The following is a 288,358-nucleotide window of genomic DNA, read 5'->3' on the forward strand; positions in this document are numbered from 1 at the left end:
TTCTGCAAACAGTTTAAGGATATCCGATAGATTTCCTATTTCCTCCAGTTCAAATTTCCCTTCCTCATCAAATTCAATTTCCTACCCAGGATTATTATCTCATTTCAAAAGACATCAAAGATTTGATCCAAAAAGGAGCCATCAAAATATCCAGTCCAAACTCTCAAGGCTTCGTAAGCAACATCTTCCTAGTGAAGAAAAAGATGGAGGTCTTCGTCCAGTCATCAACCTTCATCATTTGAACGAGTTTGTCACTTACCATCAATTCAAGATGGAAGGTATCCATCTTTTAAGAGACCTTCTTTTAGCTCAAGATTGGTTAGTAAAGGTGGATTTGAAGGACACCTATTTGACCGTCCCAATCCCTCCTCTTCATCAAATTTACCTCCAATTCTTTTGGGAGGAGATCAAATGGCAATTCACTTGCATTCCATTCGGCCTATCCTCGGCCCCTTGGTGTTTCACCAAGCTGATAAAACCGGTGGTGGCCTTATTAAGAAGTCGTGGGGTGCGTCTTATAATTTACCTAGACGACATTCTCATCGTGGCTCAATCACCCACTATCCTAATCTGCCACCTAAATTGGACAATTTCTCTCCTTTCCAATCTAGGATTCTCTATCAATACGAAGAAATCCATTCTTATACCCACCAGGAATATAGAATTCCTTGGCATTATGATAGATACTGTTTCATCTACACTCAGTCTTCCTCCCAAGAAACTATTTACTATCAAAAAAGAGATACTTTCTATCCTTCGCAGATGATCAGTTTCGCTCAGAATGATTGCGAGGAAAGTTGGACTCCTTTCAGCTTCTATTCAGGCTATCTTCCCTGCACCTCTGCATTACAGAGCTCTACAGAGGTTGAAGAAACATTATCTCCAGAAGGGCCTCTCTTACTCAGACGAGATTACTCTATCTTCAGAAGCAGAAGAAGAGTTACAATGGTGGCTTAATCACATACAACTCTGGAATAAGAAAGCAATTTTCAATTGCAAACCAGATTTTAATAATAGAGTCGGATGCCAGCTTTCAAGGCTGGGGAGCTCGATGCGGCTCAGCCTCAACAGGAGGCAGTTGGTCCGAGACAGAATCCAATCTGCATATCAATTGCCTAGAACTATTGGCAGGTTTCTTCGCCCTAAAGAGCTTTGCAAAATTCAGATCGCATTGTCGCATATTGATCCGCATGGACAACATCTCAGCGGTTCAATATATCAATCGCTTAGGTGGCACGGGTTCCAAAATCCTTTCAGATATAGCCACTCAGTTATGGAATTTCTGCTTAGCCAGGAACGTAATCTTATAGTCAGGATATCTTCCAGGTCTCGACAATTCAATAGCAGACTGGAATTCCCGCTATCTTATAGATTCCAGCGACTGGATGCTAGATCGTGCAATCTTCCAGTCTATCAACAATATATGGGGTCCGATATCCTTGGACCTTTTCGCGTCTTGACTCAATCACCAAGTACCGATGTTTTACAGCTGGCGTCCGGATCCGGAAGCCATGGCACAAGATGCTTTTCTCCAAACATGGCCTCCCGGCACTCTCTACGCTTTTCCTCCTTTCGTAATGATCCCCAGAGTTCTCCTTCAAACCATGTCTCTCCAAGCTACTCTAGTCCTGATCACTCCTTGGTGGCCAGCCCAGTCCTGGTTTCCTCAACTCCTGAGTATGACCATAGACTTTCCCAGACTACTCCCATCTTTTCCTCACATTCTTCTAGACCCCAATTCCAACCCTCATCATTCATGTCTCTTGTGGCTTGGCTCATTTCGGGCAATCCTCAAATGATATTGGACTTTCACAATCATCTAAGAACATTCTGTCTGAAGCCTGGGCTCCAGGTACCAGAAAATCTTACAGATCAGCTTGGAAAATTTGGGATAATTGGTGCTTTAGAAGACACCTGGATCCCGTTCAAGCACCTATTACCCATATCGTAAATTTCCTATCAGAACTCTACGATTCAGGCAAAGCTTATCGCATGATTAATCTATATCGTTCAGCCATATCTGCACATCATTCTTTATTCCTTTACATTCCCATTGGTAAACATCCGCTTATCTGCAAATTACTTCAAGGCATTCGCTTTAAGAGACCTCCTCGTCCCAAATATCAATCTACCTGGGACGTATCTCTTGTTATCTCCCTACTTTCCTCCTGGCCGGATAACGATTCTATCTCTTTAAAATTTCTTTCTTTTAAATTAACTATGCTTTTATGTCTAATATCTATCAAACGCATCTCTGATGTTCACGCCTTAGATATTTCCAGAAGATCTTTTTCTCCTTTTGGAGTTCGCTTTGAAATTTGTAGACGCACAAAAACTTCTCTTCAATCTGTTTTCTACCCTTATTTTCCTAACCGCCCTGATTTATGTGTGGTCTCATGCCTTCAATCCTATGAACGCAGAACTTCCTCTCTTCGTTCTTCTTCTCCTCAACTTCTAATATCATATTGCAAACCACATCTTCCTGTTTCCTCTTCCACTTTAGCTAGATGGGTAAGAACCACTATGGTTCTCGCAGGTATTGATACCTCTCTTTTTGGTGCCCACTCAGTCTGTAGCGCTATGTCTACAAAAATGGCTATCTCAGGCGGTTCTCTATCAGATATCTTGAAAACTGCAAACTGGTCCTCTGAAACTACTTTTAGAACCTTTTATTTCCGCCCTGAATCTCATGTTTCTATGTCTGTCTTTTAATGTTTAATACCCTGTTGTACATCAGATTATTTTGTTCCTTATAGCCATACACTTGATAGCTTTAAACTAGCATATTATGAGCCTCCTAGTCGGCAATAAAATTCATGATTCTCCTAGCTATGGTGATGGAAAACATAGATTTTATAACAACAGGAGGCGAATAATATCCCCCCCCCCCCCCCCCCCCCCCGGTAACCCGACCCTAATGTTATCTTGTTTTTTATCATAGCTTACTGAATTCGACAAGAAATATCTTCAGGACGGTTTCCTTATGAGAAGTTTTCTCTAGAAGTCTTCTAGGAGGATCGTTTTTCTGGAAATGGAATTTGCTACCTTCTACAGAAGAAGAGACTGAGTTTTTCTTTTCTTATCATTATTTTTCTTGTGTTGTTCCTGTTTTACCGATTTTTTACTTACTTTCACCAAAGAAAGGAGAAGTTATTAGGACTCAAGGACTTATATCACCTGCCATCTATCCTGATTGGTCCTCCTAGACCTTCACCTGTCCAACATATTGTTCATGTTTTTTCTCTTTACCTGTACACTGTTGTTTCAGCTGCTATTCGCCTCCTGTTGTTATAAAATCTATATTTTCCGTCACCATAGCTAGGAAAATCTTGAATTTTACTGGGCTTTTTACTGGTGGATCATGCTTTGAGTGTCAGCTTACAGTTTAATTCCTGTTCTGTATCCATCTGGCCTCTACTCTGGTTCAATCTTTTTTCCTGTGGACCCTGCCTTCCTTATTTATTTATTTTTTTTAATATTCCACCTAAAACTTCTAGTACTACTCCTAGTCCAGATGCCTGTCCACCTGGAAATTTTAGTTTTTTTCTTGTCCTAACTCCTGGCTATGCCTCACTTTTCCCCTTTCTTGCCTGCGTTGACCCTTGGAAACTACATTTAGTTACTGAGATGCTCTCCTAGTGCTGATTCTTGGATCAGGCAGAGGCATCATTCACTCACAGCACATGTGTCTCAGTGTGAATGCAAGGCATAAGTGCAAGATTTAGAGAGGGCTAAGCTGAACCCTGACTGTCACTTACATCTGGACATGAAGAGGAGGGATTGTAAAGAGGTTTCCTAGCCTTAGGGACTTCAAAGGCTGGGGAACGCCTCTCTGATACATGACACCAGCAAATAAAAGAATAACTCTTCATTTGGAACCACAGACAAATTTAAATAAAGGTACAATTTGTCTAATTGCCTAATTTACCAGCGTCAGCAGTATACATTTTATTTATTTAAGTAAAAACCAGCTGACATATGTCCTTTAACCCCTCTTCCAGATTGCAATTTTTGGCACGTTTGTAACTCCTTTTTTTTTTTAATCTACAGAGCCACATGAAAGCTCATTAACCCCTTAAGGACCAGGCCATTTTACACCTTAAGAACCAAAGCATTTTTTGCAAATCTGACCACTGTCACTTTAAACATTAATAACTCTGGAATGCTTTCAGTTATCATTCTGATTCCAAGATTGTTTTTTCATGACATATTCTACTTTAACTTAGTGGTAAAATTTTATGGTAACTTGCATCCTTTCTTGGTGAAAAATCCCAAAATATGATGAAAAAAATGAAAATTTTGCATTTTTCTAACTTTGAAGCTCTCTGCTTGTAAGGAAAATGGATATTCAAAATAAAAAAAATTTTGGTTCACATATACAATATGTCTACTTTATGTTTGCATCATAAAATTTATGAGTTTTTACTTTTGGAAGACACCAGAGGGCTTCAAAGTTCAGCAGCAATTTTGAAATGTTTCCCAAAATTTTCAAACTCTCTATTTTTCATGGACCAGTTCAGGTTTGAAGTGGATTTGAAGGGTCTTCATATTAGAAATACCCCATAAAAGACCCCATTATAAAAACTACACCCCCCAAAATATTCAAAATGACATTCAGTAAGTGTATTAACCCTTTAGGTGTTTCACAGGAATAGCAGCAAAGTGAAGGAGAAAATTCTAAATCTTCATTTTTTACAACATCCAATAGTAGAGAAAAACTCGGCACAGCTCGCCTAATCACTAGCACCAGTAATCCACTGCCTCTGCTGGCTCAACCACGTCTGATGGTGCTCACTGGTAATAGCAAAGTCCAATGCAAATATTCAAATGTAGAGAGAAAAGAAAACCAGGGCAACTCACCATGTACGTATACTTCAAGCTTCTTTATTAATCCATGAAGGGTATAAACAGTGCAAGACACGGGTGGACAAAACACAGGGGGACGTTCATTCGGGGCTACGGTGCTGTTTCGCATATTGCAGTTGAAGCATATCTTGCAAAACGGCACCGTAGCCCCGAACGAACGTCCCCCTGTGTTTTGTCCACCCGTGTCTTGCACTGTTTATACCTTTCATGGATTAATAAAGAAGCTTGAAGTATACGTACATGATGAGTTGCCCTGGTTTTCTTTTCTCTCTACATTTGAATATCTTAATTTTTTACACTCGCATGTTCTTGTAGACCCAGTTTTTGAATTTTTGCAAGGGGTAAAAAGGAGAAAATTTTTACTTGTACTTGAAACCCAATTTCTCTCAAGTAAGCACATACCTCATATGTCTATGTTAATTGTTCGGCGGGTGCAGTAGAGGGCTCAGAAGGGAAGGAGCGACAAATGGTTTTTGGGGGGCATGTCACCTTTAGGAAGCCCCTATGGTGCCAGGACAGCAAAAAAAACACATGGCATACCATTTTGGAAACTAGACCCCTCAGGGAACGTAACAAGGGGTAAAGTGAACCTTAATACCCCACAGGTGATTCACGACTTTTTCATATGTAAACAAAAAACAAAAAAATGTACCTAAAATGCTAGGTTTCCAAAAAATTTTACATTTTTAAAAAGGGTAATAGCAGAAAATACCCCCCAAAATTTGAAGCCCAATTTCTCCCGATTCAGAAAACACCCCATATGGGGGTTAAAGTTGCTCTGCTGGTGCACTACAGGTCTCAGAAGAGAAGGAGTCACATTTGGCTTTTTGAAAGCAAATTTTGCTCTGGGGGCATGCCGCATTTAGGAAGCCCCTATGGTGCCAGAACAGCAAAAAAAACACATTGCATACCATTTTGGAAACTAGACCCCCTCTGGTAACGTAACAAGGGGTAAAGTGAACCATAATACCCTACAGGTGTTTCACGACTTTTGCATATGTAAAAAAAATTTTTTTACCTAAAATGCTTGGTTTCCCAAATTTTTTACATTTTTAAAAAGGGTAATAGCAGAAAATACCCCCCAAAATTTGAAGCCCAATTTCTCCCGATTCAGAAAACACCCCATATGGGGATGAAAAGTGCTCTGCTGGCGCACTACAGGTCTCAGAAAAGAAGGAATCACATTTGGCTTTTTGAAAGCAAATTTTGCTCTGGGGGCATGCCACATTTAGAAAGCCCCTATGGTGCCAGAACAGCAAAAAAAAAAAAAAACACATGGCATACCATTTTGGAAACTAGACCCCTCGGGGAACATAACAAGGGGTAATGTGAACCTTAATACCCTACTTGTGTTTCACGACTTTTGCATATGTAAAAAAAACATTTTTTTTACCTAAAATGCTTGGTTTCCCAAAATTTTTACATTTTTAAAAAGGGTAATGGCAGAAAATACCCCCCAAAATTTGAAGCCCAATTTCTCCCGATTCAGAGAACACCCCATATGGGGGGGGGGGAAGTGCTCTGCTGGCGCACTACAGGTCTCAGAAGAGAAGGAGTCACATTTGGCTTTTTGAAAGCAAATTTTGCTCTGGGGGCATGCCGCATTTAGGAAGCCCCTATGGTGCCAGAACAGCAACAAAAAAAAACACATGGCATACCATTTTGGAAACTAGACCCCTCGGGGAACGTAACAAGGGGTAATGTGAACCTTAATACCCTACAGGTGTTTCACAACTTCTCCATATGTAAAAAAAAAATGTTTTTTTTTTACCTAAAATGCTTGGTTTCCCAAAAATTTTACATTTTTAAAAAGGGTAATAGCAGAAAATACCCCCCAAAATCTGAAGCCCAATTTCTCCCGAGTACGGCTATACCCCATATGTGGCCCTAAACTGTTGCCTTGAATGACGACAGGGCTCCAAAGTGAGAGCGCCATGCGCATTTGAGGCCTAAATTAGGGACTTGCATAGGGGTGGACATAGGGGTATTCTACGCCAGTGATTCCCAAACAGGATGCCTCCAGCTGTTGTAAAACTCCCAGCATGCCTGGACAGTCAGTGGCTATACTGGGAGTAGTTGTTTTGCAACAGCTGGAGGCTCCGTTTTGGAAACAGTGGCGTACCAGACGTTTTTCATTTTTATTGGGGAGGGGGGCTGAGTAGGGGTATGTGTATATGTAGTGTTTTTTACTTTTATTTTATTTTTTGGTAGTGTAGTGTTTTTAGGGTACAGTCGCACGGGCGGGGGTTCACAGTAGTTTCTCGCTGGCAGTTTGAGCTGCGGCAGAAAATTTGCTACAGCTCAAACTTGCAGCTGGATACTTACTGTAAACCTACGCCCATGTGAGTGTACCCTGTACATTCATATTGGGGGGGGAGAAACATCCAGCTGTTGCAAAACTACAACTCCCAGCATGTACGGTCTATCAGTTAATGCTGGGAGTTGTAGTTATGCAACAGCTGGAGGCATACTACTTTGGCTGGGGATGCTGGGGATTGTAGTTATGCAACAGCTGGAGACACACTGGTTTGCTACTTAACTCAGTGTGCCTTCAGCTGTTGCAAAACTACAACTCTCAGCAGTCACCGACAGCCAACGGGCATGCTGGAAGTTGTAGTTATGCAACCAGCAGATGCACCACTACAACTCCCAGCATGCACTTTAGCTGATTGTGCAAGCAAGCTGGGAGTTGTAGTTATACAACAGCTGAAGGTACACTTTTCCATAGAAAAAAATGTGCCTCCAGCTGTTGTAAAAATATAAGTCCCAGCATGCCCATAAGGGAATGCTGGGAGTTGTGGTTGTCTGCCTCCGGCTGTTGCATAACTACAGCTCCCAGCATGCCCTTTTTGCATGCTGGGAGCTGTTGCTAAGCAACAGCAGGAAGCTGTCACTCACCTCCTGCTGCTGCTTCACGCCGCATCAGGTCAGTCCCTCACCGCCGCCGCTCCTGGGGCCCCGATCCCAACATTAACGCCGGGGAGCAAATCCCCATAGCAAACCTCTCCTACTCTGGACAGTTCCTGACATGGACAGAGGTGACAGCAGAGAGCACTGTGGTCAGACAGAAAAGACTTCCTGCACAACTACAAAACTTCCTGAGGAGCATACAGCAGCTGATAAGTACTGGAACGATTCAGATTTTTTAATAGAAGTAATTTACAAATTTTTAACTTTCTTGAACCAGTTGATTTGAAAAATATGTTTTTTTTTCCCAACGGAGTACCCCTTTAACCCCTTAAGGACAATGGAGGTCACAACTATTTTCTACAGGTAAATAACAAAACATACATAATAACTATATGATACAAATACAATTCAAAACGTAAGAAAAAGATAAATAAATATATATGGTTAAATAATTTTAAAAAAAGCAGCATACAAAGGAATGCAATTATACCGTATTTTCTATCATTTCATTAAGCCCATCCGGGTATAAACATTTTAACTTGAATATCCAGTATGACTCTTTATTAATAAGCTGTCTGAATCGATCTCTAGTGTCTAATGGAATAATGTCTATTATTGTTAGTCTGAGATTTTCTGGATTTTTATTGTGTTTTTTTTTTTTTTGGGTTGGTACCAGCAGTATAGTTGGAATGTCCTCTAGATCGTTTGGCTCCCCCCCCTGCAGCTCCTGTACCGTGTTTTCTTTTTACAGATCTGTTGGTCAGGGTCAATGATGTGACTGGGAAAAAGTTGGTGATCTTTCCCTTTTAAGGGCTCGATATTGCTCGATTAATCGAACAACATCGGCATGTACCGATCGGGAGGCTAAAAAAGAGGGTTGGGATATCGATTCTAAGGTAAGGTCAGCAGTGGAATCCACTGGTGGTAAATGTTTAGGAGTGCTAACAGTTGAATTATTACTATTAGTACAGATAATAGTGTCATCGTGTGTGGTAAAAATGGATAAATCTAAAAGGTCTATAGAATGATCGATATTTCGAGGTTCAAGAGATGTATTTTCAAGTGAAACAGTGACACAATGTGAAACTGTGTGTACAGGGGCAGTGTCAATCCACAAAGTATCAATAGTAGTCGTGCTGGTCTCAGAGTCTGCCTTTGCATGTGCAGTAGCTATAGTCTTATCGGTTCTAGTAGCAGGAGATTTGAGTGTATGATCACTATTATTAATGGAGTAATTATTCATAGTTTGTTTGGAATGATTTCTTTTGTAGGTGGAAATAAGTATTGTTCTTAACCCACTGGGTTCATAACGTTTAGTAGAATTAGGATTGTATTATTTTTTTATATGCACCTGGTGCACTACGATCGACCCTTTTGGATGGATCGTCTATGGATACTATGGCGGCTGACTGAATGCTAATGGGTTTGTCGGACTCAGTAGAAGGATCACTAAAATTCGCACAAGCCTGATTCCCCTTTCTATAAACATATCTATTATTTTAAACGATATATTGATGATTTATTCATCCTTTGGACTGGGTCACATGAAGAGGCGCTACTTTTTTTTAGACTCATATTAATGCTAATACCTTTGGTTTAAGTTTCATCCCTCATTTTTCGGAGTCATCCGTACAGTTCTTGGATCTTGAAATTTTTAAAACCACTAGTGGATTGATTAAAACTAAACGCACTTTAAAGCCGTAGATGTGAATAGTTTTTTAAATTTTCAGAGCTGCCATTATCCAAAATGGCTGCAAAATGTACCATATGGACAATACTTGCGGATACGCAATAACTGTACGGATGACTCTGATTTTAAATCCCAATCCTTGGTGTTCCGCCAAAGATTTAGAGAAAAAAGGTTTATCTTCCAAAAATCTTGACACAAGCCTATAATAGCACAAAAAATTACAGCCAGAAAGATTTGTTAACGCCAAAAGAAAAATCTACTATGACAGAAACACAAAAGGGCTTGATTAAACATAATTTTTTAACAACTTTTAATTGTGCATCAGATTCTGTCCGCAAAATTTTGCGGAAACACTGGCCAATTGTACTTAGTGACCCAGTCCTTAAGGATATTTTACCTAAACAGCCACGGATTACTTTCAGAAAGCCCATGTCTCTTCGTAACTTCCTGGCCCCAAGCAAACTAAAGATCATAGAACCACTTCCTAAAAAGGTGTCGGATAATTGGACCACTTTATCAGCAGCCAAAAAATGTAATAAGAAATGCAATAAAATAAGATGTCTTTGTTGTAATATTATTCAGAACAATTGCAGTAATTTTAAATCTAATGTTACTAATGAGTCTTTTATGATTAAACACAATGTGAACTGTGAGTCTAACCATGCGGTATACTTGCTGGAATGTCCCTGCAAATTACAATATGTGGGCCGCACCGTTCAGAACGGTTCGGTCCCGCATGAAACATACATAGATTCAATATTAGAAAGGGATTTCCCCTACATAGTGTCTCTCGTCATTTTATGCTAAAACACAATAAAAATCCAGAAAAATCTCAAACTAACAATAATAGACATTATTCCATCAGACACTAGAGATTGATTCAGACAGCTTATTAATAAAGAGTCTTACTGGATATGCAAGTTAAAATGTTTATACCCGGATGGGCTTAATGAAATGATAGAGAATACGGGATAATTGCTGTCACGTACCGGAAGGACTGGTAGTGGATCCTCTGAACCAGAGAGGCGATGACACGTGTTGTACCAGAGGACCGGTTCTAAGTGGTTACTGGTTTTCACCAGAGCCTGCCGCAAGGCGGGATGGACTTGCTGCGGTGGTAACAACCAGGTCGTATCGTTCAGTAGCAACCCGACCTCTCTGGTGGCTGATATGGCATGGTACACAGGGAGCAGGCAAGAGCGTAGTTGGACATAGCAGAGGTCAGGGAAGCAGCAAGGGTTCACAGGCGAGTATACGGTAGCAATGGGTACGGCAACTGGCAAGGCAATAATTACTGTAGGAACGCTTTCTCAGAGGCACAAGGCACAAAGATCTGGCAGGGGCAGGAAGGGGCAGGAGCCTTTTATTGGGAAATCACAATGGGAGGTGTGGAACCAGCGCACCAATTACCGGTGCGCTGGCCCTTTAAATTTACTGAAGCCTGCGCGCGCGCGCGCCCTAGAGAGTGGGGGCCGAACGCGCCGGGACCCAGGAGCAAGGAGCGCCGCGCGGGGAGAAGGTGAGATGAACCGTGACGCAGCGCTGTGAGCGGGGACCAGCCGCCACGCTAGCCGAGTCCCTGCCACAGTGAGACCTGCGCTCCCGGTCAGTCTGTTTGACCGGGAGACGGCGGGGACCCCAGCACGGAGGACACAGGCAGCGGGCGCTCCGGTCCGGAGGTGGGGACCCGAGCGCTCCCTGTGACAGTACCCCCCCCCCCCCCCCTTTAGGCCTCCCTCTCTTTTTGGTACCAAGGAAGTTGAGAATGAGACTGCGGTCCAAGATGTTATTTTCAGGCTCCCAAGACCTTTCTTCAGGACCGCAGCCTTCCCAGTCGACCAAAAAAAATCTTTTCCCCGAACAAGCTTGGAGGCTAGGATTTCTTTAATAGTAAAAACATCAGAGGTACCAGTGACAGGGGTGGGAGAAATAAGTTTGGGAGAGAAGCGATTAAAGATAGCAGGTTTGAGAAGGGAGACATGAAAAGAGTTATGAATTCTGAGGGAGGGAGGAAGATGGAGCTGGTAGGACACCGGATTAATGCGGCTCTTGACTCTGAAGGGACCTAGGTATACCCAGCTTGTAATTTGGTACCTTGAATCTGATGTACTTAGAGGAGAGCCACACCTTGTCACCGGACGGAATTCTGGAGGAGCTCTACGACTCTTGTCGGCCTGGAGCTTCATACGGGCCGAGGCCTTGAGGAGGGCTGAGTGAGTCTCTCGCCAAATAGATGAGATGTCCAGAAGGAGATCCTCTTACCGCTGGTACAGAGGAGGGAGCAGATATCCTAGGCAGAGGAGGCAGAAGATGACAACCATAAACCACAAAAAAATGGAGACTTGTTGGTAGCGGAAGATTGCTTGAAGTTATATGAGAACTCTGCCCAAGGGAGCAAGTCCGACCAATCATCTTGGCAGGTGGACACATAATGGCGTAGATAATCTCCCAGAGTCTGGTTCACCACCGTTCTACTTGGCCATTGGACTGTGGGTGATACGAGGAAGAAAAGTCCAGCTTGACTCCGAGTTGACCACAGAGATCCCTCAAAAACTTGGAAACGAACTTGCACCCCATGGTCAGAGACGATGTGTCTGGGAAGACTGTGGAGGTGGAAGATGTGTAGAAAAATTTTTTGGCCAACTGAGGCGCGGACGGGAGACCAGGCAGGGAGACAAAGTGAGCCATCTTCGAGAATCGGTCAACCATGACCCAAATGACTATCATACCATGGGAGGAGGGAAGATCCGTGATAAAGTCCATGGCGATGTGTGACAAGGGGTCTCTGGAACAGGAAGAGGCAGAAGAAGGCCGGCAGGTTTCTGACGAGGTGTCTTTTTACGGGCGCAGATCGCACAGGACTGGTTGAATTCTGTGACGTCTCTCTCAAGCGAAGGCCACCAATACCTTTGAGAAATTAATTGAGAGACTTCTTAATCCCAGGATGACCGGCCTGAAGGGAAGTGTGATCCCACTTGAGGACTTGCAATCGCTGGCGAGGAGGAACAAAGGTCTTACCCGGTGGAAGAAGCTGTAAGTCCACAGGTGCAACTGAGATGGAGACATTCAGGTGAGACAATGTGTTGAGGAGTAGATATGTCGCCCACCACATTCCAAAGAGCGAGAAAGGGCATCTGCCCTGAAGTTCTTGGCAGCGGGACGAAAGTGAATCTGGAAGTTGAAGCGGGCGAAGAAGATGGACTAACAGGCTTGACGGGAATTTAATCTCTGTGCAGACTGGAGGTGAACTAAATTCCTTATGGTCCGAGAAAATGGTCACAGGGTGAGGAGCACCCTCGAGAAGATGTCTCCACTCCTCCAAGGCCATTTGATTGCCAATAGTTCTCTGTCCCCAATGGCGTAATTCTTTTCGGCGGAAGAAGAGGTCTTAGAGAAGAAGCCACAAGTTATGGTTTTGCCCCTGGAAGACTTCTGAGTTAGTACCGCTCCAGCTCCCACCGAGGACGCATCCACTTCAAGATAAAATGGCTTGGAGAGATCTGGCCGGGAGAGAACAAGCCTCTTCAGCGTGAGGAGGCCAGGACTTTGGATTGGCACCCTTTTTAGTTAGAGCCACAAGAGGAGCCACTAGGGTGGAATAATGAGGAATAAACTGTCTGTAATAATTGCAAAACCCAGGAATCTTTGTATGGCTCGGAGACAGAGGGGCGTGGCCAATCTAGAACTGCAGATAACTTGGAAGGATCCATTTGCAGACCTTGGGAAGAGATGATATACCCCAGAAAGGCAAGGAGGTACGTTCAAACAGACATTTCTCAATTTTGGCGTAGAGGCGGTTACTTTCTGAGTCGGGTGAGAACTTGCCGGACATGGTCTCGATGTTGCTCCAGATTGAAAAAAAATAAGGATATCATCCACATATACTACAACACAAGTATAGGAGTAGGTCCCGGAAGATGTCGTTCACGAACTCCTGGAAGACTGCGGGTACGTTACATAGTCCAAAAGTAATCACAAATACTCAGAGTGACCGTCCCGGGTGTTAAAAGCGGTCTTCCATTCATCTCCTTACGAATGCGGATCAAATTATAAGCCCCGCGGAGATCCCAACTTGGTGAAGATCTTGGCTCCTCTGAGACGGTCAAACAGCTCAGAGATTAGTGGCAGAGGGTAACGGTTTTAATGGTAATTTTATTGAGTCCTCTATAATCAATGCAGGGTCGGAGAAAACCCGGCTCCAGCAGGAGGACGAAGAATTTCTAATAAAACCTCTCTGTAAATTCTCACGTACATAGTCCGACATGGCCTGAGTCTCTAGAGGTGAGAGAGGATAGATTCTGCCCCGAGGAGGAGTAGAGTCCGGTAACAGGTCAATGGGACAGCCATACTGCTGTGAGGAGGAAGAGGTCTCCGCTTGTTTGTTTGCAGAAGACGTCCGCAAATAGATGGTAAGGCTGGGGAGACCTGGTGGCAGGAGGAACAGGCGGGACCGTTTGATAGGAGATGGCTTGAAGCACCGGTCAGGGCAGGAGAAACCCCAACGCATAATCTCTCCTGGTGTACCAATTCAAGACAGGAGAATGGCGTTGCAACCACGGCAACCCCAGCAGGAGTTCGGATGAGCAGAAGGGAATAACAAGAAATTCCAGAGTCTCAGTATGGAATATTCCAACGTCCATCCACAGGGGCAGGTGCGGTATTGTACCGTAGCAGAGAGTTTCTCCCCGTTAACCGTAGAAATTAGGAATGGCTTGGGTAGACTGGTTATAGGAATTTGATACTTGTCGACCAAGGAGGAATGGATGAAGTTGCCGGCTGAGCCGTAATCCAAGAAGGCGGCAGCAGAGAAGAAGGATTTAGATGAAAGGAACAGCTGCAACGGGATATCATGAGGCGTGGAGAGGAAGAATCCACACCTAGTAATGCCTCTCCCATATTCACTAGGTGCGAGCGTTTCCCGAACGTGGAGGACTAAGAGGACAGTCCTTAAGGAAATGCTCAGTACTACGTCGTCTCTATGACGGCTCCGCTCTTGCGGGGTCAGGCGAGACCGGTCCACCTGCATGGCCTCCACAGCGGAAGACCCAGAGACAGGTAGAGGTGGACGCTTGAACACTGGAGTCAGACGAGGGCAGCGTTTAAGACAAGCTTTTTCCTTTTCAAGATGGAGTTCCTCTTGTCTTTCGGAGAAACATTGGTCAATCCTTGTAGCTAGCAAGATGAGGTCACTCAGGGTGGTAGGTAGATCACGTGCAGCAAGGACGTCTTTAATGTCAGAGTTAAGTCCCTTCTTAAAGGAAGCACAAAGAGCTTCATTATTCCAATTCAGCTCGGAAGCAAGGGTGCGGAACCTGGATGGCATAGTCACCCCTGGTAGAATTTCCTTGGGACAAGTTTAGCAAGGCAGTCTCTGCAGAGGTAACCCGGGCCGGTTTCTCAAAAACACTACGAAACTCTTGAAAAAAAACTTTGGACAGACGCAGTGGCTGGATCAGCGCGGTCCCAAAGCGGTGTAGCCCAGGCCAGGGCTCTCCCGGAGAACAGACTGAGGATGAAGGCTACCTTGGCTCGCTCAGACGGAAACTGGTCAGACAGTAGCTCGAGGTGAAGAGAGCACTGAGACAGGAGTCCTCGGCATAGTTTAGGATCTCCGTCGTATTTGTCTGGAAGAGACAAACGGATTCTGGCTCCAGTGGCAACCGCAGGCGGAGGTGATGCAGCAGGTGCAGGTGGAGGTGCAGGGTGTTGCTGAGCAGGCAGGAGCTGTTGCATCATGGCGGTCAACTGGGCCAGCTGCTGACCTTGCTGGGCCACACTGGAGGTGAGGTCCGCTAGACTTGGCAGAGGAACATCAGCGGGATCCAGTGCCGGATCCTACTGTCACGTACCGGCAGGACTGGTAGTGGATCCTCAGAACCAGAGAGGCGATGAGGAGCTGGTGAGATGAACGGGGACGCGGCGCGTGAGCGGGGACCAGCCGCCACGCTAGCCGCGTCCCTGCCACAGTGAGACCCGCGCTCCCGGTCAGTGTGTTTGACCGGGAGATGCCGGGACCCCAGCACGGAGGACACAGGCAGCGGACGCTCCGGTCCGGAGGTGGAGACCGGAGAGCTCGCTGTGACAACTGCATTCCTTTGTATGCTGCTTTTTTTTATTATTTAACCATATATATTTATTTATCTTTTTCTTACCTTTTTAATTGTATTTGTATCATATAGTTATTATGTATGTTTTGTTATTTACCTGTAGAAAATAGCTGTGACCTCTTGTCGTTCCGTTATCTTTGTTTTGCTTCAGTTTGGATAGCTGATCATGGGGTCCGTGAACGAGATCGGCGTCACTTCCGCCTGGTCAGCTGACCTAGGGTTCCCGGATCGACATGTGTGTCAATTAAGTTACTAATTTTATTGTTCTTTTTCCTATATATATGTACTGTGGTCATTCATTCTATGTGAACCTGATGAAGACTCCGGCTCGGGCGTTCGAATAAATTTATTTTATTATTTTATCTCGCTACTGCCTGAGTGTCCTTGGGACTACTGCTGCTAATCACCTGTTGCGCCATTTAAATCCCTGAGTGGTTGGAGGCTTTATTATTGTATCTTGACACCTAATTCCTGGTGGTGGGATCGGCTGCATGGTGGATCCTCTACTTTCATGCTGACATCAGTATTGTGCCTGACTGGTAGCACAACCTACGGGGTGAGCAATTTTCTCACAAATTTTTTTGAGATTTTCACCTTAATTTATTGCACTACGGAGCACTCTGTGGTTTCGTGTCTTTGTAAAAAAAAGTTTATAAAAGTGAATTAACAACTTCCATAATAAAAGTTTGAATCACTCCCTTTTCCTATATTTTAAATAAAATCATGTAATAAAAAATAAAAATAATCATATGCGGTACCGCCGCGTGCGTAAATGTCCTTAATAAAGTAAGCTAAACCATACGATCAATGGTGTACACGTAAAAAGTAGGCATTTTTGGTCACTTTATATACCATATACCATAGCCCTCATATAGCCCGTATGCGGAAAAATAAAAAAGTTATAAGGGTCAAAATATGACAATTTTAAAGGGGTATTCTGGGCAAAAACATTTTATCCTCTATCCAAAGAATAGGGGATAAGATGTCTGATGGCGGGGGGCCCGCTGCTGAGACCCCCCGTGATCTCCCTGCAGCACCCTCCCATAGACATGAATGAAGGGGGCGTGGTGTGACGTCACGTCCCCAGTCCCGCAAACCTGTAGGTTTCCGAATCTGGAGATTCAGCTCCCGCATAGAATGCGGGTGCTGCAGGGAGATCGCGGGGGGTCTCGCAGCGCCCCCCCCCCCCCCACAATCAGACATCTTATCCCCTATCCTTTGGATAGTAGATAAAATGTTTTTATCCGGAATACCCCTTTAAACATACTAATTTTGGTGCGTGTAGTTAGAATTTTTATAAAGTAGTAAAACAAAATAAAACCTATATAAATTGGTTATCCTTGTAACGGTATGGACCTACAGAATAATGATAAGGTGTCATTTTTACCGAAAAGTGCACTGCAAAGAAACTGAAGCCCCCAAAGTAACAAATATGGTGTTGTTGCTTTTTTTTAATTTCACCCCACAAATAAGTTTTTTTGTTTTTTTTGTTTTACTGTGGATTATGATTTTTGTGATGTCATTACAAAGTACAATTGGTGACGCAATAAACAAGCCCTTGTATGGGTCTGTAGGTGCAAAATTGAAAGCGTTATGATTTTTAGAAGGGGACGAGGAAAAAAACAAAAATGCAAAAACAAAAATTGTCTGGGTCCTTAACTCATTTTCACCTTAAGGACCAGGCCAATTTTTTTTTTGCATTTACATTTTTTCCTCATCACCTTCTAAAAATCATAATTCTTTTATATTTCCATCCACAGACCCATATTAGGGCTTGTTTTTTGCGCCACCAATTTTACTTTGTAATGACATCACTTATTTTACCATAAAATGTATGGCACAACCAAAAAAATATTATTTACGTGGGGAAATTGAAAGGAAAACTGAAATTTAGCAAATTTCAAAGGTTTTATTTTCACACTGTACACTTTATGGTAAAAATTACATGATTTCTTTATTCTGTGGGTCAATATGATTAAATAATACCCATGTTATATGCTTTTTTACGACTGAACTGCTTTAAAAAAATCTCAAACTATTTTAACAAAATGTTTGAAATTGCCCTATTTTGACCACCTATGACTCTCTAATTTTCCGTATATGGGGCGGTATGAGGGCTAATTTTTTGTTCCGTGATCTTCAGTTTTTATCGGTTCCACTTTTGCTTATATTTTACTTTTTCATTATTTTTTTATAAAAATTTTTGGGAATAAAATGTGACAAACAAGCAGCAATATTGGAATTTTTTTTACATTTACACCATTCTTAATATGGGATAATTAACATAATATTTTGATAGTTTGTATATTTACGCATGTGGCAATATCAAATATGTTTATTACTGTTTTTTAACGCTTTTTGGCTATAAAATGGGAAAAGGGGATTTTTCACATTGTTTTTACTTTTTTTTTTTTTACACTTTTTATGTTCCCATAGGGGACTATTTATAGAAATCATTTAATTGCTAATACTGTTCAGTGCTATGCATAGACATAGCACTGATCAGTATTATCGGCAACCTTCTGCTCTGGTCGGCTCGATCTCAGACCAGAGCAGAAGACCCCTGGAGATGGCCGGAGGCAGGTGAGGGGACCTTCGGCCACCATGCTGGTTGATCGGATCCCTGTGGCAGTACTGCGGGCAATCTGATCATCCATTTTAAGTGCCACACTTGCCGTGATCTGAGGGGTTAATGGCTGACATCAGCACGATCGCTGATGTCCGTCATTACCAGCAGGTCCCTGGCTGCTGACAGCAGCCGTGACCTGCCGGTCATGTACATGATGTAAATGTATGTCATGATGCGCTAAGTACAACCGCACCATGACATACATTTATGTCCGAGGTTGTTAAGGGGTTAAAGGGGTATTCCACAAATTGTTTTTATTTGACTATGCTACAGGGGCTGTAAAGTTAGTGTAGTTCATAATATAGTGTCTGTACCTGTGTGTGACGGTGGTCTTAAAATTCTTCTGTGATTATCGCCCCAATATTTATTTTTAACAGCATACAAAATTACTCAGGTCTCGGGATTTCCCAGGTTGCACTGCGTCGAGACCTGACTTCATTAGTCAGGTAATCAGAGGAAGTCTGTCTGCTTCAATTGGTGAAGTGACTGCTGAGTGGGAGAGAGATCATTTTGCAATAGTTGTAGGCCCCCTGGTTAGAAAACACTGATTAATTGCTTTGAAGGGATCACAGGTGTGTTTCAATGTGTGAGGTGGCTGATGTGTGGGAGGGAGGAAAGTGATCTCATACTTACATACACTTATACTTACGAACAATTCAAATAACTTACAAACTATGGATCTATGGGATGAAATACCCAGTTCTGTCAGGTATGTACTACTAAAATCACATTATGGTGGATGACCCCTTTCAGGCCAAAATGGTCCTTAACCTCTTAAGGACGAATGGCATACCTGTACGTCCTGCGCCCGATCCCGGTCTATAATGTAGGGTCACGCAGTGACCCCGGATCATAGCGGGTCGGTGCCAGTGACAAATAAAAGCCGGGACCCTGGGCTAATAGTGTGCGGCACCGTTCATTGTGCTGCGTGCTATTAACCCTTTAGACGAAACAATCAAAGTTGATCACCATGTCTAAAGTTGAAAAAATTGCATCCAGCCAGCTCAGTCAGGCTGATCAGGACCATCACGGTGGTCCAATACCTGCTTACTGTGCGTCCGATCGGCGATTGACTTCTCCATGCCTGAGATCTAGGCAGGAGAAGTCAATCCCCCATAACATTGATCATCTGCATGTAGTTCTGTGCTGATGATCAGTGTTAGGAATCAGTGTACTGCATGTTATAGCCACTAGAGGGGGCAATAACATAGCAGAAAAAAAAGTTACTAATGATGAATTAAACCCTACCCTAATAAAAGTAAGAATCACCCCCCATTTCCCATTCCCCCCCCCAAAAAATACAGTGTAAATAAAAATAAACATATGCTGTATCGCTGCATGAGGAAATGTCCAAACTATAAAAATATATATGAAAATATATAATTAATCAAACCGCACGGTCAATGGCATACACGCAACATATTCTGAAGTCCAAAATAGCGATCAAACGGTTCAATCAAAACAAAAATGGTTCCGATAGAAAATTCAGATCATGGCACAAAAAATTAGCCCTAATACCGGCCTGTATGCAGAAAAATGAAAAAGCTATAGGGGTCAGAATAGGAAAATTTTAAACAGATACATTTTCCTGCATGTAGCTATAATTTTTTTCAGAAGTAATACAAAATCAAACCTATATAAGTAGGGTATTATTTTAACCGTACGGACCTACAGAATAAAGATAATGTGTAAATGCACTGCGTAGAGACGGAAGCCCCCAAAAGTTAGAAAATGGCATTATTTCTTCAATTTTGTCGCAAAATGATTTTTTTTCTGTTTCGCCATGGATTTTTTGGAAAAATGACTAATGGCACTTCAAAGTAGAATTGGTGGCGCAAAAAATAAGCAATCATTTGGAATTTTTGGTGCAAAATTGAAAGCGTTATGATTTTTAGAAGGTGATGAGGAAAAAATGAAAATGGCAAAATGGAAAAACCATGCGTCCTTAAGGGGTTAAAGTAATCCTGGTACTTGTTTTCACTATTAAAATATTTCTGAATCATATTATCTTAGTACTTTGCATTGCACTGTTCATCCAGTACTCTGCATTGCACTGTTCACCCAGTCAATGTATGAATAAATTGACAACTTAGTAATATTATTAGAGATGAGCGAATCCAATCTGACGAATCCAAATTCATTACGAATTTCAGGAAAAATTTGATTAGCAAAGAATGTGAATGTCGTTGCGATTCTATTGCGCAAATTGCTTTATTAAACTCCAGGCTCCAGGGCATTTAAAATGGCGGATCCACATGTCAGGACATGGGGCAAGGAATCCTGGGAAGGCAAGAACAAGGGTAGGCGGGATGACACTAAATCACATGCAGGATGAAGCCTATCAGCATCCAGTCACCCCTGTGATGTCACAGCCCTATATAATCGGCAGCCATATTCCGGCTAGTCACTTCCTCCTTTCCCTGCAGAGAGATAGATAGGGACAGCCTGTGTGTGTTACACAGAAAAGCTTTTTCCACCAGCGTATCACCTCCTAGTCACGTCAGCGTTCTGTTGGACAGAGAGCAGTGCGTTTTTCACAGAAAATAATTCCTACTGCAGCAATTAAACTTTCAGTCACTGTCTACAGTGTTGTATTACAGAGAGGGGCAGAGAGCTGTGTGTTGCCTCTTACCATTGGAAAAGCTTGCTTTTCTGAAGAAACCTTAGGAGGGAAAACTAAGTTTTTAGCGCAGCTCTGTGTCTTTGTTCCATAACAAATGGTCTGCTGGTTATACTAGTCTGTAGACAGTATAATACATACCCAGCAGTTTATTCCTAATAGCCTGTGTAACAGACTCAAAACAGACGTAAGAAGTACACAGTAGTTATAATTTAAAGCACCACTGCCATCTAGTGGTCACGGAACACATTTTTTTTTAACTTTTTACCATTGAAAGAAAGGCTAAGTTTTAAATATTATTTAGGGGGATCTTTAATCAGGGTTATCCCTGAGGGGGTAATTCCCCAAGGAGTTGTATTTTGTAGAGTTGGCCCTAAGATCCTCTCGGGACTTTTTGGTGTTGTTGAGGTGTTACAGAGAGGGACAAAGAGCTGTGTGTTGCACAGAAGAAGAGCAGCCATTCAGCTCAAGCACAAATCCTGCCTAGAAGCATTGATAGGGAAGGGAGTGAGATTGAGAGAGAAAGTGCAATTTGGGGTTTAGTAAACAATGAGTGTGTGCTGTAGCACTGTTGTGTACTGCTTGTGTTGTCCACTAATATTTATTTAAGCTACTGTAGCACATTTGTCTGTCCTCATAATTGCATACCACATACATACATCTAAGTGGTGTGCTATTTTGTTCCTATTAAAGTCTAAAGGGCATGGATAGTGTGAAAGGCCAGGCAAAAGTACTCACTGGCTGGTGTTGCACACAAAAAGAGCAAAGTATTGCATTTTTCTGCTCTCAAAAGTGCATACCACATACATATATCTAAGTGGTGTACTATTTTGTTCCTGGTAAAGTCTCAAGGGCCTAGATAGTGTGAAAGGCCAGGCAAAAGTACTCACCAGCTTGTGTTGTACACAAATACTTATTTAAGTGAACTGTAGTACATTTTTCTGCCCTCATAAGTGTCACGATGCCGGCTGGCAGGTAGTGGACCCTCTGTGCCAGAGAGGGATTGGCGTGGACCGTGCTAGTGGACCGGTTCTAAGCCACTACTGGTTTTCACCAGAGCCCGCCGCAAAGCGGGATGGTCTTGCTGCGGCGGTAGTGACCAGGTCGTATCCACTAGCAACGGCTCACCTCTCTGGCTGCTGAAGATAGGCGCGGTACAAGGGAGTAGGCAGAAGCAAGGTCGGACGTAGCAGAAGGTCGGGGCAGGCAGCAAGGATCGTAGTCAGGGGCAACGGCAGAAGGTCTGGAAACACTGGCAAGGGACACACAGGGAACGCTTTCACTGGCACTAAGGCAACAAGATCCGGCAAGGGAGTGCAAGGGAAGTGAGGTAATATAGGGAGTGCACAGGTGATAACTCTAATTGGAACCACTGCGCCAATCAGCGGCGCAGTGGCCCTTTAAATCGCAGAGACCCGGCGCGCGCGCGCCCTAGGGAGCGGGGCCGCGCGCGCCGGGACAGAACAGACGGGGAGCGAGTCAGGTAGGAGAGCCGGGGTGCGCATCGCGAGCGGGCGCTACCCGCATCGCGAATCGCATCCCGGCTAGCAGCAGGATCGCAGCGCCCCGGGTCAGAGGACGTGACCGGGGCGCTGCAGCGGAGGAGGTGAAGCGAGCGCTCCGGGGAGGAGCGGGAACCCGGAGCGCTCGGCGTAACAGTACCCCCCCCCTTGGGTCTCCCCCTCTTCTTGGAGCCTGAGAACCTGAGGAGCAGACTTTTGTCAAGGATGTTGTCCTCAGGTTCCCAGGATCTCTCTTCAGGACCACAACCCTCCCAGTCTACTAAAAAAAAATTTTTTCCTCTGACCTTTTTGGCAGCCAAAATCTCCTTGACCGAGAAGACGTCCGAGGAGCCGGAAACAGGAGTGGGAGGAACAGATTTGGGAGAAAAACGGTTGAGGATGAGTGGTTTGAGAAGAGAGACGTGAAAGGCATTAGGGATACGAAGAGAAGGAGGAAGAAGAAGTTTATAAGAGACAGGATTAATTTGACACAGAATTTTGAAAGGACCAAGATAGCGTGGTCCCAACTTGTAGCTAGGGACACGGAAGCGGACATATTTAGCGGAGAGCCATACCTTGTCTCCAGGGGAAAAAACGGGGGGAGCTCTTCTTTTCTTATCCGCGAACCTCTTCATGCGTGAAGAAGCCTGTAAGAGAGAATTTTGGGTCTCTCTCCATATAATGGAAAGGTCACGAGAAATTTCATCCACAGCGGGCAGACCAGAGGGCAAGGGGGTAGGGAGGGGGGGAAGAGGGTGACGGCCGTACACCACGAAAAATGGGGATTTGGAGGAAGATTCAGAGACCCTGAAGTTATACGAGAATTCGGCCCATGGAAGGAGATCTGCCCAGTCATCCTGGCGGGAGGAAACAAAATGTCGCAAATAATCACCCAGGATCTGGTTAATTCTTTCTACTTGTCCATTGGACTGGGGATGATATGCAGAGGAAAAATTTAATTTAATCTTGAGTTGTTTACAGAGAGCTCTCCAGAATTTAGACACGAATTGGACCCCTCTATCCGAGACAATCTGCGTAGGCAACCCGTGAAGACGAAAAATGTGTACAAAAAATTGTTTAGCCAACTGAGGCGCAGAAGGAAGACCAGGAAGAGGAATGAAATGTGCCATTTTGGAGAATCGATCAACGACCACCCAAATAACGGTGTTGCCACGGGAAGGGGGTAAATCAGTAATAAAATCCATACCAATCAGAGACCAAGGCTGTTCGGGGACAGGCAGAGGATGAAGAAAACCAGCGGGCTTCTGGCGAGGAGTCTTATCCCGGGCACAGATAGTGCAGGCTCGCACAAAGTCCCCAACATCCGTCTCCAGAGTTGGCCACCAATAGAAGCGGGAGATGAGTTGCACAGATTTCTTGATGCCCGCATGACCTGCGAGATGGGAGGAGTGACCCCATTTGAGGATTCCGAGGCGTTGGCGTGGAGAAACAAAGGTCTTTCCTGGAGGAGTCTGTCTGATGGAGGCAGGAGAAGTGGAGATCAGGCAGTCAGGTGGAATGATGTGTTGCGGAGGGAGATCAACTTCTGAGGCATCCGAGGAACGAGAGAGAGCATCGGCTCTAATGTTCTTATCGGCAGGACGAAAGTGAATCTCAAAATTAAATCGGGCAAAGAACAGAGACCACCGGGCCTGGCGAGGATTCAGCCGTTGGGCCGACTGGAGGTAGGAGAGGTTCTTGTGGTCGGTGTAGATAATAACAGGAAATCTTGATCCCTCCAGCAGATGCCTCCATTCCTCAAGTGCTAATTTAATGGCTAGAAGTTCTCGATCCCCGATGGAGTAGTTCCTCTCCGCTGGAGAGAAGGTCCTAGAGAAAAAACCACAAGTGACAGCATGCCCGGAAGGATTTTTTTGTAGAAGAACAGCTCCAGCTCCTACTGAGGAGGCATCAACCTCCAATAGGAAGGGTTTGGAAGGGTCAGGTCTGGAGAGCACGGGAGCCGAAGAAAAGGCAGACTTGAGTTGTTTAAAGGAGTCTTCTGCTTGAGGAGGCCAGGACTTGGGATCAGCATTTTTCTTGGTTAAAGCCACGATAGGAGCCACAATGGTAGAAAAATGTGGAATAAATTGCCTGTAATAATTGGCGAACCCCAAAAAGCGTTGGATAGCACGGAGTCCGGAGGGGCGTGGCCAATTTAAGACGGCAGAGAGTTTGTCTGGATCCATCTGTAGTCCCTGGCCAGAGACCAAATATCCTAGAAAAGGAAGAGATTGGCATTCAAACAGACATTTCTCAATTTTGGCATAGAGTTGGTTGTCACGAAGTCTCTGAAGAACCATACGGACATGCCGGCGGTGTTCCTCTAGATTGGCAGAAAAAATTAGGATATCGTCCAGATATACCACAACACAGGAGTATAATAGATCACGAAAAATTTCATTGACAAAGTCTTGGAAGACGGCAGGGGCATTGCACAGTCCAAAGGGCATGACCAGATACTCAAAGTGTCCATCTCTGGTGTTAAATGCCGTTTTCCACTCGTCCCCCTCTCTGATGCGGATGAGGTTATAGGCGCCTCTTAAGTCCAATTTAGTGAAGATGTGGGCACCTTGGAGGCGATCAAAGAGTTCAGAGATGAGGGGTAAGGGGTAGCGGTTCTTAACCGTGATTTTATTAAGACCGCGGTAGTCAATGCAAGGACGTAGGGAGCCATCTTTTTTGGAGACAAAGAAAAATCCGGCTCCGGCAGGAGAGGAGGATTTACGGATAAAGCCCCTTTTTAGATTCTCCTGGACGTATTCGGACATGGCAAGAGTCTCTGGGGCAGAGAGAGGATAAATTCTGCCCCGGGGTGGAGTAGTACCCGGGAGGAGGTCGATAGGGCAATCATAAGGCCTGTGAGGAGGTAGAGTCTCAGCTTGTTTTTTGCAGAAAACATCCGCGAAGTCCATATAGGCCTTGGGGAGACCGGTTACTGGAGGAACCACAGAGTTACGGCAAGGGTTACTGGGAAGCGGTTTTAGACAGTTCTTGGAACAAGAGGACCCCCAACTCTTGATCTCCCCAGTGGACCAATCCAGGGTTGGGGAATGAAGTTGAAGCCAGGGAAGTCCAAGGAGAATCTCCGAGGTGCAATTGGGGAGGACCAAAAGTTCAATCCTCTCATGATGAGATCCGATGCTCATAAGAAGGGGCTCCGTGCGGAAACGTATGGTACAGTCCAATCTTTCATTATTTACACAATTGATGTAGAGGGGTCTGGCGAGACTGGTCACTGGGATGTTGAACTTGTTGACGAGAGAGGCCAAAATAAAATTTCCTGCAGAACCAGAGTCCAAGAAGGCCACTGTAGAGAAGGAGAAGGCAGAAGCAGACATCCGCACAGGCACAGTAAGACGTGGAGAAGCAGAGTAGACATCAAGGACTGTCTCACCTTTGTGCGGAGTCAGCGTACGTCTTTCCAGGCGGGGAGGACGGATAGGACAATCCCTCAGGAAGTGTTCGGTACTAGCACAGTACAGGCAGAGGTTCTCCATACGGCGTCGTGTCCTCTCTTGAGGTGTCAGGCGAGACCGGTCGACCTGCATAGCCTCCACGGCGGGAGGCACAGGAACAGATTGCAGGGGACCAGAGGAGAGAGGAGCCGAGGGGACGAAACGCCTCGTGCGAACAGAGTCCATATCTTGGCGGAGTTCCTGACGCCTTTCAGAAAAACGCATGTCAATGCGAGTGGCTAGGTGAATAAGTTCATGTAGATTAGCAGGAATTTCTCGTGCGGCCAGAACATCTTTAATGTTGCTGGATAGGCCTTTTTTGAAGGTCGCGCAGAGGGCCTCATTATTCCAGGACAATTCTGAAGCAAGTGTACGGAATTGTACGGCATACTCGCCAACGGAAGAATTACCCTGGACCAGGTTCAACAGGGCAGTCTCAGCAGAAGAGGCTCGGGCAGGTTCCTCAAAGACACTTCGGATTTCCGAGAAGAAGGAGTGTACTGAGGCAGTGACGGGGTCATTGCGGTCCCAGAGCGGTGTGGCCCATGACAGGGCTTTTCCGGACAGAAGACTGACTACGAAAGCCACCTTAGACCTTTCAGTGGGAAACAGGTCCGACATCATCTCCAGATGCAGGGAACATTGGGAAAGGAAGCCACGGCAAAACTTAGAGTCCCCATCAAACTTATCCGGCAAGGATAAGCGTATCCCAGGAGCGGCCACTCGCTGCGGAGGAGGTGCAGGAGCTGGCGGAGGAGATGACTGCTGAAGCTGTGGTAGCAACTGTTGTAGCATAACGGTCAGTTGAGACAGCTGTTGGCCTTGTTGCGCAATCTGTTGTGACTGCTGGGCGACCACCGTGGTGAGGTCAGCGACAACTGGCAGAGGAACTTCAGCGGGATCCATGGCCGGATCTACTGTCACGATGCCGGCTGGCAGGTAGTGGACCCTCTGTGCCAGAGAGGGATTGGCGTGGACCGTGCTAGTGGACCGGTTCTAAGCCACTACTGGTTTTCACCAGAGCCCGCCGCAAAGCGGGATGGTCTTGCTGCGGCGGTAGTGACCAGGTCGTATCCACTAGCAACGGCTCACCTCTCTGGCTGCTGAAGATAGGCGCGGTACAAGGGAGTAGGCAGAAGCAAGGTCGGACGTAGCAGAAGGTCGGGGCAGGCAGCAAGGATCGTAGTCAGGGGCAACGGCAGAAGGTCTGGAAACACTGGCAAGGGACACACAGGGAACGCTTTCACTGGCACTAAGGCAACAAGATCCGGCAAGGGAGTGCAAGGGAAGTGAGGTAATATAGGGAGTGCACAGGTGATAACTCTAATTGGAACCACTGCGCCAATCAGCGGCGCAGTGGCCCTTTAAATCGCAGAGACCCGGCGCGCGCGCGCCCTAGGGAGCGGGGCCGCGCGCGCCGGGACAGAACAGACGGGGAGCGAGTCAGGTAGGAGAGCCGGGGTGCGCATCGCGAGCGGGCGCTACCCGCATCGCGAATCGCATCCCGGCTAGCAGCAGGATCGCAGCGCCCCGGGTCAGAGGACGTGACCGGGGCGCTGCAGCGGAGGAGGTGAAGCGAGCGCTCCGGGGAGGAGCGGGAACCCGGAGCGCTCGGCGTAACAATAAGTGCATACCACATACGTATATCTAGGTGGTGTACTATTTTGTTCCTGATAAAGTCTTAAGGGCCTAGTAACAGTAAAAGGCCAGGCAAAAGTACACACCTGCTGCTGTTCTAGACAAATACTATTTTAAGCGTAGTGAAGCGTATTGTACTCCCCTCATATATGCACAAAGTTTGTCAGGCAGAGAAGTGCCAGAACGTTCACAGAGGAGTGGCAGAGGCCTAAATTCATCAGGCAGAGGTTGCAGCAGACTAGGGGCGAGTAGCAGCAGGAGTCGCAGTGAAAGGCCTGATCTCATGGTATCAGCTAGCGGTTGTGACTCGACCAGTAACTCATCTGCTGTAATCGATTGGTTAACACGGTCATCCACTTCATCACAAGTGACATCTGATACCCCAAGTCAATAGTCGTGAGGTTCCTTAGAGACAACCCATAGTTGGCTTGGCAAGGGAGCAGTCCCTGTTTTTCCATTGCCTCTGTCCTATGATTTTCCCTCTCCTACAGAAGTATCTTATGCTGTGGGTTCAACTCCACTATTCAGTGAGGAGGATCTAATAGAGGACAGTCAGCAGCTACTGCCCAGCCAAGAAGTGGAGGAGACATCCGTCGCTTCTTCCACTAGGCCGGCAAATAGTGATGAGGAGAGTGACGTGGGAGGTGGTGTTGCCAGCGTTCAGGGTCCTGAAACAGACACTGTTGAGGAACCTGAGGAGGACATCAGTGACACGCAGACAGAACTCGATGATGATGATGAAGCCGATTGCAATTAGGAGCCGTGTGCAGAAGGGGCTTCATCATCATCAGGAGAAGAGGGTTGCAGGTTGCACATGAGGCAGCAATTGAGCCAGCAAGGTGGTAGCATGGTTGGCAGTCAGCATGGTGGCAGAAGTGGAAATTCTGGAGCCAAACGTATCCTGGTGAGACCACCTGCTTCGCGGCAGCCTACCTTCCCAGGAGGTAGTGGAACAGGGGTTCCTGGAGATGGCCGCATTAGCAGTCAATAAGTGCGGACTGTTGGTGGGAAATTCAGCTACTCTGCGGTGTGGCAGTTTTTCATCAAGCATCTGGAGGAGGTTAACCTAGCCAAATGCAAGATGTGTCGACAGAAGGTGAAGCATGGCCAGGGTCCCAATGTTGGCCTCACGGCCCTGCATTAACATATGCTGCGCCACCATAAAGTGGCCTGGGACAACAGTGGCTTAGATGTAGTGGTCCAGCCTGCTTCATCACCCAGTGGCATGCTGCTCCCTCTTTCAGCCTGCCAAGGCTCCACCACCTCAGGTGAAGGGAGCTGTGTGTCATACCCTCCTTCTGTCGATCCAGATGCTCTTACTCCTCCTATTTTGAGTCAGTCATTCCGTCAGCAATCCATCGGTGAAGCCATGTCCAGGAGCAGAAGCTGAATGGGCTTCTGTCCAAGCTGCTCGTGCTGCAGTCCCTCCCTTCTCAAGTGGTGAACTCTGCAACTTTGAGAGAACTGATGGCTTGGGCTGAGCCAAGGTGGAGAGTCCCAAGCCGTCATTTCTTTGCGAAGAAGGCAGTACCAGCCCTGCACAACTTTGTGGAAGAGAAGGTGGGACAGTCCTTGAGCCTGTCAGTGTATACAAAAGTGCACAGCAGCACCGATGTCTGAAGCTGTAACTATGGTCAGGGGCAATATATGTCCTTTACGGCACACTGGGGGAATGTGGTTCCTGCACAGCCACAACAGCAACTTGGACAGGTCACGCTGCTTCCTCCTCCACGCTCTCAGGCCATTGGTCCTGTGACAGTGTGTGACTCCGCCTTCTCATTCTCCATCTTGTCCTCAGCCTTCAATGCACTGACAAGTCCCCTACAGCATACCATGTGTACAGGGCACGGTGGTGTCACGCTTTTCTTCACATGGTTTGCCTTGGCAAAAAGAGTCACACAGGGGAGGAACTGCTAAAAGTCATTCTTAAAGAAATCGGAGCATGGCTTACTCCACGAAAACTGGAAATGGGAACCATGGTGACTGACAACGGGAAGAACATCTTGGCCATGCTGTGACAAGGAAGGCTGAGTTATGCGCCCTGCATGTTTAATCTGGTTGTTAAGCACACATGTTTAATCTGGTTGTTAAGCGGTTCCTGAAGTGTCCCCCCCCCCCTTTTCAAAACATCCTAACATTGGGAAGGAAACTTTGCATGCACTTCAGCCACTCGTAGACCGCAAAGCACACCCTTCTTGAGCTGCATTGTCAGAACATCCGCCAACTGATATCCCCGAACTGAATTGCGATGTTGCCACACTTTGAAATTCCACCCTCCATATGTTGGACTGACTATACAAACAGAGAAAAGCCATCACAAATTTTGTGATGATCCAAGCGAATAGGGTGACTCCCCTGTGCAACTTCAATGTCAACCAGTGGCAGCTCATACGTGACTCCTCCTGTTTGCTCAGGCCCTTTGAGGAAGCCACATTATTAGTCAGTTGCCAGGAATATGGGATGAACGACGTCATTCCACTGCTTCATTTCCTACAACTTGTCTTGGAAATGATGGCTGGTCAGGGCACTGGAGATGTGGCGCCTACATCTCAAGGCCACATGAGCCCTGTGGGGGCTGAACTGGAGGAGGGGAGGGGCACAGCAGAGCACAGTTTGGGTTTCGCCAAATGGCCATATTTTCTAGTCATTTGACAGGAGAGGAGGAACAAGAGCAGCCAGAGGAGCTAAAGGGTTATGAGGAAGGCGAGACAGAAAACCCAGACACATCGTAGAAGTATGCAGGGGAGATCGAGGCAGGGAGTCCTTCCGGGTCACTTGCACAAATGGCACGATGCATGCTCACTTGCTTGTGTAGTGACTGCCGAATTGTCACCATTTGGCAGCCTGATGACTTCTGCCTCTCCACCTTATTGGACCCTCGCTACAGGCACAAAATGGGGGCCTTTTTTGCATACACTGAGAGAATGACAAACTGACCTACTATAGAGACATTCCACGTAGTCAGTTGGCTGAAGCTTATCAGTGCCATCATCCATCCCCTCGCAGGTCTGATTCGGTGGGCCGTCTGCGCTCAAATACACTGCCATGGCTGCTGGGGAGGGGTGGGCTGCAGGAGCAGTACCAGCTCCATCAGCAGCAGCCTGAGTCTACAGTCGCTGATGAGTACCTTTCTTCACCCGCACAGTGAAGCAACTCAGGTAGACATGGAGCAGGACCTGAAACAGCAGGTGGTGGTATACCTTGACATGCCCATGCCACCACACCTTGAAGATCCGCTGGATTTCTGGGCAGCCAAACTTGATTTGTGGGTGCAACTAGCAGAGTTTGCCCTGGAAAAGCTGTCCTGCCCGGCCAGTAGTGTGCCTTTAGAGCAGGTGTTTAGTGCGGCGGGGGCCATAGTCACCCCAAGGAGAATTCGTCTGTCCACAAAAAATGTGGAGAGATTGACCTTTGTGAAGATGAGTCAGGCATGGATCAGCCAGGATTTCCACCCACCAATGCCAGATGCATCAAAGTAGATTGACCATGGTGGTACACCAACACTTCACAAATTTGCATAGTGCCAAACAGATTTAAGGCGCTGCTCCCCAATTACAAACATTCCTTCCCATCACACCTTTTTTCAGCCACCTTTATCACCGAATACTGATATTGCCACCCACCGCACCAACTCCAGGCTGTGCCATTCGGCCACTAAATGGTCTCCTCAGGCTTCAGCCACCTTCAGGCTGTGCCATTCAGCCAATATATGGTTTACTGATGCTGCTGGGCCTGGGCCATTACCTAAAATAGTTTATGGTAGCACTAGCTACCTTAAATCTTCAATTTGAATTTTAAAATTCATCTTTTAATCTTAGGGTTTGAGAACCCCTATTGTCTACTCATGCTGCCGCCTGCTCCAGGCTGTGCCATTCAGCCACTATATGGTCTCCTCATGCTTCAGCCACCTCCAGGCTGTGTCATTTAGCCAATATATGGTTTACTGATGCTTCAGCCACCTCCAGTCTGTGCCATTCATCCAATATATGGTTTTCTGAAGCTTCAGCCACCTCCAGGCTGTGCCATTCTTCCAATATGTGGTTTACTGATGCTTCAGCCTCCTTCAGGCTGTGTCATTCAGCCAATACATATTTTACTGATGCTTCAGCCACCTCCTGGCTGTGTCATTCAGCCACTATATGGTTTACTGATGCCACTGGGCCTGGGACAATCTTCTGGCTTAGCCTAGCACTATATATTAGAGGCTATAGGTCTTTTGACCCTAGGTCTGGAGACATTCAAATATGCCATCTAATACTGCCATCTAAAGTGCTTCTTAAGTGTGATATCAAGAATTATACCAGAATTGAACCAGAAGGGAACAAAAGGGAACTAACTCAACGTTATAACTACAAAAGTAAGTCACTCTTTTCAGAAAAAACAAAAATCAAACATTCACACACTTATTACTTACATCATTGCGATACATTTTATCTTTTATACCCCACCGATTTCTCCGGTGGACTCTATATACATCTGTCCATGCCTCCTTCCCTCACCTATGTATTGCTCGCATGCACTGCTCACCATCATAAACCACCCAAAGTCACCTCATTCCATGGTACAGTACAAAAGTCGCTTCATCACTTCACCCAGCCATCTGCTCTCCCTTTTCTTTCTTCTGCTTTTAGCTGATGGGGACATTGCTCCTAACCCTTCCCCACCTTTCACTAATACTTGCTCTACACTACCTGCCTACAAACTTTAACTGCACGCTCCTAAACTCTCGATCTGTGTGCAATAAGCTGACCAAGATTCATGATTTATTTCTCACTAATTCTCTTAATCTGCTGGCTCTCACAGAAACATGGATACAACCTTCTGACACTGCTTCTCTCGCTGCTTTATCTTATGGTGACCTTCACTTTTCCCATACCACCAGATCTGACACCAGGCATGGTGGAGGAGTTGGGGTGCTTCTAGCCCCACAATGCACTTTTCAAGTCATCCCCCCATTACCTTCACTCACGTTTCCCTCTTTTGAGGTCCACACCCTCAGGCTCTTCCGCCCATTGTTTCTCAGAGTGGCGGTCATCTATTGTCCTCCTGGTTCTCCCCAAATGTTCCTGGGTCATTTTGCCACCTGGCTCCATCACTTTCTTTCCTCAGAAACACCTACACTCATCATGGGTGATTTTAATATCCCCATTGATACCCCAATCTCCTCTTCTGCCTCTCGGCTTCTGTCTCTAACCTCCTCCTTTGCCCTTTCACAGCTTACTGACTCTCCCACACACAAGGATGGGAATACACTGGACTTGATCTTCTCTAGACTTTGCTCTGTCTCTAAATTCACTAATTCTCCTTTTGAGCTCTCTGACCACAACCTTCTCTCTTTCTCTATCAGTAACTCCTATCCTCTTCCGGACACTCCAACCATGTACACTTACAGAAACCTGCGTGCCATAAACACTAGTCAATTTATAGACATTCTACAATCTTAACTATCACCAATCTCTTCTCTCTCCTGCCCTAATCTAGCAGCCAAACATTACCGTGACACCCTAAAGTCAACCCTGGATCAAATGGCACCCTCTAAAACACGAACCTCTCGACACAGACGGCAGCAACCCTGGCACACGCTAACAACCCGCTTTCTCAGGCGATGCTCTAGGTGTGCTGAACATCTATGGAGGAAAACTAAGACTTCTTCAGACTATCTGCACTATTACTCCGCTCATCATCTCGCCAAACAAACATGTTTTACCTCCCTCATCTCCTCTCTGTCTAACAACTCAAAACGCCTTTTTGACACGTTCAACTCTCTCCTTCGGCCTAAAGTACAGACCCCAATCCCTGATCTCTGTGCTGAAGACCTGGCCAAATACTTCAAAACTAAAATCGATGACATTCGTGATGAAATCCTCTCCCAGTCCCCTAAAAGTTCTGATCCAATTCCCAGCCACGTCTCCTCTTCATCACTCTCAGTTTTTGAGCCTGTAACGGAGGATGAGGTTTCCAGGCTCCTCTCCTCCGCCCGCCCCACTACCTGCTCTAGTGACCCCATGCCTTCACACCTCATCCAGTCTCTCTCTCCTGCTATCAGCTGTCACCTAACTAAAATCTTTAACCTCTCCATCTCTTCTGGTGTCTTTCCCTCCTCCTTCAAACACTCTATCATAACCCTACTATTGAAAAAACCATCTCTGGACCCGTCCTGTGCAGCCAACTATCGACCCGTGTCAAATCTCCCCTTTATCTCCAAACTCCTGGAACACTTGCTTGGTCTACTCCCGCCTTATCCGCTATCTCTCCGAGAACTCTCTCCTTGACCCCTTACAGTCTGGTTTCCGCTCCCTTCACTCCACAGAAACGGCCCTAACCAAAGTCACTAACGATCTTCTGACGGCCAAATCAAATGGCAATTTCTCTTTACTGATTCTCTTGGACCTCTCTGCGGCTTTCGACACTGTGGATCACCAACTCCTCCTCAGTAGTCTCCACTCCATCGGTCTCAAGGACTCTGCTCTCGCCTGGTTTTCCTCCTATCTCTCTGGCCGCTCCTTTAGTGTCTCGTTTTCTGGCTCTACTTCTTCTCCTCTTCCCCTTGCTGTCGGGGTTCCCCAGGGATCGGTCCTGGGTCCTCTACTCTTTTCACTCTAGACATCCCCCATTGGAAAAACAATCACTAGATTCGGTTTCCAGTACCAGCTCTATGCTGATGACACCCAACTCTATAACTCTTCCTCCAACATCACCCCTGCACTCCTACAGAATACCAGTGACTGTCTCTCCGCTGTCTCAGACATCATGTCCTCTTTATATCTGAAACTAAATCTTTCGAAAACAGAACTTCTTGTTTTTTCTCCATCAACTGATACTGTACCTAACACTGACATTTCCATCTCGGTATGTGGGACTACCATAACTCCCGGGCAGAAGACTCGCTGTCTTGGAGTTATACTTGACTCTGATCTGTCTTTCACTCCCCATATTCAGTCCCTTTCACGTTCTTGTCACCTGCATCTCAAAAACATTTCCAGAATCCACCCGTTTCTCACTACTGAAACTGCTAAAACTCTCATTATTGCTTTGATTCACTCCCGCCTCGACTACTGTAACTCTTTACTAATAGGCCTTCCATTCTCCAAACTCTCTCCTCTTCAGTCCATCCTTAATGCCGCAGCCAGACTCATCTTCCTCTCCAGTCGCTACACCGACGCCTCCTCCCTGTGCCAGTCACTACACTGGTTACCAATTCAGTCCAGAATACAGTACAAAATCCTCAGTCTCACACACAAAGCTCTCCACAATGCTGCACCTCCCTACATCTCCTCTCTCATCTCCGTCTACCATCCTACATGTTCTCTCCGATCTGCTAATGATCTCACACTAACATCTTCTATAATCCGAACTTCTCACTCCCGTCTCCAAGACTTCACTCGTGCTGCATCGGTTCTCTGGAATGCTATACCTCAATCCCTCAGACTCAACAACAACATCCATAGTTTCAAACGTGGCCTGAAGACAAATCTCTTCAGACAGGCCTATAACATTCTTTATTTGGCCTCAACATATCCTCAACATATCCCCACACCTCTTGTTTGAATAGTTATTGTGTAATATTATGTCTGATACTTGTCTTTGTTTATACCCCATAATTGTAAGCACTGCGGAATCTGTAGGCGCTATATAAATAAAATTATTTTTATTATTTTTATTATTATTATATGGCCTCTCTTCATGCTTCAGCCACCTCCAGGCTGTACCATTGAGACACTATATGGTCTCCTCTTGCTGCCACAAACTCCAGGCTGTGCCATTCAGCCACAATATGGTCTCCTCATGCTTCAGCCACCTCCAGACTGTGCCATTCACACACTATATGGTCTTCTCATGCTTCAAGCAATCTCCAGGTTGTGCCATTCAGACACCATATGGTCTCCTCATACTGATGCCACCTCTAGGCTCTGTCATGTGACATGTAACTCCTTGTTAGATATGGTCCTTTGTAGCCACAGGCCAGGTCCAGAGAACATATGTATAATTTTCTTATTTTGAAAGTCAGGTGGTATTCTGACATTTTCTGATTCTGAAGGAATTTTGGAATCTGTGACACAGGTAAAAAAAAAAAAACTTATCTTTCAGCGTACTGTAGCACATTTTTCTGCCCTTATAAGTGCATACCACATACCTACATCTAAGTAGTGTACTATTTTGTACCTGTTAATCTGTAACAAGCCTACAGACTGGGAAAGTCCAGGCAAAAGTAATCCCCGACTTAGGGATTCTGAGGCCATATTGTCTTCCCACCTCCAGGCTGTGCCATTCAGACACCATATAATCTCCTCATACTGATGCCACCTCCAGGCTCTGTCATTGTGCCACCATGTGACTCCTTGTTAGATTTTGTCCTTTATAGCCACACGCCAGGGCCCGGGACATTAAAACTTTCAATTTCAAAATCTTAAATTTCAATTTAAAAATATTAATTTCAATGGTCTCCTCATGCTGCCACAAACTCCAGGCTTTGCCATTCATCCACCATATGGTCTCTCCTCATGCTTCGGCCACCTCCAAGCTTTACCATTCAGATACTATATGGTCTCCTCATGCTGCCACAGAATCCAGGTGGTGCCTTTTCAGACACTATATGGTCTCCTCATGCTTCAAGCAACCTACAGGCTGTGCCATTCAGACACTATATGTTCTCCTTATGCTTCAGCCACCTCCAGGCTGTGCCATTCAGACACTATATGGTCTCCTCATACTTTCCCCACCTCCAGGCTGTGTCATTCAGCCATTATATGGTTTACTGATGCTGCTGGGCCTGGGGCATTACCTACAAATATTTTATGGTAGCACTAGCTACCATAATTCTTCAATTTTAAAATTCATCTTTTAATCTTAGGGATTGTGAAGCCCTTTTGTCTACTCATACTTCCTCCAGCTCCATGCTGTGCCATTCAGCCACTATACAGTGCATAGTGAAATTATTCAACCCCCTAGAACTTTTCCACCTTTTGCCACATTTCAGGCTTCAAACATAAATATATAAAACTAATTTTTTGTGAAGAATCAACAACAATCATGAAGTGGAACACATTTTTTTGGATATTTCAAACTTTAAAAAAAAGAAAAAAATGAAAAATTGGGCATGCAAAATTATTCAGCCCCCTTAAGTTAATACTTTGTAGCGACACCTTTTGCTGCGATTACAGCTGTAAGTTGCTTGGGGTATGTCTCTATCAGTTTTGCACATCGAGAGACTGAAATTTTTGCCCATTTCTCCTTGCAAAACAGCTGAACCTCAATGAGGTTTGATGGAGAGCGTTTGTGAACAGCAGTTTTCAGTTCTTTCCACAGATTTTCGATTGGATTCAGGTCTAGACTTTGACTTGGCCATTCTAACACCTGGATATGTTTATTTGTGAACCATTCCATTGTAGATTTTGCTTTAAGTTTTGGATCATTGTCTTGTTGGAAGACAAATCTCCGTCCCAGTCTCAGGTCTTTTGCAGACTCCATCAGGTTTTAATCCAGAATGGTCCTGTATTTGGCTCCATCCATCTTCCCATCAATTTTAAACATCTTCCCTGTCCCTGCTGAAGAAAAGCAGGCCCAAACCATGATGCTGCCACCACCATATTTGATGGTTGGGATGGTGTATTCAGGGTGATGAGCTGTGTTGCTTTTACGCCAAACATAACGTTTTGCATTGTTGCCAAAAAGTTCGATTTTGGTTTCATCTGACCAGAGCACCTTCTTCCACATGTTTGGTGTGTCTCCCAGGTGGCTTCTGGCAAAATTTAAACAACACCTTTAATGGATATCTTTAAGAAATGGCTTTCTTCTTGTCACTCTTCCATTAAGGCCAGATTTGTGCAGTATACGACTGATTGTTGTCCTATGGACAGAGTCTCCCACCTCAGCTGTAGATCTCTAAAGTTCATCCAGAGGGATCATGGGCCTCTTGTCTGCATCTCTGATCAGTCTTCTCCTTGTATGAGCTGAAAGTTTAGAAGGATGGACATGTCTTTGTAGATTTGCCGTGGTCTGATAATCCTTCCATTTCAATATTAGCACTTGCACAGTGCTCCTTGGAATGTTTAAAGCTTGGGAAATCTTTTTGTATCCAAATCCGGCTTTAAACTTCTCCACAACAGTATCTCGGACCTGCCTGGTGTGTTCCTTGTTCTTCATTATGCTCTCTGCGCTTTAGACGGACCTCTGAGACTATCACAGTGCAGGTGCATTTATACGGAGACTTGATTACACACAGGTGGATTCTATTTATCATCATTAGTCATTTAGGTCAACATTGGATCATTCAGAGATCCTCACTGAACTTCTGGAGAGAGTTTGATGCGCTGAAAGTAAAGGGGATGAATAATTTTGCACGCCCAATTTTTCAGTTTTTTATTTGTTAAAAAAGCTTGAAATATCCAATAATTTTTTTTACACTTCATGGTTGTGTCCCACTTGTTGTTGATTCTTCACAAAAATTTACAGTTTTATATCTTTATGTTTGAAGCCTGAAATGTGGCAAAAGGTCGAAAAGTTCAAGGGGGCCGAATACTTTCACTATGCACTGTATGGATAACTGATGCTGCTGAGCCTTGGACATTACCTTAAATTTCAATTCCAGGCTGTGTCATTCTGCCAGATTATGGTCTCCTCATGCTGCTGCCACTTCTAGGCTCTGCCATTGTGCCGCCACATGACTACTTGTTAGATTGGGTTTTAAAGTCATACAGCATTAGTTCAAAGGAAACGCTGGGACATTAAACTTGGGAATCTAATATAAATCTAAAATTTTTATATAAAAAAAAATGGATGTAATCTTTTCAAGACTGAGGCCCTATGGTCATCGACATCATATTACCTGTGGAATTATCAAAAGAATCCAATGAAACATCTTGGAGCGATAACAATGAACTATAACTGATTAAATGAAACATTCTTACTTTCATAGTCAGGGGAGCACTGAGAGGCAGGGACTGGAACAGGTGGTATCTTGCCTGGCAGAGGACCGCCAGTTTGATGCTCATCAGAATGGGTACTCAAAAATTTTTAATAATTTCAAATTAAATTAAATCAAAATGGCATAAAAAAAATCTCTTTATCCTCTTCAATTTTTACACCATAGGGTCTCCCTGCTGCCACATTGATGCTCTTCAGCAGTGATTCAAATAGCAATGCCATTAATCTGCATGTCATACTGAATAACAGTATAATTTCACTAACCCAGCACACTCCCTATGTGTGTTTCAGCAAGGCAAAGTGTTCTACAGCCCCATTGGGGCTCTCTGTAGGCCAGAAATAGCCATTTTTAATACAGATTCACCGCAAATATATTCAACGCAAAACTAATTTTTTGGGAAAATTTGCTAATTGGCCGAATCGAATTCTTCAAAAGTTTGCTCATCTCTAACACTGATGTCCGCCATTAACCCCTCAGTTGTCATAATCAATACAGATCAAAGCATCTCTGTCACTGCAGCACTTCTAATGCCTGATGTGATTTTCTGCAGTTGATGGTCCCATCACCTGCATACGCCGCTCTCGGTGCGTCTTACTGATCAGTGCTATGCACTGAACTGCATTAGCAATCTAATGATTGCTATAAAATTCCACTAAGGGGACATAAAAAAAAGCAAAAAATAAATGTGAATAAAAAGTTAAAATAAATTTGAAGAAGCTCTTCCCCCAGAAAAAAATTTAAAACTCCTCTTTTCCCCTTTTTAGTAAAAAATAAATAAAAAGCGTAAAAAAAACTACTATTTAGCATCTGTCTGTGCGTAAATGTCCAAACTATCAAAATACAACGTTACTGGTCTTGTACAGGATAGGGGAATAGATGTCTAGGGGTAGAGTACCCCTTTAAGGCCAAAATGGGCTTTGTCCTTAACCTTTTATGGACGCCAGGCGTATGCATACGCCCTACATCCCGAGTCCTTAAGGACATGGGGCGTATGCATACGCCTGTGGGAATTCCGGTCCCCGCTGCTAGCCAGTTGGGGACCGGGATGCCTGCTGAAATCATTCAGCAGGCATCCCGGCACATCGCCGAGGGGGGTCCTGAGACCCCCCATGTCGGCGATCGCAGAAAACCGCATGTCAATTCATACATGCGATTTTCTGCTATTCCGGGCTGATCGGGTCTCTGGTGACCCGATCACCCGGAAAATAGGGATGATCGGAGCTGTCAGTGACAGCCCTGATCTTCCTGAGGGATAGGAGTGAGGTTGCAGTGCTGTGATCTCCTCCTATCCCCTGCCATTGGTAAGAACTGATTCTGACCAATGGCAGGGCAGGACAGTGGGTTGCCACGGCAACCCCCCATTCTGCCCACCCTGGATGTCAAGGGGAACGTGGGGAGAAGAGGGAGACCGGTACCTGGAGGAGAAGATACCTGGGGACCCCCGATCGTCGCTGGAGACTGCTGGATCCTGGCTCAGGTAGGGAAACTACGGTGGGGGGGGGGGGGGGAATGAAAGTGAAAGTAAAGTGATATTTACTGTTGCAACCACTAGGAAGGCCAAACTGCAACTCCCAGCATGCCCAGACAGCCAAAGGCTGTCTGGGCATGCTGCGAGTTGTAGTTTTGCAACATCTGGAGGGTCACAGTTTGGAGACCACTGTTACAGTGGTCCCCAAACGGTAGCCCTCCAGATGTTGCCAAACTACAACTCTCAGCATGCCTAGACTGCCCAGTAACATCTGTCCCTTCAGATGTAGGAATTTTCATGAAATTTTTGAAAATTGCTGCTCTACTTTGAAGCCCTCTAATTTTTTCAAAAAGCAGAAATATGTCCATTTTATGATGCCAACATAAAGTGGACATATTGTATTTGTGAATAAAAATAAAATGTATTTGGAATATCCATTTTCCTTACAAGTAGAGAGCTTCAAAGTTAGAAAAATGCTAAATTTTCATGAAATTTGGGGATTTTTCACCAAAAAAGGATGCAAGTAACGCCGAAAATTAACAAACAAAATAAAGTACAATATGTCACGAAAAAACTATCTCAGAATCAGAATATTCGGTAAAAGCGTTTTCGAGTTATTAATTCATAAAGCGACGGTGGTTAAAAGGGCTCAGTCCTTAAGGTGAAAAAGGGCTGCGTCCTTAAGGGGTTAAGAGATTAAAAGACAGAACATAATAAATATTTTTTGCTTATCTATGGAAGAAAAAGAGATATATGTTACGTGTAAACTTTTCCAAGCAATTTTGCGATTTTTCAACACCAGCTGATTTCCTTCTTGAGCCGTTGCATTGAAATATCCAATATCTGTGAATAACAGTCCTCCTTTAATGTCACATGCATGGTAAATTGAGTAATAAGGAGAAGATAATTCTCTTTTCTCATTAAAATGAACGTCTTCTCCAAGAGGATCTCTGAAATGAACTCTTCTTAGGTACTAGGAGAATGAACAATACATTATGTGGGCTTTACAGAAACAGAAAACCATTTTTCTGATAGGATATGCGGGGGTGACATTGTTTATATGAGTGAATCCATATTTTATATTAGTGAGGCATTGTTAACCCTTACCCTTGCCTGGGACTAAGCCAAGCTAAAAACTCTCTACAATGGAGAGGTGAGTAAGACAGAACACCCATAACAAACGGGGCAAGTTCTGGCCATTGGTATAATCTGATGACTCAGGAGTCCATGGGGTCTGGGGCTGATGGTGTCTGCCAGAGAAAGGGCACAGCGAAGGTATGCATCAACATGGTTATTCAGGTGGTGGTGAACATCCATTTAGTGATTATTTATGTCAGTATGCCATACTGGATGTAAAAACGTAGTCATTATATACTTCAACATAAACATTCTGCTGCCTATTAAAGGGGTAGCGCTGTCTGTTGCAGTGGAGCGCTGACTCAGTGAAGCAGAGCAGAGAGTGTCCCATCGTTTAGAAGGTGTTTGTTGTTGGAAAGTCATGGCAAGCTGGCTACATAACTCTCTACAAAATTGTAATTTAGCCTACCTTTCGGGAGGTGAAATAAATTCCCCCATTTTTGTTCTTTAACCTCTTCAGGACGCAGGGCGTATGCATACACCCTGCATCCCGAGTCCTTAATGGGGTACTCCGCCCCTAGACATCTTATCCCCGATCCAAAGGACAGGGAATAAGATGTCAGATCGCCGCGGTCCCGCTCCTGACAGGCAATACAGGGGCCGGAGCAACATTATGTCATGGCTCCGCCCCTCGTGACATCACGGTCCGCTCCTTTCAATACAAATCTATGGGAGGGGGCGCAGCGGTCGTCACGCCCCCTGCCATAGACTTGCATTAAGGGGACGGGCCGTGATGTCACAAGGGGCGGAGCCATGATGTCACGCTGCTCTGTCCCCTGTATCACCCATCATTACACACAGAGTGAACTCTAGGGGCGGAGTACCCCTTTAACCCCTTAACGACGCAGGACGTATATTTACGTCCTGCGCCGGCTCCCTCGATATGAAGCAGGATCGCGCCGCGATCCTGCATCATATCGCGTCGGTCCCGGCACTCATCAACGGCCGGGACCCGCGGCTAATATCACACATCGCCGATCGCGGCGATGTGCGGTATTAACCCTTTAGAAAGCGGCGGTCAAAGCTGACCGCCGCTTCTAAAGTGAAAGTGAAAGTTACCCGGCTGCTCAGTCGGGCTGTTCGGGACCGCCGCGGTGAAATCGCGGCGTCCCGAACAGCTGACCGGACACCGGGAGGGCCCTTACCTGCCTCCTCGGTGTCAGATCGACGAATGACTGCTCCGTGCCTGAGATCCAGGCAGGAGCAGTCAAGCGCCGATAACACTGATCACAGGCGTGTTAATACACGCCTGTGATCTGTGTAGAAGATCAGTGTGTGCAGTGTTATAGGTCCCTATGGGACCTATAACACTGCAAAAAATTTTTTTTTTTAAAGTGTTAATAAAGGTCATTTAACCCCTTCCATAATAAAAGTTTGAATCACCCCCCTTTTCCCATAAAAAAAAAATAAAACAGTGTAAAAAAAAAAAAAAAAAAACATGTGGTATCGCCGCGTGCGTAAATGTCCAAACTATAAAAATATATCATTAATTAACCAGCCTAGCGGTATTCCCGTGCGTGACTCGGGGTTAATTTTTGCTGCTAGAAGAGGTAACCCCGAGTCACGCTCGGGGTAGAATTGCAGAGTTGCTGTGCGGGCTGCACAGTATATCGCAAAAGCAATCGAATCGCGATTTTTGCTTTTTGCGATGTAGTGATGCAGCCCCCGGAAAATATGTGATTATCTGCTCGGGTCAGCTCCCGTGGCGGGGGCCGGCCAGAGCAGGTAAAGACATATACTAAAAGTCAGTGTTTCTCAACCAGGGGGCCTCCAGATGTTGCAAAACTACAACTCTCAGCATGCCCGGACAGCCAAAGGCTGTCCGGGCATGCTGGGAGCAGTAGTTTCACAACAGCTGGAGGCCCCCTGGTAGAAAAACCCTGAACTAAGTGTAAAAGTAAAAAGGAAGAAAATAAAAAAAACTTTTGCTCACCTAATCCCGGTCCCTGCAGATGTCGTTCCCCTCCGTGCGCTCTGGTCCCTGCTCTATTCATCTTACAGGACCTTTCCCTTTTCAGCCAATCACAGGCCGCAGTGGTGTAAAGCCTGTGATTGGCTGAAGGGGAAAGGGCTTGTTCTGCAGCAAATACACTAGGTTTGAAATCTGCCCTGCAAACCTAATGTATTCTGCTGCAGGACAAGGTGACAGAGGGGGGAATGTGACAAAGGGGAGAATGTAACAAGGGGGGGGGGGAATGTGACAAGGGGGGGGGATGTGACATAGGGGGAATGTGACAGAGGGGGGAATTTGACAAGGGGGGGGATGTGACAGGGGGGAGGAATGTGACAAAGGGGGGATGTGACAGGGGGGGAGTGGAATGCAACATGGAGGGGGGAGAATGTAACAAGGGGGGGGGGAGAATGTAACAAGGGGGGAAATGTGACGGGGGGGAGAGTGTAACAAGGGGGGAGAATGTGACAGGGGGGATGAATGTGACAGGGGGTGGGGAGAATGCAACAAGGGGGGGGGGAATGTGACAGGGGGGGGAATGTGACAAGGAGGGGGAGAATGTGATATGGGGGGGGGAAATGTGACAAGGGAGGGGGAAGGTGACGGGGGGGAGATGTGGAATTTCAATGCAAAAAATTGTACCGCTTTTGCTACAAATTTCCAGACGGAATCATACCGCTAGGGAGGTTAAACTGCACGGTCAATGGCGTACGCGCAAAAAAATTCCAAAGTCCAAAAAAGCGTATTTTGGTCACTTTTTATACCATAAAAAAATGAATAAAAAGTGATCAAAAAGTCCGATCAAAACGAAAATTATACCGATAAAAACTTCAGATCATGGCGCAAAAAATGACTCCTCATACCGCCCTGTACGTGGAAAAAAGTTATATGGGTCAGAAGATGACATTTTTAAACGTATAAATTTTCCTGCATGTAGTTATGATTTTTTCCAGAAGTGCGACAAAATCAAACCTATATAAGTAGGGGATCATTTTAACCGTATGGACCTACAGAATAATGATAAGGTGTAATCTTAACAAAATATGCGCTGCGTAGAAACGGAAGCCCCCAAAAGTTACAAAATGGCGTTTTTTTTTTTTCGATTTTGTCGCACAATGATTTTTTTTTCCATTTCGCCATGAATTTTTGGGTAAAATGACTAATGTCACTGCAAAGTAGAATTGGCGACGCAAAAAATAAGCCATAATATGGATTTTTAGGTGGAAAATTGAAAGGGTTATGATTTTTAAAAGGTAAGGAGGAAAAAACGAAAGTGCAAAAAAGGAAAAAACCCTGAGTCCTTAAGGGGTTAAGGTAAAAAAGGGCTGAGTCCTCAATGGGTTAACAAAGGTCTTTGAGTGTGGCTTTTCAGTACTCACATATTTGCTTCATGCTCACAATATAACTGACAGCGAGCAAGCAATAAAGAATACAGCTTTTCATCTTTGCCAGAATTTCTGAGCACCCAGCTGGTTTTGCCTCCTTTTCATTCAGAGATGGTTGGTCATCATAACATCACTGTCACTTACGTACTGTCTTACTTACTCATCCTCATCCGCCTCCTCAACATCCTCACTGCAGTGAGCCATTCCTTTCTCAATCAGCATCACAAGCATTTTTTCCAGAAAGAATATCAGAGGCTAAATATCAATAATCCCACTGTAGTTTCTGCTGACAAATCTAGTTGCCTCTCTGAAATGCCTAAGCATGTGACACATGTCTCTGATCAGCTGCAAGTGCCTGAGCTGAAAGCCACACTGGCTCCAATAGTTGCTCCATCTGCTGTATTAGGTAAACAGTTACTGTTTTTTGCTGCTGGAACAGGTGTCCCAACATGTGTTAGGTTGAGTTCTACTGTGTTTGAACATCACAAATTAGGCAATGTTGAGGATGGCCATTTTGCCACTGTAAGTCTAGGTGGACGCGCTTAAAGGGGTTATCCAGTAATATAAAAACAATGCAAATTTCTTTCAAAAACCACTCTCCATCTGTTTCCAGGTTGAGTCTGGTTCTGTGGCTCAGTTCCATTGAAGTGAAAGGAGCAAAGTTGTAATACCCCACACAAACTAAGGACAGACATGGAGCTGTTTTTCAAGGAAATGATCTGTTTTCTGTATTCCTGGATGACCCCCTTAACCCCTTCCCGCAAATGGACGTGTATACATGTCCATTTTTTCTGTGACTTAACGGAAATGGACGTGTATACACGTCCAATAAATTTTCTATCACCATGTCCGTTGGCATGGTGATAGAAACGTCATCTCAGCTGTCCTGGACAGCTGACCAATGACACTATGCAGCTGGGGACCAATCAGACTGGTCCCCTGCTGCAGATTATTGTCATTAGTCAGTCAGTTGTTGACTGACAAATGACAAGGACTTGCGGGGTTCCGGGCTGATCGGGTCTCTGGTGACCCGATCGCCCGGAAAATAACGATGATCGGAGCAGTCAGAGACCGCTCCAATCATCCTGAAGGGATAGGACCGAGGTGGCAGCTGCCACCTCGCTCCTAAACCCCTGCCATTGGTCGTTAGGACTAGCGACCAATGGCAGGAGAGGGGCGGGAGGTTAAAGGTGAAATCCCCGCTCTGCCCCGCCCCTGGATCTCGGGGCAGAGCGGGGGGAAGATGGTGGAGGGTCCCGGGACCAGCGATCATGTCCCGGGGCCAGCGATCGCAGCGGGACCCGCTGCGGTACCGGACAGACAGCGCGGGACCGGCGGATGCAGCAGCGGACGGAGCTGTGAAGATCAGCGGTAAGTGATCTTCACTGCTGCGTTCCAGGAGTTGCCAAACTACAACTCCCAGCAAGCTGGGAGTTATAGTGTTGCGACATCTGGAGGCCCACAGTTTGGGGGCCACTGTGCAGTGGTATCCAAACTGTGCTCTTACAGATGTTGCAAAACTACAACTCCCAGCATGCCCACACAGTTCAGGCATGCTGGGAGTTGTAGTTCTGTAACATGTGGCGCTTCAGATTTTTCAGCACTACAACTCCCATCATGCCTGGACAGTCTGGGCATGCTTAGAGTTGAAGTTTTGCAACATTTGGAGGGCTACAGCTTGGACACCACTGCACAGTGGTCACCAAACTGTGACCCTCCAGATGTTGCAAAACTAACAACCAACATATCTTTTGGTGGTCTGGGCATGCTGGGAGTTGTAGTTTTGCAACAGCTGGAGGCACCCTTTTTGGGAATTACTGAGTTAAGTTACAAACTCAGTGTTTTGAAACCAGTGTGCCTCCAGCTGTTGCATAACTACAACCCCCAGCATGCACGGACAGCCAGAGGGCATGCTGGGAGTGTTAGTAGTATGCCTCCGGCTGTTGCATAACTACAAGTCCCAGCATGCCCTCAGTTGTCACTGCATGCTGAGAGTTGTAGTTTTTGCAATGGCTGAAGGATCACTGGTTGCTGTTTGTTACCTAACTCAGTGTTTTGCAACCAGTGTGTCTCTAGCTGTTTCAAACTACAACTCCAAGCATGCACTGATAGACTGTACATGCAGGGAGTTGTAGTTCTCCAACAACTGGAGGCACACTGGTTGCGAAACACTGAGTTAAGTAACAAACTGTGTTTTACAACCAGTGTGCCTTCAGCTGTTGCATAACTTCAACCCCCAGCATGCACGGACAGCCAAAGGGCATGCTGGTTGTGGTAGTTTTGCAACAGCTGGAGGTTTGACACCCCCCCATGTGAATATACCGGGTACATTCACACGGGCAGGGGTCTACAGCGAACTTCATGATACAAGTTTGAGATGCAGCAAGTTTTCCGCCGCAGCTCAAACTCTCAGCGGAAAGCTCGCTGTAGACCCCGGTCGTGTGAGTGTACCCTAAAAACACTATACTACATTACACAAAATAAAAAGTAAAACACTACATATACACATACCCCTACACAGCCCCCCTTCACCCCCCCCCCCTCAAATAAGAATAAAAACATTCTCGTATGACACTGTTCCAAAACGGAGAATCTGGAGCTGGAGGGACCCTGTTTGGGAAACCCTGCCATAGGGTATTTTTGGTATCGGAGGCAAGTGTAATTCTTGCATCCGGATCCGTCCTCATGCAAATATCTTATTTAGTCCTCAAATGCGCATGGCACTCTCTCACTTTGGAGCCCTGTCGTATTTCAAGGAAACAGTTTAGGGCCACATATGGGGTATTTTCGTACTCAGGAGAAATTGCCTAATACATTTTGGGGGGCTTTTTCTCCTTTTACCCCTTATGAAAAGGTGAAGTTGGGGTCTATACCAGCTGTCGTAAAAAATGTTAACATTTTTTACACTAACATGCTGGGGTTGCCCCGTACTTTTCATTTTCACAAGAGGTAAAAGGAAAAAAAGACCCCCAAAATTTGTAACGCAATTTCTCCTGAGTATGGAAATACCCCATATGTGGACATAAAATGCACTGCGGGCACATAACAAGGCTCAGGAATGAGAGCGCCATGTGCATTTGAGGTGATTTGCACAGGGGTGGCTGATCATTACAGCGGTTCTGACATAAACACAAAAAAAACACCCACATGTGACCCCATTTTGAAAACTACACCCCTCACGTAATGTTATAAGGGGTACAGTGAGCATTTACGCCCCACAGGTGTCTGACAGATTTTTTGAACAGTTGTCCGCAAAAATGAAAAATCTAATTTTTCATTTGCACAGCCCACTGTTCCAAAGATCTGTCAAAGGCCAGTGGGGTGTAAATGCTCACTGCACCCCTTATTACATTCCTTGAAGGGTGTAGTTTCCGAAATAGGGTCACATGTGGGGGGGGGTCCACTGTTCTGGCACCACGGGGGGCTTTGTAAAGCACATGACCCCCGACCTTCATTCCAAACAAATTCTCTCTACAAAATCCCAATGGCGCTCCTTCTCTTCTGAGCATTGTAGTTCGCCAACAGAGCACTTTACATCCATATATGGGGTATTTCCATACACAGAAGTAACAGGGTTACAAATTTTGGGGGGTATTGTCTCCTATTACCTCTTGTAAAAATTGTAAGTTTGGGGGAAAAAACTGCATTTCAGTGAAAAAAAACACTTTAACGAAAAGTTGTCAAACACCTGTGGGGTGTTCAGGCTCACTGGACCCCTTGTTACGTTCCTTGAGGGGTGTAGTTTCCAAAATAGTATGCCATGTGAGGTTTTTTTTGCTGTTCTGTCACCATAGGGGCTTCCTAAATGTGACATGCCCCCCAAAAACCATTTCAGAAAAATTCACTCTCCAAAATCCCATAGTCGCTCCTTCCCTTCTGAGCCCTCTACTGCGCCCGCCGAACACTTGACATACACATATTAGGTATTTCCTTACTCGAGAGAAATTGGGTTACACATTTTGGGGGGAATTTCTCTACTTTTACCTCTTATAAAGATTCAAAAACTGGGTCTACAAGAACATATGAGTGTAAAAAATGCAGATTTTGAATTTTCTCCTCCACTTTGCTGCTATTCCTGTGAAATACCTAAAGGGTTAACACTCTTACTGATTGTCATTTTGAATACGTTGAGGGGTGCAGTTTTTATAATGGGGTAATTTATGGGGTATTTCTAATAGGAAGGCCCTTCAAATCCACATCAAAACTGAACTGGTCCCTGAAAAATTCAGATTTAGAAAATTCTGTGAAAAATTTGAAAATTGCTACTATACTTTGAAGCCCTCTGATGTCTTCCAAAAGTAAAAACATGTCAACGTTATGATGCAAGCATAAAGTAGACATATTGTATATGTGAATCAAAGTATCATTTATTTGGAATGCCTATTTACTTACAAGCAGAGAGCTTAAAAATTTGAAAATTGCTAAATTTTTCTTGAAATTTTGGAGTTTTTCACCAAGAAAGGATGTAAGTATCGACAAAATTTTACCGCTATGTTAAAGTAGAATATGTCACAAAAAAACTATCTCGGAATCAAATTCATGAGTAAAAGCGACAGTGGTCAGATGTGCAAACAAAAAACGCTCTGGTCCTTAAGGTGAAAATGGGCTTGGTCCTTAAGGGGTTAAAGGCATAGGAACTGCTAATGCAAACTTTCCTGCATGTGGTAAGCATATTCTTTAGACCAATACACATTTTAATGAAAAACCTTACAAGTCGATTAAGCATTATTGCTATACACTGAGAATGTCTGGTGTGACACATATTAACCCCTTTGCTCCTTAGTCTGTTTTGACCTTAATGACCAAGGCAAATTTTTTTAATCTGGCATGTGTCCTCTTATTTGGTAATAACTTTGAAATGCATTTACTTATGAAAGAAATACGGAGATTTGTTTTTTGTGACATACTGTACTTTACATAAGTGGTAAATTAAAATTGATATATTCAGTGTTTTTTGTGAAAAACTCAAACAAAAATTTTGTGAAAAAAATGAAAAAGTCATGCCGCATTAAATGAATGATTAATTAACATCTACAAAATGTCTACTCTATGTTCTTATCTAGAGATGAGTGAATCGAAGCTGACGAACCCAAATTTTCAGCTGACTGTAGTGCATTTTTCTGCCCTCATACGTGCATACCACATATCTACATCAAAGCAGTGTACTATTTTGTAGCTGAAAATCTGTAACAAGCCCACATAATATGAAAGTCCAGGCTAAAGTAATCACCGACTGGTGTTTTACGAAAATATGTTTTCCAAATGTACTATAGCGCATTATTTTGCCCTCATACGTGCATACTAAAATACCTACATCGAAGTAGTGCACTATTTTGTACCTATTAATCTGTCAAGGGCCTACATACAGTGAAAGGCCAGGGAATATCACCGGCTGGTGTTTTCCGAAAATACGTTATTCAAGCGTACTGTAGTGTATTTTTCTGCCCTCTTTGTTCCACAACAAATTGTCTGCTGGTTATACTAGTCTGTAGACGGTTGCTGATTATAAGGATTGTTGACTGTGTATGGTAGGAAACTTGTGGGTATCCTTGAGTTATTCTCCAAGCGTTATTGCTATTTTGATACCAGTAATAAAAGGAATATTGCCAAGGACTAGCAGAAACAAGCAACTGTGGATTACTGACCACTGGCTGTTGGAATTGACTGACCATTCCAGGTGGTAGATCTACCATTTTTAAGTTCCTCAGTTCCAGTAGGCTTTATCATATTTATCGGCAAATAACACGCACTTTTAAAACTTAAATTCAAGGCAAAAACCCTGCCTGCGCGTTATATGCCGATAAATCTGCCGATCACTGATTGAACTTTAAAACAGTGACCAGCGGCGGCTGCTGCAGACTGGATTACACCTATCAGTGTCCTCCCCCTTTTCCCCGGCTTTTCTCCCCTGCTTTTTTGTAAATTTAACCTCACCTGGCTGCTCTCTGGCAGGCTCAGATTCAGGCTGCGGGTCTTTCGGGGCTGCGTGGCCAGTAAAGCATTGAAAGTGTGCCGAGTGACGATCCCTGCCGGCTCTTCTGTGTGGCATCGGGAATGCAGAATAGGAGCAGCGCAGAAGAGGAGCAGGCAGGGATCGTCAATTGGCATACTTTCAATCCTTTACTGGCCGTGCAGCCCCAGAAGCCCCACAGTCTGAACCTGAGCCTGCCGGAGCGCGGCCAGTCGAGGTCAAATAAAATTTTTAAAATCAGGGTGAAGGAGGGAGGACAATCATCAGACACAGATAATCTTGGGGGGGGGAATGATGAGGCACAGGAGGGGGATCACAGAGGCACAGGGGGATAACTAAAGGGAAATGAGGCACAGGGAGATCACTAAGGGGAAATGAGGCACAGGGGGATCACAAATCACAGGGGCAAATGAGGCATGGGGTAAAGGATGAGCCACAGGGAGATGGGGGGCGTGTTGTTGCACAGGGGTTGATAAAGGGGAAGGAATGATGTGGCACAAGGGAGGGGGGCAGACTGAGGAGCAGGAAAATTATTTGGCAATTGATGTGACATTAAGTTCAGAGCTTCAAAGTAATTTATTTTACATTTTTACATTTTTTTACTCAAATTTCCCTGTTAAAATGAGGGTGCGTTATATACACCAGTGCGTGTTATACGTCGATAAATACGGTAAGTCCTTCCTTCTTTGTTGTGATTCTTCAGTTGCAGAATTAAGATGTATCATATTTTCCTGTTCCTCCAATGAGCTAATGTCACTGGAACACAAAATACTCATGTTGACATCTAATGAAGGTGCCTTTTCTTCAGAGAACGTATCTATCATTTTATTATTTTGAAAGTCAGGTGGTATTCTGACATTTTCTGATTCTGAAGGAATTTTGGAATCTGTGACACAGATAAAAAAAAATACTTATTTTTCAGTGTACTGTAGCACATTTTTCTGCCCACATAAGTGCATACCACATAACTACATCTAAGTAGTGTACTATTTTGTACCTGTTAATCTGTAACAAGCCCACATACTGGGAAAGTCCAGGCAAAATTAATCACCGGCTTAGGGATTGTGAGGCCCTATTGTCTTCCTATGCTTCAGCCAACTCCAGGCTGTGCCCTTCAGACACCATATAGTCTCCTCATACTGATGCCACCTCCAGGCTCTGTCATTGTGCCACCATGAGACATGTGACTCCTTGTTAGGTTCTGTCCTTTGTAGCAACACGCTGGGTCCCAGGACACTAAAACTTGATAGTTTTAACTTAAATTTCAAAATCTTAATTTCAATGGTGTCCTCCTACTGCCCCAAACTCCAGGCTGTGCCATTCAACCACTATATGGTCTCCTCATGCTTCGTCCACCTCCAGGCTGTACCATTCAGACACTATAAGGGCTCCTTATTTTTTCCCCTCCTCCAGGCTGTCATTCAGCCAATATATTGTTTTCCGATGCTGCTGGGACTGGGAAATGACCTACAATTTTTTTATGGTAGCACTATCAAACATACATGCTCAAAAGAGATTTCAACATTGATCTTTTAATGTTAAGGGTTGTGAAGCCCTCTTATGTACACATCCTCCTGCTTGATCCAGGCTGTGTGTTTCAGGAACTACTTGGCTTACTGATGCTGCTGGGCCTGTGCCTAAATTTTTTGGATGTTAGCACTAGCTAACATAAATCTTCCATACAGATTTCAATATTCACCTTTTAATGTTAGGGGTTATTAACCCCTTAACGACCGGACGTTTTTCGGTTTTTGCTCTTTCATTTTTTCCTCCTTACCTTAAAAAAATTATAACTCTCATTATAACTCTAATTTTACTTTGTAATGATATCAGTCATGTTACCAAAAAATCTACGGCAAAACGGGAAAAAAAATCATTGTGCGACAAAATTGAAAAAATATAGCCATTTTGTAACTTTTGGAGGCTTCCGTTTCTATGTAGTAAATTTTTCGGTAAAAATGACAGCTTATCTTAATTCTCTAGGTCCATACGGTTAAAATGATACCCTACTTGTATAGGTTTGATTTTGTATTGCTTCAGAAAAAAATCATAACTACATTCAGGAAAATGTATACGTTTAAAATTGTCATCTTCTGACCCCTATAACTTTTTTATTTTTCCGTGTTCAGGGCGCTATGAGGGTTCATTTTTTGTGTCGGGATCTGAAGTTTTTGTCGGTATCATTTTTGCATTGATCAGACTTTTTGATCGCTTTTTATTAATCTTTTCATGATATAAAAAGTGACAAAAAATAAGCTCTTTTGGACTTTGGAATTTTTTTTGCGCGTACGCCATTGACCGTGGAGTTTAATTAGCAGTACATTTTTTAAATCGGACATTTCCGCATGCGGCGATAAAACATATGTTTATTGTTGTTTTTATTTACACAGTTTTTTTTATTATTGGAAATGCCGGGTGATTCAAACTTTTATTAGGAGAAGGGATAATTCAAAGGGTTAATGATTTTTTTACACATTTCTTTTTCAATATTATAGCTCCCATAGGGGGCTATAACATTGCATTTACTGATCTTTAACTGTGTTCAATGCATCTCCTTAGGGATGCATTGATCAGGGTTTTCGGCGATTGATTGCTCAAGCCTGGATCTCAGGCTTGAAGCATTCAATCGGCGATCGGACTGCAGGAAGGAAGGTAAGAGACCTTCCTCCTGTAGTACAGCTGTTCGGGATGCCGCAATTTCACTGCGGTGATCCCGAACAGCTCCCTGAGCTAACTGGCACTTTTTACTTTCACTTTTAGTAATGTGGCTCAGCTTTGAGAGTGCAGCTAAAGGGTTAATAGCGCTTGGCACCGCGATCAGTGCCGCTCGCTATTAGAGGCGGGTCCCGGCTTCACTATCACGCTGGGCCCGCCGTGATATGATGCGGGGTCACTGTGGGACCCTGCGTTATATCATGGGAGCGGGACCAAGGACGTACGCATACGTCCTTTGTCCTTAAGGGGTTAAGGACCAGGCCATTTTTCACCGTAGGACCAGAGCGTTTTTTGCACATCTGACTACTTTCACTTTAAGCATTAATAACTCTGGGTTACTTTTACCTTTCATTTTGATTCCGAGATTATTTTTTGTGACATATTCTACTTTATGTTAGTGGTAAAATGTTGTCGATACTTGCATAATTTCTTGGTGAAAAATTCCAAAATTTGATGAAAAAATTGAAAATTTTGAATTTTTCTAACTTTGAAGTTCTCTGCTTGTAAGGAAAATAGACATTCCAAATAAATTATACATTGATTCACAAATACAATATGTCTACTTTATGTTTGCATCATAAAGTTGACATGTTTTTACTTTTGGAAGACATCAGAGGGCTTCAAAGTTCAGCAGCGATTTTCAAATTTTTCACAAAATTTTCAAAATCAGAATTTTTCAAGGACCAGTTCAGGTTTCAAGTGGATTTGAAGGGCTTTCTAATTAGAAATACCCCACAAATGACCCCATTATAAAAACTGCACCCCTCAAAGTATTCAAAATGATATTCAGTAAGTGTGTTAACCCTTTAGGTGTTTCACAGGAATAGCAGCAAAGTGAAGGAGAAAATTCAAAATCTGCATTTTTTACACTCGCATGTTCTTTTACCCCAGGGGAGTGGAGAGTGAGTTTTCTGAAATGGTTTTTGGGGGGCATGTCACATTTAGAAAGCCCCTATGGTGCCAGAACAGCAGAAATCCCCCCACATGGAATACCATTTTGGAAACTACACCCCTCAAGGCACGTAACAAGGGGTCCAGTGAGCCTTAATACCCCACAGGTGTTTGATGACTTTTCGTTAAAGTCGGATGTGTAAATGAAAAAAACAAAATTTTTCACCAAAATGTACCATTTTTATAAAGGGTAATGGGAGAAAATGCCCCCAAAATTTGTAACCCCATCTCTTCTGAGTATGGAAATACCCCATGTTAGGATGTAAAATGCTCTGCGGGCAAATTACAATGCTCAGAAGAGTCACATTTGGCTTTTGGAAAGCAAATTTTGCTGAAATGGTTTTTAGGGGGCATGTCGCATTTAAGAAGCCCCTATGGTGCCAGAACAGCAAAAATACCCACATAGCATACTATTTTGGAAACTACACCCCTCAGGGAACGTAACAAGGGGTACAGTGAGCCTTAACACATCACTGGTATTTCACAACTTTTTGTTAAAGTTAGATGTGTAAAGGAAAACAAATATTTTTTTTTCACAAAAATGCATTTTTTCCGCTAATTATACACTTTTGCAAGGGGTAATAGGAGAAAATTACCCCAAAAATTTGTAACCCCATTTCTTCTGAGTATGGAAATACCCCATGTGTGGACGTCAAGTGCTCTGCGATCGAACTACAATGCCTAGAAGAGGAGGAGCGCCATTGAGCTTTTGAAGAGTGAATTTGTTTGGAATGGAAGTCAGGGGCCATGTGCGTTTACGAAGCCCCCCCTGGTGCCAGAACAGTGAACCCCCCCCCCCCCCCACACATGTGACTCCATTTTGGAAACTACACCCCTCACAGAATTTAATAAGGGGTGCAGTGAGCATTTACACCCCACTGCCATTTGACAGATCTTTGGAAATTACATTTTTCATTTTCACAGACCACTGTTCCAAAAATCTGTCAGACACCTGTGGGGTATAAATGCTCACTGTACCCCTTATTACATTACGTGAGGGGTGTAGTTTCCAAAATGGGATCACATGTTGGGGAATCCAATGTTCTGGCACTATAGGGGCTTTGTAAACACACGTGGCCTTCAATTCCTGACAAATTTTCTCTTCAAAATCCCAATGGCGCTCCTTCTCTTCTGAGCATTGTAGTTTGCCCGTAGAGCACTTTACATCCACATATGGGGTATGTTCTTACTGGGGTTACAAATTTTGGGGGGCTTTTTTCCTATTTTCCCTTGTGAAAATGAAAAATTTAGGGTAACACCAGCATTTTAGTGAAAATAAATAATTTTTTTCATTTTCCCATCCATCTTTAACGAAAATGTGTCAAACACCTGTGGGGTGTCAAGGCTCACTATACCCCTTGTTACATTCCGTGAGGGGTGTAGTTTCCAAAATGGGGTCCCATGTCGGTATGTATGTTTTTGCGTTTATGTCAGAACCGCTGTAAAGTTAGCAACCCCTGTGCAAATCACCAATTTTGGCCTCAAATATACATAGTGCACTCTCACTCCTGAGCCCTGTTATGCGCCCGCAGATCATTTTATGCCCATATATGGGGTATTACCGTACTCAGGAGAAATTGCGTTACACATTTTGGGGGTCTTTTTTTCCTTTTACCTCTTGTGAAAATAAAAAGTAGAGGGCAACACCAGCATGTTAGTGTAAAAATTTTAGTTTTTTACACTAACAGGCTGGTGTAGACCCCAACTTTTCCTTTTCATAAGGGTTAAAGGAGAAAATGCCCCCCAAAATTTGTAGTGTAATTTCTCCCGAGTACGGAAATACGTGGCCCTAAACTGTTTCCTTGAAATATGACAGGGCTCTGAGTTAAGAGAGCGCCATGCGCATTTGAGGACTAAATTAGGGATTGCATAGGGGTGGACATAGGGGTATTCTACCCCAGTGATTCCCAAACAGGGTGCCTCCAGCTGTTGCTAAACTCCCAGCATGCCTGGACAGTCAGTGGCTGTCCAGAAATGCTGGGAGTTGTTGTTTTGCAACAGGTGGAGGCTCTGTTTTGGAAACACTGCCGTACAAGACGTTTTTAATTTTTATTGGGGGGGGCAGTGTAAGGGGTGTATATGTAGTGTTTTACCCTTTATCATGTGTTAGTGTAGTATAGTGTAGTGTTTTTAGGGTACATTCACACTGGCAGAGGTTTACAGTGAGCTCCCTGCTAGGAGTTTGCGCTGAGGCAAAAAATTTGCCGCAGCTCATACTTGAAGCAGAAAACTTACTGTAAACCTGCCTGTGTGAATGTACCCTGTACATTCACATGGGGGGGCAAACCTCCTGCAGTTTCAAAACTACAACTCCCAGCATGTACTGACAGACCGTGCATGCTGGGAGTTGTACTTTTGACACAGCTGGAGGCACACTGGTTGGAAAACCTTCACTTAGGTTCTGTTATCTAACTCAATATTTTCCAACCAGTGTGCCTCCAGCTGTTGCAAAAGTACAACTCCCAGCATGTACTGATCGCCGAAGGTCATGCTGGGAGATGTAGTTATGCAACAGCTGGAGGGATTGGAACTACAACTCCCAGCATGCTAGAATTTGTAGTTTTGCAACATCTGGAGAGCTACAGTATAGAGACCACTGCAAACTGTGACCCTCCAGATGTTGCAAAACTACAAATCCCAGCATGCCCAGAAAGCAAACAGTTGTGTGGGCATGCTAGGAGTTGTAGTTTTGCAAGATCTGGAGGGATATAGTTCAGAGACTACCGTATAGTGGTCTCAAACTGTAGCCCTCCAGCTGTTGCAAAACTACAAATCCCAGCATGCCCAAACAGCTGTCTGGGCATGCTGGGAGTTGTAGTTTTGCAACATCTGGAGTGCTACAGTATAGAGACCACTGTATAGTGGTCTCGGACTGTAGCCCTCCAGAGGTTGCTAGGCAACTTACCAGCTTCCGTCGGTTCCAGGGAGCCTGCTGCAAGTCATCGCCGCCCACCGATCTCCGACACCGATTGTCGCCCGCAGCCTCGCCCGCAGGGTAAGTGGACTCCGGCGCCGGTCCCCTTCTTTTCCCCATCCTGCCCGGCCTATTGTGGGTGGGCAGAGTGTGGAAAATTAAAGTTAACCCCCCCCCCCAGATCTTCTATTGGTGTTCGCGTCTAGACCACCAATAGCAGGGATAGGAGGGGTGGCACCCCTGCCACTCCATTCCTATCCTTTCAGGGGGATCGTGGGTGTCTTGGACAACCGCGATGTAATAATAGGAGTGATCACAGGCTGGGGATCGCTGCAATTGGTCCCTGGCAGGCTTCAGGGATGCTTGGCTGTGTAGCACCGCTGAGCTCACTTAAAAACATCAGATACATGTACGTGGTGATGTGACAAGTCGATCTTATCACCACGTACATATACCTGATATTGCAGGAACGGGTAATATTAAGAAAACTTGGCACTAAGTTTGCAATTAAAGGGAAAAAGAAGGATTGGGGAAAAGATGTCTGATCATGGGGTTCCCGCAGCTGGGATCCCTGCAATCTTTCCTACAGTATCCCCTGTCATCTGATGCACGGAGCGAGCTTTGCAGGGGCTGAAAGGTTTGCGACTAGAGATGAGCGAACTTCAAAAATTCAATTCGCCCGATCCGCCAAATTTTTTCAAAAAGTTTGTTTCGGGTCGAATATATTTGTGGCAAAACTGTACTATAAACGGCTATTTCTGGCCTACAGAGAGCCCCAATAGGGCTGTAGAACACTTTGCCTTGCTTTAACACGCATATGTAGTGTGCTGGGTTAGTGAAAAAATAATGTTAGTCATTATGACTTGCAGATTACAGGAATTGCTATTAGAATGACTGCTGCAGAGTGTCAATGTGGCAGCAGGGAGACCACAAGGTTTAAAAATTGAAGAGTTTAACCCCTTAAGGACCCAGCCATTTTACACCTCAGGACCCGGCCATTTTTTGCACATCTGACCACTGTCACTTTAAACATTAATAACTCTGGAATGCTTTTAGTTATCATTCTGATTCAGAGATTGTTTTTTCGTGACATATTCTACTTTAACATAGTGGTAAAATTTTGTGGTATCTTGCATCCTTTCTTGGTGAAAAATCCCCAAATTTTATGAAAAATTTTAAAATTTTGCATTTTTCTAACTTTGAAGCTCTCTGCTTGTAAGGAAAATGGATATTCCAAATATTTTTTTTATTCACATATACAATATGTATACTTTATGTTTGCATCATAAAATGTATGAGTTTTTACTTTTGGAAGACACCAGAGGGCTTCAAAGTTCAGCAGCAATTTTCCAATTTTTCACAAAATTTCCAAACTCACAATTTTTCATGGACCAGTTCAGGTTTGAAGTGGATTTGAAGGGTCTTCATATTAGAAATACCCCACAAATGACCCCATTATAAAAACTGCACCCCCCAAAGTTTTCAAAATGACATTCAGTCCACGTTTTAACCCTTTAGGTGTTTCACAGGAATAACAGCAAAGTGAAGGAGAAAATTCACAATCTCAATTTTTTACACTCGCATGTTCTTGTAGACCCAATTTTTGAATTTTTACAAGGGGAAAAAGGAGAAAATGTATACTTATGTTTGTAGCCCAATTTCTCTCGAGTTAACACATACCTCATATGTCTATGTAAAGTGTTCGGCGGGCGCAGTAGAGGGCTCAGAAGCGAAGGAGCGACAAGGGGATTTTGGAGAGTACGTTTTTTTTAAATGGTTTTTGGGGGGCATGTTGCATTTAGGAAGCCCCTATGGTGCCAGAACAGCAAAAATCCCCCACATGGCATACCATTTTGGAAACTAGACCCCTTGAGGTACGTAACAAGGAATAAAGTGAGCCTTAATACCCCACAGGAGTTTCACGACTTTTGCATATGTAAAAAAATAAAAATAAAATTTCACTAAAATGTGTGTTTCCCCCCAAATTTCTAATTTTTGCAAGGGTTAATAGCAGAAAATACCCCCAAACATTGTAACCCTATCTCTTCTGATTATGAAGGTACCCCATAAGTTGACCTGAGGTGTACTATGGGTGAACTACAATGCTCAGAAGAGAAGGAGTCATATTTGGCTTTTTGAGAGCAAATTTTGCTCGGGGGCATGTCGCATTTAGGAAGCCCCTATGGTGCCAGGACAGCAAACAAAAAACACATGGCATACCATTTTGGAAACTAGACCCCTTGTGGAACGTAACAAGAAATAAAGTGAGCCTTAATACCCCACAGGTGTTTCACGACTTTTGCATACGTAAAAAAATAAATAAAAAAAATCTCTAAAAGGTGTGTTTCCCCCCCAAATTTCACATTTTTGCAAGGGTTAATAGCAGAAAATACCCCCCCAAAATTTGTAACCACATCTCTTCTGAGTATGGAGGTACCCCATAAGTTGACCTGAAGTGCACTATGGGCGAACTACAATGCTCAGAAGAGAAGGAGTCATATTTGGCTTTTTGAGAGCAAATTTTGCTCGGGGGGCATGTCGCATTTAGGAAGCCCATATGGTGCCAGGACAGCAAAATAACCCCCACATGGCATACCATTTTGGAAACTAGACCCCTTGAGGAACGTAACAAGGCGTAAAGTGAGCATTTACCCCCCACTGGTGTTTGTCATATCTTTGGAACAGTGGGCTGTACAAAATTTTTAATTTGCACAGCCTACTCTTCCAAAGATCTGTCAGACACCTGTGGGGTGTAAATTCTCACTGCACCCCTCATTACATTCCGTGAGGGGTGTAGTTTCCGAAATGGGGTCACATGTGGGGTTTTGTTTTTTTTGCGTTTGTCAAAACCGCTGTAACAATCACCCACCCCTGTGCAAATCAACTCAAATGTACATGGCGCACTCTCCGTTCTGGGCCTTGTTGTGCGCCCCCAGAGCAGTTTGCGCCCACATATGGGGTATCTCCGTACTCGGGAGAAATTGCGTTACAAATTTTGGGGGGCTTTTTTCCCCTTTACTGCTTGTCAAAATGAAAAGTATAGGGCAACACCAGCTGTTAGTGTAAAAAGTAATTTTTTTTTACACTAACATGCTGGTGTAGACCCCAACTTCACCTTTTCATAAGGGGTGAAAAGAGAAAAAGGCCCCCTAAGATTTGTTAGTCAATTTCTCCCGAGTACGGCGATACCCCATATGTGGCCCTAAACTGTTGCCTTGAAATACGACAGGGCTCCAAAGTGAGAGCGCCATGTGCATTTGAGGCCTGATTTAGGGATTTGCATAGGGGTGGACATAGGGGTATTCTACGCCAGTGATTCCCAAACAGGGTGCCTCCAGCTGTTGCAAAACTCCCAGCATTCTTGGACAGTCAACGGCTGTCCGGCAATACTGGTAGTTGTTGTTCTGCAACAGCTGGAGGCTCCATTTTGGAAAGAGTGGCGTACCAGGCGTTTTTCATTTTTATTGGGGAGGGGAGGGGGGCTGTGTAGGGGTATGTGTATATGTAGTGTTTTTTTACTTTTTATTTTATTTTGTGTTAGTGTAGTGTTTTTAGGGTACAGTCACACGGGCCGGGGATTACAGCGAGTTTGAGCTGCCGCGCAAAATTTGCTGCATTGCAAACTTGCAGCCCGATACTCACTGTAAGCCCCTGCCCATGTGAGTGTACCCTGTACATTCACAGGGGGGGGGGGGGGACCTCCAGCTGTTGCAAAACTACTACTCCCAGCATGCCTGAGAATGTATGGGAGTTGTGGTTTTGCAACAGCTGGAGGCACACGGGTTGGGAAACACTGAGTTAGGAAACAATGTTTCCCAACCAGTGTGCCTCCAGCTGTTGCAAAACCACAACTCCCAAACATTCTCAGGCATGCTGGGAGTAGTAGTTCGGCAACATCTTTAGAGCCAGATGTTGCCGAACTACAACTCCCAGCATGCTTGGAGTTGTAGTTTTGCAAAATCTGGAGGACTACAGTTTGCAGACCACTAATACAGTGGTTCCCAATCTGGCCCTTCCAGATGTTGCAAAACTACAACTCCCAGTATGCCAAAACTGTCCAGGCATGCTGGGAGTTGTAGTTCTGCAACATCTGAAGGGCCAGATGTTACAGCACTACAACTCCCAGCATGCCTGGACAGTAAGGGCATGCTGAGGATGTGTAGTTTTGCAACATCTGGAAGGGCACAGTGGTCCAAAAACTGTGGACCTCCAGATGTTGCAAAACTGCAACTCCCAGCATGCCCAGACGCCAAGGGCTGTCTGGGCATGCTGGGAGTTGTAGTTTACAGGGTCCTATTACAGCAATGCATGTCGCTTTACGGCGACATGCATTGCTGTAAAGGGCCCGACCGCGGCTGAAGATCAACTCACCTGTCGCCGCCGCCGCCATCTTCCTCGCCGGGATCCGGGTCTTCAGGGACGAGGTGAGTACCGGGGCCGGTCCCCAGCACTCCCCCGTCCCCCGCCGCGTCCTCCGGTCTATCTCCCGTCCTCTCCGGACTTCGAGGGGCCGGGCAGGGCGGGAGGAAGTAACCGCCCCCCCTCCTGCGATTGGTCGGTTAACTAACCGACGGATCGCAGGGAATAGGAGGAGGTGGCAGGCTTGCCACCTCGCTCCTATACGTTAGCATGGTCCTGGCTGTCTGTGACAGCCGGGATCATGCGAAATTACCGGGTGGTCGGGTCCCAGAGACCCGATCAGCCCGTTATCGCCGCAGATCGCAAGGGCGATTTCCCTTGCGATTTGCGGCGATCGCCGACATGGGGGGCCTACATGGCCCCCCTCGGCGTTTGCCCTGGATGCCTGCTGAAGGATTTCAGCAGGCATCCAGTTCCGATCTCTGCCCGGCGCGCGGCAGAGACCGGAAAACGCCAGGACGTACGGGGACGTCCTGGGTCCTTAAGGCCCAGGGTGCGGGGACGTCCCCGTACGTCCTGGGTCCTTAAGAGGTTAAAGAGATCTTTTATGTCATTTTTTATGTAATTTGATGGGAAAATTAAATTTTTTCATTACCCATTCTGGTGAACATCGAGCCGGCGGTCCTCCGCCAGGCGAGATACCGCCTGTTCCAACACCTGCCTCTCAGTGCCTGCCTGACTATGAAAGTATGAATGTTTCATTTAATCAGTTATGGTTCATTGCTATTGCTTCAAGATGTTTCATTGGATTCTTGTGATAATTCCACAGGAAATATGATTTCGACAGCCAAAGGACCTCAGTCTTGAAAAAATTACAACCCCTAAGATTTGAAAAAGAATGTTGAAATCTCTAATGAACATGTATGTTAGCTAGTGCTATCATCAAAACATTTTTGGCGCAGGCCCAGCAGCAACATTAAGCCAAGTAGTTCCTGAAACACACAGAGTGGAGCAAGCAGCAGCATGAGTACACAAGAGGGCTTCATAACCCCTAAGATTAAAAGATCAATGTTTAAATGTCTATTGAGCACGTATGTTAGCTAGTGCTACCATATATTTTTTTGGCACAGGCCCAGCAGCATTACTAAAGCATGTAGTTGCTGAAAGACACAGACAGGAGCAGGCAGCAGCACACATGAGTACACAAGAGGGTTTCACAACCCTTAACATTACAAGGTGAATGTTGAAATCTCTATTGAAGATGCATGTTAGCTAATGCTACCATCCAAAAATGTTATGCCTAAGCCCAGCAGCATCACTAAACCATGAAGTTGCTAAATTACACAGACAGGAGCAGTCAGCAGTAGGAGTACACAAGGGGGTTTTATAACCCCCTAAGATTAATAGATCAATGTTGAAATCTCTATTAAGCATGTATGTAAGCTAGTGCTACCTTCAAAAAATTTAAGGCCCAAGCCCAGCAGCATAAGTAAGCCAAGTAGTTCATGAAACACACAGTCAGGAACAGGCATCAGCAGTACACACGAGGGTTTCATAACTCCGAAGATTGAAAGATCAATGTTTAAATCTCTATTAAGCAGCATGTATGTAAGCTAGTGCTAACATCCAAAAATGTAAGGCCCAAGCCCAGCAGCATACGTAAGCAGAGTAGTTCCTGAAAGACACAGTCAGGAAAAGGCATCAGAAGTACACAAGAGGGTTTCATAAACCCTAAGATCAATGTTGAAATCTCTATTAAGCATTTATGTTAGCGAGTGCTAACATCCAAAAATGAAAGGACCAAGCCCAGAAGCATCGGTAAGCCCTGTAGTTCCTGAAAGACACAGACAGGAGCAGTCAGGGGCAGTACACAAGAGGAATTCATAACCCCTAAGATTGAAAGATCAATGTTGAAATGTCAATTAAGCATGTATGTAAGCTAGTGCTAAGATCAAAAAATGTAAGGCCCAAGCCCAGAAGCATCTGTGGGCCCAGTAGTTCCTGAAAGACACATTAAAGAACAGGCAGGAGCAGTACACAAGAGGGTTTCATAGCCCCTAAGATTGTAGCAGCAGTACTCACGAGGGTTTTATAACTCCTAAGATTGCAAGATCAATGTTGAAATCTCTATTGAAGAGGTATGTTACCTCGTGCTATCATCAAAGAATTTAAGGCCCAAGCCCAGCAGCATCAGTAAGCCGAGTAGTTACTGAAACACACAGCCTGGAGCAGGCATCAGCATGCGTTTACAAGAGCGCTTCACAACCTCTAACATGAAAAGGTGAATATTGAAATCCCTATTGAAGAGTTATGTTAGCTAGTGCTACCATCCAAAAATTTTAGGCACAGGCCCAGCAGCATCACTAATCCATGCAGTTGCTGAAACACACAGCCTGGATCAGGCAAGAGTACACAAGAAGGCTTCACAACCCCTTACATAAAAAGGTGAATGTTGAAATCTGTATATAAGATGTATGTTAGCTAGTGCTAATATAAAAAATGTTTAGGCCCAGGCCCAACAGCATCAGTAAGCCAAGTAGTTGCTGAAACACACAGCCTGGAGCAGGCAGCAGCATGAGTACACAAGAGGGTTTCATAACCCCTAACATTAAAAGGTGAATGTTGAAATCTCTATTGAGCATGTAAGTTAGCTAGTGCTACCATAAAAAATGTGTAAGTCATATTCCATGCCCAGAAGCATCATAAAATGATATATTGTCTGAATGACACAGCCTGGAGGTAGGGAAAGTATGAGGAGACCATATAGTGTCTGAATGGCACAGCCTGGAGTTTGTGGCAGCATGATGAGACCATTGTAATTTAAGATTTTGAAATTGAAATTTTTGCTAAAAATATACATTTTTAGTGTTCCTGGCCCTGGCGTTTGGCCACAAAGGACAAAATGTAACAAGGAGTCAAATAAAACTGAAGAACTGGAGTGGTTGATGTCTGAGAAGAATTATGACATAGTGGGTATAACAGAGACTTGGTTGGATGATACCTGTGACTGGGCGGTCAACATACATGGTTATAGTCTATTCAGGAAGGATCGGACAAAACGGAAAGGGGGAGGAGTCTGTCTATATGGAGATAAAAATAATAAAATTCTGATAGGGGTTTGCTATAAGCCACCAAACATAATGGAAGGAGCAGAAGATCAATTAATGAGGCAAATAAACAAGGCAACAAATGAGAATGAGGTGATAATAATGGGGGACTTTAACTGTCCTGATATAAACTGGGAGACTGAGACCTGTGAATCTCATAAAGGAAACAGGTTTCTGACTACAGCTAAAGACAATTATCTGTCCCAAATGGTGCAGAGCCCGACCAGAGGGGGCGCCATACTAGACTTAATATTAACCAACAGACCTGACAGAGTAACTAATGTGCAAGTTGAAGGAGAAATTTTAAGGGGGCAATAAATGACAAGAATAAAGCATTTAAACTACTAAAACAGGATGGCAGTGAAGAAGCATTAAAAAGCTATAGAGAAAAATGTAAAATATGTAAAAATCAGATAAAAGCCGCAAAAATAGAGACAGAAAGACTCATTGCTAGAGATGAGCGAATCGAAGTTGACGAACCCGAATTCGTTACGAATTTCATGAAAAATTTGATTTGCAACGAATACGAATATCGCCACGATTCTATTGCACGAATTGCTTCATTAAACTCCATTTTACAGTGTTCCAGGCTATTGGAGAGCTAAGATGGCGGATCTAGATGTGAGTACATGGGGCAGGGGATTATGGGAGGGCGGGAAACAGCGGCGGGAATGAAGGTAGGCGGGCTGACCCTGAACCACATGTGAGATGCAGCCTATCAGTGTTCACTGACCCCTGTGATGTCACAGCCCCTATATAATCAGCGGCCATCTTGCCTCTCTTCATTTCATCTATGCACTCAGATGGAGAGGACGGGACTGTGTGTGTGTGTGAATAGCTCATACCACAGCATTACACTGCAACTGCTAGTCACATCAGCATTAGGGAAAGACAGGAGTGCAGAGTGCTGTGCTGTTACACTGAGAAGGATCATTGATAGCTAAACCTCCTATTCACGTTATTGAGCATTGCAGCAGAGAGGGGCAGATAGCTGTCAGCTGCCTCATACAGATCTCCAAGCTGCCTGAACTTTATCAACCATCTTATCTCCTAATTTTTCAGCCCAATTGAGTTTTTTTTTTTTTGCTCCACAAATCTTCTGCTGCTCAGAATTGTGTGACAGAGTGCAATTTAGGGTTTAATCCCTGGATTTTTTTTTTTTTTTTTTTTTTTGTGCTGCACTGTTGGGTCCCGCTGCTGTTCAGAAATAAGTCATATTAGTGTGGACTTTAGTGCCTTTTTACCATTTTTCACCTGTTACTCTGTCTCTGTGCTAAATTCAGTGTTATACCACACGTTATACACCTGCTGGTGTATTAAAGAAAAAAAAGGTTTTCCTGCGTAAAAATACGGTTAACAGTGGCCTTATCATTGCAAAGGGCCTAAATTCAAGCAAATAGCGTACCATATACTACCTTTTTTTATGTCTCTGTGCTAAATGAAGTGTTATACCACACGTTATACACCTGCCGGTGTATTAAAGAAAAAAAAAGTTTTTCCTGCGTACAAATACGCTTAACAGTGCGCTCATCATTGCAAAGGGCATACATACAACCAAGTAGTGTACTATTTAGTACCTGTATTTCTGTCTCGGTGCTAAATTCAGTGCTATTCCACACATTAGTATACACTGGCTGGTGTATACAACAAAAAAAGAGTTTTTTTCTGCGTATAAATACGCTTAACAGTGCGCTCATCATTGCAAAGGGCATACATAGAACCAAGTAGTGTACTATTTAGTAACTGTTATTCTCTCTAGGGCCTATATACTTTGAAAGGACAGCCGTAAGTAATCGCCTGCTGCTGTTCTATACCCTCATAAACGCACTAAGTATGTCAGGCAGGGAAGTGCCAGGACGTGCACAGAGAAGGGGCAGAGGCCTACATACGTCAGGCAGAGATGGCAGCAGACTTGGGGCGAGTGGCAGCAGGATTCGCAGCAATAGGCCTGAGCTCCCGTTAACACCCAGCGGTCGTGTCGTCGACCCATCTCTCCTCGTCAATTGGTTTGCACACTCATCCCCATCATCACAAGCGATATCTGACAACCCCAGTCAAGAGTCAGTGGGTTCCTCAGACACAACCCTCAGTTGGCATGTCCCGGGAACAGTCCCCGTAATCCCATTGCCTTTGTCCTATACTATTCCCTCTCCCAAAGAAGTATCTCATGCTTTGGGTTCAGCTCCACTATTTAGTGAGGACGATGTAATAGAGGACAGTCAACATCTAATGGGCAGCCAAGAATGTGAGGAGACATGCGTCCCTTGCTCCGCAAGGTGGGCAAGTACTGATGCGAAGAGTGACGTGGGAGGCGGTGTTTCAATTGTTCAGGGTCCAGAGGCAGACACTGTTGTGGAACACGTGGAGGACATCAGTGACGTGCACACATCTTTTGATGATGATGAAGCCAATCGCAATTGCGAGGCAGCAAGGCGGTAGCACGGTTGGCAATCAGCGTGGTGGTGGCAGTAGTGGAAATTCAGGAGCCAAACGTGCCAGGGGGAGACCATCTGCTTCACGGCAAGCTACCATTCAGGGAGGTAGTGGAATCAGGGGTTCCTGGAGACGGCGCCAATAGCAGTGAAATAGTGCGAACTGCGGGTGGGAAAATCAGCTACTCTGCGGTGTGGTTGTTCTTCATAAAGAATCCGGAGGACCTTAGCATAGTCACATGCAAAATCTGTGGGCAGGAAGTAAAGCATGGCCAGGGTCCCAATCTCGGCACCACGGCCCTGCGTCAACACATGATTCGCCACCATAAAGCGGCCTGGGATAACCGTGGCTCCGAGGTAGTGGTCCAGCCTGCCGCATCATCCAGTGGTCATCCGCTCCCTCCGTCATCCAGCCAAGCCTCCACCACCTCAGCCGAAGGGAGCATTGTGTCAAACCCTCCTTCTTGAGCTCCTGCTTCTTCCGCTCGTAGTCAGCCATTCCGCCAACAATCGATCGGCGAAGCCATGTCCAAGAGACAACAGTATGCGCCCACTCATCCAACGGCGCAGAAGTTGAATGTGCTCCTGTCCAAGTTGCTGGTGTTGCAGTCCCTCCCTTTACAACTGGTGGACTTTGCAGCTTTCAGGGAATTGATGGCTTGTGCCGAGCCGAGGTGGAGAGTCCCAAGCCGTTATTTCTTTGCGAAGAAGGCAGTACCAGCCCTGCATAAGTTTGTACAAGAGAAGGTGGGCCAGTCCTTGAGCCTGTCGGTGTGTTCAAAAGTGCACGGCAGCGCTGACATGTGGAGCTGTAACTACGGGCAGGGACAATACATGTCTTTTATGGCCCACTGGGTAAATGTTGTTCCTGCACAGCCACAACAGCAACTTGGACAGGCCACACCGCTTCCTCCTCCACGCTCTGGCTCCCAGGCAGTTGGTCCTTTTACAGTCTGCGCCTCCTTCTCCTCCTCCCCCATGTCCTCGGCCTCCACTGCACATCCAAATCTCGGTGGCCCTTCATCGTACCACGTGTGTAGGGCACAGCGGTGTCAAGCCGTCCTTCACATGGTTTGCCTTTGCGAACGGAGTCACACAGGCGAGGAACTGCTAAAGTTCATTAGGGAAGAAATCCGAGTATGGCTAACTCCATGAAATTTGGAAATGGAAACCATGGTGACCGACAATGGGAAGAACATTGTGGCCGCACTGCGACAAGGAAGTGTGAACCATTCGCCCTGCATGGCACATGTGTTGAATCTGGTTGTCAAGAAGTTCATCAAGTCTTCACCCCATTTGCAAGACCTCCTGACAATGGCAAGGAAACTGTGCATGCACTTCAGCCACTCGTACACCGCCAAGCACACTTTGCTTGAGCTGCAGCGTCAGAACGGTATCCCACAACATAGTCTCATTTGTGACCTTGCCACACGTGGGAATTCCACTCTCCATATGTTGGACAGACTATACGAACAAAGAAAAGTCATCACTGATTTTTGATGATACAAGCGGATAGGAGTACTCCCCTGTGTAACTTCAATGTGAACGAGTGGCAGCTTATACGTGACACCTGCCGTTTGCTGAGGCCCTTTGAGGAAGCCACATTTTTTGTTAGTCGCTCGAATTACGCCATGAACGACGTAATTCCACTCCTACATTTACTCCAAAAAATTATTGAAAACATGGCTGGTCACGGCAATGGAGATGTTGCGCCTACATCTGAAGGCTACATGAGTCCTGTGGGGGATGAACTGGAGGATGATGAGGGGCAGAGCAGAGCACAGTTTACGGTGGATGAGATGGCCGGTGTTTCTGGTCATTGAACAGGAGAGGAGGAGCAGCCAGAGGAGCTGGAGGGTTATTACGAGACAGAGGACCCAGACACACCGTGGCAGTATGCAGTGGAGATGGAGACAGGTAGTCCCAGCGATTCCTTGTCACAAATGGCACGATGCATGCCGAGTTGCTTGCGTAGTGACCCCCGAATTGTCAACATTCGTCAGCGCGATGACTTCTGGATCTCCACCTTAGTAGACCCTCGCTACCGGCCCAGAATAGGGGCCTTTTTTTACACCCACTGAGAGGGAGGACAAACTGACCTACTTCAGGGAGCTTCTACGGTGCCTATCGGCCACATGGTCCATCCACTCGCAGGTCTGACTCGTGGAGACCTCTGCGCTTACCTTCCACTGCCACGGCTGCTGGGGAGGGGAGGGGTGGCAGGAGCAGTACAGGCTAAATCAGCAGCAGCCTGAGTCTACAGTCGCTAATGAGTAGCTTCCTTCAGCCGCATAGTGAAGCTACTCATCAGCAGCAGGTGGACATGGAGCAGGACCTGAAACAGCAGGTGGTGGCTTACCTCGACATGACCCTGCCAACAACCATTGAAGATCCGCTGGACTTCTGGGCAGCCAAACTCGATTTATGGCCGCAACTAGCGGAGTTTGCCCTGGAAAAGCTGTTCTGCCTGGCCAGTAGTGTGCCATCAGAGTGGGTGTTTAGTGCGGCCGGGGCCATAGTCACCCCAAGGCGAACTCGTCTGTCCACTAAAAATGTGGAAAGACTGACGTTTGTCAAGATGAATCAGGGATGGATCAGCCAGGATTTCCAGCCACCAATGACAGATGGGTCTGAGTAGATTGACCATGCTCCTACAACAAAATTTTCTCTATTGTGGTTGGTTATGAAACCCTCTGGGTCAGACCTGGGCATTGTACGGCCCGCTTGCCACATACAGCCCTTTGATTGGCTCTGACCGGCCCGCGCTGATTGGGGGACATCTATGCTGCCTAATCTGGGGGACATCTATGCTGCCTAATCTGGGGAAATCTATGCTGCCTAATCTGGGGGACAACTATGCTCCTAATCTGGGGGACAACTATGCTCCTAATCTGGTGGACATCTATGATGCCTAATCTGGGGGACAAGTGTGCTCCTAATCTGGGGGACATCTATGCTGCCTACTCTGGGGGATAAGTATGCTCTTAATCTGGGGGACATCTATGCTGCCTAATCTGGGTGACATCTATGCTGCCTAATCTGGGGGACAAGTATATTCCTAATCTGGGGCACATATATGCTGCTTAATCTGGGGGACAAGTATGCTCCTAATCTGGGTGACATCTATGCTGCCTACTCTGGGGGACAAGTATGCTCCTAATCTGGAGGACATCTATGCTGCCTAATCTGGGTGATATCTATGCTGCCTACTCTGGGGGACAAATATGCTCCTAATCTGGGGAACATCTATGCTGCCTAATCTGGGGGACATCTATGCTGCCTAATCTGGGTGACATCTATGCGGCCTAATCTGGGGGACATCTATGCTGCCTAATCTGGGGGACAAGCATGCTCATAATCTGGGGGACATCTATGCTGCCTAATCTCGGGGACAACTATGCTCCTAATATGGGGAAAACTGATGCTTCTGGCCTTGGGCCTATAATTTTTTAAGTTTAGCAGTAGCTAAATACATGCTCAATGCAAATGTCATCATTGATCTTTAAATGTAAGGGGTTATGAAACCCTCTCGGGTACTGCAAATGACTGCTCCAGACTCATTCTGTGTCTTTCACAAACTACTTGCATCCCTGGTGCCTCAGGCCTTGGGCCTATAATTTTTAGAAGTTTAGCAGTAGCTAAATACATGCTTAATGCAGATGTAAACATTGATTTTAAATGTAAGGGGTTATGAAAACCTCTTGAGTACTGCAAATGCATGCTCCAGACTCATTCTGTGTCTTTCAGGAACTACTTGCCTCCCTGGTGCCTCTGGCCTTGGGCCTTAAATTTTTGGATGTTTAGCAGTAGCTAAATACATGCTTAATGCAAATTTCAACAATGATCGTTAAATTCTCGGCGCTCTGCCAGGGCCTTCTCCTACCCCGCCTGGGCTGATCCGAGGACCTCACTAACCAACTCACTAACTAATCCAATCGCTTATAGCAACGGGTGGTGTGTACAAAGGGCAGGGACTTAATAAACGCCAGCTTTTGACCCTCACTTACTGGTAATTCCTCGTTTTAAGATTAAATAATTGCAATCCCAGATCCCTATCACGAACTGGTTTCAGCGTGCCACACGCACCTGTCCTTGAAAGATAGAGACACGCTAATCCGTTCAGTGGAGCGCTAGTGCGGCCCAGGACATCTGAGGCCATAACACACCTGTTATTGCTCGATCTCGCAATTGATCGGGCAAGGTAAGGGGTTATTAAAGCCTCTTGGGTACTGCAGAGGCCTACTCCTGACTGCTCCTGGTGCAATGTATGGGGTAATTGAACACTCTTGGGTAGTGTTATTGTTAAATTTACTGGTAATTTTATCAGTAATAAAATTGAATTTTTGCAGAATACTAACCGTTACATCACGGAACGCTTGTTGCGTGTGATTTTTTAATGAAAAACAAATAAATAAATAGATGGAGAGGGATTAACTCTGCTTAATCATTTTGGGCGATTAGAATCATTTTTGCCATCTGATTTTTTGGAGACAGATGCGCTTACACATATGTAATCATTTTTTTAACCAAATTTGAAACATTGTGTGGTTTATTATATTATAGAATAATGTCTTTGGGTGGTCCACCATCCTGCATTATAGAATCTTCTGAACTGCTGTATATGCGCTTGTTTTTTTAAAAAAAAGGTATTTTGTCAGACAATTTCGATAAAATTTTGCGTTTTTTGGGGGTGGATTGTGGAGCCCGGTTGACGGGTGTGTAGTGTGTACTCGTGCATCAGTCAACTCCAGTCTATGTCCGTTAGGCAATATATGGGTTACTGATGCAGCAGAGGTGGGGCCTTGGTCTTGGAATTTCAATTATTTAAAAAAAATTAACATATTGTGTGGTTTATTATATTAGAGAAGAATGTCTTTGGGTGGTCCACCGTCCTGCATTACAGAGTCTTCTGAACTGCTGTACATGCGCTTGTTTTAACAAAAAGGTATTTTGTCAGACAATTTCCCAAAAAATTGTGGCTTTTTAGGGTGGATTGTGAAGCCCGGGTGTGTACTCGTGCATCAGCCAACTAAAGGCTGTGTTTTTCAGGCAATCTATGGGTTACTGATGCAGCTGAGGTGGGGCCTGGGTCTAGGAATTTCTATTTTTTTTAAAAAATTCAACAATTGTGTGGTTCATTATTTTTGAGAAGAAAGTCTTTGGGTGGTCTACCGTCCTGCCTTATAGAGTCTTCTGAAATGTTGGATATGCTCTTGTGCTTACACAAAGTTGTAAATAAAAAAAAAATTATAAAATTTTGTTGATTTTGGGGCGGATTGTGAAGCCCTGTGTGTACTGGTGCATCAGCCAACTCCAGGCTGTGTCCTTCAGGCAATAAATGGGTTCCTGATGCTGCAGAGGTGGGGCCTGGGTCTGGGAATTTAACATTTTTGGATTGCGGGTGCTACAAAAAAAGATGGACACACCCTAATCCGTTCAGTGGAGCGCGCCTGCGGCCCCAAACATCTGAGGGCATAACACACCTGTTATTGCTCGATCTCAGGAGAAGGGGGGTTCATCATCGGGAGAAGAGAGTTGCAGGTTGCCCTTGAGTCAGCAAGGCGGTAGCACGGTTGGCAGTCAGCGTGGTGTGGCAGTAGTGGAAATTCTGGAGCCAAACTGCTTCACGGCAGCTTACTTTTCCGTGAGTTAGCGCGTTACCAACACCGGTCGATGAAAGATAGAGACACGCTAATCCGTTCAATGGAGCGTGCCTGCGGCCCCAGAAATCAGAGGGCATAACACACCTGGTATTGCTCGATCTCGCAATTGATCGTGCAAAGGTAGGAGGTTATTAAAGCCTCTTGGGTACTGCTGAGGCCTACTCCTGACTGCTCCTGGTGTAATGAATGGGGTAATTAAACACACTTGGGTAGTGTTTTTTTTTTTAATTTACTGATAATTTTCCAGAATGCTAATTGTTACACAACGGAACGCTTGTTGCGTGTGATTTTTTTAATGAAAAAATAAATAAATACGGACAGGGATTAACTCTGCTTCATCATTTTGGGCGAAAAAAAGTCCTTTTGGTGATCTGATCTTTTGGAGACAGATGCGCTTACACACATATTGAAGTAGTTTTTTGTGTGGTTTATTATTTTTGAGAAGAATGTCTTTGGGTGGTCCACCGTCCTGCATTATAGAGTCTTGTGAATTGTTCTTACACAAAGGTATTTCTTTAAAAAATTTCTAAAATGTTGTTGTTTTTTGGAGGGGATTGTGAAGCCCATGTGTGTACTGGTGCATCAGCCAACTCCAGGCTGTGTCCTTCAGGCAATATATGAGTTCCTGATGCCGCAGAGGTGGGGCCTGGGTCTGGAAATTTCTAATTTTTGGATAGCGGGTGCTACCTATGAGAAATCGTTGTCAAAAATTTCATATATTGTGTTGTTTCTTTGGGGGGATTGTGAAGCCCTGGTGTGTACTCTTGCATCAGCCAACTCCAGGCTGTGTCATGCAGGCAATATATGGGTTACTGATGCCGCAGGGGTGGGGCCTGGTTCTGGAAATTTCCAATTTTTGGATAGCGGGTGCTACCAATGAGAAATCTTTGTCAAAAATTTCATATATCGTGTTGTTTTTTTGGGGGGGATTGTGAAGCCCTGGTGTGTAGTGTACTATTGCATCAGCCAACTCCACACTGTGCCATTCAGCCACTAAATGGTCTCCTCTTGCTGCCAACATGTCCACGCTATGTCATTCAGTCACTATATGGTCTCCTGACTGTCACGATGCCGGCTGGCAGGAGGTGGATCCTCTGTGCCAGAGAGGGATGGCGAGGACCGTGCTAGTGGACCGGTTCTAAGTCACTACTGGTTTTCACCAGAGCCCGCCGCAAAGCGGGATGGTCTTGCTGCGGCGGTAGTGACCAGGTCGTATCCACTAGCAACGGCTCACCTCTCTGACTGCTGAAGATAGGCGAGGTACAAGGGAGTAGGCAGAAGCAAGGTCGGACGTAGCAGAAGGTCGGGGGCAGGCGGCAAGGATCGTAGTCAGGGGCAACGGCAGGAGGTCAGGAACACGGGCTAGGAACAAACAAGGGAACGCTTTCACTAGGCACAAGTGCAACAAGATCCGGCAAGGGAGTGCAGGGGAAGTGAGGTGATATAGGGAAGTGCACAGGTGGAAACTAATTAAGCTAATTGGAAGATTGGGCCAGGCACCATCATAGGTGCATTGGCCCTTTAAATCGCAGAGACCCGGCGCGCGCGCGCCCTAGGGAGCGGGGCCGCGCGCGCCGGGACAGGACCGACGGAGAGCGAGTCAGGTACGGGGACCGGGGTGCGTATCGCGAGCGGGCGCCACCCGCATCGCGAATCGCATCCCGGCTGGAGGCGGGACCGCAGCGCACCCGGTCAGTGGATCTGACCGGGGCGCTGCAGCAACGAGGATGAGGCGAGCGCTCCGGGGAGGAACGGGGACCCGGAGCGCTCGGCGTAACAGTACCCCCCCCCCTTGGGTCTCCCCCTCTTCTTGGGGCCAAAGAACCTGAGGAAAAAAAAGTCAATTTTTCCGTGATGAGGTCCGATGCACATTAGGAGGGGTTCTGTGCGGAAACGCATGAGACAGTCCAATCTTTTATTGTTAATACAATAGATGTAGAGGGGTCTGGCGAGACTGGTCACAGGGACGTAGAACCTGTTGATAAGAGAGGCCAAAAAAATTTTTCCTGCAGATCCGGAATCCAAGAAGACCATAGTAGAGAAGGAGAAGGTAGAGGCAGATATCCGCACAGGCACAGTAAGGCGTGGAGAAGCAGAGTTGACATCAAGAACTGTGTCACCTTTGTGCGGAGTCAGCGTACGTCTTTCCAGGCGGGGAGGACGGATAGGACAATCCTTCAGGAAGTGTTCGGTACCGGCATAGTACAGGCAAAGATTCTCCATGCGGCGTTGTGTCCTCTCTTGAGGTGTCAAGCGAGACCGGTCAACTTGCATAGCCTCCGCGGCGAGAAGCACAGGAACGGATTGCAGAGGACCAGAGGAGAGAGGAGCCGGGGAGAAAAAACGCCTCGTGCGAACAAAGTCCATATCCAGGCGGAGCTCCAGACGCCATCCGGAAGAACGCATGTCAATGCGAGTGGCAAGATGAATGAGTTCATGCAGGTTAGCAGGAGTTTCTCGTGCGGCCAGAACATCTTTAATGTTGCTGGATAGGCCTTTTTTAAAGGTCGCGCAGAGAATCTCACTATTGCAGGACAACTCGGAAGCAAGAGCACGGAACTGAATGGCGTACTCGCAAACGGAAGAAACACCCTGGACCAGGTTCAGCAGGGCAGTCTTGGCAGAAGAGGCTCGGGCAGGCTCCTCGAAGACACCACGGACCTCAGCGAAGTAGGACTGGACTGTGGCTGTGGCAGGATCATTGCGGACCCCATCAAATTTGTCCGGCAGGGACAAGCAGGGGTTAGGAGCGGCCGGTTGCTGCGGAGGAGTTGCAGGAGCCGGCGGAGGAGATGGTTGTTGTAGCTGCTGTGTCTGTGGCAGCAGCTGCTGTATCTGTGACTGAAGTTGCAGTGTCACGGTGGTCAAGTATGCCAGCTGGTGATTTCGCTGGGCAATCCGTTGGGCTTGCTGGGCAATCTGTTGGGCTTGCTGGGCAATCACCGTGGTGAGGTCGGCGACAACTGGCAGAGGAACTTCAGCGGGATCCATGGCCGGATCTACTGTCACGATGCCGGCTGGCAGGAGGTGGATCCTCTGTGCCAGAGAGGGATGGCGAGGACCGTGCTAGTGGACCGGTTCTAAGTCACTACTGGTTTTCACCAGAGCCCGCCGCAAAGCGGGATGGTCTTGCTGCGGCGGTAGTGACCAGGTCGTATCCACTAGCAACGGCTCACCTCTCTGACTGCTGAAGATAGGCGAGGTACAAGGGAGTAGGCAGAAGCAAGGTCGGACGTAGCAGAAGGTCGGGGGCAGGCGGCAAGGATCGTAGTCAGGGGCAACGGCAGGAGGTCAGGAACACGGGCTAGGAACAAACAAGGGAACGCTTTCACTAGGCACAAGTGCAACAAGATCCGGCAAGGGAGTGCAGGGGAAGTGAGGTGATATAGGGAAGTGCACAGGTGGAAACTAATTAAGCTAATTGGAAGATTGGGCCAGGCACCATCATAGGTGCACTGGCCCTTTAAATCGCAGAGACCCGGCGCGCGCGCGCCCTAGGGAGCGGGGCCGCGCGCGCCGGGACAGGACCGACGGAGAGCGAGTCAGGTACGGGGACCGGGGTGCGTATCGCGAGCGGGCGCCACCCGCATCGCGAATCGCATCCCGGCTGGAGGCGGGACCGCAGCGCACCCGGTCAGTGGATCTGACCGGGGCGCTGCAGCAACGAGGATGAGGCGAGCGCTCCGGGGAGGAACGGGGACCCGGAGCGCTCGGCGTAACACTGACACTGATGCCACCACCAGGCTCTGTCATTGTGCTGCTGTGCGGCAGTGATTCTAAGAGCGATGTCGGTAATCTGCATGCTATTCTGAATAACAGTATTATTTCACTACCCCAGCACACTCCATATGCCTTTTAGGACACAGCAAAGTGTTCTATACCCCTATAGAAGCTGTATGTAGGCTAGAAATAGCCTTTTTTAATATCGATTCGCCGCAAATAAATTCGGATCGAAACAAACTTTTCGGGAAAATTCAGGGAATCGCCCGAATCAAATTTTTGAAAAGTTCGCTCATCTCTACTCATTGCCAAAGAGAGTAAAACTAACCCCAAAATGTTTTTTAACTATATAAATAGCAAAAAGGTCAAAAATGAAAGTGTAGGCCCTTTAAAAAAATGATGAGGAAAAAATTATAAACGGGGATCAGGAAAAAGCCAATATATTAAACAAATTCTTCTCCACTGTATTCACCGAGGAAAATGAAATGCCAGGTGAAATACAGCGGGATAAGGTAAACTCCTCAGTACAGGTCAACTGTCTAACCCAGGAAGAAGTACAATGCCGCCTACAAAAAATCAAAATAGACAAATCACCAGGTCCAGATGGCATTCCTCCCTGTGTTCTAAAGGAATTAAGTAGTGTAATAGACAGACCTCTATTTTTAATATTCATGGACTCTATAGTAACAGGGACTGTTCCCCAGGACTGGCGCATGACAAATGTGGTGCTAATATTTAAAAAGGGGACAAAAGGAGACCCCGGAAATTATTGGCCTGTTATTTTAACCTCTGTTGTATGTAAATTGTTTGAGGGTTTTCTAAGAGATGGTATTTTGGAATATCTTGATACAAATAAATGTATGACTCCATATCAGCATGGCTTTATGAGGGATCGGTCCTGTCAAACTAACCTGATCAGCTTTTATGAGGAGGTGAGCTCCAGACTGGACCATGGGCAAGCGCTGGATGACGCATATCTGGATCTTTCCAAAGCATTTGATACGGATCCACATAAACGGTTGGTGCATAAAATGAGAAGGATGGGGCTGGGGAACAATGTGTGTAAATGGGTAAGTAACTGGCTCGTGATAGGAAACAGAGGGTGGTTATTAATGGTACTTATTCTGATTGGGTGACTGTAACTAGTGGAGTACCACAGGGGTCAGTATTGGGTCCTGTCCTGTTTAATATATTCATTAATGACCTTGTAGAGGGGTTGAATAGTAAAGTAGCAATCTTTGCAGATGATACTAAACTCTGTAAAGTGGTAAACACAATAGAGGACAGGGCACTGTTACAAATGGATCTGGATAGGTTGGAGGCTTTTTTTTTAATGCTGTTTCTCACTGTCAAGGGTTAATATGGTTTTGGTCCCACCTATCCTAATGTGTCATTGATCACGTAACCTGCTGGGAACAGCTGATAGGTCATTAGAGCTCCACTTACCTGTATTTAGTGAGCACATGATCTGTACTAGCTTAGGCCAGAAGAAGCACGATTACCGTGTGAAACGGATCCTGTCACCTACTGAGCAGTACCCTCCATCCTTGCTTGTTGTCCTCTCCCCCCGTCTTGTATATGTCAGTATGTTCCTTCAATAAAAGAAGAAACGTGAAGCAACTGAATGGTGAGTTGCCGGCTTATTCTTTCTCTCTTTGGATTGTGACTTTACTGATAAATGTAAGGTAATGCACATGGGGAGGAAAAATCCGGGCTGGGATTATGTATTAAATGGGAACACACTAGGGATGACTGACGTGGAAAAGGACTTGGGAGTTTTAGTTAACAGTAAATTTAGCTGTATTGACCAGTGTCGGGCAGCTGCTGCCAAGGCAAATAAAATCATGGGGTGCATCAATAGGGGCATAGATGCCCACGACAAGGAAATAATTCTATCGCTGTACAAATCACTAGTCAGACCACACATAGAATACTGTGTACACTACTGGGCACCAGTGTACAAGAAAGATATAGTGGAGCTGGAGAGGGTACAAAGATGGGCAACCAGGGTAATACGGGGAATGGGAGGACTACAGTACCCATAAAGATTATCAGAATTAGGGTTATTTAGTTTAGAAAAAAGAAGGCTTGGGGAGACCTAATAACTATGTATAAATATATCAGGGGGCCGTACAGAGATCTCTCCCATGATCTATTTATACCCAGGACTGTATCTATAACATGGGGGCATCCACTCCGTTTAGAGGAAAGAAGGTTTCTACACCAGCACAGACGGGGGTTCTTTACTGTAAGAGCAGTGAGACTGTGGAATTCTCTCCTGGAGGAGGTGGTCATGGGGAACTCTGTAAAAGAATTTAAAAGGGGCCTGGATGCATTTTTGGAGAGTAAGAACATTTTTTTTTCAAAAATACTTTATTAGTAGATAGAGTATGACAAAACAGACAATAGTAATTTTACGATGCACAAGTACATCACTGGAGATACAGAAAACAGCAGGTGTAACATTAGACCATCTAAACCATCTAAAGATATAGAATAGTTAAGACTCCATCAATTTTCTTTTCAAAAGAACATACATATATAAACCTAGAACAGTCAACTATATTAATCTCACTCCAATAAACACATTACGTTCTCTCGGAAGGACTATTCATTTGTTGTCACCCAAACCTTATGTAGGCACTTCTAAGTTGCCCAACGTTCCCTTCAACCGCTCCATATAGTACCAAGTAGAAGACCTAAAATGTGCTACCATTCTATGATGTTCCAAGTTTTCAGGTATGTAGTGCAAGTATTTTTTCCATTTATTGAAGAAGGACTTGGCATGTAATTCTGAGTTCCTAATGGCCAGTGTTAGTTCCCTATTTAAGACCAAATGTAATTCCTCTCGAATTTCTGCAATCGTCGGGACCGTGGGCAATAGCCAATGTCTTAGAATACACTGTTTGGTGACCAATATTAAGACATGGATCCCTTTGGATATTCTACCCCTATCAGGAGGGTCAGAATCTGTGAGTGGTAGATAATGAAAGAGGTAAGGTTCAGGAGAAGTAGGAAGGGTCCTGTCCCAAATGGTGCATATTCAATCCCTAACTGCCATCCACACTAGCAATATTCTGGGACACTTCCACATACAATGTTTGAGATTCGCCCCAGGAATATCACAAACAGGGCAGCTGGTGAGATAGGGAGGAGGGGGTGGGCAACCCCTCCATCTAAAGGCATAAGTTGCCTTGTGTAATATTCTCCAGTGAATCTCTTTAAGCTGTGCACTAGGGGTTGAGTGGTGTACTACCAACAATCCTTCCCGCACCAAGTTGTGTAATTGCGGGGTATCTACAGACTCCGCCCACTTAGTTAGTGATTTAGCAGCCGCTCCCCTTAACGCTACATCGCTGATGTTTGTGTAGATGAACGAAAGGGAGTGACTGCTTGTCCCTACACCCATGAGACTATCAAAAGCACCCCTTTTCTCTACCGATGCGTACCCTCTTACCAGCCCATGAAAAAAATAACAGAACTGATTATACAACCAACAGTGTATCCCAGTCAACTCATATTTACAACTAAAATCCTCACAGCTCAATAGCAGACCATCTGTGGAAGACAGGAGATCTCCAAAGGTGTGGATGCCCCTGTCTCTCCACACCTTACTAAGCGGGTTCGAGGTACAGTGTTTAAGCGCTGGTGTCTGCCACAACCTATAAGACTTCGACAGACTCCAGGGCAAACCGTAAATTTTACGAACTGCTTTCCAGGTGGCCAATGTATCAGCAAATAGAACCTTGCGCCTAATGTCAGTGGGAATGTCTCTGAACGGTAAGTGGAGTAAAGTCGCCAAGGAACCCAAAGTGGACAGGGCAGACTCTAAGTTTGTGTTTGAAAAATAACATGTATTAAAGGCCCAATCCCGGACATGGCGAAAGAGTGCGGCTAAATTATAGAACCTCACATTCGGGGCCTGTAAACCCCCCATCTCCCGTCCCAAACATAAAGTATCATATGACACCCTCGGTCGTTTCCCCGCCCAAATAAATTTTGAAAAACTAGCATGGATTTTCCTAACATCATCGTGTCGCAAAAGAGGAATGGTCTGAAGTGGGTAAAGTAGTTTAGGTAAACTCATCATTTTTATCAGCTGTACCCTACCCATCAGGAACAGGGGAAGGGATTTCCACTTTTCTAGTTCACTTTCAATTTTAGAAATAATAGGGGGGTAATTTAGATTATAAAGGGACATTGGGGTTCTACCTATTTTTATCCCCAGATATGTAATATAATGTCTCGCAATTTGTATTGACAAAGACAGGAAATGATTCATGCCATCCGGGCCCAAGTAAAGTATCTGACATTTAGCAATATTAACCCTGTAACCAGAAAAAGTTCCATACAAGGCCAGCATCCCAAACACATCTTTTAAGTGTGCAGCAGGATCATTTAAATACAACAGAGTATCATCCGCAAAGCAACTAATTTTTATTTCCGAACCACCCACAGTGATACCCCTATATACTGGTAATTGTAAAAAATGTTATGCAAGTGGCTCTAAAGACAAATTAAAAAGTAAGGGGGACAATGGGCACCCCTGTCTCGTCCCTCTCCCCAGCACAAATGGCTCCGACAAAAATCCTGGTAGGTGTATTCTTGAAGTGGGAGTAGCATATAAAGCCTGTAAGAACACTCTAAAGTGTCCCAGAATTCCCACCTTGTCTAGCACCATATCCAGCCAGGTCCAGTGCACATTGTCAAAAGCTTTTTCAGCATCTAAGGCCAGCAATGCCGGAACCTGGCTGGAATATGGTTGAGAAGTCACCGTCCCTTGTACCGCAAGGATAGTTCTTAAGTTGAATACTGCTGCTCTCTCTTTCATAAAACCCACTTGTTGTGGCCCGATCAACTTAGATAGAAGGGAGACCAATCTGTCCGCTAGCAACTTGGATAGTATCTTGACATCTACATTAATTAATGAAATAGGGTGGTATGATTCCGGTAGTGAAGGGTCCTTTCCCTGTTTATGTAAAACTTTCACATGAGCCACGTTTCCCGTCGGTAATAAAGTACCAGTTGAAAAGATATGGTTATACACCGCTAGAAGTGAGGGGCAAATTTTATCATTCCACAATTTAAAGAATTCCCCTGAATAACCATCAGGTCCTGGAGCTTTGTGGGCCTTCAGATTTCTGATCTCCTTAGAGATCTCCTCTACCGTTAGGGGAGCATTTAACTGGAGACGGTCTTCCTGCTGCTACATCTATGTCCTGCTTAAAATAAAGATGTTCGTAAAAATTTTTAAATATCCCTACTACCTCCCTAGGATGTTTTTACCCCTGTGCTATCAATCATTGGTCTAATGGGTTCCGGCAGCCTCTGTCCCCTCGCCATGTTTGCTAACAGCTTGCCCGCTTTGTTTCCGTACTTATAGAAATCAGCTCTAAAAATATCCCCTCTATATTTGTCTACATTCGCCTGTGCCGTATCGAAATTGTCTTTCGCCATAGACCAGGATTGTTTAGTAGCCTCAATAGGGGAAATCTGAAAAGCTGTATATGCCCTCCTGAGGGTTTCAGTCATGTCAGTGTACTTGTCCCTAGCAAGCTTCTTGTGGTGTGCCATATGTGCTATAATTCTACCCCTGAGTACCGCTTTCCCAGCCTCCCAGAACAAGAACGGGTCCCCATTGTGCATCTCATTATCCGCCACGTATTCCACCCACCAATGATTCAAGGCCTGTGCAAACTGCTCGTCTTTAAGAAGATAAGAAGGAAACCGCCACGTTCTGTCCGATCCCCGCGGAAAAGTAGGAGCTATGTCCACTCCCACCGGAGCATGGTCCGATATAACTATATCATAAATATTAACATTAGAGACCTTCGATAAAAGCCCATTAGAGACAAATAGGTAATCCAAGCGTGACCATGAACGATGGGAGTGGGAATAGTGAGTAAATTTCCGCTCTGCAGGCCTAAAATGTCTCCATGAATCATAGAGATTCGTTGCTTGTGTGAATGACTGTAATTAAAGCTCCCTTTGGAACTGTGAACCTTGACCCTCTCTCCTCCTATCTTCGGATGTATGCATGACAGAATTAAAGTCCCCACCTACAATAATAGTTTGCGATGCATCTCCCTGTACATGAGTAGTGAGGCGAGTAAAAAAGGGTGTCTTTCCCGTCTGCGGGCCATACACATTATATATACTGATCAATCGGTCCCCTTCTTCCACTAGAACATTTTGCAGCATACCCTCATCATCCTCCCAATGCGACCTCACCGACAATGCCAATCTCTTATGAATCAGGATCACCACACCTCCCTTGCCAGCTACTGCCGGAGAGCCCCATATAGCTCCCACCCACAATTTTTTAAGTCTGATAAAATCCTCCTGATGCAGGTGCGACTCCTGGAGTAGCGCCACAACTGCTTTCAATTTCTGAAGATGTCGAAGCACCATGGAGCGCTTTCCAGGAGACCGCAATCCTTTAACATTCCATGTAATCACTTTCATAATATGAAATATGATCTTAGGTTGTTAAATGTGCATATCATAAAACATTTCTTTGTAGCAGTAGAGAAGCATAAGGACATGATATCTCAAGCATCCCCCTTGACAATTACCAAATTGTGTTCCATGAGAGTGAACCCGCCCCATAACAATCCCCAAACCAAAAATATAACATACAAAACTCACATTGTATACTTCAACTAGCGGAGACTGTGAAAGTCTCCCTGAGCTCACATCTTCTGGTACTTCACTTTTTTCGCGGACAGGTTGCAGGTGCTCATTACCCTGCAGGAAACTCCTACCAGAATCCAGGAGCAGCAGAAAGCAAGAGGAAGAAAAGAAGACAAAACTCAGGCCGAAAGAATAGCAAAGACAATCAGAGAAACAGAGCCAGGTACAGCCGGGAGGGGGGGGGGGGGGGGAGGAAAGGGGGGGGGAGGAAAAAGGGGGGGAGGTGGGAGAGGGGGATGAGGAGGGGATGAGAGGAGAGAGGGTGGGAGATGAGGGGAGGTATCAGAGGAAAAACACTAGAGGATAGTAAAGAGCGTGAAGAAAACAGGAAAGTACAACAACAGAGAGGAAAAAAGAGTCGTGCAAACTCTATGGGCACATAAAAGTAATTTGTTACCCCACCAACAGCCCGGACGATGCCTATAACTCATCATTACACATCTATAAAGTCCCTGTAGCATAGTCACTGATAATATTCCATATGTATGCCACGAATCGCAGAAAAATGTGAAGCAAAAAGAAAACATAAAAAAAAAAAGACCATCAAAAACATGCTTGGCCCCCAGTCCAAGAACCGTAGACGAATCCAGAAGAACCATCTCAGGTACGTATACGTATAGCCATTAGAAACAACCTGTATGTAAAGAGCCAAGGATCCAGTAGTCCACGAAGCTCAAAAAAATTTGCCAGCCCTCACTATTCAGAAGGAAGGAAGAGTCAGCAAACCAATATCCATCCAACTAAGCGTGGTCACTCCATAGCTTCCAAAGGTACAGGCGGGCTCTTGTGGCGTCTGCGTTTGTAGGTGTCATGCGCTTCAGTCGTTGCCGCAGCCGCCCTGAGGTTAAGAGCTGCTTGTGCCTCCTCTGGAGTATGGAAAACCTCCGTCGATCCATCTTGCTTGAAAATGCGCAGGGTAGCTGGATATTGAAGAGCAAACCTGTGCTGCTGTGCCACCAGTTGTGAGCATATAGGTGAGAACGCCTTGCGCTTCTTCGCCACCTCGGCCGAGAAATCATTAAACAGCAGAACACGGTGACCTCTAAATGGAAAGGCGATGACATCTTTTTATATGTTGTCAAGAGCAATGCCTTTTCTGCATAGTTCAGATACTTTGTGATTACTTGTCGCGGGTGAGCGCCGCCAGAGGTAGAGGCAGATGGTGATGAGGGTTTCAGCGCCCCCAATCTATGGGCCCTTTCCACCGGGAAACATGCATTAAGTCCCAGCGCCTTCGGTAAGTCCTCAGCACATATGGCAGGAAGTAAATGCGCTGGGATAGATTCCGGCAGTCCCACCAGCCGCAGATTGCTCCTTCTGGAGCGATTCTCTAAATCATCAGTCTTTTCCTGCAGTGCTTTTGTAAGCCTCAAAGACTGTTGCAATTTTTGGTTTGTAGCCATTACTTCCTCCTCCCTTACACCCAATCTTTCTTCCAAGTCGGCTAGCTTAGCTGTGTGGATAGTGACTTCACCCTGGACGTTCTTAAGTGCTGCCGAGATATTATCATGCAGCTGTTCTTTTATACCAGTATATAGACATCTTGCTACAGCAATTTGTCATCCCCACACCTGCCTACCTTCGCGATACTGCAGATTTCATAAATTCCGTTATTAATATCCCATGGAAAGATTCATATTGCTTCCTAACAATGGACATAACGTCTCTTTATACAATCATAGACCATGACCAAGGCATACAAGCTGTTTCTTTTTTTCTGGATTCATCCCTAAGATGCCCACTGCTCAAAAAATGTTCATTTTAGATGGGATCAAATTCATATTACATCACAATTATTTTTCATTCAATAACCGCATCTATAAACAGGAACGAGGCACGGCGATGGGCACGCGCTTCGCACCAAGTCTGGCAAATCTGTTTATGAGTTATTTTGAACACCAATTTGTCTACACTCATCCCTTATTTCATCACTGCATAATTTACAGAAGATATATCGATGATATATTCATTATCTGGGACACCGACCTCAATGCTCTCAATAAATTCATTACGGATCTGAACAACAATACCCAGAATCTCCATTTCACTCATAACATTTATCCTAATAATGCGGAATTTTTGGACGTCATTGTGTTCCACCCTCCAGCTAAAAATATCAACACTAAAACATATTTCAAATCCGTTGACAGTAATAGTTACCTGGGTTATAGCAGTTCCCACTTTCATAAGTGGTTAAATAATATCCCCTTTAGTCAATTTAAACGGCTAAGAAGAAACTGTACACAACTTTCTGATTACACCACGCAAAGTAAAATTCTGACCAAGAGATTCAAATCTAAGGGCTACCCAACATCTCTGATTCAAAACAGTTTTCAAAAAGCAAAAGCCCTAGATCAACAGATATGTTTACTTTCATCATCAATCAAAAAAGAAGACAGCAATACCAGTTTCTCTTGCAATTTTATCACCAATTTTTCAAGTGACCATAAAAACATTAAAAAGATTTTAAAGAAACATTGGGATACCCTCAAATTGGATCCGTATCTGAAAGATGTTATTCCCTCCAATCCTCATGTCACCTATCGGAAAAATCGATCACTTAAAAATATTCTAGCCCCCAGCCGCCTAAAGAATCTGAAAGCCACTATCCCTATATTTTTATCCATGCCACCTGTAATAGGAAGTTATAGATGCAACACTGCAAGATGCAAATGCTGTCAGTCAATTAATCATGCTAAGAAAACATTCAAATCCAACTTAACACAAGAAGGATTTAATATCAAAACATTTATGAACTGCAACACGTCATATATTATTTATCTCCTGGAGTGTTCCTGTTCTCTCCAATATATAGGACGCACCATTCAATCTCTGCGCTGCCGACTCAATAAACATCGATCAAATGTGACCAACGGATACACTTTACACAGTGTGTCAAGGCATGCTGCGGCGGCGCATGACTGCAAATTTTCTGAATTTCATATTACGCCAATTGAACATATCTTGGAAGATACTAATCAAAGATTCACTTGCCTCCGCCGACGGGAAAACTATTGGATATTCCGCCTACAAACTTTACAACCGTCAGGTCTTAACGAGTACATCGAGCACGTAACATAATCACCATTACTATATACTCTACATACTTTTTACCTTTCTTCATATGATAGTCTGTTTCACACTTTTTCTTTCTCATCGAGAACACAGATGTCCGTCGTAATACCTATATTCATCACCATATACATTTCATATCTCGACCAGCTGCTAACGCCTCCATCCACCTTCGGATTGGCTGCCTCTGTCTGTTCTAATTGTTTTTTTTTTTTCATAGACTCCATCCCTGATTGGTTTACACCAAACATGTGACTTTTGTTTAAATTTTTTGACATTATGCCGTACTGCTACCGGATTGGTTGTTGCTCTTCCATTTATGCCCCTCCCACCAACTTCCATTGGCTGCATACGTTCCTCTATCCGGCTTGTTCAAATGTACCCCGGGAACTTACGTTTCCCCAGTAATATTCCAATACTAGTTCGCATTGAGTTCCCTCATTTTTCCCCGTCTAGTAGATTAGACTTCAATCATACCAGATTATGTTGTCCGACTGATGCGCTCCAAGCCTCCCTTTGGGATGTGCTTTTAGCACATTTTCATATACACTCCACACAAAAGCCAATTCACTGTGATATTTTGTTCTTAGATATACACCTGTTCTATTCTTACAATATATGCCCCGTGTATTATGTTTCTTTTTAATGTGTCTCCTTAATGGTAAAATTTTAAGACATTACGCCGATCCGGATCCGGGTCAGATACACGCCCCCTGACCTGGAATATCGGTCTGGCGCCTATTTAAATGTTCTGTTTCATCATTTTTACATCTGCAAGGGAAGGGATATGCTGATCCCGAAACGCGTTATTGCCTGCATGCACTTTTAAATAACAGTTTTATTTATTTAATATATAAATAAACCTTTTTTAAACCTACGTCTTGCCTGAACTATCTCTGGACCGAGCAGCGCTGGACACAAGGGCCTCCTTTTTCCTCCTCATTCAAGCACTTTACGGGTTCCTGCCCATGATACCGGTCTAGGCACCTTCGGCTGCAGAACGGATTCCACCCAATACCCCTAAAACGGGGAGACACGCTTAACCCCAAGAGGGTCACCAGGTGAGAGCACACCCTGCTGGGGGATCCACCTGGGTTTTCCTGTTTGTACAGTATCACACGAGACACTGCCCTCTCTTTTTTGTTTTTCTCAATTTTCTTTTATACCAGGCAGCAGTATTTTAGCTACCTCAGCAGTTAGCTGGGCAACCAGCGCCTGAAAGGTGACAGGGAGACCGGGAATCACAAAGTCCCCCTGTCCCTGAGTTAACGGAGATACTTGTCCCACTGATGAGGGTATAGGAGGAGGAGGAGGTGGGCATTCCTCTTCAGTGGTGCGAAGCGTTGCCATTTTCTCCTCGTTTACCTCGCCCCTTAGTGGTGCCGGTGTTGTTGCACGCTGGCTCTGTCCGTCACCGCCGCGGCTAAGAAAACGGTACATCCGATCCCTCGGACCTTCAGAGAACCGCAGGGGGGTAGGCAATGCCTAAATAGTGGCTGATATAGTCGGCGGGAGTGGGTATATGTTGCGGTCGGGCCGGAGCTCCGTCTCCCCACTGCCTACATCCGCGCACCGGAACCGGAAGTCCCAGAGTAAGAACATTGCTGGTTATGTAAATTAGAATTATAGGGACAGAACGTTGATCCAGGGATTTATTCTGACTGCCATATTTGGAGTCGGGAAGGAATTTTTTACCTCTAGTATGAGTTTTTTCTTGCCTTCCTCTGGATTAACTCAGTAGGGACTCATTAGAGATATAGGTTGAACGTGATGGACTCTGGTCTTTTTTCAACCTTATGAACTATGTTACTATGTTACTATGTTAAATGTCACATGGCAGCACAATGACAGAGCCTGGAGGTGGCATCAATATAAGGAGACCATGGTGTCTGAATGGCAAAGCCCAAAGGTGGCTGTAGCATAAGGAGTGGCTGTCTTACAGTGGCTGTCCTGAATGGCCCAGACTAAAAGTGGTTGAAGCATGAGGATACTATATGGTATCTGAATTGCACAGCCTGGAGTTGGCAGAAGCGTGAAGAGACCATTGAAATTTACACTCCCAGGTAAACTTAAAAGTGAGTACTTTTGCCGGTGAGTACTTTTGTAGGCCCTTTACAGATTAACAGGTACAAAATACTTCACTACTTAGATATAGGTATGTGGTATGCATGTATGAGTGCAAAAATATGTGCTACAGTACTAATACAAATACATATTTATGTAAAACACCAGTTGGTGATTACTTTTCCCTGGCCTTTCATATATGTAGACACTTAACAGTTTAACAGATACAAAATAGTGAACTACTTAGATGTAGGTATGTGGTATGCACTTATGAGAGCAAAAAATGCGCTAAAGTACACTTGAATAATGTATTTTCGTAAAACACCATCCAGAGATGACTTTTTCCTGGACTTTCACTGGATGTAGTCCCTTGACAGATTAACAGCTGCCAAAAAGTACACTACTTAGATGTAGGTATGTGGTATGCACGTATGAGGGCAAAAAAATGCGCTACAGTACGCTTGAATAACGTATTTTCGTAAAACAACAGCTGGTGATTACTTTTCTCTGGCATATCACTGTATGTAGGCCCTTGACAGATTAACAGGTACAAAAAAGAACACTACTTAGATGTAGGTATGTGTTACGCACATATAAGGGCAAAAAAATGGGCTACAGTATGCTTGAATAATGTATATATAAAACACCAGCTGCCTACCTCCCTTCCCGCCTTCCCAACGTCTCTTCCCCCATGTACTGACATGTGGATCTGCCATTTTTGGTGCCCTGGAGCCTAAAACGCTGTAAAAGGGAGTTTAAAAGGCAACTATAGTGGAAGAATTTGATTTATCCCTGTGCCCGGGCCTAAAAAAATAAACAAAATAAACATATACATACCTTCCTACGTTACCCCGTTGGTTCGGCACAGCCTTCACGGTCCAGCGGTGCTAACCTCATTCAACTTCCTGGGGACAGGGACGCCGCAGAGCCGTCGGCATATCACCGACCACGGCGATGTCCTGCCCCGCCCGGTGATAGGCTGAGCCCACTGTCATGTAAGGAGCTCTGGCCGGCTTCTTACATGACAGTGGGCTCAGCCTATCACCGGCCGGGGCGGGACTTCGCTGCGGCTGGGGATACGCCAACGGCTCTGCGGCATCCCCGTCACTATGAAGTTGAATGAGGTTATCACAATTGGACCATGAGGCCTGTGCCGGACCAACGGGGGCACGTAGGAAGGTATGTATAAGTTTATTTTGTTTATTTTTGAGGCTCGGGCACAGGAATATATAAAATTCTTCCACTACAGTTGTCCTTTAATGAAACGATTTGCGTGATAGAATCGCGCGATATTCGCATTCGTTGCGAATTGAATATTTCATGAAATTCGTAACGAATTTGGGTTCGTCACCTTCGATTTGCTGATCTGTAATCGTAATGTCACAGCCCCACCCACTTGTGATGTCTGCCCCACCCTTTAATGCAAGACTATGGGAGTGGGCATGGCGACCGTCACACCCCCTCTCACAGACTTGTCACAAGGGGGCGGGTCATGATGTCACGATCCTCTGGCCCCTGTATCGACAGTCATCAGGCACTGAGCGAAGCTCGCTCCGTGCACCAGATGACAAGATATGTTACAGCAGAGATCACGGGGGTTCCCAGGGGCGGGACCCCCATGATCAGACATCTTATCCCCTATCCTCCTATCATTTGAATAGGGGGTAACATGTCTAGGAGCAGAGTACCCCTTTAAATATGGTTTTTACTGTGCAGTCCTCACAAACAATTGACGTTTCGGTCCCACCTGGACCTTCATCAGAATAATGCCAGACTGTCGAGGAGGTGTAATGAAGTAGGAAGAGGCCAGGTGCCGTGCACTAAGTAGGAATTATCAGTGACCATAGTCACAAAGGTAATCAGATTAATGAGATTATCTTTGTGACTATGGTCACTGATACTTCCTACATAGTGCACGGTACCTGTCCGCTTCTTACTTCATTACACCTCCGCAACAGTCCAGCATTATTGGCTAAGCTGAGATCATGTGATCTTGCTAGGTTGCAAGGTATTCTAGACTACTCTAACATCATTTATGTGTCCCTACTTCCTCTTCCTTTTTTTATATGGTGCCAAAGTTCATGTCTGCCATATCTCTTCTCCTATTTTCACATGGTGTTGGTGGTGTGTTAACATGTTTGGCCGAAGCGATGAAGCAAACATTTCCAAAATTTCCAACCGTACCGTGTTTCTAAGGTTTGGTTTGCTCAACTTTAGTCATAAAAAAATGAAGGCAAAAAGGGGTTCCAACCCCGTACTAGTAAGGTGTTATCTAATGAAGTTATCAATGAGTATAGAATATAAAATAATATATAATTAAAAAAAAATATATATATATATATATATATATTTTTTTTTTCTGAACAGTATGAACACTTTGCATATATGCCTTACCTTTTTCATGAGTATTGGAATTTCTTTGTATTTGTCTTTTGTGTTTCTGAGCATATGTAATTGCATATCATGCAGAGAATGGGCCATAGCATAGACAGATTTATACACTAGATAAGTGACTCCAAAACTCTCAGTATAATAAAGATTTGGATTCATTTCACCGGACTTAATTGTTCTGTTGCATTCGTGAAGTTGTTTCACACGTTTACTTAGAAAATAATTAAGCAATAGATCTGAGGTTAAGCAACAAAAATAATATGCAAACATATATTCCAATAACATGTTATGTGGACGATTTATTGTACTGATATTGTCTAGGAATCTCTTCAAATCGGGAATCTTTTTAGAAGGGAGTAAAAATACTACACTTTCGGGAAATGCTAATTCTCTGGTTGCAGGTGAAAAAATTGCAGAATTCCATCCTGCTGGTATAATTAATATCTTCTCCTGAGCCTTATCGAGTCTTATTTTAATAAAATATGGAATAAAAACAGAAATTTTTCCACAAATTACAGTGACCTGTGATGTTGATTTGTTAAAGATTAATTGGTTTTCATTAAAATGTTTTTTTTTTCCCATGTATCATATATTTTAATAATATACTCAATACAGATATCATAACTAGCCGCCATTGTCTTCAGCTCTTGGCTCTGCTTCTCACCGACATCATCATCAGATGTGATAACACCGATCCACGTCCAGTTATAATGTCTGATTAGTTGAATAATTGCCAGGAGTTGGGTTGAGTAATTGGGAAATGCTTGGAAGAAGGACGGGAAGAGCTTGGCATTGGTCAGAATTGGATCCACTGTACCATAACCGATCTGTATAATACAGTTACAATTTAGGATCATGAATATTACTACCCTCAATATGTTCTACTGCTTTGCTGTATACAATAGATATACTGTTGGACAACGTATATATATATATATATATATATATATATATATATATATATATAGAGCAAAATCATCGGTAGTTGCAGTATCTTGTAATACCTTTTTTTTATTGAACTAACAAGATTTTGTAGAGACAAGCTTTCGGGATTCCTCCCTTTATCAAGTCATAAACATTTCTGAGCTCACAAGGAGAAAACACACGTTCTATCTCACAAAATATGCAGCAGTTAAAACAACATATTTGGAGAATGGACATTGACTTGGGCCATAAATTGTATAGCTATAGATATGGCCCCACTTAATGTCCATTCTCCACATATGTTGTTTTAACCCCTGCATATTTTGTGAGATAGAACGTGTGTTTTCTCCTTGTGAGCTCAGAAATGCTTATGACTTGATAATGGGAGGAATCCCGAAAGCTTGTCTCTACAAAATCTTGTTAGTCCAATAAAAAAGGTATTACAAGATACTGCAACTACCGATAATTTTGCTTTTTGCATCACTGGACTAATACGGCTACTCCTAACTACTCTCTCTCTCTCTCTCTCTCTCTCTCTCTCACTCTCTCTCTCTCTCTCTCTCTCTCTCTCTCTCTCTCTATTTATAAACATTTTTCTAGAAAATTAAGTATTTCTCACAGAAAAGGATTGCGGTAACACATGTTTTGCCATACACATATTTATTCCCTTTGTGTGTATTGGAACTAAATAAAAAAAGGGAGGAAAAAATGCAAATTGGACATGTCACAAAAAAACTCCAAAAATGGTCTGGACAAAATTATTGGCACCTTTTCAAAATTGTGGAAAAATAAGATTGTTTCAAGCATGTGATTGTCCTTTAAACTCACCTGAGGCAAGTAACAGGTGTGGGCAATATAAAAATCACACCTAAAAGCAGATAAAAAGGAGAGAAGTTCTCTTAGCCTTTGCATGTGTGTCTGTGTTTGCCACACTAAGCATGGACAACAGAAAGAGGAGAAGAGAACTGTCTGAGGACTTGAGAACCAAAATTTTGGAAAAATATCAACAATCTCAAGGTTACAAGTCCATCTCCAGAGATCTAGATTTGCTTTTATCCACATAGCGCAACATTTCAAGAAGTTTGCAACCCATGGCACTGTAGCTAATCTCCATGGGCATGGACGGAAGAGAAAAATTGATGAAAGATGTCAACACAGGATAGTCTGGATCGTAGATAAGCAGCCCCAAACAAGTTTCAAATTGCAAGAAAAAAAGTAGGAAAAATGTAACTTTATTGGTATTGCCGGATATAAACACTCACCCTGTGCTGTTGCGCTAAGAGCACAACATCTGTTACCATATACATAGAATATATGGTGGGGTCCTGCTGCTTGGTTCCCTCCGATCCCAGGAGCCTTCTGGTACGGTTGTAGAGTTGCAGGAAATAACAATGAAAAATGGAATCCGTCAGGTAGTCAATCCGACCAAGTGTAGACCAAACAAATTAAAATGGTGTTGATTCAAGGCACATATCAACACGTTTCTGGCTGGGAATGGACCCTTCGTCAGGATAGGGTGAAGGGCGAAGGGCCCATTCCGGGCCAGAAACGTGTTGATATGTGCCTTGAATAAACGCCATTTTAATTTATTTGGTCTACACTTGGTCGGATTGACTACCTGACGGGGTCTGGCGCTTTGAAAAGTTCAATTTTTCCTTGTTTTTTCCTGCAACTCTACAATCGTACCAGAAGGCTCCTGTGATCGGAGGGAACCAAGCAGCAGGACCCCACCATGTATTCTATATACGCTAACAGATGTTGTGCAACAGCACAAGGTGAGTGTTTATATCCGGCAATACCACACCTGTACCTGACATACTTCACCAGGGGCACTTTTTGCTGTCTTTTTTTTCTCATTCTTTTCTCTAAACAAGTTTCAAAGATATTCAAGCTGTCCTGCAGGCTTAAGGAGCATCAGTGTCAGTGCGAACTATCCGTCGACATTTAAATGAAATGAAACGCTATGGCAGGAGACCCAGGAGGACCCCACTGCTGACACAGAGACATAATAAAGCAAGACTTCATTTTGCCAAAATGAAAAGAGCACAGTACCTACAGTGAAATATGGTTGAGGTTCAATGATGTTTTGGGGTTGTTTTGCTGCCTCTAAATTACAACACATTTGGACCAGTGGATGGAGGAACAATCCTTACGTGTATTTACAGTTGGTCACTCACGTGACCACTAATTCCTGGTTTTACCATCCACCAAAAAAGTTAAACTTAACTTTTAATGCCTCTTGATTTAAATGATTTATGATTTAAAAATGCTCCACCACTTCACTCCGAGAAGTGTGTACTTATTGAGCAAGATATACTTGCGACAAATAACATATCGGTATTGTGGCTGCAGTCCACATGCTACCTTTATTAATCAGTGATGGTGGAGTATATTAAAAACAATGACACCACCACCAGTCCAACATTTCCCCACACCAGTGGCTTTGTCAAGGACTAGGGGAAAATGGTGCCTCTGGCACTGGGTGCCTTGAATGTGTACAAGGCATCATGAAATCTGAAGACTACCAATGGATTTTGGGTTGCACTGTACAGCCCAGTGTCAGAAAATTGGGTTTGCGTCCGAGATCTTGGGTCTTCCAGCAGGACAATGACCCCAAACATACGTCAAAAAGCACCCAGAAATGGATGGCAACAACGTGCTGGAGAGTTCTGAAGTGGCCAGCAATGAGTCCAGATCTAAATCTCATTGAACACCTGTGGAGAGATCTTAAAATTGCTATTGGGAAAAGGCGGCCTTCCAATAAGAGAGACCTGGAGCAGTTTGCAAAGGAAGAGTGGTCCAACATTCCGGGTGAGAGGTGTAAGAAGCTTTTTGATGGTTATAGGAAGCCATTGATTTCAGTTATTGTGCAACCAAATATTAAGTTAAGGGTGACAATAATTTTGTCCATACCATTTTTGGAGTTTGGTGTGACATTATGTCCAATTTGCTTTTTTTCCTCCCTTTTTTGGTTTAGTTCCAATACACACAAATGGAATAAACATGTGTATAGAAAAATATGTGTTACTGCAATCCTTTTCTGTGAGAAATACTTCATTTTCTAGAAAAATATCAGGGGTGCCAACATTTACGGCCATGACTGTATATATATATATATATATATATATATATATATATATATATATATATCACCTGGAGACAAACAGTAACATAATTTATCTAGTCCTCACCTTTTAAAAACCATAACTCTGATATTTCTTCCTTCTACAGAGTCATTTATTCTAGCCCTTCCCAGCCTAAATAATGCCATCCTGCTATCGCCCAGTCTAAAAGCATAAATTTCAACCTTCCAGGCCTGACAATAGCTGGCTCTTCCCAAACACACACACCAGAAAGCAAAAATGCAAGAACACAAAAAAGTTAGTACATTTTGTGTGTTCTCCCAAGCAGGAAAGCATGCCACCAAAATTTTTAAAGACTGTGTTCCCAAATAAAAATATTTATAGAGATGAGTATGCAGAGCCCAATCTTGTTCCAAACTTTGGGGGCTAAATGCAAAGCTTTGGAACATTGCCAGTAGAGATGAGCGAACTTTTCAAAAATTTGATTCGGCCGATTCGCCAAATTTTTCAAAAAGTTTGTTTCGGGTGGCATAAATTTGTGGCAAAACTGTATTAAAAACATCTATTTCTGGCCTACAGAGAGTCCTAATAGGGGTGTAGAACACTTTGCCTTGCTGTTACACGCATAGGGAGTGTGCTGGGTTATTGAAATCATACTGTTATTCATTATGACATGCAGATTACAGGCATTGCTATTAGAATCACTGCCGCAGAGCAAGGATTTGGCAGAAGAGAGATAAAGTGTCAAAATTGAAGAGGATAAAGAGATCTTTTATGTCAATTTTTATGTAATTTGATGTGAAAATTAAATTTAACAATTACCCATTCTGGTGAGCATCGAGCTGGCGGTCCTCTTCCAGGCGAGATACCGCCTGTTGCAACCCCTGCCTCTCAGCGCCCCCCTGACTATAAAAGTATGAATGTTTCATTTTATCAGTTATGGTTCAGTGCTATTGCTCCAACATGTTTCATTGGATTCTTGTGATAATTCGACAGGTAATATGACGTCGACGGCCAAAGGGCCTCAGTCTTGAAAAAATGACAACCCCTAAGATTAAAAGATGAATGTTCAAATCTCTATTGAAGATTTATGTTAGCTAGTGCTACCATCAAAACATTTTTAGCACAGGCCAAGCAGCAACAGTAAGCCAAGTAGTTCTTGAAACGCACAGTGAGGAGCAGGCATCAGTAGTACCCAAGAGGGTTTCGAAACCCCTTACATTGAAAGATCAATGTTAAAATCTCTATTAAGCATGTATGTTAGCTAGTGCTACCATCCAAATATTCTAGGGCCAAGCGCAGCAGCATCAGTAAGCCAAGTAGTTCCTGAAACACACAGTGAGGAGCAGGCATCAGCAGTACACAAGAGGGTTTCATAACCCCTTACATTGAAAGATTAATGTTTAAATCTCTATTAAGCATGTATGTTAGCTAGTGCTACCATCGAAAAATTTAAGACCCAAGCCCAGCAGCACACGTAAGCCAAGTAGTTCCTGAAAGACACAGTCAGTAAAAAGCATCAGCAGTACAAAAGAGGGTTTCATAACCATGAAGATTGAAAGATCAATGTAGAAATATCCATTAAGCATGTATGTAAGCTAGTGCTAACATCCAAAAATGGAAGGCCCAAGCCGAGAAGCATCAGTAAGCCAAGTAGTTCCCGAAAAACACAATCAGGAGCACTCAGGAGCAGGCATCAGCAGTACACCAGAGGGTTTCATAACCCCTTAAATTAAAAGATCAATGTTGAAATTTCTATTAAGCATGCAGTTAAGCTAGTGCTAACATCCAAAAATTTGAGGCCCAAGGCCAGAAGCATTGGTAAGCCAAGTAGTTCCGGAAACACACAGTCAGGAAAAGGCATCAGCAGTACACCAGAGAGTTTCATAACCCCTAAGATTGACAGATCAATGTTGAAATTTCTTTTAACCCCTTAAGGACTCAGCCCATTTTTACCTTAAGGACTCAGACCTTTTATCCAATTCTGACCACTGTCACTTTATGCATTAATAACTCTGGGATGCTTCTACAGTTTATTCTGATTCCAAGATTGTTTTTTCATGACATATTCTACTTTAACATAGTGGCAAATTTTTGTTGTAGAAAATTTAGCATTTTTCTAACTTTGAAACTCTCTGCTTGTAAGGAAAATTGACATACCAAATAAATTATATATTGATTCACAAACACAATATGTCTACTTCATGTTTGCATGATAAAGTTGACATGTTTTTACTTTTGGAAGACATTAGAGGGCTTCAAAGTTCAGCAGCTATTTTCAAAATTTTCACGAAAATTTCAAATTCAGAATTTTTCAGGGACCAGTTAAGTTTGAAGTAGATTTGAGGAGCCTTTCTGTGAGAAATACCCCACAAATTACCACATTTTATAAACTGCAACCCTCAAAGTATTCAAAATGACATTCAGAAAGTTTGTTAACCCTTTAGGTGTTTCACAAGAATAGCAGCAAAGTGAAGGAGAAAAATTAAAATCTGAATTTTTTACACTAACATGTTCTTGTAGCCCCATTTTTTTCATTTTCAGAAGTGGTATAAGGAGAAAAAGCCCCACAGAATTTGTAGCCCAATTTCTCTCGAGGTGAGAAATACCTCATATGTTGACATAAAGTGCTCTGCGGGCTCACAACATGGCTCAAGAGGGAAAGAGAAACTGTGGGAATTTTGCTGTCATGGTTTTTGGGGGCCACATTGCATTTAGGAAGCCCCCATGGTGCTAGAACAGCAATATAACCCCCACATGGCATACTATTTTGGAAACTACACCCCTCAAGGAACGTAACAAGGGGTATAGTGAGCCTTAACACCTCACAGGTGTTTGATGACTTTGCGTTGAAGTTGGATGTGAAAATGGAAAATGTTATTTTTAACACTAAAATGATGGTGTTACCCACATTTTTTCTTTTTCACAAGGGGTAATAGGAGAAATTTTAAGCCCAATTTCTCCCAATGAACCTGTTAAGGACCCAGGGCGTACCTGTACGTCCTGAGTCCACTCCCATTCTATAACACGGGGCCACGGCGTGGGACCCGTGGCTAATAGCGCGCGGAAATGATCGTGGTGCCGCACGCTATTAACCCTTTAGATGCGGCTTTCAAAGTTGAACGCCGCGTCTAAAGTGAAAGTAAAGAATGATGCCGGGTTAGCTCAGGGAGCATCACGAACAGCTTACATGACAGCCAGAGGATCCCTACCTGCCTCCATGCTGTCCGATCGCCGAATGACTGCTCAGTGCGATCCAGGCATGAGCAGTCAAGTGGCAGAATCATCGATCAGTAATTTCTTATGAGAAACCACTGATCAATGTAAAAGATCAGTGTGTGCAGTGTTATAGTCCCCTATAGGAGCTATAACACTGCAAAAAAAAAGGTAAAAAAAAAGCGAATAAAGATAATTTAACCCCTCCCCTAATAAAAGTTTGAATCACCCCCCTTTTCCCAAATGTCCGAAATTATAAATGTCCGAATTATAAAAATATATAATTAATTAAACTGCACGGTCAATGGCGTACGAGCAAATATGGTACCGCTATAAACTTCAGATCACGGTGCAAAAAATGAGCGCTCATAAAAATAAAAAAGTTATTTGGGTAAAATAACTGACATCATCACAAAGTAGAATTGGTGGCGCAAAAAATAAGCCATCATATGGATTTTTAGGTGCAAAATTGAAAGAGTTATGATTTTTAAAAGATAAGGAGGAAAAAACGAAAATGCAAAAACGGAAAAACCCCAGGTCCTTAAGTGCTCTGCTGGCGCACTACAGGTCTCAGAACAGAAGGAGCGCTATTGGACTTTTGGAAAGAGAATTTTGCTGGAATTGAAGTCGGGGTCATGTGCATTTTCAAACCTCCCATGATGCCAGAACAGCAGAAACCCCCCCCCACATGTGACACCATTTTCGAAACTACACCCCTCCAGGAACGTAACAAGGGTTACAGTGAGTACTTACACCTCACAGGTTTTTTGAACAGTGGGCCGAAAAATTTAAAATTTGATTTTGAACACTAAAAAGATGGTGTTACTCCAAATTTTTCATTTTTCACATGGTGTAATAGGAAAAAATAGACCCCAAAATTTCAAGCCCAATTTCTCCCGGTTAAGAAAACGCCCCTTATGTGGACATTGAGTGCTCTGCTGGCTCAATACAGGTCTCAGAACAGAAGGAGCTGTAAAATCAGCCACCCTTTTGCAAATCACCAATTTAGGCCGCAAATGTACATAGTGCACTCTCACTCCTGAGCCTTGTTGTACACCCGCAGAGCATGTTATGTCCACATATGGGGTATTTCCATACTCAGAAGAAATATTTTTCTCCTTTTACTTCTTCTGAAAATGAAAAGTATGAAAATAAAAAGTATGGGGCAATATCAGCATCTTAGTGTAAAAACATTTTTTTTTACACTAAGGGGCTGGTGTAGACCCCAACTGTACCTTTTCATAAGGGGTGAAAGGAGAAAAAGCCCCCCAAAATTTGTTAGGTAATTTCCCTTGAGTACGAAAATACCCCATATGTGGCCCTAAACTGTTGCCTTGAAATACACCAGGGCTCCGAATTGAGAGAGTGCCATGCGCTTTTGAGGCCTAAATTAGGGATTTACATTGGGATGGACCCGAATGCAAGAATTACCCTACAGCAGTGTTTCCCAAACAGAGTGCCTCCAGCTGTGCAAAACTCCCAGCATGACTGGACAGTCAATGGCAACAGCTGGAGGCACATGGTTTGAGAAACACTGAGTTAGGAAACAGACAATGTTTCCCAACCAGTGTGACTCCAGTTGTTGCAAACTACAGCTCCCAGCATGCCCAGACAGTCGACGGGCATGCTGGGAGTTGTAGTTTTGCAAAATCTGGAAGAGCACAGTTTGGAGACCACTATACAGTGGTGCCCAAACGGTAGCGCTCCAGATGTTGCAAAACTACAACTCCAAGCATGCCCAGACTGCCCAGGCATGCTGGGAGTTGTAGTTGGGCAACATTTGTCCCTTCAAATGTTGCTGAACTACAACTCACAGCATGCCTGGGCAGTCTCAATAGTGGATAGTCTTGTAGTTTTGCAACATCTGGAGCGCTACAGTTTGGGCACCACTGTATAGTGGTCTCCAAACTGTGCTCTTCCACCCACATGTTGCAAAACTACAAAACTATCCACTACTGAGACTGTCCAGGCATGCTGGGAGTGGTACTTCTGCAACATCTGAAGGGCCAGATGTAACAGAATTACAACTCTAATGTGGGGAACTGTACTGCACCTAATGTGGGGAACTATACTGCACCTAATGTGGGGGACTATACTGCATCTTATGTGAGGAACTATACTGCACATAATGTGGGGAACTATACTGCACCTAATGTGGGGGAACTGTACTGCACCTAATGTGGGGAACTATACTGTACCTAATGTGGGGAACTATACTGCACCTAATGTGGGGGAACTGTACTGCACCTAATGTGAGGGAACTGTACTGCACCTAATGTGGGGAACTGTACTGCACCTAATGTGGGGGAACTGTACTGCCCCTAATGTGGGGAACTGTACTTCACCTAATGTGGGGAACTATACTGCACCTAATGTGGGGGAACTGTACTGCACCTAATCTGGGGAACTGTACTGCACCTAATGTGGGGGAACTGTACTGCACCAAATGTGGGGAACTATACTGCACCTAATGTGCGAGAACTGTACTGCACCTAATGTGGGGGAACTGTACTGCACCTAATGTGGGGTTACTGTACTGCACCTAATGTGGCGGAACTACAACCTAATGTGGGGGAACTATACTGCCAATCTAATGTGGGGGAATTATACTGCACATAATGGGGGGGGGAACTATACTGCCAACCTAATGTGGGAGAACTGTAAAGGGGGACATCATAATGAAGTGCTGAGTCTTACAGGCAGCCTTAAAGGACAACTGCGGCGGTATGACACTTATCCCCTATCCACAGGATAGGGGATAAGTGTTTGATTGCGGGGGGTCCGACCACTGGCACCCCCCTCGATCTCCCTAATGGGGCGCCGCCATTAGCGCTCATGGTGAGCGCTAAGGCATGTCATGCTGCAGCCGGGACGCCCCTTGCACGGGACAGCTGCGGCCCCGTACAGGAGATCCCAGGGGGTCCCAGCGGTCGGACCCCCCGCGATCAAACACTTATCCCCTATCCTGTGGATAGGGGATAAGTGTTAATCATGCTGCAGATGTCCTTTAATCTGGCCCTGCCGCTAAGTGTTGAAACTACAACCAACTCCAAGTATGTCCCCACTGTAAGGGCATGCAAGGAGTTGTAGTTGCAACAGCTAGCGGTCAGGTGGGAGGTGTGGGCAGGTGGTAGATGCGGGCAGGTGGCTGGGGGGCAGAGCCGGCCGACTCACAGAAATGAAAGTATGGGGGAAATATGAAATGACTGTGCTGTAGTTTCATATTTCTGTGGGTTGGCTGGCACTGCTCCCCAGCCAGCGGCCACCCACCTGCATCTTCTACCCGCTAGCTGTTGGAACTACAACTCCCAGCATGGCCTTACAGTGATGACATGCTGAGAGATTTAGTTTTGCTTCAGCTAGCGGGTGAGAGGTAGATGCGGGCAGGTGCAACTTTTTGTGCAACTTTTTAAAAATGCCATCAAAGGCAAGTTTTGTAATCAAGGTCTGACCTGGCTTTGACCTACGCTTTTTTGGGGGGAGTGGGGGGGTGGGAGAGTTTTGCAAATTTTATTTTTTTTTTTGCTTACACTCGACATTTGCTCTTCATAAATTCCCGACCACTGCAAAGTGAAAACTGAAAGTTGTATAGGGAAGGCTATTTGCAACTTTATGCGTACCCACAAAAGTCTTGACGCTTAGACGCATGTAAGCTAAAAATGTATAACTAAAAAAAGAGCTCCAAATGACTTGATAAATGTCCCCCATAGACTCCAACAATTTATAACATTCTAAAAAAGCCACCATGAAAAAAAAAAAAACCCTGTGTGACTAACCAACAATGAATGACCAGTCACATTTGAACTTAGTGAGGGCTTCTGTTCACTGAACTACTAGTAGCATAAAGCTGTCCCTGACATTGCTATAGTAATGTGTCTCACCTGTGAGTATCCAAAAATGCTTAATATTTGTGCCAAGTTTAAAGATATGTCTGGATTCATATCTCCGATAAAACCGACCAAGGTTTCCAACTCATTGTAACAATTGTAATTGGGAATAGTTTTTCCAGGACCAGTTACAATCTGCAGAACCTTGTCTATAGCGTTATTTACATTGTTACAAGAGTCATACACATGGTATCCCAGGGTCATATTTGGTAACATATCCGGGTTCTTGTTAATCTCTTCAATGACAAAAATAAAAGCCATCAGATATCTGTAGAAATTAGGCACAGGCCTGTAGAAAGGAAAAAAAAAAATAAAGTATACTTGTGAAGCCTATGGACATGGGTTTTTATTGGTCGGGGTTTTGAGTGCTGAATTGGGCAGCCCTGCGTTTCTTTCCTTGTTCTGTCTTAGATCTGTCTTAGATCTGGGCTCTATAGACTTAAATTATGAGACTGTCCAGGTCACGTGATACAAATCTAGAAGAGAACATGGTAAGCACACAATTCTCCCAGTTCCTTCTTGTGATCAAGAACATATTAAAAGGTTTTTAATTTTTTATTTAATTTTTTAATAACAGTGCACATTTAAGGATAAAATGAATATGTAGTACCAAAATGAAAAATACAATAGACATTATACTGACTTGGTCCATCAAATGACTTTGGGGTCTGATGAAATTTTATCCTATTAGCTAGCAAAGCTAACGATACTTTGGTGGAGACAAAACTTGTTATATAGAGGACTAAGTTTGAGTAAAAAAAAAATTATAATAATTAAAAAGTTAACAGGATATGATAATATTAACCCCTTCCCGACCCATGGCATACATGTGCATCATAGGTTGGGTGGGCGGACATGACGGGGGCCCGTGGGTCGGGTCTGCGTCCTGACCGGGAGATGTCCGCTGACATCTGCCGGTAATGACGGACATCGCGCCGATATCCATCATTTAACTGTTTAAAAACCGTGATCTATACAGATCACGGCATTTAAACACTAAATGCTGCTATTCCCTGGTGTCTAGTAGTCCCATAGCCCCCCCCCCGAGATGTAATGGCGGGGGGGGGGGGGCTATGGATTGCTAGGGAAGCCTGAGGTCTTACCCTGTCCTCAGCGTCTTCCCTGGCTATGTAATTGTTTAGGGCTCACTTAGTAAGCCCTTAGCAATCGAGCACAGATTTCATAAATCAATGTAATGCAATAGCATTACATTGATCTATGTAAGCCATCTGATGATGGTTTATGATAGGCCCCTAGGGGGGACAAAAAGTGTGTGTAAAAATGTTTTTTATTTTTTTTTCAAATCCCTCCCTTAATAAAAATTCAAATCCCCCCTTTTCCCATTTTGTAAATAAAACACTGTACAAACATAAAAAATACACATATTTGGCATCGCCATGTGCCTAATTGTCCAAACTATTAAGTTATTATGTTTCTGATCCTGAATGGGGAACAGCGTAATCGCAAAAAAATTCCAAACACCAAAAATTGCTGATTTTTGATTAGATTACCTCCCAAAAAAATCATAATAAAAAGCGATCAAAAAGTCCAATCAATACAAAAGTTATATTGATAAGAACTTCAGATCATGGCACAAAAAAATTATCCCTCATGCACTCCATACGCAGAAAAATAAAAAAGTTATAGGGGTCAGAAGATGACAATTTTAAACGTATACATTTTCCTGCATGTAGTTATGATTTTTTGCAGAAGTACGACAAAATCAAATCTATACAAGTAGGGTATCATTTTAATTGTATGGACCTACAGAATAAAGAGAAGGTGTCATTTTTACCAAAAAATTTACTGCGTAGAAACGGAAGCCCCCAAAATCACAAAATTGTGTTTTTTCTTCTATTTTGTTGCACAATTATTTTTTTTTCTGTTTTGCCATAGATTTTTGGGTAAAATGACTGATGTCATTACAAAGTATAATTGGTGGCACAAAAAATAAGCCATTGTATGGATTTTTTGGTGCAAAATTGAAAGAATTATGATTTTTTAAAGGTAAGGATGAAAAACACGAAAAAACTGAAAAACCCCGGGTGATGAAACAAAGAACCAATGATTAAAACTGTGTGCAAGCTGCATAACTTTCTGCAGTGATTTACATGTATTTACATAAAACTGGGAAACATAAAGTAATTTAGATCAGTATTTTACAGCGTCCTACAACCTCCATTTACTGTCCTATAGGCTCCAGCTGGCACCGTGTGCACAATATACAGTATATATTCTGCCCTTACAAATGATGCATCTATGAAACAATATCACCAACCATACGGCATCACTTCACTGGATTTTGATTGGAGAAAAAAATTTGTTTTCACAAGGTTTTGTTTTTTTTGTCTGGCTATTTGAATGGAATCTGAGACCGTGTCCCAATAGATCCTCAGGAAAAAATGTTAACTTAGCCTTACAATGGCAAATAGAAATACGAGCCGTACTTACATGTCACAGTAGAATGAATAGTATTGCTCCGGACAGTTCATTAACTGTGCATAAAAACTGACAGTAAACACCCCCCCGATGATCAGGTCTCCATTCTGCACATATTTAGCATTGAATAAAGTCTGTTTCTTCTTCATAAAACATTGTGGATTGGAGCTTACATTCTCGCCCTGAGCTGGTGAAATGATACAGAGAAATAATATTGTTCTTAGGAGAAATTCCCCGATCATTCTTGAATTATAAAGTATTGGGTTCAATTATCTTCAATGGAAAGATACAGCACAGATCATGGCACATCCTTGGTGTAGCAGGTCTTGTGTGCTGTGTGCAGTCTAATCCAGTATTATATAGACATGGCAGAGCAAGAAAGACAATTTATTCATAGATTCTCTTACATTGCTTCATTTTTAGTATTTCACAATTAAATAATAAAACCTATTTTTATAGTTGCTGCTGTAGGTTCTGCCCTGGATTACTGTTACTAAAAGTAAAGTTACGGTGATGTGAAGAAAGTTGTGATGTACATACAGTCACTGGTAAAAATATTATTGAATAAACTTACTGTGAACAAAATGATGATATATATAAGTGATCACAATTTGATTTGCAATTAATGTGAATATTGCAGTGATTCTATTACCCAAATCGATTCATTAAACTCCATTAAGTGCGATCCAGGCTCCAGGGCATCAAAAATGGCGGATCCACATGTGAGGACATGGAGCAAGGAATCCTGGGAAGGCGGAAACAAGGGTAGGCGGGATGACACTAAATCACATGCAGGATGTAGTCTATCAGCAGCCAGTCACCCCTGTGATGTCACAGCCCTATAGAATCGGCAGCCATATTCCGGCTAGTCACTTCATCCTTTCACTGCAGAGAGATAGATAGGGACAGACAGCGATGTGTGTTACACAGAAAAGCTTTTTCCAGCAGCATTTCACCTCCACCTCCTGAAGAAACTTTAGAAGAGGAGGGAGGACTCATTTTTTAGCGCAATTCTGTGTCTTTGTTCCACAACAAAGGGTCTGCTGGTTATACTAGTCTGTAGATGGCATAATACATACTTAGCAATTCATTCCTAATAGTCTGAGTTACAGACTCAAAATAAATTAATTAGAGGAATGTAAAAAGTACACAGAAGTTGTAATTTTAAAGCACCACTGCCATCTAGTAATCACTGAGAACATTTTTCAACTTTTTACCATTGAAAGAAAGGTTAAGTTTTAAATATTATTTAGGGGAGTCTTTAGTCAGGGTTATCCCTAAGGGAGTAATTCCCCAAGGATTTGTATTTTATATTGTTGAGGTATTACAGAGAGGGGTAGAGAGCTGTGTGTTGCACAGAAGAACAGCAGCGATTTAGCTCAAGCACAAATCCTGCTTAGAAGCACTGATAGGGAAGGGAGTCAGATTAGCGACTGTGTGCTACAGCACTGATGTGTACTGCCTGCGTTGTAAACAAATACTTATTTAAGCGTACTGTGGTGCATTTGTCTGCCCTCATGAATGCATACCACATTTGTACATCTAAGTGGTGTACTATTTTGTTCCTGTTAAAGTCTCAAGGGCCTAGATAGTGTAATAGGCCAGGTAAAAGTACTCACTGGCTGGTGTTGTACACAAATACTTATTTAAGCATACTGTAGCGCATTTTTCTGCCTTCATAAGTGCATATCACATACGTACATCTAAATGGTGTACTATTTTGTTACTGTTAAAGTCTCAAGGGCCTAGATAGTGTGAAAGCCCAGGCAAAAGTACTCACCGGCTGGTGTTGCTCACAGATACTTTTTTAAGCGTACTATAGCACATTTTACTGCCCTCATAAGTGCATACCACATACGTACATCTAAGTGGTGTACTACTTTGTATCTGATAAAGTCTGAAGGGCCTAGTTACTGTAAAGGCCAGCCAAAAATACACACCTGCTTCTGTTCTAGACAAATACTGTTTTAAGCGTAGTGAAGCATATAGTACTCCCCTCATAAACGCACTAAGTATGTCAGGCAGAGAAGTGCCAGGACATGCACAAAGGAGTGGCAGAGGCCTAAATTCATCAGGCAGAGGTCGCAGTTGGCATGGCCAGGTAGCAGTCCCTGTTCTCCCATTGCCTCTGTCCTGTGCTGTTCACTCCCCTACAAAAGTATCTTATGCTGTGGGTTCAGCTCCACTATTCAGTGAGGACAGTCAACAGCTACAGCCCACCCAAGAAGTGGAGGAGACATCAGCCGCTATCTCCAATAGTTGGGCAAGTAGTGATGAGGAGAGTGATGTGGGAGATGGTGTTGCCAGTGTTCAGAGTCGTGAAGCAGACACCTTTGAGGAACCTGAGGAGGATATCAGTGACGTGCAGACACTTGTTGGTGATGATGATTCCTATTGCAACTGAGAGCCGGGTGCAGAAGGGGCTTCATCATCATCAGGAGAAGAGGGTTGCAGGTTGACCGTGAGGCAGCAGCAGAGCCAGCAAGGTGGTAGCATGGTTGGCAGTCAGCATGGTGACAGAAGGGGAAATTCTGGAGGCAAACATGCCTGGAGAGACCACCTGCATCACGGCAGCCTACCTTCTTGGGTGGTAGTGGAACAGGGTTCCTGGAGATAGCAGCAGAAGCAGTAAATTAGTGTGGACTGTTGGTGGGAAAATCAGCTACTTGGTGGTGTTGCAGTTTTTCATCAAGCATCCGGAGGAAGATGTGTCGGCAGAAGGTGAAGCATGGCTAGGGTCCCAATGTTGGCACCACGGCCCTGTGTCAACATATATTGCGCCACCATGAGACAACCTTGGCTCAGATGTGGTGGTCCAGCCTCCTCCCTCTTTCAGCCAGCCAAGGCTCCACCACCTCAGCCGAAGGGAGCTTCAGTGGGGCAAAAAAGTATTTAGTCAGCCACCAATTGTGCAAGTTCTCCCACTTAAATAGATGAGAGAGGCCTGTAATTTTCCTCATAGGTATACCTCAACTATGAGAGACATGATGAGAAAAAAAAATCCATAAACTCACATTGTCTAATTTTTAAAGAATTTATTTGCAAATTATGGTGGAAAATAAGTATTTGATCACCTACAAAAAAGCAAGATATCTGGCTCTCACAGACCTTTAACTTCTTCTTTAAGAGTCTCCTCTGTCCTCCATCTGTATTAATGGCATTTGTTTGAACTTGTTATCAGTATAAAATACATCCGTCCACAACCTCACACAGTCACACTCCAAACTCCACTATGGTCAAGACCTGTCGAAGGATACCAAAAAAAAAACTTGTAGACCTGCAACAGTCCGAGAAGACTCAATCTGCAATAGGTAAGCAGCATGGTATGAAGAAATCCACTGTGGGAGCAATTATTAGAAAATTGAATACATACAAGATCACTGATAATCTCCCTCGATCTGGGGCACCAAGCAAGATCTCACCCCATGGTGTCAAAATGATCACAAGAACAATAAGAAAAAATCCCAGAACCACACGGAGGGACCTAGTGAATGACCTGCAGAGAGCTGGGAGCAAAGTAACAAAGGCTACAATCAGTAAAACACTACGCCGCCAGGGACTCAAATCATGCAGTGCCGGACGTGTCCCCCTGCTGAAGCCAGTACATGTCCGGACCCGTCTGAAGTTTTCTAGAGAGCATTTGGATGATCCAGAAAAGTGTTGGGAAAATGTCATTTGTCAAAGTAGAACTTTTTAGTAAAAACTCAACTTGTCGAGTTTGGAGGAGAAAGAAGGCTGAGTTGCATCCAAAGAACATCATACCTATTGTGAAGCATGGGGGTGGAAACATCATGCTTTGGGCTGTTTTTCTGCTAAGAGACCAGGATGACTGATCAATGTAAAGAAATGAATGGGGCCATGTATCGTGAGATTTTGAGTGAAAACCTCCTTCCATCAGCAAGGTTATTGAAGATGAAACATGGCTGGGTCTTTCAGCATGACAATGATCCCAAACACACCGCCTGGGCTACAAAGGAGTGGCTTCGTGAGAAGCATTTCAAGGTCCTGGAGTTGCCTAGCCAGTCTCCAGATCTCAACCCCATAGAAAACCTTTGGAGGGAGTTGAAAGTCTATGTTGCCCAGCGGCAACCCCAAAACATCACTGCTCTAGAGGAGATTTTCATGGAGGAATGGGCCAAAATATCAGCAACAGTGGGTGAAATCCTTGTGAAGACTTACAGAGAACGTTTGACCTCTGTCATTGCCAACAAAGGGTATATTTAACAGTATTGAGATTAAATTTTGTTATTGACCAAATACTTATTGTCAACCATAATTTGCAAATACATTCTTTAAAAATCAGAAAATGTGCTTTTAAGGATTTTTTTTCTCAATATGTCTCTCATATTTGAGGAATACCTATGATGAAAATTACAAGCTTCTCTCATCTTTTTAAGTGGGAGAACTTGCACAATTAGTGGCTGACTAAATACTTTTTTGCCCCACTCATGATACGGCACTGAAGCTGAATGTGCTCATGTCCAAGTTGCTGGTGCTGCAGTACCTCCCTTTTAAAGTGGTGGACTCTGCACCTTTCAAAGAACTGATGGCTTGTGTCGAGCCAAGGTGGAGAGTCCCAAGCCGTAACTTCTTTGCGAAGAAGGCAGTACCAGCTCTGCACAATTTTGCAGAAGAGAAGGTGGGCCAATCCTTGAGCCTGTTGGTGTGTACCTAAGTGCAAAGCAGCACTGACGTCTGGAGCTGTAACTTTGGTCAGGGACAATTCAGTAGAAGGTAAGGGGACCATGTGCTCACGGCCAGCGTGTGAGGCCGGGGCGCATAGCATAACAGTACTCCCCCCTTTGGTCTCCCCCTCCTTTTACGAGAGAGGAAACTCCTGAGAAGGTCACGGTCCAGGATATTCTCCTCAGGTTCCCAAGATCTCTTCTCAGGACCGTAACCCTCCCAGTCGACCCAAATTTTTTTTTACCTCTCACAGTTTTTGCAGAAAGGATCTGCTTAACTTTGTAGACATCTGATGAGCCTGAGACAGGTGTTGGGGGTGGATTCTTCTGAGAAAACCGGTTTACAACAAGAGGCTTGAGGAGAGAGACGTGGAAGGAATTGGGAATACGTAACATAGCAGGTAAACAGAGTTTGTAGGAAACAGGATTGATCTTTTGTAGAACCTGAAAGGGCCCAAGGTAGCGGGGACCGAGCTTGTTACAGGGGATCTTGAAGCGGATGTATTTGGATGAAAGCCACACCATGTCACCAGGAGAGAAGGACGGAGGAGGTCTTCTACCTTTATCCTCTTGCGCCTTCATGCGTGAAGAAGCCTGGGACAATGACTGTCGGGACTGTTGCCAGATGGTGGAGAAGTCACGGACCAGCAGACACACTGGAGGAGACTGGGAGAGGAAGAGGAGGACGGAGATGGAGTCCGTAGACAACAAAAAAGGGAGACAACCTCGTGGACTTGGAATCCTTAATATTATATGAGAATTCAGCCCAGGGGAGAAGGTCGACCCAATCATCTTGGCGAGCTGAAACAAAATGCCGAAGATAAGTCTCAAGGATTTGATTGATCCTTTCCACCTGACCGTTGGACTGAGGGTGGTAGGCCGAGGAGAAGTCCAGATTGATATCCAGACGGTTACAAAGGGTTCGTCAGAACTTAGAGACAAACTGCACACCTCAATCCAAAATTATATGTTGTGGAAGACCAGGTAAACGAAAGACATGCGACAAGAAGTACTTCGCCAGCTGTGGAGCAGAAGGAAGACCTGGTAGAGGAATGAAGTGAGCCATTTTGGAAAACCGATCTACCACGACCCAGATGACAGTGTTATTATGAGAAGGTGGCAGATTGGTGATGAAATCCATGGCGATCTGGGACCAGGGAGTCTCTGGAATGGGTAAAGGCTGTAAGAGCCCTGCAGGTCTTTGCCGAGGAGTTTTGTCACGGGCACAAGTTACACAGGACCGAACAAAATCAGAAACATCACGTTCAAGATGGGGCCACCAGTAGTGCCGAGAAATAAGAAGTAGGGTCTTGCGTATTCCAGGATGTCCTGCTGTCAAGGAAGAATGACCCCATTTCAAGACCTTGCGTCTCAATCTGGTGGGCACAAAGGATTTTCCCGGAGGAATTTTCTGAATCTCGGCAGGAGCAGCAGGAATCAAACGGTCAGGAGGAATAATGTGTCTAGGCGTGGAGTTCAAACCAATGACATCAGAGGACCTGGAGAGTGCATCAGCCCTGATGTTCTTGTCTGCAGGACGGAAGTGAATGAAGAAGTTGAAACGGGAAAAGAACAGTGACCATCTTGCCTGGTGGGGGTTCAAACACTGAGCAGACTGAAGGTATAGAAGATTCTTATGATCGGAGTAGATGCTGACTGGATGAGAAGAACCTTCCAGTAAATGTCGCCATTCCTCCAAAGCTAGCTTAATAGCGAGGAGTTCACAATCTAAAATGGATTAATTCCTCTCAGCAGGAGAGAAAGTCTTGGAGAAAAACCCACAAGTTACACTCTTGCCCTTGGCGTTTTTCTGTGTGAGGACGGCTCCCGCTCCAATAGATGAGGCATCAACCTCCAACGCAAAGGGCCTCTCTGGATCAGGTCTTGTAAGCACGGGAGCAGAGGCAAATGCAGACTTTAAACGGGAGAAGGCCTCTTCACCCTCTCAAGGCCAAGACTTAGGATTGGATGCTTTTTTTAGTGAGAGCTACAATAGGAGCAACCAAGGATGAAAAACGTGGGATAAACTGACGATAATAGTTAGCGAATCCCAGAAAGCGTTGAATTGCACATAGGCCTGAGGGACGAGGCCAATCCAAAACTGCAGATAACTTATCTGGATCCATCTGCAGGCCCTGATGAGAGACAATGTAGCCAAGAAATGGAAGACTAGACTTTTCGAACAGGCATTTCTCCAATTTGGCATAGAGATGATTCTTCCGTAGTCTCTAAAGAACCAGACGAACATGAGCACGATGCTCCACTAAGTTGGAAGAGAAGATCAGGATGTCATCAAGGTATACGACAACACAGGTGTAAAGAAGATCACAGAAGATATCATTAACGAATTCCTGGAAAACAGCTGGAGCATTGCAGAGACCAAATGGCATAACAAGATATTAGAAAATGTCCATCACGAGTATTGAAGGCCGTTTTCCATTCATCTCCCTTGCGGATACGAATGAGATTATACGCACCGCGTAAGTCCAGCTTGGAGAAGACCTTGGCACCACGTAAACGGTCAAAAAGTTCTGAGATAAGAGGTAAAGGGTAACGGTTCTTGACCGTGATTTTGTTAAATCCCCTGTAGTCAATGCATGGACGGAGTGAGCCATCCTTATTCCCTACAAAGAAGAAACATGCTCCAGCAGGAGATGAGGACTTACGGATAAATCCCTTTTGGAGATTCTCCTGGATATACTCAGCCATTGCTTTGGTCTCAGGAACTGAAAGAGGATATATCCTCCCACGAGGAGGAGTGGTACCAGGCAGAAGATCAATAGGGCAGTTGTAAGGACGATGTGGAGGCAGAGAATCAGCCTGTTTCTTGCAGAAGACATCCGAGAAATCTTGGTAAGGCGGCGGCAGGCCAGGTAAAGGTGGAGGACGAGAAACAACTTTACGCAGAGCAGATTTGAGGCAAAAATTTTGACAGGATTGTCCCCAGCTAACTATTTCTCCAGTTCTCCAATCCAGTTGCGGGGAATGGCGTTGCAGCCAAGGAAGACCAAGAAGAATCTCAGAAGTACAGTGTGGCAGAACATAGAATTCAATCTTCTCTTTATGCGATACTCCCACTTGCATGATGAGAGATTCAGTACGGAAGTGAACCTTACAGTCCAGATTTTGTCCATTTACAGAGGAGATGAACAAGGGCTTGGCAAGCCGAGTAAGAGGAAGATGATACTTGTGGACTAAAGCTGCATCAATAAAGTCACCTGCAGATCCGGAGTCCAAAAATGCAGTAGCGCTGAAGGAAGACTTGGCTGAAGCAAAGACTTGTACAGGAATAGTTGAGCGTGGAGAGGTAGTATTCACACCGAGGGATGCCTCTCCCACATACCCTAGGTGCGGACGAACCTTACAGTCCTTGAGAAAGTGCTCCGGGCTAGCACAGTACAAACACAAATTCTCTCCTGCTGCATAAGACGAGGACGATCTCCTTGTATAACCTATTTGGCAAGAGCAGGATCAGTAAAGGAAAAAATAGTTCTGCTTGTAGCGCTGCCTTGTGGATATCACAGTCACGGAGGAGACGGTGTAAAAAAGTAACAATGTATTTAATTAACACATTTAAAGGGGTTATCCAGGAAAAAAACTTTTTTTTTTATATATATATATATCAACTGGCTCCAGAAAGTTAAACAGATTTGTAAATTACTTCTATTAAAAAATCTTAATCCTTTCAGTACTTATGAGCTTCTGAAGTTCAGGTTGTTCTTTTCTGTCTAAGTGCTCTCTGATGACACGTGTCTCGGGAACCTACAAGTTTAGAAGCAAATCCCCATAGCAAACCTCTTCTAAACTGGGCGGTTCCCGAGACACGTGTCATCAGAGAGCCCTTAGACAGAAAAGAACCACCTTAACTTCAGAAGCTCATAAGTACTGAAAGGATTAAGATATTTTAATAGAAGTAATTTACAAATCTATATATAGAAAAAATGTTGCCCGGACCTTCCAAGATAGTGTAACCAATTGTATATGGAAAATAGATTACTGGGTTGTGCTCCAATAATAATTCAAAACATTTTTTTATTGTTAAAATATAATCTGATACAGTGCATTACTCCTCACAGGGCCCATGTGAGAAGAACACATATAATGTATATACACATGAATACAATCTTAAAATGTGAACAAGTTTTAAATAAATAATTTTAAAATATCACTGGCATATAGGGTTGCTCTATATGGGCAAGATGTGACTCAATTCTGTATGTATCCTCGCGGTGTGAAGATAATGCAAAGATACTTATGATGAATAAGTGTTCTTTTATATGACAGTTTGTATCAATTTAAATACTGTATTACCGGTCCTGTAGTGGAATGGATGAATTGGCTCAGACGGCTCACGCTGAAGGCAGTTGATGTTGTGCTTCTGCCTTCAGCGTGAGCCGTCTGAGCCAATTCATCTATTCCACTACAGGACCGGTAACACAGTATTTAAAGGGTACCTCTCATCAAATAAACTTTTGATATATTTTAGATTAATGAATGTTGAATAACTTTCCAATAGCATGTTAATGAAAAATATGCTTCTTTCTATTGTATTTTCCCCGATCAGTCCTGGCAGCAAGCATTTCTGACTCATGCTGGAGTCCTAAACACTCAGAGCTGCCAGCCTGCTTTGTTCACAGCCAAAAAGGCTGTGAACAAAGCAGGCTGGCAGCTCTGAATGTTCTCCTTTGTGAACAAAGCAGACTGGCAGCTCGTAGTGTTTAGGACTCCAGCATGAGTCTGAAATGCTTGCTGCCAGGACTGGTAGGGAGACCCCTAGTGGTCATTTCTTCAAAGTGGAAAATTAAATAGAAAGAAGCATATTTTTTAATAACATGCAATTGAAAAGTTATTCTGCATACATGAATCTATAATATATCAAAAGTTTTTTTGATGAGAGGTACCCTTTAAATTGATACAAACTGTCATATAAAAGGACACTTATTCATCATAAGTATCTTTGCATTATCTTCACACCGCGAGGATACATACAGAATTGAGTCACATCTTGCCCATATAGAGCAACCCTATATGCCAGTGATATTTTAAAATTATTTATTTTAAAATTGTTCACATTTTAAGATTGTCTGCATGTTTATATACATTATATGTGTTCTTCTCACATTGGCCCTGTGAGGAGTAATGCACTGTATCAGATTATATTTTAACAATAAAAAAATTTTTTTATTATTATTGGAGCACGACCCAGTAATCTATTTTCCATATACAATTGATTACACTATCTTGGAAGGTCCAGGCAATATTTTTTCTATATATATATTTTTTAGTTCTTGCAACTGTGGTATAGTTGCATGCCCTGTTGACCTCAATAGCGTTAATTATTAATTGTGAGCTACACTTACACTTTTTCTTTTCTCTTAATTTACAAATCTGTTTAACTTTCTGGAGCCAGTTGATATATAGAAAAAAGTTTTTTCCTGGATAACCCCTTTAACCTTTTTACATGGTGTGCAAGATGCGTTTCGAAGGATAGTTCCTTCTTCATCAATCTTTGGCAAGAGGTGCAAGAGGCAGATGAGGAGGACGTTGGGACACAGGTGTAAGGCGGTCAGATTCCCTCTCAAAGAGCGATTCCTCCTGTCTTTCGGAAAAACGCACATCAATGCGTGTGGCCAAGTGGATACGTTCAGACAAAGAAGATGGAGGATCTCCTGCTGCAAGGTCATCTTTAATCCTGCTTGACAGTCCTTTTTTAAATGTGCCACACAAGGCCTCTTCATTCCAGGCAAGTTCAGAGGCTAGAATGCGGAACTTGAACCGCGTAGTCACCAACGGTAGAATCTCCTTGACATAGATTCAGCTTCGCCGTCTCAGCTGAAGAGGCACGTGCGGGTTCCTCAAAGACACTGTGAAATTCGGCCAAGAATGCCGATGAATTGAAGGATACTGGATCACCACGGTCCAAAGGGGTGTAGCCCAAGCCAGGGCTTTTCCAGAAAGTAGACTAATCACAAAGGCCACCTTACTACGTTCAGTCGGAAACAGTTCAGACATGAGCTCCAAATGAATGGAGCACTGTGTAATGAAGCCTCTGCATGACTTGGAATCCCCATCATACTTGGAAGGCAAAGGCAGGTGCAGCTGGGAGCCAGGAGAGACTGCAGGAGCTGGAGGAGGGAGTGGGCCAGATTGTGGTACCTGCTGCTGTTGCAAGGCCAAAAGCTGTGGTATCACGGCTGCAAGTTGAGAAAATTGCTGCGCCTGTTGGGACAACAGTGACGTATCACAACGGAGGAAAGATCTGCAACTTCAGCAGGGGTTCCTCAGCGGGATCCATGGCCGGATCTTACTGTAACACTCACGTTTCTGAAGACAGGAACTCCGGTGTATGTGGATCCGCTGGACCTGTGTAGCAGATGACTCGGACCATGCCAGGGAACGGAGTCTAAGGTGCCGCTGGTCTTCACCAGAGCCCGCCGTAAAGCAGGATGGGCTTGCTGCTGCAGGTGACACCCAGGTCGTAACCCCCAGCAATGGCTCGACCACACAGGCGGCTGAGGAGATGCGATGAACAGAAGGGATGAGACAACTCGTAGTCAGGATAGCTGTAGGTCAGGGCAGGCAGCACAGTAGCATAGTTGGGACGTAGCAGAAGTTCAGTAGGCAGGCGGCAGAGAAGCAAGGTCAAGGTCACAAGAGCAGGAGGTCTGGTACACGGCAGGGAAATACAAAGGAACGCTTTCTCTAGGGCACAAGGCAACAAAGATCCGGCAGAGAACTGAGGAGGGTGGAGGAATTTATCAACAAGACACAGGTGGTTACACTAATGAGCGTACTGGCCCTTTAAATCTTGAAGCTCCGGCGCGCACACGCCCTAGGGGACGGGGACACGTGCGTCGGAGCAGAGAGGTGGAAGCAGAGGCAGGGGAAACACCCAGAGAGTGACGGACTGAGGCTCACATGCGGGTGTGTCTCGCAGTGCGAGTCCCAGCCCCATAGGCAGCAGAAGGTAAGGGGACCATGCCCTCACGGCCAGCGTGTGAGGCCGGAGCGCATAGCGTAACAGCAATAATTACAAAAAAGAACCAAACTCATTCCAGTCATTGAGACCAGCATTACCAGTGGCATTTAGCCATACGAACCAGCGAGTCTCTCGCTGAAGGAGGAGTCTCCCCCAATCTCCTCCATTTTTGAGTGGTGGAATTTTTTTTAAGCCCCAAAGAAACGCTGCAATTGGTTCATCTCGTAATTTGACCTGTACCTACATGAGCTTGTCCAACATCCTCCTTTAATTACCTACAGAAAAAATATCACAATAGGAGAAAATTTAAAGAAATTAAAAAGTACTAGTGACCAACATCACGCAGAGAATAATTGGCTAACTAGTAATCCCCTGAAAGGTAATTACCCCTGTAGAACCTGTTCTCACTGTAGATATATGCAGATAGGCAATACCCTGACACTAGTAGCTTGGTATCATTGGATTAACTAATTGATCACTTGCAGGTCAACTTTTGTTGTCTATGCCTTAATTTGCCCTTGTGGTCGATTCTATGAGGGCAAGACCATTAGGCAGCTCCAGGTACGTTTCCGGGAGCATGTCCGCTCTTAAACTTTTGGGCTTAGAAATAATTCCACCACTCAAAAATAGAGGAGATCGGGGGAGACTCCTCCTTTAGCGAGAGGCTCGCTGGATGGTACGGCTAAATGCCACTGGTAATGCTGGTCTATATGACCGGAACGAGTTTGGTTCTTTTTTGTAATTATTGGTGATCTTTGTTCATTATATGTTTTAGTTCCTACCTTATTGTAAGTAGCACTGTAGATTGTTTCACGGTCCTGTGTGCTGTTGTGCACCGGTTATGTGACGGCAGACACGGTCACATGACTTTGATGCTAACCAGTTCGCTAGGCGACTACTTAATGCCACCCCTATGTATAGGAGAGCGACGCAAGCAGATGTCATTCCGGCTAGAGGAGGTGCGCTCAGACGCACTAAACAGCTTGTTCCGGGTCCCTGCCCTCCACCCTGCTCCCCCGCCTGTAACCACTGCTAGCATTACCAGACTGCAATAAAGACCTGGATGGTGAGTGGGGCCTCTGCTTGTTCTTTGTTCCTGCATTGTGCTTTCTCCTTGGCTACGCACCTTCACTACAGGCTATATGTAAGTCCAGTCCTGTGTGTGGCTACACGTATCTTTGGCTGCTTAGTTCCGTATGTGCCGGTGCCTTGTCCCTCTTCTGCCTACAGCTTTTCCATTACAGTGCTAGGAGTTCGATCACTTGAACAAAGGATCACTTCACTTGCTGATAAGGAATGTCGCCTATTTTGGACCATGAATTCTCTCCAGTCCTATCAGGCCAGCTCTCGAGCTCCGAGAGGGCTCCGGGTCTATAAGGCCCCCTCTCAGTACCAAGACAACCCTGAGTTCCTCGTTGAATGGGAACAAGCCGATCTGGATCATGCGGCCAGGTTGACCGATATTGTCTTAAAGAAAAGTTAGATCGACTACGGCACTACTACTGCTGAGCTTTGCAAAGCCAAGATTGAATATTGCACTCGGGTGAGCGAGGCCAGCGCCCAGATATTCTTTCAGAAGTTGGACAAAAAATTGATGGTCACACAGGCAGAGATCAAAGAGCGCAAGAGGGAGAAATTTGTGCGAGATAAAGCCAATTATGATTCAGCCCAGATGTTCACATGGCATAACACCAATAAGAAAGCCTCTCAACGCCAATGGTATCCATTTAACCGTAGGCGAGGAAATGCACGCAAACCACCTTCAGAATATTGGACTTCTGACTCAGATGCCACTGGGTCTGATGATGCAGCAAACATCCAGACCATCTGCCCACAAGCCCCAGTACCAGGTCCACTCCCTTTAGGAGAAAAACCAGGACTGGCAGAGGGAAGAAAGGACATCGCCACCGCCCCAATCAAGAGGAAGGGGGTCACATGGAGGGACTATAGACTGCTCCTGATCCATTGAATGTCATGAACCTCACAGACATTCCTCTCACAGCTGAGTGCTTGTCACTCTTATCGAAGGGCCTTAATTTCGGCTTATGTCAGCCCTTTGACTTTACACAGTTTGAGGTGGACGTTTATAAGACCACTAGGAAAATGATGTTAAATAAAATGTACAGCAATAAAAAATTCACAGCTAATGTCTTTATTATATTTATATTTCTAATTATGATTTAATATTTTTATATACACTATTATTCTGTTACCCCAATCAGGAGTAAATCTCATGGTCCGTGACACGTACCACCACAATATTACTATTGAGCTATAAATCAATGTAATAGACCAACTTATATACATATATATGTGCAAGGGAAATATTTTCTAAGTTTACACACATGCGCAGTCCCTTTCCCGATGTACATTTGAGACTAAGTCCCAACGCGTGCGCAGTAGCTATAAAGACATCCGCCGCGATAGAAGTTCCATGGAACTGACATGCGCAGCGCACGGAGATGACACAGGCATCTTATAGTGGCGCTGCACTATGACAGCACGTGACGTGGACCCGTCACGAGCGCAAATGAGATCTAACACAGGCACCGGATTGGTGAGCACATTGAAAGCACAGATGACTATAATTGCCTCCGATACCGGATTGGTAAGTGGACTGTTGGCATATGTAATAAGCTTTATCATTGGAGAGTGATATTGGGCCAACAATTATGACATCATTAAGGGGGGTTATAAATACCCCCATTACCATTTTGGAGCAGCCATTGCCACCATTGCCTCTTGAGAAAGCCAGTGATACGGCAAAACATGTAGAGGCGGCAATACTGTGATATTTTAAGCGATACCTGATTGATCAATTTACAGCGGCAACTGCAGGGCTGCATTATTAGAAAGTGGAGAAATGTTCTCCCTATATATTAGGTGTGTTACATACTTGATCATCAGGTTATCAGTTTTAACTTATTTTTGCATAGGGATTTTCCATTTGAATGAATATTGAATAAAAGTAAAGTTTTAAGGGGGTTGCATTCAAGGTTTTTTTTTTACCCCGGGCTAAGGCCCTGGGGTTGAGTTAATTTTTGGTCTGATTGGCCCCTTACTGCCCTCGGGTAGTCAGTTGTGTAGTTTCAGTTATAGAGATTTAGTTCTCATTTTATGCCCATTAACATTGTGATATTGGAATGGCAGGGTTTCTGTCACAACAAGTGAATACTGAAAGTTTAGCTGCAGAAGCCCAACAGGTGTTTTCCCCTGATAACCTACCACCAGAACAAACCAACATTCAACAGGCATTTAGAGGTCTGTCTAAGACATATAAGAGCTATATTAGATCCTGGTGGGAGGTTAGAAGTCTTGACACATATGCTCAGCAAATAATAGTCTACAGAGTGTTACGTATCCCCATTACCCCTAGCTCACATCGAGAGGATAATGAATTTTATTAAAGGCTGGGAGCAGATCCTAACAGAGAATTCTTTGCATATGATTATCTATTGGAATACAAGAAGACACATTTATCCAAGGTTGTTCAGGAACTTGACATGCAACTCAAGTCCATTCAGGGGTTCAGTGCTCATCCCTAATACGGGATATTAAAATCCAAGCTACAGAATCACTTGGAGCAATTCAAAAACGAAATAAAGGATAAAAAACATAAGAAGTACATTAGGGACTTCACAGATTTTCCCATGATCAAGTTTACCCCTATAGGGGCTATAAGAATTCACATTCACATAGTAGAGGTAATTACCCTACTCAACAAAATAATAGAGCCACTGATATCTCTGAATCAGAAACATCTGGTATGGAAGGATTTCTATCAGATACTAATAGCACACAACGACCCTATCAAAAAAGAAAAAGTAAGACCCATAGGTTTAAGCAGTCTCAAGCCAAATGACCTCCTCTACAATACACTACTGTTCAAACAAGAGGGATACCACCTACCAACATAAGATGTTCCACACAGGGACTGAGTGGTCCTCAGATGGTGAATGTACCAAATGTTCCGTTGGCCCACAAGCCACAATTCCACCAGATATTGGCGTACCATCTGCCTCTACCTCCTCATTTGTGGGTGCTACATTGGCGCAGAACAATTACACAATGCCCACAAATGGGCATATGGCTACTGGGATGCAGGGCATGGCTACCTCATGGGCTGGTCCAATAAATACCCAGGGAAACACTATTACATTGACACCACAGGTGTCATCCTCACAGATTAATACTTTACCATCATCATCTTTTTTAGGGACACTCCCTTCGCTGTTTCCACCTCCAACATTATTTTAACAACTTGGAGTGGATCTACAGACAGTGGTGATACTCATGAGTCAAGTGAGGCCCTTCAGATCTTCAACATCTCTAAATATGAACTGAATGAGGCAGAAAAATCCCTACTTAGTAAGGGACTGCCCTTCACCCCCGTGCCAAAGTTTGACCATTTTACCTGGGTGAAGGACGTTAATCTATTTGCGCGCAAGTTAGCGCTACATAAGTGGCACGCACAAAGAGAACATGACTCTAGAGCACAGTTACAACAGGATGAGACTGTGAGGCATACGCTACACGAGCTTCTGTTGGAAAGCGAAGGGAATGAATCTATTTTCGAGGCACCCATTACGGAATTAAGACCTAAGTCCAAAAATACTCCCTGTTTCTCCCAATATCCAAATATCGAAATTTTTGTTGATATTGTTACACAAGAGATTGCCAAGATCTACCCCGATAGGGGTAGGATCAGTTCCAATCTTGGGAAGGAGGAACAGACAGCTCTGTTCACTTTGAGGGATAATGACAGGATTGTCATTAAGCCCAGTGATAAGGGCGGCAATGTCGTCGTTATGGACTAAGAAGAATATGTCAATATGATGATGGCTCTGTTGTCAGATGACACTAGGTATGAAAAACTACGGCCTGACCCAACAATGGTTTACCTGCAAGAGTATAAGGATTTGTTAACTAGGATGAGTTTAAATTTATTTACAATCCCCGTTCCACCATTGCTACTTTTTACGCACTTCCTAAGATGCACAAATCCACTATTCCTATTATAGGGAGACCTATTGTTTCTGGGAACGACTGTCTTACACGTGGTGATAGCCTCTATCTTGATCACGTTCTTTCCCCTTTTGTCACTACACTTCCTTCCTACCTGTGAGACACCAAGGACACTGTCCTTAAACTGACAGTTATTATGGTCACCGATACCACCATACTAACGAGTCTAGATGTAGAGAGTCTCTACAGTAACATAAGACATGAGTTAGGTGTGGAAGCGGTCTCCAGGTACTAAAGTCTAAAAGTACACTATTTCACGGTCACAATAAATTTGTTTTGACACTACTCAAATTTATTCTTACAGACAATTATTTTCTCTTTAATGGCACTTTCTATCACCAGACACAAGGAACTGCTATGGGGGCTTCTTGTGCACCAAATTATGCAAATTTGTTTTTAGTTCGGTGGGAGAGCACGTTTGTTTTTTCGGATGAATTGAGTTTTTACACTGAGCACATTTAATTTTACGGACGGTACATTGATGATGTCCTGATTTTGTGGGACGGATCATGTAAGCTTTTTCAGGAATTTACCGACAACCTAAACGATAATAAGATTGGGATGACATTCACCTCGGAGATTGGAGGCAGAGCCTTCAATTTCTTGGTCCTAAGAATATATATTGATGAACAGGATCAGATACAAACTGATATTTTTAGTAAGCCCACTTCCACCAATTCTCTCCTGCACTGGGATAGCTGGCACCCGGGGTCTCTTAAAAAGAGTATCCCGGTCGGCCAGTATCTCAAGACAGGGAGGAATTGTTAAGAGGAAGGAAATTTTCAGAGGGAAAGCTCTAATCTATTCAGGAGATTTAGAGAGAGGGGTTACCCCCGTAAATATCTTAAACAAGCGTTTCATAGGGCATGTAACTCTGAGAGAAACAACCTACTGATGGGGACCAAGATGTTGGATGCATCAACAACAACAAAAAAAGTTAGATGCATCGGGACTTATGATGGTCATACTGACCAAGTAATGTCGATTTTGAGACGCCATTGGCATCTGTTGGCGAGAGATACTGACTTGTTGCCAGTCATTGGCAACAGTACATAGCCATCTGAAAACCGAAGATAGGGGAGACACGTGGCTAACGAGCAGGACAGTGGGCACATTTTGTTGCAGTCACCGTAGTTTTTGTCGACATGTATTAAAAACGAAAGAGATAGTTAATCCTGTTGACCACCGGGTTTATCTAATACGACAGTTTATCAATTGTGGTTCTCGTAATGTGGTGTATGTTGCCAGATGTACATGCCCCAAAATCTACGTGGGAAAAACGACCCAAGAATTCCGCAGGAGGATCTCACAACACCTAAGCAATTTTAGGACAAACACGGATACTCCATTGGCGAGACATATTCTTGCTGTCCATAATGGTAGACTAGAGGATCTTAAATTTATGGGGCTATGTCAATGGAAACTTGGTCCACGGAAAGGGAACATTGATACCAGGTTGTTACAAGAGGAAGCTAGGTGGATCTGGCGACTACGTAGCCAGGCACCTTTGGGCCTAAATGAAGGTTTTTCTTTTGCAGCTTTTCTTTAAATTGATGTCTTCAGTAAAGTGCATTCATTGTTTTATTTTCCCAATTGCTATATATTTTGTATTGGCTGCTAGAGCGAACTAGTGATATTATCTTTATCATTCCGGAAAAGGATATTATGGTCCAACACACAAATACCCTATCCTTGATCATACTCTAATTTATTTTCTTCTTGCACACTTTTTCTTTTTAGTATTTGGTATGTTATATGAGTCCACACATTGTTGATAATCATAAATATCATTTATTCCTATATCACCTATCATCTGTATGTCTTATTTGGTTATCTGACCTCATTTGGCATATTACTATTCACATTTTATGATGGTGCTATTTTCGCCTTTATTATATTTATATTTCTAATTATAATTTAATATTTTTATATGCACTATTATTAAAAGCACTTACCTGTTACTCCTAATCAGGAGTAAATCTCATGGTCCGTGACACGTACCACCACAATATTACTATTGAGCTATAAATCAATGTAATAGACCAACTTATATACATATATATGTGCGAGGGAAATATTTTCTAAGTGTACACACATGCGCAGTCCCTTTCCCGATGTACATTTGAGACTAAGTCCCAACTCGTGCGCAGTAGCTATAAAGACATCAACCGCGATAAAAGTTCCATGTTCCATGGAACTGACATGCACGGTGCACGGAGATGACACAGGCATCTTATAGCGGCGCCGCACTATGACAGCGCGTGACGTGGACTCGTCACGAGCGCAAACGAGATCTTACACAGGCACCGGATTGGTGAGCATATTGAATGCACAGGTGACTATAATTGCCACCGATACCGGATTGGTAAGTGGACTGATAGCATATGTAATAAGCTTCATCATTGGAGAGTGATATTGGGCCAACAATTATGACATCATTAAGGGGGGCTATAAATACCCCCATTGCCATTTTGGAGCAGCCATTGCCACCATTGCCTCTTGAGAAAGCCAGTGATACGGCAAAACATGTAGAGGCGGCAATACTGTGATATTTTAAGCGATACCTGATTGATCAATTTACAGCGGCAACTGCAGGGCTGCATTATTAGAAAGCGGAGAAGTTTTCTCCCTATATATTAAGTGTGTTACATACTTGATCATCAGGTTATCAGTTTTAACTTATTTTTGCATGGGGATTTTCCATTTTAATGAATATTGAATAAAAGTAAAGTTTTAGGGGGGTTGCATTCAAGGTTTTTTTTTTACCCCGGGCTAAGGCCCTGGGGTTGAGTTAATTTTTGGTCTGATTGTTCCCTTACTGCCCTCGGGTAGTCAGTTGTGTAGTTTCACATCCTCAGCTGACTCCGACTCAGACGTCCCACCCCCAAGGAGGTGACGCAGGCAGGCCACTGCAGCGGCCACTGCGTCACCTGGCCCCTCTGGGCTTTCTGAGCCTGGCCCCTCTGGGCCCTCAGAGCCCTCTGACACCACATGGGTTTACAGGGAATGCAGGGATGCAATTCCCATATGCTGGGTTGGAGGAAAATTACTTTTTTAAGTTCTTTTTCATGGATGAGCTGATAGAGCATTTGGTGGTGCAGACCAACATCTATGCCCACCAATATATTACTGAACACCCCACCTCTAGTTACGCACATCCGAATAGGTAGACCCCTGTGACCCCATCAGAGATGGGAAAATTTTGGGGTATAATGCTCAGCATGGGGCTGCTGAAGAAACCCAGTATTCGTGCATATTGGAGCACCGACCTGCTGTATAACACCCCCCATGTACCGCATGGTGATGAGCAGGACACTGTTTGAAATGATACTGCGATTTCTGCATTATACAGATAATGCCGCTTGTCCACCTAGAGACCACCCTAGCTTTGATTGTCTATATAAAGTTAGGCCCCTTATAGACAATCTAAATGCCAGGTTCCAGGCGGCATATGTCCCAGACAGGGAAATATCAATTGATGAGTACCTGGTGCACTTCAAGGGCAGGCTACAATTCCACCAGCACCGGCCCAGCAAAAGGGCAAGGTATGGCGTGAAGATGTACAAGCTCTGTGAAAGTGCATCAGGATACACGTACAGGTTCCGTCCGTGTATATGAGGGGAAAGACTCATCAATTGAACCCGCAGAGTGCCCCCCTGTCCTGGGAATCACTGGCAAGATAGTATGGGATTTGGTGCACCCCATACTAAACCAGGGATACCACCTCTACCTGGACAATTTCTATACGAGCGTCCCCCTATTCAAGTGCCTCGCTGCATGTGGTAAAGTTGCATGCGGCACTGTACGTAAAAACCAGAAAGGCCTACCCACACCTCTGCTGGCACACCCCATGCATAAACATGAGAGCAGGGAACTGTGCAGCGATGGCATATAGTGTGTCAGGTACAAGGACAAGAGAGACGTCCTTGTACTGACCACAATACATGGCCACACCACCACCCCGGTTTCTGTACGTGGGGCCCGTACAGAAATCCATAAGCCAGACTGCATCCTGGCTTATAATAAGTTCATGGGTGGGGTGGACTTGTCTGACCAGGTGCTGAAGCCATACAGCGCTATGAGGAAGACAAGGGTGTGGTATAAGAAACTGGCTGTGCACATGGTACAGATGGCCTTATATAATGCATTTGTCCTGTACAGACATGCCAGCCAGAGGGGGACGTTCTTGGAGTTCCAGGAGGTGATCATAAGGAACCTGATATTTGGGGACCAAGAAGGTGCAGGTCCCAGCACTTCCAATGAGTCCTCACGGATTGTGCCAGGACAGCATTACCCCAGTGAAATCCCCCACACTGGGAAGAAGGGGAGGACCCCAAAAAAATGCAGGGTCTGCTATAAAAGAGGGATTCGCAGGGACACTACATACCGGTGCGAGACCTATCCCACTCAACCTGGACTGTGCATCCCGTGTTTTAAAAATTTTCACACATCCCTGCAATTTTAATTTGATCCCTCTTAACCCTCTTGTAACTTATCACATGTCACTGTTTGTTCTTAGTTAATTTAACCCCCCACCCCATTTTATTAAGATCCATGGCCCAGTGTGCCACCTATTATTTTCTTTTTACCCCAAAACAATTCCAGCAAAATATGTCGCACAGTGTGCCTCCTATTATTTTTCTTTTTACTTCAAAACCATTCCAGCAAAAAAAGTGGTACAGTGTACCACAAATTATTTTCATTGTACCCCAAAACCATTCCAGCAAAATATGTGGTACAGCAGGTCCTGGACAATCCTTCCCCTCTCAGCCATGCCATGTGCCCAAGTCGCATAGACCATGCCACATATTGGGTATTGCTGTACCCAGGAGAACACATATAACAATTACTGGGGTGTATGTCTCCGGTGGCGCAACCTGGGCACAACATATTAGGTGCTGAAATGGCACATAGGTGTTGCAATCACAATTTTCACTATGCACAATCCCCAAGAGCATCATCTTTTGGAAAACCTCTTTTCAGTCAAAATGCTCACTACCCTCTACATAAATTCTTTAAGGGGTGTAGTTTTCAAAATGGGGTCACTTGTGGGGTGTTTCTACTGATCTAGTTCTTCGGTTGGCACTGCAAATGCACATAGTGTGAGAAAACAGATTCTGCATTTAAAAGGCACTCCCTTCCTCTTGTGTCCTGATGTGTGCCTAAATACAACTTATGCCCACATATTGGGTACTGGCGTGTTCTAGAGAAATTTCCTGACAAAATTGCGGGTGCTAATATTCATGTGTTCCTTGTGAAACTGAAAAAATAGTGCTGAAAGTGCAAAATACGCATCAAAATTTTTAATTTCATTTTCATGGCCTAGTTCTACAAACTGTCCTCAAACACCTGTGGGGTGAAAATGCTCTCTACCCCCCTAAATAAATTCCTTGGGGGATGTTTTTTTCAAAATAGGGTCACTTATGGGGTGTTTCCACTCTTCTAGTTCTACGGTTGGCACTGCAAATGCACATAGTGTGAGAAAACAGATTCTGCATTTAAAAGGCGCTCCTTTCCTATTGTGCCCAGCTGTGTGCCTAAATACCAACTTATGCCCACATATTGAGTACTGGCGTGTTCTAGGGAAATTTTCTGACAAAATTTGGGGTGCTAATATCTCTGTGTTCCTTGTGAAACTGGAAAAAGTGGTGTTAAAAGTGCAAAATACGCATCAAAATTTAAAATTTCATTTTCACGGCCTAGTTCTACAAACTGTCCTCAAACACCTGTGGGGTGAAAATGCTCTCTACCCCCCTAAATAAATTACTTGGGGGATGTAGTTTTCAAAATGGGGTCAATTGTGGGGTGTTTCCACTCTTCTAGTTCTACGGTGGGCACTGCAAATGCACATAGTGTGAGAAAACAGATTCTGCATTTAAAAGGCACTCCTTTCCTCTTGTGCCCTGCTGTGTGCCTAAATACCAACTTATGCCCACATATTGGGTACTGGCGTGTTCTGGAGAAATTTCCTAACAAAATTTGAGGTGCTAATATCCATGTGTTCCTTGTGAAAGTGAAAAAAATTGGTGCTAAATGTGCAAAATGAGAATAAAAATTTTACATTTTATTTTCACGGCCGAGTTCTACAAACTATCCTCAAACACCTGTAGGGTCAAAATGCTCACTTCTCCCCTAAATGAATTCCTTGAGGAGGTGTAATTTTAAACATGGGCTCACTTGTGGGGGGTTTCTGCTGTTCTGGCACAATGGAAGGTTTGTAAATGCACATGGCCCCCCGACTACAATTTCAGCAAATTTCTCTCTCCAAAAGTCCTATGGCGCTCCTTCTGTTCTGAGACCTATAGTGTGCCAGCAGAGCACTTAACATGTACTTTTGGGGTATTTGTTATTTGGGAGAAATTGGGCTTCAAATTTTGGGGCCCATTTTCTCCTATTTCCCCTTGTAAAAAAGAAAAATTTGGGGTAACACCATAATTTAGTGTTAAAAATCTAATTTTCCATTTTAACGTCCAACTTCAAGTAGTGAAACACCTGTGAGGTGTTAAGGCTCACTATACCCCTTGTTACGTTCCTTGAGGGGTGTAGTTTCCAAAATAGTATGCCATGTTTTTTTTTTGCTGTTCTAGCACTATGGGGGCTTCCTAAATGCAACATGCCCCCCAAACACCATTTCACCAAAATTCTCTTTCAAAAAGCCAAATTTTGCTCCTTGTCTTCTGAGCCTTGTAGTGCACCAGCAGAGCACTTAACGTCCATATATGGGGCATTTTCTTAATCGGGAGAAATTGGGCTTTACATTTTGGCATCCATTTTCTCCTAATACCCCTTGTAAAAAAAAGAAAAATTTGGGGTAACACCATCATTTTAGTGTTAAAAATCTAATATTCCATTTTCATGTCCAACTTCAATGCAAAGTCGTGAAACATCTGTGAGGTGTTAAGGCTCACTATACCCCTTGTTACGTTCCTTGAGGGGTGTAGTTTCCAAAATAGTATGCCATGTGTTTTTTTTTTTTTTACTGTTCTAGCACCATGGAGGCTTCCTAAATGCAACATGCCCCCCAAAAACCATTTCACCAAAATTCTCATTCAAAAAGCCGAATTTTGCTCCTTGTCTTCTGAGCATTGTAGTGCACCAGCAGAGCACTTAATGTCCACATATGGGGCATTTTCTTAATCGGGAGAAATTGGGCTTTAAATTTTGGGGTCCATTTTCTCTCAATACCCCTTGTAAAAAAAGAAAAATTTGGGGTAACACCATCATTTTAGTGTTAAAAATCTAATATTCAATTTTCATGTCCAACTTCAACGCAAAGTCGTGAAACATCTGTGAGGTGTTAAGGCTCACTATACCCCTTGCTACGTTCCTTGAGGGGTGTAGTTTCCAAAATAGTATGCCATGTGTTTTTTTTTGCTGTTCTAGCACTATGGGGGCTTCCTAAATACAACATGCCCCCCAAACACCATTTCACCAAAATTCTCTTTCAAAAAGCCAAATTTTGCTCCTTGTCTTCTGAGCATTGTAGTGCACCAGCAGAGCACTTAACGTCCATATATGGGGCATTTTCTTAATCGGGAGAAATTGGGCTTTACATTTTGGCATCCATTTTCTCCTAATACCCCTTGTAAAAAAAAGAAAAATTTGGGGTAACACCATCATTTTAGTGTTAAAAATCTAATATTCCATTTTCATGTCCAACTTCAATGCAAAGTCGTGAAACATCTGTGAGGTGTTAAGGCTCACTATACCCCTTGTTACGTTCCTTGAGGGGTGTAGTTTCCAAAATAGTATGCCATGTGTTTTTTTTTTTTTTTGCTATTCTAGCACCATGGGGGCTTCCTAAATGCAACATGCCCCCAAAAAACATTGACAGCAAAATTCGTTTTCAAAAATCCCATAGTTGCTCTTTCCTTTTTGAGCCATGTTGTGAGCCCACAGAGCACTTTATGTCAACACATGAGGTATTTTCGTACTCGAGAGAAATTGGGCTACAAATTTTGGGGGCCTTTTTTTCCATATGCCACTTTTAAAAATGTACAAAATGGGGCTACAAGAACATGTTAGTGTAAAAAAATGCTGATTTAGATTTTTCATATCCACTTTGCTGCTATTCTTGTGATACACCTAAAGGGTTAACAAACTATCTGAATGTCATTTTGAATACTTTGAGGGGTGCAGTTTCTATAATGGCGTCATTTATGGTGTATCTCTCACAGAAAGGCCCCCCAAAACCCACTTCAAACTTAACTGGCCCCTGGAAAATTCAGATTTTGACATTTTTGTGAAAATTTTGAAAATTGCTGCTATACTTTGAAGCCCTCTGATGTCTTCAAAAAGTAAAAACATGTCAATTTTATGATGCCAACATAAAGTAGACATATTGTATATGTGAATCAATATATAATTTATTTGGAATATACATTTTTCTTACAAGCAGAGAGTTTAAAAGTAAAAAAAAATGCTACATTTTCAAAATTTTCATCAAATTTTTGAAAATTTTGCACCAAGAAATGATACAAGTATCGACAAAAATGTACCCCTGACATAAAGTAGAATATGCCACGAAAAAACAATCTCGGAATCAGAATGAAAAGTAAAAGCATCCCAGAGTTATTAATGCTTAAAGTGACAGTGGTCAGATTTGCAAAAAACCCTCTGCTCCTTAAGGTGAAAATGGGCTATGTCCTTAAAGGGTTAAACTTGGGAATCTAATATAAATCTTAAATTTAAATTTAAAAAAATTGATGTCATCTTTTCAAGACTGACGCCCTATGGTCATATTACCAGTGGAATTATCAAAATAATCCAATGAAACAGCTTGGAGCGATAACTATGAACCATAACTGAATAAATGAAACATTTGCACTTTCACAGTCAGGGGAGCGCTGAAAGCCAGGTTCGGGAACAGGTCGTATCCCGCCTGGCAGAGGACAGCCAGCTTTATGCTCACCAGAATGAGTACTCTGTGGCACTGATTCTAATAGCGATGCAGTAATCTGCATGTCATACTGAATAACAGTATTATTTCACTAACACAACACACTTCCTATGCGTGTTAGGACAAGGCAATGAGTTCTACATCCAGATTGAGGCTCTTTGTAGGCCAGAAATAAACGTTTTTAACAGCGATTTTCCGCGAATAAAATCGGACCAAAGCTAATTTTTTAGGAAAATTTGGTGAATCGACCGAATCAAATTTTTCAAAAGTTCGCTCATCTCTAAGTGCTACCATGAAATTTTTTTGATAATGTCCAAGCAGCATGAGGAGACCACAGGGCCTCACCATCCCTAAGATTGAAAGATTAAAAATTCTATTGAAGATTTATGGTAGCTCGTGCTACCACAAAAATTTTCACGCAATGTCCCAGCAGCATGAAGAGACCAAAGCCAAAGTCCCAAGAAGGTCGGCACTGCAATAAATGGTTGGTGCCCGAGGACCAAATGTAACGATAATCCAAAAGAAGAAAGGGTCCCGACACTCAGAAGCTTGTGAAATCTCAAAGGTTTTTTTATGCAACATGCATAGCATACAGGGTAGGTGCGCGTTACGGCTCAATAGCCTTTGTCAACCAGCCTGGTTGACAAAGGCTATTGAGCCGTAACGCGTACCTACCCTGTATGCTATGCATGTTGAAGAAATGAACCTTTTAGATTTCACAAGCTTCTGAGTGCCTGGACCCTTTCTTCTTGAGGAGACCAAAGGGCCTCCCAATCCCTAAGATTAAAAGATGAATTTTCAAATTTAAATTGAAGATTAATGGTAGCTAGAGCTACCATAAAAATTTTCAGGTAATGTCCCAGCAGCATGAGGAGACCATATAGTGGCTGAATGGTGCAACCTGGAGTTGGTGGCAGCATGAGGAGACCACATAGTGGCTTAATGACACAGCCTGGAGGTGGCTGAAGCATGTGAAGACAAAATAGTGGCTGAATGTTACAGCCTCGATTTGGCGGCAGCATGAGGAGACCATAGGGCCTCAAAATCCCTAAGATAAGAAGATGAATTTTCAAATTCAAATTGAAGATTTAAGGTAGCTAGTGCTACCATAAAAAAATGGTAATGTACCAGCAGCATTAGGAGACCATAGGGCCTCACGATCCCTAAGATTAAAAGATACATTTTAAAATTTAAATTGAAGATTCATGGTTGCTAGTGCTGCCATAAAAATGTGTAGGTAATGTCCCAGCAGCATGAGGAGACCATATAGTGGCTGAATTACACAGCCTGGAGGTGACTGAAGCATGAGGAGATCATATAATGGCTTAATGGCACAGCCTATAGTTGGTGGAAGCATGAGGAAACCATAAAGTGGTTGAATGGCACAGCCTGGAGTTGGCGCAGCATGAAGAGAACATATAGTGGCTGGATGACACAGCCTGGACTTGTTGGCAGCATATAGTGGCTGAATGACACAGCCTGGAGTTGGTGGCAGCATGAGGTAATCATATAGTGGCTGAACGACACAGCCTGGAGTTGGTGGCAGCATATAGTGGCTGAATGACACAGCTTGGAGTTGGTGGCAGCATGAGAAGACCATAGGGCCTCACAATCCCTAAGATAAAAAGAGGAATTTTCAAATTTAAATTGATTATTTATGGTAGCTAGTGCTACCATAAAAATATTTAGGTAATGTCCAAGCAGCATGAGGAGACCATAGGGTCTCACAATCCCTGAGATTGAAAGATGAATTTCAAATTTAAATTGAAGATTTATGGTAGCTAGTGCTACGGTAAAATTATTTAGGTGATGTTACAGAAGCATGAGGAGATCATAGGGCCTCACCATCTCTAAGATTAAAATATACGATTTAAAATGTAAATTGAAGATTTATGGTAGCAGCATGAGGAGACCAAAGAGCCTCACCATCTCTAAGATTAAGAAATTAATTTTCAAATTTAAATTGAAGATTTATGGGTTTTAGTTAATGTCTCAGCATCATGAGGAGACCATGTAATGACTGAATGGCACAGCCTGGAGTTGGCGGCAGCATGAGGAGACCATAGGGCCTCACAATCCCTAAAAAAAACCATACATTTTCAAATTTTAAATTGAAGAATTATGGCAGCTAGTGCTACCATAAAAATGTTAGGTAATGTCCCAGCAGCATGAGAAGACCATAGCGCCTCACCTTCAAAAAGATTAAAAGTTAAATGTGAACATTTAAATTGAAAGTTTATGGTAGCAAGTGCTACCATAAAAATGTTTAGGTAATGCAATGTCCCAGCAGCATGAGGAAACCACATAGTGGCTGAATGGCACAGCCTGGAGTTGGCGGCACCATGAGGAGACCATATAGTGGCTGAATGACACAGCGTGGAGGTGTTGGCAGCATGAGGAGACCTTATAGTGGCTGGATGACACAGACTGGACTTGTTGGCAGCATTAAGTTGCTTAATGACACAGTCTGGAGTTGACGGCAGCATGAGGAAACCATAGGGCCTCACAATCAATAAGATAAGAAGATGAATTTTCAAATTTAAATTGAAGATTTAAGGTAGCTAGTGCTACCATCAAAAAATTTTGGTAATGTCCCAGTAGCATGAGGAGACCATAGAGCCTCACCATCCCTAAGATTAAAATATACATTTTAAAACTAAAATTGAAGATTCATGGTAGCCAGTGCTAGCATAAAAATTGACTGAAGCATGAGGAGACCATATAATGGCTTAATGGCACAGCCTGGAGTTGGCAAAAGCATGAGGAAACCATAAAGTGGCTGAATGGCACAGCCTGGAGTTGGCGCAGCATATAGTGGCTGAATGACACAGCCTGGAGTTGGGGGCAGCATGAGAAAACCATAGGGCCTCACCATCTCTAAGATTGAAAGATACATTTTAAAATTTAAATTGAAGATTTATGGGTTTTAGGTAATTGCCCAGCATCATGAGGAGACCATATAGTGACTGAATGGCACAGCCTGGAGTTGGCGACAGCATGAGGAGACCATAGGGCCTCACAATCCCTAAGATAAAAACATACATTTTCAAATTTTAAATTGAATAGTGCTACCATAAAAATTTTAGGTAATGTTCCAGCAGCATGAGGAGACCATAGGGCCTCACCTTCAAAAAGATTAAAAGTAAAATGTTAACATTTAAATTGAAGATTTATGGTAGCAAGTGCTACCATAAAAATGAATTGGTAATGTAATGTCCCAGCAGCATGAGGAAACCATATAGTGGCTGAATGAAACAGCCTGGAGGTGGCTAAAGCATGAGGAGACCATATAGTAGCTAAATGGCACAGCGTGGAGTTGTCGGAAGCATTAGGAGACCATATAGTGGCTGAATGACACAGCTTGGAGGTGGCAGCAGCATGAGGAGACCAAAGGTGCAATACAGTATATTCTACAATAATGATGAATGGTGCTAATGAAATATCTATGTGGACTGTGCAATAGGAGTATTATGTGGATGGTGCAATAAGTATTGAACTGTGTAGAGGCACCTAACTGTGGCTATACCCCCTGAACTGTATGAGGACACTAGAAGGGACGTGCATTCTTTGATACCTGTGCAATACTCTAGCATAAAGTGAAACAGTGCATTACTCTGGCATAAAGTGTAACAGTGGCATATGTGCAATAGTCTAAAGGAGAGTGAAGCAGTGTTGGACATGAGACTGTGTGAATTGTATCAACATGTGCAATATCGGGACTGTGTGCATTTCATCAAGTAGATACTGCTGATGTCAAAATGGACTATGTGCAATACTGTGAATAGCTGCTGATAGAGGAATATGTGCAATGCAGAAGAGTATAAAGTGCAATATATCCTGAGAGACTTGAATAACAAAGGGCGAGTTAGTAGATGTGAGTACGGGTACCATCTATCTAAATCCTGTATATCTGTTTACATATCTGTGGAAATAATCTGATGGCGGCCGAATATGAAATATAATATTTGGTTTACACTATTGGTAATATTTTAAGGAGAATACGAAGTCTCTACAATTTTCAGTCATATCTACAAACTTGGAGACCAATAATTGAAGTAGTGTGTGGAATCACAAAATTAAATAGTGGCTGACTTACACAGCCTGGAGGTGGCTGAAGCATGAAGAGACCATATAGTGGCTGAATGGCACAGCCTGGAGGTGGCTGAAGCATGAGAAGACCATATAGTGGCTGAGTTGCACAGCTTGGAGGTGGCTGAAGCATGAGGAGACCATATAGTGGTTGAATGATACAGCATGGAGGTGGTGGCAGCATGAGGAAACCACATAGTGTCTGAATGGCACAGTCTGGAGTTTGGGGCAGCATGTGGAGAACATATTGTGGCTGAATGACACAGCCTGGAGGTGGTTGAAGCATGAGGAGACCGTATAGTGGCTGAATGACACAGCGAGGAGGTGGCGGCAGCATGAGGAGACCACATAGTGGCTGAATGGCAAAGCCTGGTGTTTGGACAGCATGAGGAGAACATATGGTGATAGAATGAGACAACCTGGAGTTGGCAGCAGCAGCATCAGGAGTCCTGAAGGTGACCCAGTGACAGAGTGGTGCGGTGGATGGCAATACCAGTACCCGGTGATGAAGGTGGCTGAAAAAAGGTGTGATGCGGAGGAATGTGGCACCACGGACAATCTACTTTGATGCATCAGGCATTGGTGGGTGGAAATCCTGGCTGATCCATGCCTGATTCATCTTCACAAACGTCAGTCCCTGAATGTGCTACAATACGCTGAAAAAAACTGGTATTTTAGTAAAATACCAGCTGGTAATAACTTTTGCAATAAAAGAAATGGATGCAGACCTCAAGGTAAATATTTGTATATGAAATGTGGTGTATATTGTAAGAGTAGGAAATAGTTGGGATAGGACTGGTTATATATATAACAGTATTTTATTAAATTACACAGAATAGTCTAAGCAGGGCCCTTGCTATGGACTAGACAACATACAAATTAATGCAATGATAATATACCATAATATTAGATAAAAAAAAAAAAATATATATATATATATATATATATATATATATATATATATAATTTAAATGAATAAAAAAAGCAAAAAAAAATAAAAATAAAATAAAAATCTTGAAAATAATTAATACTAAAAATAATGAGCCCATATAGCAGCCACCTATTGGATAGGAGTTATTAGTCTTTTGCTGACCGAATATCAATAGACTTTGGCCATAGCTTTTGGCAGATTAGTATAGCGAGTGTTCTGAACGCAATGATTGTAACAGAGGGTGTCAGAGTTAGCATCGTAAGTTGCAACAAAAAGTTAATAGTTGTAGGTAGATAGATAGTTGTTGGTGCTTCTGCACCACTCACCGCTCCGTTTCCCTGAGATGGTAGCCCCTGATGTGCTGGGCTCCGTGGCACGGACTGGCTCTGCTCGGCGGCTGGCCTGCTGCGTCTGTGCGATAAAGTCTCAGTGTTCCTCCGATGGTGTGGAGAGTTTTGCGGCAAGCAGCTGTGGTGAGTGGACGCAGGCAGTAATGATCCAAATACCGTGTATGGACGGCGTTCACTTGGTGGTTTGTCTCAAACAGTGGTCCCTATTGCAGGGGGTTCCAGCTGTTGCAAGTCTGGATAACTTGAATTGGATCCTATAGGTGGTCAATATGGTAGGGTAGAGTGCTAGAAGCGTTTCGGTGAGACCCCTTTTTCAATAGCTAGGTAAAAAATAGTACACTACTTAGATGTAGGTATGTGGTATGAACTTATAATGGCAGAAAAATGCGCTACAGTACGCTTAAAAAAACGTATTCTTGCACAACACCAGCAGTACACAACAGTGCTGCAACACTAAAAAGCTGTGTACAAAACCCAAAATTGTGCTTTCTCACAGACTAATAGGAATGGACTGCTGGGTATGTATTATACCGTAAATAGATCAGTATAACCAGCAGACCATTTGTTGTGGAACAAAGAGGGCAGAAAAATACGTACACTTAAAAAACGTATTGGAGTAAAACACCAGCCGGTGATTACTTTTGCCTAAACTTTTACAGTATCTAGGCCCGTGACAGATTACAGGTAAAAAAAAGTAGTACACTACTTAGATGTAGGTATGTGGTATGCAAGTATAAGGGCAGAAAAATTCACAGTCTGCTGAAAAAAAATGTATTTTTTTGCACGACACCAGTAGTACACAACAGTGCTGCAGCATAAAAAAGCTGTGTATTAAACCCAAAACTGCACTCTGTAAAATACTATTAGGAATAGACTGCTGGGTATTATACCGTCTAAAGACTAGTATAACCAGCAGATGATTTGTTGTGGAACATAGATACAGAATTGCACTGAAAAATTATTCCTGCCTCCTTTGCTTAGGTTTATGAAGTTGAGACAGCTTGTTGAAATGTGTGAGGCAGCACATAGCTATCTGCCCCTCTCTGTAATACATTGCTGTAGAAAGTGACTGTGAGGTTAATGGCTGCAGTAAAAATCCTTTTCAGTGAAGAAAAGCACTGCTCTCTGACAACCAGAATGCTGATGTGACTAGGAGGTGAAACTCTGCTTGAAAAAGCTTATCTGTGTAAGGCTGGGTTCACACTACGTTTTTCAACTACAGTTTCTGCATACGTTTTCTATCAAAAACCGTATGGGGGAAAAAACGGATGGAACAGTATGGGAAAAAGAAAACCATATGGGTTTTTAAACAGTATACTGTTTTTAAAAGTCCATACTGTTCCGTCCGTTTTTGTAGAAAAAAAAACCATACATTTTAGAAAATTTTGTCCATTTTTAATGGGAGGGGTTATGGGTGGGGACTTTAGGATTCAAATGCGCAAGTGCAAAGTAAAAACATATAAGTTTTTCCCGTATGGAACCGTATACATGTGCGTTTCCCATTGACGTCCATGTAAAAAAAAAAACGTATGGTACGGTTTTTAAACCTGAGACAAAATCGTGGTCAACCACAGTTTTGACTCCGGTTTAAAAACCGTACTGCAACTGCATACTTTTTTTTAACATGGACGTCAATGGGAAACGCACATGTATACGGTTCCATACGGGAAAAACGTATACGTTTTTACTTGGCACATGCGCATTTGAATACTAAAGTCCCCTCCCAAGACCCCTCCCATTAAAAATGGACAAAATTTTCAAAAACGTATGGTTTTTTTTTCTATAAAAACTGACGGAACTGTATGCACTTTTAAAAACAGTATACTGTTTAAAAACGCATACAGTTTACTTTTTCCCATACTGTTCCACCCGTTTTTTTTCCATACGTTTTTTGATAGAAAACGTATGCGGGAATCGTAGTTTAAAAATGTAGTGTGAACCCAGCCTAACACACACACACACACTGTCCGTCCTATCTCTCTGCAGTGTAATGAATGAAGTGACTAGCTGGAATATGGCTGCCGATTATATAGGGCTGTGACATCACAGAGGTGACTGGCTGCTGACAGGCAGCATCCTGCATGTGATTCAGGGTCATTCCGCCTACCGTCGTTCCAGCCTACCCAGAGTTCCTTGCCCCATGCCCTGACATGTGGGTCCGCCATTCTAGATGCCCTGGAGCCTGGGCTGCACTAAATGGAGTTTATTATAGCGATTTGTGCGATAGAATAGCGGCGATATTCATATTAGTTGCAAATCAAATTTTTCATGAAACTCGGAACGAATTCGGATTCGATTCGCTCATCTCTACTTATTCCATAAACAGGTACAAAAAAGTACACTACTTAGATGTCGGTATGTGGTATGCACATATGAGGGCAAAAAAATGCGCTACAGTACGCTTGAATAATGTATTTTCAAGCGTACTTCAAGCTGGTGATTAATTTTCCCTTGCATTTCACTGTATGTAGGCCCTTGACAGATTGCCAGGTACAAAATAGTACACTACTTAGATGTAGGTATGTGGTATGCACGTATGAGAGCAAAAAAATGTGCTACAGTACACTTGAAAAACTTATTTTCTTAAATCACCAGCCGGTGACTACTTTTGCCTGGACTTTCAGATTATCTAGGCTTGTGACAGATTTACAGCTACAAAATAGTACACTGCTTTGCTGTAGGTATGTGGTATGCATGTATGAGGGCAGAAAAATGCACTACAGTACGCTGAAAAAATGTATTTTTGCACAACACCAGCAGTACACAACAGTGCAGCACCAAAAAAAAAAAAAACTGTGTATTAAACCCAAAATTACACTCTGTCAAAGAGTATTAAGAATGGACTGCTGGTTATTATACCGTCTACAGACTAGTATAAGCAGCAGATGATTTCTTGTGGAACAAATACTTAGAATTGAGCTAAAAAAAATCATTCATGCCTTCTCTGCTAAAGTTCATGAAGTTGAGGCTGCTTTTTAAAATGTATGAGGCAACGAAAGCTATCTGCCCCTCTCTGATAAAATGCTGAAGAAAGTGACTGGGAGGTTAATGGCTGCCATTAAAAATAATTTTCAGTGAGAAAAAGCACTGCTCTCTGTCCACCAGAAGGCTGATGTGGCCAGGAGTTGAAACGCTGCTATGATCAGTGTTTCTGGGTAACACACAGGCACAGGCAGTCCGTCCTATCCCTCTACAGTGTATGGCATGAAATGAGCAGCTGTAAAATGGCTGCCAATTATATAGGGCTGTGACATCACAGGGGTGACTGGAGGCTGATAGGCTGCCTCCTACATGTGATTTAGGGTCATCCCGCCTACCTCCTTTCCCGCCTTGCTTTCCCGCCTTCCCAGCACCCCCTGCCCCATGTACTCACATGTGGATCTGCCAGTATAGGTGTCCTGGAGCCTGGAACACTGTAAAATGGAGTTTAATGAAGCTATTCGCGCAATAGAATCGTGGCGATATTCAAATTCGTTGCGAATAAAATAAATCCGGAAATTCATAACGGATTCGGGTTTGTCTACTTCGAATCGCTCATCTCTAATTATAACTTCTATAACCAAGAAGAATGAGAAGGAGGAGATTTAATTTCTTTATTAGGGATTATTTTATTTATTTAGAATCAACGAACCAATGGAAATCACAAAACAAATATTTTCTGAAGTGACATTACACACTCCACCGTTTTTGCACATGATAGCACAATCTATGCATAACCCAATGATGCACAACAGAAATTTTAACAATTTAACAAATACAAATAATAAAAAATAAGCTATTTGTTTCTATAATAAATATCTTGTTTTCAGTTCTGGTTTTGTCAGTATATACCATAACTTAGGAAAGAAAATACAAAACAATATCCCATTACCTGAAGCCAATATAGCAAACACTTCTACACTAACCATATTTTTCCCCTTACTGCTCAGATAGGCCGGGATGGCACAGATCCAGACACTGCAGAACACCAGCATGCTGAAGGTGATGTACTTGGCTTCATTATACATATCAGGTAATGTCCTCACCATAAAAGCTAGAACAAAACTTACAGCCACCAGAAACCCCATATAACCCAACATGAAATAAAAGGCCAGTCTTGAACCCTCTTTACACTGAATGAGGATTTTCCCTGGATATGAGTCCATGTCTTCCTCCTGGTATGGAGGAGAAAATGACAACCAAAATATTCCATTCAGGACCTGAAGAGATGAGAAGACCAACACTATAGCATTGGGGAGTCTAACACCAATCCATTGTCTCCAGTAGCTGCCAGGTGTGGTGGCCTTGAAAGCAATACAAACCATGATAGTCTTGGCCAAAATAGATGACAACACAACAGTGAAGATGATTCCAAAGGAGATGTGACGGAACATACAGGTTGTGTCCTCTGGTTTACCAATATACAGGAATATACAAAGGAAACTAAGCTTGAGGGAAACAAGCATGATGAAGCTGAGGTTACGATTATTAGCTCGGACAACAGGAGTATTCCGGAAATATATGAATATTCCAATTATTAATACAATAACAATAGAAGATAATAGAGAAAATAATAAGAAAACATAAGCTACAACATCAGTTTTATAAGAGAGAAAGTCCATCATTTTAGGAATACACTTGTCTCTTGTCTCATTTGGCCATTCAGTGCTAAAACACTTCTCACAGTTGTCGGCATCTATAAAATAAAATATAAAAGTTTAGTTTAAAGGAAAAGTTAAATAAAAATAAGGAAGAATACAGGTTAATATGATAATATATATATATATATATATATATATATATATATATATATATATATATATAAATATATATATATAATTCCACTCCATTAAATAAATAACTGTTACTAACAATTCTTAAAGGCATATTCCCGTGTTATAAAATATCTACTATATTATTGGGGCTAGTAAAAAAAAATATATATATCTATACACTTACATACCCAAGATCCCCTACAGCTCTGGCTGTAGCCCCCATTGGGCTCCCTTTGATCCCTTTATGCTCCCTGATCTCTCATTTTTGAAACATGCAGAAGTAATGAGCTTTGGGAATGGAATTAGCTGAATGGTAGCTGCAACAGGAGCTGTGAGGGACCAGGGGAGAGTATAATTTCTTTTATTTTTTGTCTTGCCAACCTTAGCAATAGGAAAAAGTATTAGAACCTCAGAATACCCATTTAATGTCTTTATTGAGAGGTTTCTGTAATTTAACATCCCACCATACATGATCAGCACCAAACTTTGGAAGTTTGGGGAATCTAAGCTACTGAACCTAAGACATATATTCAAGTTTCTTAAAATGCTGACAGACAAAATCCATCAACTGAAGCTATAATAAATATGTTACATACTTTTCTTTTATACATCTGATTATAAGGGGAATTCCTATCCTATAAATTGTTGGAAGATTTCTAGCATATGCCATTAGTTTAGGATGGATGAAGAACAACCACAAGGACTACACAAGATGAAGGGACTGCCACACAAATTTAGCAAAAGAGTTCAAGAATTTTATCTTCAAGGTGCAATATTCTCTGTGTTGCTTAGGTTATTTAAATGTATGTCACACAGACCAGTTATGTGGGTCCAGTAGGTTAGGCAGATCTTCTGGAGGCATAAATGGCAACCAGAAAGGGAACAGAATTAGCTCTGTCTACAATTTCTTCCAGACTGCCAGCAGATCTTCAGATACAGTATATGAATTAGCACCAGTTTCCTATTGTAGAGTTTACTCAGGCCAAAGGGGTAAAGCCACTTGAACAGTATTTTCTTTGCTCTCAAGGCCTCCAGGAGCAGTTTGAGCAGGAGCAGTAGATGTCAGGTCTTGGAAAAAATTGGTAATTATGCCCTTTTGCGAATAGCGGAGCATGTTTTCTTGCAGATTTATGATATATTGTAGACAGTGCAAGTTAACACTCCACTACATTTTATAGCAAATTGGGAAAAGTAACTAGGGGAAGATTTATCAAAACCTGTCCAGATAAAAAAAAGTTGCTGAGTTCACCATAGCAACCGATCAGATTGCTTATTTCATTTTTTAGAGGCCTTTTCAAAAATGAAAGAAGGGGGGGCGTGGTCTGCTCATGGCCGTGTGAGGACGTGCGAGTTGGAGCTCCTGCCTGCCGCTTATAGAACCTGCTCACCCTGCTGTCTTTAATGGGGAAAACTCACAGGAGAGGGAAGAAGAAGCCGGCATCAACACCCCTGACCCCTCAGATGGACCTCGAAAGCTACGTCACCCGCTCCGAGAACCTCCGCTCAGGATCTGCGCTCCGGTCGGCTTTGCCAGGCGCCATCTTGGAAGGCCCTGCACCGGAGCTCTGCCTATCTACTCCGCAGACTCCGACACATACCTCTTCTCCTGCTTCAAATGCTGCCGGAAATTGTGAGGGACCCGCGCCTGCACCGCTGCCGCGGACCGGAACTCTCCTGCATCCTCCGCATCTGACTCCAGAGACTGCTCGGCCCTCACTCACCGCTCCACTGTGGGAGCATACTCCACAGAGACCCCAACCCCTGGACCTCCTGATGGGGACTGTAGTTTAACCCCTCCGTTACCACAGCTGCAGCCTCCGATGGGGCCTTCTCCTCCTCATCCAGTGCACCCCATGCTGAGCACCTCTTCTCCTAGTGTGCAGCCAACCTCCATAACTTTGCTGCTGGCCGGGTCCCCTGGGGTTATCATGGCTCTGGGACCTCCCTTGCATCCCCCTGATCCGGTGCAGGCCCAATCCCTGCAGTGGTCCTCGGGGTCCCCCTGGTTTGAGGCACCGACATTGTCTCCAGATGTAGGGGCTGATCCCTCTTCCCCCTCTGATCCTCAGGCTCATCGTGAGGGGCCTGATTGTAGCCCACCCAGGGCTGCTGCGGACTTACGACCTTCTGCTCCTCCTGCCTGTAGCCTGGACTCTACTCCTCCAGTGTTTCACATGAGCTACTCCATACAGAATCGACCTAGCTTCCCTCCTGAGACCTTGCATGGCCCCCTGGTTGCCCTGCAGGGCACCCAGCCTCCATCCACTCCTATAACTCTGGTGGATCTCCAGTCTCTGGTTAATGGTCTTCCTACTAAGGCGAACATTTCTAATCTTGCTAATACATTTAACATGACTGGGCTCTTTGTGGTGGAAACTGCTCATGAATCTACCTCTACCTCTGTCCAAGCTCTACAATCCTTGGTTGAATAGCCACAAAGACCAATTGTTTTCCCTGCAACAACACATAGATGATCTAGAGAACCGCGGAATAACAACCGTATACGGGGTTTGCCGGAGGCGGTCACTTCTGATGAACTTTGGGTCGCTCTCACTTCCATCTTCAATGACCTTCTAGACCAACCTCCTGATGCACATATTGAAATGGATAGGGTTCACAGGGCTTTCTCTGCTAATTTTCCTTGAGAGTGGTAGCGGGAGTCTCCTTTCTTATGTCTTTGTGGTCTGACTTACTCCTCCCCCTCATAAGTTGCGAGCCCTAGGGTCTGCGTCCCTTGGTTCTTGCTGTTAGTGTGTTTTTTCCTTTAGGTACTGCGGCAGTAGTTTATTTTCTGTCTTCTACTGCTTTTTCTGATCTTGTCTTCTCTGGTCTACTCTACTATTTGCTTATATCCCCCCCCCCCTTTTCCTCTCTCTGCTCTCCTTTTTGGTCTTTTTATCCCTAGTCTTTTGGTACTTCTCTAACGCTCCTCTCCCGTTTTTTGTTGGGTGTTTTCCCCTTTCTCCCCTGTCTAGTGTCTTCGCTCCCTGTGGTTCTCCCTCCTTGTGTCCCCACCGTCCCTTGTGTGTCCCGTTCCTTCCCTGCCCTGGTCTCCTACAGTTTGCATACTCCTGACTTGCTAATTATCACTATTGTCTCCCATTATGTCTGGGGCGGATCTTAAGATTGCTACGTATAATGCCAAGGGGCTGAATACTCCAGAAAAGCGATCCCAAGTGCTCCACCATTTTCATAAACAGAAAGTGCAGTTGGTTTGCTTTCAAGAAACCCACTTCAAGGTAGGACATGCTCCCTCCCTCAAACACCCACGCAACACTGCATGGTATTGCACTGATAATCCTTCCTCCAGGTCCTGTGGGATGGCGATTGCTGTTCATAAATCCCTCCCTTCCAAACGAGCCTTTCACTTATGCCGAAGTAAGTTCTACGAGTTCGGGAATAAAAGTGGATGTATGCTCGCCAGGGCCCTCAGGGAACGCATAGCCACAACCCATATCCTGTGTGTTAAACGGCATTCTGGCGAGAAAGCTCATACTACCCCGGAGGAGTTTTTCCAATTTCATACTGATTTATATAGTCTACCTGCCGCTGCCTGCCCTGACCCTGTCTCTTTCCCTCGGCTTGGGCTACCTACACTATCTGCTGAGGTGTCATCTGAACTTGATGCCCTATTCACAGTGGAACAGCTCCTTGGAGTTATTTCCTCTATACCAGGGGGTAAGAGTCCGGGCCCGGATGGGTATACTGCGGCATTTCATAGGAAATTTGGGGAGCGGCTGGCCACATTAATGATAGCCGCATTTTACACGGTGGGCCCGGAATGGTCCTTTCCCTCCCAATCTACTATGGCCCACGTCGCGGTGCTTCCCAAACCAGACAAGGATCCACAGCTCTGCTACAGTTATAGGCCCATTTCCTTATTGAATCTGGACCTTAAGCTGTTCTCTAATTTGATTGCGAATAGGTTGGGGTCTTATTTGCCTCAGTTGATTCATCCTGATCAGGTTGGCTTTGTTCCAAGGAGGGAAGCACGCGACAACACTTTAAAAACTTTAGACATTATGCACTTTGCCCAATCCAGAAAGATCCCATTAATGATACTATCCCTTGATGCTGAAAAAGCGTTTGACTGCATTTCGTGGTCATCCCTCAGGGAGGTTCTGGGTGCTATCGGTCTGGGACCAGTTCTCACAACTTAAATTATGTCCCTATATCAGCTTCCTTCAGCTAGGTTGCGGATTAATGGCTATATTTCCCCCTCTTTCTCCATACATAATGGTACTCGCCAGGGTTGCCCCTTATCCCCCCTCTTATATATATTAGTTATGGAGCATCTCCTGGCTTCTATCCGTAGCAATCCGGACATCTCGGGGGTTAGGATTGGAGGTGCAGAGTATAAGTGCTCGGCCTTTGCTGACGACCTTTTGGTCTACATTACCAACCCTCATATTTCACTCCCCTCCTTGATGTCCGTGGTGTCCGAATTTGGAAATTGGTCTAATTTTAAAATTAATGTGTCTAAATCTGAGGCTTTGAACATTTCCCTCCCGCTCTCTGTGGTAGAATTACTTAGGAGGAATTTCCCTTTCGCTTGGTCGACCCAAGGCATGAAATATTTAGGGATTGTGGTCCCTTCGGACTTATCCCTTCTGTATCACCGTAATTTTGCCCCACTTCTTTTCCAGTTTAATACCTACCTGGACCGGTGGCAGACCAGAACTATCTCTTGGTTTGGGAGGAACGCCTTAAAAATGACCCTCTTGCCTAAACTGTTATGTTTACTCAAGACAATCCCGATTACCTTATCTGCCTCATATTGGCATACCATGCATAGCAGAGTGCTATTTCGTCTAAAGGGGGAGGGGGGCCTGGGCCTCCCGGACTGCCGTCTATACTATCTGGCTGCCATGCATGCCAGACTGTTAGATTTACTACACAATTCTACATCAAAACTCTGGGTACAGGTGGACATCTACCCGGGAAGGTTGGCTGGACTGCCGTGAACATGGCCCCCGCCCCCCTCCTCCTTGCCCTCTTTATCTTTTACCTCGCGACAGACACTGACTGCTCTTTGTGACCGGAGGTTGAGGGATTCTTTGATTGACCATAATGGACGCATGCTCCCTGTGACAGGTAACCCTGCATTCCCCCCAGGTATGTCCTCCAGGTGTCTACTGAAGGTCCCTGATGTGCTCCCTCTGCGTTTTTATCATGTACTCTCCTCTGCTGCATTGCTGCCATTGGCTTCTCTTGTGCGGGATGGGTCCTCCGATGGCAGTGGCCTTTTTATTTATACGCAGCTTCAACATTTTTATGCCTCGGTTAAGCAGCATGAGAAATTGCATAGAGACCTGACCACATTTCAGAAGCTGTGTCTAGCACCCCTAGTACCCCCACACACTATTGGTTTTCTATATTGCATACTGCTTTCTCGCTTTTATTCCGCCTTGCCTACATATTGTGCAGCATAGGAACAGGAACTGGGCTTAACACTAACCCCGGCCCAATGGGCTAAGTGTTTTCAGCGATCTCACAAATCGGTGGTAGCGTGCAAGGCTCAAGAGACGAATTATAAAGTGCTTTCTCGCTGGTACCGCACACCGGTCCAACTTCACGGTTGGTTCCCTATGGTTCCTGACTCATGCTGGTGATGTGGGGATTCGGTGGGCACCATGTCACACATATGGTGGGCTTGCCCCAAATTGTCATCCTTCTGGTCCACGTTTCTTAGGGTGACTCGGGAGGTGACAAAAATAGCTATCCCTAGTTCCCCGGAAGCTGCTTTACTGTCCCATCTCCCGATGTCTGCCAGTTCCTTTAAAAAATCCCTCCTTAGTTACATGCTTCAAGCAGCACGTACGGTTATTCCCCCGAGGTGGAGGTCCATTGAACCTCCCACGGTTTGTGAATGGCTGGCTGAAATTGTGCTCACTAAGAGAATGGAGGAATTGGTGGCCATTACCTCTGCGGAGAATGATCGCTACATGAAGACGTGGTTTGATTGGTTGACATTCCAGTCTTCACCTGGATATGGAGCACTGTTTGCCCATGCTCCCCTGCCCCCCCCCCCCCCCTTGAGATGCTTGTCCTTCCCCTTAGAGTGTACCTTCCCCCTCTCCCTTTCCTTCCCTGGATGTCCTCTGTGTCCCCCTCCCTTATTGTCTCCAGTGTGTTTCCCCCTGTCCGTTCATGTTTCTACCTGCTTTACCATCCCTACACTTTTGTTTCCCTTCTTACTTTGGCTGCTTTTCCTCTTTTCTTCCTCCCACCCCCCTTTTTTTCTTTTCTTTTTTTGCATGGTTCTGTTTCTTCTTTTCATGTTAAGTGTATGCAGGTCTCACACCTTGGAGATCGCGAATACTCGCCTACTTTGGCTTCTCATGCTGTTTACGCCTTGTAATTATTGAGGTAAATGTAGCCTTATGTTCTTTTGGATAATGGACTAACACGGTCTATCACGAATGAGCATCCCATTTTTGTGCCACACATGCGCCACTCTTGTGGTCCTATGTATTGTCTGCCTTATACCAATGTACTATGGCATTTTCATTGTTTGCAATCTCTTAAGTTGTACATATTACTCAGTTCTTATGATGTTTCTGTTTTATCATCTGAAAAATAAAAATAAAAAATTAAAATGAAAGAAGCGATCTGATTGTTTGCTATGAGCAACTATTCCTCTAGACAGATTTGATAAATCTCCTCCTAGGTCTTAGTTTTACTCCTGAAGACTGGAATAAATCTATGACTTTTTGTCATAAGGTCTCAGTCTCTGGCAGGATGAAGGAGAGGAACGATAAGATCATGACACGATGGTATCGTGTTCCTACGATATTTTATACATTTTCCCCTGAAACCTCTGACTCCTGTTGGTGATGCGGTAGAGAAGGGGGTTCTATGCTACACGTGTGGTGGAGCTGTTCTGTGATCCAACCCTTTTGGACAAAAGTGATTGTTGTTATCTATAGGATTACTGGCACTAGGCTCAAAAATGCTCCCACCCTATTAATTTCTAGTTTTGGCTACTGAAAAATGTGATATATCATGTTTTTATAATGGAACAATTGTTGATTTTTGTTGATTTATATTTTTCCCTTCTCCTTCACAATTTTAACAAACTTTAATAAAAAAAAAAAAAAAAGATAACTTGTGGTGGGTCCCCCTGTCCAGTACAGTCATGAAGTGCTTGGTGAATTTTTTTATGGTATCCCAGCTGAGCTCTCTAAGCCAAGCAAGGAAGGAAATATATTTGCGGGGAGTAGAAGGGCTCCATGAGCATCGACTGGGGTAAGCCTCTCTGACACAAATTCTTCCACCTGTTCCTATTTTGTTGGTCCTCTATAGCCAGGATTGCATCATTGACATGGGATAACTAAGAGCTAGGGATGCACTGTGGTGTACAATGTTGGACTGTTGTTGCTTCAGAGTCTTCAATCTCGAGCCGACATGTTGGAATCTTCTCTAATTTCTGACAGTCCTTTCAAAATGGAATTGACTAGTTCCTAGAGACCAGCTGCACGTATGGCTCTCCTGCCTCAAATAAATAAGCTGTGCACACAGAATCATAGCTATAGAGTTGGTTTACACTCCTATGAGCGTGTGCATCTATAGAGACTTTGTGTCATAGGATACTGTCACGATGCCGGCTGGCAGGTAGTGGATCCTCTGTGCCAGAGAGGGATTGGCGTGGACCGTGCTAGTGGATCGGTTCTAAGTCACTACTGGTTTTCACCAGAGCCCGCCGCAAAGCGGGATGGTCTTGCTGCGGCGGTAGTGACCAGGTCGTATCCACTAGCAACGGCTCAACCTCTCTGACTGCTGAAGATAGGCGCGGTACAAGGGAGTAGACAGAAGCAAGGTCGGACGTAGCAGAAGGTCGGGGCAGGCCGCAAGGATCGTAGTCGGGGGCAACGGCAGGAGGTCTGGAACACAGGCTAGGAACACACAAGGAAACGCTTTCACTGGCACAATGGCAACAAGATCCGGCGAGGGAGTGAAGGGGAAGTGAAGTATAAATAGGGAGTGCACAGGTGAACACACTAATTGGAACCACTGCGCCAATCAGCGGCGCAGTGGCCCTTTAAATCGCAGGGACCCGGCGCGCGCGCGCCCTAGGGAGCGGGGCCGCGCGCGCCGGGACAGGACAGACGGAGAGCGAGTCAGGTACGGGAGCCGGGATGCGCATCGCGAGCGGGCGCTACCCGCATCGCGAATCGCATCCCGGCTGGAGACGGTATCGCAGCGCACCGGGTCAGTGGAGCTGCCCGGAGCGCTGCGGTAGCGAGAGAGAAGCGAGCGCTCCGGGGAGGAGCGGGGACCCGGAGCGCTCGGCGTAACAGTACCCCCCCCCTTGGGTCTCCCCCTCTTCTTAGAGCCTGAGAACCTGAGGAGCAGACTTTTGTCTAGGATGTTGTCCTCAGGTTCCCAGGATCTCTCTTCAGGTCCACAGCCCTCCCAATCCACCAAAAAGAACCTTTTTCCTCTGACCGTCTTGGAGGCCAGTATCTCTTTCACTGAGAAGACGTCAGAAGAACCGGAGACAGGAGTGGGAGAAACTAATTTGGGAGAGAAACGGTTGATGATGAGTGGTTTAAGAAGAGAGACATGAAAGGCATTAGGAATACGGAGAGAAGGAGGAAGAAGAAGTTTGTAAGAGACAGGATTAATTTGGCACAAGACTTTGAAAGGACCAAGATAGCGTGGACCCAGTTTGTAACTGGGGACACGAAAGCGGACATATTTAGCGGAGAGCCATACCTTGTCTCCGGGAGCAAAAATGGGGGGAGCTCTTCTTTTCTTATCGGCAAACTTTTTCATGCGAGATGAAGCCTGTAAAAGAGAATCTTGGGTCTCTTTCCATATGGTGGAAAGATCACGAGTCACTTCATCTACAGCGGGCAAACCAGAGGGCAAGGGAGTAGGGAGGGGGGGAAGAGGGTGACGGCCGTACACCACGAAAAATGGGGATTTGGAGGAAGATTCAGAGACTCTAAAGTTATACGAGAATTCGGCCCATGGTAGAAGATCTGCCCAATCATCCTGGCGGGAGGAAACAAAATGTCGTAAATAATCACCCAAGACCTGGTTAATTCTTTCTACTTGTCCATTGGATTGAGGATGATATGCAGAAGAAAAGTTTAATTTAATCTTGAGTTGTTTACAGAGAGCCCTCCAGAATTTTGACACGAATTGGACGCCTCTATCCGAGACTATCTGTGTGGGCAACCCGTGAAGACGAAAAATGTGTACAAAAAATTGTTTAGCCAACTGAGGCGCTGAAGGAAGACCAGGAAGAGGGATGAAATGTGCCATCTTGGAGAATCGATCAACGACCACCCAAACAACAGTGTTGCCACGGGATGGGGGTAGGTCTGTAATAAAATCCATACCAATCAGAGACCAAGGCTGTTCGGGGACAGGCAGAGGATGAAGAAAACCAGCGGGCTTCTGGCGAGGAGTCTTATCCCGGGCACAGACAGTGCAGGCTCGCACAAAGTCCACGACATCCGTCTCCAGAGTCGGCCACCAATAGAAGCGAGAGATGAGTTGCACAGATTTCTTGATGCCTGCATGACCTGCGAGATGGGAGGAGTGACCCCATTTGAGGATTCCGAGGCGTTGGCGTGGAGAGACGAAGGTCTTTCCTGGAGGAGTTTGCCTGATGGAGGCTGGAGAAGTGGAAATCAGGCAGTCAGGAGGAATGATGTGTTGCGGAGAGAGTTCAACTTCCGAGGCATCCGAGGAACGAGAGAGAGCATCGGCCCTAATGTTCTTATCGGCAGGCCGAAAGTGAATTTCAAAATTAAATCGGGCAAAGAACAGAGACCACCTGGCCTGGCGAGGATTCAGCCGTTGGGCAGACTGGAGATAGGAGAGGTTCTTGTGATCGGTGTAAATAATAACTGGAAATCTTGATCCCTCCAGCAGATGCCTCCATTCCTCAAGTGCTAATTTAATGGCTAGAAGCTCTCGATCCCCGATGGAGTAGTTCCTCTCCGCCGGAGAGAAGGTCCTAGAAAAAAAACCACAAGTAACAGCATGCCCGGAAGAATTTTTTTGTAGAAGGACCGCTCCAGCTCCTACAGAGGAGGCATCAACCTCCAATAGGAAGGGTTTAGATGGGTCAGGTCTGGAGAGCACGGGAGCCGAAGAAAAGGCAGACTTGAGCCGTTTAAAGGCGTCTTCCGCTTGAGGAGGCCAAGACTTGGGATTGGCATTTTTTTTGGTTAAAGCCACGATAGGAGCCACAACGGTAGAAAAATGTGGAATAAATTGCCTGTAATAATTGGCGAACCCCAAAAAACGTTGGATAGCACGGAGTCCGGAGGGGCGTGGCCAATCTAAGACGGCAGAGAGTTTGTCTGGATCCATTTGTAGTCCCTGGCCAGAGACCAAGTATCCTAGGAAAGGAAGAGATTGGCATTCAAACAGACATTTCTCTATCTTGGCATAAAGTTGATTGTCACGAAGTCTCTGAAGAACCATACGGACATGCTGGCGGTGTTCTTCTAGATTGGCAGAAAAAATCAGGATATCGTCCAGATATACAACAACACAGGAGTATAAGAGATCACGAAAAATTTCATTAACAAAGTCTTGGAAGACGGCAGGGGCGTTGCACAGGCCAAAGGGCATGACCAGATACTCAAAGTGTCCATCTCTAGTGTTAAATGCCGTTTTCCATTCATCCCCCTCTCTGATGCGGATGAGATTATAAGCACCTCTTAAGTCCAGTTTGGTGAAGATGTGGGCACCTTGGAAGCGATCAAAGAGTTCAGAGATGAGGGGTAGGGGGTAGCGGTTCTTTACCGTGATTTTATTAAGACCGCGGTAGTCAATGCAAGGACGTAGAGAGCCATCTTTTTTGGACACAAAGAAAAATCCGGCTCCGGCAGGAGAGGAGGATTTACGGATAAAGCCTTTTTTTAAATTTTCCTGGATGTACTCCGACATAGCAAGAGTCTCTGGGGCGGACAGAGGATAGATTCTGCCCCGGGGTGGAGTAGTGCCCGGGAGGAGGTCAATAGGACAATCATAAGGCCTGTGAGGAGGTAGAGTCTCAGCTTGTTTTTTGCAAAAAACATCCGCAAAGTCCATATAGGCCTTAGGAAGACCGGTTACAGGGGGAACCACAGAGTCACGGCAAGGGGTACTGGGAACCGGTTTTAGGCAGTCCTTGAAACAAGAGGGCCCCCAACTCTTGATCTCCCCAGTGGACCAATCCAGGGTTGGGGAATGGAGTTGAAGCCAGGGTAGTCCAAGGAGGATTTCGGAAGTGCAATTGGGGAGGACCAAAAATTCAATCTTCTCGTGATGAGGTCCGATGCACATTAGAAGGGGCTCCGTGCGGAAACGTATGGTACAGTCCAATCTTTGATTGTTTACACAATTGATGTAGAGGGGTCTGGCGAGACTGGTCACTGGGATGTTGAACTTGTTGACGAGAGAGGCCAAAATAAAATTTCCTGCAGATCCGGAATCCAAGAAGGCCATAGTAGAGAAGGAGAAGGCAGAGGCAGATATCCGCACAGGCACAGTAAGACGTGGAGAAGCAGAGTAGACATCAAGGACTGTCTCACCTTTGTGCGGAGTCAGCGTACGTCTTTCCAGGCGGGGAGGACGGATAGGACAATCCTTCAGGAAGTGTTCGGTACTGGCACAGTACAGGCAGAGATTCTCCATGCGGCGTCGTGTCCTCTCTTGAGGTGTCAGGCGAGACCGGTCGACCTGCATAGCCTCCACGGCGGGAGGCACAGGAACGGATTGCAGGGGACCAGAGGAGAGAGGAGCCGGGGAGAAAAAACGCCTTGTGCGAACAAAGTCCATATCCTGGCGGAGCTCCTGACGCCTTTCGGAAAAACGCATGTCAATGCGAGTGGCAAGATGGATGAGTTCATGTAGGTTAGCAGGGATTTCTTGTGCGGCCAGAACATCTTTAATGTTGCTGGATAGGCCTTTTTTAAAGGTCGCGCAGAGGGCCTCATTATTCCAGGATAATTCTGAAGCAAGAGTACGGAATTGTACGGCGTACTCGCCAACGGAAGAATTACCCTGGACCAGGTTCAACAGGGCAGTCTCAGCAGAAGAGGCTCGGGCAGGTTCCTCAAAGACACTTCGAATTTCCGAGAAGAAGGAGTGTATAGAGGCAGTGACGGGGTCATTGCGGTCCCAGAGCGGTGTGGCCCAAGACAGAGCTTTTCCAGACAGAAGGCTGACTACGAAAGCCACCTTAGACCTTTCAGTAGGAAACTGGTCCGACATCATCTCCAAGTGCAGGGAACATTGGGAAAGAAAGCCACGGCAGAATTTAGAGTCCCCATCAAATTTATCCGGCAAGGATAGTCGTAGACCAGAAGCGGCCACTCGCTGCGGAGGAGGTGCAGGAGCTGGCGGAGGAGATGATTGCTGAAGCTGTGGTAGTAGCTGCTGTAGCATCACGGTCAGTTGAGACAGCTGTTGGCCTTGTTGCGCAATCTGTTGTGACTGCTGGGCGACCACCGTGGTGAGGTCGGCGACAACTGGCAGAGGAACTTCAGCGGGATCCATGGCCGGATCTACTGTCACGATGCCGGCTGGCAGGTAGTGGATCCTCTGTGCCAGAGAGGGATTGGCGTGGACCGTGCTAGTGGATCGGTTCTAAGTCACTACTGGTTTTCACCAGAGCCCGCCGCAAAGCGGGATGGTCTTGCTGCGGCGGTAGTGACCAGGTCGTATCCACTAGCAACGGCTCAACCTCTCTGACTGCTGAAGATAGGCGCGGTACAAGGGAGTAGACAGAAGCAAGGTCGGACGTAGCAGAAGGTCGGGGCAGGCAGCAAGGATCGTAGTCGGGGGCAACGGCAGGAGGTCTGGAACACAGGCTAGGAACACACAAGGAAACGCTTTCACTGGCACAATGGCAACAAGATCCGGCGAGGGAGTGAAGGGGAAGCGAAGTATAAATAGGGAGTGCACAGGTGAACACACTAATTGGAACCACTGCGCCAATCAGCGGCGCAGTGGCCCTTTAAATCGCAGGGACCCGGCGCGCGCGCGCCCTAGGGAGTGGGGCCGCGCGCGCCGGGACAGGACAGACGGAGAGCGAGTCAGGTACGGGAGCCGGGATGCGCATCGCGAGCGGGCGCTACCCGCATCGCGAATCGCATCCCGGCTGGAGACGGTATCGCAGCGCACCGGGTCAGTGGAGCTGCCCGGAGCGCTGCGGTAGCGAGAGAGAAGCGAGCGCTCCGGGGAGGAGCGGGGACCCGGAGCGCTCGGCGTAACAGATACATGGTGCATCCTAGTTAAAGAGACATACTTTCCTTGGTTCAGCATGCCCTATAATAATATATAGTGACATAAAGTAACCAGTTGTCTGCACATGTAATGACTCACAGGTAGTAGCTCTTGATTATTTTCATCTTAAATAGGCTTTACATGTTAAAGAGGCTTTTCTTCTTCTTTTGAGCATCCTTAACCTCTCTCACATGTACAGTAAGGTCTAGCTTAGCCGTGTAAGTTTGCAGGCTCAGCGGGTTCGACTAAGTTGAGTAGAATTTAAGTCTGTACGCATCTCTGTGGAGTGCATCTTTTTGGCGCATGTCTGCTCTCTGGCTGCGATCTCGGTATAAGTTTCTGGGCAGTGAATCATCTGACCACGCAGCATGTAATTCGGTGTGAACCTGTACAAAGAATACTGAGCATCCATTGATCTCTTTTGCTTTTATTCCATGTTTATGTGTTTTTTGATTGGTCTACTAAAAGATGAGGTCTATAAGGGAGGTTATATAACCCCCAATATTCCGTCTTTGCCATGGCCCGCTGCCTCTTGAGAAAGCAACAGTTGTGGTGAAATATGTTGAGGGGAACTGTGCAGTAGGTTTTAGTATGTAGTGTGTCGTGCCTCTCATACATTTTGGACTTACTCTGCCGAAATTGTTTAGATCTACTATGACAGTCTATCTGGTACAGGCTATCATTGGCCATTGAATTCGGCCATTTGCTACAATCAGAGTGTTTTGCTATTTCAAGTGAGGTGTCACATCACAAGATTGTAACGTGTGTGACTAATCAAGTAAAGTTCATAAGTGTATATACACAGTCAGTAAGTTAGTGTTTGGGAAAAAAAAGGTTTTAATGACCATCTAAGTAATTTGTGGTTAATCACCTCTTCCCTTGACCAAAGGCATCTAATACAACAATATGTAAGTCACTTAATCTTCCATTACGACAGGACCGTTACAACAAGATGTCTGAAGAACACTTTAGGAACAATATGCAGTAGATATACCTAGGCATTATGAAATGAAATTGGTAAAACAGAATTATAACACAGTGAAACAGCAAAACAGTGTTGGCTCAGAAGAGGGCCTGTCCGACAACCAGAAATGGTTGCTAGGAAACCATGTAGTGGGACCCCCACTGACCATACGGTTTTGTATGTCTTTTTTTTTAGCCTTTTTTTTAAGATTTAATACAGTTAAATCAAGGAATCACTATGGTAAATACCAGACACATTGGAAATTTCTCCTTCTGAGCATAATATACAGTCATAGCAGCAAATATGGGTTCCTTCCTTAACTACTTTTCTGTAGCCTGGAGAACACTGTTCTGAACATTGACTTTTTGGAACCTATGACCAAAGAGAGAAACAAAAATATGTTACTTATTTCTTACATTATTTCTTACATTTAATGTTAGAAGTCTGAGACTGGAATGCCTTTGCATATGGTTGCAGGCAAATTGTGGCTAAATGCCTCTTCCAGGCTTTTACTAAAATTAGCAGAAAGAGAATGATGGTCCAGCTCTCAAGCCACGTGGGTACCATTAAAAAACTTGACCTTTAATAAATCCAATTTAAACATCATGCAAAAAACTGAAATAATAAGAGCATAAAAACAAACACATCACTGCATTTCAGGCTTAAGACAAGCCCTTAGTCATGACAATCATTCAGAGGACAGTGCTCGCTTATATACACACAATACAATTGTGATGATTACCAGAGCAATGCTTCCTGGTCGTCCCTGGCGTGTGATGACATTTTCTCTCCATCTTGCAGTCGCCCCTGAAGGAGTAGGGGGGGGGGGAGCGGAGCCACCAGAGCAGAGACTGATGGATCCAACGAGGGAGAGTAATCATGCGACCGAGAGACAGAGGAGATCTGTCCCATCGAGAGAGAATCGCCAGTTGAAGGGGACGGTAATGTCTGCTACCATCCGACCCAAGACTTCCATGCAATTGCGGATGGAAACGAGGGCCTGGCCCCGAAGAGAGCGGACTCCTGACAAAAGCATCAGACATTTGTCTGGCGGAAGGCAAATCCGGGCAGAGGCCGTGTTGAATCGAAGTCCCAAGAAGATCAGAGACTGGGCGGGAGAGAGGACAGACTTGTCCCGGTTGACCATCCACCCGAAACGATTCAGTGTCTGGAAAGTGAGATCCACATTCTGTAGAGTCTGGACTCTGGTGGGAACCTTGATGACAAGGTCGTCCATGAAAGGATCACTGAGACTCCTCTCGACCACAACAGGGTATCACTGGCGCAAGGATCTTGGTAAAGACCCGAGGAGCCGAGGCTAGACCAAAGGAGAGGGCTATGAATTGAAAATGCCCCTCCGGAAACGCAAAGCGGAGATACCGCTGATGGCCGGGAAATATTGGAGGTAGGCATCCTTGATGACCACCGAAGAAAGAAACTCCCCTTGTTCCATGGATGCCACTACCAAACAGAGAGAATCCATTCGGAAGTGGCGGAGAAGATGACGGTTGAGACGCTTGAGGTCCAGAATTGGTCGCACAGAACCGCCTTCCTTGGGGACCACAAAAAGATTGGAATAGAAACCCCGAAAACATTCCCCTGGAGGAACGGGGACAATACTCCCTGAGCAGGGACTGGAGGGCCTCCCAAAACTGCTTCGCCAGAGAAGGAGACCAGGGGGCTCAGGACGTCTGATGTGTGTGGTCCAGATGTCTTGAAAAAGTAAGAGACGACCTCCCATCCTAGAAAAATCTGCGGGTGGGGGCTTCACCTCATGCGGAAGTGGGATTGCGGTTGCCCAATTGGTTGCAAAACGTCCGGAACGGTTGGTGTCCAACTTCTAAGACGGATGCACCTGGAACGAGGGAGCCTACTTGTCCCGCGAAGGCGCCTGCCCAGACCCCTTATTGGGGCCAAAGGTCCGAAAGGACCGGAAGGAAGAGGACTTCCTCTGGGAAGTAAAGCGAGCCTTATTTAACGCACTTGAACCCTCTTCATTCCCGGAAACCTCTTGTCCGGATGTCTCCATGCAGATTCCAGAAGTATGTCAGCGTGAGAGCTGAACCTTTGAGGTGCTGGTTTAGCACGATGAAAGGATACTTCAGGAGTCACTTCCTAAGATCCTGGGTCCTCTAAGTGAAAAGTGTCTCTTATGGCCGCAACCAATGAGTTCACCGTTTCAACTGTATCCGAGCGGTCCTCTGAGTCAGATGCTGATTTGGAAGCCTCATCCACCAGTTCACCAGTCCTCTGAGTCAGATGCTTTGAATGCAACTAAGCATTATTTCTCCTCCAAACACGCCAATTTGAGTTTTTACCAAAATGTTCTACTTTGATTTCATCTGACCATATGACATTCGTTGGTGTGAAGCTCAGGTCTTGTCTCCTGTTGCTTTTTCTGTCCCCCGTTTTCTCTCTCCTTCTTGCAGTCGGTAAAACATGACATGGATATCAGCTCGCGCACCAGCATGCATTGCCTATGATTGGAATGCAAACGCACGATCTGCACAGTGTTCAAGGTAAGCAGTAAATATTTCAATGTAGCAGATTTGGGTGCTTGCATTGCATAGAAAGTTACTCTTCTCTAGGCACATAGGAAAAAAGAGAGAATGCTGGTGATACATAATGGATGATGCATATAAAAAATGTAAATAGAAAGTAAGGGAAAAGTTATTTTCATTGTGCACACATCACAAAGTCACACACAAACTTTGAAATGGACTTATCTCATAGTCATAATTTAAAGTTGCATGTAGCGTCGTAGTATAAGCATGTACAGTGGGGCAAAAAAGTATTTAGTCAGCCCCCAATTGTGCAAATTTTAGTCAGCCACCAATTGTACAAATTGCTAGAGAGCATTTGGATGATCCAGAAGAGGACTGGGAGAATGTCATATGGTCAGATGAAATAAGTAGTACAAAGTAGAACATTTTGGTAAAAACTCAACTTGGCGTGTTTGGAGGAGAAAGAATGCTGAGTTGCATTCAAACAACACCCTACCTACTGTGAAGCGTGGGGGAGGAAACATCATGCTTTGGTGCTGTTTTTGAGATTTTGAGTTATAACCTCCATCAGCAAGGGCATTGAAGATGAAATGTGGCTGGGTCTTTCAGCATGACAATAATCCCAAACACACCACCCGGGTAACAAAAGAGTGGCTTCGTAAGAAGCATTTCAAGGTCCTGGAGTGGCCTAGCCAGTCTCCAGATCTCAACCCCATAGAAAACCTTTGGAGGGAGTTGAAAGTCCGTGTTGCCCAGCGACAGCCCAAAAACATCACTGCTCTAGAGGAGATCTGCATGGAGGAATGGGCTAAATTACCAGCAAACAGTGTTTGAAAACCTTGTGAAGACTTACAGAAAACATTTGACCTCTGTCATTGCCAGCAAAGGGTATATAACAAAGTATTAAAATGAACCATCGTTATGGACCAAAACTTTTTTTCCACCATCATTTTTTTCTCATTATGTCTTACATAGTTGTGGTATACCTATGACAAAAATGACAAGCCTCTAGCAAGTTTTAAGTGGGAGAACTGGCGCAATTGGTGGCTGACTAAATACTTTTTTGCCCCACTGTATGGGATAAACTTAGCAATTGCAAAGGAGGGACTGCACTCACCCATAACATACGTAAGTAGTACCTATAATACGTCTCGGCTCATATCCCAGCACATATAGCCAGTGAGTAGGCTGTAAACCGCATCATCTGCACAGTGTTCAATGAATGAACAACATATTGTAATTAGAATGGCAGATTCAAGTATTGGCTGGGCTGAATGACACTAATAATACTAATCACCAACAGTATGTAAGATAGAAAATTCAGCAGTGAGTAATGCAAAGTGCAAAAAGCACTCTCAGAGTGAATAAAAATTGTGTTCTCTGTATATATGCCACTGCTAACAGAAACTAGTAGTGTTGTACAGAATTATATATATATATATATATATATATATATATATATATATACTACAGCCCTAGATACTAGTATATATATATATATATATATATATATATATATATATATATATATATATACATCAGATTCTTTCTATAGTTGAGACCATCTGGTACACGGGAGTCCAAGGACAAAATACAAAAGGCCTCCCATGTAGATACCAGGCCCAGTCCCCTCCACGGTGGAGTTGTTGCAGTTTTTCAATGCCAATTATCTGTATACTGGAGCTGTCTCCATTATGTCTATCTTGAATGTGTTTTGTGAAACCAGATGCCACCGTGGCATTTGTTTGGGTATGTGCTGGTGTGCTTCCACTCAAATGCTCAGCTATACGTGTTTTTAACTTTCTTATAGTGCATCCCACATATTGAAGATGACATGTTTGGCACGTGGCTAAATATAGGACATGTCTTGTATTGCAGTTCATTAGTCCTTTTATAGGGAAAGTCCGTTTAGTTACTGTGGATGTAAAATGTTTAGTTGTGGTGACATACTTGCACATTGGACATCGTGGTTGGTTACACTTGTAGAATCCAGTAGGGGAGTGCCATGTGTCTTTTTTAGACATATAAAATTTGCTGGGGGATAATTGGTCTCTAAGGGACCTAGGTCTCCTGGCCACTAATCAGGTTGGAGAATTTTGGCAACGGTGGTATCCTGATGACGGACGGAAGGTGACTCTGAATGATGTCCCGTATGGCATTAAAATCCGCTCAAAAGGGTGTAGAGAATGTAATTATTTGTGATGTACTGTACATTTGGAATCCTGTACATGTCTCCTGGTAGTTGTTTGTAGATATTGATCTCTCTTCTTCTTGTCTGCTATTGCTTTGGCTCTAGTGAGGATGGTAGATTTATATCCCCGACTTTTTTTGACCTTTTTCCAATTTCTTTGGCAGTATTTTCATACATGTCTGAAGAGGAGGAGGCCCTCCTCGCCCTGACAAATTCTCCAATGGGTACGTTTCTGACAGTATGATGGGGATGGCAGCTACATGCGGGTAATATTGTATTGCTGGAAGTTGGCTTGTGGTACATAGCAGTGTGTATGGTATGTGTAGTACTGTAACCAGTGAGGTAGACATCAAGAAAAGTTATGATATTGTCTTACAAAATACAAGTAAATTTCAAATTAAAAGTGTTGTTAATAATGTACTAATGGAATCTGTTTGCTAGTACTACCATACACATCGACACGAGGAGGAGGTCGTCAACATAGCGTACAACGCCACCAAGGAGTGGTGGGGATTGATTGCCACATAGAGGTAGACCTCCTCCCAGTGTGACATGTAAAGATTTGCTAGTGACGGGGAGAACTTAGTTCCCATGGGACATCCAAGTAACTGAAGAACAAAGTGCCCATTTAATGAAAAGATTTTATTGGTTAGGACAAAAAACGAAACCTATAGACTGTCTTAGTGTGGGTAGTTGCTGTATTTGCACATGTAGTATTCTACAGCTTCCAGAGTATTCTACCGCTTCCACAGCTTTTTGATGTGGGATGCTTGTGTTTAAAGCTGTTACATCGCACACCATCCATTTGTTCTGATCATTTCAAGGTATGGATTTCATGGTTTCTAATAATGTTTTAGTGTCCTTGATGTATCCCATGGACCTTGTGACAAGAGGCTGCAAAAGATGATCTAGCCAGGATCCTATCTTCTCCAGGACAGAGTATATTCCAGCCACTATGGAGCGGAGGGGAGGTGGAAAGACGTTTTTGTGCATTTTGGGAAAGCCGTGGAATACTGGGCACTTAGGGGACTGTGTCATCAGGTAATCTCTCTGTTTTTGATTGATTACTCCCAGGGCCATTCCTTCATCCAGCAAATAGCCCAACTTGTTGGCAATTTGCTTGATCGGGTTGTTTGATAAGAGTTTGTAGGTTGAAATGTTACTTAGTTGTTCCATTATTAGTTTTTCGTATAGTTTTTCATCCAACACTACAACTGACCCCCCCTCCCCTGTCAGCCTGACAAATTTCTATATGGGTGTTGTTATCTAGTTCGCCCAAAGCCTTGCATTGGACACGGTTCAGCTTATGTATAAGGGGAACTTGCGTGTTTGTTGGTTTTTTCAGGTCGTACTCCACCCTTAATTGGAACATGCCCATGGGGTCGCATCTTGAATTTTTGGGATAGAAGGACAGATTTATTTATTTTGCGTCATGTCCTGGAGATCAGTGAGGTTCAATAGCGTGCTCTGGTCCTGAAAAGATGCATTTAGAGAGCTCATGGATGTGCTTTTTAGATATGGTGCGTTAGAGTTGGTTGCAGTAGGTTGAAGATCTTCCAGTGATGCTTCAGAGGTAGAAAAATGTTTCTTAACAGTGATTGCTCTAACAAATGTATTGACATCCCTGATTGTTTGGTGTAAATCGCAACTTTGCATAGGAATAAAATTAAGCTCCTGCACCTGTTCTTCACTCAATATCGATGCAGACAGGTTGACTACTGACAAATCTCTCTGTGTATAAGTCGCTATGTCTGTTTCGGATGACATCTGGTGTACTTTGTTTTTGTGTTTGCAGCCTGCTCTCCTACACTTTGATATGCTTCTATTTCTTTTTGTTTCTGGTTTTCTTCATTTTGGTGTCCACTTCTAAAAAACCTGATTACTTCTAGTATTTTGTTGTGGGTGCCAATTATGGTGTTGAGCTAAAGTTGCTCTGTCAAAACAGCGTTCTTCCTCCATATCGGAGATGTCCGTGCCATAATCGGTGGATTTGTTACCAGATGAAGCAAAGCTTACGTTTTTCTTAAGTCTAGTATTACTCACTGCTGCATTATAATTTTCTATGTTACATACTGTTGGGGATTAGTATGTAATTCAGCCCAGCCAACACGTGAATCTGCCATTGTAATATAAATATGTTGTCCATTCTTTGAACACTGTGCAGATTATGCGGTTTACAGCCTACCCACGGGCTATATGTGCTGAGATATGAGCCGAGACGTATTATAGGTAGAGATGAGCGAATCTAAGCTGTCGAACCCGAATTCATTACGAATTTCATGAAAAATTTGATTCGCAACTAATGCGATTCTATCGTGCAAAACTCTTCATTAAACTCCATTTTACAGCGTTCCAGGCTAAAGGAGACCTAAAATGGCGGATCCACGTGTCATTACATGGGGCAGGGGATTATGGGAGGGCGGGAAATTGCGGTGGGAATGAAGGTAGGCGGGATAACCCTGAATCACATGTGAGATGCAGCCTATCAGCATTCATTGACCCCTGTGATGTCACAGCCCTATATAATCGGCAGCCATCTTGCCTCTCTTCATTTCATCCTTGCACTCAGAGATAGTGAGGACGGGACTGCGTGTGTGTGTGTGTGTGTGTGTGTGAATTGCTTATACCACAGCGTACCACTGCAACTGCTAGTCACGTCAGCATTGGGGAAAGACAGGAGTGCAATGCTTTGGTGTTCACACTGAGAAGGATCTTTGATAGCTAAATCTCCTATTTACGTTATTGAGCATTTCATCAGAGAGGGGCAGATAGCTGTTAGCTGCCTCATACAGATCTCCAAGCTGCCTGAACCTTATCAACAATCTTATCTCCTAATTTTTCAGCGCAATTTAGTGCTTTGTTTGCTCCACAAATCATCTTCTGCTCAGAATTGTGTGACAGAGTGCAATTTATGGTTTAACCCCTGTTGTTTTTTTTTTTTTTTTTTTGGTGCTGCACTGTTGGGTCATGCTGCTGTTCACAAATTAGTTATTTTTCAGGGGACTATAGTTCATTTGTCTGCCCTCATATGTGCATACCACATGCCTACATCAAAGCAGTCTACTATTCTGTATCTGTAACAAGTCTAGATACAGGGAAAGTCCTGGCCAAAGTAATTACCTGCTGGTGTTTTTCAAAAATACTGATTTTTTCTGCGTATTGTTGCGCATTTTTCGACGCTCATCAGTGCATACCGCATACGTACATCCAAATAGTGTAGCATTTTCTACCTGTTATTCTGTCAAGGGCCTACATGCTGTGAAAGTCCAAACAATAGTATTCACCGGCTGGTGTTTTACAAAAATACAGATTTTTTTCTGCGTATAGATGCGCATATTACTTCCCTCATCAGTGCATACCGCATACGTGCATCCAAGTATTGTACCATTTTGTACCTGTTAATCTGTCAAGGGCCTACATACTGTGAAAGGACATCCATAAGTAATCACCTGCTGCTGTACTAGACAAATAGTGTTTAAAGAGTAGAGAGTAGTGTAGCGTATTGTAATACCCTCATATACGCACTAAGTATGTCAGGCAGAGAAGTGCCAGGACGTGCACAGAGGAGTGGCAGAGGCCTAAATACTTCAGGCAGAGTTGGCAGCAGACTAGGGGCGAGTGGCAGCAGGAGTCGCAGCGAGAGGCTCCCGTTATCAGCCAGCGGTCGAGTCTCGACCAGCAACCCATCTGCCGTGGTCGATTGGTTAACACGCTCATCCACTTCATCACAAGTGACATCTGACACCCCCAGTCAACAGTCGGTGGGTTCCTCAGACACAACCCTCAGTTGGCATGGCCCGGGAGAAGTCCCTGTTCTCCCATTGCCTTTGTCCTATGCTGTTCCCTCTCCTAGAGAAGTATTTTATGCTGTGGGTTCAGTCCCAAGCCGTCATTTCTTTGCGAATAAGGCAGTACCAGCCCTGCATAAGTTTGTACAAGAGAAGGTGGGCCAGTCCTTGAGCCTGTCGGTGTGTTCAAAAGTGCACGGCAGCGCCGATGTGTGGAGCTGTAACTACGGGCAGGGACAATACTTGTCTTTTATGGCCCACTGGGTGAATGCGGTTCCTGCACAGCCACAACAGCAACTTGGACAGGTCACACCGCTTCCTCCTCCATGCTCTCGCTCTCAGGCAGTTGGTCCTGTGTCAGTGTGCGACTCCGCCTCCTCATCCTCCACCGTATCCTTGGCCTCCACTGCACGTAGAAATCTTGGTGGCCCTTCATTATACCATGTGTGTAGGGCACGGCGGTGTCAAGCTGTACTTCACATGGTTTGCTTTGGTGAACGGAGTCACACCGGTTAGGAACTGCTAAAATTCATTAGTAAAGAAACCTGAGTATGGCCTACTCCACGAAATCTGGAAATGGGAACCATGGTGATCGACAACGGGAAGAACATTGTGTCCGCGCTGCGACAAGGAAGTGTGAAACATGCACCCTGCATGGCACACGTGTTGAATCTGGTTGTCAAGCACTTCCTCAAGTCTTCACCCCATTTGCAAAACATCCTGAAAATGGCAAGGAAACTGTGCATGCACTTCAGCTACTCGTACACCGCCAAGCACACCTTCCTTGAGCTGCAGCATCAGAACAGTATCCGACAAAATAGTCTTATTTGTGACAATGTCATACATTGGAATTCCACCCTCCATATGTTGGACAGACTATATGAACAAAGAAAAGCCATCACCGATTTCTTGATGATCCAAGCAGATAGGAGTACTCCCCTGTGTAACTTCAATGTGAACCAGTGGCAGCTCAAACGTGACACCTGCTGTATGCTGAGGCCCTTTGAGGAAGCCAGATTATTTGTAAATCGCCTGGATTACACCATGAACGACGTAATTCCACTCCTACATTTCCTACAACAAATGATTGAAACGATGGCTGGTCAGAGCAATGGAGACATTGCGCCTACATCTCAAGGCTACATGAGCCCTGTGGGGGCTGAACTGGACGAGGAGGATGAGGGGCAGAGTGGAGCACAATTTGGGTTGGAGGAGATGGCCGGCGTTTCTAGTCATCGGACAGGAGAGGAGGAGCAGGAGCAGCCAGAGGAGCTAGAGGGTTATGAGGAAGGTGAGACAGAGGACCCAGACACACCGTGGCAGTATGCAGTGGAGATGGAGGCAGGTAGTCCCTCCCAGTCACTGGTGCAAATGGCACGATGTATGCTCAGTTGCTTGCTTAGTGACCCCCGAATTGTCAAAATCAGCGGGATGACTTCTGGCTCTCCACCTTATTTGACCCTCACTACCGTCCCAGAATGGGGGCCTTTTTTACACCCACTGAGAGGGAGGACAAACTGACCTACTACAGGGAGATCCTACGTAGTCAGTTGGCCGATGTCTATCGGTGACATGGTCCATCCACTCGCAGGTCTGACTCGGGGGGGCCCTCTGCGCTCACCTTCCACTGCCATGGCTGCTGGGGAGGGGAGGGGTGGCAGGAGCAGTACCAGCTCCATCAGAAGCAGCCTGAGTCTACAGTCGCTGATGAGTAGCTTTCTTCACCTACATAGTGAAGCAATCATCAGCAGCAGGTAGACATGGAGCAGGACCTGAACCAGCAGGTTGTGGCATAGCTTGACATGGCCATGACAACAAACATTGAAGATCTGCTGGACTTCTGGGCAGCCAAACTTGATTTATGGCCGCAACTAACAGAGTTTGCCCTGGAAAAGCTGTCCTGCCCGGCCAGTAGTGTCACCCCAAGGCGAACTTGTCTGTCCACGAAAAATGTGAAGAGACTGACCTTTGTCAAGATGAATCAGGGATGGATCAGCCAGGATTTACAGCCACCAATGCCAGATTGACCATGCTGCTACAACAACACTTCCCAATTATGGTTATGAAACCCTCTTGGGTTATAAATTTGGGTTATGAAACCCTCTTGGGTACTGCGAATGCCTGCTCCGTACTCATTCTGTGTCTCTTTCAGGAACTATTTGCTTCACAGTATATAAGTATATTAATGGCCCATACAAAAAATATGGAGAAAAACTGTTCCAGGTTAAACCCCCCCAAAGGACGAGGGGGCACTCCCTCCGTCTGGAGAAGAAAAAGTTTAGTCTCAAGGGGCGACACGCCTTCTTTACCATGAGAACTGTGAACTTATGGAACAGTCTACCTCAGGAACTGGTCACAGCAGGAACAATTAACAGCTTTAAAACAGGATTAGATACATTTCTGGAACAAAATAAGATTAATGCTTATGAAGAAATATAAAATCTCATCCCTTCCCCAATATCGCGCCACACCCCTACCCCTTAATTCCCTGGTTGAACTTGATGGACATATGTCTTTTTTCGACCGTACTAACTATGTAACTATGTAACAGATGCTTCGGGCCTTGGCCCTTTAATTTTTGGATGTTTAGCAGTAGCTAAATACATGCTTAATGCAAATTTCAACATTGATCTTTAAATGTAAGGGGTTATGGAACCCTCTTGGTTACTGTGAATGCCTTCTCCTGACTCATCCTGTGTCTTTCAGGAACCACTTGCCTCACTGATGCATCGGGCCTTGGGCCTTTAATTTTTGGATGTTTTAGCAGTAGCTAATACATGCTTAATGCAAATTTCAACAATGATCTTTAAATTCTCGGTGCTCTGCAAGGGCTGTCGCCTACCCCGCCAGGGCCGATCCGAGGACCTCACTAAACCATCCAATCGGCAGTAGAGACAGGCGGTGTGTACAAAGGGCAGGGACTTAATGAACCCGAGCTTATGACCCGCACTTAGTTGGAATTCTTCTTTACTGGCAAATAATTGCAATCCCCGATCCCTATCACGAACGGGGTTAAGCGGGTTACCCGCACCTGTCGGGGAAGGATAGACACACGCTGGTCCGTTCAGTGTAGCGCGCGTGCAGCCCCGGACATCTGAGGGCATCACACACCTGTTATTGCTCGATCCCGTGATTGATCGTGCAATATAAGGGGTTATGAAAGCCTCTTGGGTACTGGTGATGCCTACTCCTGACTGCTCCTGGGTCTTTCAGGAGCTATTTGCCTTCATGATGCTTCTGGGCTTGGGCCTTTAATTTTAGGTTTTTTGAAATAGATACATACATGCTTAATTTAAATTTCAACATTTATGGTGCAATATATGGGGTTATTAAACCCTCTTGGGTACTGTTTTTTTTTTTTTTTTTTTTTCAAATTTTCTGATAATTTTCTCAGTAGTAAATTAATAACTGAATGCTTGTTGTGTGTGATTTTTTAAGTAAAATTTTCAAAAATATTACGGAGAGGGATGAACTCTGCTTCTTTATTTCAGAAAACATGACTTTAGGGAGGAATGTATTTTTGTGGTCCACCGCCCTGCATTATAGAGTCTTCTGGACTCTTGGATATGCGCTTGTTCTTAAACAAAGGTACAAAAAAAAACATTGGCCGGGAGAATTTGTACCAAAACGCCGGGGTCCTGGACACTAAAAGTTTGATTTAAATTTCAAATAAAAAAATCAGACATTTAAATGTTTTCCTCATGCTGCAGCCAACTCCAGGCTATGTCATTCAGGTAATATGTAGGTAGCACCCCCTGTCCTAAATTTTCTTCAGAAATTTCAGAAATTGTTGTGTTTTTTCCTAGGGATTGTGTAGCCCTGGTGTGTACTCATGCATCAGCCAACTCCAGACTGTGTCATTCAGACAATACATAGGTAGCACCCGCTGTCCTAAATCTTCTTAAAAATTTTCAAAAATTGTTGTTTTTTCTTAGGGATTGTGAAACCCTGGTGTGTACTCATGCTGCTTCCTGCTACACTCTGTCAGCCTGTTGGTCCTGTGACAGTGTGCTACTCCGCCTCCACATCCTCCACTGTGTCCTAAGCCTCCACTGCCCAGACAAGTCTCAAGCCCCCTTCAGCATACCATGTGTGCAGGTCCTGGCGGTCTCACGCTGTTCTTCACATGGTTTGCCTTGGAGAAAAGTCCTGGAAACAATGGCCAGTCAGGGCAATGGAGACATTGGGCCTGCATCTCACGGCCACATGATCCCTGTGGGGGCTCTTTAAATTTGGTCCTTTGTACCCACACACTGGGGTCCGGGAAACTCAAACTTTGATTTAAATTTCAAATAAAAAAATCTGACATTTCAATGGTTTCCTCATGCATCAGCCAATTCCAGGCTGGGTCCTTCGTCCTTCGTACCCACACGCTGGGGTCCGGGAAGTTTGATTAAAATTTCAAATAAAAAAATCAGACATTTCAATGGTCTCCTCATGAATCAGCCAACTCCAGGCTGTGTCATTCAGGCAATATTTGGTTTACTGATGGTGCTACTGGGCCTGGGAATTTAAAATTTTCTCATAGGTAGCACCCGCTATTCAAAATCTTCTTCAAAAATTTCTAAAATTGTTGTGTTTTTGGGGAGGGGGGGATTGTGATGCCCTTCTGTGTACTCGTGCATCAGCCAACTCCAGGCTGTTTCATTCAGGCAATATGTGGTTTACTGATGGCACTGCTGGGCCTGGATCTGGGAATGTCAAATTTTCTCATAGGGAGTACCCGCTATCAAAAATCTTCTTAAAAAATGTCTAAAATTGTTCTGTTTTTTGGGGGGGATTGTGAAGCCCTGGTGTGTACTCATGCATCAGCCAACTCCAGGCTGTGTCACTCAGGCAATATATGGTTTATTGATGCCGCTGCTGGGCCTGGGTCTGGGAATTTCAAATTTTCTCATAAGTAGCACCCACTATACAAAACTTCTTCAAAAATTTCTAAAAGCGGTGTGTATTTTCTTAGGGATTGGGAAGCCCTGGTGTGTACTCATGCATCAGCCAACTCCAAGCTGTGTCATTCAGGCAATATATGGTTTACTGATGCCGCTGTGGGGGCTTGATAGATTTGGTCCTTCATACCCACACGCTGGGGTCCGTGACACTCAAAGTTTGATTTAAATTTCAAATAAAAAAATCAGACATTTCAATGGTCTCCTCATGGATCAGCCAACTCCAGGCTGTGTCATTCAGGCAATATATGGTTTACTGATGGCGCTGCTGGGCCTGTGTCTGGGAATTTCAAATGTTCTCATGGGTAGCACCCGCTCTCCAAAATCTTCTTGAAAAATTTCAAAAATTGTTGTGTTTTTGCAGGGGATTGTGAAGCCCTGGGGTGTACTCATGCATCAGCCAACTCCAAGCTGTGTCATTCAGGCAATATATGGTTTAAAGATGCCGCTGTGGGGGCTTGTTAGATTTGGTCCTTCGTACCCACACGCTGGGGTCCGTGACACTCAAAGTTTGATTTAAATTTCAAATTAAAAAATCAGACATTTCAGTGGTCTCATCATGCATCATCCAACTCCAGGCTGTGTCATTCAGGCAATATATGGTTTACTGGTAGCGCTGCTGGGCCTGGGTCTGGGAATTTCAAATTTTCTCATAGGTAGCACCCGCTATCAAAAATCTTCTTCAAAATTTCTAAAATTGATGTGTTTTTTTCGGGGGATTGTGAAGCCCTGCTGTGTACACGTGCATCAGCCAACTCCAGGCTGTGTCTTTCAGGCAATATATGGTTTACTGATGCCGCTGTTGGGCCTGGGAATTTCAAATTTTCTCATAGGCAGCACCCGCTATCCAAAATCTTCGGTTTAAATTTCTAAATTAATCTTTTAATCTTAGGGATTATGAAGGCCTAGTGCCTACTCATGCTGCCAACACCTTCACGCTATGTCATTCTGCCACTATATGGTCTCCTCTTGCTGCGTCAACATCTCCACACTGTGTCATTCAGCCACTATATGGTGTCCTCATGCTTCAGCCTCATCCAAGATGTGTCATTCAGCCACTTTATGGTCTCCTCATGCTGCCAACACCTCCACACTGTGTCATTCAGCCACTATATGGTCTCCTCACACTGATGTCACCACCATGCTCTGTCATTGTGCTGCTGTGTGGCAGGGATTCTAAAAGCGATGCCGGTAATCTTCATGTTTTTCTGAATAACAGTACTATTTTACTACGCCAGCACACTCCATATGCGTTTTAGAACACAGCAAAGTGTTTTATACCCCTATTGAGGCTGTCTGTAGGCTAGAAATAGCCATTTTTAATATAGATTTGCCACGAAAAAAATTTTGATTGAAACAAACTTTTTATTGGAAAATTCAGCAAATCGTCCGAATCAAATTTTTCAGAAGTTTGCTCATCTCTAATTAGAATCACTGCCACAGAGTGGCACACTGATAGTGTCTGGATGTTGCATCAGGGACGAAAGACCATATGGTATACCAATTGAAGGGATTAAAGAGATTTTTTCAATATCAGTTGAAGAGTTTAAAGAGATTTTCGAATTTAATGTGCCTTAAGCAACATGAGATTATAAGCACATTGACACAGTCTGGAGGATGTGGGCTGCAGAGCAGCACAATAACAGAGCCTGGAGGTGGCAGCAGTATGATGAGATCAAAGGGCGGCACAATGACAGAGCCCGGAGGTGGCAGTAGCACGAGGAGACCATATGGTGGCACAATGACAGAGCCTGGAGGTGGCTGCTGTATGAGGACACCAAATGGGGCAGAATGACACAGCCTGGAGGTGGCGGCAGCATGAGGAGACCATAAAGTGGCAGAATAACATAGCCTGGCTGTGGCATCAGCATGAGGAGACCAAATGGTGGCAGAATCACACAGTCCGGAGGTGGCGGCAGCATGAGGGGACCATATGGTGGCAGAATGACACTGCCTGGAGGTGGCAGCAGCATAAGGAGACCATATGGTGGCAGAATGACACACGGCAGCATGAGGAGACCATATAGTGGCAGAATGACACAGCCTGGAGGTTGTATCAGCATGTGGAGACCAAATGGTGGCAGAATGACACAGCCTGGAAGTCGTGGCAGCATAAGGAGACCATATGGCTGCACAATGACACAGCAGGGAGATGGCAGCAGCAGCATCAGGAATCCTGAAAGTGACTCAGTGACATAGTTGGGCGGTGGGTGACAATACCAGTACCCGCTGACAAAGGTGGGTGAAAGAAGGAGCACTTGGTAACAGTTGTGTGGCATCAGGCAGGATCAGAATAGTAGTTGAGGCAGGTAGGCAGAAGAAACCAGTCTCTTTTGCCAAAGTGTTGGTGTGAACAAGTAAGTATTGAGGATATGCATTAGGTAAAAGTAAACTTTTAATAATATTCTTAGTATAAAATATATGGACCCAAATTTTTTTTGAACTCAAACAAAAAGAAAGGTGTGCAAAAAACATTATGTGCCACCCACACCACCAAGTATTGATGTAATGCAAAAGGGAACAACGTATTCTCCATTGTAACAGGTGGGGGTAAAAACTGACCCTGTAAGGCCCTAATCTTGGCCTATTAATTCCCTTCTTGGCAAGTGTTACTCGCCCTATAAAGGGTGGCCCCACACATGAACCTCTCCCTATTTCCACCTTAAAACCCTGTGAAATAGCAGGGTTTTTAGGTGGAAACAACGTATTCTCCATTGTAACATGTGGGGGTAAAACTGGCCCTGTAAGGCCCTAATCTTGACCTATTAATTCCCTTCTTGGCAAGTGTTACTCGCCCTAAAAAGGGTGGCCCAACACATGAACCTCTCCCTATTTCCACCTAAAAACCCAGGGAAATAGCAGGGTATTTTGGTGAAAATAGAGAGAGGTTCCTATTTGGGGCCGCCCTTTTTAGGGCGAGTAACACTTGCTAAAATGGAAATTAATGGGGTGAGAGTAGGGCTTTACAGGGTGAGTTTTTACCCCCACCTGTTACAATGGACCATACGTTGTTCCTAGAGATGAGCAAATTTTAGAAACATTTTATTTCCGAAAAAATTCATTCGTAGATAATCTGTATAAAAAATGTATATTTCTGGCCTACTGAGAGCCTTAATAGGGGTGTACAACACTTTGCCTTGCTGCAACGTGCATAGAGTTTGTGCTGGGTTAGTGAAATAATACTGTAATTCAGTATGACATGTAGATTAGAGGCATTGCTATTGGAATCACTGCCGCAGAGCGGCACAATGACAGAGCCTGGAGGTGGCATCAGTATCGAGGTGGCTGAATGACGCAGCCTGGAGTTGACGGTAGCATGAGGAGACCATTTAGTGGCTGAGTGACCTAACCTGGAGGTGGCAACAGCCTGACAAGACCATAAGGCCTCACAATTGAAAAGATAAAAGATATTTTTAACATTTAAATTGAAGATTTGAAATAGATGAACCTAAAAAGTTTCATTTAATGTGCCAGCAGCATGAGCTGTACAGTGACACAGCCTGAAGGTGCCAGAAGCATGAAGAGACCATATAGTGGCTGAATGACACAGCCTGTAGTTGGCGGCAGCATGAGGAGACCATATAGTGGCTGAATGACACAGTCTGGAGTTGGCGGCAGCATGAGGAGCCCATATAGTGGCTGAATGAGACAGTCTGGAGGTGGTATCTGCATGAGGAGAACATATGGTGGCAGTATGAGACAGCATGGGGGTAGCATCAGCAGCATTAGGAGTCCCGAAAGTGACCTGGTAACATAGTGGGGGCGGTGGGTGGCAATACCAGTGACAAAGGTGGGTGAAAAAAGGAGAATTTGGCATCAGATGTGTGGCATCAGGCGGGTGGCAGGATCAGAATAGTAGCTGAGGCAGGTAGGCAGAAGAAAACGGTGTATTTTTTAAAACTGTTAGCGTGCACAAGTAAGTATTGAGAAAATACATTAGGTAAAACTTAACTTTTAATAATTTTCTTAGGATAAAATATATGTAGCCATTTTTCTTTTAATCAAACAAAATGAAAGGTGTGCAAAAAACACCATTTGCCACCTACACTACCAAGTATTGATGTGGTCAAGACCTCTAAAAGGTGGAGGCGATCAATGTATGGTCCATTGTAACTGATGGGTGTAAAAACTTCCCCTGTAAGGCCCTTCTCTCGCATTATTAATTCCCTTCTTGGCAAGTGTTTCTTGCCCTAAAAAGGGCGGCCCCAGACAGGAACCTCTCCCTATTTCAAGCTAAAAACCCTGTGAAATGGCAGTGGAAGGTGAGCGCAGAGGGCCCTCGAATCTGACCTGCGAGAGGATGGACGATGGCGCAGATAGGAATCGGGCAACTGATTACGTAGGATGTCTCTGTAGTAGGTCAGTTTGTACTCCCTCTCACTGGGTGTAAAAAGGGCCAAAATTTTGTGCCGATAGCGGGGGTCCATTAAGGTGGAGAGGCAGAAGTCATCCCGCTGCCGAATGATGAAAATTGGGCGGTCACTATGCAAACAAGTGTGCATGCATCGTGCCATTTGTGCAAGTGACTCAGAGGGACTCCCCGCCTCCCTCTCCACTACATACTGACATGGTGTGTCTGGGTCCTCTGTCTCGCCTTCCTCATAACCCTCTAGCTCCTCTGGCTGCTCCCGCTCCTCCTCTCCTGTCAGATGACTAGAAAAACCGCCAATCTCGCGAAACCTAAACTGTGCACAACTGTGCCCCTCCCCCTCCTCCTCCAGTTCAGCCCCCACAGGGCTCATTGTGGCTGTGAGATGTAGGTGCCACGTCTCCAGTGCCCTGACAAGCCATCGTTTCCATGAAAAGTGGAATGACGTTGTTCATCCCGTAATCCTGGCAACTGACTAATAATGTGGCTTCCTCAAAGGGCGTGAGCAAACGGCAGGTGTCACGTCTGAGCTGCCACTGGTTCACATTGAAGTTACACAGGGGAGTCTCCCTATCCACTTGGATCATCAAGAAATTGGTGATGGCTTTTCTCTGTTTGTATATGCGGTCCAACATAAGGAGGGTGAAATTAGAACATGTGGAAACGTCGCAAATCAGACTATGTTAAGGCTGCAGCTCAAGGAGGGTGTGCTTTGGGGTGTACGAATGGCTGAGGTAAATGCAAATATTCCTTCCCATTGCTAGGATGTCTTGCAGATGGGGGGAACACTTTAAGAACCGCTTGACAACCAGATTGAACACATGTGCCATGCTGGGCGCATGCCTCAGGCTTCCTTGTCGCCGCAAAGACAAGATGTTCTTCCCGTTGTCGGTCACCATGGTTCCCGTTTCCAGTTTTCGTGGAGTAAACCATGATTCGATTTCTTGATGAATGACTTTTAGCAGTTCCTCCCCTGTGTGACTCAGTTCGCCAAGGCAAACCATGTGAAGAACAGTGTGACACTGCCATGCCCTGCACACATGGTATGCTGGATGGGCACTGAGACTTGTCCATGTAGTGGAGGCTGAGGACACGGTGGAGGATGCAGAGGTGGAGTCGCAAACTGTAACAGGACCAATGGCTTGAGAGCATGGAGGTGAAAGCAGTGTGACCTGTCCAAGTTGGTGTTGTGGCTGTGCAGGAACCACATTCCCCCAGTGGGCCATAAAGGACATGTACTGTCCCTGACCATAGTTAGGGCTGCCATGCACACACCGGCGCTGCCATGCACTTTGGTATACACCGACAGGCTCAAGGACTGGCCCAACTTCTGTTCCACATAATTGTGCAGGGCTGGTACTGTCTCCTTCACAAAGAAATGACGGCTTGGGACTCTCCACCTCAGCTTGGCACAAGCCATCAGTTCTCTGAAAGGTGCAGAGTCCACCACTTGAAAAGGGAGGGACTGCAGCACCAGCAACTTAGACAGGAGTACATTCAGCTTGTGCGCCACTGGATGAGTGGTTGCATACTGTTGTCTCTTGGACATGGCTTCGCCGATGTATTGCTGGCAGAATGACTGATTCAAAGTAGGAGAAGCAGGAGCATCTGGAGCGACAGAAGATGGGTCTGACACACAGCTTCGACTGAGGTGGTGGAGCCTTTGCTGGCTGAAACAGGGAGCTGCGTGCCACTGGGTAATGCAGCAGGCTGGACCACCACATCAGAGCCACGGTTCTCCCAGGTTGCTTTATGGTGACCCTGCATATATTGACGCAGGTCCGTGGTGCCAACATTGGGACCCTGGCCACGGTTCACATATCTTGCATGTGGCCAGGTTAACATCCTCTGGATGCTTGATGAAAAACTGGCACACCACCGAGTAGCTGATTTTCCCACCAACAGTCCGCACTGATTGATTGCTACTGCCGCCGACTCCAGGAACCACTGTTCGACTATCTCCCGGGAAGGTAGGCTGCTGCGAAGCAGGTGGTCTACCCCGGGCACGTTTGGCTCCAGACTTTCCACTTTTGCCACCATGCTGACTGCCAACCATGCTACCACCTTGCTGGCTTAGCTGATGCCTCAAGGGCAACCTGCAACCCTCTTCTCCTGATGATGATGAAGCCCCTTCTGCACCCGGCTCCCAAGTGCGATTCGCTTCATCATCATCGAGTTTTCTGCGTGTCACTGATGTCCTCCTCAGGTTCCTCAACAATGTCTGCTTCAAGAGCCTGAACGCTCGCAACACCACCTCTCACACCACTCTCATCATCACTACTTGCCCGCCTAGCGGTGGATCTATCCTCCACTTTTTGGCTGGGCAGTAGCTGCTTACTGTCCTCACTAAATAGTGGAGCTGTACCCACAGCATAAGATACTTCTGTGGGGGGAGGGAACAGCATAGGACACAGGCAATGGGAGGAAAGGGACTGCTCTCGGGCCATATTTACCGAGGGTTGTGTCTGAGGAACCCACCGACTGTTGACTGGGGGTGTCAGATGTCACTTGTGATGAAGTGGATGACCGTGTAAACCAATCGATGATGGCAGATGGGTTGCTGGTCGAGACACGACCCCTAGCTGATGCCGGGAGCTCAGGCCTCTCTCTTATTCTCCTGCTGCCACTCGCCCCTAGTCTGCTGCGACCTCTGCCTGATGAATTAAGGCTTCTGCCACTCCTCTGTGCACGTCATGGCATTCATCTGCCTGACATACTTAGTGCGTATATGAGGGGAGTACAATGTGCTCCACTACTATTAAAACAGTATTTGTCTACATCAGCAGGTGTGTACTTTTGGCTGGCCTTTCACAGTATCTAGGCCCTTAAGACTTTAACAGGAACAAAATGGTACACCACTTAGATTTACGTATGTGGTATGCACTTATGAGGGGAGGACAATGTGCTCAAGTACCCTTAAAACAGTATTTGTCTACAACACCATCAGGTGTGTACTTTTGGCTGGCCTTTCATAGTATCTAAGCCAGTGGTTCTTAACCTTGTTGGAGGTACTGAACCCCACCAGTTTCATATGCGCATTCACCGAACCCTTCTTAATTGGAAAAATAAAATATGATTTTTTCAAATTCAAAACACAGGAGGTATATATTTAAGTATATATTTATACATAGGTGCACAAAATGAACAAAACCATTAAAGAACAAAACTATTAAGACACATTAGGCGCAGGCAGTGTTCCCCCACACATTAGGCACAGGCAGTGTTCCCCCACACATTAGGTGCAGGCAGTGTTCCCCCACATTTGGCAGGCAGAGTTCTCCCACATTAGGCAGGCAGTGTTCCCCCACATTATGTAGGCAGTGTTCCCCCAAAGACATACAGCCTCCAGCCATATACAGTGTATGGCTGGAGGCTGTATGCCTGTGTACTGCCCACTTCAGTGCTCCGACCACCGCTCCGGCTATAGCAGTAGGTCCCGGGACCGAAGGTCGGAGCACCGAAGATGACGTGCCTCTGGTCACTTACCAAGCTGGCCAGCGCGCGTCTTCCTCCTTCTCAACCCTCCGGTCCTCGGCCCCTTCGTTTCCATGGGTGCACGCAAGGGATGTCAGTGATGTCCCGGCGGCCCCTGCATTTTTAAACTTAACGCGGGGCCGCAGGAAGTTGATATTGATGGGGGAAATGGGCTAACACCGGCTCTGCTCGGGGCCCCAAGCAATTGCTTGGTTTGCCTGTCCTGTTGCAACGGGCCTGGAGTCAGGTGTGTGTCTTGACCTATGCCGAACCCGCGAGACTGAATCACCGAACCCCTGGGGTTCGATCGAACACAGGTTAAGAACCACTGATCTAGGCCCTTAACCACTTAAGGACGCAGGGCGTTTGGGTACGCCCCCGTTCTAGAGTCCTTAAGGACTCAGGGTGTACCTGTATGCCCTGATTATTTCCGCTCCCCGCCGCTTGCCGGGCGGGGACCAGACTGGGATGCCTGCTGAAATCATTTAGCAGGCATCCCGTGCAAATGCCTGGGGGAGTCCTGATCAATTCAGATCAACGATTTGCAGCAATTCCAGGCTGATCGGGTCTCTGGTGACCCGATCGCCCAAAAAATAGGAATAATCGGAGCTGTCACCTCCTTCTATCCTCTGCCATTGGTCAGTTAGGACTGACCGACCAATGGCAGTTGGGGGCAGGGGAGGGCTAAAGTTGAAATTCCCGCTCTGCCCGGCCCTGGATGTCCAGGCAGAGTTGGGGGAAGATGGCTGCGGAGTGCAGGAGGAGTCCAAGAGACCGGCGATTGCGGCGGGATGGGTGTCACGTAGCGGCGGGATCAACAGCAGTAAGAAGGCGACTGAGGCGGATCAGCGGTAAGGGACCTTCATTGCTGCCTTCTAGGAGTTTCCAAACTACTACTAGCAGCATGCCCAGAATGCCTAAGGCTTTCTAGGCATGCTGGGAGTTGTAGATTTGCATCATCTGGAGGGCCACAGTTTGTAGACCACTATACAGTGGTGCCCAAGCTGTAGACCTTCAGGTGTTGCAAAACTACAACTCCAAGCATGCTCAGACTGGCCAGACATGCTGGGAGTTGTACTTCTGTAACATCTGGCCCTTCAGATGGTACATAACTACAACTCCCAGCATGTCTGGACTGTCTCAGCATGCTTGGAGTTGTAGTTTTGCAACATCTGGAAGAGCGCAGTTTGGAGACCACTATCCGTAAAAAAAAAGCCCCAGTATGGTTACACCTGAATAAGGCGTTAAAAGCAGGTGTGCCTGTATTTCTGGCCTTTAACAATAACTAGCCCCTATGAGTTTAACAGGAAAAAAAGTTAATGCGCTGAGTGCATATATATTACACTTAGGATAGCAAAATATGCCCTAGTATTGTTACACCTGAATTAGGCGTTAAAAGCAGGTGACTAGGTCTTTTAGTGCTCATACTTACTTTCCCCTATTATCTTTAGAGTAATACAACCCAGTACAGTTGCAACACAAAGTTTACTCTCTCTCTACTGTTCCTGTCTATCTGCCTGCCTGCAGTGATGTGGGCTTCAGATGAATTGATTCGCAGCTGTAAAGATCTTTTTTCTCAGTAACACACACAGACAGACGCTGCCTGCTCTCTCAGGAAAAAATCCCAGCAACGGCTGTCTGCAGCGATAGCTGCCGATTATATAGGGCTGTCACATCACAGGGCTGGCTGGCTGCTGATAGGCTGCATGCAGCGTGTGATTCTGGGTGATCCCGCCCTACCCACCTTCCCAGAGTTCCTTGCCCCATGTCCTCACACGTGTAGCCGCCATTTAAGATCCCCTGGACCGCACTAAATGGAGTTTATTGAAGGGATTCATTTTATCGAATCGTCGTGATATTTGGATTCCTTACAAGTCAAATTTTTCATGAAATTCGTAATGAATTCGGATTTGTCCGATTCCATTCACTCTTCTCTATCGAAGATCAAAATGTTTTCCATCAGACCCAAATAAATAAAACTAGCTTTCATTACTAAAATGAACTCTGGACCACTTCTCCTCTGTCCACACAACATGCTCCTCAGCAAAGGTGAAAGGTTTGATTCTTTATGCTAATGAGAGGTTTGATCACTGCAGAGTGGGCTTGCAGATATCTGAAAGTGTTCACCAATTTTGATCAGTGTTCTTGATCAATTATCTCATTTACATTTTTATTCTGTGCTTTAGAATAAATACAATTTATGAAATAAGCTTAAAATACTGCTCTTTTACTCATGTTAGGATATATTCACATAGGTCTACACTATGACCTTGACATTTAGGAAATTGTGTGTTGTTCTCTCATTTTCATCTCCAGTATATATTTAAGCTTAGTAATATCTTTAATTGAACAGTTTATTTTTAATACTTAAACAGGCCTCGTATATTTGAATCCTAAAATTTATATATTTCTTGCTGTTAAGATGAGGAAGTCAGTGATTGGTTGAGGTCCAGCTGAGATGACTTGTCTTGGAAGTTAGAATGAGTAAAGACCAGAAGGGGACTAGAAGTAGCTAAAATGGGATCTGTGGGGGGCCCGGGTAGGTAAGTAAGACTTTTTATTGTTTACTGAGCCGACAACAAAGTAATTATTAAAAAATAAAAAATAAAAAAAAGAACATTTCTTTTACAGCCATAATATGGCCTTTACTCTATGGACCTTTGACTTCGTACAGACACATTCGCTTAAACTCCAACCGAAAAAAACTGTGTCATACTAAAGCCAAGAGCTTTTCTTTTTGATTACAATTGCTTCTAGGGAAAAACATCTATATACAGTGATCCCTCAACATACGATGGTAATCCGTTCCAAATGAACCATCGTTTGTTGAAACCATCGTATGTTGAGGGATCCGTGCAATGTTAAATATAGGACGTTATACTCACCTGTCCCCGCCATCACTGCTGCCCTGGATGTTGCCCTCCATCGCTGTCGCCGTGTCCCCGGGGTGTCCCTGCCGCTTCGGAACGTCTCTGTTGCCTGGGATCGTCGTTCCTTATCCCCGCTATTACGTCACTACGCACGCCGCTCCTATTGGATGACGGGACGGCGTGCGCAGCGACGTGATGACGATGATGGAGAGCGACGGCGATGCAGGGTATCCCGAAGATGACGTCCTGGAGCGCCGCGGACAGGCAAGTAACCATCACCGGAGCTTACGGTGCACCGTAAACGGCTATCTGGCAGCAGCTGAAGCAGCGATGGCCCCGACATACAAAAGCATCGTATGTTGATGCTGCCTTCAACATGCGATGGCCTCTGAGAGGCCATCGCATGTGGAAATTATCGTATGTTGGGGCCATCATATGGGGGGGGGGGTCACTGTACTGCAATTTTACTGTATAAAGCACAGTGTAGATAGCATCGCACTTTGTACCTGTGTCTCCAAAAAGAAGTTAATTTCCCGATACATAAATCCATAAACACGTTTATGGGACCAAAGACTATTGCTAAACTAAATGTTCCAAAAAGTTTTCAATGAACAAGCAAAATTAAAATGTTTGTTATATCCTTATTATACTAAGAAAATTTTATCTTACATAATAATTTACCTTATTATTAATCCATACTATAGGAGTAGGTGTCAAATTCAGATGCCCATCTTGTGAAGATCCATCAAATGTTCCAATATGTCTGATTAATATATGAAGGCCTAAATCCACATTTTCGTCACTTATTTCATTTAAAATCACCAGTGGTTCAGACAATTCCCCTTTATTGTTAAAGCACTTTATTTCAGTCCTTTCAGGTAATTGTATACACCCTAATTTCATAAAATGTCTTAACTACAAAACAGAGAAACATATCTCAAATATCACAATAAAAAATAATAATAAATAGAGATGAGTGAGAGGATCCTGTAGAACCGTAAACCCAGTCTCGCTCAGAACTTTGCCTTAAATTGCACTTGCTGTTAACAAAAACTTTTTTTTTATTGTAGATAATATCATTAGATCTATATTTGTAATATATATGTGTATATTTTTGTGTATATATGTGTATATTTTTGTCCATGCAGCTATTGCCTGAGTGTCTCTTTGAGGAGTCAAATAAAGGAAGTGTGAGTGGACAAGCAGGGCTCTGTACAGTGAGGACAAGCAGGGCTCTGTACGCTGATAACAAGCAGGGCTCTGTACACTGAGAACTAGCAGGGCTCTGTGCACTGAGGACAAGCAGGGCTCTGTATACTGAGGACAAGCAGGGCTCTGTACACTGAGAACAAGCAGGGCTCTGTACACTGAGGACAGGCAGGGCTCTGTACACTGATAACAAGCAGGGCTCTGTACACTGAGGACAAGCAGGGCTCTGTACACTGAGGACAAGCAGGGCTCTGTACACTGAGGACAAGCAGGGGCTCTGTACATTGAGGGCAAGCAGGGCCCTGTACACTGAGGACAAGCAGGGCCCTGTACACTGAGGACAAGCAGGGCCCTATACACTGAGGACAAGAAGGCTCTGTACACTGAGGACAAGCAGGGCTCTGTGCACTGAGGACAAGCAGGGTTCTATACACTGAGGACAAGCAGGGCTCTTTACACTGAGGACAGGCAGGGCTCTGCACACTGAGGAAAAGCAGGGCTCTGTGCACTGAGGACAAGCAGGGCTCTGTGCACTGAGGACAAGCAGGGCTCTGTACACTGAGGACAAGCAGGGCTCTGTGCAGTGAGGACAAGCAGGGCTCTGTACACTGAGGACAAGCAGGGCTCTGTACACTGAAGACAAGCAGGGCTCCGTACACTGAGGACAACCAGGGCTCTGTACACTGAGGACAAGCGGGGCTCTGTACACTGAGGACAAGCAGGGCTCTGTGCACTGAGGACAAGCAGGGATCTGTACACTGAGGACAAGCAGGACTCTGTGCAGTGAGGCTCTGTGTATACCCCAAGATCACACAGCAGAATGATTGACAAGCCAGGAGCCTGCACAGAGCCCTGCTTATCCCCCCTCACTTCCTGTATTTGGACTCATCATAGAGATACACAGGCAATAGCTATCTACATTATCTACAATATATCAAAAGTTTTTGTTCACGACAGATACACTTTAACTGCTATTCACCAAACATTACAACATTGACTGTCTCAGTGAGCCTGGTATTGGTGCTATTATAGAAGAAGCGATGAGGAACACAAGGTGATTTGGTGCGGAATGCATGAATGAATGAGGAAGTAAAGCTGAGTTGATGACAGGGTAGCCCAGAATGCTTTCACACTAGTGATGAGCGGCAGGGGGCATATTCGAATTCGCAATATTTTGCGAATATATGGATTAATTTTCATCCTATGTTCGCGAAATTCGCATATTTGCTATGTTCTTTCACATTTTTCCATGCGAAAATCGTAATGAAATTCGTATAGTGTGCATGAGCAATTATATCTTTCAACTAACACTATACCCTACAGTAGAACCTATCTGCTAAACTAATCTACCATATCTAACACTATCACTTTTTTTACACAGTAAACATCTTCATTGAAAAATAAAAAAAAGAATATTAGTCATTACAAATATATAGCGCTATGTTCTAAATATTTGCAAAATCGCAAAGTGCCAATATTCTTGGTAAAAATTAGCATTTAAAATATTCGCGCTCAACATTATTTTACATTACAATACAAAGCGATTTCAGCAAAGTATTGTGCAGAGGGACAAACTCAGTGATCTACATTTATGTCTTCAGTAAATCTGCTGCACTACAAATCCCAACAATGTGAAAGAAGAATGAGCCTATAAAAAGCTATCAAACTACAATACAAAGCAATCTGAGCATCATGCATTGGGCTAAACCCCCATTATTGTGTCCAGTGATTCTGGTGCACTACAAATCCCAACAATGTGAAAGAAGAATGAGCCTATAAAAAGCTATCAAACTACAATACAAAGCAATCTGAGCATCATGCATTGGGCTAAACCCCCATTATTGTGTCCAGTGATTCTGCTGCACTACAAATCCCAACAATGTGAAAGAAGAATGAGCCTATAAAAAGCTATCAAACTACAATACAAAGCAATCTGAGCATCATGCATTGGGCTAAACCCCCATTACTGTGTTCAGTGATTCTGCTGCACTACAAATCCTAGCAGTGTGACTGAAGAATGAGCCTATAAAAAGCTATCAGACTACAGTACAAAGCAATCTGAGCATCATGCATTGGGCTAAACCCCCATTATTGTGTCCAGTGATTCTGCTGCACTACAAATCCTAGCGGTGTGACTGCACAACAAGCCCAAGTAAAGCTATCACACAAAGTAATCTGAGTAAATCATTGGGCAGCAGTTCCTCCGCTGTGTGGCTTTTCTCGCCCAGGCTCAGAAGATGTAAGATGTAACACAGCATGGCATTGCTTGATTTTGCACCGATTAAAAGCGGGGGTCGGGGTTAGCTGCACTCTTCCCCTTGAGGTGATGCAAGAAGTCCATTGAGGAGAACCCGCATGAGGTAGAGGATTGGCGGGTGGTATCATTAGTTGAACCTGATAAGCGCATCCTAAATGCCCCATAATCAGACATCAGACGTTCATGCTCAGAGGAATGGTGGGTATGAAGAGGAGGATAGGTATGAAGTGGACGATGATGTCAACTAGAGGTGAGCAAATTTTTTTGAAAAATCTGATTCGGACGATTTGAAATTTTTTTTGAAAAAAATGTGATTTGATCCGAATAAATTTGCGGCTAATCGATATTTAAAATGTCTATTTCCAGGCTATAATCGTGAATAATACTATACGGTGCTATGTACAGGGAATCAGACTGTTAGAATAGTTAAATACTATTCATAGATTAGTGCATTATATATATTTTTAAAAATATTAATATAAAGTGCCAGCGCTGCAATAATAGAATGAATGTTCCTATCCAGGGTGTGTCTTCAATTCCATGAATATATACGCTATTTTATGCTACTAGTGGTCCCCAATTAGACTTATATACACCTCCTTTTATGCAACAATATTTCCCAATGGTCACATATACTGATACCGCAAACTTCCAAGTTACTTAGGTGCTAGTTCTTAATACTCCATATAGTATGCAAGGTATCAGTACAGTGGTCCCTCAAGTTACAATATTAATTGGTTCCAGGACGACCATTGTATGTTGAAACCATTGTATGTTGAGACCATAACTCTATGGAAACCTGGTAATTGGCTCTAAAGGCACCAAAATGTCATCCAAAAATAGGAAAAAGTGAGGATTAAAGAAAAATAAGTAGATAATTAATACAGATAAAACAAGTTCTTACATATAAAAGTAAGAAAGATCTGCTGGGAGCTGTAAATCACTGTCTATTTCAGTGTTTCCCAAGCAGGGAGCCTCCAGCTGTTGCAAAACTACAACTCCCAGCATGCCCGGACAGCCGTTGGCTGTCCGGGCATGCTGGGAGTTGTAGTTTTGCAACAGCTGGGGCCACCCTGCTTGGGAATTACTGGTCTATGTAGAGGAGAGGAGCTTCTTCAGGGTCCTGTACAGTACAGTGTCCTAAAAAGTAATGGAGTCACCCTCACCTGGTGTCCAAAGGAACAGCTAAGCCTGGTACAGGTAAAGTGTACAGAACATGTAATACCTCCCTGTACTGTAGGGGGCGCTACTAGACACTCTCAGTGCATACACTTCAGTAATACAGGGGTTTTACCAGTGAATGCCCATTCTGATTGGTCTGTTCTTCCGGCCATTGACAGGTATCACAGATCTGGACTGTCTGTACATTGTATGTTGAGTCTGGTTTCAACTTACGATGGTCCAGAAAAGACCATTGTATGTTGAAACTATTGTATGTTGAGACCATTGTAAGTTGAGGGATCACTGTATTCACCATATGTCCTGTGTTCGTGGCATTTTCCTCCGGTACAGAAACACCCTGGGAGATGACCTTGATTGGAACGATCCTACGCTTGGAGACTGCCCCAGCCGGCGGCGGCTTCTACCAGCTGATTCCATTCCATAGTAAGTTGCAGAGACCTACGGCTGTTTGTGACGTCACTACAGCTGCCGATATGGGTCAAAAAGCATCTTCCCCAGCGTAGGATCGTTCCAGGCAAGGTAATCTCCTAGGACGTTACTATACCGGAGAAAAATGCCACGAACACAGGACATAAGGTGAATATTGATACCTTGCATACTATATGGAGTATTAAGAACTAGCAGCTAAGTAACTTGGAAGTTTGTGATGTGCATTATATCATGATATCAGTATATGTGACCATTGGGAAATATTGTTGCATAAAGGAGGTGTATATAGGTCTAATTGGGGACCAGTAGTAGCATACATTAGCGTATATATTCAGGGAATTAAATACACTGCTCAGAAAAATAAAGGGAACACTTAAACAACCCAATATAACTCCAAGCCAATCACACTTCTGTGAAATCACACTGTCCACTCAGGAAGCAACACTGCTTGACAATCAAGTTCACATGTTGTGGGGGGTGGGGCATGGCCTGCAGTGGATGGAGTGAGTCGCAAGTCTCCTGTGCTTCGTTCCACCGCTGGGATAAAGAGTGGCTATATGCCCTGTATTAGCCTTGAACCCACATAAAACGCACAGATCTTGTTGCCTGAACCCCCCCCCCCCCCCCCCAGGATCCACAGGTGCTCACCGGAGTTTCCTGCTCCCTGTACTCGGACAGCTCCATATTTTGACAGCGGCCCTCACTGCAGACCAGGCCCGCAGCGCAAATACACAGTGCGCAGGCGCCTGCAGCATTCCAAACAGAGACTGGTGGTGGCTGCAGCAGAACTCCTGATCGCTCCTACGGGCTAACTGAGTTACGGACCCGCATCCCCTCACCTCCTCCTCAGCTACGGTTGGGGGTGCCGGCTAGCTGCTGCAGTGCCCCAGATTATTTCTGCTCATCGGCACACAGCTTAACCTCCTCCACGTTTCTGGACTGGTGAGTGACCCGAAAGTCTGCAGCAGTACCCCAGACCACTCCTGGACAGCCACACTCATGATCCTCGGTCCAGTGATTAGGTCAGTAAACTGGGGCAATACCCCAAATTACCCTGAGAAGCAGCAGCCATTATAGTCTGGAGGGGAGACACATGCGCAGAAGCTCTTGCCAAGACCTCTGTCTTCCACTCAATACCTCAAACTTTCCTATGTCATATCTCTATGTGTTGCCAGGGGAGTAACAGTGACTGGGGTGTTGAAAAGGTAGTGTAGGGTCTGGTGGTATTAACCCGAGAATTTCGTGACGCCAGGGTGATGTTTCCTCCATAGTAATGTTCCTATTGCCAACCGTCCCACAAACGGCAGGGAAAAATAACGGAATGTCCACAGCAAATTTTAGGAATAAACTGAAGAAACTTTACTTGCGGAATTTATGAAACAGTCTTTAACATAACAGTCTTTTAAGAGTGAACCGGGATACAGGTTCCTCACAGGTTTGCCGGGACTAGGAAGCAATAAGCTTTTATGCAGGCCACTGTGCTACTAATTTAGAAGACTTGAGCTGGTAGTAATCACACAGAATTTGATGCATGGAGCTTTGAGTAACTCCCATTAATGGCTGCAGGTTCTTAGGCTATGGGCCTAGTTGAATTGAGATTTCTGCTGATGAGATGTTTGTGCTTCTTGCAGGAACTAAGAGCCAAGAGAGTGAATTGATTGACTACAGCCCTTTATATAATAAGGGGCTGGACTAAGCTCATTGGTCAGAAAACCTGTAAGTTATGAGCCCAGTGGACTCTGGGTACATCTCAACACCTCTAAGGTCCTTGAACATTCTATATATCGAAACCGTACATCATGTGACCACTAAGGTCCTGTAAATATATTTTCTATACATTGAATAAGTATAACCACACTTTACATGAGGCGACCAAGGGTAAGCCCTGCAGGAGAGCCCTATATGAATGAAGGGACTCTAGCTGAGGGGACTTTAGACAAGGGACAGGACAAGGTCCTGTACCGGGACACCACATCTGTTTGAACTTTATTACTGAAGTTTGCAACTGAAATACTGGTTTCTCCAGCCCTCAGAATTATAGAAAGTACAGCTATACTCAGCTCTCATTAAATCTCCCCACCCTATTTAGCACTGCTACAAAAGTTGGGAGTTCAGAAGATATTGCATTGAAACTAGATAGTTATTCAAATAACGCATCCCCCAGCTTCCATTTGCATATATTGCATATCAAGATATCTGTTATACTAAACACAGTGAACTATATAGTTAACAGATCCATCAAAAATTCAGAAGATCTGCAACACTTAGAGGAGCATTTTCTGCAACAATCCCATTTGAGCAATACCTTTTGTCTGGACATTATACATTTAAACAAGCGTAACCCCTTAATAATGATAATGGGGAGGTTGTCACAGGCGATCAAGAGAAGGCGGAGCTACTGAATGGGTTCTTTAGTTCTGTATACACTATGGAAGAGGGAGCTGACATTGGCCAGGTCAGTGCTGGTAACACATCATGTAATGTACTGAACTGGCTTAATGTAGAGATGGTACAAGGTAAGTTAAGTGATATAAATGTAAGAAAATCCCCAGGACCGGATGGACTACACCCAAGAGTTCTTAGAGAGGTAAGTTCAGTAATATCTGTACCCCTGTTCATGATATTTAGAGATTCTCTGGTGTCTGGTATTGTGCCAAGGGACTGGCGCAAGGTGAATGTGGTGCCAATCTTCAAAAAGGGCTCTAGGTCTTCCCCAGGAAACTATAGACCGGTAAGTTTAACGTGCATTGTGGGTAAATTGTTTGAAGGACTTATAAGGGATTACATACAGGAATACATAGGGGATAATTGTATTATAAGTGATAGCCAGCATGGGTTTACTAAGGATAGAAGTTGTCAAACCAATCTAATTTGCTTTTATGAAGAGGTGAGTAGAAGCCTTGACAGAGGAATGGCTGTGGATATAGTGTTTCTGGATTTTGCTAAAGCGTTTGAAACTGTCCCTCATAGACGTCTGACAGGTAAGTTAAGGTCTTTGGGTTTGGAAATTTTAGTTTGTAACTGGATTGAACACTGGCTCATGGATCGTACCCAGAGAGTGGTGGTCAATGATTCTTACTCTCATTGGTCCCCGGTTATTAGTGGTGTACCCCAAGGTTCAGTACTGGGACCGCTGTTGTTTAATTTATTTATCAATGATATAGAGGATGGTATTAACAGCTCTGTTTCTATCTTTGCAGATGACACCAAGCTTTGTAGCACGGTACAGTCTATAGAGGATGTGCATAAGTTACAAGATGACTTGGATAGACTAAGTGTCTGGGCATCCACTTGGCAAATGAGGTTCAATGTGGATAAATGTAAAGTTATGCATCTGGGTACTAATAACCTGCATGCATCGTATGTCTTAGGGGGGATTAAACTGGCAGAGTCACTGGTAGAGAAGGATCTGGGTGTACTTGTAGATCACAGACTACAGAATAGCATGCAATGTCAGGCTGCTGCTTCCAAAGCCGGCAGGATATTGTCATGTATCAAAAGAGGCATGGACTCAAGGGACAGGGACATAATACTCCCCCTTTATAAATCATTGGTACGGCCTTACCTGGAATATGCTGTTCAGTTTTGGGCACCTGTCCATAAAAGGGACACTGCGGAGTTGGAAAGGGTGCAGAGACGCGCGACTAATCTAATATGGGGCATGGAACATCTTAGCTATGAGGAGCGATTAAAGGAGTTACAATTGTTTAGTCTTGAGAAGAGACGTTTAAGGGGGGATATGATAAACGTATATAAGTATATTAATGGCCCATACAAAAAATATGGAGAAAAACTGTTCCAGGTTAAACCCCCCCAAAGGACGAGGGGGCACTTCCTCCGTCTGGAGAAGAAAAGTTTAGTCTCAAGGGGCGACACGCCTTCTTTACCGTGAGGACTGTGAATTTATGGAACGGTCTACCTCAGGAACTGGTCACAGCAGGAACAATTAACAGCTTTAAAACAGGATTAGATACATTCCTGGAACAAAATAAGATTAATGCTTATGAAGAAATATAAAATCTCATTCCTTCCCCAATATCGCGCCACACCCCTACCCCTTAATTCCCTGGTTGAACTTGATGGACATATGTCTTTTTTCGACCGTACTAACTATACTATGTAACTATGTAACCTTCAGTGTGACATGAGGCTAAATTATTTTCTACTTCATCATATTCTGCATAAGGTGTTACTTGACTGCCATCTACTGTCATATAGTGTTATTACACCTTGAAATTCTTGTTACTCCCTAGATTGGATCCCTAGGACCTGTCTACATTGTTTAAATTTCAAAGTACATGGGGGACAGAATAAAAAGAATAAGAATAAAAAGGACCGACTAAACACACAAGGACCTCAAAATCACAATCTACATCAATCTCTTCTTACTCCAGGAGAATCACAACTATAACCAACAATTCACCTTGCTTGTCACATAGTGTGCCATCGTCTCCTAACAGAAGAACCATCTCTCAAACGAGCTCTCAAACCAAAGGGATCTACGTCCTTCCCCAGGGATGTGATCTGCTGCATATGAGATTACTCGACAAAAGAGGACATGTACAATGCACAAAATATGCACACCATAGACTTCGACGATGCAATCATTCAATTAATGCCTGACCTGTCATGGTTAATGCTGCAAAAAAGGAGACATCTCAAACCTCTTCTTCTGACTTTGAAAGACCACAATATAAACTACCGCTGGGGCTACCCATTTAGCCTCTCTGCCAGACACAATGGGAAAAATGCAACATTGAGATCAACACAAGACTTGACAATGTTTTATGAAACGCTGGAAATTCCTGTTCCAAAATTGCCTAACTGTGAATTGCTCCCTTCTCCTCCGTCCACTCCACCGGTGTGGACAAAGGTCTCTCCGAGACGAAGACGCATCACATTAGGTAGAAGCAGGTTCCCCACATTAGGTAGAAGCAGGTTTCCCACATTAGGTAGCATGTTCCCCACATTAGGTAGAAGACGGTTCCCCACATTAGGTAGAAGATGGTTCCCCACATTAGGTAGTAGCAGGTTCCCCACATTAGGTAGTAGCAGGTTCCCCACATTAGGTAGAAGCAGGTTCCCCACATAAGGTAGAATCAGGTTCCCCACATTAGGTAGAAGCAGGTTCCCCACATTAGGTAGTAGCAGGTTCCTCACATTAGGTAGAAGCAGGTTCCCCACATAAGGTAGTAGCAGGTTCCCCACATTAGGTAGTAGCAGGTTCCCCACATTAGGTAGAAGCAGGTTCCCCACATTAGGTAGAAGCAGGTTTCCCACATTAGGTAGCATGTTCCCCACATTAGGTAGAAGACGGTTCCCCACATTAGGTAGAAGATGGTTCCCCACATTAGGTAGTAGCAGGTTCCCCACATTAGGTAGTAGCAGGTTCCCCACATTAGGTAGAAGCAGGTTCCCCACATAAGGTAGAATCAGGTTCCCCACATTAGGTAGAAGCAGGTTCCCCACATTAGGTAGTAGCAGGCTCCTCACATTAGGTAGAAGCAGGTTCCCCACATAAGGTAGTAGCAGGTTCCCCACTCACTAGACATTAACCAACGACCTCAGTAGTCCTCCTCTACTGGTAAAGCCAGACTGTCATCCTTATTTTCTAGTTTATTTTCCTTTCCTTTTGTTTCCTTTCCCTGTGACTTACTTGTCATCTTTCTCTTTTATTATTTATATTTTGTTACAATTCCTTCCTATGTCTTCAGTGTAGATTTCAATTATTCAATCCTTTTATGTCATTTACTAATTTCGTTTTTTTTCCCCTCTCCTCATCATTTCTTTATTTCTGACTTGATTTATTTCGATGCAATGGTGTTCACGAATATGGATGCATAAAAGAATCAGCCGACTACTGACTGTTTCAATAGACTTAGCTTGTTATACTTACGCCGATCTAATACATCTAGACTTTAGGCCACCATCTTTGCATATGACAATTCATGTTTAAACTGTTGTCAAGAAGATAAAATGACAAATATGTGACTTTATCTGCTCCATTCGATTTTTACATTGGAGACATCTCTGTATTTCCTTGCTTTATTTTTTCCTATGTTGATTGATGGGTATAAAATGTCTTCAAAATGTTCTGCATAAATAAACAGTTATTTAAAAAAAAAAGTTCACATGTTGTGCAAATGGAACAGACAACAGGTGGAAATTATAGTCAATTAGCAAGACACCCCCAATAAAGGAGTGGTTCTGAAGGTAGTGACCACAGACCACTTCTCAGTTCATATGCTTCCTGGCTGATGATTTAGTCACTTTTAAATGCTGTCACTCTAGTTGTAGCATGAGACGGAGTCTACAACCCACACAAGTGGCTCAGGTAGTGCAGCTCATCTAGGATGGCACATCAAAGCGAGCTGTGGCAAGAAGGTTTGCTGTGTCTGTTAGTGTAGTGTCTAGAGTATGGAGGTGCTACCAGGAGACAGGCAAGAACATCAGGAGACGTGGAGGAGGCCATAGCAGGGCAACAACCCAGCAGCAGGACCGCTACCTCCACCTTTGTATAAGGAGGAGCAAGAGGAGCACTGCCAGAGCCCAGCAAAATTACCTCTTGCATGCAACAAATGTGCATGTGTCCACTCAAACAGTCAGAAACAGACTTCATGAGGGTGGTATGGGGGCCCGATGTCCACAGGGGGGGGGTTGTGCTTACAGACCAACACCATGCAGGATGTTTGGCATTTGCCAGAGAACACCAAGATTGGAAAATTCGCCACTAGCGCCCTGTGCTCTTCACATATGAAAGCAGGTTCACACTGAGCACATGTGACAGACATGACAGAGTCTGGTGATGCAGTGGAGAGCATTCTGCTGCCTGTAACATCCTCCAGCATGACCGTTTTGACGGTGGGTCAGTAATGGTGTGGGGTGGCAATTCTTTGGAGGGCCGCACAGCTCTCCATGTGCTTGCCAGAGGTAGCCTGACTGCCATTAGGTTCCTATATTAGATCCTCAGACCCCTTGTGAGACCATATGCTGGTGCAATTGGCCCTGGGTTCCTCCTAATGCAAGACAATGCTAGACTTCATGTGGCTGGAGTGTGTCAGCAGTTCCTGCAAGAGGAAGGCATTGATGCTATGGACTGGCCTGTTCCCTAGACCTAAATCCGATTGAGCACATCTGGGACATCATGTCTTGCTCCATCCACCAACACCACGTTGCACCACAGACTGTCCAGGAGTTGGTGGATGCTTTAGTCCAGTTCTGGGAGGACATCTCTCAGGAGACCATCCGCCACCTTGTCAGGAGCATGCCCAGGTGTTGTAGGGAGGTCATACGGGGACGTGGAAGCCACACACACTACTGAGCCTCATTTTCACTTGTTTTAAGGACATTACATCAAAGTTTGATCAGCCTGTAGTGTGGTTTTCCACTTTGATTATGAGTGTGACTCCATATCCAGACCTCCATGGGTTGATAAATTTGATTTCCATTGATCATTTTTGTGTGATTCTTTTGCCAGCACATTCAACTATGTAAAGATGAAAGTATTTCATATGGTTAGTTCATTCATTCAGATCTAGGATGTTTTATCTTAGTGTTCCCTTTATTTTTTTGAGCAATGTACATACCCTGCATTGTGATTCCCTTCCCCACATCCTGATTCCCTTAACATAGAACTGCTGAGTGCCTATATATTTAATATAAAAGTATAAAAGTTAATAAAAGTTAATAAAGATCATTTAACCCCTTGCCTAATAAAAGTTTGAATCACCCACCTTTTCCCATTTATCCTTTTATATCAAGAAAAAAATTAATAAAAAGCTATCAAAAAGTCAGATCAATCCAAAAATTGTACCACTAAAATCTTCAGATCATGGCGCAAAAATAAGCCCCCATACCGCCCCGTACGCTGAAAAATAAAAAGAAGATGACAGTTTTAAACGTATAATTTTTCCTGCATGTAGTTATGATTTTTTAAAGAAGTACGACAAAATCAAACCTAGGTTATATTTTAATCGCATGGACAGAATAAAGATAAGGTATCATTTTCACCGAAAAATGTACTGCGTAGAAACGGAAGCCCCCAAAATTTACAAAATGGTGTTTTTTCTTCAATTTTGTCACACAATATCTTTTTTCCCGTTCCTTCGTAGATTTTTGGGTAAAATTACTCAAGTCATTACAAAGTGGAATTGGTGGCGCAAAAAATAAGCCACCATATGGATTTTTAGGTGCAAAATTGAAAGAGTTATGATTTTTGAAATGTCAGGAGGAAAAAATGAGAGTGCAAACGGAAAAACCCCTGGTACTTAAAGGAAAAGTATTATATGTTTTCTCTCGCACTATCCACAGGTACCGGTGGATAGTGCGGGACACGCTGAACATTTTGAGTCCTACCTTGCCCAGATGCGCTATACCGTTCGCCCGTTATAACAGTTTTTCTGTATATTTAAATTAGCTGCTAACTGGCATGGGCGGGGTTACTGCCTTCATCTGGCACTGTGATGTAACCACCGCCCGGCACGCAGCACCGCCCCGCTAATGAATATTCATATAATGTCTTACGCTCTCCTTCTCATCCCGGCCGATACTGCGCATGTGTGGGATTTACTCTAGCGCTGCTCCGGACTAATGAAGCAGCGCTGAAGACCGCTTCCGGGTAAAGTAGGAAATCCCGCACATGTGCAGTATCGGCCGGGATGAGAAGGAGAGTGTAAGACATTATATGAATATTCATTAGCCGGGCGGTGCTGTGGGCCGGGCAACGGTTACGTCACAGTGCCAGATGAAGGCAGTAACCGTGCCAGTTAGCAGCTAATTTAAATATACAGAAAAACTGCTATAACGGGCGAACAGCGCATCTTGGCAAGTTAGGACTCAAAATGTTCAGCGTCTCCCACACTATCCACCGGTACCTGTGGATAGTGCGGGAGAAAACATATGACAGTTTTCCTTTAAGGGGTTAAAGCTCTCAGGTCGTCTCCTACACTGACGTCATCCCGGCTTGCCCCACCTGACCCAACCTTTTTTATTTATTCTTTCATACTTACCTTTTTGCAAGGTATGCCCACTTTATAGGCGTACTTTCATTCGGCGGCTAGAGCACAATTCAAGCGGCTTATTGTATATATCAGGTACATCTTACATCATCATGCTTGGTCAACCTCAGGTCACGATTTATGCTGCACTGTAGTATAGAGGTAGTTAGGCTTGAGGCTTTCTGATAGTTGCCCTGATACAAATGTGATTTAACCCCTTCCCTAATAAGAGTTTGAATCACCCCCCTTTCTCCATTTAAAAAAAATAACTGTTTAAAAAAATAAAAATAAACATATATGGTATCGCCGCATGTGTAAATGTCTGAACTATACAAATATAATTAAACCGCACGGTCATTGGCGTATGCACAAAAAAATTCCAAAGTCCAAAATAGCGATTTTTTTGGTCACTTTTTATACCATAAAAAATGAATTAAAAACGATCAAAAAGTCTGATCAAAACAAAATTAAAACTATATAAGTAGGGTATCATTTTAATTTATGGATCTATAGAATAAAGATAAGGTGTCATTTTTACCGAAAAATGTACTGCATAGAATGGAATGCAAAACGTAGTTTTTTCTTTAATTTTGTAGCACAATGATTTTTTTTCCTGTTTCGCCGTATATTTTTGGGTAAAATGACTGATGTAAGGAGGAAAAAACGAAAAAGCAAAAACGGAAAAAGGCTTGGTACTAGGGGGTACTAGGTACTAGGGGTTAAATAAAATAATGTAATAAAAATAATTGGTGGTACCGCCGCATGTGTAAATGTCTGAACTATTAAAATATAACATTAATTAAACTGTATGGTCAATGGTGTACACGTCAAAAAATTCCAAAGTCCAAAATTGCGAATTTTTGCTCAGTTTTTATACCCTAATAAAAATGTGTAAAAGCGATCAAAAAGTTCCATCAAAACAATAATGGTACCGATAAAACTTCACATCACGGCGCAAAAAAATGGCCCTTATACTTCCCTGTATGCGGAAAAATTTTAAAGTTATAGGGATCAGAAGATGACAATTTTAAACATACTAATTTTGGTACATACGTCTGTATAGAAACAAGCCAACCGACATCAGAAAGCCTCAAAAAATTTAGAACAATGTCCGAAGCTCGCGCTGCTGCGGGGGAACGGGTGTGTCAGCAAGAGTGGAGGTGCTAACGAAGTGAAAAGCTATATGTGGTATACAGGTAATAGTAAAAGTAACGTTGCGCTCACCACAAGACACAGCATGGAGGTTTTCAAATCCCGGTTTATTCGTAAATACGAAGTGCTATACAGTCAAAGCAGGTTGGAGGGAAGGGAGGGGAGCAGACATCAGCATCAAATCGTTTTGCAGTGAAACTGCTTGATCTCGCAACCCGGATTTGAAACCCTCCATGCTGTGTCTTGTGGTGAGTGCAACATTACTTTTTCTATTACCTGTAATTTTGGTACATGTAATCATAATTTTTTTTAAGTAGCAAAATAAAATAAAACCAATATAAATAAGGTATTCTTTTAACTGTATGGACCAAAAGAATAAATTGAAGGTGCCATTTTCACCAAAAAGTGCACACTGTGTAGAATCGGAATTCCCCAAAAGTTACAAAATTGTGTTTCTTTTTCTTTTCCAATTTTGCCCCACAAATACCGTATTTATTGGCGTATAACACACACTTTTTAGGCAAAATTTTTTAGCCTAAAGTCTATGTGCGTGTTATATGCTGATAAGCCGCTGCAGTTCAACGATTTAAAGCGGGCGCTTTAAATCAATGAACTGCAGCGGCTTTGCAGGTGCAGAGACAGCCAGTGCTGCCGGCTTCTCTGCCCCTGCCTGCCCTGGGGTCTAGAGCCCTGCTGCCGGCCCTTCTCTCCCCCTGGCTATCGGCGCCGCTGCCCATTCTCTCCCCCTGACTATTGGTGCCGGCAATGGGGCAGCGGCGCCGACAGCCAGGGGAAGAGAAGGGGCAGCAAAAGTTTTCGTCTGAACGTCGGAAATGTGCAACATCTCAGTTTTTTGTTTTTTATTTAAGTAATTTATTTTATTTTATTTAATTTACTTAAATAAAAAACAAAAAACTGAGATGTTGCACATTTCCGACGTTCAGACGAAAACTTTTGCTGCCCCTTCTCTTCCCCTGGCTGTCGGCGCCGCTGCCCCATTGCCGGCACCAATAGTCAGGGGGAGAGAATGGGCAGCGGCGTCAGTGCGCTGCACCATGCAGTGCATAGCAACGACGCAGGGGACGCACACCGGAGGCCTGAAGCAGCGTGGACCCGACCCCGGCAACAGGTAATTATGCAACCGGGGATGGGGGGAGGCAACGGGGCAGCGGCGCCGGCAATGGGTGCCGCTGCCCCTTCTCTCCCCCTGGCGGGGGAGAGGCGGCAGCAGGGCTCTAGACCCCAGGAAAGGCAGGGGGAGAGAAGCGGGCAGCGGCGGCCTCCCTCCCCCTGCCTTTCCCGGGGGTATATTGGGGTATACACGTGCACACACGCACCCTCATTTTACCATGGATATTTGGGTAAAAAACTTTTTTTACCCAAATATCCTTGGTAAAATGAGGGTGCGTGTTATAGGCCGGTGCGTTGTATACCCCGAAAAATACGATATTTTTCTCTGGTTTTGTTATAAATTTTGTGGTGAAATGATTGATGTCATTACAAAGTACAATTGGTAACGCAAAAAAAAAAGTCCTTAAATTCTTCGGTAGGTGCAAAATTGAACAGGTTATGATTTCTAGACGGTGAGAAGGAAAAAGTGAAAGTGCAAAAACGTTTATTGTTTTGAGTCCTTAACCCCTTAAGGACCACGGGTTTTTCAGTTTTTGCACTTTAATTTTTTCCTCCTCATCTTTTAAAAATCATACCCACTTCAATTTTGCACCTAAAAATCCATATGATGGCTTATTTTTTGCGCCACCAATTCTAATTTGCAGGGACATCAGTCATTTAAAAAAAATCTACGGCGAAACGGGAAAAAAATCATTGTGCGACGAAATTGAAGAAAAAATGCCATTTTGTAACTTTTGGGGGCTTCCGTTTCTATACACAGTACATTTTTCGGTAAAAATGACGCCTCTTTATTCTGTAGGTCCATACGGTTAAAATAATACCCTACTTATATAGGTTTGATTTTGTCGTACTTCTGGGAAAAATCATAACTACATGCAGGAAAATGTATGCGTTTAAAATTGTCATTTTCTGACCCCTATAACTTTTTTATTTTTCTGCGTATGGGGTGGTACGAGGGCTAATCTTTTGCGCCATGATCTGAAGTTTTTATCAGTACCATTTTTGTATTGATTGGACTTTTTGATCGCTTTTTATTCATTTTTTTCATGATATAAAAAGTTACCTAAAATATGCTATTTTGGACTTTGACATTTTTTTGCGCATACGCCATTGAACGTGCGGTTTAATTAATGATATATTTTTATAGTTTGGACATTTACGCACGTGGAGATACCACATTTATGTATTTTTATTATGTTTATATATTATTTATATGGAATTTGGGAAAAGGGGGGTCATTTTAAACTTTTAATAAGGAAGGGGTTAATGTGTGTGTGTGTTAAACTTTTTTTAACCTTTTTTTTTACACTTTTAGTCTGCTTAGGGGACTTTTAGGAGGAATCATACAGATCACTATGGTTGTATAGAACCATAGTGATCAGTGTGCTCTGCGCTCGAATGATAAAGCCTGGCCCTGCCAGGCTGCATCATTCAGACAGCCGGAGCCGCCGTGGAAGGAGAGGTAAGCCCTCAGGTTACCTCAGCAGTGGATCGCCCCCCGTGATCGCGCTGCGGGGGGGGGGCATCCACCCCACTGGACCACCAGGGACTGAATACAGGCAACTTTAGACGCCACTGTCAACTTTGACAGTGGCGATCTAAAGGGTTAATAGCCGCCCGCGGCTATTGCCGCATGTCGGCTATTAACGCCGGCCCCCAGCTGCAGGAATCAGTAGTCAGGAGACGGCGTCATACCCGGTTAAGGGCCATTGGACGTGTATACACGTCTATGGTCCTTAAGAGGTTAAGGTGAAAATCGGCTGAGTCCTTAAGGGGTTAAGGGATTAATGTTAAAAATACAAAATCTGCTAGTTCAGTGTTTTTAACACAAAGAAGAACCGAGCCAACAAAGTTCGATGTGAACATGGACTACAACTAGGGATGAGCAAATTGAATCTGACAAATCCAAATTCGTTATGAATTATAGGAAAAATTTGATTTGCAACGAATGCGAATATCGCCGTGATTCTATTGCGCAAATCGCTTCATTAAACTCCATTTAGTGCGGTCCAGGCTCTTGGGCATCTAGAATGGCGGATCCACATGTGATGACATGGGGCAAGGGACTCTGGGAAGGTGGGAACAAGGGTAGGCGGGATGACCCTGAATCACATGCAGGATGCAGCCTATCAGCAGCCAGTCACCCCTGTGATGTCACAGCCCTATATAATCGGCAACCATATTCCGGCTATTCACTTCATCCTTTCATTGAAGAGACATAGAACTGTCAGCGCTTTGTGTGTTACACAGAAAAGCTTTTTCCAGCAGCGTTTCACCTCCTAGTCACGTCAGCGTTCTGGTGGACAGAGAGCAGTGCGTTTTTCACTGATAATAATTTTTACTGCAGCCATTAACCTCCCAGTCACTGTCTATAGCATTGTATTACAGAGAGGGGCAGAAAGCTGTTTGTTGCCTCATACATTTGAACAAGCTGCCTCAACTTGAGAAACCTTAGCATAAGATGGAGTAATAAATGTTCAGCGCAACTCTGTGTTTTTATTCCACAACAAATGGTCTGCTGGTTATACTATTCTGTAAACGGTATAATACAAAGCAGTCCATTCCTAATAGTCTTTGAAAGAGTGCAATATTGGGTTTATTACACATTGTGTACTGCTGGTATTGTGAAAAAATTAGTTTTTTAAGCGTACTGTAGCACATTTTTCTGCCCTCATAAGTGCATACTACATACCTACATCTAAGCAGTGTATTATTTAGTACCTGTTAATCTGTCAAGGGCCTAGATACTGTGAAAGGCCAGGCAAAGTAATCAACCAGCTGGTGTTTTACCCCAATACATTTTTTAAGCGTACTGTAGTGCATTTTTCTGCCTTCTTTTTCTCACAACAAATGGTCTGCTGGCTATACTAGTCTCTAGACGATGTAACAAATACCCAGAAGTCCATTTCTAATAGTCTGTGAGAGAGTGTAATTTTGGGTTGGGTACATAGCAACTGTGTGCTGCAGCACTGTTGTGTACTGCTGGTGTTGTGCAAAAACATTTTTTTTAACCCCTTAACGACCATGGACGTATATATTTACGTCCATGGCTGGCTCCTGCAATATAACACTCTGTCACGCGGGGACCGCGTGTCATATCGGGTCAGTCCTGGCATTTAACTGAAGCGGGGACCCGGGACTAATAACGCGCGGTAGCGATCGCCGTGCGCTATTAACCCTTTAGACGAGGCATTCAAAGTTGAACGCTGCATCTAAAACGAAAGTAAAACCTTCCCGGCTGCTCAGTGGGGCTGATCGAGACCACCGCAGTGAAGATGCGGTGTCCCGATCAGCTAGGATGCGAGCGGAGGGTCACTCACCTTCCCCCGGCGCATCCGATCGGTGACTGAGTGCTCCAAGCCTGAGATTCAGGCTTGAGCAATCGACTGCCGATAACACTGATCAATGCAAAGCTATGGCTTTGCAGTGAACAGTGCTGGCAATCAGTGTATGCAATGTTATAGCCGCCTAAGGGGGCTAAAACATTACAAAAAAAAAAAAAGATAATAGATGTGATTCAACCCTTTCCCTAATAAAACTCCAAATTACCCCTCTTTTCCCATTAAAAAAAAACATGTAAATAAATATAAATATAAACATATGTGGTATCGCCGTGTGCATAAATGTCCGAACTATAAAAACATATCATTAATTAAACCGCAGGGTCAATGGCGTATGCGCAAAAAATTCCAAAGTCCGAAATAGCAGATTTTTGGTCACTTTTTATGTCATGAAAAAATTAATAAAAAGCAATCAAAAAGTCCGATCAATATAAAAATGGTACCGATAAAAACTTCAGATCATGGCACAAAAAATTAGCCCTCAAACCACCCCATAAGCAGAAAAATAAAAAAGTTATAGGGGTCAGAAGATGACAATTTTAAACGTATACATTTTCCTGCATGTAGTTATGATTTTTTCCAGAAGTACGAAAAAATCAAACCTATATAAATAGGGTATCAGTTTAATTGTATGAACCTACAGAATAAAGATTAGGTGTAATTTTTACCGAAAAATGTACTGCGTAGAAACGGAAGACCCCAAAATTTACAAAATGGTGTTTCTTTTTCAATTTCGTCGTCCTATGATTTTTTCCCGTTTCGCTGTAGATTTTTGGGTAAAATATCTGATGTCACTGCAAAGTAGAATTGGTAGCGCAAAAAATTAGACATCATATGGATTTTTAGGTGCAAAATTGAAAGGGTTATGATTTTTTAAATGTGAGGAGGAAAAAACAAAAACATTTTAAAAACTGAAATATCCATGGTCCTTAAGGTGTTAAACCCTTAAAGACGCAGGGCGTACCTGTACGTCCTGAATCTGCTCCCTTTCTATAACGCGGGGCCCGGCCTCTAACAACGGTTAGGAGCTGTGGCTAATAGCACGCAGCACTGATCGTGGTGCCGCGCTAATAATCCTTTAGACGCAGCGTTCAAAGTTGATTGCCGCATCTAAAGTGAAAGTAAACTGCTCCAGGCTAGCTCACTGGGCTGTATGGGACCGACACAGCGAAATCACGATGTCCCTAACGCAGGTCGTTACCTGCCTTCTGCATCGCCGATCGCCAAATGACTGCTCATGATCCAGGCATGAGCAGTCAAGCAGCAGAATCATCGATCAATGTCATCCCATGCAATAACAAAGATTGATGTAAAAGATCAGATAGTGCAGTATTATACCCATTAGAGGGGGCTATAACACAGCAAAAAAAAAGTTTAAAAAAGTTAGTAAAGATCATTGAACCCCTTCCCTAATAAAAGTTTGAAACACCCCCCTTTTCCGATCAATACAAAAATGGTAGCGCTAAAAACTTCAGATCACGGCGCAAATAATTGGCCCTCATGCAGCCCCATACACGGAAAAATAAAAAGTTATAGGGGTCAGAAGATGACAATTTTAAACGTATAAATTTGCGTGCATGTAGTTATGATTTTTTCCAGAAGTACGGTACGACAAAATCAAACATGTATAATTAGGGTATCATTTTAATCATATTGACCTACAGAATAAAGAGAAGGTGTCATTTTTACCATTTTCTGCTCTCTTTGTTTCAAAACAAATGGTCTGCTGGTTATACTAGTCTGTATAAAGCATACCCACCAATCCATTCCTAATAGTCTGTGAGAAAGTGCAATTTTAGGTTTAGTACACAGTGGAAAAGTGTTATGTCCAGCTTCTCAGCAAATACTGTTAAAATCCAAAACATTAATGAAGATCAATAATACATGGAAAAATAATGTTAAAAACAGACACATCGACGCATTTCAGGCTATGAGAAGCCCTTAATCATGCCATGATTAAGGGCTTCTAATAGCCCGAAACTTGTCAGCATGTCTGTTTTTAACATTATTTTCAATGGTAAATTATTTTATGGTCCTGCTCCTCCTACTTTTGGTCAGTCATTCTGCCAACACAGCCATGTTCAAGAGACAACAGTATCCACTCATCCAACGGCGCAGAAGCTGAATATGCTCCTGTCCAAGTTGCTGGTGTCGCAGTCCCTCCCTTTTCAAGTGGTGGACTCTGCACCTTTCAGAGAACTGATGGCTTGTGCCGAGCCGAGGTGGAGAGTTCCAAGTCATCATTTCTTTGGGAAAAAGGCAGTTCCATTCCTGTACAACTTTGTGGAAGAGAAGGTGGGCCTGTCCTTGAACCTGTCTGTATGTACCAAAGTAAACGGCAGCACCGACGTCTTGAGCTGTAACTATGGTCAGGGACAATACATGTCCTTTATGGCCCACTGGGTGAATGTGGTTCCTGCACAGATACAACACCAACTTGGACAGGTCACGCCGCTTACTCCTCCATGCTCTAAGGCCATTGGTCCTGTGACAGCGTGCAACTCCACCTCCTCATCCTCCACCGTGCCTGAAGCCTCCACTGCACAGACAAGTCTCAGTGCCCCTTCAGCATACCATGTGTGCAGGGCACGGCAGTGTCACGTGGTTCTTCACGTGGTTTACCTTGGCGAACGTAATCACACAGGGGATGAACTGCTAAAAGTCATTCATAAAGAAATTGGAGCATGGCTTACTTCACAAAACTGGAAATGAGAACCATGGTGACTGACAAGAACATCGTGTCTGCACTGCAACAAGGAAGGCTGAGTTTTGCACCCTGCATGGCACACATGTTCAATCTGGTTGTCAAGTGGTTATTAAAGTGCTCCCCCCATTTGCAAGACATCCTAACAATGGGAAGGAAACTTTGCCTGCACTTCAGCCACTCGTACACCGCAAAGCACACCCTCCTTGAGATGCAGCGTCAGAATAGTATCCCCCAACATAGTCTGATTTGCAACGTTGCCACACGTTCTAATTACACCCTCCATATGTTGGACTGACTATACAAACAGAATAAAGCCATCACCGATTTCTTAATGATCCAAGCGGATAGGAGAACTCCCCAGTGAAACTTCAATGTCAACCAGTGGCAGCTCATACGTGACACCTGACATTTGCTCAGGCCCTTTCAGGAAGCGACATTATTAGTCAGTTGCCAGGATTATGGGATGAACAACGTCATTCCACTGCTTTAATTCCTACAACACATGTTGGAAACAATGGCTGGTCAGGACACTGGAGATGTTGTGCCTACATTGAAGATCCGCTGGATCTTGATTTGTCTCCACAACTAGCAGAGTTTTCCCTGGTAAATCTGTCCTGCCCGGCCAGTAGTGTGCCATCAGAGTGTGTGTTTAGTGTGGCTTGGGCCAGAGTAACCCAAGGAGAACTCATCTGTCCACGAAAAATGTGGAGAGACTGACCTTTGGGAAAATGAATCAGGCATGTATCATCCAGGAATTCCACCGACCAATGCCTGATGCATCAGAGTAGACTGACCATGGTGCCACACCAAAACTTCACACATGTGGATAGTGAAAAAATATTTAAGGTCCCCAGTTATACAGTCATGGCCGTAAATGTTGGCACCCCTGAAATTTTTCAAGAAAATGAAGTATTTCTCACAGAAAAGGATTGCCGTAACACATGTTTTGCTATACAAAACATGAACTAAACCAAAAAAGGGAGGAAAAAAAGCAAATTGGACATAATGTCACACCAAACTCCAAAAATGGTCTGGAGAAAATTATTGGCACCCTTAACTTAATATTTGGTTGCACGCCGTTTGGAAAAAATAACTGAAATCAGTTGCTTCCTATAACAATCAATAAGCTTCTTACACCTCTCAGCCAGAATGTTGGACCACTCTTCCTTTACAAACTGCTCCAGGTCTCTCTTATTGGAAGGTGCCTTTTCCCAACAGCAATTTTAAGATCTCTCCACAGGTGTTCAATGGGATTTCAATCTGGACTCATTGCTGGCCACTTCAGAACTCTCCAGCACTTTGTTGGCATCCATTTCTGGGTGCTTTTTGACGTATATTTGGGGTCATTGCCCTTCTGGAAGACCCAAGATCTCAGATGCAAACCCAGCTTTCTGACACTGGGCTGTACAGTGCAACCTAAAATTCATTGGTAATCCTCATATTTCAAGATGCCTTGCACACATTCAAGGCACCCAGTGCCAGAGGCAGCAAAGCAACCCCAAAACATCATTGAACCTCCACCATATTTCACTGTAGGTACTGTGTTCTTTTCTTTGTAGGCCTCGTTCCGTTATTCGGTAAACAGTAGAATGATGTGCTTTACTAAAAAGCTCTATCTTGGGCTCATCTGTCCACAAGACGTTTTCCCAGAAGGATTTTGGCTTACTCAAGTTCATTTTGCCAAAATGTAGTCTTGCTTTTTTATATCTCTGTGTCAGCAGTGGGGTCCTCCTGGATCTCCTGCCATAGTGTTTCACTTCATCTAAATGTCGACGGATAGTTTGCGCTGACACTAATTGCTCCCTGATCCTGCAGGACAGCTTAAATATCTTTGGAACTTGTTTGGAGTTGCTTATTCACTATCCAGACTATCCTGCATTGACACCTTTCATCAATTTTTCTCTTCTGTCCACGCCGAGGGAGATTAACTACAGAGCCAAGGGTTGCAAACTTCTTGATAATATTGCGCAAATCTAGATCTCTGGAGATGGACTTGAAACCTTGAGATTGTTGATATTTTTCCACAATTTTGGTTCTCAAGTTTTCCTTTTTATGTTGCCCATGCTCAGAAACACAATGCAAAGACTTAATGAACTTCTCTCCTTTTTATCTGCTTTCAGGTATGATTTGTATATTGCCCTCACCTGTTACTTGCCTCAGGTTAGTTTATAGGAGCATCACATGCTTGAAACAATCTTATTTTTACACAATTTTGAAAGGGTGCCAATAATTTTGTCAGCCCATTTTTGGAGTTTGGTGGGACATTATGTCCAATTTGCTTTTTATCCTCCCTTTTTTGGTTTAGTTCCAATACACACAAAGGGAATAAACATGTGTATAGCAAAACGTGTTACTGCAATCCTTTTCTGTGAGAAATACTTCATTTTCTTGAAAAATTTCAGGGGTGCCAACATTAACGGCCATGACTGTAGAAATTCCTCCCCATCAGACCACAAGTAAGTATTGAGTATATGCATTAGCTAAAACTTTACTTTTCTTAGGATAAAAAATATGGACACCAAAAACATGTGCCACTAACACCACCAAGTATTAATGTGATGCAAAGACCTCTAAAAGGTAGAAGGGAAAAACATATGATCCATTATAACAGGTGGGGGTAAAAACTTCCCCTGTAATTCCCTACTCTCGCATTATTAATTCCCTTCTTGGCTAGTGTTACACACCCTAAAAAGGGCGGCCCCACACAGGAACCTCTCTTTATTTCCACCTAAAAACACTGCCATTTCTCAGGGTTTTTAGTCAGAAATAGGGAGAGATTGTTGTGTGGGGTCGTCCTTTTTAGGGCAAGTAATACTTGCCAAGAAGGGAATTAAAAGGGCGAGAGTAAGGCCTTACAGGGAAAGTTTTTACCCCCATCTGCTACAATGGACAATACATTGTTCCCTTCCACCTTTTGGAGGAGAGTGTTACTCGTCCTAAAAAGGGAGGCCCCACACAGGAACCCCTCCCTATTCCAACTAAAAACCTTAAGAAATGTCAGTGTTTGTAGGTGGAAATAGGGAGAGGTTGCTGTGTGGGGCCACCCTTTTTAGGGTAACACTTGCCAAGAAGGAAATTAACCTCTTGGGGATGCAGGGCATATGCATACGCCATGCATCCCCGATCATTAAAGGGGTATTCCAGGAAAGAACTTTTTTTTTTTTATATCAACTGGCTCCAGAAAGTTAAACAAATTTGTAAATTACTTCTATTAAAAAATCTTAATCCTTTCAATAATTATCAGCTGCTGAAGTTGAGTTGTTGCTTTCTGCCTGGCTACAGTGCTCTCTGCTGACATCTCTGCTTGTCTCGGGAACTGGAAAGAGTAGAATAGGTTTGCTATGGGGATTTGCTTCTATACTGGGCAGTTTCCGAGACACGTGTCATCAGAGAGAACTTAGACAGAAAAGAACAACTGAATTTCAGAGGCTCATAAGTACTGAAAGGATGAAGATTTTTTCATAGAAGTAATTTACAAATCTGTTTAATTTTCTGGAGCCAGTTGATATATATAAAAAAGTTTTTTCCTGGATAACCCCTTTAAGGACTCACCGGCAGAGAACGGTTGCTGCGGGCAGCCAGGACCCACGGCTTAAGTCGGGCTTGGCCGATCGGGCCGATTCTCAGCATTAACCCTTTAGACGCTGCCATCAAAGTTTATTGTTGCTTCTAAAGCGAAAGTAAAAGAATCCTGGCAGCTCAGCGGAGCTGACCGGGACTATCGTGAAAAAATTGTGATGTCCCGATCAGTTTACCAGACGATGGGAGGGTCTTCACCTGCCTCTCCGTTGTCCAATAGGCGATCTACTGCTTCATGCCTGCGCAGTAATGGCATAACACTGACCAGAAGATTGCATGTTGTAGCCCCCTATGGAGGTTTAAAAAAAATGAGTAAACATTTTTTTTAACCCCTTAACCCCTTAAGGACTCAGGGTTTTTCAGTTTTTGCACTTTCGTTTTTTCCACCTTACCTTTTAAAAATCATAACCCTTTCAATTTTCCACCTAAAAATCCATATTATGGCTTATTTTTTGCGTCGCCAAGTCTACTTTGCAGTGACATTAGTCATTTTACCCAAAAATGCACGGCGAAACGGAAAAAAAATCGACAAAATCGAAGAAAAAACGCCATTTTGTAAATTTTGGGGGCTTCCGTTTCTACGCAGTGCGTATTTCGGTAAAAATGACACCTTATAATTATTCTGTAGGTCCATACGGTTAAAATGATACCCTACTTATATAGGTTGGATATTGTCGTACTTCTGGAAAAAATCATAACTACATGCAGGAAAATTTATACGTTTAAAAATGTCATCTTCTGACCCCTATAACTTTTTTATTTTTCCACGTACAGGGCGGTATGAGGACTCATTTTTTGCGCCGTGATCTGAAGTTTTTATCGGTATGATTTTTGTTTTGATCGGACTTTTTGATCATTTTTTATAAATTTTTTAATGGTATAAAAAGTGACCAAAAATGCGCTTTTTTTGACTTTTGAATTTCTTTGCGCTTACGCCATTAACCGTGCGGTTAAATTAATGATATATTTTATAGTTCGGACATTTACGCACCCTACGATACCACATATGTTTATTTTTTATTTTTTTTACACTGTTTTATTTTTTTTATGGGAAAAGGGGGGTGATTCAAACTTTTATTAGGGAAGGGGTTAAATGACCTTTATTAACACTTTTTTTTAAACTTTTTTTTGCAGTGTTATAGGTCCCATAGGGACCTATAACACTGCACACACTGATCTTTTACACAGATCACAGGCGTGTATTAACACGCCTGTGATCAGTGTTATCGGCGCTTGACTGCTCCTGCCTGGATCTCAGGCACAGAGCAGTCATTCGCCGATCGGACACAGAGGAGGCAGGTAAGGGCCCTCCCGGTGTCCTGCAAGCTGTTCGGGACGCCGCAATTTCACAGCGGCGGTCCCAAACAGCCCGACTGAGCAGCCGGGTCACTTTCACTTTCACTTTAGAAGCGGCGGTCAGCTTTGTCAGTCATTTTGCCCAAAAATCTACGGTGAAACGGAAAAAAAAAACATTGTTCGACAAAATTGAAAAAAAAAAAAACGCCGTTTTGTAAATTTTGGGGGCTTCTGTTTCTACGTAGTACATTTTTCGGTAAAAATGAAACCTTATTTTCATTCTGTAGGTCCATACGATTAAAATGATACCCTACTTATATAGGTTTGATTTTGTTGTACTTCTGGAAAAAATCATAACTACATGCATTAAATTAATACCTTTAAAATTGTCATCTTCTGACCCCTATAACTTTTTTTTTTTCGTGTATGGGGCGGTATGAGGGCTAATTTTTTGCGCCGTGATCTGAAGTTTTTAACGGTATCATTTTTGCATTGATAGGACTTATTGATCTCTTTTTATTCATTTTTAAATGATATAGAAAGTGACCAAAAATGCACTATTTTGGACTTCGGAATTTTTTTGCGCGTACGCCATTGACCGAGCGGTTTAATTAACGATATATTTTTATAATTCGGACATTTCCACACGTGGTGATACCATATATGTTTATTTTTATTTACACTGTGGTTTTTTTATGGGAAAAGAGGGGTGATTCAAACTTTTAATAGGGAAGGGGTTAAATGATATTCATTCCCTTTTTGTTTCAGTGTTATAGCTCCCATAGGGACCTATAACACTGCACACACTGATCTTTATCATTGATCACTGGTTTCTCATAGGAAACCAGTGATCGATGATTCTGCCGCTTGACTGCTCATGCCTGGGTCTCAGGCACTGAGCAGTCATTCGGCGATCGGACAGCGAGGAGGCAGGTAGGGGCCCACCCGCTGTCCTGTAAGCTGTTCGGGATGCCGCGATTTCGCCGCGGCTATCCCGAATAGCCCACTGAGTTAACCGGCAGCTTTTACTTTCACTTTTAGCCGCGTGGCTCAGCTATGATATTGATTTTTAGGTGCAAAATTGAAAGTGTTATGATTTTTAGGAGGTGATGAGGAAAAAATGAAAATGCAAAAACGTAAAATACCCTGCATCATTAAGGGGTTAAATAAAACTTGTTAGGTTCATCTATTTGAAATTTTCAACTTATATGTTAAAAAATATATTTAATCTTTTAAATTGTGAGGCCCTATGGTCTTGTCAGGCTGTTGCCCCCTCAAGACTGGGTCATTCAGGCATCATATGGTCTCCTCATGCTGCTGCCACCTTCACGCTGTGTCATTCAGCCACTATATGGTCTCCTCATGCTTATGTCACCTCCATGTTGTGTCATTCAGGCACTATATGGTCTCCTCATGCTGCTGCCACCTCCACGCTGTGTCATTCTGCCACTGTATGGTCTCATCATGCTTCTGTCACCTCCAGGCTGTGTTATTGAGCCATTATATGGTTTCCTCATGCTGCCGCCAACTCCAGGCTGTGTCATTCAGCCAGATTATGGTCTGTGTCACTTTGCCACTATGTGGTCTCCTCATGCTGCTGGCACATTTAATAAAACTTTTTAGGTTCATCTATTTGAACTCTTCAATTTAAATGTTAAAAAATATCTTTAATCTTTTCAATTGTGAGGCCCTATGGTCCCCTCATCCTGCCGCCACCTCCAGGCTGTGTCATTCTGCCGTCATATGGTCTCCTCATACTGATGTCAGCTTCAGGCTCTGTCAATGTGCCGCTCTGCGACAGTGATTCTAATAGTGACGCCTGTAAGCTGCATGTCCTACTTAATAACAGCATTATTTCACTAACACAGCACACTCCCTATACGTGTTACGTCAAGGCAAAGGCAAAATGTTCTACACCCCTATTGAGGCTCTCTTTTAGCCCAGAAATAGTCATTTTTAATAGCGATTCGCCGCAAATAAATTTGGACCAAACCAAATTTTTTCGGTAAAAATGGCAAATCGGCCGAATCGATTTTTCAAAAATTCGCTCATCTCTAGTAATGACATCAATGATTTTACCACAAAACATTTTGTAATTTTCGGGGACTTCTGACTCTACGCTTTGCACTTTTTGGTAAAAATGACACATTATCTTTATCCTGTGGGTCCATATGATTAAAATTATACCCAACTTATATAGGTTTTATTTTGTTTTACTTCTTTAAAAAAAGATTATAACTTTTTATACAAAAATGTGTATGTTTAAAAATATCCTCTTCTAACCCCTATAACTTTTTCTGTATACCATTGTTTTTATGGGGTATTTTGATCGCTTAATATTTATTTTCAGCTGATCGGGACACTTAGTTTTTCCCAGCAGTCGGGAAGTGTTTTTATTTTTATTTTAAACGGCGCAATCAAAGTTGATTAGGGGTTATTCCGGGCATCACCATGATGGCATTAGTCCCGCCATGACCCGCGGAACAAGGGCATACATGTATGCCCTTCGTCCTTAAGAGGTTAATGATCGTGATGATGTCATATTAGACAGAACGTGGGAACCAGTTAAAGAGGAGGTAAAGTGTTCATAGCAGGAGAGTAGTGGCAGTGTAAGCAAAAAAAGAGCATACCCGAGGTAGAGAAAGAATACATGTTAAACCTAATAGACGCAGGGCTGCTATGTCATTTTTGCAAACATAAAGTAAGTTGTGGCCAGGTTCCGAATGTAGGAAGTACATCTCTACTTAGACATATGAAGCAACATTACAAAGCCGTGTGGGACAGTTGATGCCCCACAATGTGAGAGAAACATTGCTGCTACTGAAGCTCCTCCAGATCCCTCCCAGCTATCTAGCAGCCAGGCCTTGTCCACAGGCAGCACATTATCTGTCTTGTCCTCCTCCTCAACCTCGCCAGTAATCTATTGGGAAATCTATGTCCTCCAGACAACAGCATTCTTCCAGCCCCCTGTAGTTATCCATGTGGTTTTGGAAGCTCTTGAGGCCCCTATTTCTTCTATATATTATTTTTTCCTTGCTTGCAGCCCAGACAACTCCCTCAATGCAGCTCTGTGTAATGGATGCCAGCCAATTGCTTTTACTATCCGTGTGCATGCTAAGTGTTGTCGTAAACACACTGTACAGGTCTTTTCTTTCAGACTATCCTTCCCTCCAGCAATAAATCATGCTTTGCTCTGAACGACAGCAGTCAGTGATTAGATCTACAGCAGAAAAAGAGCAGTGTTATGTGCTGAGTTGTGACTGAGGATCTTTTCTGGGCTTCTCTGGCAGCAGGTTTCTCACACAGGGAGGGGAAGTATAACTGTGAAGACAGAAATCATGTGGTGTTCGTCTTCCAGGAGAATGCTGGTTAGTCTCATTGAGGGGTTAGCACAGAGACAAGCAGGATCTGAATATGACATCTTGTCCTCACTCCCTGCATGTAAGTGACAACTGAAAGAGGGAAACTTCTCTACATAGCTAATGAATGATATTTAGACAGATAAATAGGTTGGTGAGAGGGAAAGGATGCGCTATGGGTTTAGTTCCTTGGAGTACCCCTTTAATTATCATCTGGCCATGTTGTTGGGGATGCAGGCACTTTTGTGCCATCTTGTTTACTCCAAGCAACTAATAAGTTGCGCCCAGCCCATGTGGTGCATACCTAGTCGCCATTTTTTTGCCAAGAAGGCCATCGCCGCTTTGCATCAAGTGGGCCACTCCATGCAGTTTTTGGTTTGCAGAAAATTGTATGCCTTGGTAGATATGTGGAGCAGTAACTATGGCCAGTACATGTTTTTTACGGCCCACTGGGCCCACATCCTGCAGAACGAGGCTTCACCCCACGAGGCCAGGAAATTTTTCAACTGCTGGCTCCACCCGTCTACTATGCTGTGTAACATCTGCTAAGCCTGGGCGAGAAAAGCCACGCAAAGGAGAAGCTGCTTTCCTGTTTGTAACAGGAAGTTTCACACTGGCTCCCTGGTCATGATCTGATATTGGAAAACGCGGTCACCAATAACGCCACAAACATTAAAGTGCTGCATCTAGGTGGCATGACATAATCTTCCATGTATGGCACACGTGTCAAATCTTGTCGTGAAACATTTTATGAGAAATTGTAGTGGTCTCAGGGATGTAATGGCTATGTGCCAAAAAGTGTGCATTCGGATTAGCCGCTCTTATGCTATTAAACATGCCCTCGTTGAACTACAGTGACATTTGTGATGTTCCAACAGGGTGGAACTCAACATTGTATATTAGTATATTTATAACACCTAGATAGACAGAAAGTCCCGACACATTTCCCTGCTTTATCCAGATCCTATACCAATGCAAGGGGTTCATCAGGGGACAAAGAACAGGAAACAACAGGCATAATAACATGATATGGTAATAGGAAAATCATAAACAGTTTCCAAAATAACGATGGGTTGGTCCAATAATGAAACAAATATAAAAAAAGGGGGAGAGCTCAACGCAAATATAGTAGTAAGAAAGCCTTAACCGAGGATACTGCGTTGCAGTTACCCTTGTGCCAAAAGGATAATTTAGTAAAACAGAAAAAGATGCAGTCCTACTAGGTATAGGGGAAATAGGGAAAATATTGAATGATAGTATTTATTGAATGATAGTCTCGATGATATTCCTAGTGTAAGTTACACCTTATTTTATTCCAACAAATTATTATATGTCCATTCTCCACTCATTGCTATTTTTGCACATGTATGTAACTTTACATAAGTAATTTATTTATTTAACCTATGCTATCTTTTTTGTCACCTATGTATACCATTTTCACCAACTCTTTATTACTATCCTATTTCTCTATTTCATTTTTTTTCCATTTTTTTCTCTTTTTCGGTGTCTAAAAACTTTATTGGGGCTTATTTGCCTTCTTGTTTTACCTTTACATGAATGATGTTACCATTATGACATTGTTTTACTTTCACCTGAATGATGTTACCATTATGACATTGTAAAAAACAACCCTATATCAGGCCAAAACCTCCAGTCTTATTCATTCAGTCTTTTGCATTGCTACCATTGAAAAAGGGGACCCAGCTCCCAGAAACACGTCTGGTTTAGACTGCTATAATCTGCACTTTGATGGGGAAACCTATTGGGCTACCCTCACCTTTACATCTGACCCCAGTGCCGTCGGGGCAGAGAGGCACTTCACAGCACTGTTAAACTCATCTTCAAAACCGGACCCCTCTTTCATCTGTTCCCGTGCTAGCGGGACTGAGAGGCATCCAGGACATCAAAACCACCGGACTCCATGCGTCTCTCTTACATCTTCCCGTGCCGTTGGGTCAAAGGGGGCATACCACAAATACATCTGCACACGCTGCCATATGTCGGCAATCGTCCTCCGCCAGGAGCCGGTAAGAGGCACTAAGTGCCTGATCTTCTAATTTTGTTCCTCATTTACCCGGTCTCCGTGCTGTCGGAGATAGAGGATTATTGTTGCAACAGCGCCAATACGCACACAAACTGTTACAGTGGGCATTTATTTAGGAGCCTCCAGCGCTCCCAAAACTGCTATTTGACTTTGTCAACCCACTAGCCCGAATATATTTTATTCTCAAGACTTTTTAACAATCTATTTCCCACAACAGTGCAAATTTTATGTATATTTTATGTACAATATAGGTCTTAATATTCTTTTAATATATTTTGTTCAGTCTGTGGCAAGGGCCCTGCCCAGACTATAGAACATCATCATCATCATCATCATCATCATCATCAACATCACCATCAGCAACATCATCATCATTCAATAAATACAATTTATTTATTTATGTTTCAGACACTTCTTCTTATTCCCTCTATTTTTTTCCTACTTCCCCTATACCTAGTAGGACTGAATCTTTTTCTGTTTTACTAAATGGTCCAATAATGAACCACTCACTCAGATGCCCTGAAAAACTTGATGCTGGTTATGGAGGGGAAAATTCAGATAGCAGTCCTTCCTCCTCTTAGAGCTGCAGAGACCACTTGTTAGACATACCTTGTTTAACCCCTTAAGGACCAGGACAATTTTCACTGTAGGACCAGATCGTTTTTTGCACATCTGACCACTGTCACTTTAAGCATTAATAACTCTGGAATGCTTTTACCTTTCATTCTGATTCGGAGAATGTTTTTTCATGACATATTCTACTTTATGTTAGTGGTAAAATGTTGTCGATACTTGCATCCTTTCTTGGTGAAAAATTCCAAAATTTGATGAAAAAATTTAAAATTTAGCATTTTTCTAACTTTGAAGCTCTCTGCTTCTAAGGAAAATATGAATAAATTATATTTTGATTCACAAATACAATATGTCTACTTTATGTCTGCATTATACAGTTGACATGTTTTTACTTTTGGAAAACATCAGAGGGCTTCAAAGTTCAGCAGCAATTTTCCAATTTTTCACAAAATTTTCAAAATCCGAATTTTTCTTGGACCAGTTCAGGTTTGAAGGGGATTTGAAGGGCCTTCAAAGTAGAAATACCCCACAAATGACACCATTATAAAAACTGCACCCCTCATTTTTTAAACTTGCATGTTCTTGTAGACCCACATTTAGAATATTTACAAGAGGTAAAATGAGACATATCCTCTCAAAATTTGTAACCCAATTTCTCTCAAGTAAGGAAATACCTCACATGTGTATGTCAAGTGTTCGGTGGGCGCTGTAGAGGGCTCAAAAGGGAAGGAGCGACAATGGGATTTTGGAGTGAGTTTTTCTGAAATGTTTTTTGGGGGGCATGTCACATTTAGGAAGCCCTTATGGTGCAGCAGAAAACCCTCCACATGGCATACCATTTTGGAAACTACACCCCTCAAGGTACGTAACAAGGGGTCCAGTGAGCCTTAACACCCCACAGGTGTTTGATGACTTTTCGTTAAAATCAGATGTGTAAATGGGAAAAAATAATTTTCACTAAAGTGCAGTTTTTTCCCAAATTTACCATTTTTATTAAGCATAATGGGAGAAAATGCCCCCCAGAATTTGTAATCCCATCTCTTCTGAGTATGGATATACCCCATGTTAGGACGTAAAATGCTCTGCGGGCGAACTACAATGCTCAGAAGAGAAGGAGTCACATTTGGCTTTTTGAAAGCAAATTTTGCTGAATTGGTTTTTGGGGGGCATGTCGCATTTAGGAAGCCCCTATGGTGCCAGAACAGAAAAAAAAACACATGGCATACTATTTTGGAACAAGGGGTACAGTGAGCCTTAACACCTCACAAGGAATTTCACAACTTTTTGTTAAAGTCGAATGTGTAAATGAAAAAGGGGTAATAGGAGAAAATGACCCCCATAATTTGTAACCCCATTTCTTCTGAGTATGGAAATACCCCATGTGTGGATGTCAAGTGCTCTGCTGGCGCACTACAATTCTCAGAAGAGGAGGAGCGCCATTAAGCTTTTGGAAAGGGAATTTGTTTAGAATGGAAGTCAGGGGCCAAGTGTGTTTACAAAGCCCCCCGTGGTGCCAGAACAGTGGACCCCCACATGTGACCCCATTTTGGATACTATACCCTTCACAAAATTGTATAAGGGGTGCAGTGAGTATTACACTCTACTGGCGTTTGACAGATCTTTGGAACAGTGGGCTGAGTAAATGAAAAATTACATTTTTCATTTTCACGGATCACTGTTCCAAAAATCTGTCAGACACCTGTGGGGTGTAAATGCTCACTGTACCACTTATTACATTACGTGAGGGGGGTAGTTTCCAAAATGGGGTCACATGTGGGAGGGGTCCATTGTGCTGGCACTATGGGGGCTTTGTAAACACACGTGGCCTTCAATTCCGGACAAATTTTCTCTTCAAAATCCCAATGGCGCTCCTTCTCTTCTAAATATTGTGGTTCGCCCGCAGAGCACTTTACATCCACATATAGGGTATTTATATACTCAGAAGAAAAGGGATCACGGATTTTGGGGGGCTTTTTTCCTATTTTCCCTTGTGAAAATGAAAAATTTAGGGTAACACCAGCATTTTAGTGAAAATTTAATATTTTTTTAATTTTCCCATCCAACTTTAATGAAAATTTGTGAAACACCTGTGGGGTGTTAAAATTCACTATACCCCTTTTTACATTCCATGAGGGGTGTAGTTTCCAAAATGGGGTCACGCATTTGAGGACTAAATTAGGGATTGCATAGGGGTGGACATAGGGGTATTCTACGCCAGTGATTCCCAAACAGGGTGCCTCCAGCTGTTGCTAAACTCTCAGCATGCCTGGACCGTCAGTGGCTGTCAGGGTATGCTGGGAGTTGGTGTTTTGCAAAAGCTGGAGGCTCCATTTGGAAACACTGCTGTACAATATGTAGTGTTTTACCCTTTATTATGTGTTAGTGTAGTGTAGTGTTTTTAGGGTACATTCACACTTGCGGAGGTTTACAGTGAGCTTACCGCTAGGAGTTTGCTCTGCTGCGAAAACATTTTTGGGTATTTATTTTTTTGTATTTATGTCAGAACCGCTGTAAAATCAGCCACCTCTGTGCAAATCACCAATTTAGGCCTCAAATGTACATAGTGCGCTCTCACTCCTGAGCTTTGTTGTGCGCCCACAGAGCATTTTAAATTAGGGATTGCATAGAGGTGGACATAGGGGTATTGTACGCCAGTGATTCCCAAACAGGGTGCCTCCAGCTGTTGCTAAACTCCCAGCATGCCTGGACAGTCAGTGGCTGTCCGGGTATGCTTGGAATTGGTGTTTTGCAACAGCTGAAGGCTCCATTTGGAAACACTGCTGTACAATACGTTTTTCATTTTATATTGGGGGGACAGTGTAAGGGGTGTGTATGTAGTGTTTTACCCTTTATTATGTATTAGTGCAGTGTAGTGTAGCGCACTGGCGGAGGTTTACAGTTTGCTCTGCGGCAAACCTCCAGCTGTTTCAAAACTACAACTACCAGCATGCACTGACAGTCCGTGCATGCTGGGAGTTGTACTTTTGCAACAGCTGGAGGCAGACTGGTTGGGAAACCTTCAGTTAGGTTCTGTTACCTAACTCAGTATTTTCCAACCAGCCTCCAGCTGTTGCAAAACTACAACTCCCAGCATGTACTGATCGACGAAGTGCATGCTGGAAGATGTAGCTATGCAACAGCTGGAGGTATCCAACTACAACACTCAGCATGCCGAGATAGCTGTTTGGGCATGCTGGGATTTTTAGTTTTGCAAAATATGGAGGGCTACAATTTAGAAACCACGGCAAAGTGATCTCCAAACTGTGGCCCTCCAGATGCTGCAAAACTACAATTCCCAGCATGCCCAGACAGCAAACTGCTATATGGGCATGCTGGGAGTTGTAGTTTTGCAAGATCTAGAGGGCCACAGTTCACTGCACAGTGATCTCCATATTGTAGCCCTCCAGCTGTTGCAAAACTACAAATCCCAGCATGACAGCTGTCTGGGCATGCTGGGAGTTGTAGTTTTGCAACATCTGGAGGGCAACAGTGTAGAGACCACTGTACAGTGGTCTCAAACTGTAGCCCTCTAGATGTTGCTAGGCAACTTACCGGCTTCTATCGGATCCAGGGAGCCAGCCGCACGACATGCCACCCGCCGACCTCCGACACCGATCGTCGCCCGCAGCTTCGCCCGCAAGGTAAGCGGACTTCGGCCAGTCCTCTTTGGTTTCCCATCCTGCCTCGCCTATTGTGGGTGGGCAGAATGGGGAAAATGAAAGTTAACCCCCCGCCCCCGATCTGCTGTATGACGTCGCTTCTAGACGCCCAATAGTAGGGATAGGAGGGGTGGCACCCATGCCACCTCACTCCTATCCCTTCAGGGGGATCGTGGGTGTCTTGGACAACCACGATCCCCCTTATTTTCTGGGTCACCGGGTCACCATAGACCTGTATGACCCGGAATAGCCGCAAATCGCAAGTGTGAATTCGCCGACATGGGGGAGTCTGATGACCCCCCTGGGCATCAGCAGTTTCCCCCGTCCGATCCCCACCTGGCACGCGCCGGGGACCGAAATTCCCACAGGCGTACAGGTACGCCCTTGGTCCTTAAGTACCAGGGAGCAAAGGCGTACCTGTACGCCCTTGGTCCTTAACAGGTTACATCTTATTTCCTTTGGCGCTAAGAATGAGCTAGAATGCCGCCCCTACAGGGGTTTGGCCCTGATGTCACCCCATCCAGTTCACTATACTTTCACCATGCTGATGTGTGTCTCAACATGGTGGCGCCAGGCGCGTGCACCTGGTGGTGCCAGGGGAACGGCCCTTGGAGCATTATATTACTGTTGGTGCACGTGCACTGATAAAAATGAGTGCCAATATGCTGGATCTTGCGCCTGCACAGTAGCATGATCTCCGTACTGAGAAAAAAAAAGCCAGAAGATGCGTGCGCACTGGAGAGAGATAGCAGGCTGTTGATACTAGTAATCCCTTACCTACTGGTACTAATGATCCCTACCCAGTGTGGTTAACCAGTCTAGGACACAGGGCGTATCTGTACGACCGTGGTGATTCCGGTCCTCCTCCGCTCGCCGGGCATGGACCGGACTGGAATGCCTGCTAAAATCATTCAGCAGGCATCCCGTGACAACGCCTGGGGGGGGGGGGGGGTCCTGAGACCCAATTCAGACTGGTGATCTAAGGTGATTCCAGGTTATACGGGTCTCCAGTGACTTGGTGACCCGGAAAATAAGGGGGATCAGGGGTGTCCATGACACCCCCGATTTCCCTGAAAGGATAGATGTGAGGTGTCATTCCTCCTATTCCTGCTATTGTTCAGTCAGAAGCTACCAACCAATAGCAAATCGGGGGCGGGGGGTTAAAGTTCAGTTCCCCCGACTCTGCACACCCATGGTAGTCAGGGCAGAGTGGGGCAACTGTGCTGGTACCGGCGTCGGAGATCACTTACTGGCGGCGAGCTGCGATCCTCTCCCTTGTGTGGCGATCCTGCTGACTACGGAAGCCGGTGAGTAGTTGCCTAGCAACATCTGAAGTGCAACAGTTTGGAGACCACTATACAAATGTTGCAAAACTACAACTCCCAGCATGCCCAGACAGCTGTTTGCTGTTTGGGCATGCTGGGATTTGTATTTTTGCAATATTTTGAGGGCTTCCATTTGGAGATCACTGTGCAGTAGTCTCTAAACTGTGGCCCTCTAGATCTTGCAAAACTTCAACTCCCAGCATGCACAAACAGCAAACGGCTGTCTGGGCATGCTGGGAGTTGTAGTCGTGTGCCTCCAGCTGTTGCATAACTACATCTCCCAGCATGCCCTTCGGCGATCAGTACATGCTGGGAGTTGTAGTTTTGCCACAGCTGGAGGCACACTGGTTGGAAAATATTGAGTTAGGCAACAGAACCTAACTGAAGGTTTTCCCACCAGTGTGCCTCCAGCTGTTGCAAAAGTACAACTTCCAGCATGCACTGTCTGTCAGTGCATGCTGAGAGTTGTAGTTTTGCAACAGCTGGATGTTTGTCTCCCCCCCCCCCCCCCCATGTGAATGTAAAAACAGGGGCGGGGGTTTACAGTGAATTTCCTGTTCAAGTTTGAGCTGTGAAAAATTTTCCACAGCAACTCAAGCTCCTAGCGGGAAACTCACCATAAACCCACGCCCTTGTGAATGTACCCTAAAGACACTACACTACACAAAATAAAGGGTAAAACACTACATATACATACACGTACACTGTCCCTCCTTTCCCTCAATAAAAATGAAAAATGCATTGTATGGCAGTGATTCCAAGACAAAGCCTCCAGCTGTTGCAAAACAACAACTCCCAGCATTTCTGGACAGCCACTGAATGCCCAGGCATGCTTGGAGTTTAGCTACAGCTGGAGGCACCCTGTTTGTGAATCACTGATTGCAGAGCCAATTGTAATGCTTGCATCTGAGTCCACCCCTATGCAAATCCCTAATTTAGACCTCAAATGAGCTTGGCGGTCTCTCACTTCAAGGAAACAGATTAGGGCCACATATGGGGGTATTTCCGTACTCAGAAGCAATTGTGTTACAAATTTTGGGGGGACTTTTTCTCTCATTACACCTGGTAAAAAATGTAAAATTAGGGGAAAAGCCAGCATTTTAGTTAAAATATTTTTTTTCCTTTACACATCCGACTTTAACGAAAAGTCATCAAACACCTGTGCGGTGTTAAGGCTTACTGTTCCCCTTGTTGTGTTCCTCGAGGAGTATAGTTTCCAAAATAGTATGCCATTTTTTTAAGCTCTGGCACCATAGGGGCTTCCTAAATGCGACATGCCACCCCCCCCCCCCAAAAAAAAAAAAAAATTAGCAAAATTTGCTTTCCAAAAGCCAAATGTGTCTCCATCTCTTCTGAGCATTGTAGTTCGCCCGCAGAACATTTAAGCCCACATATGGGGTTACAAATTTCTTGGGACATTTTCTGCCATTGCCCTTTGTAAAAATTGTAAATTTGGGGGGAAAAAACTGTACTTTAGTGAAAAAAAAATCTTATTTACACATCAGAAATTAACAAAAAGTTGTCAAACACCTGTGGGGTGTTGAGGCTCTCTGGACCCCTTGTTACATGCCTAGAGGCATGCCATGTGTTTTTTTTTTATGTTCTGGCACCATAGGGGCTTCTTAAATGCGACATGCCCCCCAAAATCCATTTCAGCCAAATTCCCTCTCCAAAATCCCATCGTCGCTCCTTTGCGTTTGAGCAGTCTAGTGCACCCACAGAGCACTTTACTTACACTTATGAGGTATTTCCTTACTCAAGAGTAATTGGATTACACATTTTGGGGGGCTTTTTCTCCTATTACCCCTTATAAAAATTCAAAAACTGGGTCTGCAAGAACATGTTAGTGTAAAAAATTAAGATTTATAATTTTCTCCTTCACTTTGCTGCTATTGCTGTGAAATACCTAAAGGGTTAACAAACTTTCTAAATGTCATTTTTGAATACCTTGAGGGGTGCAGTTTTTAAATTGGGGTCATTTATGGGGTATTTCTAATATGAAGGCCCTTCGAATCCACTTCAAAACTAAATGCCAACATAAAGTAGACATATTGTATATGGGAATAAATATAAAATGTATTTGGAATATTTATTTTCCTTACAAGCAGAGAGCTTAAAAGTTAGAAAAATGCTACATTTCAAATTTGTTATGAAATGTTTGAATTTTTTCACCAAGAAAGGATCAACCTAAATTTACCACTAATATAAAGTAGAATATGTCACGAAAAAAACTATTTTGGAATCAGAATGATTAGGAAAAGCATCCCAGCGTTATTAATGCTTAAAGTGACAGTGGTCAGATGTGCAAAAAATGCTCTGGTCCTTAAAGGGGTACTCCAGCCTTAGACATCTTATCCCCTATCCAAAGGATAGGGGATAAGATGTCTGATCGCAGGGGTCCCGCCGCTGGGGATATCTCCTGCTGCATATTGTAACGTACCGGTCAGGAGACAGGAAGTTGATCCACTGAACCAGAGGGGCGATGACGTGGGCCGTACCAGGGGAACGGAATCTAAGGGACTACTGGTCTTCACCAGGGCCAGCCGCAAAGCGGGATGGTCTTGCTGCGGCAGGTAGCCCCCAGGTCGTTCCACCCCATAACGACTCGACCCCTCTGGTAGCTGAGAATGGCGCGGTACAGGAGGAGCAGGCAGAAGCGTAGTCGGACGTAGCAGAGGTCAGGGCAGGCGGCAAAGGGTCACAGGCGATAGTCAAGCAACAGGTCAGGGCAGGCAGCACAGGTTCAGTAGCGGTAGTCACGGGCAACAGTTTGGCAACAGGCAACACAGAACAAGGGAACGCTTTCACTAGGCACAAGGCACTAAAGATCCGGCGAGGGCACGAATGGGCAGGAGACATTTATAGAACAGTGAGGGCCAGGCACAAATTAATGGTGCGCTAGCCCTTTAACCCCTTAAGGACTCAGCCCATTTTGGCCTTAAGGACTCAGACAATTTAATTTTTACGTTTTCATTTTTTCCTCCTCGCCTTCTAAAAATCATAACTCTTTTATATTTTCATCCACAGACTAGTATTAGGGCTTATTTTTTTCGCGACCAGTTGTCCTTTGTAATGACATCACTCATTATATCATAAAATGTATGGCGCAACCAAAAAACACTATTTTTGTGGGGAAATTAAAACGAAAAACGCAATTTTGCTAATTTTGAAAGGTTTCGTTTTCACGCCGTACAATTTATGGTAAAAATGACGTGTGTTCTTTATTCTGAGGGTCAATACGATTAAAATGATACCTATTATTACATACTTTTATATTATTGTTGCGCTTAAAAAAATCACAAACTTTTTAACCAAATTAGTAAGTTTATAATCCCTTTATTTTGATGACCTCTAACTTTTTTATTTTTCCGTATAAGCGGCGGTATGGGGGCTCATTTTTTGCGCCATGATCTTTACTTTTTTTTGATACCACATTTGCATAAAAAAAACTTTTAATACATTTTTTATAATTTTTTTTTAATAAAATGTATTAAAAAAGTAGGAATTTTGGACTTTTTTTATTTTTTTTCGTTCACGCCGTTCACCGTACGGGATCATTAACATTTTATTTTAATAGTTCCGACATTTACGCATGCGGCGATACCAAATATGTCTATAAAAATGTTTTTTACGCTTTTTGGGGGTAAAATAGGAAAAAACGGACGTTTTACTTTTTTATTGTGGGAGGGGATTTTTCACTTTTTTTTAACTTTTACTTTTACATTTTTTTACATTTTTTTTACACTTGAATAGTCCCCATAGGGGACTATTCATAGCAATACCATGATTGCTAATACTGATCTGTTCTATGTATAGGACATAGAACAGATCAGTATTATCGGTCATCTCCTGCTCTGGTCTGCTCAATCACAGACCAGAGCAGGAGACGCCGGGAGCCGCACGGAGGAAGGAGAGGGGACCTCCGTGCGGCGTTATGAATGATCGGATCCCCACAGCAGCGCTGCGGGCGATCCGATCGTTCATTTAAATGGCGAACTGCCACAGATGCCGGGATCTGTATTGATCCCGGCACCTGAGGGGTTAATGGCGGACGCCCGCGAGATCGCGGGCGTCGGCCATTGCCGGCGGGTCCCTGGCTGCGATCAGCAGCCGGGATCAGCCGCGCATGACACGGGCATCGCTCCAATGCCCGCGGTTATGCTTAGGACGTAAATGTACGTCCTGGTGCGTTAAGTACCACCTCACCAGGACGTACATTTACGTCCTGCGTCCTTAAGGGGTTAAATTTCATGAAGCCGGCGCGCGCGCCCTAAGGAGCGGGGCCGCGCGCGCCGGGGACCAGAGGCAGCACACGAGGATGGAGCTGCAGGTGAGGAGGAACGGGATGCGACGCGTGTGCGGTGATCAGCCGCCACGCTAGCCGCAACCCCGCCGCAGGAATCCCTGCACTCTCGGTCAGCGTGTCTGACCGGGACGCACCGGGGAACAGCAGGCAGAGCTCCGGTACAGAGGAGGGGACCCGAGCGCTCACTGTTACACATATCTCCTGCTGCACCCCCATACATCAGCAGCCTGGATCTTGTGACGGGATATTGTGATGTCATGGCCCCGCCCCTCATGACATTACACCCTGCCCTCCCAATGCAAGTATATGGGAGGGGGCATGTTGACCATCATGCCCCCTCCCATAGACTTGCATTGTGGGAGCGGGGCTGTGATAACAATACCCCGTCCCCTGTATCGCCCGTCATCAGCCACGAAGCAAACATAGCCCCAGGCTGCTCATGTAAGGGGTTGCAGCAGAAGATATAGCGGGGGTCCCACCCCCTTTGGATAGGGGATAAAATGTCTAGGGGCGGAGTACCAATTTAAGGTCATAATGGGCTGTGTCCTTAAGGGGTTAACAACATTAACAAATGAATAATAATAATAATAATAATAATAATAATAATAATAAAGGGATAATGGCACTAATCAATGTATGATAATAATAACAAGATACCTACATCAACCATAAGATATTTGATGAACTAGAAATAAAAATGAAAATGGATATTTGAGGGTGCAGATGGTAAATAGCTAATATTATTTATTAATTATAAGATAAGAATGATATAGGGTGGAGTACTCAGAGGTATGAATATATGTGTTCGTGCCTAAAGATCTGTTACGCAATTAAAGTGGAGATGGCCAATTCAATAATATTAAGACAAGCAAAAATAAGGATTAAACATGCCAATTGTTACGCCGAGCGCTCCGGGTCCCCGCTCCTCCCCGGAGCGCTCGCAACATCCTCGCTACGGCAGCGCCCCGGTCAGATCCACTGACCGGGTGCGCTGCGATACCGCCTCCAGCCGGGATGCGCACCCCGGCTTCCGTACCTGACTCGCTCTCCCTCGGTCCTGTCCCGGCGCGCGCGGCCCCGCTCCCTAGGGCGCGCGCGCGCCGGGTCTCTGCGATTTAAAGGGCCACTGCGCCACTGATTGGCGCAGTGGTTCCAATTAGTGTCTTCACCTGTGCACTCCCTATGTATACCTCACTTCCCCTGCACTCCCTCGCCGGATCTTGTTGCCCTTGTGCCTAGTGAAAGCGTTCCCTTGTATGTTCCTAGCCTGTGTTCCAGACCTCCTGCCGTTGCCCCTGACTACGATCCTTGCTGCCTGCCCCGACCTTCTGCTACGTCCGACCTTGCTTTTGTCTACTCCCTTGTACAGCGCCTATCTTCAGCAGTCAGAGAGGTTGAGCCGTTGCTAGTGGATACGACCTGGTTACTACCGCCGCAGCAAGACCATCCCGCTTTGCGGCGGGCTCTGGTGAACACCAGTAGTAACTTAGAACCGGTCCACTAGCACGGTCCACGCCTATCCCTCTCTGGCACAGAGGATCCACCTCCTGCCAGCCGGCATCGTGACAGTAGATCCGGCCATGGATCCCGCTGAAGTACCTCTGCCAGTTGTCGCCGACCTCACCACGGTGGTCGCCCAGCAGTCACAACAGATAGCGCAACAAGGCCACCAGCTGTCTCAACTGACCGTGATGCTACAGCAGCTACTACCACAGCTTCAGCAATCATCTCCTCCGCCAGCTCCTGCACCTCCTCCGCAGCGAGTGGCCGCTTCAGGCCTACGACTATCCTTGCCGGATAAATTTGATGGGGACTCTAAGTTTTGCCGTGGCTTTCTTTCACAATGTTCCCTGCACTTGGAGATGATGTCGGACCAGTTTCCTACTGAAAGGTCTAAGGTGGCTTTCATAGTCAGCCTTCTGTCTGGAAAAGCTCTGTCATGGGCCACACCGCTCTGGGAGCGCAATGACCCCGTCACTGCCTCTGTACACTCCTTCTTCTCGGAAATTCGTAGTGTCTTTGAGGAACCTGCCCGAGCCTCTTCTGCTGAGACTGCCCTGCTGAACCTGGTCCAGGGTAATTCTTCCGTTGGCGAGTACGCCATACAATTCCGTACTCTTGCTTCTGAACTATCCTGGAATAATGAGGCCCTCTGCGCGACCTTTAAAAAAGGCCTATCCAGCAACATTAAAGATGTTCTGGCCGCACGAGAAATTCCTGCTAATCTACATGAACTCATTCATCTTGCCACTCGCATTGACATGCGTTTTTCCGAAAGGCGTCAGGAGCTCCGCCAGGATATGGACTTTGTTCGCACGAGGCGTTTTTTCTCCCCGGCTCCTCTCTCCTCTGGTCCTCTGCAATCCGTTCCTGTGCCTCCCGCCGTGAAGGCTATGCAAGTTGACCGGTCTCGCCTGACACCTCAAGAGAGGACACGACGCCGCATGGAGAATCTCTGCCTGTACTGTGCCGGTACCGAACACTTCCTGAAGGATTGTCCTATCCGTCCTCCCCGCCTGGAAAGACGCACGCTGACTCCGCACAAAGATGAGACAGTCCTTGATGTCAACTCTGCTTCTCCACGTCTTACTGTGCCTGTGCGGATATCTGCATCTACCTTCTCCTTCTCTACTATGGCCTTCTTGGATTCCGGATCTGCAGGAAACTTTATTTTGGCCTCTCTCATCAACAGGTTCAACATCCCGGTAACCAGTCTCGCCAGACCCCTCTACATCAATTGTGTTAACAATGAAAGATTGGACTGTACCATACGTTACCGCACGGAGCCCCTCCTAATGTGCATCGGACCTCATCATGAAAAAATTGAGTTTTTGGTCCTCCCCAATTGCACTTCCGAAATTCTCCTTGGACTACCGTGGCTTCAACGCCATTCCCCAACCCTGGATTGGTCCACAGGGGAGATCAAGAGCTGGGGTACCTCTTGTTTCAAGGACTGCCTTAAACCGGTTCCCAGTACTCCCTGCCGTGACCCTGTGGTTCCCCCTGTAACCGGTCTCCCTAAGGCCTATATGGACTATGCTGACGTATTTTGCAAGAAACAAGCTGAGACTCTACCTCCTCACAGGCCTTATGACTGTCCTATTGACCTCCTCCCGGGCACTACTCCACCCCGGGGCAGAATTTATCCTCTGTCCGCCCCAGAGACTCTTGCTATGTCCGAGTACATCCAGGAAAATTTAAAAAAGGGGTTTATCCGCAAATCCTCCTCTCCTGCCGGAGCTGGATTTTTCTTTGTGTCCAAAAAAGAAGGCTCCCTACGTCCTTGCATTGACTACCGCAGACTTAATAAAATCACGGTAAAGAACCGCTACCCTCTACCTCTTATCTCTGAACTCTTTGATCGCCTCCAAGGTGCCCACATCTTTACCAAACTGGACTTAAGAGGTGCTTATAATCTCATCCGCATCAGGGAGGGGGACGAATGGAAAACGGCATTTAACACTAGAGATGGACACTTTGAGTATCTGGTCATGCCCTTTGGCCTGTGCAACGCCCCTGCCGTCTTCCAAGACTTTGTTAATGAAATTTTTCGTGATCTCTTATATTCCTGTGTTGTTGTGTATCTGGACGATATTCAGATTTTTTCTGCCAACCTAGAAGAACACCGCCAGCATGTCCGCATGGTTCTTCAGAGACTTCGAGACAATCAACTTTATGCCAAAATGGAGAAATGTCTGTTTGAATGTCAATCTCTTCCTTTCCTAGGATACTTGGTCTCTGGCCAGGGACTACAAATGGACCCAGACAAACTCTCTGCCGTGTTAGATTGGCCACGCCCCTCCGGACTCCGTGCTATCCAACGTTTTTTGGGGTTCGCCAATTATTACAGACAATTTATTCCACATTTTTCCACCATTGTGGCTCCTATCGTGGCTTTAACCAAGAAGAATGCCAATCCTAAGTCATGGCCTCCTCAAGCGGAAGACGCCTTTAAACGGCTCAAGTCTGCCTTTTCTTCTGCTCCCGTGCTCTCCAGACCTGACCCATCTAAACCCTTCCTATTGGAGGTTGATGCCTCCTCAGTAGGAGCTGGAGCGGTTCTTCTACAAAAAAATTCTTCTGAGCATGCTGTTACTTGTGGTTTTTTTTCTAGGACCTTCTCTCCGGCGGAGAGGAACTACTCCATCGGGGATCGAGAGCTACTGGCCATTAAATTAGCACTTGAGGAATGGAGGCATCTGCTGGAGGGATCAAAATTTCCAGTTATTATTTACACCGATCACAAGAATCTCTCCTATCTCCAGTCTGCCCAACGGCTGAACCCTCGCCAGGCCAGGTGGTCTCTGTTCTTTGCCCGGTTTAATTTTGAAATTCACTTTCGCCCTGCCGATAAGAACATTAGGGCCGATGCTCTCTCTCGTTCCTCGGATGCCTCGGAAGTAGAGCTCTCTCCGCAACACATCATTCCTCCTGACTGCCTGATCTCCACTTCTCCTGCCTCCATCAGGCAAACTCCTCCAGGGAAGACCTTCGTCTCTCCACGCCAACGCCTCGGAATCCTCAAATGGGGTCACTCCTCCCATCTCGCAGGCCATGCGGGCATCAAGAAATCCTTGCAACTCATCTCTCGTTTCTATTGGTGGCCGACTCTGGAAACGGATGTTGTTGATTTTGTGCGGGCCTGCACTGTCTGTGCCCGGGATAAGACTCCTCGCCAGAAGCCTGCTGGTCTTCTTCATCCTCTGCCTGTCCCCGAACAGCCTTGGTCTCTGATTGGTATGGACTTTATTACAGACTTACCCCCATCCCGTGGCAACACTGTTGTTTGGGTGGTCGTTGATCGATTTTCCAAGATGGCACATTTTATTCCTCTTCCTGGTCTTCCTTCAGCGCCTCAGTTGGCAAAACAATTTTTTGTACACATTTTTCGTCTTCACGGGTTGCCCACGCAGATCGTCTCGGATAGAGGCGTCCAATTCGTGTCAAAATTCTGGAGGGCTCTCTGTAAACAACTCAAGATTAAATTAAACTTTTCTTCTGCTTATCATCCTCAATCCAATGGGCAAGTAGAAATAATTAACCAGGTCCTGGGTGATTATTTACGGCATTTTGTTTCCTCCCGCCAGGATGACTGGGCAGATCTTCTTCCATGGGCCGAATTCTTGTACAACTTCTGAGTCTCTGAATCTTCTTTCAAATCCCCATTTTTCGTGGTGTACGGCCGTCACCCTCTTCCCCCCCTCCCTACTCCCTTGCCCTCTGGTTTGCCCGCTGTGGATGAAATAACTCGTGATCTTTCCACCATATGGAAAGAGACCCAAAATTCTCTCTTACAGGCTTCATCACGCATGAAGAAGTTTGCTGATAAGAAAAGAAGAGCTCCCCCCATTTTTTCTCCCGGAGACAAGGTATGGCTCTCCGCTAAATATGTCCGCTTCCGTGTTCCCAGCTACAAATTGGGACCACGCTATCTTGGTCCTTTCAAAATCTTGTGCCAAATTAATCCTGTCTCTTACAAACTTCTTCTTCCTCCTTCTCTTCGTATTCCTAATGCCTTTCATGTCTCTCTTCTTAAACCACTCATCATCAACCGTTTCTCTCCCAAACTTATTTCTCCTACTCCTGTCTCCGGTTCTTCAGACATCTTCACCGTAAAGGAGATACTGGCCTCCAAAAAGGTCAGAGGAAAAACTTTTTTTTAGTGGACTGGGAGGGCTGTGGTCCTGAAGAGAGATCCTGGGAACCTGAGGACAATATCCTAGATAAAAGTCTGGTCCTCAGGTTCTCAGGCTCTAAGAAGAGGGGGAGACCCAAGGGGGGGGGTACTGTTACGCCGAGCGCTCCGGGTCCCCGCTCCTCCCCGGAGCGCTCGCAACATCCTCGCTACGGCAGCGCCCCGGTCAGATCCACTGACCGGGTGCGCTGCGATACCGCCTCCAGCCGGGATGCGATTCGCGATGCGGGTGGCGCCCGCTCGCGATGCGCACCCCGGCTTCCGTACCTGACTCGCTCTCCCTCGGTCCTGTCCCGGCGCGCGCGGCCCCGCTCCCTAGGGCGCGCGCGCGCCAGGTCTCTGCGATTTAAAGGGCCACTGCGCCACTGATTGGCGCAGTGGTTCCAATTAGTGTCTTCACCTGTGCACTCCCTATGTATACCTCACTTCCCCTGCACTCCCTCGCCGGATCTTGTTGCCCTTGTGCCTAGTGAAAGCGTTCCCTTGTATGTTCCTAGCCTGTGTTCCAGACCTCCTGCCGTTGCCCCTGACTACGATCCTTGCTGCCTGCCCCGACCATCTGCTACGTCCGACCTTGCTTTTGTCTACTCCCTTGTACCGCGCCTATCTTCAGCAGTCAGAGAGGTTGAGACGTTGCTAGTGGATACGACCTGGTTACTACCGCCGCAGCAAGACCATCCCGCTTTGCGGCGGGCTCTGGTGAACACTAGTGTTGAGCGGCATAGGCCATATTCGAATTCGCGAATATTCGCGAATATATGGACGAATATTCGTCATATATTCGCGAATATTCGCATATTCGTTATATTCTCGTTTTATTTTCGCATACGCGAAGATTCGCGTATGCGAAAATTACCATATGTGAAAATTCGCATATACAAAATTAGCGCGCGTAATTACGAATATATAGCGCTATATTCGCGAAATTCGCGAATTCGCGAATATGCGATATTCGCGAATAATATTCGAATTGCGAATATTCGCGAGCAACACTAGTGAACACCAGTAGTAACTTAGAACCGGTCCACTAGCACGGTCCACGCCTATCCCTCTCTGGCACAGAGGATCCACCTCCTGCCAGCTGGCATCGTGACACCAATCCTATAAGATTGTCCTAGATATCCAAATATCAATGGGAGGGGGAGGGGGGGAGCATGTTGGTTTAGATATAGGGATTGGTAAGTAGTCAGAGAACCAACATGCTCCCCCCCCCCCACATTAATATTTGGATATCTAGGACGAGCTTATAGGATTGGCATGTTTAATCTTCATTTATTCTTATCTTAATATTATTGAATTGGCCATCCCCACTTTAATTGCGTAACACATCTTTAGGCACAAACACAGATATTCATACCTCTGAATACTCCACCCCATATATCATTCTTATCTTATAATTAATAAATAATATTAGCTATTTACCATCTGCACCCTCAAATATCCAGTCTCATTTTCATTTTAATCTCTAGTTCATGTGAATATCCTTTATTGATGCAGGTATCATGTTAATATTATCATACACTGATTAGTGCCATTATAATTGTAATATTATTATGCATTTGTTAATGTAATTACCCACATTGGGGAGGGATCATTAGTGCCAATAGGGAAGGCTATCTCTCCCCAGTGTGCTTGCACACTTTTTTCTCAGTACAGAGATCATGCTACTGCGCAGGTGCAAGATCCAGCATATAGGCACTCATTTTTATCAGTGCACAAGTGTCAACAGTACTATACTGCTCTGAGAGCCGTTCTCCTTGCGCCGGCGGGCACATGCGCCTGGCGCCACCATGCTGGCACACATCAGTGATCGGCATGGCGGAAGTATAGTAAAATGGATGAGGGGATGTCAGGGCAGCACCCCTGTAGGGGCGGCATCCTAGCTCGTTCTTGTCGCCAAAGGAAATAAGATTTAAACAAGGTATATCTAGCAAGTGGTCTCTGCCGCTCTAAGAGGAGGGAGGACTGCTATCTTGGATTTACCCCCCCACAACCAGCATCAAGTTATCCAGGTGTTTGAGTGAGTGGTCCATTATTGGACCTACCCATCATTATTTTGGCAACTATTTATTATTTTCCTCTTACCATACTGTGTTATTATGCCTGTTGTTCCCTGTTCTTTCTCCCCTGATGAACTTGCATTGGTAGAGGATCTGCATATAGGGGGGGGGGGGGGGGGGGGAAACACGTCAGAACTTTCTGTGTATCTGGGTGTTATAAATATACTGAAATGTAGGACAACACTTGCACATATTTTACAGGCTGCATTCTAATGTGCATAGGGGCAATAATCGACTTGCCCTTTTTTGTGTTAATGGCACATTTTTATTATGCTGTTTGTGTCACCTTTTGTGTGTGTGTTTTTTTAGGACACTTGTTTTATTGCATACTAAATAAAAACGTTTTAAATGAGCACATACTTCTAACTACAGTGAACTTTGTCCTAGTCTGCTCATATTTGTATCTTTGTATCCGCTTCTCTGTGATAGACTACCTTAGCACGCCCTTTCTCTGACAGACACCATGAGCCCAGACTCCATGGACTTCTGTGTCACCAGATTAGACCATTGGCTAGAACTTGCCCAGTTTGCCATAGGTGTTCTGTCTTGTCCACCCTCCAGTGTAGCATCAGAGAAAGTGTTCACAGCAGCAAGCGACGTCACCCCTAAAACAAGATTGTCTGCCAGCAACGTGGAAAAACTAACATTTGCTGTAAAGAATCAGGCATGGATCAAAGGAGGAATTCAAACCTAATGTGCCAGATGCCACTGACTAGACAGTATTACCACAACCTCTGCTGCAAACTAACTACTACTGGTAACACCAGTCCAGCAACTACTGCTGTACGTTGGCTACTACTTGTCAGCCACCTTCTGCTATCCAATGGCTACTTCTATTAACATCAATCTGCCAGCTAATGCTATATGTTGGATGCTATCAATCCGCTGCCTCCTGCTGTATGCTGGCTACTATTAGTAACACCAGTCTGCCACCTGCTGCTGTATGCTGGATACTATTAAGAACACTAGTCCATCACCTCCTGCTGTATGCTGGGTAGTGTTATTCCACCACATCCTGCTAAACGCTGGATACTACAAACTCAGACCTCCTGCTGTACACTGGTTACTGTTAGCAACCCCAGTCTGCCACCTTCTTCTATATGGTGGCTACTAATAGAAACAAAAGTCTTCCACCTACTACTCGTATTACCAATCCACCATCACCCTTACTTCTGCTATTTACAAACAGTTTGATCGACCCAGTGCAATGAATTTTTCTAATAATACAAAACCATTTGCTCACCTTTTTTCTGTAGACATTTTTTTTATTTATTTGCTTGTTTAGTTTACTCATTAGTAAGGCTTTATGCATATGATGCAATGTTTGGGCCATCATTCGTACAGCTTTGAGAACATTGTATGGAAATCCATCCTCTATAGAACGTATGAGGTTTGTAAAGCGTTCCTTACCAGAGCAGTTATGAAGGGGATCAGAAATAGTAGGTTGTAATAAAGAATTCTTCAAAGCATTTTGTGACAGGCAATGAAAAGTGGTGATCCAAATATCCTCCAGAATCGGATCATGTGGGTGCGTGGAAGGATGAACGCTTAAAAACTTTTCCTGAAAACCGAAAATCTCATAAGCTATAGGGCTAATCATAAAGCTACAATTAACAGGCATTCCATAAAAAGTAGAACATATCAGATCAAGATCATTTGTCCAAGATGTCAAAAAGATGAAAGTTTTGTTTCTGATACTTTGTACTGAATGTCCTATAATATTTTTAGCCAGTCCACTATTTGTACCACAAAGTATAACAACTTCAGCTTTTAAATTATTCATCACTGATAATTCTATGAACTTATGGTGTGTAAAAACCCAGACTAGTTCAATACATATTCCAGATTTTTTCAGCTCAGCACTAAGGAGACGAAGATCCCGTTCTCCAGTATCATCATTTGTAGTAAAGATACAAACCATGTTCCACTTAAAATACATCAGGAACTTCACTAAAGCCACATATTGCTCTTCATTATTCTGAACCGTACGAAAGAAATGGGGATATAATCTTCTGTCACTGAGTGCGGGGTCTCTGGCCCCATAACTAACCTGAACATGAAAATAGCTTAGTCACATATTTGAGGGCGGGACTTGTGCCTACATTACAGACTTAAAAATGTGTGCAATATTTTCGTGGAAAACCGGCCTAAGGAGGACTTTTTCCATAACCCCCACATATAGGGGGAGATTTATCAAATCCAGTCCAGAGGAAAAGTTACCTGCTCGCTTCTTTCATTTTTAACAAGCCCTCTGTGAAATGAAAGAAGCGATCTGATTGGTTGCTATGGGATACTTTTCCTTTGCGCAAGTTTTGATAAATCTCCCCCAATGGTTTGCCAACAGCTTTGTGATACTAAGGAGCTGTCACTCTTAGGGTTCTGTACAGGATACTTGCACACTGCCATGGGACATGAGGCTTTAGACTTTTGTTAACACAGTGTTTTCATTGTTTGTCCAGCGTTACTCACAGTACTAGAATATAACTTCTTGTAAGCAGATCCAGTGGACATTGTTCTGTGGCTGGGAGTGACTCGCCACTTTAAAAAGGTCACAGATTTGGAGTTTCACCTCCAAAGTATCATATTTATGTCTTTTAGTGGCATATCACTTCCAGTTACATGTTGACCCAGATAAGATGCACTACCCAAAAGGTATATTCTAGCAATGGAGTTATGTAAAATAACATGGACCATTATATTAAACGTGCAGTTATGTGTTGGATTGGTTAAAATAAGTAAATCACCAAGCTAAACCTGGGTAAAACCATTGTAGGCAAAATTTGCACAAAGGCCAGGAGACAATATATGTCACTTAGACATGAATTATTTCTGTGATGGGTATGTTTGATATATAGTGAATATTATATTGGCTGAGTAAGTATTATGCATTTGCATAATTTGAGATGTGAAGGGCAAACCTGCCCTATCTTTAGTGAAGTGCTGAGGTTGGCAAACCTGTAGGAAGATTATTTCTATGTTCTTTTCACCATTCTGTAGTTCTTGTTGTAACAATGTCCGTTGTGGAGTGAAGCTTGGTCACTGTCAGTCCTTTAGGTGTATACAGATGATTTTCTGCTTCCAATAGTGGTGTTCTCGTGGAGTTAGGCAGTTAGGTAACAGTTCCCAGATGCCAAATTTTTCTGGTTAGTATTTGTCTGTAAACTACAAATAATTTTGAGGCACGCAAAGTCTCTTTTTCAGCATTGATACTGTATACCTTAATAATATATATATCTTTTTTTTTATAAAGGAATGGCAGGTCCTTCATGCAATTAGGTCCATAAATTGGTATACTTAAGGTGATGATAATGGTATCATGGTAAAACACTTAAATGTGCACTCTCATTAAAACTAATTTTTGATATTGCACTCCTTATGGTAAATAAAACATTTTTTTAAGTTTTCTATGTTTTATTTGTGTTTAAAAAAGCTGCCACTAGGTGTCTCCCTACTTGTTCAGAGCACATTTCCCCCCATCTCATGCACAGACTTTGGACTCTTGCTGGCCTGGCAGAAGTCCAAACACAGAAAGTGTAGCCTAAAGTGCTTAGCGGGGTGTTTCTAGCCTCCGCCAATCTTAGCTCCTCTCACACTTAACTGCCGTATGCTGTTGGTTGGGGAGTAAGGGAGGAAGCTCTCCCCTGTTTGGCTTCAGATGATTTCACACCTGCTGTGAACCTGAACCTGAGGCTGTGCAGAAAATTCAGAGTAATATCAAGGTAGAAAACTAGAAAATAATAAAAATAAAGGCAGGTGGTGGTTTATCATGATGGGGGCAGTGAACTAGGAGGATTATAAAATTTATCAAGTTAATGAGAGGTACTCTTTAATGGAATATGTATATATGTGTGTGTATAATATATAGTAATCAATTGGAATAAAATAAGATCATGAAGGATAATAAGATAAAAGAAAATAGTTTCAAATATTAAGAAATATAATGTAAGAGAACATGCTTGTGTAGAATACCTATAGATAGGGCTGGTATGTATGTAATGCACAGTATGAGGCATTAGATCCAATAATCATGCATAATTTGGCCTTCCTCAGAACTTTAGGGTAATTTTGGCTCACAGAACATTCAAACTTTGACAGTCTTGGCTTGCACAAGCCTGACATCGGCACTAGTATTAGCAGAAGGGATGAGGAACATGTGGTGTTTTGGCACCTGAATGAATGGAGGAAGTACTGGGAACACTGGGATGATGTTAGCGAAGCCAACGATACCTTGAAACTAGATCACATGACCCCAAGTTATCCACTCAGTGCTTGCATTATGGGACAAACAGCCCCCAGGCCAATCTAGAGACAGCATAGGGGTGGGTTTAGGAGGCTAATAAAACTCTATGCAATGCACTGTGGCTGCCATCTTGGAAAGAAAGCTGAGAGAGAAAATGCAGTGTACAGGAACTTATGATCCCAGAAAGCCTTAAAAAATCCAATAGAAAGCAACCTGGGCAAAGCATTGATCAGTGAGTTGACCACCTGTCACCTGCATTACTGTGTCTAATTGGTGCAATACAAATCCTAGTATTGTCACTACAAATGGAGCCCATAAAAGCTATCACATAAAAATACTAAGCAAGCTGCCCAAAGCATACAGCAGAGGGCTGATCTCACACAGTTACCTCCTATCACCTGCATTACGGTGTCCAGCTGGTGCACTACAGATCCCAGTAGTGTCACTGAAGAACAAGCTCATAAAGCTATCACAATACAATACAAAGCAAGCTCAGCAAAACAGTTGGCTGACCTGCATTTTAACAAATATACACATTAAAAGCATTCATAGTGAACTTACAATAAACATTTTAAGCCAAGTTGCCTGTATTTTCTGGGTTTAATAAGACATATAGTATTTTTTTCTGTGTTTAACATAAATGTGTATTGAAAGTGTGGGGAGTGAACTCTGAATAGGTATCTAAGGCCATGCATTTTCTGGGTTTAATCAAACATTTAGGGGAGATTTATCAAAAACTGTGCAGAGGAAGAGTGATGCAGTTGCCAATAGCAACCAATCAGATAGCTTCTTTAAGTTTTAAAGTGATCTGTAAAAATGAAAGAAGCAATCTGATTGGCCTCCATGGGCGACTGCACCACTCTTCCTCTGCACAGTTTTTGATAAATCTCCCCGATAGTGTTTCTAAATGTGTTTAACATTCATCCTCATGAAAAGCTTTAAGAGTGAATATTGACGAGCAGTTTCTCAGCCACTTGACTACTTAATATAAAAATAACCTTGTTTTCAATTAAATAACCTTTTCCAAGGCCCAGTACAGGTAGCAGCAGCAGCCCAGTGCCTGGTGTTAGTTACAGCAGCAGCAGAATCATCAAGGAAAAATCACTGTCTATCGGAGGATAATAAGGCCCTTGTGGACTGGTTCACTAATTTGCGGTCATCTCAGGAAGTGTCTAATGATATAATGTTGAGTTAAGTGTCTGTGGATCCCTCATTGTCTACAGTTGGAGGTGGAAGCTGTGGTAGAACATAGCACTAGTGGGAATGGTGGTGGTAGGCATAGTGGGAATACGGTAAGATATCCTGATGGATATGCTGCGGGAGATATAGGAGCTCATGATCAGACCTCAGAAGTTCATACAAAGATGAGTAGTAGGGTTCATGAGAAGCAGTTTGATGATGGTGATGATGATGATGAATTCAGCGATGAAGAAAGCAGCCAAGGTAGGGGGAGAAAATCTGTCAGACCAGACTTGACTCAGGCCTGCTGGTATGATCAGCCAGCACATTCGGGTGGTTGTGTTCTTTTCTATCTTACCAGATGCAGAAATCCAGGCACAGTGCCATCTTTGCAAGAAAAAAGTAAGGCATAGCCAGGGTCCAAGTTTAGGAATTACAGCTATATGTAAGCAGACAGAGCGGCATCACAAGGCCTGGCTTTAGGTATCACTAGTCCTCCATTGCCTGTTGTCCTCTGGCTGCAACTACTACTAGTCCACCATCCCTGCAGTCTGCTGACTACTACAACTACCACAACCTGCTATCTGCTGGATACTACAACTACCACCAGTCTACCACTGCCTGCTGTTTACTGTCCACTATAGCTAGATGGCTACTACAACTTCCACCAGCCTACCACCACTAGCTGCCTGCTGGCTACTATATCAACCACCAGTCCAGCACAACCACCTGCTCTCTGCTGGCTACTACTAAACCAGTCACCCACTACCTGCTGTCTGCTACAACTAACACCAGTACACCACCATCTGCTGTTCGATGGCTAAAATACTACCAGTCCACCAACCTTGCTGCTGCTACTACAAGTAAAGCCTGCACATAAATAACCCATGACTTCCAAAAATGTTTTTAAATGTTCAGCTTTTCCCACAAAAGCTATTTATTCTTCACTATTTACAGCTAACAATCATGTAGCAACCAATAATCCTTTTTGAAGTGCTTGGAAAAAGTAATTGGGGGAGATTTATCAAAGGATTTAGAAAGTCGCAGTCTAAATATGTGCGACTTTTGTGCAACTTTTGCTTTAGAGGATTTTTAGAACATGATGCATTCTAGTCTATTTTAAATGGAAAAATGCATTGGTGCTGAATTTATCAAAAGCGACTTTTTGATGACAAGTCGCATCAACGGAAAGTACACTGAAATGTCAGACCATGCTGGAGCAGGTTTAAATATAGTCTAAAGCATAGATCCCAAAGTCCATGCACATAATTCATATCAAGAACTGTACAACTTTTGATAAATTAGGCGACAAAACCAGTCTGTAGTTTGGACTATATTGATGCAGGAAATAGACAGCTTTAATAAATCTCCCCCAATGTGTCTTTCTCATTTGACTTGTAACTTCCAAAAGGGAGAATTAAAAAAAAAAAGAATTCAACATTTCGTTGTTTATTTTTTATTCACTATTTTGAGACATTAATCCTGTAATAACTCTGCAAACAGAAAGTAAGGCATGTCCAGGGAACTAGTTTAATAATTACTACTCTAACCACATGGAGCGCTATATCAAGGGCTTGCTACAACCATGATTAGTTCACCAATGCCTGCTGTCCGCTGGCTGCATCTTCCACTAGTCCACCACTGCCTGCTACCACTGACAGACATATTGTGCACATGAAGGAAAGAGTACTGGATAGCCACATTGTTAGATCCTCTGTATAAAACCAGAATGGGTAATTTTTTTTTACCTTCCAAAAAGGAAGCTAAAATGGACTTTATAGGGACAAGTTATCAGCTTGCCATGGTTTTCCAACAGCAAATACCTGCCAATTGGTGGTGCACTCTCCGCTACCCACAGAGACAATGCTCCACTTTTTGCATCCTGTACATGATCCTGACACAAATTATCACCAAAGGGATGTACTGCTACTACTAGCCAGGCCTACATATAGACAATGTGAATTCAACTTGAGAAAAAACAGACATGGTCGCACATCCTCAACATACACTTTGATCTAATGCTTCTCAGCAACATTTATTAAACTAACAGGTCGTTAGTTTACTTTATGATCATCAAGTGCAAGCCCACAAGCCATGTCACGGCCACCAGTAAGTAGTGGGTCCCTAGCAAAAAATGGGGCAGCACTGATTGGCGACCACCATCGCCCCAACACCAGTGCCCACCGGCGGAATGACCCAACAGGCAGAGCAGCCCCAATGGCACTCAAACCAGTCCCTGGGCCAAGCCACTCCACAGACACAGCGCTGGGGCAGCAACGGACGCCAAACAGAACCGCATCGGGGGGACAGATATAAAAAGCTTACTCACCATGTGCTCCCAGTATGAGACTGGGAGGCTGCCAGGAGGAAAAGGGCCCTAATGCAGCTTCCTGCCAATTATATAGACCTGGGCTGAGGGGGAGGGGCAGAGTGCAGACCAAGCAAAAAAAAAAGGGGATAGAAAACACAATGCAACCTCAACAAGCACCTTGATCTAATGCTTCTCAGCAACATTTATTAAACTAACAGGTCGTTAGTGTACTTTATGATCATGAAGTGCTCTAGGGATCCACTACTTACAGGTGACCGTGATGTGGCTAGCGGGCTTGCACTTAATGATGGTGCGCGGTTCTTCTAAATTTAAAGGGCCAGTGCACCAATAATTGGTGCTTGTCAAAACCAATCCGATTTAGTTCCGGCACTTCCCACTGTTCCCTGATCTTTGTACCTTGTGAAAACGTTCCTCTGTGTGTCGCCTATTAGTGTTCCAGACCTCCTGCGGGTGACCTGACCTCGCACCTTTGCCGCCTGCCTCCTGACCTTGTGCATGTGACCTGAGTATGCTTCTTTGCTGCCTGCCCTTGACCTTCTGCTACGACTGACTATTCTTGTGTACTTCAGTGCCAAGTTTCACCTAGGCAGCCTGTGTGGACGAATCGTGTCAGGGATAACGACCTGGGTGCCGCCTGCTGCAGCAAGACCATCCCGCTTTGTGGTGGGCTCTGGTGAAAACCAGTGGCACCTTAGACTCCGCTCCCTTATACGGTTCAGTCATTGTCTACACAGGTCCAGCGTATCCACTTTCTTTAGCCGCTTACAGTAAGATCCGGCCATGGATCCCACCAAGGTTCCTCTGCCCAGTGTCTCTGATCTCTCGGCTATTGTCGTACAGATTGAGCAGCAAGCACAGCAATTGTCTCAGCTTACCGCACTGATGCAACAGTTCCTTTCCACTCATCAGCCACAACCGGCTCCAGCGGAACCTTCTGTGTCATCTGCTCCAGTAGCTTCTGGAGGCTCCAAGGTTTGATTATCTCTTCCTTCCAAGCATGACGGAGATCCCAAGTTGCATAGAGGTTTTGTCACTCAGTGCTCTATGCATCTTATACTTTTGGCTGACCATCTCCTATGCCACCAGTGGAGGAACCCATGCAGGTGGATCGGACTAGATTGCCTTCACAGGAGAGGTCTCGTGGTTAGAATTTGTGTCTCTACTGTGCCAGTCCGGGACACTTCCTTAAGGACTGTCCTATACGTCCGCAGCATTCGGGAAACACTCTCACCTAGGGCATGTAGGAGAGGCGTCCCTGGGTGTGAATAGTTCCTTTCCACATTTGACCATACCTGTTCAACTCTATACCTCCACCAAGACTTCTTTCTCCGCTTCTGCCTTCTTGGACTTTGGTTCCACAGGAAATTTTATTGATGCAACCCTGGTCCAAAAGCATTGTCTTCCTGTATCTCGGCTTGTCAAACCATTATACATTTCTTCAGTCAATGGAGAGAACCTGAATGGTACGGTTCTGTTTCGCACTGAACCTCTCATCATGCAGATGGGAGTGTTACATAAGGAGAAGAGTTCTTTTTGCTTCTTCATTGTACCTCTGAACTTCTTCTAGGACTTCCTTGGCTTCAGCGTCACTCTCCGCAACTTGACTAGAACACTGGAGAGGTTTCTCGTTGGGGAACTTTCTGTCATGGACACTGTCTGAAGTCCACACTGCCTAAGACGGTCCCATCATCTCCTATTAAGTCAGGCCTACCTCTCCCTCATCAAAATTATTCTGATGTGTTCTGATAGAAGCAGGCAGAGACTCTTCCACCACATCTTCCTTATGATTGCCCCATTGATCTCCAACCTGGCACTACACCTCCCCTGGGAAGAATTTACCCGCTGTCAGTACCTGAGACGCAAGCTATGGATAAATATATCCAAGAAAACCTACAAAAGGGTTTCATCCAGAATTCCACCTCTTCTGCCAGGGCTGGATTCTTCTTTGTAGGGAAAAAGGACGGATCCCTTCGCCCCTGTATTGACTATCGAGGTCTAAACAAGATTACGATCAAAAATCGTTACCCTTTGCCTTTAATTTCAGAACCTTTTGATCGTTTATGGGGAGCCAGGATCTTCTCTAAATTGGATCTGCGGTGTGCATACAATCTTATTCGAATTCATGAAGGCGATGAATAGAAGACGGCCTTTAACACCTGAGATGGTCATTTTGAATACCTTGTCATGCTTTTTGGTCTATATAACGCTCCCGCTGTCTCCCAAGAATTCGTTAATGACATCTTCCGAGATATGTTGTATACCTGTGTAGTCGTCTATCTGGATGATATTCTGATTTTCTCTCCCAATTTGGAGGCTCGTCGTTTCCATGTCCGTCTGGTCCTTCAGCGTCTCTGGGAGAATCATCTGTATGCCAAGGTTGAGAAATGCCTCTTTGAGAGAACAAGTCTTCCGTTTCTTGGTTGCATTGTCTCCCACCAAGGTCTACAGATGGATCCTGCCAAGCTTTCTGTGGTTTTAGACTGGCCACGTCCTTCTGGTCTATGGGCTATTCAAGATGCTCGCTCTTCTTCTCCAGGTTGAATTTCTTAATAAATTTCTGTCCTGCCGACAAGAACGTTAGAGCTGATGCACTCTCCAGGTCCCCTGATGTGGTTGGACAAGATTCCCCTCCTGTTTGTTTCCTGTAGCACCTGCAGTTCTCCATCAAGCTCAATCTGGAAGATCCTTCGTGCCACCTCTATTAAGATGCAAAGTGCTGAAGTTGGGTCATTCCTCCCTGGTAGCTGGCCATTCTGGTGTAAGGAAGTCTTTTGAATTAATCTCTCAGCATTACTGGTAGCCCCACCTCAAATGGGATGTCACAAACGTTTTCAGTTCCTGTGCTACCTGTGCTCGAGACAAGACTCCTCGGCAGAGACCTGCTGGCCTCTTAAAGCCTCTTCCTATTCCGGACCCTCCTTGGTCTCAAATCGCTATGGACTTTATCACCGATCTGCCCCTATCCTATAACAATATGGTCATCTGGGCGGTAGTCGAACGGTTTTCCAAGATGGCTCATTTTATACCGTTGCCCGGTCTTCCTTCTGCTCCGCAACTGGCCAAAAACTTCCTTCAGCATATCTTCCGCTTACATGGCCTTCCGTCTCACATCGTCTTGGACCGTGGGGTACAATTTGTTTCTAAACTCTGGCGAGCTTCATGCACTTGTCTAAAGATCAAGTTGGATTTCTCACCTTACTATCACCCTCAATCTAATGGACAAGTGGAAAGAGTGAATCAAGTCACTTCTTCTTGTCCCGGCAGGACGACTGGGTTGATCTTTTACCCTGGGCAGAATTCTCCTACAACCATAGAAACTCGGAGGCCATGAAATCTTCTGCATTTTTTGTTGTCTGCGGTCTTCATCCTTGTACTCCTCTTCCAGTCTCCTCGGACGTGCCAGTTGTTGATGAACTAGTTCTGGATTTCACGTCCATCTGGCAACAGACTCTGCACTTTCTGCTTCAAGCCTCCTCCCGTATGAAATCTCATGCAGATAAGAAAAGATGATCTCCTTCGTCCATCTCTCCCGGTGATAAGGTTTCGTTATCCTTCAAGTATATCCGTTTCAAGATTCCCAGCTACAAGTTGGGCCCTTGCTTCCTGGGACTGTTTGAGGTCTTACAAAAAAATGTATCCAGTCTCCTATAAACTTCGTAAACCTTCTTCTCTATGCATTCTGAATTCTTTCCATGTCTCCCTTCTTAAGCCAGTTGTGAGTGTCCGTTCCTGTTTCTGGTTATTCGGAAGTCTACGAGGCCAAAGAGATCTTAGCTACTAAAACTGTAAGAGGAAGACATTATTTGGTAGACTGGAAAGATTTCGGGCCGAAGGAGAGATCTTGGGAGCCGTAGGAGAATATCCTGGATTGTGATCTGCTTCGGAACTTTTTAAGCCCCAAAAAGAGGAGGAGACCCAATGGGGGGTACTATCAGGGCTCTCACTCTGGCCGGAAGCCTTCTCCCATGTTGCCCTCTGCTCCCTACAGTGCCGGGGTTTGCATTGCGGTACACGCCCGTGCGAACCCACGACTGCTACTCCCCTTCTGCCCCATCCTCTTCTTTCTCCGGGGCTCCTGTTCCTCGCATTGTGGGGCACGCTCCCTTGTGAGCTCTGATCTGACCTCCTCCTGCCCGTCTCTGCTGGCGCACGCGTTTCTGCCTCCTCCACGTGCATCAGTTCTTCTAAATTTAATGGGCCAGTGCACCAATAATTGGTGCTTGTCAAAACTAATCCTATTTAGTTCCGGCACTTCCCACTGTTCCCTGCTGGATCTTTGTGCCTAGTGAAAGTGTTCCTCTGTGTGTTGCCTATTAGTGTTCCAGATCCCCTGCTAGTGACCTGACCTCACACCTTTGCCGCCTGCCTCCTGACCTCATGCCTGTGACCTGACTACGCTTCTTTGCTGCCTGCCCTTGACCCTATGCTACGACTATAAATCTATACAAGAACAATGGGGGCTCAATCCAATAATAAGTATCTATTGTGGGTGCTAACCAGTGTACCAAACAACATACAAAACAATTAGAAGAAAAAGAGGAAACACTGAATAAATATCAGCACACCAACACACAATTATTAAATAAGCATAACAATTTATTAATTATCTGTACACCAAGCAAAAAACTGCATGACAAAAAGAGGAGAAATAATTTTAAAACCAATTAAAATGATGGGCTGTGGATATATGCCCAAGCACTCACCTAGGGAGGGGCCATGAACCCCCTCTCCTAGAATCAGGCATCCGTCCTGCTAATATGAGATAAGTTGTCAAACCATGTAAGTAAACTATTATGTAAAGCAAGTACACAGGCTATGCAATGAAATAATCAATAATATACAATCAACAGAGATAATTCTGAGTCACACTATCATGACCTGTAATACTTGCAAAGATGTTACGAATATACGAAGCATGCCAGAGATGGAGGACTAGACCAGGTGTAACAAGTAGGTAGGAGGACGGGGCCGCAAAAGACCCCACGCGTTCCGTCGCTCCCAAAGGCGACTTCCTCAGGGGTTTACATTTTAATTGGTTTTAAAATTCGTTCTCCTCTTTTTGTCATCAAAGAACTGCTCGACAGTGAGGGTCCAGCAGGATCTTTAATACATTAGGTAATTTTTGTATATACATATCTGATTGAGATGAGTCTACATCTGCCACTTATAAACATATAACTAAACACAAACAGAAAATATATTTGGAAAGAGTAAAAAAAATGTTTTTGTATAAAAACTTTCAATATATTGAGCCTACCAATCTTTATAGCAATATCTCTATGAGATATACTGCTTGCCATGCCTTTAAACCAGATTTGGATCCATTATATTACGATGGATGAGCCTTACTGATGGGACTGTACTGAATTAAGCCAGCTTTGACACTTAGTCTCAGATTGGGATCGCCGTTATCAGTACGCATGCGCATAGAGTATCTTAGCCGCACCTGTTAGAGGCGTTTGACGGGGCGCGGCTCTCTGACGCATGTGTCCGGGCGACCGGATATAACGTCAGACGCCGCTGACAGGCGGGATGTGCAGAGAAGCCAGGATCGCGGCTCCCTTCTGTACGCAGGTTTGCACATCACAGCATCAACTGAGCGCCGGACTACTTAACTGTGAGTAATCATAAGAATAAGCAGACAAAGCTTATTGATTTTGTTCACAGGACACAGAGTGAAGAATATATTTTCCTCTTGTGCTTTTTTGCAGGTCTATCTAAATAAGAAAAACTTTGTATGTGAGTAAAGGACATGGGGGAGCAGATGTAAAGCAGTAATACTCCATATTCTATACTATACCCTTTTTTTCTTCTTTTTAGGTACCGGATGCCCTGTGGTTAAATTCTATACTGACTTGGTCTAAGTGTATCAGAATGCTTGACATCATAAGCATCGGACCTATCTCTTCTCTATAGGGATATTTGTATTATATTTTGATCTATATTGTCAATGAGTTTTCTGATAACTACTTTACAAGGGTTTCCCCTGAGGAAGCCGACATATTTTGGCAGAAACGCGTCAAGAAACCTTGTAACTTATACCATTATATACCATTGAGAAACCTTGAAATGAGATATGTTGTCGAGAAACTTCGTATTGTGAAACAATATGCACTCTAAGGTGATTGCAGGCCACACAATTTAGGTGGCAATATTTAATACACTTTTAATATCTTGGATAGGGATACCTGTACTCATCTGTACCTTGTATTTGTTGTTTGAGTCTGGTCTCTGCTCACTTGCAGATTACCTTTTTTATTTTTTAAAACATAGTAAAAGTTAAGTTTTAATTATTCACTCCCCATTTCTTTGATTGTATATCAGGAATCTATATCATCCTCTTTTTGTCATGCAGTATTTGCTTGGTGTACAGATAATTAATAAATTGTTATACTTATTTAATAATTGTGTGTTGGTGTGCTGATATTTCTTCTTATGCTACAACTGACTATTGTTGTGTACTTCAGCTCCAAGGTTCACGTAGGCAGCCTGTGTGGACGAATCATGTCAGGGGTAGCAACCCGGGTGCCGCCTGCCGCAGCAAGACAATCCCGCTTTGTGGTGGGCTCTGGTGAAAACCAGCAGCACCTTAGACTCTGCTCCCTGATACGGTTCAGTCATTGTCCACACAGGTCCAGCGGATCCACTTCCTTCAGCCGCTTACAGTTACAAGGTGGAACTGCATGACGCTATAACACTTAAAGTTTAAACCACTTTAAAACTTCTTGCAGTGTTGTGCATGTGTTTTGAGGCTCATTGCATTGCCGGTTGTGAAGAACCTATTTGCCATGAACCAAACTATTTTAAAAAGCTTGCTCAACTCTAGTTATGGTCAACTTCAATGTGTATGTATGAGATGGTATGTATGATGGTACGACAAGTTAAAACAAAACACAAAAAAGAATAACGTTACATTTAAAATGAAGAGCTTGAAATTTTCCATTATGTCTTATTATGATTCCATTGTAATTTCTTTATAAAAAAATAAAATAAAATAAAAACTCTATGGATGCACATTATTTTTAAGCTATGTCACTGCTGAAGAAGCTATGCATGCCTTGAAATGTGGACAGCATTCTTCTCACCAACAATATTTGGCATCTCAGGACTTTGTTCGCTCCCTGCAGGTTTACCGACCTGAGTATTTCACTAAAAATACAAGATTCATCAAGATAGGTGGCACCACTTTAGTAATGATCTCTACCTTGGAACATTAACTTTTTGGTTAGGGACATTGACTGTCGATATACATCATTGCTTGCTAAACAAAAGTCAATGTCCATTTAGCTGTAACAGTTTGGCATTTCAGTAGCAGTAACAGTCATCAGTAATTTCATGATTGTATCTTCATCTTTTAATAGTATTTAGTAATGTAAGTAAAGTGCAATAGCCTATTATGCTTATCCTTAATAGGGAAAAAGACTGTTAGAGAGAAAGGATTCGAATGTATGGAAATCTAAAAATTTGTGATGTATACTTATGATCAGTAATAATAATTTCTTTCATGAAACATTTACAAAACTAGAAAACAAGGACACATACATGTAGCTGGTGCTCACCCAAATATAGTAATAACTTTATTTATAACACATGGAGGAATATACAGATTAAAACACTTAAGCTCAATAGAGCATACACAAAGATCGAAGGAGCACAAAAAAGGCCCAACCTCAGGAAATCACATGCCCAAGCAATGCAGTTACAGGATGTTCAATATGATTAGGCCCTGAAACAAGCTGAATCCAATGTGACGTCCAGGACTGGCCTTCTGGCACAAGGTAAACTCCTGGAAATCATTATTACTGACCATAGTATATATTGTAAATCTACATATCCTGTGGTTATGCATTTACTAACATACATGTTATGTCACAAGAATACTCCTTTAATTTTAAGTAGTCATAATGTATGTAGATAGAATGTGTGGTCCATGATAAAGTAAACTAGCAGATTTGTTTAATATCAACAAATATTTTGTAGCAAACCTCTGGTTTGAATTAACGCAGAAGCAAAATACTAAATGGAGCAGTTTTGATATGATCTCTGCAATCTCTCTCTCACTACTTACCTGTGTATATCCATATATCCCCAAAAACTTGGCCATTGGTAGAGTGGTGACAGACTGAAGGTCCCCAATAAAACCGGCTACCGTCCCATGCTCCATACATGAATAGTTAGGAGCTGTTACTGAGTGTCCAGACATTATCTGCAGGACGTCCTTTATAACTTTATTCACATGCCCACAAGAGTCATATATGTGATATCCCAGGGTGATATTTGGTAGAATGTTTGGGTCATTGTTAATGTCATTAATGGCAAATATAAATGACAGGACATGTCTGTATTCTTTATAACTGGAGCTGTAGAAAAGGTAGAAAACATGTGCTTAGTGCCTTTAAGAATGTCAGATGAATTCTCTGTTACATTACTTTAGTATTATTTATTGATAATTAAAAAAAATCAAAATCAATGGAATAATTGTTCTTAGATCCTTATAATTGTTCTTGTTCCTTATATGTGCCAGGATAATTCCTCTAGTGCTTCAGAGCTACTTATGGTTGTGCAGTGGCAACCAGGATGAAAACGTATTACCTGTGATGTCACCTCTCTTTACACCAATATAGCCCATGGTATTGGACTAAGAGCTTTCTCCATGTATCTAACACAATATCCAGGGATCCTTTATGGAGCAGCAATATTCTTTATAAAAAAAAAAAAGCTGAGTTTATACTGGAAAAAATAATTCTTCACAGATTAGCGGTACTGGAATGGGGGCCAAAGTGTCACATCATACCCTAATCTATTAATGGGGTCCTTTGAACAATAATATATCCAGGCGAATAATGAGATCACTAGGAATTTCAAATTGTATCATAGCTATAATGATGATCTGGTGATTGTTTGGGATGGACCAAATGAAACCATTATTTTTCTTCTAAATGCACAGAACAATAATGACTAGGGCATTCAGTTTACCCTGAATATAAGCCAAGACCAAATTGAATTCTTGGATCTTTGTATTACAAATTATGAAAACAAGGTCATTACATTTACGTTGTTAAAAACTGTTGCTACGATTAGCTATCTTGACTATGCTAGCGGTCATTATAGAAAATGGATAAAATACATCCTGTATAGTCAACTGAAGTGTATTAAGTGGAACTGTTTCAGGGGTAATATATATAAATGGGTACTGTCAGATCCAAAAACTTATTATATGCTGTTACTAATGAACATTTTTTAAAAATTATTATTAACCTCTACAGGACCCATGACGTAACGTTACGTCCCGACACCCTGGGTCTTCAGGACCCATGACGTACAGCTACGTCATGGGCAGTTTCGGTCCCCGCCGTGTGCCGGCTGGGGATTGGACCGGGATGCCTGCTGAAATCGTTCAGCAGGCATCCCATGCAAATGCTCGGCGATCGCCGCAAATCGCATGTGAATTCACACATGCGATTTGCAGCTATTCCAGCGACGTGTGACCCGCTGACTCGGAGATACAAGGTGATCGGGGGTGTATGATACACCCCCTATCACCCACTGTATCTATGGGGAGGTGGCGATTTCGTCACCCCCCCAGGATCGCTGCTATTGGCTGGATGATCGTCCAGCCAATAGCAGGGGAGGGGTTAACAGCATCTTCCCGCAGCTCCCGCCTCTGGCTGAGTTCAGTCAACGGTCAGAGCTGCTGGAGGAAGCCAGGGACCCCCCCCCCCCCCTCTGCTTTGATCGGAGCCCCCACAGAAGAAAAGAAGCCCCCCATAGATCAGGGAAAGAATACAATCCAGGGAAAGGTAGGGTAAAAAGTTAAAAAAAAAAAGTAAAAAAGAAGACCCCCCCCCCCCGACCCCCTAATAGGTCCCCAAGGGTCTTCTGCAGTTTTTCAGTGTGACCTGGGCCCTATTAGGGGTTCAGGGTGCTGCATTAGCCCCCCCCCCCCTTTTTGTATTTGGTTTCTAATCACACACCGTTATATATAGTATACACCAAGCACACACACAGTACATACCCCCCCACACACACACCCTCCCCCCCCCCGCCACCGCCACCCTAGAAAAGGCATGCACTTTTCCGGCCTCCGAATCCGAATCTGCCAGTGAGGACGATGAAGATCCAACATTCCTGTGTTCTTCATCGTCCTCCTAATCATCTAGCAGTGATGATGATCCCCCTGCACGGCGGCGGAAACGCCACCAGGAGAGGCCACACCCCCCCATGATAGTGGCCCAGTGGCCGGCACTAGTGCGATTGGTGATGCTGCTCATACTAGGAGTCCGACCCCCCCCAGACAAGTTTACCGGAGCCCCCTTCCGATGAACCTGTCTGGAGACCCCCAGAGGCTTATCAGCCACGGATTCCGGAGTTTGTTGGCGACTCCGGAATCAGGATTGACAATTCTGGTTTCACTAAAATTGACTATTTGAGTTATTTTTTCAGTGACAGTTTTGTCAATCTGATGGTGGAGCAGACAAATCTGTACGCCCAGCAGATCATCGCCCACCACCCTGATTCTTTTCTGGCCAGGTCCAATGAATGGTACGCAGTCAGTGCAGCAGAAATTAGGACATTTGGGCCTATGGGCCTGGTAAAAAAAAAGCCCAATATCAGACAGTACTAGAGCAGGGACATGCTATACCAGACCCCGCATTACAGTATGGTCATGACACGGAAGCGGTTCGAGGCCATTCGGAAATGCCTTCATTATGCAGATAATGAGGCATGTCCACCCCGAGGTGATCCCACCTATGACCGGCTTTACAAAGCGAGGCTGGTCATCGATCACTTTGGGGCCAAATTTTTTGGAGTCCTACGTACCCCTCAGGGAGCTCTCGGTTGATGAGTCTCTTATCAGTTTTAAGGGGAGACTCATCTTCTGCCAGTATATTCCCTCGAGCGGCTGCGGTATGGCGTGAAGCTCTATAAACTTTGTGAGAGTACCTCCGGGTACACTCTCAAGTTTAGAGTGTATTAGGGATGAGATTCCCGTATTGAACCTTCAGATTGTTCCCCCATTCTGGGTGTTAGCGCGAAAATAGTTTGGGAGCTTGTGTACCCTTTGCTGGATAAGGGTTACCACGTGTACGTGGACAACCTTTATACCAGCATCCCTCTCGCCACATCCCTTGCTACCAGATCCACGTCCACTTGTGGGACCGTGCGGAAAAACCAGAGAGGCCTCCCTCTAAAGTTTCTGCAGACACCTATGCCCAAGGATGATTCCCGTGCCCTTACCCATGAAAACCTGTTGCTGGTCAGGTATAAGGATAAGAGGGATGTCCTTATGCTGACCAATATTCATAGTAACGGCAGCTCACCTGTCCCTGTGCGAGGTACCACAACACCGGTCCTCAAGCCCGATTGTATTCTGGACTACAATCGGTATATGGGGGGAGTTGATCTTTCTGATCAAGTCCTCAAGCCATACATGGCCATGCGGAAAACACGGGTATGGTAGAAAAAAGTTGCAGTCTACTTGGTACAGGTTGCCATGTACAACGCTTTTGTACTGTCCCAGTACGCTGGCAACACAGGGACATTCCTCCAGTTCCAAGAAGAAGTCCTAAAGGTCCTTATCTTTGGCGACCGGGAAAGAGCAGGCTGGACTTCCCAAGGAACTGGAGTTATAGGTTCCAGAAAAAATGCAGAGTGTGTAACAGGAGGGGGATTCGGAAGGACACCACCACTCAATGTGACACTTGCCCCGATCATCCGGGCCTCTGCATTAAAAACTGCTTCAGGGAGTATCACACTTCCATGCAGTACTAAATGTTCCCTTTTCATTTTAATTTTCCATAAAACCACTAAATTGCCCAAAAAAACTCATCTAAAAAAAAAAAACTGCTAAGAACTCTGGGGGTATTTTTTTCTATGGGTCATGGGTCACTCAATCACTATCATCGGGGACTTTTTTTGTTGCCTCAAATGCGCAGGGCTCTCTCTCCACCTGAGCGGGGTGCGCATTTGAGGCAACAGGTTAGGGATGGCCACACACATCACATTCCCAGAATGATGATTTAGAGCATAGGGTTTGGGGCGGGCATATTTTTTAGTTTTGGCTATGCTCTGGGTCATCATTCTGGGAACATAACCTGTTTTATAATTTTATGTCCCACTGTACCCCATTTTAGTTATTTAGTGTACCCCAGTTATTTACCCCATGTGATGCCCTTTGAGGGGGGGTCCCACTGTTCTGGCTCCATAGGCTGCAACACAGAAGCTCAAGGCCCCTGAATGCGACCTGCTCCTCTCAGACCAGTGTGCAAGCTGTTTACAGCCAGACTTGATGTATGTCCTTACTCCAAAGAAATGTATTTACAAACTTACGGTCACATTTTCTCCTTTCACCACTTGTGAAAATGAAAAATTTGGGGTAACCCCAGCATTTTAGTGTAAAAAAATCTAATTTTTCATTTTCACATCCCACTTCATGAATATTTATCAAACACCTGTGGGGTGTTAAGACTCACTGTACCCCTTGTTATGTTCCTTGAGGGATGTAGTTTTCGAAATAGTATGCCATGTGTTTTTTTTTTTTTTGCTGTCCTGGCACCATAGGGGCCTCCTAAATGCGACATGCCCCCCCGAGCATTGTAGTTCGCCTGTAGTGCACTTCAGGTCAACTTATGGGGTACCTCCATACTCAGAAGAGATGGGGTTACAAATTTTGGGGGTATATTATGCTATTAACCCTTGCAAAAATGTGAAATCTGGGGGGAAACCCACATTTTTGTGAAAAAAAAAAAAATTACATATGCAAAAGTCGTGAAACCCCTGTGGGGTATTAAGGCTCACTGTATTCCTTGTTACGTTCCTAAGGGGGTCTAGTTTCCAAAATGGTATGCTATGTGTTTTTTTTTGCTGTTCTGGCACCATAGGGGCTTCCTAAATGTGACATTCTACCCGAGCAAAATTTGCTCTCAAAAAGCCAAATATGACTCCTTCTCTTCTGAGCATTGTTGTTCGCCCGTAGTGCACTTCAGGTCAATTTATGGGGTACCTCCATACTCAGAAGAGATAGGGTTACAAATTTTGGGGGGTATTTTCTGCTATTATCCCTTGCAAAAATGTGAAATTCGGGGGAAACACACATTTTAGTGGAAAAAAAAATTATGTTTTTACATATGCAAAAGTCGTGAAACCCCTGTGGGGTATTAAGGCTCACTTTATTCCTTGTTACGTTCCTCAAGGAGTCTAGTTTCCAAAATGGTATGCCATGTGTTTTTTTTTTTTTGCTGTTCTGGCACCATAGGGGCTTCCTAAATGCGACATACCCCCAGAGCAAAATTTGCTCTCAAAAAGCCAAATATGACTCCTTCTCTTCTGAGCATTGTAGTTCGCCCATAGTGCACTTCAGGTCAACTTATGGGGTACCTCCATACTCAGAAGAGATGGGGTTACAAATTTTGGGCTTTTTTTCTGCTATTTACCCTTGCAAAAATGTGAAATTTGGGGGGAAACGCACATTTTAGTGAATTTTTTTTTTTTTTTACATATGCAAAAGTCGTGAAACCCCTGTGGGGTATTAAGGCTCACTTTATTCCTTGTTATGTTCCTCAAGGGGTCTAGTTTCCAAAATGGTATGCCATGTGTTTTTTTTTTTTTGCTGTTCTGGCACCATAGGGACTTCCTAAATGCAACATGCCCCCCAAAAACCATTTCAGAAAAACGTACTCTCCAAAAAACCCTTGTCGCTCCTTCACTTCTGAGCCCTCTTCTGCGCCCGCCAAACACTTTCCATAGACATATGAGGTATGTGCTTACTCGAGAGAAATTGGGTTTCACATACAAGTATACATTTTCTCCTTTTACCCCTTGTAAAAATTCAAAAATTGGGTCTACAAGAACATGCAAGCATAAAAAATTAAGATTGTGAATTTTCTCCTTCACTTTGCTGCTATTCCTGTGAAACACCTAAAGGGTTAAAACGCTGACTGAATGTCATTTTAAATACTTTGGGGGGTGCAGTTTTTATAATGGGGTCATTTGTGGGATTGCCAACGTTTTGGCTGATTATTATAGCACTCTTTATAACTTAAAAGATGTCCCAACTAGCCACCAACCGACTGAATTAGAAATATTGTCCTTTTTAGATAAATTATCTCTTCCTAAAATATCACTTAACCAACTTAACAATCTATCTAAATTAATTTCGGAGGAAGAAATTTTGCAGGTGATTAAAACTTTAAAATAAGAAGGTTACAGTCAGTAGCTATGCAATTGATATGGCAATTTAAAAAACCGAGAGTACCGACTAAAATAATGTACCTCCCCGTAAACAAAGGGGGAATGGGATGTCCTCAATTACAAAAATACCTTTACGCTATACTCCTGGATCAAACCCGACTTTGGTGGAATAACGATATGTCTAAACAATGGGTAGTAATAGAAAAAAAATTGGTATCCGAGTCATCCTTGAGTGAGACTTTATGGGTTACTAGATTGAATAGGGTCCCTTTAGACCGTACCTACCCTACAATATACGCAACTTTAAAGAACTGGAAACTTAAAGAGATAAGCGGGAATTATTTACCGCTATCCCTGGAAGATCTCCCATTAACCTCTATTCAATCATGTATACCAGAGTTAAATCTTATCAGTTGGGTGAGAGCGGGGATTATTACATATGCTATGCTGGAACACCTTGGTCCTCTTTCATTTGAACAACTTAAACAAAAATTTTATCTCCCTAATACAGATTTCAATAAGTTTTTACAAATTCGTTACTTTATATCTACTTTAGATCTCCCTATGAGGGTAAATCCTATTCTTCCTATGTGGATTTGTTTAAAAAAAAGGGGATTTAATAAAAGGTATTTCTAGATTTTACTTGGCTTTAACCTTGACTCTAGATAAATTGCCTCAATGTCTTAAATGGGAACGCGATTTAAACAAAACTTTTTCTAAAATACAGTGGGAATATTAATTTTCTCTTGTGTTGCGCTGTTCCAAAAGTTGTTCTCTTTTGGAAGTATCAAGAAAAATATTATATAGGTGGCACCTGACCCCGTTAAAAATATCGAAAATGTTTCCCGAGCATTCAGATTTATGCTGGAGATGTCATCTCCAGACTGGTACATATTTACATATGTGGGGGGATTGTGTAGCTGTAAAAAACCTTTGGTCACAGATTAAAGCGCTCCTAGACAAAATAATAGGCTACCCAGTTCCTTGGGGACCAGAAGTAGGTCTTCTATTTTTGGGGTTAGAAGAGCTACCCATCTCGGTTAACATAGTTATTGTGAATTTGTTAACAATTGTTAAAAATCAAATAGCAGCAAAGTGGAAATCCCTAGATCTTTCAAACTTAGACTATATAATTAATAAAATGCAACACATATGTAAAATGGAATATAGCTTAGCATTAACTCTGAACAAGCTCCCCATTTTCTTTTCTTCATGTTCTGAATGGATAGCAAATATACCCTTGACAAGTTAAGATTGATTGAACGATATCTTTGCTTTTGCCCATTTATTTATTTTTACAGCATGATATGGTGAACTCTCTAAGCTTAAACCTAAAATATTAATGATTTAGTTCCTAATATAGGTACTAGTGGCATAAACTGTGATTCTTTACTTTTTTTTCTTCTTCTCTTTCTCTTTCTTTTTTTTCTCTCTCTTTTTTTTCTTTATTCAAAAAAAAAAAAGGAAAAAATAAGGAAATGAGAGAACTTTTGAAAAAATAAAAATAAAAAAATAACTGAGCTGGTCCCTGAAAAATAGAGAGTTTGAAAATGTTGTGAAAAATTGGAAAATTGCTGCTGAACTTTGAAGCCTTCTGGTGTCTTCAAAAAGTATTTTATGATGCAAACATAAAGTAGACATATTGGAAATGTGAATAAAAGAAAAATTATTTGGAATATCCATTTTCCTTACAAGCAGTGAGCTTCAAAGTTTGAAAAATGCAAACATTTTTATTTTTTTCATCAAATTTTGGGATTTTTCACCAAGAAAGGATGCAAGTTACCACAAAAATTTACCACCATGTTAAAGTAGAATATGTCACGAAAAAACTATTTTGGAATCAGAATGATAAGTAAAAGCATTCCAGAGTTATTAATGTTTAAAGTGACAGTGGTCAGATGTTCAAAAAACGCTCTGGTCCTAAGGTGTAAAATGGCCTGGCCCTTAAGGGGTTAACTTTCCGGAGCCAGTTGATATATAAAAAAAAGTTTTGGCCTGGAATACCCCTTTAAATTTATTTTGAATGCCATCCTTCTTCCTGGTGGTGGGCTAATGCATGTGCACGCTAGCTTTTTGTTTTGTTTTTTGAGCTGATACAGTATGAAGGGCTTACAGGCAACCAAACTTGGGCCTAAAGTGGGTTGTGGTTCAGTGTGTATAAGTTTGTGTATAAGTTGGTTGGGAGGAGTGCTAGGTGGGGAGGGTGCATTTGTGGGTGGTGGTGTTTTTCATCTTTGGGGGACCTGACATGGGTCTGTTAAGGACTGACTTTGTGAACTATACGAATGGTATGGACTCTGACCCATGTACAGGAGGGGTGATGTGGGTGAGGGTACAGTTTTAGTGTAGGGATTTTCCTAGGGTTTTCTATTAATTTTGTAGGTGTTTTCTATAGAGCACATATTTTATTTATATTATATTTTATTTATATAGTATATTTAGTGATCGTACCTATATTTTGTTATATCTATATTGTTTCATATTGTTTTATGTTATAGTAGTTATGGTAGTCGGACCAGTTGTTGTGTTGATATGTGGTTTATGTGGTTTATTTGGTTTATTTTAGTTAATTGGTCTAGGTTTTTTTTTTCCGTCTGTTTTGTTGTTGTTTGCATTGGTGTGCATGTTATGTTTTCTGATTTGTTTTCTTGTTGTTTGTATTTCCTTATAGCCGGATAATGCTAAATCTTTTAAGTTTATTTTGATATGCCAAGTTGTGCAATTTTTGTTAGTTTTCAGTATGTGTGCTGATTTGATAGTTTTATGTGTTTCTTTGGTATTTTTATTGTAAATGAATATGTGTGATATGATTGTTTTGATTACTATTTTTATTATTTAAAAAAAATAATAATTATATATATATATATATATATATATATATATATATATATATATATATGGGGTCAGTACTTTCCTCAGAGAGAGGTATAACGGAGGTGTAACGGAGATTCAGGTTAGGCCAATTAGCACTCCCAGGCATTCTGGGTAGGGGAATATGCAAAGCAGCTCATTACACAACCTTTTCAGGTAGTGTTCCCTGGTATCAGCTTAGCTTCTGTTAAGGAATATAAAAAGCTGAACGGGATTTATGCCAAGCCAGACTACTCCCAAAAGGGAAGTTTCGACCCATCTGCAGACAGCTGTTACTGGGTGTTTGCCCCTTGTCAGTACAGAGCAGGGTGATCTGGCTTGGCTGTGGTGAGAGGCCTTAGACTTTAAACGGGGTCAGTACTTTCCTCAGGGAGAGCTTTTTTTTTGTTTTATTGAAAGCCGAGGTACGTGCTCTCAAATCACCCAAGTGCAAGTAAAAAGTGCAAGTGTTCACACAAAAAACCGTGCACGAGGATGCGGTCTATCGCAAGCCCTTCTCCGAAAGGAGAGAGGCCCCCCAACAAACCAAACCCTTCGCCTCAAGGCCAAAAGGCGCCTGCAAGGTTCCAGGTACGATGTCCCCTTTTGCCGAAGCTACTCAGGGACCGAAAGTGTTCCCGGCAAACAACTAGGCGTTAACCAGGTTTTCATCAAGGAACCAGTAAAACCTGTTTGGCATCCTGCCGAAACAGGATGCCGCGAGGTATAGCAGGGAGGTGAGGAACCAAATGACCACACACACCTCCCCTAGACCAGCAGGAGGGACACCCAGAAGGGCTACCGCACCCTACCAAATCCTAGTGAACAAACGAACACAAAAAGTGGACACAGTGACAAAAAATAAATAAATAAGTGGATGTGCGCAGTGTGTAATACTGCCCAGACATCCGACCGGATCTATAAAAATTCCTCGATCCTAGCCGGAAGGCCAGGATGCTAAGGGTGAGTGCCCAGAAGAGTGAGAGAAAAAGTGCGTGCTATGTGCTTTCATTAACCCCTTAAAGGGGTATTCCAGGCCAAAACTTTTTTTATATATATCATCTGGCTCCAGAAAGTTAAATATATTTGTAAATGACTTCTATTAAAAAATCTTAATCCTTCCAATAGTTATTAGCTTCTGAAGTTTTCTATCTAACTGCTCAATGATGATGTCACGTCCCGGAGCTGTGCATGATGGGAGAATATCCCTTGCATGATGGGAAAATATCCCCATAGGAGCTGGACAGCTCCCGGGATGTGAGTCATCAGAAAGCAGTTAGACAGATAACAACTCAACTTCAGAAGCTAATAACTATTGGAAGGATTACGATTTTTAAATAGAAGTAATTTACAAATCTGTTTAACTTTTCGGAGCCAGTTGATATATAAAAAAAAGTTTTTGCCTGGAATACCCCTTTAACCCCTTAAGGACCCAGCCATTTTACACCTCAGGACCCGGCCATTTTTTGCACATCTGACCACTGTCACTTTAAACATTAATAACTCTGGGATGCTTTTAGTTATCATTCTGATTCCGAGATTGTTTTTTCGTGACATATTCTACTTTAACATAGTGGTAACATTTTGTGGTAACTTGCATCCTTTCTTGGTGAAAAATCCCCAAATTTTATGAAAAATTTGAAAATTTTGCATTTTTCTAACTTTGAAGCTCTCTGCTTGTAAGGAAAATGGATATTCCGAATAATTTTTTTTTTTATTCACATATACAATATGTCTACTTTATATTTGCATCATAAAATTGACGTGTTTTTACTTTTGGAAGACATCAGAGGGCTTCAAAGTTCAGCAGCAATTTTCCAATTTTTCACAAAATTTCCAAACTCACAATTTTTCATGGACCAGTTCAGGTTTGAAGTGGATTTGAAGGGTCTTCATTTTAGAAATACCCCACAAATGACCCCATTATAAAAACTGCACCCCCCAAAGTATTCAAAATGACATTCAGTCCGCGTTTTAACCCTTTAGGTGTTTCACAGGAATAACAGCAAAGTGAAGGAGAAAATTCACAATCTCCATTTTTTACACTCGCATGTTCTTGTAGACCCAATTTTTGAATTTTTACAAGGGGAAAAAGGAGAAAATGTATACTTATATTTGTAGCCCAATTTCTCTCGAGTAAGCACATACCTCATATGTCTATGTAAAGTGTTCGGCGGGCGCAGTAGAGGGCTCAGAAGCGAAGGAGCGACAAGGGGATTTTGGAGAGTACGTTTTTTTTAAATGGTTTTTGGGGGGCATGTTGCATTTAGGAAGCCCCTATGGTGCCAGAACAGCAAAAATCCCCCACATGGCATACCATTTTGGAAACTAGACCCCTTGAGGTACGTAACAAGGAATAAAGTGAGCCTTAATACCCCACAGGTGTTTCACGACTTTTGCATATGTAAAAAAATAAAAATAAAATTTCACAAAAATGTGTGTTTCCCCCCAAATTTCACATTTTTGCAAGGGTTAATAGCAGAAAATACCCCCCAAACATTGTAACCCCATCTCTTCTGAGTATGAAGGTACCCCATAAGTTGACCTGAGGTGTACTATGGGTGAACTACAATGCTCAGAAGAGAAGGAGTCATATTTGGCTTTTTGAGAGCAAATTTTGCTCGGGGGCATGTCGCATTTAGGAAGCCCCTATGGTGCCAGGACAGCAAAAAAAAAACACATGGCATACCATTTTGGAAACTAGACCCCTCGGGGAACGTAACAAGAAATAAAGTGAGCCTTAATACCCCACAGGGGTTTCACGACTTTTGCATACGTAAAAAAAAAATAAAAAAAAATAACTAAAAGGTGTGTTTCCCCCCCAAATTTCACATTTTTGCAAGGGTTAATAGCAGAAAATACCCCCCAAAATTTGTAACCACATCTCTTCTGAGTATGGAGGTACCCCAAAAGTTGACCTGAAGTGCACTGCGGGCGAACTACAATGCTCAGAAGAGAAGGAGTCATATTTGGCTTTTTGAGAGCAAATTTTGCTCGGGGGGCATGTCGCATTTAGGAAGCCCCTATGGTGCCAGAACAGCAAAATAACCCCCACATGGCATACCATTTTGGAAACTAGACCCCTTGAGGAACGTAAGAAGGCGTAAAGTGAGCATTTACCCCCCACTGGTGTCTGTCATATCTTTGGAACAGTGGGCTGTACAACATTTTTTATTTGCACAGCCCACTGTTCCAAAGATCCGTCAGACACCTGTGGGGGGTAAATTCTCACTGCACCCCTTATTACATTCCGTGAGGGGTGTAGTTTCCGAAATGGGGTCACATGTGTTTTTTTTTTTTTTTTTGCATTTGTCAAAACCGCTGTAACAATCAGCCACCCCTGTGCAAATCACCTCAAATGTACATGGCGCACTCTCCCTTCTGGGCCTTGTTGTGTGCCCCCAGAGCAGTTTGTGCCCACATATGGGGTATCTCCGTACTCGGGAGAAATTGCATTACAAATTTTGGGGGGCTTTTTTCCCCTTTACCTCTTGTCAAAATGAAAAGTATAGGGCAACACCAGCATGTTAGTGTAAAAAGTTTATTTTTTTTACACTAACATGCTGGTGTAGACCCCAACTTCACCTTTTCATAAGGGGTGAAAGGAGAAAGAGCCCCCCAAGATTTGTTAGTCAATTTCTCCCGAGTACGGTGATACCCCATATGTGACCCTAAACTGTTGCCTTGAAATACGACAGGGCTCCGAAGTGAGAGCGCCATGTGCATTTGAGGCCTGAATTAGGGATTTGCATAGGGGTGGACATAGGGGTATTCTACGCCAGTGATTCCCAAACAGGGTGCCTCCAGCTGTTGCAAAACTCCCAGCATGCCTGGACAGTCAACGGCTGTCCGGCAATACTGGGAGTTGTTGTTTTGCAACAGCTGGAGGCTCCATTTTGGAAAGAGTGGCGTACCAGGTGTTTTTCATTTTTATTGGGGAGGGAGGGGGGCTGTGTAGGGGTATGTGTATATGTAGTGTTTTTTACTTTTTATTTTATTTTGTGGTAGTGTAGTGTAGTGTTTTTAGGGTACAGTCGCACGGGCGGGGGGGGGGTTACAGCGAGTTTGAGCTGCCGCGCAAAATTTGCTGCATTGCAAACTTGCAGCCCGATACTCACTGTAAGCCGCCTGCCCATGTGAGTGTACTCTGTACATTCACAGGGGGGGGACCTCCAGCTGTTGCAAAACTACTACTCCCAGCATGCCTGAGAATGTTTGGGAGTTGTGGTTTTGCAACAGCTGGAGGCACACGGGTTGGGAAACACTGAGTTAGGAAACAATGTTTCCCAACCAGTGTGCCTCCAGCTGTTGCAAAACCACAACTCCCAAACATTCTCAGGCATGCTGGGAGTAGTAGTTCGGCAACATCTTTAGAGCCAGATGTTGCCGAACTACAACTCCCAGCATGCTTGGAGTTGTAGTTTTGCAACATCTGGAGGACTAGTTTGCAGACCACTAATACAGTGGTTCCCAATCTGTGCCCTTCCAGATGTTGCAAAACTACAACTCCCAGTATGCCAAAACTGTCCAGGCATGCTGGGAGTTGTAGTTCTGCAACATCTGAAGGGCCAGATGTTACAGAACTACAACTCCCAGCATGCCTGGACAGTAAGGGCATGCTGAGGATGTGTAGTTTTGCAACATCTGGAAGGGCACAGTGGTCCAAAAACTGTGGACCTCCAGATGTTGCAAAACTGCAACTCCCAGCATGCCCAGACGCCAAGGGCTGTCTGGGCATGCTGGGAGTTGTAGTTTACAGGGTCCTATTACAGCAATGCATGTCGCTTTACGGCGACGTGCATTGCTGTAAAGGGCCCGACCGCGGCTGAAGATCAACTCACCTGTCGCCGCCGCCGCCATCTTCCTCGCCGGGATCCGGGTCTTCAGGGACGAGGTAAGTACCGGGGCCGGTCCCCAGCACTCCCCCGTCCCCCGCCGCGTCCTCCGGTCTTCCTCCCGTCCTGTCCCGACTTTCAGGGGCCGGGCAGGACGGGAGGAAGTAACCGCCCCCCCTCCTGCGATTGGTCGGTTCACTAACCGACAGATCGCAGGGGATCGGAGGAGGTGGCCGGCTTGCCACCTCGCTCCGATACTTCAGCATGGTCCTGGCTGTCTGTGACAGCCGGGATCATGCGAAATTACCGGGCGGTCGGGTCCCAGAGACCCGATCAGCCCGGTATCGCCGCAGATCGCAAGGGCGATTTCCCTTGCGATTTGCGGCGATCGCCGACATGGGGGGCCTACATGGCCCCCCTCGGCGTTTGCCCTGGATGCCTGCTGAAGGATTTCAGCAGGCATCCAGTTCCGATCTCTGCCCGGCGAGCGGCAGAGACCGGAAAACGCCAGGACGTACGGGGACGTCCTGGGTCCTTAAGGCCCAGGGTGCGGGGACGTCCCCGTACGTCCTGGGTCCTTAAGAGGTTAAGGACCCAGCCATTTTACACCTTACTACCCGGCCATTTTTTGCACATCTGACCACTGTCACTTTAAACATTAATAACTCTGGAATGCTTTTAGTTATCATTCTGATTCCGAGACTGTTTTTTCGTGACATATTCTTCTTTAACATAGTGGAAACATTTTGTGGTAACTTGCATCCCTAAATTTTATGAAAAATTTGAAAATTTTGCATTTCACTTTGAAGTTCTCTGCTTGTAACGAAAATGTATATTCCAAATATTTTTTTTTTTTATTTACATATACAATATGTCCACTTTATGTTTGCATCATAACATTGACGTGTTTTTACTTTTGGAAGACACCAGAGGGCTTCAAAGTTCAGCAGCAATTTTCCAATTTTTCACAACATTTCCAAAATCACAATTTTTCAGGGACCAGTTCAGGTTTGAAGTGGATTTGAAGGGTCTTCATCTTAGAAATACCCCACAAATGACCCCATTATAAAAACTGCACCCCCCAAAATATTCAAAATTACATTCAGTCAGCATTTTAACCCTTTAGGTGTTTCACAGGAATAGCAGCAAAGTGAAGGAGAAAATTCACAATCTTCATTTTTTACACTCGCATGTTCTTGTATACCAATTTTTTTATTTTTACAAGGGGTAAAAGGAGAAAATGTATAGTTATATTTGTAGCGCAACTTCTCTCGAGTAAGCACATATCTCATATATCTATGTAAAGTGTTCGGCGGGCGCAGTAGAGGGCTCAGAAGCGAAAGAGGCGACAAGGGGATTTTGGAAAGTATGTTTTTCTGAAATGGTTTTTGGGTAGCATGTTGCATTTAGGAAGCCCCTATGGTGCCAGAACAGCAAAAAAAAAACACATGGCATACCATTTTGGAAACTAAACCCCTTGAGGAATGTAACAAGGAATAAAGTGAGCCTTAATACCCCACAGGTGTTTCACGACTTTTACATATGTAAAAAAATTAAATAAAAATGTCACTAAAATGTGTGTTTCCCCCCAAATTTCACATGTTTGCAAGGGTTAATAGCAGAAAATACCCCCCAAAATGTGTAACCCCATCTCTTCTGAGTATGGAGGTACCCCATAAATTGAGCTGAAGTGCACTACGGGCGAACTACAATGCTCAGAAGAGAAGGAGTCATATTTGGCTTTTTGAGAGCAAATTTTGCTCGGGGGCATGTCGCATTTAGGAAGCCCCTATGGTGCCAGGACAGCAAAAAAAAAAAACACATGGCATACCATTTTGGAAACTAGACCCCTTGAGGAATGTAACAAGGAATAAAGTGAGCCTTAATACCACACAGGGGTTTCACGACTTTTGCATACGTAAAAAAAAAACATTTTTTTCCACTAAAATGTGTGTTTCCCCCCCAAAAAATTCACATTTTTGAAAGGGTTAATAGCAGAAAATACCCCTCAAAATTTGTAACCCTATCTCTTCTGAGTATGGAGGTACCCCATAAGCTGACCTGAAGTCATATTTGGCTTTTTGAGAGTGGGGTGTAAATTCTCACTGCACCCCTCATTACTTTCCGTAGTTTCTGAAATGGGGTCACGTGTTTTTTTTGTGTTTTTTTTTTTTTTTGCGTTTGTCAAAACCGCTGTAACAATCAGCCACCCCTGTGCAAATCACCTCAAATGTACATGGTGCACTCTCCCTTCTGGGCCTTGTCGTGCGCCCCAGAGCACTTTGCGCCCACATATGGGGTATCTCCGTAGTCGGGAGAAATTGCATTACAAATTTTGCAGGGCTTTTTTCCCTTTTACCTCTTGTCAAAATGAAAAGTATAGGGCAACACCAGCATGTTAGTGTAAAAAAAAGTTTTTTTTTACACTAACATGCTGGTGTAGACCCCAACTTCACCTTTTCATAAGGGGTGAAAGGAGAAAAAGCCCCCCAAGATTTGTTAGGCAATTTCTCCTGAGTACGGCGATATCCCATATGTGGCCCTAAACTGTTGCCTTGAAATACGACAGGGCTCCGAAGTGAGAGCGCCATGCGCATTTGAGGCCTGAATTACCGATTTGCATAGGGGTGGACATAGGGGTATTCTATGCCAGTGATTCCCAAAAAGGGTGCCTCCAACTGTTGCAAAACTCCCAGCATGCTTGGACAGTCAACAGCTGTCCGGCAAGACTGGGAGTTGTTGTTTTGCAACAGCTGTAGGCTCCATTTTGGAAACAGTGGCGTACCAGACGTTTTTCATTTTTATTGGGGAGGGGAGGGGGGCTGTGTAGGGGTATGTGTATATGTAGTGTTTTTTTACTTTTTATTTTATTTTGTGTTAGTGTAGTGTAGTGTTTTTAGGGTACAGTCACACGAGTTTCCCGCTGTGCGTTTGAGCTGCCGTGCAAAATTTGCTGCATCGCAAACTTGCAGCCTGATACTCACTGTAAGCCCCTGCCCATGTGAATGTACCATGTACTTTCACAGGGGGGGGGACCTCCAGCTGTTGCAAAACTACAACTCCCAGCATGTACAGTCTATCAGTGCATGCTCGTAGTTATAGTTTTGCAACAGCTGGAGGCACATGGGTTGGGAAACACTGAGTTAGGAAACAGACAATGTTTCCCAACCAGTGTGCCTCCAGTTTTTGCAAAACCACTACTCCCAAACATTCTCAGGCATGCTGGAAGTAGTACTTCGGCAACATCTTTAGAGCCCGATGTTGCCGAACTACAACTCGCCAAGGGCTGTCTGGGCATGCTGGGAGTTGTAGTATACAGGGTCCCATTACAGCAATGCATGTCGCTTTACGGCGACGTGCATTGCTGTAAAGGGCCTGACCGCGGCTGAAGAGGAACTCACCTGTCGCCGCCGCCACCGTCTTCATCGCCGGGATCCGGGTCTTCAGGGACGAGGTAAGTACCGGGGCCAGGCCCCAGCACTCCCTCGTCCCCCGCCGCGTCCTCCGGTCTTCCTCCCATCCTCTCCGGACTTCCAGGGGCCGGGCAGGGCGGGAGGAAGTAACTGCCCCCCCCCCCCTGCGATTGGTCGGTCGCTCCTACACTTCAACATTGTCCTGGCTGTCTGTGACAACCAGGATCATGCAAAATTACCGAGCGGTCGGGTCCCAGAGACCCGATCAGCTCGGTATTGCCGCAGATCGCAGGGGCGATTTCCCTCGCGATTTGCGGAGATCGCCGACATGGGGGGCCTACATGGCCCCCCTCGGCGTTTGCCCTGGATGCCAGCTGAAGCATTTGAAACATCGGCTTCCGATCTCTGTCCGGTGCGTGGCAGGGACCGGAAAACGCCATGGCGTAAGTCTACGCCCTGGGTCCTTAAGTACCAGGGCGCCAGGGCGTAAAATTACACCATGGGTCCTGAACAGGTTAAAGTGGGGTTGCCAATCCCAAGTGAATTCTGGCACCCTGGGGTCACCACTCTCAGGGCACTTGTGCACCTCGGCCTTCACTCTACCCGGACCTTAAGGCCAGATCCAGCAGGGAACAGGTCTCATCGGGGATGACTGCTGTGCTATACAGCCATCCCTGGTACACCCGTCCTACTGTGCGGTTCCCCATCCTGCCTTGGTGGTCTTCCACACCGCCAACTAACAGGAAAGGTACTACACTTGATCTTAGCCAAAAGGCAGAGAAGTGTTTTATGCCAAGCCAGACTACTCCCCAAAAGGGAAGTTTCGACCCATCTGCAGACAGCTGTTTCGGGGTGCTTGTCCCTCGTCAGTATAGAGCAGAGTGATCTGGCTTGGCTGTGGTGAGAACTATCTGCAGATGGGTCGAAACTTCCCTTTTGGGGAGTAGTCTGGCTTGGCATAAATCCCGTTCAGCTTTTTATATTCCTTAACAGGAGCTAAGCTGATACCAGGGAATACTACCTGAAAAGGTTGTGTAATGAGCTGCTTTGCATATTCCCCAATATATATATAAAAAATTGGAGATGTGTGCTTGTTATGCTTCTGTTTTGTTTTCTGGTTTTCCCAAGTATGGATGGTTTTGAGTTATAGCCGGGTAGTGCTAACTTTTATGTTTATATTTTGATAAGCCAAGTTGTGCTATTTTTATTTTCATTTTTGGAATGCATATGAGTGTGTTTGATTAGATAGTTTGGGCATATTTTAGTATCTTAGTAAAGCTGGGCTGGCCGGTTAGGCAGGGTTTTGTTTTTGGTTCTAGAGTATTTCTTCTTTATGTTATAGCTGGTTAAGCTTGCTTTGTGTTTTTGTATTTGATAAGTTTTGTATTTTTCTAATAAAAAAAGAGTGTCAGCAGAGAGCACTGTGGCCAGACTGAAAATTATTCTAGAAAGAAAAACAACTTCCTCTGGAACATACAGCAGCTCATAAGTACTGGAAGGATTAAGATTTTTAAATAGAATCTTTTTAACTTTCTGGCACCAGTTGATATTAAAAAAGTTTGTGTTCCACCGGCACACCCCTTTAAGTTTTTACTGACAAAAATCAAGGGTAAATACATTCAGACAAAGAAATGTCCGTTAGAAAATAAAAAATACAACAATTTCTAGCATACTTTTTTGTTAATTCATTTAAAAAAACTGCTTTCAGATAAAAATGAAATTACAATTTTTTTCCTAGAATAATGAGTTGTCCACTCACAATAGATGACAAATTGCAATGTTTTACAATAACCAGTCTGAAAAAAATACATTAGAATTTACATTTCAACCAAATGAGGCTTCTCAGCATACTGATTTACGGCATTTTCATGTACTTACAATATGCAGAACACTCTGGGGAATGTTTCTCCTATATACCTCCATGGAAATGTGCTTGTATGTGCAGTGAAGATTCCTCCTATAATGATGTCTCCTTCTTGGGAATATTTATATTCAAATGTGAAATCCCTCATAGTCAGATGACATCCGGGTGCTGAGGTCTGTGACTGTGCGGAGGAAAGTATCAAGCACAAGAGAAATAACCAGCAGAGTTTATATAAAAGATCCCATATAATGGAGCAGAACATCAGACATGTAGTAAAGAGTCTTCTCTGTGTTGTTGGTGTCAGGGCTGCAGACATCTCTCATGTCAGGTATCACTGTGTAAGGATGAGGCTTTTATGTGTTAAACTAGTAAAAAAAAAGTTGAATTAAAAAAGAATTCTGTAAAATGAAAGAGAATAGTAACATAGACATATTACATCATAACTCTAAATATGTGAAGAGCCGCAGGTGTAAGAGACATTGGTTTATTCCTGTTATCCACATATAGCCAGAGATGAGGAGTTCAGAAGTTTACTAAATGCTCCTGTATTCTTCAGATATGTATTTCATATACTATATGATCCATTCTGGTCTGTTTCTTCCAGGTAAAAACCAAGTGGCATATTATAATATGGGCATGGCCAATAGAGCTAAGCAAACATTTCAAAAGAGCCTAAGAGCTCTTAAGTTATTCAAGTAGTTTTAAAGTGGATTGAAGGCTAAGTTGGAGTCATAGTTACATGCTGTAATCCATGGTAACTAACAGCTTGTTGAAAAACACAATGCACCAGCAGATTGTGAATGCTTTTGAACACTACAGTAATGGTGAATAAAGTATCCCTTTTTGTTGGCAGATTTCTGATGGAGTGAAAATCCACACGGTGGTATTTGAACAGCAATGTTTTTTCCAAGCGTTCCAAAAATTCTTGTTTTTGGAGTTGCCACAAAATAAGTGTTTCAATATAGTGAAGAAGAAATAGCTTATGTATAAAAAGCTGAAAAATTATCCCTTTTTTGGGGATCATGGGTTGTGTATGCATAGGTCTGGCTGGCAGAAGTGGCAGCAAGGGTGATGGTCGATTGGTGGGAGTTATAGCCAGCTGACAGCAGGCAGTGGTGGACTGAAGGGAGTTGCAGTAGCCAATGTACAGCAGGAAGTGGTGGACCGGAGGGAGTGTTAGTAGCCAGCAGAAAGCGAGCAGTGGTGGACTGATGGAAGTTTTAGTACCCAGTGGACAGCTGGCAGTGGTGGACTGGTAGCAGTTGTAGTAGCCAGCGGACAGCAAGAGTGTTGGAAGTACTGTCTAACCAGTGGCATCTAGAATAGGTCTTTTAAATTCCTCACTGTTGTAAGCAAATAATCATGTTTGCTTAGGGGTGACCGCAATACGTGCCTGAACACTCTCTGTGATGCTACACTGAAGGATGGACTATACAGAACACAGATGGCCAACCTGGGCAAGTTCCGGACAATTATCAAATCTGGTGACCCTGTTGTCCATGAAGTCTGGGCTCATGGTGTCTGTCAGGGAAAGGGCACAGCTTAGGTATGCTTCAACCTGGTTGTGCAACCTGGTGGTATATATCCTTTTGGTGACGAATCATGTCAGGGTGGAATACAGGAAGTAAAACATGTATCATCATGTACTCCAACAGTAAGATGCTGCTGCTTCTGCCTCTTGCAGGGGTAGTGATGGCAGACGGGATAGAGAGTTGATTAAGCCGGGAGCAGAAAGTGTACCCTCATTCGGCAGGTGTTTACTGCTGGAAAGTATGTCAAGCTGGCTGGGTAGTTTCTCCCTATAAAAATCCAATTTATCCTGCTTCTCGGAAGGTGAAAAATTTCCCCATTCTGGCTTCATAACAAGAGTCTAGGAGAGTGTGGCTATCCAGGACTCATCTCTTTCCTTCGTGCGCACAACATGCTTGTCACTGCACAAGCAAGAAATAATAAAGCTTTCATATATTTCAAGAAATAATACATACTTTCCTGCTTTTACAAGGCCATGGCTTGTCTCTCCCCTATCCCATACTACCAAAGTTAGTTATCATTGTCCTAGGCATCATCATAACTGAGCACATACATACTGTTGCCAGCCAGAAATGAACCTTCCTCTATCCCTCCTTGCTCAATCTCCACTGTGAGCATTTGCTCCAGAAGGAATATCAGTGGCAGAATATCACTAGTTTAACTGCTGTCTTTGTACAAGGGAGACACTGTCCTCAGGTTTGGTGTTAGGTATTTCTATATATCAATTTGTATATATAATCTCAGTCAGAATAATAGTGAAAAATATATAATCTAATGAAAAAAGAGTGAGTAAAATCTCAAAACGCATCTAGCCTACAATATAAGCGATATATAGACATAAAATTTATTGTTATACGGCCATATATCTAAATTCACTTCACAACTTCAGCAACTACAAGACTCTCCATACAGGGAGAGTGTTCCATGCCACCTAGAAACAGCACAGCCACAATGTTTGCGCCATAATTGGCGACCACATTTTCCAATGTCAGATTCCTGTGCCTACTTATAAATGTAGTTCCTATATTGCACCCTGGACATGGCTTATTTTTTGTTTGCAGAAATGGCTTAGTGTCACATTTTCATTATCTGGTAAGGTAGAAAAGAATTTCAACATGGCACAATAAAGCACAGGTACACCACCATCTTTCCTCTGGAAGTTTTTTTTTCAGACCAGCAGGCCTACTTTTGGCAATTTTGACAGGTGTTTTGGCTCTCTAAGCTGTGTTCTTCTTGGCTGAAAGTGAGACTACCCTCCTGCTATGAACAGGTTATCTCTTTCTCAACTGGTTCCCACGTCCTGTCCAAAACATCATCATCAGACTCTTCATTTTTGTCATAGCTACTCCTCTCAGCATGAACTTCTGATGTCTGATCATGGGCTTATTGATCCCCCTCAACATATCCACTATGATTCCTTACAATCTCACCACCACCAGTCCCCTAGTGCTATACTCAAGCACTGCTTTCAACTCCACCACCTTCTTTGTGGCTAATGCTATCCTTCTGCTAAGCACTGGTGGGGGGGGGGGGGAGAAAGCGTAGACAACGATGATGGAACAGATGGACATTTCCACTGCCCCATGTAACTGAAGATGATAAGGAATCCACTTGTTGAGACACACCTGTCTCAACATCAAATCATAAAACTCTTCATCCTTCTCCTGAGAAGACTTCAAACAAGTCAACCAGATGACAAGAACCTTATTTTTTCTGAAACCAAACAACCCATGGAAAACAGTGACACCTTTTGCTTGCTGCTGCTGCTACTACTACCACCAGGCACCTGGCTGCTGATGCTACCTGTACTGGTGCGTGTACTGCCACCAATATTTTTACTGCCAGAGGACACGGCAGAAGTGCTCTGTCTTCTACCCTGCCAACCCATTCCTTTACCAGAATTTTTTTTTTTATGATTAAAACACAATTAAGAAAAAAAAATGGAGGTTATTATTATGGTTTTGGGGGGATTCGTCAGTCACCTACTAGTCAACTTTCACTCAACACTAGAAATGGGTATTTACATTAAATCTACAGATGCTATAATTTTTCATTAAACTCAGAAAATATATGCATCACTATGCAGCTGCCTAACTTAAGAAGACGGGGGACACTATTTTACATTAGACCCCCCTCCGCTCATCTCCCACTCGCCTGCGGTGCACATCTCCCATCTGTCCGCTACCGGGTGCAAGACTACAACTCCCAGCATACTGTTAAAGTGAGGGTATACTGGGAGTTGTAGTCTTGCAGCAGGTAGCGAGCGGGTGGGAGATGAGCGGCGTGGGCTGGTGGGAGAGAAGCAAGGATGGGGAGTGTAAAACAGTGTCCCAGTGTCTCTGCCAGTCCAGGCTCCTTTTAACATACCACTAATTTATTCTATCCCCTACTGTAATTTCATATATCCCATGATTGGCCAGGAGCGAGCCTCCAGTTAAGCACCAGCTGGGGTCTTGCTGTTCCTAAACTACAACTCTCATCATGGGAGTTTTAGTTTAGCAACAGCCAGAGGCACCCTGTTGCAAGCCAAGGAAGCGGGTGGCAATGCGCTCCACTCCCCAGCCGGATTCCTAGGGGAAAGGAGAGGATTTCCTATTACAAAAGGATAGAAAAACTCATGGTATGCTAAAAAGGGACAGGGTTGGCATCACTCTGCAGCCACCCGGAACTCCTGCAGCCAGGCCAGGGAATGTGCAGGAGCGATCCCTGTGGTACAGTATGTGATGAGTATTCTCACAGCGCTGAGGGATTTCAGGGACGGCTCCTGTATATTCCCTGGCCCAGTTGCAGGAGTCATGGACGGCTGCAGAGAGATGCCAGCCCGGGCTCCTTTTAACTCCATCCCTCTTTGGTGACTTTTCATTTTTGCACTTTTGTTATTTCCTCCTCACCTTCTAAAAACACTTTAAGATTTCCACCTAAAAATCCATATGAGGGCTTGTTATTCGCGACAACAATTTTACTTTGTAATACCATTAAAAATGTCACCACAAAATCTACGGCAAAACCAGAAAAAAAATGATCTGCGGGGCAAAATTGAAAAAAAAAAAAAACATTTTGTAAATGTTTGTGGCTTCCGTTACTACGCAGTGCAGTTTTTGGTAAAAATTGCACCTTATCTTTATTCTATAGGTCTATACTAGAGATGAGCAAATCAAAGCGGACAAACCCAAATTCGTTATGAATTTCATGAAATATTCGATTCGCAACGAATGTGAATATTGCCGCGATTCTATCACGCAAATCGCTTCATTAAATTCCATTTTACAGCGTTCCCGGCTAAAGGAGACCTAAAATGGTGGATCCACATGTGAGTACATGGGGCAGGGGATTATGGGAGGCAACAAATCACTGATATATGGACCACAAATTCAATTTAGCTCATTACTAACTCAAGACCAACCAAGAAAAAAGCTAAAATGTAACAAATTTTATTGAATACAGTTAAAACCTATAGTTACTATAAAGTGGATAAAGAGTCACGGGTCTACAGTACAGGAAGACTCTAACCAGGGGTGATCCCCTATTTAACACCCTTACTAAACCCGACGCGTTTCCCCGTGGGTTAAATATATCCACGGTTCATCAGGGGTTATAATTTAGGCCCCGGATACACAGTGGAGGAATGCATCTTATAACTTATTCCATTCGATGTATAACAGACAGGAAGAAAACATATAACACAAAGCAAGCAGGATTAGTAAATGCACGGTATAGTCTCTGTGGGATCCTTCTTTATGGATAATCTCCAATAATGTCTTGACATCCAATAGACCCTAGTTGCTTGATATGACCTCCAGGTCTAATTCTACATCCTGAAAAGCAAAAAGCAGACAGGCAGAAAAACAGCAAGAAGACATATACCTGTTAAACAAACAAAACAAAGTGCCAGCAGACAGACTAAGGATAAGCAAACATGCGGCTCGAGCACATTGAGCACATACAGGAAAAGAACATATAGCAGAATATATATACAAAGACCATTATTTGTGACACAGAGAATAGAATAATTTTGAAAAGTACCTGAATGTCAGAGTACATCAAAGAATGGCCATATGATATAAAATAGGCTAATAAGTACACTTATTTTCTTCCTCAACAATGGCCCCTATTAGCTAAGTAAACACAATGTAATAAATTGAAGAACAATAATTTATTACTTGAAATCACATATTAGCTCAATTAATGTGCCATTAGATTCATTTTACCTCCGTGTGTAAATACTGATGATAAACAAGGTGATGTTATAGCTCGCACAGAATCCACACTATAAAGAAACAGACCACTCGTCAATATGACCACATAATAATATACTATTAATTACCAAATAGAGTAACAATATATCATTACCTTAAAGATAAATTTCCCCTATGTGAGGGACTATGTAGCCAATGATATTTCTCACACTGCCTATACTGACCAGCAGAAAGGCTAAAGGAAAAAAGTAGTATACACAATCTGTATTAATACTAGGGATCTATAGGAAAAACCCCAACATAGTAACACGGAGACATACAGAACTAACTCTTACCTCAATATATCCTGACTGCCACAGGAGGGCGGGAAAGTATGGCAGGAAGGGAGGTAGGTGGGATGACCCTGAATCACATGCGAGATGCAACCTATCAACATTTATTAACCCCTGTGATGTCACAGCCCTATATAATCGGCGGTCATCTTGCTGCTGCTCCTTTTCATCCATGCACTCAGAGAGAGAGGACGGACTGCATGTATGAATTGCTTATACCACAACGTACCACTGGCAACTGCTAGTCACATCAGCATTGTGGACAGACAGGAGTGCAGTGCTTTGGTGTTCTCACTGAGAAGGATCTTACGATCTATAAACCTCCTATTCACGTTATTGAGCATTTCATCAGAGAGGGGCAGATAGCTTTTTGTTGCCTCATACATATCAACAATCTGCCTGAACTTTATCAACCATCTTATCTCCTAATTTTTCAGCGCAATCCTGTGCTTTTTTTTGCTCCACAAATCATCCGCTGCTCAGAATTGTGTGTAGACTGTATAAAAACCAGTGCACACCATTCTTAACACTCTGTGACAGAGTGCAATTTAGGGTTTAATCCCTGTTTACTTTTTTTTGTGGTGCTGCACTGTTGTGTCCTGCTGCTGTTCACAAATACGTTTTTTCAGCCGCCTGTAGTGCATTTGTCTGCCCTCATACGTGCATACCACATGCCTACATCAAAGCAGTCTACTATTTTGTATCTGTAACAAGTCTAAATACAGGGAAAGTCCTGGCAAAAGTAATTACCTGCTGGTGTTTTTCAAAAATTCAGATTTTTTCTGCGTATTGTCGCGCATTTTTCTGCCCTCATCGGTGCATACCGCATACGTACATCCAAGTAGTGTACCATTTTGTACCTGTTAATCTGTCAAGGGCCTACATACTGTTAAAGTCCAAACAATAGTACTCACAGCCTGGTGTTTTGCAAAAATACAGATTTTTTCTGCGTATTGTTGCACATTTTTATGCTCTCATCAGTGCATACCGCATACGTACATCCAAGTAGTGTACCATTTTTGTCACGCCGAGCGCTCCGGGTCCCTCTCCTCCCCCGGAGCGCTCGCGGCGTTCACCTCCTGGTTGCAGCGTCCTGTCAGAATCGCTGACCGGGAGCGCTGCTCTGTTTCCTCCGGCGGGGATGCGATCCACGCTGCGGGACGTGCCTGCCCGCGGGTCGCATCCCATTCTGTTTACCTGCCCCGTCCTCCTGCTGACCAGTCAAGGCGCGCGGCCTTGCTCTCTAGGGCACGCATGCCTCTCAGATTTAAGGGCCAGTTCACCGTTAATTGGTGCCTGGCCCAATCTGTTCTCAATCACTCCCACACATATAAACCCACTTCCCGTCCCTGTCCTTACCGGATCTTGTTGCCTTAATACCCTGAGAAAGCGTTTTGTGTGTATCCCTAGCCTGTTTATCCAGATCCCTTGCTGTTGTCCCTGAGTACGAACTTTGCCGCCTGCCTTCACCTTCTGCTACGTCTGACCTCGCCTTGCCTTTGTTACGCCGAACGCTCCGGGTCCCTGCTCCTCCCCGGAGCGCTCACGGCGTCTCTCTCCCCGCAGCGCCCTGGTCAGACCCGCTGACCGGGAGCGCTGCACTGACATTGCCGGCGGGGATGCGATTCGCATAGCGGGACGCGCCCGCTCGCGAGTCGCATCCCAAGTCACTTACCCGTCCCGGTCCCCGTCTGTCATGTGCTGGCGCACGCGGCTCCGCTCTCTAGGGCGCGCGCGCGCCAGCTCTCTAAGATTTAAAGGGCCAGTGCACCAATGATTGGTGCCTGGCCCAATCAGACTAATTAGCTTCCACCTGCTCCCTGGCTATAATACCTCACTTCCCCTGCACTCCCTTGCCGGATCTTGTTGCCTTGTGCCAGTGAAAGCGTTTAGTGTTGTCCAAGCTTGTGTTTCCAGATCTTCTGCTATCCACATTGACTACGAACCTTGCCGCCTGCCCCGACCTTCTGCTACGTCTGACCTTGCCTCTGCCTAGTCCTTCTGTCCCACGCCTTCTCAGCAGTCAGCGAGGTTGAGTCGTTGCAGGTGGATACGACCTGGTTGCTACCGCCGCAGCAAGACCATCCCGCTTTGCGGCGGGCTCTGGTGAATACCAGTAGCATCTTAGAACCGGTCCACCAACACGGTCCACGCCAATCCCTCGCTGACACAGAGGATCCACATCCAGCTAGCCGAATGGTGACTGCCTTGTCCTTGTGTACCGCGCCTGTCTCAGCTGTCAGGGAGGTTGAGTCGCTATCGGGTTGAATGACCTGGGGGTTACCTGCCGCAGCAAGTCCATCCCACTTTGCGGCGGGCTTTGGTGAAAACCAGTAACCCCTTAGATTCCGTTCCCCTAGTACGGCCCACGCCATCGCCTCACTGACACAGAGGATCCACTTCCTTGTCCTCCCCGCATACCAGTCCCAACCCTGACAGTAGATCCGGCCATGGATCCCGCTGAGGTGCCGCTAACAAGTTTCGCTGACCTCACCACCGTGGTTGCCCAGCAGTCTCAGCAGATCGCCCAACAAGGACAGCAGCTGTCGCAGTTGGCTGCAATGCTCCAGCAGCTTCTGCCTCCACAGCCTCTACCATCTCCTCCGCCTGCTCCAGCATCTCCTCCACTACGAGCTGCCGCTTCTACCTCTAGAGTCCGCCTGTCTCTTCCTGAGAAATTTGACGGGGACTCTAAGCTGTGCCATGGGTTCCTGTCCCAATGTTCCCTGCACCTCGAGATGATGTCGGACCAGTTCCCCACAGAACGGTCTAAGGTGGCTTTCGTGGTCAGTTTGTTATCTGGAAGGCCTTGTCCTGGGCCACACCACTTTGGGACCGCAATGATCCTGTCACTGCTTCCGTCCAGTCCTTCTTCTCTGAAGTACGCAGTGTCTTTGAGGAGCCAGCCCGTGCTTCCTCTGCCGAGACGGCTCTCCTGAATCTCGTTCAAGGGAGCTCTTCAGTGGGCGAATATGCCATACAGTTCCGCACCCTCGCCTCTGAGCTCGCCTGGAACAATGAGGCCCTCTGCGCGACCTTCAAGAAAGGTTTATCCAGCCACATCAAATGAGAAATTCCTGCTACCTTGTCTGAACTTATCCACTTGGCAACCCGCATTGATATGCATTTCTCTGAAAGACGCCAGGAGCTCAGCCAGGAAAAGGATCTTGTTCACACCAGGCGGTTTCATCGCTTTGCACCTCTCTTCCAGAGTCCTCTGCAACCTATTCCTGTGCCTCCCGCCGAGGAGGCTATGCAAGTGGATCGGTCCCGCCTGACCCAAGAAGAGAGAATTCGCCGCAGAACTGAAAATTTATGCCTGTACTGTGCTAGTACCGAACATTTCCTTAAGGACTGCGCTTTTCCTCCTCCGCGTCAGGGAAATGCACACACCTAGTTAACATGGGAGAGGCGTTGCTAGGTGTGAATTCATCCTCTCCACGTCTGACTATGCCAATGCCGATTTCACTATCCACTAATTCTTCCTTCTCTGCAGTGGCCTTTCTGGACTCAGGTTCAGCAGGAAACTTTATCAAAGCCTCACTCATCAACAGATTCAATATTCCTGTTATCCGTCTCATCAAGCCTTTCTTCATTTCGTCTGTAAACGGAGAAAATCTGGCCTGCACCGTGCGTTACCGCACTGAACCCCTGCTCATGACCGTTGGTGCTCTCCATCAAGAAAAAATTGAATTCTTTATTTTGCCAAACTGTACCACTGAAATTCTTCTTGGCTTGCCCTGGCTCCAGCGTCACACTCCTACCCTCGACTGGACCTCTGGTGACATTAAAACTTGGGGCTCTTCCTGCCACAAATGCTGCCTTAAATTTGTACCTACCAGCCAAGTCCCCATCGCTACATCATTGCCTGGCCTTCCAGAGGCCTATCAGGACTATTGTGACGTCTTTTGTAAGAAGCAGGCGGAGGTCTTACCACCGCACAGACCCTACGACTGCCCTACTGACTTGCTCCCTGGTACCACACCGCCCCGTGGCAGAAGCTATCCTCTCTCCGCTCCAGAGACTCAGGCCATGGCTGAATACATTCAGGAGAATCTTAAGTGAGGTTTCATCAGGAAGTCTTCTTCTCCAGCCAGAGCTGGATTCTTCTTTGTTGCCAAAAAAGACGGATCTCTACGCCCTTGCATAGACTATCGTGGCCTTAATAAAATCACAGTAAAAAAAACGCTATCCTCTGCCTCTCATCTCGGAACTCTTTGACCGTCTGCGCGGAGCAAAAATTTTTACTAAACTTGACCTTAGGGGCGCTTATAACCTCATCAGAATTCGTGAAGGTGATGAGTGGAAAATCGCTTTTAACAACAGAGATGGCCACTTCGAATATCTCATCATGCCTTTTGGACTTTGCAACGCCCCTGCAGTCTTTCAAGATTTTGTTAATGACATTTTTTGCGACATACTGTACACCTGCGTTGTTGTCTAGATGTTAGATGACATCCTAATTTTTTCCTCCAGCCTAGAGGAACACCGGCTCCATGTCCGTCAAGTGCTCCAGCGCCTTCGTGAAAATAATCTATATGCCAAATATGAAAAGTGTCTTTTTGAACGCAGCTGTCTTCCTTTCCTGGGATACCTAGTCTCCGGTCAAGGTCTTCAAATGGATCCTGACAAACTCTCCACGGTGTTGGATTGGCCTCGCCCCTCTGGACTTCGTGCTATCCAGCGCTTCCTCGAATTCGCCAACTACTATTGTCAGTTCATTCCTCACTTCTCCACCTTTGTTGCTCCTATTGTGGCACTGACTAAGAAAAACGTGAATCCGAGGTCCTGGCCTTCCCAAGCAGATGAAGCTTTTAATCGCCTTATGGCCGACTTCGCCTCTGCACCAGTCTTGTCCAGGCCAGATCCTCTGAAGCATTTTTTACTTGAGGTTGACGCCTACTCAGTTGGAGCCGGAGCAGTCCTTCTTCAAAAAACCGCTAAGGGAAAAAACGTCACTTGCGGATTTTTCTCCAGAACTTTTTCTCCTCCTGAAAAAAACTATTCTATTGGAGACAGTGAGCTTTTGGCTATTAAGTTGGCACTTGAAGAGTGGAGACATCTTCTGGAAGGATCCCTTCATCCCATCACCATCTACACAGACCATAAAAATATGTCTTATCTTCAATCCGCCCAGCGGTTAAATCCTCACCAGGCTAGATGGTCATTGTTTTTTGCTCATTTCAATTTTTTTCAAATCCATTTTCGTCCTGCGGACAAGAATGTCAGCGCTGATGCTCTATCATGTTCCACCAATGCCTCTGAATCCGAAGCTCTTCCTCAGCACATCATACCTCCAGAGTGTCTAATCTCCTCTGCTCCTAGTTCTCTGGTGCCAATCCCTCCGGGAAAAATTTATGTTCCTCCACATCTTCGCCTCCAGACTCTCAAATGGGGCCATCTGGCTGGTCATGCTGGAATCAAAAAGTCCACACAGTTTATTGCCAGACACTATTGGTGGTCTTCCCTGGAGAAAGATGTGACCGATTTTGTATGAGCCTGTACAGTGTGTGCACGTGACAAAACTCCACGCCAGAAGCCTGCTGGTCTTCTCCTTCCTCTGCCGGTGCCTGAACAGCCGTGGTCCCATATAGCTATGGACTTCATCACTGATCTAGCCTTCATCTCATGGCAACATTGTTATTTGGGTGGTCATTGATAGTTTTTCCAAAATGGCTCATTTTGTCCCACTTCCGGGTCTTCATTCTGCGCCACAATTGGCGAAACAATTTTTTCTGCAAATTTTTCGTCTACGCATATCGTCTCTGACAGAGGTGTTCAATTTGTCTCATAATTTTGATGAGCACTCTGCATTCAATTAAAAATCAAATTACATTTTTCCTCTGCTTATCATCCTCAATCCAATGGACAAGTGGAAAGAGTGAACCAGACCTGCGACATTTTGTCTCCTCCCGTCAAGATGATTGGGTTGACCTTCTGCCCTGGGCTGAATTCTCTTACAATTTCAAAAATTCTGAGTCTTCCTCCAAATCTCAATTTTTTGTGGTCTACGGCCATCATTCGCTTCCCCCCTTCCCATTCCCACTTCATCTGGAGTTCCTGCCGTAGATGAATTGACACAAGACTTCTCCTCTATCTGGAAGGAAACTCAAAAGTCGCTCTTACTGGCCTCATCTCGCATGAAGAGACATGCTGATAAAAAGAGAAGAATTCCTCCTGTCTTTGCCCCCGGTGACAAAGTGTGGCTCTCTGCCAAATACATCCGTTTCCGTGTCCCTAGCTACAAACTTGGTTCTCGGTATCTCGGGCCATTTAAAATCAAAAATCAAATAAATTATGTCTTCTACAAGTTTCATCTTCCTTCTTCTCTTCGTATTCCCAACTCTTTCCATGTTTCTCTTCTCAAACTTCTCATGCTTAACTGCTATTCTCCCAAGGTCACTGTTCCTGCTCCTGTCTATGGATCCTCTGATGTATTCTCCGTGAAGGAGATCCTCGCCTCCAAAGTTGTCCGAGGTAAAATATTTTTTTTAATTGACTAAGAGAATTGTGGTCCTAAAGAGAGATCCTGGGAGCCTGAGGCCAATATTCTGGACAAGGAGCTCATCCACAAATTCCTTGGTTCCAAAAAGAGGGGGAGACCCAAGGTCTCGCCGAGCGCTCCAGGTCCCTCTCCAGGTGTTCACCTCCTGGTTGCAGTGCCCCAGTCAGACTTGCTGACAAGGAGCGCTGCTCTGTTTCCTCCGGCTGGGATGTGATCCACGCAGCGGGACGTGCCTGCCCGCGTCTCGCATCCCGTTCTTTTTACCTGCCCTGTCCTTCTGCTGATCAGTCCCGGCGCACGCCGCCCAGCTCTCTAGGGCGCGCGCACCGGGTCTCTCAGATTTAAAGGTCCAGTGCACCGTTAATTGGTGCCTGGCCCAATCTGTTCCCAATCACTCCCACACATATAAACCCACTTCCCCTTCCTGTCCTTGCCGGATCTTGTTTCCTTATTGCCCTGAGAAAGCTTTTGTGTGTATGCCTAGCCTGTGTATCCAGATCCCTTGCTGTTACCCCTGACTACGAACCTTGCCGCCTGCCTTGACCTTCTGCTACGTCTGACCTCGCCTTGCCTTGTCCTTGTGTACAGCGCCTATCTCAGCTGTCAGTGAGGTTGAGTCACTATCGGGTGGAACGACCTGGGGGTTACCTGCCGCAGCAAGTCCATCCCGCTTTGCGGCAGGCTTTGGTGAAAACCAGTAACCCCTTAGATTCCGTTCCCCTGGTACGGCCCACGCCATCGCCTCACTGACACAGAGAATCCACTTCCTTGTCCTGCCCGCATACCAGTCCGGACCCTGACAATTTTATATCTGTTAATCTGTCAAGGACCTACATACTGTGAAATTCCAAACAATAGTACTCACCGGCTGGTGTTTTACAAAAATACAGATTTTTTCTGTGTATTGTTGCACATTTTTCTGCCCTCATCAGTTCATACCGCAAATGTGCATCCAAGTAGTGTACCATTTTGTATCTGTTAATCTATCAAGGGCCTACATACTGTGAAAGTCCAAACAATAGTACTCACAGGCTGGTGTTTTACAAAAATACTGATTTTTTCTGCGTATTGTTGTGCATTGTTCTGCCCTCATTAGTGCATACCGCATACGTACATCCAAGTAGTGTACCATTTTGTACCTGTTAATCTGTCAAGGCCTACATACTGTGAAAGTCCAAATAATAGTATTCACCGGCTGGTTTTTTACAAAAAAACAGACTTTTTCTGCGTATTGTTGCGCAGCAGCTGACCCAGCAAGGCGGTAGCACGGTTGGCAGTCAGCATGGTGGCAGGAGTTGAAATTCTGGAGTCAAACGTGCCCGGGGGAGACCACCTGCTTCGCGTCAAGCTACCTTTCCGGGAGGTAGTGAAACAGGGGTTCCTGGAGATGGCGACAGTAGCAGTCAATTAGTGCGGACTGTAGGTGGGAAAATCAGCTACTCAGCGGTGTTGCAGTTTTTCATCAGGCATCCGGAAGAGGTTCACGTAGCCGCATGCAAGGGTATGTCGGCAGATAGTGAAGCGTGGCCAGGGTCCCAATGTCGGCACCACGGCCCTGCATCAACACATACCTCGCCATCATAAAGTGGCCTGATGTCGTGGTTCCGATGTCGTGGTCCAGCCTGCTGCATCAAACAGTGGCCATCCACTCCCTCCTTCATCCAGCCAAGGCTCTAGCACCTCAGCCGAAGGGAGCTGTGTGTCAAACCCTCCTTGTGTCGCTCCAAATGCTCCTGCTTCTCCCGCTTTTAGTCAGCCATTCCGCCAACAATCCATCGACGAAGCCATGACCAAGAGACAACAGTATGCGCCGACAGAAGTTGAATGTGCTCCTGTCCAAGTTGCTGGTGCTTCAGTCCCTCCCTTTTCAAGTGCTGAACTTTACACCTTTCAGAGAATTGATAGCTTGTGCCGAGCCCAGGTGGAGAGTCCCAAGCCGATATTTCTTTGCAAATAAGGCAGTACCAGCCCTGCATAAGATTGTACAAGAGAAGGTGGGCCAGTCCTTGAGCATGTAAGTGTGCTCAAAAGTGCACGGCAGTGCCAAAGTGTGGAGCTGTAACTACGGCAGGGACAATACGTGTCTTTTATGGCCCACTGGGTAAATGTGCTTCCCGCACAGCCACAACAGTAACTTGGACAGGTCACACCGCTTCCTCCTCCACGCTCTCGGTCTCAGGCAGTTGGTCCTGTGTCAGTGTGCGACTCTGCCTCCTCATCCTCCACTGTGTCCTCGGCCTCCACTGCACGTAGGAATCTCAGCGGCCCTTCATTGTACCATGTGTGTGTAGGGCACTGCGGTGTCAAGCTGTTCTTCACATGGTTTGCCTTGGCGAATGGAGTCACACAGGTGAGAAACTGCTAAAATTCATTCGTAAAAAAATCAGAGTATGGCATACTCTGGAAATGGGAACCATGGTGACCGACAATGGGAACAACATTGTGTCCGCACTGCGACAAGGAAGTGTGAAGCATGCACCCTGCATGGCACAAGTGTTGAATCTGGTTGTCAAGCACTTCCTCAAGTCTTCACCCCATTTGCAAAACATCCTGGCAATGGCAAGGAAACTGCAAGCACTTCAGCCACTCGTACACCGCAAAGCACACCCTCCTTGAGCTGCAGCGTCAGAACGGTATCCCACAACATAGTCTTATTTGTGACGTTGCCACACGTTGGAATTCCCCCCTCCATATGTTTAACAGACTATTAGAACAAAGAAAAGCCATCACAGATTTCTTGATGATCCAAGCAGATAGGAGTACTCCCCTGTGTAACTTCAATGTGAACCAGTGGCAGCTCATACGTGACACCTGCCATTTGCTGAGGCCCTTTGAGGAAGCCACATTATTTGTAAGTCGCCTGGATTACGGCATGAACAACGTAATTCCACTCCTACATTTCCAACAACAAATGATTGAAACGATGGCTGGTCACTGCAATGGAGACGTTGCACCTACATCTCGAAGCTACATGAGCCCTGTGGGGGGCTGAACTGTAGGAGGAGGATGAGGGGCAGAGTGGATCACAGTTTAGGTTGGATGAGATGGCCGGTGTTTCTAGTCATCGGACAGGAGAGGAGGAGCAGCCAGAGGAGCTGGAGGGTTATGAGGAAGGCGAGACAGAGGACCTAGACACACCGTGGCAGTATGCAGTGGAGATGGAGGCAGGTAGTCCCTCCGAGTCACTGGCACAAATGGCACGATGCATGCTCAGTTGCTTGCGTAGTGACCCCTGAATTGTCAAAATTTGTCAGCGGGATGACTTCTGGCTCTGCACCTTATTGGACCCTCGCTACCATCCCAGAATGAGGGCCTTTTTTACACCCACTGAGAGGGAGGACAAACTAACCTACTACAGAGAGATCCTACGTAGTCAGTTGTCCGATGCCTATCGGCAAAATGGTCCATCCATTCGCAGGTCTGACTCGGGGGGCTGTCTGAGCTCACCTATCACTGGCATGGTTGCTGGGGAGGGGAGGGTTGGCAGGAGCAGTACCAGCTCCATCAGCAGCAGCCTGAGTCTACAGTTGCTGATGAGTAGCTTTCTTCACCCGCATAGTGAAGCAACTCATCAGCAGCAGGTAGACATGGAGCAGGACCTGAACCAGCAGGTGGTGGCATACCTTGACATGGCCATGCCAACAAATATTGAAGATCCGCTGGACTTCTGGGCAGCCAAACTTGATTTATGGCCGCAACTATCAGAGTTTGCCCTGGAAAAGCTGTCCTGCCCGGCCAGTAGTGTGCCATCAGAGCGAGTGTTTAGTGCGGCCGGGGCCATAGTCACCTCAAGGCAAACTCATCTGTCCACGAAAAATGTGGAGAGACTGACCTTTGTGAAGATGAATCACGGAAGGATCAGCCAGGATTTCCAGCCACCAATGCCAGATGCCTCAGAGTAGATTGACCATGCTGCTACACCAACACTTCACAATTATGGTTATGAAACCCTCTTGGTTTCTCAATTAGGGTTATGAAACCTTCTTGGGTACTACGAATGCTTGCTCCTGACTCATCCTGTGTTTTTCAGAAACTACTTGCCACACGGATGCTTTGGGCCTTGGGCCTTTTATTTTTGGATGTTTAGTAGTAGCAAAATACATGCTTAATGCAAATTTCAACATTGATCTTTAAATGTAAGGGGTTATGAAACCCTCTTGGCTACTGTGAATGCCTGCTCCTGACTCATCCTGTGTCTCTTTCAGGATCTACTTGCCTTACTGATGCTGCGGGCCTTGGGCCTTTAATTTTTGGATGTTTAGCAGTAGCTAAATACATGCTTAATTCGGATTTCAACATTGATCTTGTAATGTAAAGGGGTTATGAAAACTTTGGGTGTACTGTTGATGCCTGCGCCTGTGTCTTTCAGGAATAACTTTGCTTACTGATGCTTCTGGGCTTGGGCCTTACATTTTTGGATGGTAGCACTACCTAATATGCATCTTCAATAGAGATTTCAAAGTTCACCTTTTAATGTTAGGGGTTGTGTACTCATGCTGCTTCCTGCTCCACTCCGTCAGCCCTTTGGTCCTGTGACAGGGTGCAACTCCGCCACCACATCCTCCACTGTGTCCTAAGCCTCCACTGCCCGGACAAGTCTCAGTGGCCCTTCAGCATACCATGTGTGCAGGGCACGGTGGTGTCACGCTGTTCCTGTGACCACATGAGCCCTGTGGGGGCTTGTTGGATTTGGTCCTTTGTACCCACACTCTCGGGTCCGGGACACTCAAACTTTGATTTAAATTTCAAATAAAAAAAATCAGACATTTCAATGGTCTCCTCATGCATCAGCCAACACCAGGCTGTGTCATTCAGGCAATATATGGTTTACTGATGACGCTGCTGGGCCTGGGTCTGGGAAATTCAAATTTTATCATAAGTAGCACCCGCTATCCAAAATCTTCTTCAAACATTTCAAAAATGGTTGTGTTTTTTTGGGGGGGATTGTGAAGCCCTGGTGTGTACTCATGCATCAGCCAACTCCAGGCTGTGTCATTCAGGCAATATATGGTTTACTGATGACGTTGCTGGGCCTGGGTCTGGGAATTTTACATTTTAGCATAGGTAGCACCCGCTATCCAAAATCTTCTTCAAAAATTTCTAAAATTGTTGTGTTTCTTTGGGGGGATTGTAAAGCCCTGGTGTGTACTCATGCATCAGCCAACTACAGGCTGTGTCATTCAGGCAAGATATGGTTTACTGATGAAGCTGCTGGGCCTGGGTCTGGGAAATTCAAATTTTATCATAGGTAGCACCCGCTATCCATCTTCGGTTTAAATTTCTAAATTCATCTTTTAATCTTAGGGATTGTTAAATCCTAGTGCCTACTTATGCTACCAACAGCTCCACCCTGTGTCATTCAGGCACTATATGGTGTCCTCATGCTGCCAACACCTCCAGGCTGTGCCATTCAGCCACTATATGGTGTCCTCATGCTTCCAACACCTCCACGCTTTGTCATTCAGCCACTATATGGTGTCCTCATGCTTCAGCCTCATCCAAGCTGTGTCATTCAGCCACAATATAGTGTCCTCATGCTGCCAACACCTCCACGCTGTGCCATTCAGCCACTATATGGTATCCTCATGCTGCCAACACTTCCGCGCTGTGTCATTCAGCCACTATATCTCCATACACTGATGCCACCACCAGGCTCTTTCATTGTGCTGCTGTGTGTTAGTGATTCTAAAAGCGATGCTGGTAATCTGCATGTTATTCTGGATAACAGTAATATTTCACTACCCCAGCACACTCCATATGCGTTTTAGAACACAGCAAAGTGTTCTATACCCCTACTGAGGCTGTCTGTAGGCTAGAAATAGCCTTTTTTAATATAGATTCACTGTGAAAAATTCAGATCGAAACATACTTTTTCTGCCGAATCTAATTTTTGAAAAGTTCGCTCTTCTCTAGTCTATACGGTTGCAAGGATACCCAATTTATACAGGTTTGATCTTATTTTACTACTTAAAAAAATTATAACTGCATGCGCCAAAATTAATACATTGAGAAATGTCCTTTTCTGACCCCTATAACTTTTACATTTTTCCATATAAGGGGTGGTGTGAGGGCTTATGTTTTGCACCGTTATCTGAAGTGGCACCATTTTAGTTTTGATCAGACTTTTTGATAATTTTTTATTAATTCTTTATGGTATAAAAAGTGACCAAAAATACTCTATTTTGGAATTTTTTACGTGTACGCCATTGACCGTGTAGTTTAACACCTTAAGGACCGGGGTTTTTTCCGTTTTTGCATTTTCGTTTTTTGCTCCTTGCCTTTAAAAAAATCATAACTCTTTCAATTTTTCACCAAAAAATCCATATGATGGCTTATTTTTTGCACCACCAATTCTACTTTGTAATGACGTCAGTCATTTTGCCCAAAAATCGACGGTGAAACGGAAAAAAAAATCATTGTGCGACAAAATTGAAAAAAAAACGCAGTTTTGTAACTTTTGGGGGCTTCCGTTTCTATGTAGTACATTTTTCGGTAAAAATGACACCTTATCTTTATTCTGTAGGTCCATATGATTAAAATGATACCCTACTTATATAGGTTTGATTTTGTCGTACTTCTGGAAAAAATCATAACTACATGCAGGAAAATTAATACGTTTAAAATTGTCATCTTCTGACCCCTATAACTTTTTTATTTTTCCGTGCATGGGGTGGTATGAGGGCTCATTGTTTGCGCTGTGATCTGAAGTTTTTAACGGTACCATTTTTGCATTGATAGGATTTATTGATCGCTTTTTATTAATTTTTAAATGATATAAAAAGTGACCAAAAAGCACTATTTTGGACTGTGGAATTTTTTTGCGCGCACGCCATCTACCGAGCGGTTTAATTAATGATATATTTTTATAATTCGGACATTTCCGCACGTGGTGATACCATAAATGTTTATTTTTATTTTTATTTAAACTGTGTTTTTTTTTTATTGGAATTAAATGAGTTAAATGATCTTTATTCACTTTTTTTTTCACTTTTTTTTTGCAGTGTTATAGGTCCCATAGGGACCTATAACACTGCACACACTGATCTTTTACATTGATCACTGGTTTCTCATAAGAAACCAGTGATCGACGATTCTGCCGCATGATTGCTCATGCCTGGATCTCAGGCACTGAGCAGTCATTCGGTGATCGGACAGCGAGGAGGCAGGTAGGGGCCCTCTGGCTGTCCTGTAAGCTGTTTGGGATGCCGCGATTAGCCGCGGCTATCCCGAACAGCCCGACTGAGCTAGCCGGCAACTTTCACTTTAGCCGCGCGGCTCAGCTCTGAGCGCGCGGCTAAAGGGTCAATAGCGCGCGGCGCCGCGATCGGCGCTGCGCGCTATTAGAGACGGGTCCCGGCTTCACTATGACGCCGGGCCCGCTGTGATATGACGTGGGGTTACTGTGTAACCCCGCGTTCTATCAGGAGAGCAGGACCAAGGACGTACCGGTACGTCCTTGGTCCTTAAGGGGTTAATTAACAATTTATTTTTACAGATCGAACATTTACGCAAGTGGCCATACCACATATGTTTATTTTTAGAGATGAGCAAACTTTTGAAAAATTTGGTTCGGACGATTCGCCGAATTGTTCGAAAAAATTTGGTATGATCAGAATTTACTTGCGGCGAGCTATATAAAAAACAGCTATTTCTGGCCTACAGAGAGCCTCAATAGGGGTGTAGAACACTTTTCTGTGTCCTAACATGCATATGGAGTGTGCTGGGGTAGTGAAACAATACTGTTATTCTTAATGAAGTGTAGATTACTGGCATCGCTTTTAGAATCACTGCCGCAGAACCTGGAGGTGGCATCAGTATGAGGAGACCATATAGTGACTGATGGACACAGCGTGGAGGTGTTGGCAGCATGAGGAGACCATATAGTGGCTGAATGACACAGTCTGGAGCTTGCCGAAGCATGAGTAGACACTAGGGCTTCGCAATCATTAAGATTAAAAAGATGAATTTTGAAATTGAAATTGAAGATTTATGGCAGCTAGTACTACCATAAAAAATAAAAAATAGGTCAAGGTCCAGGCCCAGCAGCATCAGTAAACCATATATTGGCTGAATGACACTGCCTGGATTTGGCTGAAGCATGAGGAGACCATATAGTGGCTGAATGACACAGTGTGGAGGTGTTGGCACCTTGAGGAGACCATATAGTGGCTGAATGACACAGCCTGGAGCTGGCAACAGCACGCATAGACACTAGGGCTTCACAATCATTTCTGAAATTTAAACTGAAGATTTTGGGTAGCTAGTGCTACCAAAACAAATGTTTTATTCCCAGACCAAGGCCCAGCAGCATCAGTAAACCATATATTGCCTGAATGACACTGCCTGTAGTTGGCTGAAGCATAAGGAGATCATATAGTGTCTGAATAGCACAGCCTGGAGTTGGCAGCATCATGAGTAGACACTAGGGCTTCACAATCCCTAAGATTAAAAGATTAATTCTGAAATTTAAATTTAAGATTTTGGGTAGCTAGTGCTATGATAACAACATTTTTATTCCCAGACCCAGGCCCAGCATGATCGGTAAACCATATATTGCCTGAATGACACAGCCTGGAGTTGGCTGAAGCATGAGGAGACCATATAGTGTCTGAATGGCACAGCCTGGAGTTGGCAGCAGCATGAGTAGACATCAAGGCTTCACAATCCCTAAGAAAAAAGAGACAAAGTTTGAAATGTAAACTGAACATTTTGGGTAGCTAGTGCTACCATAACAAATTTTTTTATTCCAAAACCCAGCAGCATCAGTAAACCATATATTGCCTGAATGACAAAGCCTGGAGTTGGCTGAAGCATGAGGAGAGCATATAGAGTCTGAATGGCCCAGCCTGGAATTGATAGCAGCATGAGTAGACACCAGGGCTTCACAATCCCTAAGAAAAAAAAGATGAATTTTGAAATTAAAATCGAAGATTTTGGGTAGCAAGTGCTACTATAAAATTTTTTAGGCCCATACCCAGGCCCAGCAGCATCAGTAAACAATGTATTGGCTGAATGACACAGCCTGGAGTTGGCTGAAGCATGAGGAGTCCATATAGTGTCTGAATGGCCCAGCCTGGAGTTGGTAGCAGCATGAGTAGACACCAGGGCCTAACAATCCCTAAGAAAAGAAAGACACATTTTTTAATTTAAATTGAAGATCTTGGGTAGCTAGTGCTAGCATTAAAAAAAATTAGGCCCAGCAGCATCAGTAAACAATGTATTGGCTGAATGACACAGCCTGGAGTTGGCTGAAACATGAGGAGACCGTATAGTGTCTGAATGGCCCAGCCTGGAGTTGGTAGCAGCACGAGTAGACACCAGGGCTTCACAATCACTAAGAAAAAAATGATGAATTTTGACATTTAAATTGAAGATCTTGGGTAGCTAGTGCTACTATAAAAAATGTTTAGGCCCAGTAACATCAGTAAACAATGTATTAGCTGAATGACACAGCCTGGAGTTGGCTGAAGCATGAGGAGACCACATAGTGTCTGAATGGCACAGCCTGGAGTTGGCAGAAGCATGAGGAGACCACATAGTGTCTGAATGACACAGCTTGGAGTTGGCAGAAGCATGAGGAGAGCATTGAAATTCATGATTTTTTTATTGAAATTGAGGGTTTTTAACTCCCAAGTATTTGTGTCCCGTGCCCCAGCGTGTGGGTACAAACGACCAAATCTAACAAGGACTCACATGTCACATGGCAGCACAATGACGGATCCTGGAGGTGGCATCAGTAGGAGGAGACCATATAGTGGCTGAATGGCACAGCCTGGAGTTGGCTGACGCATGAGGAGACCATATAGTGTCTGAATGGCACAGCCTGGAGTTGGCAGAAGCATGAGGAGAAAATTGAAATCTAAGATTTTTAAATAGAAATGTAAGATTTTTAAATTGAAATTGAGGGCTTTGAAATGTAACTTTTCACTCCCAAGTTTTAGTGTCCCGTGCCCTGACGTGTTGGTACAAGGGATCAAATCTAACAAGGAGTCACATGTCACATGGCAGCACAATGACAGAGCCTAGAGGGGCATCAATAGGAGGAGACCATATAGTGGCTGAATGGCACAGCCTGGAGTTGGCTGAAGCATGAGAAGAGACCATATAGTGGCTGAATGAGACAGCCTGGAGGTGACATCAGTATGAGGAGACCAAATAGTGGCTGAATGACTGCCTGGAGTTTGTGGATGCATGGGGAGACCATATAGTGTCTGAATTGTACGGCCTGGAGTTGTCAGCAGATGAGGAGACATTAGGGCCTCACAATCTCTAAGAATAAAAGAATAATTTTGAAATGTCCATTGAAGATGTATGGTACCTAATGCTACCATAAACATATATAGGTAATGTCCTAGGCCCAGCAGCATCACTAAACCATGTAGCTGCTGAATGACACAGACTGGAGCTGGCTGAAGCATAAGTAAACCATATATTGGATGAATGGCACAGCCTGGAGGTGGCTGAAGCATGAGGAGACCATATAGTGGCTGAATGACACAGCCTGAAGTTGGCTGAAGCATGAGAAGAGACCATATAGTGTCTGAATGAGACAGCCTGGAGGTGACAGCAGCAGAATCAGGAGTCCTGAAAGTGACCAAGTGACAGAGTGGTGCGGTGGGTGGCAATACCAGTACCCAATGACAAAAGTGGTTGAAAAAATGTCTGATGCGGAGGAATGTTTGTAACTGGGGAGCAGCGCCTTAAATCTGTTTGGCGCTATCCGTATTTGTGAAGTGTTGGAGTGGCACCATGGTCAATCTACTCTCATGCATCAGGCATTGTTGGTTGGAAATCCTGGCAGATCCATGCCTGATTCATCTTCACCATGGTCAGTCTCTCCACATTTTCCGTGGACAGACGAGTTCTCCTTGGGGTGACTATGGCCCTGCCGCACTAAACACTCGCTCTGATGGCACACTACTGGCCGGGCAAAACTGCTTTTCCAGGGCAAACTCTGCTAGTTGAGGCCACAAATCAAGTTTGGCTGCCCAGAAGTCCAGCGGATCTTCAAGGTGTGTTGGCATGGGCATGTCAAGGTATGCCACCACCTGCTGGTTCAGGTCCTGCTTACGGTCTACCTGCTGCTGATGAGTTGCTTCACCATGTGAGTGAAGAAAGCTACTCATCAACGACTGTAGACTCAGGCTGCTGCTGATGGAGCTGGTACTGCTCCTGCCATCCCACCCCTCCCCAGCAGCCATGGCAGTGGAAGGTGAGTGCACGGAGTCCCCCCGATTCAGGCATGCGAGAGGATGGACGATGGCGCCAATGGGCATCGGCCAACTGACTAAATAGGATGCTTCTGTAGTAGGACATTTTGTCCTCCCTCTCAGTGGGTGTAAAAAATGCCCCTAATTTGTGGCGGTAGCGAGGGATCAATAAGGTGGAGATCCAGAAGTCATCCCACTGACGAATGTTGAAAATTATGACAACGTTGTCACTACGCAAGCAGGTGAGCATGCATCGTGACATTTGTGCAAGTGACTCGGAGAGCCCTGCCTCCATCTCCACTGCATACTGTCATGGTGTGTCTGGGTCCTCTGTCTCGCCTTCCTCATAACCCTCTAGCTCCTCAGGCTGTTCCTGCTCCTCCTCTCCTGTTAGTGGGCGCATACTGTTGTCTCTTGGACATGGCTTTGCCGATGGATTGTTGGCGGAATGGCTGACTAAAAGTAGGAGGAGAAGGAGCATCTGGAGCGACAGAAGGAGGGTGTGACACACAGCTCCCTTCAGCTGAGGTGGTGGAGCCTTGGCTGGCTAAAGGAGGGAGCGGCGTGCCACTGGGTGATGCAGCAGGCTGGACCACTGTCACGATGCCGGCTGGCAGGAGGTGGATCCTCTGTGCCAGAGAGGGATTGGCGTGGACCGTGCTAGTGGACCGGTTCTAAGTCACTACTGGTGTTCACCAGAGCCCGCCGCAAAGCGGGATGGTCTTGCTGCGGCGGTAGTGACCAGGTCGTATCCACTAGCAACGGCTCAACCTCTCTGACTGCTGAAGATAGGCGCGGTACAAGGGAGTAGACAGAAGCAAGGCCGGACGTAGCAGAAGGTCGGGGCAGGCAGCAAGGATCGTAGTCAGGGGCAACGGCAGGAGGTCTGGAACACAGGCTAGGAACACACAAGGAAACGCTTTCACTGGCACAATGGCAACAAGATCCGGCGAGGGAGTGCAGGGGAAGTGAGGTATACATAGGGAGTGCACAGGTGAACACACTGATTAGAACCACTGCGCCAATCAGCGGCGCAGTGCCCCTTTAAATCGCAGAGACCCGGCGCGCGCGCGCCCTAGGGAGCGGGGCCGCGCGCGCCGGGACAAGACCGACGGAGAGCGAGTCAGGTACGGGAGCCGGGGTGCGCATCGCGAGCGGGCGCCACCCGCATCGCGAATCGCATCCCGGCTGGAGGCGGTATCGCAGCGCACCGGGTCAGTGGAACTGACCGGGGCGCTGCAGTAGCGAGAGTGTAGCGAGCGCTCCGGGGAGGAGCGGGGACCCGGAGCGCTCGGCGTAACAGTACCCCCCCCCCTTGGGTCTCCCCCTCTTCTTGGAGCCTGAGAACCTGAGGACCAGACTTTTGTCTAGGATATTGTCCTCAGGTTCCCAGGATCTCTCTTCAGGACCACAGCCTTCCCAATCGACCAAAAAAAAAGTTT

The sequence above is a fragment of the Hyla sarda genome, chromosome 1 (genome assembly GCF_029499605.1).
Source record: "Hyla sarda isolate aHylSar1 chromosome 1, aHylSar1.hap1, whole genome shotgun sequence".
Classification (NCBI taxonomy): Eukaryota; Metazoa; Chordata; class Amphibia; order Anura; family Hylidae; genus Hyla; species Hyla sarda.